This window comes from Pseudophryne corroboree, chromosome 3 (genome assembly GCF_028390025.1).
Source record: "Pseudophryne corroboree isolate aPseCor3 chromosome 3, aPseCor3.hap2, whole genome shotgun sequence".
NCBI lineage: Eukaryota > Metazoa > Chordata > Amphibia > Anura > Myobatrachidae > Pseudophryne > Pseudophryne corroboree.
Window position 1 is genome coordinate 55021491 of NC_086446.1, and position 288358 is coordinate 55309848.

A 288358-nucleotide genomic window follows, 5' to 3' on the forward strand; every position below is an offset into this window, starting at 1 on the left:
GTGCCTACTTGGATGCGGTCACTCATATAATCCTCCACCATTCTTTCAATGGTGAGAGAATCATATGCAGTGACAGTAGACGACATGTCAGTAATCGTTGTCAGGTCCTTCAGTCCGGACCAGATGTCAGCATCAGCAGTCGCTCCAGACTGCCCTACATCACCGCCAGCGGGTGGGCTCGGAATTCTGAGCCTTTTCCTCGCACCCCCAGTTGCGGGAGAATGTGAAGGAGGAGATGTTGACAGGTCGCGTTCCGCTTGACTTGACAATTTTCTCACCAGCAGGTCTTTCAACCCCAGCAGACTTGTGTCTGCCGGAAAGAGAGATCCAAGGTAGGCTTTAAATCTAGGATCGAGCATGGTGGCCAAAATGTAGTGCTCTGATTTCAACAGATTGACCACCCGTGAATCCTTGTTAAGCGAATTAAGGGCTCCATCCACAAGTCCCACATGCCTAGCGGAATCGCTCTGTTTTAGCTCCTCCTTCAATGTCTCCAGCTTCTTCAGCAAAAGCCTGATGAGGGGAATGACCTGACTCAGGCTGGCAGTGTCTGAACTGACTTCACGTGTGGCAAGTTCAAAGGGCATCAGAACCTTGCACAACGTTGAAATCATTCTCCACTGCGCTTGAGACAGGTGCATTCCACCTCCTATATCGTGCTCAATTGTATAGGCTTGAATGGCCTTTTGCTGCTCCTCCAACCTCTGAAGCATATAGAGGGTTGAATTCCACCTCGTTACCACTTTTTGCTTCAGATGATGGCAGGGCAGGTTCAGTAGTTTTTGGTGGTGCTCCAGTCTTCTGTACGTGGTGCCTGTACGCCGAAAGTGTCCCGCAATTCTTCTGGCCACCGACAGCATCTCTTGCACGCCCCTGTCGTTTTTTAAATAATTCTGCACCACCAAATTCAAGGTATGTGCAAAACATGGGACGTGCTGGAATTTGCCCATATTTAATGCACACACAATATTGCTGGCGTTGTCCGATGCCACAAATCCACAGGAGAGTCCAATTGGGGTAAGCCATTCCGCGATGATCTTCCTCAGTTGCCGTAAGAGGTTTTCAGCTGTGTGCGTATTCTGGAAACCGGTGATACAAAGCCTAGCCTGCCTAGGAAAGAGTTGGCGTTTGCGAGATGCTGCTACTGGTGCCGCCGCTGCTGTTTTTGCGGCGGGAGTCCATACATCTACCCAGTGGGCTGTCACAGTCATATAGTCCTGACCCTGCCCTGCTCCACTTGTCCACATGTCCGTGGTTAAGTGGACATTGGGTACAGCTGCATTTTTTAGGACACTTGTGACTCTTTTTCTGAGGTCTGTGTAAATTTTCGGTATCGCCTGCCTAGAGAAATGGAACCTAGATGGTATTTGGTACCGGAGACACAGTACCTCCAACAAGTCTCTAGTTGGCTCTGCAGTAATGATGGATACCGGAACCACGGTTCTCACCACCCAGGATGCCAAGGCCTCAGTTATCCGCTTTGCAGTAGGATGACTGCTGTGATATTTCATCTTCCTCGCAAAGGACTGTTGGACAGTCAATTGCTTGGTGGAAGTAGTAAAAGTGGTCTTACGACTTCCCCTCTGGGATGACCATCGACTCCCAGCAGCAACAACAGCAGCGCCAGCAGCAGTAGGCGTTACACGCAAGGATGCATCGGAGGAATCCCAGGCAGGAGAGGAATCGTCAGAATTGCCAGTGACATGGCCTGCAGGACTATTGGCATTCCTGGGGAAGGAGGAAATTGACACTGAGGGAGTTGGTGGGGTGGTTTGCGTGAGCTTGGTTACAAGAGGAAGGGATTTACTGGTCAGTGGACTGCTTCCGCTGTCACCCAAAGTTTTTGAACTTGTCACTGACTTATTATGAATGCGCTGCAGGTGACATATAAGGGAGGATGTTCCAAGGTGGTTAACGTCCTTACCCCTACTTATTACAGCTTGACAAAGGGAACACACGGCTTGACACCTGTTGTCCGCATTTCTGTTGAAATACCTCCACCCCGAAGAGCTGATTTTTTTGGTATTTTCACCTGGCATGTCAACGGCCATATTCCTCCCACGGACAACAGGTGTCTCCCCGGGTGCCTGACTTAAACAAACCACCTCACCATCAGAATCCTCCTGGTCAATTTCCTCCCCAGCGCCAGCAACACCCATATCCTCCTCATCCTGGTGTACTTCAACACTGACATCTTCAATCTGACTATCAGGAACTGGACTGCGGGTGCTCCTTCCAGCACTTGCAGGGGGCGTGCAAATGGTGGAAGGCGCATGCTCTTCACGTCCAGTGTTGGGAAGGTCAGGCATCGCAACCGACACAATTGGACTCTCCTTGTGGATTTGGGATTTCGAAGAATGCACAGTTCTTTGCTGTGCTGCTTTTGCCAGCTTGAGTCTTTTCATTTTTCTAGCGAGAGGCTGATTGCTTCCATCCTCATGTGAAGCTGAACCACTAGCCATGAACATAGGCCAGGGCCTCAGCCGTTCCTTGCCACTCCGTGTGGTAAATGGCATATTGGCAAGTTTACGCTTCTCCTCCGACAATTTTATTTTAGGTTTTGGAGTCCTTTTTTTTCTGATATTTGGTGTTTTGGATTTGACATGCTCTGTACTATGACATTGGGCATCGGCCTTGGCAGACGACGTTGCTGGCATTTCATCGTCTCGGCCATGACTAGTGGCAGCAGCTTCAGCACGAGGTGGAAGTGGATCTTGATCTTTCCCTAATTTTGGAACCTCAACATTTTTGTTCTCCATATTTTAATAGGCACAACTAAAAGGCACCTCAGGTAAACAATGGAGATGGATACTAGTATACAATTATGGACGGACTGCCGAGTGCAGACACAGAGGTAGCCACAGCCGTGAACTACCGTACTGTACTGTGTCTGCTGCTAATATAGACTGGTTGATAAAGAGATGTCGTAGTATGTATGTATAAAGAAGAAAGAAAAAAAAACCACGGTTAGGTGGTATACAATTATGGACGGACTGCCGAGTGCCGACACAGAGGTAGCCACAGCCGTGAACTACCGTACTGTACTGTGTCTGCTGCTAATATAGACTGGTTGATAAAGAGATGTCGTAGTATGTATGTATAAAGAAGAAAGAAAAAAAAACCACGGTTAGGTGGTATACAATTATGGACGGACTGCCGAGTGCCGACACAGAGGTAGCCACAGCCGTGAACTACCGTACTGTACTGTGTCTGCTGCTAATATAGACTGGTTGATAAAGAGATGTCGTAGTATGTATGTATAAAGAAGAAAGAAAAAAAAACCACGGTTAGGTGGTATACAATTATGGACGGACTGCCGAGTGCCGACACAGAGGTAGCCACAGCCGTGAACTACCGTACTGTACTGTGTCTGCTGCTAATATAGACTGGTTGATAAAGAGATGTCGTAGTATGTATGTATAAACAAGAAAGAAAAAAAAACTACAGGTAGGTGGTATACAATTATGGATTGACTGCCGAGTGCCGACACAGAGGTAGCCACAGCCGTGAACTACCATACTGTACTGTGTCTGCTGCTAATATAGACTGGTTGATAAAGAGATGTCATAGTATGTATGTATAAAGAAGAAAGAAAAAAAAACCACGGGTAGGTGGTATACAATTATGGATGGACTGCCGAGTGCCGACACAGAGGTAGCCACAGCCGTGAACTACCGTACTGTACTGTGTCTGCTGCTAATATAGACTGGTTGATAAAGAGATGTAGTAGTATGTATGTATAAAGAAGAAAGAAAAAAAAACCACGGGTAGGTGGTATACAATTATGGATGGACTGCCGAGTGCCGACACAGAGGTAGCCACAGCCGTGAACTACCGTACTGTACTGTGTCTGCTGCTAATATAGACTGGTTGATAAAGAGATGTAGTAGTATGTATGTGTAAAGAAGAAAGAAAAAAAACCACGGGTAGGTGGTATACAATTATGGATGGACTGCCGAGTGCCGACACAGAGGTAGCTACAGCCGTGAACTACCGTACTGTGTCTGCTGCGACTGGATGATAAATAATGATATAAAAAATATATATATATCACTACTGCAGCCGGACAGGTATATATATTATATAATGACGGACCTGCTGGACACTGTCTGTCAGCAGAATGAGTTTTTTATAGAATAAAAAAAAAACACCACACAAGTGAAGTCACACGACGAGTGTTTAACTTTTTCAGGCAATCACAATATAAGTATACTACTAACTATACTGGTGGTCAGTGTGGTCAGGTCACTGGTCAGTCACACTGGCAGTGGCACTCCTGCAGCAAAAGTGTGCACTGTTTAATTTTAATATAATATTATGTACTCCTGGCTCCTGCTATAACCTATAACTGGCACTGCAGTGCTCCCCAGTCTCCCCCACAATTATAAGCTGTGTGAGCTGAGCACAGTCGGATATATAATATATACATAGATGATGCAGCACACTGGGCTGAGCAGTGCACACAGATATGGTATGTGACTGAGTCACTGTGTGTATCGTTTTTTTCAGGCAGGGAACGGATATATTAAATAAAACAACTGCACTGTCTGGTGGTCACTGTGGTCAGTCACTAAACTCTGCACTCTCTTCTACAGTATCAGCCTCAGGTCAATCTCTCTCTCTCTCTCCTAATCTAAACGGAGAGGACGCCAGCCACGTCCTCTCCCTATCAATCTCAATGCACGTGTGAAAATGGCGGCGACGCGCGGCTCCTTATATAGAATCCGAGTCTCGCGAGAATCCGACAGCGTCATGATGACGTTCGGGCGCGCTCGGGTTAACCGAGCAAGGCGGGAGGATCCGAGTCTGCTCGGACCCGTGAAAAAAAACATGAAGTTCGTGCGGGTTCGGATTCAGAGGAACCGAACCCGCTCATCTCTAATTTTTTCATGTATATTTTTTCTTTTCTATTTTTATTATTTTGTGTTCTGTATATGCGTATATATATATGTTTACATTATTGAATGATTTGTTCTTTTTTTCTGTATGTGGGACCATGGGGTGACTCGGGTCTGCGTATGCAGCTTGAAATGATATGCCTATATGGCACATCACTTAACGTTTATAGTATTGCTTGAGGTCACCCAAAGGAATATTCGGGAGCTATATGAGAATGTCTGCACCTGACCCTATGTTATTAATTAGGACAGGTTGAGTTGAAATATACAGGTGATTCACTACTGCATGCCGATATACCATAGTTGTGATCACCCCTAAGCAGTGTCCCCTAGGTGCAATGTTGAGTTGTAATGTTATTAGTGGCCTTGTGCAGCATTGACTTAAGGGGCATTGTTATGTGGGTTGAGACCTATGTTTTCATTGCACCCGGTCGCCGCGGCAACGGCCGTAAACACTGTGTATTGTTGGGACTCGTCACAGGAAGTGACGTGCACCGGTGGAACGCAGAACCCGGAAGTGCGGGCACCCGTGGAACGCAGGGTGTTTCCTACACAGAGGGAGCTGAATGTAAGGACGGACGTATATATATATATATATATATATATATATATAAACAAATATTCCAGTGAGCTAGTGTATACAATACTGAATTCACTTCAGAACTGAAGATGTAGACTGATTGAAAGTACCAAGAATCTTTGATGATTGAATGGAGTCAGGACACCTGAAATGGACCCTCTCACCAAAGAATCACCCCAAAAAATAATAATGATCAGACAATATTTTATTCATACAATGTATTTTTTAAAACATGTATAAAAGATTTGTCTTACACCAAAAATACAGCAAGCATGTCAATCTATTCATAGATGTTAGTATTAGAGATGAGCGGGTTCGGTTTCTCTGAATCCGAACCCGCCAGAACTTCATGGTTTTTTCCACGGATCCGAGCAGACTCGGATCCTCCCGCCTTGCTCGGTTAACCCGAGCGCGCCCGAACGTCATCATGACGCTGTCGGATTCTCGCGAGACTCGGATTCTATATAAGGAGCCGCGCGTCGCTGCCATTTTCACACGTGCATTGAGATTGATAGGGAGAGGACGTGGCTGGCGTCCTCTCCATTTAGATTATAAGAGACTGAGAGAGATTTACTGGAGCTGACTAGGAGGAGTACTGTTACTGTAGAAGTGTAGAGACTGAGTGGAGAGAGTTTACTAGTGAGGACAGTGCAGTTTATAATCCGTTCTCTGCCTGAAAAAAGCGATACACACAGTGACTCAGTCACATACCATATCTGTGTGCACTGCTCAGGCTCAGGCCAGTGTGCTGCATCATCTATTATCTATATATAATATTATATATATCTGTCTGACTGCTCAGCTCACACAGCTTATAATTGTGGGGGAGACTGGGGAGCACTACTGCAGTGCCAGTTATAGGTTATAGCAGGAGCCAGGAGTACATAATATATTATATAGTGAGTGACCACCAGACACACAGTGCAGTTTATTTAATATATCCGTTCTCTGCCTGAAAAAAGCGATACACACAGTGACTCAGTCAGTCACATACCATATCTGTGTGCAGTGCACTGCTCAGGCTCAGGCCAGTGTGCTGCATCATCTATATATTATATATCTGTCTGACTGCTCAGCTCACACATCTTATAATTGTGGGGGAGACTGGGGAGCACTGCAGTGCCAGTTATAGGTTATAGCAGGAGCCAGGAGTACATAATATTATATTAAAATTAAACAGTGCACACTTTTGCTGCAGGAGTGCCACTGCCAGTGTGACTGACCAGTGACCTGACAACACTGACCACCAGTATAGTTAGTAGTATACTTATATTGTGATTGCCTGAAAAAGTTAAACACTCGTCGTGTGACTTCACTTGTGTGTTGTTTTTTTTTTATTCTATAAAAATAAAACTCATTCTGCTGACAGACAGTGTCCAGCAGGTCCGTCATTATATAATGTGAGGAGTGGTTACCCAAGGGTATTCGGGCGCTCAGGGGACAAGGTGTTTCACCAAGCTGCTGCCTAGATACGGGGAGTCACCCCCACAAATAGATATACAATAAAAAAGAAGAAAGGCTGCGCTATTTTGATGAACTGACAATGTAATCCTCTTGTATATAATTAATACAATTTATTAAAAGATATATAGAGATATATAATATCACTGTGCTTTTGTGATAATTAGATCGTAAAATGCATGCAACATAAAACAAAATAGATAAAACCATACAATATGGATGATAATATTGAAAAAGGGGTTACCCAATGATCAGAGCTGTGAGTATATTTTAGTGGAAGAGTCCGTTCCAAATAGTTCCCCCAAATGGTTCTGTATCCGGTATAAATATTCAATGGGAGGTAAGCAGTGTCCCGTGGAGTGGCAGTGTCCGCTAGAGGAATTAGTGCTCCAAGATCTTGAATGGCGAGCTCCTCATGCAATGCGGAAGGTTGAATCAATCGGTCCAATCTGCTATTTGTGTCCTCCAACTTTATGTCGCAATCCGGAATTAGGATGGGGGATGGTTCGGCCTTCCAGTCGATAGTCGTCAGCTCAGGGTCCCTTGTTAACCTAACGCGTTTCGCTGCGTTCAGCTAGCAGCTTTTTCAAAGGTCATTATATAATATATAATATATACCTGTCCGGCTGCAGTAGTGATATATATATATTTTTTATATCATTTATCATCCAGTCGCAGCAGACACAGTACGGTAGTTCACGGCTGTGGCTACCTCTGTGTCTCTGCACTTGGCAGGCAGTCCGTCCATAATTGTAATACCACCTAACCGTGGTTTTTTTTTCATTCTTCTTTATACATACATAGTTACATAGACATCTTCTCTTTATCAACCAGTCTATATTAGCTGCAGACACAGTACAGTACGGTAGTTCACGGCTGTGGCTACCTCTGTGTCTGCACTCGGCAGGCAGTCCGTCCATAATTGTATACCACCTAACCGTGGTTTTTTTTCAGTCTTCTTTATACATACATAGTTACATAGACATCTTCTCTTTATCAACCAGTCTATATTAGCTGCAGACACAGTACAGTACGGTAGTTCACGGCTGTGGCTACCTCTGTGTCTGCAATCGGCAGGCAGTCCGTCCATAATTGTATACCACCTAACCGTGGTTTTTTTTCAGTCTTCTTTATACATACATAGTTACATAGACATCTTCTCTTTATCAACCAGTCTATATTAGCTGCAGACACAGTACAGTATGGTAGTTCACGGCTGTGGCTACCTCTGTGTCTGCACTCGGCAGGCAGTCCGTCCATAATTGTATACCACCTAACCGTGGTTTTTTTTAATTCTTCTTTATACATACATAGTTACATAGACATCTTCTCTTTATCAACCAGTCTATATTAGCTGCAGACACAGTACAGTACGGTAGTTCACGGCTGTGGCTACCTCTGTGTCTGCACTCGGCAGGCAGTCCGTCCATAATTGTATACCACCTAACCGTGGTTTTTTTTCAGTCTTCTTTATACATACATAGTTACATAGACATCTTCTCTTTATCAACCAGTCTATATTAGCTGCAGACACAGTACAGTACGGTAGTTCACGGCTGTGGCTACCTCTGTGTCTGCACTCGGCAGGCAGTCCGTCCATAATTGTATACCACCTAACCGTGGTTTTTTTTCATTCTTCTTTATACATACATAGTTACATAGACATCTTCTCTTTATCAACAAGTCTATATTAGCTGCAGACACAGTACAGTACGGTAGTTCACGGCTGTGGCTACCTCTGTGTCTGCACTCGGCAGGCAGTCCGTCCATAATTGTATACCACCTAACCGTGGGTTTTTTTCAGTCTTCTATATACATACATAGTTACATAGACATCTTCTCTTTATCAACCAGTCTATATTAGCTGCAGACACAGTACAGTACGGTAGTTCACGGCTGTGGCTACCTCTGTGTCTGCACTCGGCAGGCAGTCCATAATTGTATACTAGTATCCATCTCCATTGTTTACCTGAGGTGCCTTTTAGTTGTGCCTATTAAAATATGGAGAACAAAAATGTTGAGGTTCCAAAATTAGGGAAAGATCAAGATCCACTTCCACCTCGTGCTGAAGCTGCTGCCACTAGTCATGGCCGAGACGATGAAATGCCAGCAACGTCGTCTGCCAAGGCCGATGCCCAATGTCATAGTACAGAGCATGTCAAATCCAAAACACCAAATATCATAAAAAAAAGGACTCCAAAACCTAAAATAAAATTGTCGGATGAGAAGCGTAAACTTGCCAATATGCCATTTACGACACGGAGTGGCAAGGAACGGCTGAGGCCCTGGCCTATGTTCATGGCTAGTGGTTCAGCTTCACATGAGGATGGAAGCACTCAGCCTCTCGCTAGAAAAATGAAAAGACTCAAGCTGGCAAAAGCAGCACAGCAAAGAACTGTGCATTCTTCGAAATCCCAAATCCACAAGGAGAGTCCAATTGTGTCGGTTGCGATGCCTGACCTTCCCAACACTGGACGTGAAGAGCATGCGCCTTCCACCATTTGCACGCCCCCTGCAAGTGCTGGAAGGAGCACCCGCAGTCCAGTTCCTGATAGTCAGATTGAAGATGTCAGTGTTGAAGTACACCAGGATGAGGAGGATATGGGTGTTGCTGGCGCTGGGGAGGAAATTGACCAGGAGGATTCTGATGGTGAGGTGGTTTGTTTAAGTCAGGCACCCGGGGAGACACCTGTTGTCCGTGGGAGGAATATGGCCGTTGACATGCCAGGTGAAAATACCAAAAAAAATCAGCTCTTCGGTGTGGAGGTATTTCAACAGAAATGCGGACAACAGGTGTCAAGCCGTGTGTTCCCTTTGTCAAGCTGTAATAAGTAGGGGTAAGGACGTTAACCACCTTGGAACATCCTCCCTTATACGTCACCTGCAGCGCATTCATAATAAGTCAGTGACAAGTTCAAAAACTTTGGGTGACAGCGGAAGCAGTCCACTGACCAGTAAATCCCTTCCTCTTGTAACCAAGCTCACGCAAACCACCCCACCAACTCCCTCAGTGTCAATTTCCTCCTTCCCCAGGAATGCGAATAGTCCTGCAGGCCATGTCACTGGCAATTCTGACGATTCCTCTCCTGCCTGGGATTCCTCCGATGCATCCTTGTGTGTAACGCCTACTGCTGCTGGCGCTGCTGTTGTTGCTGCTGGGAGTCGATGGTCATCCCAGAGGGGAAGTCGTAAGACCACTTTTACTACTTCCACCAAGCAATTGACTGTCCAACAGTCCTTTGCGAGGAAGATGAAATATCACAGCAGTCATCCTACTGCAAAGTGGATAACTGAGGCCTTGGCATCCTGGGTGGTGAGAACCGTGTTTCCGTTATCCATCATTACTGCAGAGCCAACTAGAGACTTGTTGGAGGTACTGTGTCCCCGGTACCAAATACCATCTAGGTTCCATTTCTCTAGGCAGGCGATACCGAAAATTTACACAGACCTCAGAATAAGAGTCACCAGTGTCCTAAAAAATGCAGCTGTACCCAATGTCCACTTAACCACGGACATGTGGACAAGTGGAGCAGGGCAGGGTCAGGACTATATGACTGTGACAGCCCACTGGGTAGATGTATGGACTCCCGCCGCAAGAACAGCAGCGGCGGCACCAGTAGCAGCATCTCGCAAATGCCAACTCTTTCCTAGGCAGGCTACGCTTTGTATCACCGGTTTCCAGAATACGCACACAGCTGAAAACCTCTTACGGCAACTGAGGAAGATCATCGCGGAATGGCTTACCCCAATTGGACTCTACTGTGGATTTGTGGCATCGGACAACGCCAGCAATATTGTGTGTGCATTAAATATGGGCAAATTCCAGCACGTCCCATGTTTTGCACATACCTTGAATTTGGTGGTGCAGAATTATTTAAAAAACGACAGGGGCGTGCAAGAGATGCTGTCGGTGGCCGGAAGAATTGCGGGACACTTTCGGCGTACAGGCACCACGTACAGAAGACTGGAGCACCACCAAAAACTACTGAACCTGCCCTGCCATCATCTGAAGCAAGAAGTGGTAACGAGGTGGAATTCAACCCTCTATATGCTTCAGAGGTTGGAGGAGCAGCAAAAGGCCATTCAAGCCTATACAATTCAGCACGATATAGGAGGTGGAATGCACCTGTCTCAAGCGCAGTGGAGAATGATTTCAACGTTGTGCAAGGTTCTGATGCCCTTTGAACTTGCCACACGTGAAGTCAGTTCAGACACTGCCAGCCTGAGTCAGGTCATTCCCCTCATCAGGCTTTTGCAGAAGAAGCTGGAGACATTGAAGGAGGAGCTAACACGGAGCGATTCCGCTAGGCATGTGGGACTTGTGGATGGAGCCCTTAATTCGCTTAACAAGGATTCACGGGTGGTCAATCTGTTGAAATCAGAGCACTACATTTTGGCCACCGTGCTCGATCCTAGATTTAAAGCCTACCTTGGATCTCTCTTTCCGGCAGACACAAGTCTGCTGGGGTTGAAAGACCTGCTGGTGAGAAAATTGTCAAGTCAAGCGGAACGCGACCTGTCAACATCTCCTCCTTCACATTCTCCCGCAACTGGGGGTGCGAGGAAAAGGCTCAGAATTCCGAGCCCACCCGCTGGCGGTGATGCAGGGCAGTCTGGAGCGACTGCTGATGCTGACATCTGGTCCGGACTGAAGGACCTGACAACGATTACGGACATGTCGTCTACTGTCACTGCATATGATTCTCTCACCATTGAAAGAATGGTGGAGGATTATATGAGTGACCGCATCCAAGTAGGCACGTCACACAGTCCGTACTTATACTGGCAGGAAAAAGAGGCAATTTGGAGGCCCTTGCACAAACTGGCTTTATTCTACCTAAGTTGCCCTCCCACAAGTGTGTACTCCGAAAGAGTGTTTAGTGCCGCCGCTCACCTTGTCAGCAATCGGCGTACAAGGTTACATCCAGAAAATGTGGAGAAGATGATGTTCATTAAAATGAATTATAATCAATTCCTCCGCGGAGACATTGACCAGCAGCAATTGCCTCCACAAAGTACACAGGGAGCTGAGATGGTGGATTCCAGTGGGGACGAATTGATAATCTGTGAGGAGGGGGATGTACACGGTGATATATCGGAGGATGATGATGAGGTGGACATCTTGCCTCTGTATAGCCAGTTTGTGCAAGGAGAGATTAATTGCTTCTTTTTTGGTGGGGGTCCAAACCAACCCGTCATTTCAGTCACAGTCGTGTGGCAGACCCTGTCACTGAAATGATGGGTTGGTTAAAGTGTGCATGTCCTGTTTATACAACATAAGGGTGGGTGGGAGGGCCCAAGGACAATTCCATCTTGCACCTCTTTTTTCTTTTCTTTTTCTTTGCGTCATGTGCTGTTTGGGGAGGGTTTTTTGGAAGGGACATCCTGCGTGACACTGCAGTGCCACTCCTAGATGGGCCCGGTGTTTGTGTCGGCCACTAGGGTCGCTAATCTTACTCACACAGCTACCTCATTGCGCCTCTTTTTTTCTTTGCGTCATGTGCTGTTTAGGGAGGGTTTTTTGGAAGGGACATCCTGCGTGACACTGCAGTGCCACTCCTAGATGGGCCCGGTGTTTGTGTCGGCCACTAGGGTCGCTAATCTTACTCACACAGCTACCTCATTGCGCCTCTTTTTTTCTTTGCGTCATGTGCTGTTTGGGGAGGGTTTTTTGGAAGGGACATCCTGCGTGACACTGCAGTGCCACTCCTAGATGGGCCCGGTGTTTGTGTCGGCCACTAGGGTCGCTAATCTTACTCACACAGCTACCTCATTGCGCCTCTTTTTTTCTTTGCGTCATGTGCTGTTTGGGGAGGGTTTTTTGGAAGGGACATCCTGCGTGACACTGCAGTGCCACTCCTAGATGGGCCCGGTGTTTGTGTCGGCCACTAGGGTCGCTAATCTTACTCACACAGCTACCTCATTGTGCCTCTTTTTTTCTTTGCGTCATGTGCTGTTTGGGGAGGGTTTTTTGGAAGGGACATCCTGCGTGACACTGCAGTGCCACTCCTAGATGGGCCCGGTGTTTGTGTCGGCCACTAGGGTCGCTAATCTTACTCACACAGCTACCTCATTGCGCCTCTTTTTTTCTTTGCGTCATGTGCTGTTTGGGGAGGGTTTTTTGGAAGGGCCATCCTGCGTGACACTGCAGTGCCACTCCTAGATGGGCCCGGTGTTTGTGTCGGCCACTAGGGTCGCTAATCTTACTCACACAGCTACCTCATTGCGCCTCTTTTTTTCTTTGCGTCATGTGCTGTTTGGGGAGGGTTTTTTGGAAGGGACATCATGCGTGACACTGCAGTGCCACTCCTAAATGGGCCCGGTGTTTGTGTCGGCCACTAGGGTCGCTTATCTTACTCACACAGTCAGCTACCTCATTGCGCCTCTTTTTTTCTTTGCGTCATGTGCTGTTTGGGGAGGGTTTTTTGGAAGGGACATCCTGCGTGACACTGCAGTGTCACTCCTAGATGGGCCCGGTGTTTGTGTCGGCCACTAGGGTCGCTTATCTTACTCACACAGCGACCTCGGTGCAAATTTTAGGACTAAAAATAATATTGTGAGGTGTGAGGTATTCAGAATAGACTGAAAATAAGTGTAAATTATGGTTTTTGAGGTTAATAATACTTTGGGATCAAAATGACCCCCAAATTCTATGATTTAAGCTGTTTTTTAGTGTTTTTTGAAAAAACCACCCGAATCCAAAACACACCCGAATCCGACAAAAAAATTCGGTGAGGTTTTGCCAAAACGCGGTCGAACCCAAAACACGTCCGCGGAACCGAACCCAAAACCAAAACACAAAACCCGAAAAATTTCAGGCGCTCATCTCTAGTTAGTATGGCCCACCCTCACCTTAACATAAAGGTGTGAGCTCTGGGTGAGACAGTACGCATAGAGAGACACAGTGTTGTAGATTGGTGAACCTTACTTGTTTCATCACGAGGACTTCTTCAGGGGTGTTATAACTTTGGGGTGATAAGAGATGAGAGATATAAGGATAATTTCTAATTCCTGTAATTTTATATTGTATGTACAAAACCATATACATATATATCATACTTGCCTACCTGACCCTCTCCATGAGGGAGAAAATGCTCTATTCCTGGACTTTCCTGGTAATGTATGATTGCCATCACCTGTGGTGAGCTGGGTAATTGATAAGAAAGGTGTTTCACCACAGGTGATGGCAATCATACATTACCAGGAAAGTCCAGGAATAGAGCATTTTCTCCCTCATGGAGAGGGTCAGGTAGGCAAGTATGATATATATATATATATATATATATATATATATATATATATATATATATATAAATAAAGCAAAGAAAGAAGCATCTTGGATTTTTAGACTTGGAACAGTTTCACCCATGGGCCTTAATGAACGCATTACTTGGAATGCGTTCATATAATATTAATTATGAGCCCCTGTTATGAATATATACTTATTTATTAGTATTATTTTCTTAGTTGATTGATGCATATATCTATATTTATCAGTTGTATGTGCTGGATCTATTTTATAGTAGCATATGATAGTTTTTCTATAATATATTCAAATTTTTCATGACCTTTGTGGTAGTTTGTACTAATCCACTTTATTTGCATATACAGTATATTCTGTATTTATATAGCTGATTCAGAATTTTTTTATTTTTTTTGACCAGTGTATTGTTTTTAAGTTTTAGAGCACCCACGCTGGCGATCGGAGAGGGAGAGCGTTTAGCACTGATATGGCAACGCCGGGCAATTTGTGCGACTGATGTCAATTCGATGCACCGCATTCTGTCCCACACCACGTGACCCATCTTCGACACCAGCGGCGGGAGGCTACACCGGGGTATAAGGTTAGTTCATGTCACTGTATTTGTTTGTTTACTTCCTGAAGACGGGGTACATTGTCCTGAAACGTTGGTTGAAGTACAGTATTGCTTTTTTCAGCTATCCGGGAGTGCCGTGCCTGCTTTCCGGTATCCACAGATTGCACCTGTCTCCATATATATATATATATATATGTGTGTGTGTGTGTGTGTGTGTGTGTGTGTGTATAGATAGATAGATAGATAGATAGATAGATAGATAGATAGATAGATAGATAGATAGATAGATAGATAATTATTATTCTTTATTATTTTAGTCAATTATTTTTTGGCAATGATTGGGTTAATTCCCACTTTCTCCCCAAAACACCAGAATGAATGTAAGAAAGATGGATGAGACACACACACACACACACACACACACACACACACACACACACACACACACACACACACGACTTTTAGGAGACTGTTGGTCACATCCTCAACTCAGTAATGTCAGTGGGAATTTCCTACTGTTATTTGGGCCACTGTCTGATCCTGCGGAAGTCCGTCAGCGGTCAGCCACAGAACACTTCAAGTTCTCTGTGTGTGTGGGTTGGCGGGCCATGGGCTGGAGAACAGGACAGCGCAGGATGGGCGGGCGTGAGGGAGCACGGTGTGACATCAGCATGTCACACCACGCCCAGGAACACAGCACAGGGCAGCCAGGAGCACAGCGCAGGCTGGGCAGGAGGGAGCGCGGTGTGATGTCAGCACGTCACACTGTGGCCAGGTGCACAGCGCAGGCTGGGCAGGAGGGAGCACGGTGTGATGTCAGCACATCATAATGTGGCCAGGAACACAGCACAGGGCGTCCAGGAGCACAGCACAGGGCGTGCAGGAGGGAGTGCGGTGTAATGTCAGCACATCACATCGCGAGCCGGCCGGTGCTGGACGTGGCTGTGTCTCAGCAGCGCGACCATCCATTACCCCTAGGAATTTCATTTTTACCCCATTTGGGGTAATTTACCTCTGTTCCCTGACCACTGCGTTAGGGTCACCCTATTGGACTCCTTCATGACCCTCTGGTGAGGAACACCTGTCTTGCACTTTGCTGCCCACTGCCAGTGCTAAAAAAGTGGTTGCGCCTTCCGTCCTCCCTGACACAAAGGAACCATCTCTCCTTCCCTGCAAGTCCCGGCTGGGGTAAGAATACAGCTGATACTAGCCAGCAGCCTGAGAATTCAATACAATGAGAAGATGGGGGGAGGTGGAGCACAGCGCCGTCCACTATACTGACACTGATATCTGCCAGGCAATCGCTATTGGTCATCTTACTGGAATTACAGACTGCTAAAGTTCTATCCACAGTGACCTCATTCAGGACCAGTTGATGCTGCTTCTCATGCAGCAAAGTACTGATTATCGGTATGCTCATGACCCGTTCTGTGCAAGCGCCAATGGGTCCTGCGATTAAGGTAGCGGGATGGAAGCAGACTGTCATTGATTAACAGTCTACAGCAGTCCGGGGGCAGTGACGAGATCTGTTTGGGAAAATGGAGGCATGTCGTCACCTCTTAGTGGGAGGGAAGAGGCCAGGGATCTCAGTCATAGGACAGAGATTTGCTGTCCTCTGAGATGGGTGGCTTGCATGGCACCATGAGTGTGGCAAGCTGCCCGATGGTGGGTGAGAGACCTGATGCTCCGTCCTAGGAGACAGGTCAGATCACTACTGCAGCAGGAGCTATGTGCATGTAATAGACACCTCCTGCTATCTTTGGGCAGTTTCGCCCATTTCTCTTTGCAGCACCTCTCAAGCTCCATCAGGTTGGATGGGAAGCGTCCGTGCACAGCCATTTTCAGATCTCTCCAGACATGTTTAATCATATTAAAGTCTGGGCGCTGGCAGGGCCACTCAAGGACATTCACAAAGTTTTCCTGAAGCCACTCCTTTGATATCTTGGCTGTGTGCTTATGGTCGTTGTCCTGCTGAAAGATGAACCATCGTCCCAGTACGAGGTCAAGAGCTATCTGGAGCAGGTTTTTATCCAGGATGTCTCTGCGAATTGCTGCATTCATCTTTCCCTTTATCCTGACTAGTCTCCCAGTTCCTGCCACTGAAAAACGTCCCCACAACATGATGCTGCCACCACCATGCTTCACTGTAGGGATGGTATTGGCCTGGTGATGAGCAGTGCCTGGTTTCCTCCAAACATGATGCCTGACATTCACGCCAAAGAGTTCAATCTGTGTCTCATCAGACCAAAGGATTTTGTTTCTCATGGTCTGAGAGTCCTTCAGGTGCATTTTGGCAAACTCCAGGTGAGCTGCCATGTGCTTTTTACTAAGGAGTGGCTTCCGTATGGCCACGCTACCATACAGGCCTGATTGGTGGATTGCTGCAGAGATGGTTATCCTTCTGGAAGGTTCTCCTCTCTCCACAGAGGGATGCTATAGCTCTGACAGAGTGACCATTGGGTTCTTGGTCACCTCCCTGACTAGGGCCCTTCTCCTCTGATCACTCAGTTGAGATGGCCGTCCAACTCCAGGAAGAGTCCTGATGGTTCCGAACTTCTTCCATAGTTTTTTATTTTTTTAAAATTAGCAAAAATCTCAAAAAAAACTGTTTTCACATTGTCATTATGGGGTATTGTGTGTAGACTTTTGAGGGAAAAAATAATTTGTTCCATTTTAGAATAAGGCTGTAACATAACAAAATGTGGAAAAAGTGAAGCGCTGTGAATACTTTCCGGATGCACTGTATATCACAGTAATTGTTATTTATCCTGATGAAGCTGCTTTTTATTCCCTACTAGGAAATACAGAGTAGAATCAGACTGTCTCCTGCATGATGGGCAGCTATTCATCAAAAGGCAAGTGACAGATACATTATCATTAGCAGTAAGAGCATTTGATTACATAATAAATAGAAGTTCTGCCATGGAACTGTTGTGGGAATTAGAGGGAGATGTATCAAAACTTCTAAAGAGTACAAAAGGAGAAATCACCCATAGCAACCAATCAGCTTCTATCATTTATCTTGGACATACAAAATGACAGCTACAATCTAATTGTTTGAAATGGGCAACTTTTCCCTTTGTCCTCTATAGTAGATTTGATGCATCTCCCCAGAGGTAGATTTAGACCTTATGGGGCCCAAAGCATGATACCGATTTAGGGCCCCCTCCCTCATAAAATACATAGACGTATATTTTCATTCCTGAGTTATGCCACTTACATTACTTGTTGCATTTCCCCCTTATATTCTATTACAGTATATTAATTTCCGCCTTCACTGATTACATCATGTCACCTCACCTCTAATTTAGATCAGTGCTCCCCTCACTGAATGTTTTGTAGCAGGTCCCCATACCCCATTATTACACCACTTCCCTCACTGACTGTAGCAGGTCTCCATACCCCATTATTATACCACTTTCCTCACTGACCGTAGCAGGTCCCCATACCCCATTATTACACCACTTCCCTCACTGACTGTAGCAGGTCCCCATACCTCATTATTACACCACTTCCCTCACTGACTGTAGCAGGTCTCCATACCCCATTATTACACCACTTCCCTCACTGACTGTAGCAGGTCCCCATACCTCATTATTACACCACTTACCTCACTGACCGTAGCAGGTCCCCATACCCCATTATTACACCACTTCCCTCACTGACTGTAGCAGGTCCCCATACCTCATTATTACACCACTTCCCTCACTGACTGTAGCAGGTCCATATACCCCATTATTACACCACTTCCCTCACTGACTATAGCCGGTCCCCATTCCCCATTATTACACCCTTACTCACTGACTGTAGCAGGTCCTCATACCCCATTATTACACCACTTACCTCACTGACTGTAGCAGGTCCCCATACCCCATTATTATACCACTTCCCTCACTGACTGTAGCAGGTCCCCATACGCCATTATTACACCACTTCCCTCACTGACTATAGGAGGTCTCCATACCCCATTATTACACCACTTCCCTCACTGACTGTAGCAGATCCCCATACCCCATTATTACACCTCTTCCCTCACTGACTGTAGCAGGTCCATATACCCCATTATCACACCACTTCCCTCACTGACTGTAGCAGGTCCATATACCCCATTATCACACCACTTCCCTCACTGACTGTAGCCGGTCCCCATTCCCCATTATTACACCCTCACTCGCTGACTGTAGCAGGTCCCCATACCCCATTATTACACCACTTCCCTAACTGATTGTAACAGGTCCCCTGTCATAGGCTCAGGTTGGCAACCATTGTGCTTAACCCTCGTGTGCGCTGGGTCTCTGGGGAAGCTTCCTCCCAGCGTGCTCCGGGTCCCGTTGTGCAGCTGGCACTGCCTCCGGAGTCCCCATGTCCGTGGGCACAGCCTTTGCGACCAGGATATACGTGGGTGCTGTGGGCCAAGGATGCAATCACAGCTCCCACCGCCAGTGAGCGGAGAGCAGGGAGTTTAAAAGGAGACGCCGGGCAAAGCCCAGGCGCCTGAGTATCATCGCTGCTCTAGTTACCCCCAGGCTCACGCTGCAGCTCTCTGAGTTCCAGTGCTGCCAACATCATAGTGTGTCTCCCAGATCTCTGAGTTCCAGTGCTTCCAGCATCACAGTGTCTCCCAGCTCTCTGAGCTCCAGTGCTTCCAGCATCACAGTGTGTCTCCCATCTCTCTGAGCTCCAGTGCTTCCAGCATCACAGTGTGTCTCCCAGCTCTGAGCTCCAGTGCTTCCAGCATCACAGTGTGTCTCCCAGCTCTCTGAGCTCCAGTGCTTCCAGCATCACAGTGTCTCCCAGCTCTCTGAGCTCCAATGCTTCCAGCATCACAGTGTGTCTCCCAGCTCTCTGAGCTCCAGTGCTTCCAGCATCACAGTGTGACTCCCAGCTCTCTGAGCTCCAGTGCTTCCAGCATCACAGTGTGTCTCCCAGCTCTCTGAGCTCCAGTGCTTCCAGCATCACAGTGTGACTCCCAGCTCTCTGAGCTCCAGTGCTTCCAGCATCACAGTGTGTCTCCCAGCTCTCTGAGCTCCAGTGCTTCCAGCATCACAGTGTGTCTCCCAGCTCTCTGAGCTCCAGTGCTTCCAGCATCAGTGTGACTCCCAGCTCTCTGAGCTCCAGTGCTTCCAGCATCACAGTGTGTCTCTCAGCTCTCTAAGCTCCAGTGCTTCCAGCATCACAGTGTCTCCCAGCTCTCTGAGCTCCAGTGCTTCCAGCATCAGTGTGTCTCCCAGCTCTCTGAGCTCCAGTGCTTCCAGCATCACAGTGTCTCCCAGCTCTCTGAGCTCCAATGCTTCCAGCATCACAGTGTGTCTCCCAGCTCTCTGAGCTCCAGTGCTTCCGGCATTACAGTTTGTTCTTCAGCATCGTTCACAAGTCATCTCTCATTTCTTCATTCAGTGTTCTTCAGCATCGCTCACAAGTCATCACGCATCTCTGCATACAGTATTCTTCAGCATCGTTACTGAGTCATCACCTTATTTCTTCCATTTAGTGTACTTTGGCATCATTCTCAAGCATTAGATTCCTATAATCAGCATGAAGAAGACCTATATCCGGCCATCTTTATTTGACCCAGCTAAAGTTCCTCTTCCCGACCATCGGAAAAATCCCAGAGTACCGTATATACTCGAGTATAAGTTGACCCAAATATAAGCCGAGGCACCTAATTGTACCCCCAAAAACTGGGAAAACTTATTGACTCGAGTATAAGCCTAGGGTGGGAAATGCAGCTCTAGCTGTACACATCCCTTCACACAGCGAGCACGTTGATGCGAAAGGCAATATTTCACTCCAGCTATGTACAGTATATATATATATATATATATATATACTTTTTTTCTTTCACACAGTACTGTTTGGCTTGTTATTGTGGCAGCTGACACCTCTCAGGCACTAGAGAGGCGCAGCTGCTTCAGAACCTATGGCCTGTCAGCACTGACCGTGGTTGAAAGTATGCACTCGGTAGTGGCTGCAGAGCTTGGGCCAGTCAGGGCTGGCTGGGAGAGGGGATAAATCAGTTCAGCCATTGTCGCCGTGGGTAAAGGTGCCACCCCTCCGGTCGTGGCCTCGGACTCCAGTGGCTTCCTTCAAGGTTTGAGATCCCGGCAGGGGGAGAAGATCTACCCGGTCATTGGGACGGGGAAGGGGGAAGTGAGAGCGGCGCAGGTGGGGAAGACGGGGACAGGTTCCGTACATGCGGCTCCGGCCCCAGCCAGACAGATTCTTCACACTGAGTGCAGCACACAGCTTTTCATTATTTTTTTTCCTTCAGTGCCGCCCTTCAAGGGACAGAGCTCATAGGCAGCTGACTAAAGCTGGCTAAAGGTGGCACCGGCCCTGGTCCTGGAGCATCACTTGAGTATAATCTGAGGGGGGGCTTTTTAAGCACAAAAAATGTGCTGAAAAACTCAGCTTATACAGGTTGAGTATCCCTTATCCAAAATGCTTGGGACCAGAGGTATTTTGGTTATGGGATTTTTCCGTATTTTGGAATAATTGCATACCATAATGAGATATGAAGGTGATGGGACCTAAATCTAAGCACAGAATACATTTATGTTACATATACACCTTATACACAGCCTGAAGGTCATTTTAGCCAATATTTTTTATAACTTTGTGCATTAAACAAAGTGTGTCTACATTCACACAATTCATTTATGTTTCATATATACCTTATACACACAGCCTGAAGGTCATTTAATACAATATAATAATAACTTTGTGTATTAAACAAAGTTTGTGTACATTGAGCCATCAAAAACAAAGGTTTCACTATCTCACTCTCACTCCAAAAAGTCTGTATTTCGGAATATTACGTATTTTGGAATATTTGGATATGGGATACTCAACCTGTACTCGAGTATATACGGTACCCAACTCTCCCAACCAGGTCTGTGACAGAATACTCAGGCCAAGTGGACTCTGAGGATCGAAACGTGGAGGCAAGCGCCATCCAGAGTTTGGCTTCCTGTATACAGAGTCAGGAGGTGGCACATGGTCAGGTGATGCAGTATCTCCAGGAGTTGTCTGGTCATCTGGATCAAATACAAGCAAGTTTGGCTTCGGTGGTTCCGGTCATCACTCCACTTCCCACTCCAGTAGTAGTTTCCAGTGGCGCCCAGCCTTCGCAGCGGTTAGGTCACGTCTCCAGCTTCCTACCCTGCTATAACGGAGATTCAAAACATTGTTGGTCATTTCAAGTTAACGCTAATCGTGAGTAGGTCTGGAGCTAATTGTGAGTAGGTCTGGAGCTACTCAGAAACTGCTAAAAATTATTAATTCGCAATTCTGCAAATCTTTTGTTCGAAAATTCTGCAAAGCTAAGATTCACTCCCAGAGGGCAGCGACCTAGCGTGTGCAATGCTGCTAAAATCTGCTAGCGAGCGAACAACTCGGAATCACCCCCATTGTGCGGGTTCTTAAGCCAGTGCAAGGTATACTTTGAACTGCTCTCACATAATTTCCCTATGTATCGTTCCAAAGTGGCGTACATAATTTCCCTGCTCGAGGGTTCAGCATTGGGTTGGGTAACTCAGTTGTGGGAACATTCTGACCCACTAGTCTCCAGTTCCACTGACTTTATAGCTTCTTTCCAAATAATTTTTGATGAGCCTGTTAGGATCTCCTGCTCTGTGCTGCCACGTCGCCATGGCAACCGGGAGGCAAGTGTTAGCGAAGTAACCTGAGCACAGCTGATACTCCGGTCCGGGTTTTTACTGTGCAGTGGTTACAGGCTCTGTGCACGGCAGGGAATCCGGCGCTGGTTTTGTGCTCACAGTCTGTGAGGTCTGAGTGGGGCGTGGATAGCACTTGCTATATAAACCATCCTCTCAGGCTAGGCAAATGCTGCTGAATCTTTGTTTGTTAGTCAGTTCCAGAGAGTTAGCTAGTACTGTGTGACTTTGTATTTACTTGTTGCTTACTGCAAATAACCTTGGGATTCGGTACTTCATTCTGCCAATCCGGACCTAGCAGTAAGACTGGAGTCAGTTGTTTAACCTGCTGGGGTTCTTTTGCTATTCTGTGAACCCAGCAGGTTTGCGGCTGCACTCTCAGACCTGCCTGCTTAATCCTCCCTCACTGTGCAGGGCGTCCAGGTGTCAGTTTAGTGGCAGTAAGCTGAACCTGTGCCCTGCAAGTGGAGGTTAGGATTGTGGATACTCTCCTTGTGTCTATATTTCTATCTCTGACCAAGGAGTTTATTCCCACACCCTTTGGGGTTTTTTCTGTTGCTCTTAGCAACATAATTTCGGGTGCTCCACATGTTAAATCACTACATCTCGCTTCATTGTCCGCTCTATTCCATCTGAGCATTCCTGACACTAGGGAGACACCCAGTTCCTGAGCCTTTGGGCTTCTCCGTTCACTTTGTGTTTATTAGTTATTCCATCACCTCCTGTGTATGTTATGTTATACTGTCTGTGAGTTCGTTTGCTTCGCATCCCTCTCTGTTCATACACCGGTATACTCCTGTTAGCACTGGTGTGCGTAACATATTCAGCAGCCTTACTCCTGTTGAAATTTTTTGGGAATATGGAGCATACCCCTCAAAATATTTTGCAACAGGTGGTCGATCAGGTGCAGCTCCTGACTCGACAATTTAATGAGATGTCCATTAAAATGAATACCCCGCAGGCCGCTAGCGGAGCTCCCGCAGCAGCAGTGGCAAGTTCAGGGGTTAAGGAGCCGAAAGTAAATCTCCTGGATCATTTTTCTGGAGATCGCTCGCAGTTCTTTTGTTTCAAGGAGAGCTGTAAGCTATATTTCAGGCTTAGGCCCCAGTCTTCTGGGTCGGAGATTCAGCGGGTGGGCATGGTGATTTCCTTGCTACAAGGAGACCCACAGGTCTGGGTCTCCTTGTAGCCTGACTGTCCGTCGCTTAAAAGCGTTGATGCTTTTTTTACGGCACTGGGCATTTTGTATGATGACCCTGACAAGATGGCTTCAGCCGAGGCTCAGATTACGGTCCTTAAGCCAGGGCGATGGCCATCTGAGGTTTATAGTACGGAGTTTCGGAGGTTGGCTCATGATACCCAGTGGAATGACCCAGCCCTGAGAAACCAGTACCGAAGGGGCCTTTCTGACCAGATAAAGGACCAACTGGTACAATATCCCTCGCCTGATAGCTTAGATCAGCTCATGCAGTTATCCATCCGGGTGGATAGACGGCTGAGAGAGCGTAGGCTTGAAAGGGAGACCGCAGTTTCCTTTTTCCCCAAGGGAACCTCAGACTCTGAGGAATATTCCGAGGAGCCTATGCAGATTGGGGCTACCTGCCTCTCCTCGCGTGAGAAGACGCGGAGGAGACAGCAGGGCTTGTGTTTGTACTGTGGGAATAAAGGTCATGTGGTAGTATCATGCCCAGAAAACTTCAGGGCCTGAGGGTGATGGGAGATATCCTGTCAGGCCAGAAGTCAGAATTTCCCAAGAAGACTTTTATCATTCCGGTGACCTTGAAGGTCCTCGGCCAAACTGTCAAGACTGAGGCCTTTGTGGACAGTGGGGCCGACGGGGTTTTTATGGACCGCCAATTCGCCCTGAAACACTCTGTTCCCTTAGTACCCTTGGCATCGGAAATTGAGATTTGTGGGTTAAACGGGGAACCATTATCCCAAGGTAAAATTACCTCTTGCACTAGCCAGATTTCTTTGTTTATTGGAGCCACATACTCTGAAAAATTGTCCTTTTATGTGACTGTCTGTACTTTTGCCCCATTGGTGTTGGGGTTACCCTGGTTAAGGGCCCACAATCCTCAATTTGACTGGGTCTCTGGGGAGATTCTTAGTTGGGGTACTGATTGTTTCAGGAGTTGCTTGAGACTTCCAGTCAGACTCTCGCAGCTAAGTTTGCCAGGATTGCCAGGGTGTTATGCAGATTTTGCGGACGTGTTCTCCAAAAAAGTTGCAGAGGTACTACCTCCCCATCGCCCCTATGACTGTGCCATTGATTTGTTGCCAAATGCTAAGCATCCCAAGAGCAGGTTGTACTCCCTGTCAAGTCCTGAGACTCAGGCTATGGCAGAGTACATTCAGGAGAACTTGGCTAAGGGATTTATCAGACCTTCACAGTCTCCAGTTGGGTCGGGGTTCTTCTTCGTGGGTAAAAAGGACGGTTCGTTTCGACCCTGCATCGACTTCAGGGAATTGAACCGTGTCACGATTAAAAACTCATACCCACTGCCTCTCATTTCGGTCTTGTTTGACCAGCTTCGTACTGCCACCATTTTTTCTAAGATTGACCTACGCGGTGCGAACAATCTAATCCGAATAAGAGAGGGGGATGAATGGAAGACTGCCTTTAATACCCACTCAGGGTATTATGAATATGTGGTGATGCCTTTTGGGCTCTGTAATGCCCCGGCAGTCTTCCAGGATTTCATGAATGATGTGCTCAGGGAATATTTGGATAGATTCTTAGTTGTATACTTAGATGACATCCTAATCTTCTCCCATTCCCTGGAGGAACATCGGAAGCATGTACGCTTAGTCCTCCAGAAACTCAGAGACCACCGGCTTGGGGCGAATCTGGAGAAGTGCGAATTTGAAGTTCAGCAAATCGCATTTCTAGGATATATTATCTCCCCAGAAGGTTTCCAAATGGAGGGTTCCAAGGTACAGGCAGTACTGGATTGGGTGCAGCCCACTAGTTTGAAGACGCTTCAGCGTTTCCTGGGCTTTGCGAATTTTTATAGACGATTTATCGCTGGATTTTCGTCTATAGTGGCGCCCTTGGTGGCACTCACTAAGAAAGGGGCGGATGTTGCTCACTGGTCTTGTGAGGCTAAAGCGGCTTTTGCCCGTCTCAAAAGGGCATTTGTCTCGGCCAAGGTGCTGCGACACCCAGATCCAGAGCGTCCTTTTGTGGTGGAGGTGGATGCCTCTGAGATGGGTATTGGGGCAGTGCTCTCTCAGATGGGAGTGTCTGATAATCGCCTTCATCCCTGTGCTTACTTTTCCCGTAAATTTTCGCCTGCCGAGATGAATTATGACGTGGGTAACCGGGAATTGATGGCTATTAAGGATGCACTCGAGAAGTGGAGACACTGGCTTGAGGGGGCTAAGTTTGTGGTCTCAATTCTCACCGACCATAAGAATTTGGCATATTTAGAGTCAGCGAAGCGCCTCAATGCCAGGCAGGCACGATGGGCTTTGTTTTTTGCTCGCTTTAATTTTTTGATAACATATCGCCCTGGGTCAAAAAACATTAAGGCTGATGCGCTCTTGCGGAGTTTTGCTCCAATCCAGCAGACCACCGAGGAGCCATTGCCCATTGTGTCCCCATCATGTATTAAAGTGGGCATTACCCAGGACCTCTTGTCATTAGTCCTTAGAGTACAGGAGCAGGCTCCTCCAGACCTTCCGGTAGGACTTTTGTTTGTGCCTCCTAGGTTAAGACAGCGAGTGTTCCTGGAATTCCATGCCAAGAAGTCGGCAGGTCACCCGGGTATTGCCAGAACTCATGAGTTGCCTTCTAGGGCGGTATGGTGGCCCTCGGTGGCTAAGGATGTGGATCAGTGGGTTCGGGCATGTGACATCTGTGCCCGAAATAAGACTCCTAGAGGGGTTCCTGTTGGCCCATTATATCCACTCTGATGGGCAGACTGAAAGGGTGAACCAGTCCTTGGAGCAGTTCCTCAGGTGTTATGTCTCCAAGTGTCAGACTGACTGGGTTGCTCATCTGTCCATGGCGGAGTTTGCCTATAACAACGCGGCTCACTCTGCTACAGGGATCTCTACCTTCCTTTGTGTGTATGGGCATCATCCTAAGGCTAATTCTTTTGACCCCTTGGATTCCACTCCTGGTGGTTCCTCTGTGGTTTCGGTCCTTAGAGGTATTTGGAGGAAAGTGAAGAAAGCCCTTGTGTCTGTGTCATTAGTGACCAAAAGGGCTTTTGATAAGCGGAAAAGACCCTGCAGCTTCAAATTAGGAGACTTTGTCTGGTTGTCTACCAAGAATTTGAAGTTGAGACAGCCATCTCATAAGTTAGACCCACGGTTAGATCTGCCCCGTTCTTTGGGTATCAATAAAACATTTCATTGTTCCCTTTTAAAACTGGCGATTAGTAATCCTTCTTCCAGTGGAAGACCTTCACCTCTTCTGATACGTGGCCAGAGGGAGTTTGTTGTTGAAAGGATTCTTGACTCCAAGATGGTTCGGGGTCGGCTGTCATTTTTGGTGCACTGGAAGGGGTATGGCCCGGAGGAGCGGTCGTGGGTGCGCAGTTGTGATCTTCATGCCCCCAGACTGATACGCTCTTTCTTCTCGCAATTCCCTGATAAACCCGGTGGTAGGGGTTCTTTGACCCCTCGTCAGACAGGGGGGGGGGGGGTACTGTTAGGGTCTCCTGCCCTGTGCTGCCACGTCGTCATGGCAACCGGGAGACTAGCGGAGTAACCTGAGCGCAGCTGATACTCCGGTTCGGGTCTTTTGCTGTGCAGTGGTTACAGGCTCTGTGCACGGCAGGGGATCCGGTGCTGGTTTTTGTACTTACAGTCTGTGAGGTCTGAGTGGGGCGTGGACAGCACCAGCTATATAAACCCTCTTCTCAGGTTAGGCAGATGCTGCTGAATCTTTGTTGGTTAGTCAGTTCCTGAAAGTTAGCTAGTACTGTGTAACTTTGTATTTGTTTGTTGCTTACTGCAAATAGGCCTTGGGATTTGGTACTACACTCTGCCAATCCAGACCTAGCAGTAAGACTGGAGTCAGTCGTTTAACCTGCTGGGGTTCTTTTGATACTCTGTGAACCTAGCAAGTTTGCGGCTGTATTCTCAGACTTGCCTGCCAAAATCCTTTCTCACTGTGCAAGGTGTTCAGGTGTCAGTTTAGTGGCAGTAAGCTGATCCAGTGCACTGCAAGTGAGGACTAGGATTGTGGAGACTCTCCTTGTGTCTATTATTCCATCTCTGACCAAGGAGTTTACTGCCACACCCGTTGGTAACCCTTTAGGGTTTTGCTGTTGCCCTTAGCAACAGCATTTCGGGTTCTCTACGTATTAAATCACAACATCTCGCTTCTTTCCATCTGAGCATTCCTAATACTAGGGAGACACCCAGTTTCTTAGCCTTTGGGCTTCTCTGTTCACTTTGTGTTTATTTTGTTACCCTATCACCTTCTGTGTACGTAATGTCATATTTCCCAGTCTGTCTGTGAGTTCATTTGTTTTGCACCCCTCTCTGTTCAGACACCAGTACATTCCTGCAGGCACTGGTGTGCATAACACTCTCCCGGAATGGGCGGGAGGCTCCCAAAAATCGGGTGACCCTCCTGGCCCCCCCGGAAGAGCAGGCAAGGCCCCCCTGCCTGTCCGCCCACTTAGTGTGTAAAGTCGGCTGTCCGGGCAGTTGATGACGCGATTCTTGCTGAATCGCGTCCTCATAGCCACGCCCCCTGCAGTGTAATGCCGGTGATCGCGGCATTACAGAGCGGGGCGTGGCTTAAAGGAGATGTCATCGTGCCCACACCCTTGCTCCGCCCCCGCCCCACCCTTGATGCACCCCCATCCTGCCCCCGTCCCACCCCATCCTCTACTTCACAGCCTCCCCTGCCCTCCCTCTGAGCCGACCTAGATGCTCTCTCCCGCAGAGAGCAGTCAGAATGTCGGTAAGCATGCTGACCACCCCCCATCCCCCCCCCACTCACACACACTGATTCGAATTTGAAGTAGGTGGATGTTATACAAAATGAATAAAATACAGTGATAAAGTACATTAGAAGACATCATGTTTACACCTGTGCATGTCCCAGCTCCTCTCTCTGCATGTATGACGTCATACACACGTCGTGATCAGTCACACATACAATACTGCAGGTCTGGAGACACAAGGGCCTAATTCAGACCTGATCGCTCCTCTGCAGAGGTCTGCAATCAGATACCCGCCGCCCATAGAGAGTGAACCCCTCCCCCCCCGTGCAAGTGTGTGAATGCATGCGTACACCGTGTGAAAACTTCACCAGACAGCAGACATCTGCAAATCAGTTCGCAAATCACTCAATATCGAATGATTTTTCCAGTCTGTGCAGTCTATGCGTAGTCCAGGACTTACTCCTACAGTGTGATACAAACAGGGTGATTGGGGCCAGAGCTGACGTCACACACCCGCCCTGAAAACACTTGGGAACACCTGCATTTTTCCTGACACTCCCAGAAAACGGGCAGTTACCACCCCCCAATCACCCGCTTCCTGTCAATCAGCCTGCATACACCTAGCAATCAAAATTTGTGCACAATTCCTTTGCAGTTTGGCTTTGCGCCTGAGCATTGTGATCCATACGCATGCGTTCGATAATCACCTTTCATGCGAAATCGCACAATAGTGATCAGGTCTGAATTTGGCTCACAGGCCTGCACTGGAGCCGGCACCCAAAAGCTGTCTAGTCAATGACAGGCTGCCAGGAGTATTCAGTCAGTCCAGCTCTTGGACAATTTCATTGGAGCAAGCGGTCCACTGGAAATGCCCTTTATATTGCCTTGTCGTCGGGCACCCTGGGACAATCAGGCCCCTAAACAGCCACTTTGGTTACCTTGTGGTAAATCTGCTACTGCGTCTTATACAAAGATGACTGTAACATCTGTCCATTAAACCCAGCAAACTTTCTGCCATATGTACTGTATATAATAAATTGTCGACCAGAGTGTATATATGTGTCGCTTACAATCTGTGACTCCCCCGCTGTTGTGAAGCTAATGTTATAAAGCTATTAATCCCAGCATGCACCCTGCTCCGCTACAGCCAGAGGGCCACAGATTACCTAACCTGCAGTATGTGATATTTTATATACTCTGACCATTGGCGTTTCTATAATGGGTGCAATGGGTGTGGTGCACATGGGCCCCTGGGTCCAGGGGGGGGCCACACTGCACCCATTGCACCCTTTTTAATACTTACCTTTCCGGAGTCCAGCACCGGGAGCTGCAATCATGGTGGAACTCGGCACCAAAATGGTCGGCGCACATGCGCGGTAGCCAAATTGGTCTCCGGATCATGGCGGGCGCCATGTTTCCGGAGACCTGCGCATGCGCAGTTGACTCCGGCACAATGCCGGAGTCTACAGCGCCGTACAGAGGAGGGGGCCCACCCGGAGGTGCACACAGGACCCCTCCTCTGTAGAAACGCCCCTGACTAAATACTAATATACAGTTTCCCTATATTCAATGGCTTACACCAAAATGTTTTGAACATTACTCATTCCTGATTACACTTATTTGGTGTATTATTATTAAAAGGATTTGTCTCTCATTTAGGGGCTTCTTTTCTGTTTTCTTCAGTGCTTTTCAGTCCTGTATTTATATTAGCAGGTACAGATGTATATTTCCACTAAGATCAGAGATGGCCCTGATGTGGTCGCTACACTGTGTGCTGAGTGTTGTATTCTGGAGCACCACACAATAAACATATCTACTGATGATATAAAGACATGGCTGAAATACACAGAAGAAAGCCAAGAAGATAAGGCAATGTGGACAGCTAGAGTAGTAAGGGTTTTTCTTACTAACTAATAACATTTCATTAGAACATAGCAAGATAATCTCAGTGGTGAAGATGCATCTCTGTATAAAAGTTATAGGATGTTACTCTGTTTTCCCCAGGTGCTCAGTGTGAGGGGAGCAGGACACCTGGAGACATTCTGTATGAGGCTTTGGCAGATCTGACACATGATGACTTCAAACGATTTAAGGACAAGTTGTCTGATTTCTCTGATGGAGGGCGAGCCTCCATCCCATGTGGGCATCTGGAGAAGGCTGATTATATTACCACAAAAAAATTGCTCATAAAAAGTTATGGAAAGGAAGCAGCTCTGGATGTGACCATACAGGTCCTCAGGCTGATAAATCTTATGGGTCCTGCAGAGTCTCTCCAACAGCAAGTGATACATCATGGTGAGTTCCAGTAAGTTGCACAGATAATTGGGAGTTCTGTCATGTGACCTACTTGTGCTTATATACACACGAGTAAATCATCTCATGGAATCATGCATGTATCAGCAGTGAGCACATTCCGTCTTTATGACTGTAAAGAAGAATGGAGAGGAAGTTGGAATAGTCTTGGTAGTGTTTAGGCAGAACCTGCAAGTCATAGTTGCCTACCCTCCCTCATTCTGCAGGAGACTCCTTGAAATAGTAGCAATCTCCCTCACTCCCTGAGTGGTCCCTCAATCTCCCTGAAAAAAAAAAAAAGAAATCATAGATACATACATTTAAATGGTATCATCAGTGCCATTTCCCTATATTGGTTATAAGACACAATGATCCATATGGCTACATGCATTTTAAAGGTTTCTTGTGGCCACTTACAGTATATGGAACCTCTTGTAAAATACAATACACAAACAAATCCTGCAAAATATAAGAGTCTTTTCTTCAACAAGTAGATCTTACTAACTTTGGGGCTCATTTACATTTGGATGCAAGTCATTTTCATGACACGCCTCTCAGATGTACAGTACACGTCTGCGCTGACAGGTGTTACTTTCACAATCTCCCTGAAATGCTTTTTCAAAAGTAGACAAGTATGCTGCAGGTGCCTATAAATGTCACTTCAATTACTTCAATCAGGAAAATCATAGTGCACTTCCAATTATACTGACTGCAGGAGGACACGTCACACACAGTGCAGTCACTGTGCACTTCCTCTTATACTGACTGCAGGAGGACACATCACACACAGGACAGTCACTGCGCACTTCCTCTTATACTGACTGCAGGAGGACACATCACACACAGAACAGTCACTGTGCACTTCCTCTTATACTGACTGCAGGAGGACACATCACACACAGGACAGTCACTGTGCACTTCCTCTTATACTGACTGCAGGAGGACACATCACACACAGGACAGTCACTGTGCACTTCCTCTTATACTGATTGCAGAAGGACACATCACACACAGGACAGTCACTGTGCACTTCCTCTTATACTGACTGCAGGAGGTCACATCACACACAGAACAGTCACTGTGCACTTCCTCTTATACTGACTGCAAGAGGACACATCACACACAGGACAGTCACTGTGCACTTCCTCTTATACTGACTGCAGGAGGACACATCACACACAGGACAGTCACTGTGCACTTCCTCTTATACTGACTGGAGGAGGACACATCACACACAGGACAGTCACTGTGCACTTCCTCTTATACTGACTGGAGGAGGACACATCACACACACAGGACAGTCACTGTGCACTTCCTCTTATACTGATTGCAGAAAGACACATCACACACAGGACAGTCACTGTGCACTTCCTCTTATACTGACTGCAGGAGGTCACATCACACACAGAACAGTCACTGTGCACTTCCTCTTATACTGACTGCAAGAGGACACATCACACACAGGACAGTCACTGTGCACTTCCTCTTATACTGATTGCAGAAGGACACATCACACACAGGACAGTCACTGTGCACTTCCTCTTATACTGACTGGAGGAGGACACATCACACACAGGACAGTCACTGTGCACTTCCTCTTATACTGACTGCAGGAGGACACATCACACACAGGTCACTGTGCACTTCCTCTTATACTGACTGCAGGAGGACACGTCACACACAGGACAGTCACTGTGCACTTCCTCTTATACTGACTGCAGGAGGACACATCACACACAGGACAGTCACTGTGCACTTCCTCTTATACTGACTGGAGGAGGACACATCACACACAGGACAGTCACTGTGCACTTCCTCTTATACTGACTGCAGGAGGACACATCACACACAGGACAGTCACTGTGCACTTCCTCTTATACTGACTGCAGGAGGACACATCACACATAGGACGGTCACTGTGCTCTTCCTCTTATACTGACTGCAGGAGGACACATCACACACAGGACAGTCACTGTGCACTTCCTCTTATACTGACTGCAGGAGGACACATCACACACAGGACAGTCACCGTGCACTTCCTCTTATACTGACTGGAGGAGGACACATCACATACAGGACAGTCACTGTACATTTCCTCTTATACTGACTGCAGGAGGACACATCACACACAGGACAGTCACTGTGCACTTCCTCTTATACTGACTGCAGGAGGACACATCACACACAGGACAGTCACTGTGCACTTCCTCTTATACTGACTGCAGGAGGACACATCACACACAGGACAGTCCCTGTGCACTTCCTCTTATACTGACTGCAGGAGGACACATCACACACAGGACAGTCACTGTGCACTTCCTCTTATACTGACTGCAGGAGGACACATCACACACAGGACAGTCACTGTGCACTTCCTCTTATACTGACTGCAGGAGGACACATCACACACAGGACAGTCACTGTGCACTTCCTCTTATACTGACTGCAGGACACATCACACACACAGGACAGTCACTGTGCACTACCTCTTATACTGACTGCAGGAGGACACATCACACACAGGAAAGTCACTGTGCACTTCCTCCTATACTGACTGCAGGAGGACACATCACACACAGGACAGTCACTGTGCACTTCCTCTTATACTGACTGCAGGAGGACACATCACACACAGGACAGTTACTGTGCACTTCCTCTTATACTGACTGCAGGAGGACACATCACACACAGGACAGTCACTGTGCACTTCCTCTTATACTGACTGCAGGAGGACACATCACACACAGGACAGTCACTGTGCACTTCCTCTTATACTGACTGCAGGAGGACACATCACACACAGGACAGTCACTGTGCACTTCCTCTTATACTGACTGCAGGAGGACACATCACACACACAGGACAGTCACTGTGGACTTCCTCTTATACTGACTGCAGGAGGACACATCACACACAGGACAGTCACTGTGCACTTCCTCTTATACTGACTGCAGGAGGACACATCACACACACAGGACAGTCACTGTGCACTTCCTCTTATACTGACTGCAGGAGGACACATCACACACACAGGACAGTCACTGTGCACTTCCTCTTATACTGACTGGAGGAGGACACATCACACAGGACAGTCACTGTGCACTTCCTCTTATACTGACTGCAGGAGGACACATCACACACAGGTCACTGTGCACTTCCTCTTATACTGACTGCAGGAGGACACGTCACACACAGGACAGTCACTGTGTACTTCCTCTTATACTGACTGCAGGAGGACACATCACACACAGGACAGTCACTGTGCACTTCCTCTTATACTGACTGGAGGAGGACACATCACACACAGGACAGTCACTGTGCACTTCCTCTTATACTGACTGCAGGAGGACACATCACACACAGGACAGTCACTGTGCACTTCCTCTTATACTGACTGCAGGAGGACACATCACACATAGGACGGTCACTGTGCTCTTCCTCTTATACTGACTGCAGGAGGACACATCACACACAGGACAGTCACTGTGCACTTCCTCTTATACTGACTGCAGGAGGACACATCACACACAGGACAGTCACCGTGCACTTCCTCTTATACTGACTGGAGGAGGACACATCACATACAGGACAGTCACTGTACATTTCCTCTTATACTGACTGCAGGAGGACACATCACACACAGGACAGTCACTGTGCACTTCCTCTTATACTGACTGCAGGAGGACACATCACACACAGGACAGTCACTGTGCACTTCCTCTTATACTGACTGCAGGAGGACACATCACACACAGGACAGTCCCTGTGCACTTCCTCTTATACTGACTGCAGGAGGACACATCACACACAGGACAGTCACTGTGCACTTCCTCTTATACTGACTGCAGGAGGACACATCACACACAGGACAGTCACTGTGCACTTCCTCTTATACTGACTGCAGGAGGACACATCACACACAGGACAGTCACTGTGCACTTCCTCTTATACTGACTGCAGGACACATCACACACACAGGACAGTCACTGTGCACTACCTCTTATACTGACTGCAGGAGGACACATCACACACAGGACAGTCACTGTGCACTTCCTCCTATACTGACTGCAGGAGGACACATCACACACAGGACAGCCACTGTGCACTTCCTCTTATACTGACTGCAGGAGGACACATCACACACAGGACAGTTACTGTGCACTTCCTCTTATACTGACTGCAGGAGGACACATCACACACAGGACAGTCACTGTGCACTTCCTCTTATACTGACTGCAGGAGGACACATCACACACAGGACAGTCACTGTGCACTTCCTCTTATACTGACTGCAGGAGGACACATCACACACAGGACAGTCACTGTGCACTTCCTCTTATACTGACTGCAGGAGGACACATCACACACACAGGACAGTCACTGTGGACTTCCTCTTATACTGACTGCAGGAGGACACATCACACACAGGACAGTCACTGTGCACTTCCTCTTATACTGACTGCAGGAGGACACATCACACACACAGGACAGTCACTGTGCACTTCCTCTTATACTGACTGCAGGAGGACACATCACACACACAGGACAGTCACTGTGCACTACCTCTTATACTGACTGCAGGAGGACACATCACACACAGAACAGTCACTGTGCACTTCCTCTTATACTGACTGCAGGAGGACACATCACACACAGGACAGTCACTGTGCACTTCCTGTTATACTGACTGCAGGAGGACACATCCCACACAGGACAGTCACTGTGCACTTCCTCTTATACTGACTGCAGGAGGACACATCACACACAGGACAGTCACTGTGCACTTCCTCTTATACTGACTGCAGGAGGACACATCACACACAGGACAGTTACTGTGCACTTCCTCTTATACTGACTGCAGGAGGACACATCACACACAGGACAGTCACTGTGCACTTCCTCTTATACTGACTGCAGGAGGACACATCACACACAGGACAGTCACTGTGCACTTCCTCTTATACTGACTGCAGGAGGACACATCACACACAGGACAGTCACTGTGCACTTCCTCTTATACTGACTGCAGGAGGACACATCACACACAGGACAGTCACTGTGCACTTCCTCTTATACTGACTGCAGAAGGATACATCACACACAGGACAGTTACTGTGCACTTCCTCTTATACTGACTGCAGGAGGACACATCTCACACAGGACAGCCACTGTGCACTTCCTCTTATACTGACTGCAGGAGGACACATCACACACAGGACAGTCACTGTGCACTTCCTCTTATACTGACTGCAGGAGGACACATCACACACAGGATAGTCACTGTACACTTCCTATGATACTGACTGCAGGAGGACACATCACACACAGGACAGTCACTGTGCACTTCCTCTTATACCGCCTGCAGGAGGACACATCACACACAGGACAGTCACTGTGCACTTCCTCTTATACTGACTGCAGGAGGACACATCACATACAGGACAGTCACTGTGCACTTCCTCTTATACTGACTGCAGGAGGACACATCACACACAGGAGAGTCACTGTGCACTTCCTATGATACTGACTGCAGGAGGACACATCACACACAGGACAATCACTGTGCACTTCCTCTTATACTGACTGCAGGAGGACACATCACATACAGGACAGTCACTGTGCACTTCCTCTTATACTGACAGCAGGAGGACACATCACACACAGGACAGTCACTGTGCACTTCCTCTTATACTGACAGCAGGAGGACACATCACACACAGGACAGTCACTGTGCACTTCCTCCTATACTGACTGCAGGAGGACACATCACACACAGGACAGTCACTGTGCACTTCCTCTTATACTGACTGCAGGAGGACACATCACACACACAGGACAGTCACTGTGCACTACCTCTTATACTGACTGCAGGAGGACACATCACACACAGGACAGTCACTGTGCACTTCCTCCTATACTGACTGCAGGAGGACACATCACACACAGGACAGTCACTGTGCACTTCCTCTTATACTGACTGCAGGAGGACACATCACACACAGGACAGTTACTGTGCACTTCCTCTTATACTGACTGCAGGAGGACACATCACACACAGGACAGTCACTGTGCACTTCCTCTTATACTGACTGCAGGAGGACACATCACACACAGGACAGTCACTGTGCACTTCCTCTTATACTGACTGCAGGAGGACACATCACACACAGGACAGTCACTGTGCACTTCCTCTTATACTGACTGCAGGAGGACACATCACACACACAGGACAGTCACTGTGGACTTCCTCTTATACTGACTGCAGGAGGACACATCACACACAGGACAGTCACTGTGCACTTCCTCTTATACTGACTGCAGGAGGACACATCACACACACAGGACAGTCACTGTGCACTACCTCTTATACTGACTGCAGGAGGACACATCACACACACAGGACAGTCACTGTGCACTACCTCTTATACTGACTGCAGGAGGACACATCACACACAGAACAGTCACTGTGCACTTCCTCTTATACTGACTGCAGGAGGACACATCACACACAGGACAGTCACTGTGCACTTCCTGTTATACTGACTGCAGGAGGACACATCCCACACAGGACAGTCACTGTGCACTTCCTCTTATACTGACTGCAGGAGGACACATCACACACAGGACAGTCACTGTGCACTTCCTCTTATACTGACTGCAGGAGACATCACACACAGGACAGTCACTGTATACGTCCTCTTATACTGACTGCAGGAGGACACATCACACACAGGACAGTCACTGTGCACTTCCTCTTATACTGACTGCAGGAGGACACATCACACACAGGACAGTCACTGTGCACTTCCTCTTATACTGACTGCAGGAGGACACATCACACACAGGACAGTCACTGTGCACTTCCTCTTATACTGACTGCAGGAGGACAAATCACACACAGGACAGTCACTGTACACTTCCTCTTATACTGACTGCAGGAGGACACATCACACACAGGACATTCACTGTGCACTTCCTCTTATACTGACTGCAGAAGGACACATCTTACACAGGACAGTCACTGTGCACTTCCTCTTATACTGTCTGCAGGAGGACACATCACACACAGGACAGTCACTGTGCACTTCCTCTTATACTGACTGCAGAAGGATACATCACACACAGGACAGTTACTGTGCACTTCCTCTTATACTGACTGCAGGAGGACACATCTCACACAGGACAGCCACTGTGCACTTCCTCTTATACTGACTGCAGGAGGACACATCACACACAGGACAGTCACTGTGCACTTCCTCTTATACTGACTGCAGGAGGACACATCACACACAGGATAGTCACTGTACACTTCCTATGATACTGACTGCAGGAGGACACATCACACACAGGACAGTCACTGTGCACTTCCTCTTATACCGCCTGCAGGAGGACACATCACACACAGGACAGTCACTGTGCACTTCCTCTTATACTGACTGCAGGAGGACACATCACATACAGGACAGTCACTGTGCACTTCCTCTTATACTGACTGCAGGAGGACACATCACACACAGGAGAGTCACTGTGCACTTCCTATGATACTGACTGCAGGAGGACACATCACACACAGGACAATCACTGTGCACTTCCTCTTATACTGACTGCAGGAGGACACATCACATACAGGACAGTCACTGTGCACTTCCTCTTATACTGACTGCAGGAGGACACATCACACACACAGGACAGTCACTGTGCACTACCTCTTATACTGACTGCAGGAGGACACATCACACACAGAACAGTCACTGTGCACTTCCTCTTATACTGACTGCAGGAGGACACATCACACACAGGACAGTCACTGTGCACTTCCTGTTATACTGACTGCAGGAGGACACATCCCACACAGGACAGTCACTGTGCACTTCCTCTTATACTGACTGCAGGAGGACACATCACACACAGGACAGTCACTGTGCACTTCCTCTTATACTGACTGCAGGAGACATCACACACAGGACAGTCACTGTATACGTCCTCTTATACTGACTGCAGGAGGACACATCACACACAGGACAGTCACTGTGCACTTCCTCTTATACTGACTGCAGGAGGACACATCACACACAGGACAGTCACTGTGCACTTCCTCTTATACTGACTGCAGGAGGACACATCACACACAGGACAGTCACTGTGCACTTCCTCTTATACTGACTGCAGGAGGACACATCACACACAGGACAGTCACTGTACACTTCCTCTTATACTGACTGCAGGAGGACACATCACACACAGGACATTCACTGTGCACTTCCTCTTATACTGACTGCAGAAGGACACATCTTACACAGGACAGTCACTGTGCACTTCCTCTTATACTGTCTGCAGGAGGACACATCACACACAGGACAGTCACTGTGCACTTCCTCTTATACTGACTGCAGAAGGATACATCACACACAGGACAGTTACTGTGCACTTCCTCTTATACTGACTGCAGGAGGACACATCTCACACAGGACAGCCACTGTGCACTTCCTCTTATACTGACTGCAGGAGGACACATCACACACAGGACAGTCACTGTGCACTTCCTCTTATACTGACTGCAGGAGGACACATCACACACAGGATAGTCACTGTACACTTCCTATGATACTGACTGCAGGAGGACACATCACACACAGGACAGTCACTGTGCACTTCCTCTTATACCGCCTGCAGGAGGACACATCACACACAGGACAGTCACTGTGCACTTCCTCTTATACTGACTGCAGGAGGACACATCACATACAGGACAGTCACTGTGCACTTCCTCTTATACTGACTGCAGGAGGACACATCACACACAGGAGAGTCACTGTGCACTTCCTATGATACTGACTGCAGGAGGACACATCACACACAGGACAATCACTGTGCACTTCCTCTTATACTGACTGCAGGAGGACACATCACATACAGGACAGTCACTGTGCACTTCCTCTTATACTGACAGCAGGAGGACACATCACACACAGGACAGTCACTGTGCACTTCCTCCTATACTGACTGCAGGAGGACACATCACACACAGGACAGTCACTGTGCACTTCCTCTTATACTAACTGCAGGAGGACACATCACACACACAGGACAGTCACTGTGCACTACCTCTTATACTGACTGCAGGAGGACACATCACACACAGGACAGTCACTGTGCACTTCCTCCTATACTGACTGCAGGAGGACACATCACACACAGGACAGTCACTGTGCACTTCCTCTTATACTGACTGCAGGAGGACACATCACACACAGGACAGTTACTGTGCACTTCCTCTTATACTGACTGCAGGAGGACACATCACACACAGGACAGTCACTGTGCACTTCCTCTTATACTGACTGCAGGAGGACACATCACACACAGGACAGTCACTGTGCACTTCCTCTTATACTGACTGCAGGAGGACACATCACACACAGGACAGTCACTGTGCACTTCCTCTTATACTGACTGCAGGAGGACACATCACACACACAGGACAGTCACTGTGGACTTCCTCTTATACTGACTGCAGGAGGACACATCACACACAGGACAGTCACTGTGCACTTCCTCTTATACTGACTGCAGGAGGACACATCACACACACAGGACAGTCACTGTGCACTACCTCTTATACTGACTGCAGGAGGACACATCACACACACAGGACAGTCACTGTGCACTACCTCTTATACTGACTGCAGGAGGACACATCACACACAGAACAGTCACTGTGCACTTCCTCTTATACTGACTGCAGGAGGACACATCACACACAGGACAGTCACTGTGCACTTCCTGTTATACTGACTGCAGGAGGACACATCCCACACAGGACAGTCACTGTGCACTTCCTCTTATACTGACTGCAGGAGGACACATCACACACAGGACAGTCACTGTGCACTTCCTCTTATACTGACTGCAGGAGACATCACACACAGGACAGTCACTGTATACGTCCTCTTATACTGACTGCAGGAGGACACATCACACACAGGACAGTCACTGTGCACTTCCTCTTATACTGACTGCAGGAGGACACATCACACACAGGACAGTCACTGTGCACTTCCTCTTATACTGACTGCAGGAGGACACATCACACACAGGACAGTCACTGTGCACTTCCTCTTATACTGACTGCAGGAGGACACATCACACACAGGACAGTCACTGTACACTTCCTCTTATACTGACTGCAGGAGGACACATCACACACAGGACATTCACTGTGCACTTCCTCTTATACTGACTGCAGAAGGACACATCTTACACAGGACAGTCACTGTGCACTTCCTCTTATACTGTCTGCAGGAGGACACATCACACACAGGACAGTCACTGTGCACTTCCTCTTATACTGACTGCAGAAGGATACATCACACACAGGACAGTTACTGTGCACTTCCTCTTATACTGACTGCAGGAGGACACATCTCACACAGGACAGCCACTGTGCACTTCCTCTTATACTGACTGCAGGAGGACACATCACACACAGGACAGTCACTGTGCACTTCCTCTTATACTGACTGCAGGAGGACACATCACACACAGGATAGTCACTGTACACTTCCTATGATACTGACTGCAGGAGGACACATCACACACAGGACAGTCACTGTGCACATCCTCTTATACTGCCTGCAGGAGGACACATCACACACAGGACAGTCACTGTGCACTTCCTCTTATACTGACTGCAGGAGGACACATCACATACAGGACAGTCACTGTGCACTTCCTCTTATACTGACTGCAGGAGGACACATCACACACAGGAGAGTCACTGTGCACTTCCTATGATACTGACTGCAGGAGGACACATCACACACAGGACAATCACTGTGCACTTCCTCTTATACTGACTGCAGGAGGACACATCACATACAGGACAGTCACTGTGCACTTCCTCTTATACTGACAGCAGGAGGACACATCACACACAGGACAGTCACTGTGCACTTCCTCTTATACTGACTGCAGGAGGACACATCACACACAGGACAGTCACTGTGCACTTCCTCTTATACTGACTGGAGGAGGACACATCACAAACAGGACAGTCACCGTGGACTTCCAATTATACTGACTGCAGGAGGACACATCACATACAGGACAGTCACTGTGCACTTCCTCTTATACTGACTGCAGGAGGACACATCACACACAGAACAGTCACTGTGCACTTCCTCTTATACTGACTGCAGGAGGACACATCACACACAGGACAGTCACTGTCCACTTCCTCTTATACTGACTGGAGGAGGACACATCACACACAGGACAGTCACCGAGGACTTACAATTATACTGACTGCAGGAGGACACATCACATACAGGACAGTCACTGTGCACTTCCTCTTATACTGACTGCAGGAGGACACATCACACACAGAACAGTCACTGTGCACTTCCTCTTATACTGACTGCAGGAGGACACATCACACACAGGACAGTCACTGTCCACTTCCTCTTATACTGACTGCAGGAGGATACATCACACACAGGACAGTCACTATACACATCCTCTTATACTGACTGCAGGAGGACACATCACACACAGGTCACTGTGCACTTCCTCTTATACTGACTGCAGGAGGACACATCACACACAGGACAGTCACTGTGCACTTCCTCTTATACTGACTGCAGGAGGACACATCACACACAGGACAGTCACTGTGCACTTCCTCTTATACTGACTGCAGGAGGACACATCACACACAGGAGAGTCACTGTCCACTTCCTCTTATACTGACTGCAGGAGGATACATCACACACAGGACAGTCACTGTACACATCCTCTTATACTGACTGCAGGAGGACACATCACACACAGGTCACTGTGCACTTCCTCTTATACTGACTGCAGGAGGTCACATCACACACAGAACAGTCACTGTGCACTTTCTCTTATACTGACTGCAGGAGGACACATCACACACAGGACAATCACTGTGCACTTCCTCTTATACTGACTGCAGGAGGACACATCACATACAGGACAGTCACTGTGCACTTCCTCTTATACTGACAGCAGGAGGACACATCACACACAGGACAGTCACTGTGCACTTCCTCTTATACTGACTGCAGGAGGACACATCACACACAGGACAGTCACTGTGCACTTCCTCCTATACTGACTGCAGGAGGACACATCACACACAGGACAGTCACTGTGCACTTCCTCTTATACTGACTGCAGGAGGACACATCACACACACAGGACAGTCACTGTGCACTACCTCTTATACTGACTGCAGGAGGACACATCACACACAGGACAGTCACTGTGCACTTCCTCCTATACTGACTGCAGGAGGACACATCACACACAGGACAGACACTGTGCACTTCCTCTTATACTGACTGCAGGAGGACACATCACACACAGGACAGTTACTGTGCACTTCCTCTTATACTGACTGCAGGAGGACACATCACACACAGGACAGTCACTGTGCACTTCCTCTTATACTGACTGCAGGAGGACACATCACACACAGGACAGTCACTGTGCACTTCCTCTTATACTGACTGCAGGAGGACACATCACACACAGGATAGTCACTGTGCACTTCCTCTTATACTGACTGCAGGAGGACACATCACACACAGGACAGTTACTGTGCACTTCCTCTTATACTGACTGCAGGAGGACACATCACACACAGGACAGTCACTGTGCACTTCCTCTTATACTGACTGCAGGAGACATCACACACAGGACAGTCACTGTATACGTCCTCTTATACTGACTGCAGGAGGACACATCACACACAGGACAGTCACTGTGCACTTCCTCTTATACTGACTGCAGGAGGACACATCACACACACAGGACAGTCACTGTGGACTTCCTCTTATACTGACTGCAGGAGGACACATCACACACAGGACAGTCACTGTGCACTTCCTCTTATACTGACTGCAGGAGGACACATCACACACACAGGACAGTCACTGTGCACTACCTCTTATACTGACTGCAGGAGGACACATCACACACACAGGACAGTCACTGTGCACTACCTCTTATACTGACTGCAGGAGGACACATCACACACAGAACAGTCACTGTGCACTTCCTCTTATACTGACTGCAGGAGGACACATCACACACAGGACAGTCACTGTGCACTTCCTGTTATACTGACTGCAGGAGGACACATCCCACACAGGACAGTCACTGTGCACTTCCTCTTATACTGACTGCAGGAGGACACATCACACACAGGACAGTCACTGTGCACTTCCTCTTATACTGACTGCAGGAGACATCACACACAGGACAGTCACTGTATACGTCCTCTTATACTGACTGCAGGAGGACACATCACACACAGGACAGTCACTGTGCACTTCCTCTTATACTGACTGCAGGAGGACACATCACACACAGGACAGTCACTGTGCACTTCCTCTTATACTGACTGCAGGAGGACACATCACACACAGGACAGTCACTGTGCACTTCCTCTTATACTGACTGCAGGAGGACACATCCCACACAGGACAGTCACTGTGCACTTCCTCTTATACTGACTGCAGGAGGACACATCACACACAGGACAGTCACTGTGCACTTCCTCTTATACTGACTGCAGGAGACATCACACACAGGACAGTCACTGTATACGTCCTCTTATACTGACTGCAGGAGGACACATCACACACAGGACAGTCACTGTGCACTTCCTCTTATACTGACTGCAGGAGGACACATCACACACAGGACAGTCACTGTGCACTTCCTCTTATACTGACTGCAGGAGGACACATCACACACAGGATAGTCACTGTGCACTTCCTCTTATACTGACTGCAGGAGGACACATCACACACAGGACAGTCACTGTGCACTTCCTCTTATACTGACTGCAGGAGGACACATCCCACACAGGACAGTCACTGTGCACTTCCTCTTATACTGACTGCAGGAGGACACATCACACACAGGACAGTCACTGTGCACTTCCTCTTATACTGACTGCAGGAGACATCACACACAGGACAGTCACTGTATACGTCCTCTTATACTGACTGCAGGAGGACACATCACACACAGGACAGTCACTGTGCACTTCCTCTTATACTGACTGCAGGAGGACACATCACACACAGGACAGTCACTGTGCACTTCCTCTTATACTGACTGCAGGAGGACACATCACACACAGGATAGTCACTGTACACTTCCTATGATACTGACTGCAGGAGGACACATCACACACAGGACAGTCACTGTGCACATCCTCTTATACTGCCTGCAGGAGGACACATCACACACAGGACAGTCACTGTGCACTTCCTCTTATACTGACTGCAGGAGGACACATCACATACAGGACAGTCACTGTGCACTTCCTCTTATACTGACTGCAGGAGGACACATCACACACAGGAGAGTCACTGTGCACTTCCTATGATACTGACTGCAGGAGGACACATCACACACAGGACAATCACTGTGCACTTCCTCTTATACTGACTGCAGGAGGACACATCACATACAGGACAGTCACTGTGCACTTCCTCTTATACTGACAGCAGGAGGACACATCACACACAGGACAGTCACTGTGCACTTCCTCTTATACTGACTGCAGGAGGACACATCACACACAGGACAGTCACTGTGCACTTCCTCTTATACTGACTGGAGGAGGACACATCACACACAGGACAGTCACCGTGGACTTCCAATTATACTGACTGCAGGAGGACACATCACATACAGGACAGTCACTGTGCACTTCCTCTTATACTGACTGCAGGAGGACACATCACACACAGAACAGTCACTGTGCACTTCCTCTTATACTGACTGCAGGAGGACACATCACACACAGGACAGTCACTGTCCACTTCCTCTTATACTGACTGGAGGAGGACACATCACACACAGGACAGTCACCGTGGACTTCCAATTATACTGACTGCAGGAGGACACATCACATACAGGACAGTCACTGTGCACTTCCTCTTATACTGACTGCAGGAGGACACATCACACACAGAACAGTCACTGTGCACTTCCTCTTATACTGACTGCAGGAGGACACATCACACACAGGACAGTCACTGTCCACTTCCTCTTATACTGACTGCAGGAGGATACATCACACACAGGACAGTCACTGTACACATCCTCTTATACTGACTGCAGGAGGACACATCACACACAGGTCACTGTGCACTTCCTCTTATACTGACTGCAGGAGGACACATCACACACAGGACAGTCACTGTGCACTTCCTCTTATACTGACTGCAGGAGGACACATCACACACAGGACAGTCACTGTGCACTTCCTCTTATACTGACTGCAGGAGGACACATCACACACAGGAAAGTCACTGTCCACTTCCTCTTATACTGACTGCAGGAGGATACATCACACACAGGACAGTCACTGTACACATCCTCTTATACTGACTGCAGGAGGACACATCACACACAGGTCACTGTGCACTTCCTCTTATACTGACTGCAGGAGGACACATCACACACAGGACAGTCACTGTGCACTTCCTCTTATACTGACTGCAGGAGGACACATCACACACAGGACAGTCACTGTGCACTTCCTCTTATACTGATTGCAGGTGGACACATCACACACAGGACAGTCACTGAGCATTTCTTCTTATACTGACTTAACAAGACAGAGAGAAGGTTGCTTTTTCCCCCATGGTAACCCCACAGCACACCGACTATTACCTTTAACAATACTTGAACCTATCTGGTAAAACAATTTCAGAGATATTGGTCACATGCGTTTGCAAAGACATGTTTAGCTGCTGGCCGCGTCAAGGCTTCTCAGATATCATCAGTCCTAACACTACATAATGGCAGTGCCCACATAGGGCCATGTGATTTGTCTACAGTAAGGCCTCATGATAAAGGCTCATACAAAACTGCACCCAGACTGAGGGCTAGCTTACCTGAGAGTTACCCCTAGGATCTTCCATTAGCACTACAAGAACCATCATGCTTTCAAAATGCTGCTCCCATTCGATGCCTTCTCACACATGCAGACAAACAGTGGTAGCTGCTCAATCATTCCAATCCTGGGGGGATACCAGGGGGAAAAAGCAAACCCCTCTCTGTCTGCTGTTTATTGTGACCTCTACCCTTTTATAGCACCTGATATAACTGACTATAGCAGGAAATCTCACAACCAGAAAAATAACTGTACACTTCCACTTGGGAAGCAGTTAGCTTTCCGACGGACGGGATCCTGGCAGTTGATATACAGATGCCAGGATCCCGAAGGAGGATAGAATCCGGGTGTCTAGATACCAATGCCGAATGGAGTACTGGCATCACAATACCAACACATCCCGAATGTCCTCATAGCGGGACGTGCTGGTGTCCTGCCGAGGGGGAGGTCAGGTTTAGACAGGAGAAGGGGGGTTAGGGTGCATGACTGTGAAGGTTAGGGTGAGGGACCAGTGAGGGAGGGTTAGGTTTAGGAGGTTAGGGTTAGGCACCAAGCGGGGAGGGTTAAGTTTAGGCAGTAGGGAAGATAGGGTTAGGTTTAGTCAACACCGGGGAGGGATAGGGTTAGGCACCAACAAGGGAGGATTAGGTTTAGGCTCCCACAAGGGAAGGTTAGGTTTAAAAAACACCAGGGAGTGTTAGGGTTAGGCACTCAAATGGGAGGGTTAGGTTTAGGCAACAACGGGGAGGGTTAGGCTTAGGCACCCACAAGGGAGGGTTAGGTTTAGGGTAGGGAAAAGGTAAGGGTTAAGGGCTTCATAGGGCATTGTCGGGATTATGATGGACAGGATGCCACTGTCGGTATGATGACCGCCAGCATCCCGTCCATCGGTAATTCATACTGAACCCCTTCCACTTGGGTCATTCTGAAATAATAAAGGAAGCATAGCTATCGGATAAAATAATTATAGCTGGTGCAGTTGTCATGGTGCATCCATAGGTTGTCTCTATACATGTACAAGGTGGGATGGTGGTGACTGCAGCCGGTCACAGTGGGAATCCCAGCCCTTGCACTGTCAGACGCACACTGGAACACCAGGAGTTCGGCTTATACTAGAATTAGAGATGAGCGGGTTTGGTTCCTCGGAAACCGAATCCCCCAGAACTTCACCCATTTTACACGGGTCCGAGGCAGATTCGAATCTTCCCGCCTTGCTCGGTTAACCCGAGCGAGCCCGAACATCATCATCCCGCTGTCGGATTCTTGCGCGATTCGGATTCTATATAAGGAGCCGCGCATCGTCGCCATTTTTCACTCGTGCTTTGGAAATGATAGTGAGAGGACGCCAGCCACGTCCTAGTGATAGTGAGAGGACGTGGCTGGCGTCCTCTCACATTGTTTCAGGGGGCTGCATATCTTTATTCTGGGGACCAGCTGTACTATAGGAGGAGTACAGTGCAGCGTTTTGCTGACCAGTGACCACCAGTATTATAAGTTGTCGGCCCGAAAAACGCTCCATATCTGTGCTCAGTGTGCTGCATATATCTGTGCTCATACTGCTTTATTGTGGGGACGGGGGACCAGCAGTATTATATAGGAGGAGTACAGTGCAGAGTTTTGCTGACCAGTGACCACCAGTATACGTTGTTTGCCTGAAAAACGCTCCATATCTGTGCTCAGTGTGCTGCATATATCTGTGCTCACACTACTTTATTGTGGGGACTGGGGACCAGCAGATATAGGAGTACAGTGTAGAGTTTTGCTGACCAGTGAACACCAGTATACATTGTCTGCCTGAAAAACGCTCCATATCTGTGCTCAGTGTGCTGCATATATCTGTGCTCACACTGCTTTATTGTGGGGACTGGGGACCAGCAGTATTATATAGGAGGAGTACAGTGCAGAGTTTTGCTGACCAGTGACCACCAGTATACGTTGTCTACCTGAAAAACGCTCCATATCTGTGCTCAGTGTGCTGCATATATCTGTGCTCACACTGCTTTATTGTGGGGACTGGGGACCAGCAGATATAGGAGAACAGTGCAGAGTTTTGCTGACCAGTGACCACCAGTATACATTTTCTGCCTGAAAAACGCTCCATATCTGTGCTCAGTGTGCTGCATATATCTGTGCTCACACTACTTTATTGTGGGGACTGGGGACCAGCAGTATTATATAGGAGGAGTACAGTGCAGAGTTTTGCTGACCAATGACCACCAGTATTATACGTTCTCTGCCTGAAAAACGCTCCATATCTGTGCTGCATTGTAGTATATAGTAGGAGTACAGTGCAGAATTTTGCTGACCACCAGTATATAATATATAGGAGTACGGTACAGAAGGCCACTGCTCTACCTACCTCTGTGTCGTCAAGTATGCTATCCATCGATACCTGTGGTGCATTTAAGTTTTGCACAGTTTGCTGACCACCAGTATATAATATATAGCATTACGGTACAGTAGGCCACTGCTCTACCTACCTCTGTGTCGTCAAGTATACTATCCATCCATACCTGTGGTGCATTTCAGTTGTGCGCAGTTTATATAGTAGTAGGCCATTGCTCTTGATACTGGCATATAATTCCACACATTAAAAAATGGAGAACAAAAATGTGAAGGGTAAAATAGGGAAAGATCAAGATCCACTACCACCTCATGCTGAAGCTGCTGCAACTAGTCATGGCCGAGACGATGAAATGCCATCAACGTCGTCTGCCAAGGCCGATGCCCAATGTCATAGTAGAGAGCATGTAAAATCCAAAACACAAAAGTTCAGTAAAATGACCCAAAAATCAAAATTAAAAGCGTCTGAGGAGAAGCGTAAACTTGCCAATATGCCATTTACGACACGGAGTGGCAATGAACGGCTGAGGCCCTGGCCTATGTTCATGGCTAGTGGTTCAGCTTCACATGAGGATGGAAGCACTCATCCTCTCGCTAGAAAAATTAAAAGACTTAAGCTGGCAAAAGCACAGAAAAGAACTGTGCGTTCTTCTAAATCACAAATCCCCAAGGAGAGTCCAATTGTGTCGGCTGCAATGCCTGACCTTCCCAACACTGGACGGGAAGAGGTGGCGCCTTCCACCATTTGCACGCCCCCTGCAATTGTCACTGTTAAAGTACATATGGGTTTTGCTGGCGCTGAGGATGCAATTGACAAGGCGGATTCTGATGGTGAGGTGGTTTGTTTAAGTCAGGCACCCGGGGAGACACCTGTTGTCCGTGGGACGAATATGGCCATTGCCATGCTTGGTCAAATTACAAAAAAAATCACCTCTTCGGTGTGGAATTATTTTAACACAAATGCGGACAACAGGTGTCAAGCCGTGTGTTGTCTTTGTCAAGCTGTAATAAGTAGGGGTAAGGACGTTAACCACCTCGGAACATCCTCCCTTATACGTCACCTGCAGCGCATTCATCATAAGTCAGTGACAAGTTCAAAAACTTTGGATGACAGCGGAAGCAGTCCACTGACCACTAAATCCCTTCCACTTGTAACCAAGCTCCTGCAAACCACACCACCAACTCCCTCAGTGTCAATTTCCTCCTTACACAGGAAAGCCAATAGTCCTGCAGGCCATGTCACTGTCAAGTCTGACGAGTCCTCTCCTGCCTGGGATTCCTCCGATGCATCCTTGACTGTAACGCCTACTGCTGCTGGCGCTGCTGTTGTTGCTGCTGGGAGTCGATCGTCATCCTAGAGGGGAAGTCGGAAGACCACTTGTACTTCCTCCAGTAAGCAATTGACTGTCCAACAGTCCTTTGCGAGGAAGATGAAATATCACAGCAGTCATCCTGCTGCAAAGCGGATATCTCAGGCCTTGGCAGCCTGGGCGGTGAGAAACGTGTTTCCGTTATCCACAGTTAATTCACAGGCAACTACATTTGATTTAGGTACTGTGTCCCCAGTACCAAATACCATCTAGGTTCCATTTCTCTAGGCAGGCGATACCGATAATGTACACAGACCTCAGAAAAAGAGTCACCAGTGTACTAAAAAATGCAGTTGTACCCAATGTCCACTTAACCACGGACATGTGGACAAGTGGAGCAGGGCAGACTCAGGACTATATGACTGTGACAGCCCACTGGGTAGATGTATTGCCTCCCGCAGCAAGAACAGCAGCGGCGGCACCAGTAGCAGCATCTCGAAAATGCCAACTCGTTCCTAGGCAGGCTACGCTTTGTATCACCGCTTTACAGAAGAGGCACACAGCTGACAACCTCTTACGGAAACTGAGGAACATCATCGCAGAATGGCTTACCCCAAATGGACTCTCCTGGGGATTTGTGACATCGGACAACACCATCAGTATTGTGCGTGCATTACATCTGGACAAATTCCAGCACGTCCCATGTTTTGCACATACATTGAATTTGGTGGTGCAGAATTATTTAAAAAATGACATGGACGGGCAAGAGATGCTGGAATTCATGGGTGGTCAATCTGTTGAAATCAGAGCACTACATTTTGGCCACCGTGCTCCATCCTAGATTTAAAACCTACGTTGGATCTCTCTTTCCGGCAGACACAAGTCTGCAGAGGTTCAAAGACCTGCTGGTGAGAAAATTGTCAAGTCAAGTGGAACGTGACCCGTCAACAGCTCCTCCTTCACATTTTCCCACAACTGGGGGAGCGAGGAAAAGGCTAAGAATTCCGAGCCCACCCGCTCACGTTGATGCAGGGCAGTCTGGAGCGAGTGCTGACATCTGGTCCAGACTGAAGGACCTGCCAACGATTACTGACATGTCGTCTACTGTCACTGCATATGATTCTCTCACCATTGAAAGAATGGCGGAGGATTATATGAGTGACCGCATCCAATTAGGCACGTCAGACAGTCCATACGTATACTGACAGGAAAAAGAGGCAATTTGGAGGCCTTTGCCGAAACTGGCTTTATTTTACCTAAGTTGCCCACCCTCCAATGTGTACTCCAAAAGAGTGTTGAGTGCAGCCGCTCACCTTGTCAGCAATCGGCGTACGAGGTTACTTCCAGAAAATGTGGAGAAGATGATATTCATCAAAATGAATTATAATCAATTCCTCCGTGGAGACATTCACCAGCAATTGCCTCAAGAAAGTACACAGGGACCTGAGATGGTGGATTCCAGTGGGGACGAATTAATAATCTGTGAGGAGGGGGATGTACACAGTGAAAGGGGTGATGAATCGGACGATGATGATGAGGTGGACATCTTGCCTCTGTAGAGCCAGTTTGTGTAAGGAGAGATTGATTGCTTCTTTTTTGGTGGGGGCCCAAACCAACCAGTCATTTTAGTCACAGTTGTGTGGCAGCCCCTTTTCGCTGAAATGATGGGTTTGTTAAAGTGTGCATGTCCTGTTTATACAACATAAGCGTGGGTGGGAGGGCCCAATGACAATTCCATCTTGCACCTCTTTTTTCTTTCATTTTTCTTTGCATCATGTGCTGTTTGGGGACTATTTTTTTAAGTGCCATCCTGCCTGACACTGCAGTGCCACTCCTAGATGGGCCAGGTGTTTGTGTCGCCCACTTGGGTCGCTTAGCTTAGTCATCCAGCGACCTCTGTGCAAATTTTAGGACTAAAAATAATATTGTGAGGTGTGAGGTGTTCAGAATAGACTAAAAATGAGTGGAAATTATGGTTATTGAGGTTAATAATACTATGGGATCAAAATGACCCCCAAATTCTATGATTTAACCTGTTTTTGAGGGGTTTTTGTAAAAAAAACACCTGTATCCAAAACACACCCGAATCCGCCAAAAAATTTTCAGGGAGGTTTTGCCAAAATGCGTCCAAAACCAAAACACAAAACCCGAAAAATGTCCGATGCACATCACTAACTAGAATTGGCATAAAGTTGCAGATGAACCTACAGCAATAAATGCTAAAGCAGTGACAGTAACTCAGAATCAGGCGTTCAGCCCATACAAGATGCTGACTATAATTGTTTGTACCTGGTTTGTAAATAGAGAGAGCCAGTGATTTAGACACAGACATGCAGATATCATTTAATTTTGGGCATGAGAGAAAGTGCCAGGGTTGAATCATGCTGACAATATAATAAAACCTAATACTGAAATCACATTACTTTATGAATGTGTTTCTGATATATGTATATTGCAGTTTGATGTCATTACTGATAATCAGTGACTTCTGATGTCAATATTTTAAGATGACTTTGGGTAGACTCGTATGTCACAGAATTCCTCAGTGATGTGTAATGTGCTTATAATATACATTATGGAGTACATTATACCATATATACAGTGGTGCTTAAAAGTTTGTGAACCCTTCAGAATTTTCTATGTTTCTGCAGAAATTTGGCTTAAAACTACCTTCGATTTTCACACAAGTCCGAAAAGCAAAGAGAACCAAATAAAAAAAAAGAGACAAAAAATTAGACATACTCATTTTTTTATTGACGAAAATCATCCAATATCACATATCTGTGAGTGACACAAGTATGTGAACCTTTAGGCTTAGCAGATATTTTAAAGGTGAAATTAGAGTCAGGTATTTTCAGTCTATGGGATGACAATCAGGTGTGAGTGGACAACCTATCTTCTTAAAAGAACAGGGATCTATCAAAGTCTGATGTTAACAACACACGTTTGTGGAAGTGTCTCATGTCACGAACAAAGGAGATTTCTGAGGACACAGAAGAGTTTTTGATGTTCATCAGGCTGTAAAAGGTCACAAAACCATCTGTAGAGTTTGAACTCCACCAAGCAACATTCAGACAGCTTGTGTACAAATGGAGGAAACTCCAGACCATTATTATCCTCCCAAGAGGTTCGGTATGTAATACCTCCATCCAGGATGCCGAATGTCACTATACCAACATCGACATCCCGAGCGGTGGAATGCCGGCAGGGTGGTGAGTGCAACAAAGTTGCTTGTGGGTTCACTGCACTAAGTACGCTGCGGGCTTGGTGGCGAGCTACGCTTGTCACAGGTTCTATTCTCCCTCTATGGGTGTCGTGGCCAGCCATAGAGAGGGAATCACCTACCTCGTCGGTATAGCGGCAGCGGTATGGTGCCCCCCGTCGGGGATCCCGGTGTCTGTATTGTGACTGCCGGGATCCTGACGATCAGTATGCTAACCGCATACCCTCCCAAGGAGTGGTCAACCAACAAAGATCTTGCCAAGAGCAAGGTGTCTAATTGTTCACTGGGTCACAAAGGAACCCAAGGTAACCTCTAAGCAACTGAAGGCCTTTCGCACATTAGCTAATGTTAATGTTTATGAGTCAACCATCAGGAGGACACTGAACAAGAATGGTGTGCATGGCAGGATTTCAAGGAGAAAGCCGTTGCTCTCCAAAAAGAGGATTGGTGCCCGTCTGCAGTTTGATAAAGATCACCTGGACAAGTCAGAAGGCTATTGGAACAATTTTTTGTGGACAGATGAGTCCAAACTAGATCTTTTTGGTTTAAATGAGAAGTGTTGAAAAGTGTTATATCTGAAGAAAGGAGAACAATGCATTTCAGCATAAAAACCTCACACTGTCTGTCAAACACGGTGGTGGTGGTGGTGGTGGTGGTGGTGGTGGTGGTGGTATCATGGTTTGTGCATGTTTTGCTGCATCATGCACAGGAGGACTTGTCAACATTGATGGGACAATGAATTCTGAATTATATCAGTATATTCTAAAGGAAAATGTCAGGACATCAAGTCAAAGTCCTGACCTTAATCCAATCGAAATGTTGTGGAAGGACCTGAAGTGAGCAGTTCATGGGGGAAACCCACCAACATAACAGAGTTGAAGCTGTTTTGTACAGAGGAATGAGGTAAAATTCCTCCATGCCGATGTTCAGGACTAATTAACAATTACTGGAAAAGTTTAGATGCAGTTATTGCTGCACAAGGTTCACAAAGTTTTGACACTCAAAGATATGTGATATTGGATCATTTTCCTCAATAAAAAAATTAGCATGTGTAATTTTTTAGTCTCATGTGTTTGATTTGGTCTCTTTATCTACTTTTAGTATTTCTAAAGGGTTCACAAACTTTCAAGCACCACTGTAAGTGCTAATAATATCTGCATAAACAGTGAGTGAACATTTACAAAATTCGTACAGATGCGTCCACCTACCTCTAGCCTCCCTGCATGTTTAACAGCCCTTCTAGTCATGCCATGCAGTTTTAGTGACTTGCTAATGTCGAGCATCTTTTCGTGTGACTTTCCCATTAAAGTAGGCATGCCGCACATCATGTTAATCAGCATTAGCTGCTCGTGCACCCTATTTGCATTGACTTGTGAATAAAATGCATTTTAACCTAAAAAAGTTGTACAAAAAGATATCTGGCACTAAAGAGTCACACAGCGCTCATGTGTTATGTGTAACATGACTTCTAGCGCACCAAGGATAGATGTAAGTTAGTATTGTCTAGAGATGTGCAGCGGGCATTTTTCGTGTTTTGTGTTTTGGTTTTCGATTCGGGTCCGCGGTCGTGTTTTGGATTCGGACGCGTTTTGGCAAAACCACCCTTTCGGATTTTTGTCGGATTCGGATGCGTTTTGGATTCTGGTGTTTTGTTTTTTTTAAACTCAAAAACAGCTAAAATCATAGAATTTGTGGGTAATTTTGATCCAATAGTATTATTAACCTCAATAACCATAATTTCCACTCATTTACAGTCTATTCTAAACACCTCACACTTCACAATATAATTTTTAGGCCTAAAATTTGCACCGAGGTCGCTGGATGACTAAGCTAAGTGACCCAAGTGGGCGGCACAAACACCTGACCCATCTAGGAGTGGCACTGCAGTGTCAGACAGGATGGCACTTAAAAAAATAGTCCCCAAACAGCACATGATGCAAAGATAAATAAAAAAAGAGGTGCAAGATGGAATTGTCCTTGGGCCTTCCCAACCACCTTTATGTTGTATAAACAGGACATGCACACTTTAACAAACCAATCATTTCAGCGACAGGGTCTGCCACATGACTGTGGCTGAAATGACTGGTTGGTTTGGGCCCCCACCAAAAAATAAGCAATCAATCTCTCCTTGCACAAACTGGCTCTACAGAGGCAAGATGTCCACCTCATCCTCCGATTTCTCACCCCTTTGACTGTGTACATCCTCCTCACAGAGTATTAATTCGACCCCACTGGAATCCACCATCTCAGGTCCCTGTGTACTTTCGGGAGGCAATTGCTGGTAAATGTCTCCACGGAGGAATTTATAATTAATTTTGATGAACATCATCTTCTCCACATTTTCTGGAAGTAACCTCCTGTGCCGATCGCTGACAGGGTGACAGGCTGCACTAAACACTCTTTTGGAGTACAAACTGTAGGGGGGCAACTTAGGTAAAATAAAGCCAGTTTGTGCAAGAGCCTCCAAATTGCTCTTTTTCCTGCCAGTCTGACATGGTATCCGGACTCCAGGTCGACAGCACAAAGGTCGACACACTTTAGGTCGACGCCAATTGGTCGACACACATTAGGTCGACAGGGTCAAAAGGTCGACAGGGTCAAAAGGTCGACATGAACAAGGTCGACATGAGTTTTTCACGATTTTTTCTTTTTTTGAACCTTTTCATACTTAACGATCCACGTGGACTACGATTGGAACGGTAAAGTGTGCCGAGCGAAGCGAAGGCACCATGCCCGAAGCATGGCGAGCGAAGCGAGCCATGCGAGGGGACGCGGTGCACTAATTTGGGTTCCCGGTCACTCTACGAAGAAAACGACACAAAAAAAACAAAAAACTCATGTCGACCTTTTTCCATGTCGACCTTGTTCTTGTCGACCTTTTGACCCTGTCGACCTTTTGATCATGTCGACCTAATGTGTGTCGACCAATTGGCGTCGACCTAAAGTGTGTCGACCTTTGTGCTGTCGACCCTGAGTCCCAGACCCGTCTGACATGCCTACTTGGATGCTGTCACTAATATAATCCTCCACCATTCTTTCAATGGTGATAGAATCATATGCAATGACAGTAGACATGTCAGTTATCGTTGGCAGGTCCATCAGTCCGGACCAGATGTCAGCATTTGCTCCTGACTGCCCTGCATCACCACCAGCGGGTGGGTTTGGAAATTTTATCCCTTTCTTGGCAGTTCAAGTGGTGGTATAAGATGAAGGAGTAGCTGTTGGTGGGCCACGATCCACTTGACTTGACAATTATCTCACCAGCAGGTCTATGAACAGACTTGTGTCTGCTGGAAATAGAGATACAACGTAGGCTTTAAACCTAGGATCGGGCATGGTGGCCAAAATGTAGTGCTCTGATTTCAATAGATTGACCACCCGTGAATCCTGATTAAGCGAATGAAGGGCTCTATCCACAAGTCCCACATGCCTAGCGGAATCGCTCCGTTTTAGCTCCTCCTTCAATCTCTCCAGCTGCTTCTGCAAAAGCCTGATGAGGGGAATGACCTGACTTAGTCTGGCAGTGTCTGAACTGAATTCACGTGTGGCAAGTTAAAAGGGTTGGAGAACCTTGCACAACATGGAAATCACTCTCCACTGTGCTTGAGTCAGGTGCATTCCCCCTCCTTTGCCTATATTGGAGGTGGATTTATAGGCTTTAATGGCCTTTTGCTGCTCCTCCATCCTCTGAAGCATATAGAGGGTTGAATTCCACCTCGTTACCACCTTTTGCTTCAGCTGATGGCAGGGCATGTTCAGGAGTGTTTAATGGCGCTCCAGTTTTCGGCACGCGGTGGCTGAATGCCAAAAGTGGCCCTCAATATTATGGGCCACCAACAGCATATGCTGCACGCCCCTGGCGTTTTTCAAAAAAGTCTGCACCACCAAATTAATTGTATGTGCAAAACATGGGACATGCTGGAATTTTCCCACATGTAATGCACGCACAATATTGGTGGCATTGTCTGATATCACAAATCCCAGGAGAGTCCAATTGGGGTAAGCCATTCTGCGATGATGTTCCTCAGTTTTCGTAATAGGTTGTCATCTGTGTGACTCTTATGGAAAGCGGTGATACAAAGCGTAGCCTGCCTAGGAACGAGTTGGCGTTTGCGAGATGCTGCTACTGTTGCCACCGATGTTGTTGCTGCGGGAGGCAATACATCTACCCAGTGGGCTCTCACAGTCATATAGTCCTGAGCCTGCCCTGCTCCACTTGTCCACATGTCCGTGGTTAAGTGGACAGTGGGTACAATTAGCCATTACATAGACTAAAAATGAAAGAAGAAACATTGGCCCTCATTCCGAGTTGTTCGCTCGGAGATTTTAATCGCATCGCAGTGAGAATTCTCTTAGTGTGCATGCGCAATGTTCGCACTGCGACTGCGCCAAGTAACTTTGCTATGAAGAAAGTAAGTTTACTCACGGCTTTTTCATCGCTCCGACGTTCGCATTGTGATTGACAGGAAATGGGTGTTACTGGGCGGATGCACGGCGTTTTAAGGGCGTGTGACTCAAAACGCTACCGTTTCCGGAAAAAACGCAGGCGTGTCTGGAGAAACGGTGGGAGTGCTTGGCCGAACGCTGGGTGTGTTTATGACGTCAGCCGGGACCGAAAAGCACTGAACTGATCGCACAGGCAGAGTAAGTCTGGAGTTACTCAGAAACTGCTAACTCGTTTGTGATCGCAATATTGCGCATACATCGGTCGCACATTTAAGAAGTTTAGATTCACTCCCAGTAGGCGGCGGCTTAGCGTGTGTAACTCTGCTATAATCGCCTTGCGAGCGAACAACTCGGAATGAGGGCCATTGTTCCAAAGTTACTGCACAGTACTGAATTCACAAGTGTGGTATAGAAGCTGCAACAAATGTTGCTAATTGGACTGTGCTCAGTAATCGGCTGAAAGGTAAGCAGATCGGGGGAGGAGAAGAAAAATGAAGGAGAGTGGCAATGTGATACAGGGGAGTAGTGATGTATACAAAGAGTATGTACAGCTGTTATTAAACAGATGAATTTATCTAGTTGCAGCCATGTATGATACACGCTGCTGCTCCGAGTCTCCTCTGTGCCTCTGTCCGTGCTCTCCGTCCCCATCTCTCTGCAGCGAGTACGCTCGTTTCCGGAAGGGGCAGAACCACGATGATGTCATGAATGATGTACTACCCGAGCAGTGATAATGAGCACTGATGATACTGAGCACTGATGATACTACGGAGAACTGACACTGAGCAGCATGATGCAGCACAAGACACTGTACTAGTATTAGTGAGCAGCACAAAAGCACTATGGAGCTGTCACCCCCAGATACCACTGTGACTGGAATGATGATGACCGATGCACAGTCACAGGGCACTACTACCACAGCACCCTACAGCAGCAAGATGCAGCACAAGAGAGACACTGTACTTGTATTACTGAGCAGCACAAAAGCACTCTGGAATTGTCACCCCCCCAGATACCACTGTGACTGGAATGATGATGACCGATGCAGTCACAGGACACTACTACCAGAACACCCTACAGCAGCAAGATGCAGCACAAGAGAGACATTGTACTAGTATTACAGAGCAGCAATAAGCACTGATACTGACCAATGATACTGAGATTTGACACTGAGAGAACGAAGCCACGTCCTCTCTGTACCCTCTACAACGCACAAGTGAAAATGGCGGCGACGCGCGGCTCTTTATATGGAATCCGAATCTCGCGAGAATCCGACAGCGGGATGATGAAGTTTTGCCTCGTTTGGGTTTTCCGAGTCAGGCGGGAACAACCGAGACTGGCTCGGACCTGTGTTTGACACGTGAAGTTCGGTAGGGTTCGGTTCTCAGAGAACCGAACCCGCTCATCTCTAGTATTGTCACCACTTTGTAAGGAGCATTTATATTGTAGTTCTAAGGATGTAATGAATCACCTCTGTGTTGTATATAACAATCACCTGTTGCCTAGCCCCTCTTATCAGATCCACAATCTCCTCAGGGTTTCACAGTATCATTATTACTTACACTGGGGAATATGTCACATACAGTATGTAATAAGTATGTTCCTTTCTGCTCTTATCTTTACAGTTAAACCACAGAAGATGTCTACCAATGTGACACTTGAAGGTTAGTGAAATATTCTTGCCGTAAGCGTATTTCATTTTTACCCCCCCCCCAAAAAAAATAATAATAATAATAATATATATATATATATATATATATAGAGATCTATTTAGTAAGCCAGACCCTCCAACATGACCCGCCCCACTAGGTACAAAATGCTCTGTTTCTGGACTTCCCTCTTAATTTATGATTTCCATCACCTGTGTTGAACTAGTTAAATGATAAGAAAGCTGTTTCTTCACAGGTGATTGCAATAATAGATTAAGAGGGAAGTCCAGAAACAGAGCATTTTGTACCTAGTGGGGCGGGTCATGTTGGAGGGTATGGTAAGCTTTTGTGGAGAGAGATAAAGAGGAGAGAGAAAAAAATATCAGCCAATCAGCTCCTGGCTTAGGCTTAGTACATCTGCCCCTTAATACGTGTTACATATTTGCAGAGGGAAAGTCAGCCATCTTAGGAGCACTAAGTTGATATATTGACTAACCATTCCTTGGCCCATTGGAACTGAATGAATGGATACAGCTGGTACTGCATAAGTCTTTGTTTCCATTGTGTGATGATGGTGCAGAAATGCAGATTGGTCCCTAAGGTAGATGCAGCCATAGCTAACATGTCTGCCAGAACTATAACTACTCTGGGAGATGGTTCCTTCTAGGCACACCATGGACAGAAATATGGAGAGACCTTTTACAAACCCTCATACAGCACTTCATCAGGAACCACATGAAAGTCAAGTGTATCTAATTGAAACTCCATGAGGGAAATGTAATAGCCTGCGACTTTCAGGCATCGGCAAGTTCCCGACCAGTCTGACTGATGTGTTAAATAGAGATGAGCAGTTCAGTTTTATCGAGATCTAAACACACCCGAACTTTGGGCTTTCAAGACAACTGAGTCCCGTCTCAGGTCACTTTGGGGTCGGATATCAGATCTAAAATCTGAATCGTGCATGTTTATGATGGAATGTACAGTAAGTCTCTCCCTCATGATTTGAGGTGCTATTTCACACATGACATGACTGTGAATAATGTTATTCATGTTAATAATACTGTAGAGGCAAAAATATGTCCAAACATTACCTGGTTTTAGCTGTTTTGATCAATTTTAAAGGAATCCAAACCAAAACACAGGGGTCCATGTGCATCTCTAATTTAAAATTGGCAATCAATTAAAATGCATAATGTTGGATTTGCCTTGTAATTGATTGCCACTTTACAGTAAGTCACAGGCTATTAGATTTACCTCATGGAGTCTAATTTATATAAAGATGCAAGAAGCCATAGGCTAAGAAGACAAAACAACAGCTAGAAAATTCTTACTTCTTCTAAAATTCCCTTTTGAGCCTTGAGCACAACCATCTCCGGGCCATACTCAGGTACCAAGCATCATTGTGGTTGCTTCAGGTCATACAAGACTTTCCTACTCTCCCACAAGCTGCGGGAGACTCTTATTTATCAGGTAGATCTCCTGCATCTCACTTGCTTCCTAGTGAAGCAAACAGGATGAGGAGATCATACAGGAAATTGTTGTACCATATGGAGCAGAGCTAAATAATTCAAATTCACATCATACAGTCCTCCCCCTCCACATAGACCCATGAATCACAGAATTTTTGAGGAGGAGCTTAGTGATGTTCAGCCTGGTTCTGCTCCTCACAGTGGCAAACAATGTCTCCTCTATGGGCTTCTCCTGGAGAGAATTTAAATGTAGGCAAGTATGCTTCAGATCAGAAAGACAAAGTGTGTACATTTGACTCTTCTTTGTCAGAAGTTCCTTGGGCGCCGTTTGCATTCCTGTGGACCTGTTGAAACTCCAAAAGTTGGTCAATGCTAGATATTTTTGCAATGAATTGGTGAATTTTATCCTCAAGGCCATCAGCAAATGGCATTTTCTCAGTTCCATAGATCGCCTGGAAGTCCAAGTGCACCTCAGTACAGGGGAGTTTCTCAGGTTCTCTAGCATGGGATAAAGATTCACCTGCCTATCAGCATCTTCAACATCCTTTTTGAAACTGCTGGTGATGCCGGTAGCAGAGTTAGTAAAACAGTGGGTCAAGATACTGTATGACAATTTTTGGATGACTTACTGCTGATAAGAACGTATAAACATGCTGTCCATTCTAAGAGCACAGCTGGGTTCTGAAAAGGACAAAGAGTCATCTCATCTCATCACAGGATATAACATTTATGGGTGTTCTATTAAAGGTAACACAAAATAAAGTAACTTTCAGGAGAAAGGTTTGTCAAGACAGTCAATGGTGCATCAACTATAAATTCCTCAGTGATCAACAGTAAGGAAAGTAATATGTTTTTCTAGACCGCAGGAGTGTTCACCATGGCAAGGTGGCATATCGTAGCCTCTAGTTGTAATTACTGACCGTATGAAATCACAAGCAGACTTCTCTGGATCTCTACATCTGGTTATCTGGAATCCCCAAAAGACCTCTCAAAATGGAAACAATACAAAATTAAAGACACAGGAATGGCTAAAACTTGAAAAACTCCAGGACAGAAGGTTGAGGAGCTCAACTTGTAACAAAGGCAGTACAAGGTTACAGGAGGGAAGAAACACTAAATTAATATACTGGAAATCAGTATGGAAAGCAGTTCAACATTCTCAAATAGTTACTGGGAAAGAATCTCACAGTGTTCTCAGACAAGATTATCTTCATATATCACCAGGGAGGTACCAGGTGCAAAGCTACAGTATGATGGTGGTTAGCAAAGCTGATAACTTGGGTAGAAAGAAATGTAAAGTTACTTTCAGAATTCTATGTAGTTGTCAAGGAAAATGCAGTAGCCAATTACCAAAGTTGAAGGAAATTGTTGTATGGAAATGGCCTTTACATCAGCAATCTTCCAGCTACTGATAAAGATTTGGACTCTCTCAAGTAGTCATTATGGCAACAAACCAGATTTCCAGAGTTCTTAAATTCTTCCCTTGGCACAAAGTTGCAGTGACGCAGATATAGTAGATGCCAGGGCCATAACTAGGGTGGTGTGGACGGTGCTCAGCACATGTGTACTGTATGCAGAGAACTATCCGTATCCACCCACAATGTGTGTCTATGCCCTGCCACCGCCAGCTGCAGCACTGCCTGCTTTAATGTATATGGAGGGGCACCTGGTTCCTTCTCTGCCGAGTGTAACACTACATAATGTATATTACAGCGGACAGCACTGCAGCTGCCCGTTCTTGTGCTCTGCCTTCCTGGCTCCCCCATCTCCTGCAATGCTCTGCTTAATCCCCAAACACTTTCACTTCTGCATGGTGGGGAGGGAGCATCCTGGCAGCCTGGAAAAACAAAGCCAAGCAGAGTTCAAAGATGCCGCAGCTCACACCCAACTGTATCTGATTCAGGGTCCAATGGGTGAGAGGTCTGCAGGAAATAAACACCACACTGCGCAGCCTGCTTGTGTAACTTTTTATGTGTAATCATTCACAGCGGAGCTTACAGTCTAAGTTCCCCACCACATGCTGTCCAGATATAATTTAAGTTGATGGTATATGTGTGTGCTTGGGGGGAAATACTGCTGTCCCCTGGAAAACCCGGGGAGAACATACAAACTTTGCACTTAAAGAGACCTGGCTGAAACCAAACCTTTGACCTTGTGACCTGTGAGACCGCAAAGATAACCACTGAGATGGTGTATCTCCATAGATGTTCCATTAGGGATATAATATTCCACAATATACATACAGTATATGAATAACTTTGTGTCAGTGACCATAAAATTCACTTTTTCTTAGCACCATTTTTTGTATTTGGCAAAAGGAAAGTTAAACTTTGTGACCAATTTTTAAAGGGATAAATGCACAATTTAGACCCAAATCAGTCAGAGTATACTGTATCTACAGTAGCATGTACTGGTCCTGTACTGGTCCATTCAGTGCACTGGGTGTATAAGGTCTGCTGGCTTCTCCCGCTGCACAGTACTAGCTTCCAGGTGGCACAGCAATGGGGACAAGGCATAGACAGGGGGCTGCAGGTGTCACGCCAGCAGGTGATAGAAAGCCTGCAGTAAAGGCAAGTGCTAAATACATTCTGCTAGACTACTGGGTCTGTCTGGTGTAATGTCAATAACAGACACTACTGTGCAGTGTAATGTGACTAACAGACACTACCGTGCAGTGTAATGGGAATAACATACTACTATGCGGTGTAATGTGAATAACGGACACTACTGTGCAGTGTAATGTGAATAACGGACACTACTGTGTGGTGTAAGGCTGCCTGAGACTGCAATGTATCTATTTCCCATAGTAAGTAAAGAGAGCGTGCATACGCATGATCCCGCGAAGGTACGCCATGCTGGGAATAGCAGCCTGCTGTTAGGACACATCTGTAGTTTAAGACTTCAGAACCACAAATTAAGTCCTTCAACACTGGATGCAGAGACTAGCACTTACAGTAGTTATGATGAAACTGATCCTAGAAATAATAGAGCAGGAATGGCACAAGTCCGAGGTAGAGGTAATCCCGGAGCAAGTAAACACAGTGGGGGTCATTCCGAGTTGATCGCTAGTTGCCGATGTTCGCTGCGTATCGATCATTTAAAAAAAACTGCAAAACTACGCATGCGTATTGGGCGCAATGCGCATGCGCGGCATGCGGGTACAAAGGGCATCATTGTTTTCCACTGCTTCTAGCAACGATTGCATTCTCACAGCCAGGGCCGGTGATCGGCGCTCCCCTGCAAACTATAAATTTGCGCCCTCCCATATCCCACAAAGGGTCAGCGTGCGCCTTTTGCATGCGCCGGGAAGGGGCTTGGCCACACAATAGTAAACCCATTTAAAATGACACCACACAGTAGCACAATCTTATTCAACTTATACGTAATGCCCCACCCTTAGTAGTAGCGTCCTTATACGTAATGCCCCCAAGTAGTAGTAGTAGCGTCCTTATATGTAGTACACCCCCAGTAGTAGACGCGTCCTTATACGTAATGCCCCCCTAGTTGTAGTAGCGTCCTTATATGTAATGCCCCCCCAGTAGTAGTAGCGTCCTTATACGTAATGCACCCCCTGTAGTAGTACCGTCCTTATACATAATGCACCCTCAGTAGTAGTAGCGTCCTTATGCGTAGTGAACCCCCCAGTAGTAGGAGTGTCCTTATACGTAGTGCACCCCCAGCAGTAGATGCGTCCTTATACGTAATGCCCCCTAGTAGTAGTAGTAGCATCCTTATACGTAATGCCCCCAAGTAGTAGTAGCGTCCTTATATGAAATGACCTCCCAGTAGAAGTAGCACCCTTATACGTAATGCCCCCTAGTAGTAGTAGCGTCCTTATATGTAATGCCCTCCCAGTAGTAGTAGCACCCTTATACGTAATGCCCCCAAGTAGTAGTAGCGTCCTTATACGTAATGCCCTTCCATGTAGTAGTACCATCCTTATACATAATGCCCCCCCAGTAGTAGTAGCACCCTTATACGTAATGCCCCCTAGTAGTAGTAGCGTCCTTATATGTAATGCCCTCCCAGTAGTAGTAGCACCCTTATACGTAATGCCCCCAAGTAGTAGTAGCGTCCTTATACGTAATGCCCTTCCAGTAGTAGTGCCATCTTTATACATAATGCTCCCCCAGTAGTAGTAGCGTCCATAAAAGTAATGGCCCCCCAGTAGTAGTATCCTTACATATAATGCCCCACCAGTAGTAGCATCCATAATGCGCGTGCACGCAGACATACCTCACACCCCCCCCCCCTACTCCCACCATACACACACATACACATTCCCACCATACACACACATACATACCTGTACATTTCTCTCTCACCCTCCACTTACCTAAGTCTGGCTGGTTGCCACTGTAATTACTCTTCGGTCTCCGCCTGTACAGCATCCTGGTCCGTGTAGCCCCACCCCATTTTGGTGAGGGGAGGGGGCTTTTCTTGCTGCCGACGCCACTGCCTCCCTGCACTGCATCCCTTTGCTGAGCGGGTAGCGCCGTGCCTGCTCACAGCCGATCGCAAGGAGATTGACAAGAAGTGGGAGATTATGGGTGTCAACTGACCATTTTCTGGGAGTGTTTGGAAAAACGCAGGCGTGTCCATGCGTTTGCAGGGCGGGTATCTGACGTCAATTCCGGGACCTTCGTCGCAGCAATCATCGCACAGAATAAGTGACTACAGGGCTGGTCTTGTTTTGCACAAAACATTTTTGTACTGCTCGGCTGCACAGGCGTTTGCACGCCTGCAAAGTGAAAATCCACTCCCCCGTGGGTGGCGACTATGCGTTTGCATGGCTGCTAAAAGTAGGTAGCGAGTAATCAACTCGGAATGAGGTCCAGTAGGTGAATCAGAGATTAATGTGCTCTTGCCAGCAAGAAAGAACTCTACAACAGTGTATTATAGAGTATGGAAGAAATGTATGACATGGTGTGAACCTGAATATCCATTCAAAGATTTGACTTCAGGATGGATTCATTAAAGGTCTTGCCTGATTTACGCACAAGATACAAGTAGAGCCCAGGGTGAAAAGTTCCTTTGGCTTCGCCATTTAAAAACAAGCTGCAAAATGGATTTTCCCATCTATTAAGCACTTTGTGGGACCTCAACATTGTGCGTAATGTTCTGATGGCCACCCCAATTGATCCAGTACAGGAAGTTTCTCTGAGATGGATGACAAAGATGTTCCTGGTGGAAGTTTCTTCTGCTAAAACTCTACAATACAATGAACTCTTTAAAATATAACTATGAGGATGACTTATCAGGAGCTCTATTAGAATTACATGATCCATGGTATCAAATGCAGCAGAAAGATCCAGGAGAATTAAGTTTGGCCAAATCCCCCTGTCTGCTGCCATCAGAAGGTTAGTAATGCAGAGCTACGTTATCTCCTAAATCCTGACTGGAATAGATAATAAACATCTAGGGTTAACAGACTGGTTTCCAGCTGGGTTGCAACCACTATCTAACTATAACTTTACATAGAAAGGGAAGGTTTGTTCCCGGTTTGTAGTTAGTTGTGCAATCGGGATGTATAGCAAATGAGGGTTTTAGGATTTTTTCTAACAACTATTTCAATTAGCTCAACATCAAACAGGAGGTTGTATTGTCAAGGATGGATGAATCGGAGAAGAAACTGCACTTGGTAACTTTGGCGACATTATATATTTATCCAGGACAGAGGGTTTTAGAAATACACCAGCTCCATTTATTATTCCAACAGGACCTCAGAGAGGTCCCTTCTAAGAAAGCCGTTTCCAGATGCTTCCAAGAAGTGGTCACACAGGCAGACAAGGGATATTAGCACAAGGTGCCAGAAATTCCAAGAACATATTCAGCAGCAGCAACCTCTATAGCAAAAGGTCTCTGGCATCAGTGACACAGCTCTGCCAGCAGGAGGATCAGGGTCACATGCAGGATTTCTGGAGGGAGGTTCCAAATGTTTGATTTTAGAGCTATTGTCACCAGCCCATAAAGGATGCATATAATTAGGGGAGGTATTCATGTGACCAGAGGTCAGGAGACTGACGGTCACATGACCTCCCCCAACATCCCGTCCCCTCATTATTCCGACGGTTGGCATGCCATGTCAAGAGACCATCGATCAGCCATACCACACCCTATAATTAGCATGTAACAAGCTATAGTCTGCCCCAAACAAAGTGCAGTTTATATAATACAGTACCTCAGACATATGCAGGCCCAGTGATCCCAGTAATCCACTTACCAGAGTCTCTGGTGCGATCACTGAGCACTCAGATCCACAGACACACAGGGGTACATTCAAATAGTGCCAGTATTTCCGGCAGTCGGAAACACCAGCACTCTTCGATGAGGATAGGTCGAATTTGCATTCGAACTATTCAATTAACTTTCCTTTACTCCGACAAGTCGGAAATTCCAATTTGTCGGAATACACGTGGATTGGCGGATTAGCCGCAGATCCACGTGTTTTGTCGGATTAGCGGACAAATCCGACAGGTTTTTGGCCCATTTCCGACAATGTCAATCCGGCTTTAAAAAAAAGTCGGATTGACATTGTCGGAAATGTCCAAAACCTGTTGTATTTGGCCTCTAATTGAATAGGGAGCGGTCGGATACTCTCCATCGGAGAGGAGCTGACAGTAATTGAATAACCCTAATAGTAGAAAACTCTGCTGTAACTGGGCATGTACAGCTTCTTCATTCTGCCCTTTATACTGCATGTAGTGGCTGATTTCCAGGCTGCGGGGAAGTGGTTTTTGGGCAACTTGAAACCACCCCTGCATTTTCCTATGCGGATGGACATCTACCCCATGCATTCTCATATGGATATATTACATTATACGGACATGCAGTTTTAGAGATATCCTCAACACAGTCACTGAAATAAATTTTACTGTAGACTGTGCTGCATATCTGGCTTTATTTTCTTTGTAGACCTGGCTACTACTGTACATGGGCCCTCATTCCGAGTTGTTCGCTCGGAGATTTTCATCGCATCGCAGTGAAAATCCGCTTAGAGCGCATGCGCAAAGTTCGCACTGCGACTGCGCCAAGTAACTTTACTAAGAAGAAAGTAGTTTTACTCACGGTGTTTTCATCGCTCCGGCGATCGTAATGTGATTGACAGGAAATGGGTGTTACTGGGCGGAAACACTGCGTTTTAAGGGCGTGTGACTCAAAACGCTACCGTTTCCGGAAAAAACGCAGGCGTGTCTGGAGAAACGGTGGGAGTGCTTGGCCGAACGCTGGGTGTGTTTATGACGTCAGCCGGGACCGAAAAGCACTGAACTGATCGCACAGGCAGAGTAAGTCTGAAGCTACTCAAAAACTGCTAACTCGTTTGTGATCGCAATATTGCGAATACATCGGTCGCACATTTAAGAAGTTTAGATTCACTCCCAGTAGGCGGCGGCTTAGCGTGTGTAACTCTGCTAAAATCGCCTTGCGAGCGATCAACTCGGAATGAGGGCCATTGCTTGGATGAAAGTAATGGCTGCCATAGAGGATTGAAGAGTAACATAGCAAATAAAATTTACAGATAACCCTTTTCCTTGAAATACAGTACTCTATGGCAACCTGAATTTCCCCAGCCTATCTCTATCTACTCTGGAAAGTAAATTTGCCATTGCATTATTCTGCCATGCAATATTTCAAGGTAAAGGAATAATTGGTAATTATGTTTTCTCTGGCAGGGTAAACAGGTTATCCACAGGATAACAATGGGATATGATGGAGAAACAGCGGATTGGCACCAAACAATCACACGCTTTCAGTTCTCCCAGGATGCGACGGGCTCATCCATATATCCCCACCCACTGGCTCAAGCAAATCAGTTTTTTTTTTCCGCTGCAGCAACCGGACCATGGCCCTCATTCCGAGTCGTTCGCTCGGTAAATTTCTTCGCATCGCAGCGTTTTTCTGCTTAGTACGCATGCGCAATATCCGCACTGCGACTGCGCCAAGTAATTTTGCTATGAAGATAGGATTTTTACTCACGGCTTTTTCTTCGCTCCGGCGATCGTAGTGTGATTGACAGGAAATGGGTGTTACTGGGCGGAAACACGGCGTTTTATGGGCGTGTGGATAAAAACGCTACCGTTTCCGGAAAAAACGCAGGAGTGGCTGGAGAAACGGAGGAGTGTCTGGGCGAACGCTGGGTGTGTTTGTGACGTCTAACCAGGAACGACAAGCACTGAACTGATCGCAGATGCCGAGTAAGTCAGAAGCTACTCTGAAATTGCTAAGTAGTTTGTAATCGCAATATTGCGAATACATCGTTCGCAATTTTAAGATGCTAAGATACACTCCCAGTAGGCGGCGGCTTAGCGTGTGTAACTCTGCTAAAATCGTCTTGCGAACGATCAACTCGGAATGAGGGCCCATGATCAGAGGGCTGCTGTTCTTGGCAACCCTAAGCTTTCTTATTTTATTTTTATAGTCTTACTATGTTTTTGAGCGATCTTTCTTAACAGCGTCTTACACGCATATTGGAAAGAGTCGCTCCAACAACTCTCCACAGGGTCGCAACAACACTTACCCACGGTACAGTGCTGTCTCGGTGGTCGTCTGTGTCGGATATACTAGCAGGTCCAGCAGACGTTACCAGGCTGTGGCTGGAGCAAGGGGAGAAGGTAAGGCATCGGTTCCACGTAGTCGGGGAATACAGACACAGCCGCACTGTATTGGGAGGAGACTACCAAACAGTAGCTGACGTGCCGCCACCATGGGTGCTCCAGCGCTAGGCCTTAGGGATCATAAGGCACCAGGATTAGTATGAGGCTGTGATCCCTAGGGTTGATGTCAGCGGTGGAGAGTTAGACGCTTTCCTGGTCGCCCCTCCCCCAGTTCATGACCAGTTTCCGCGAGTCTCCCGCCATGAACTGTTGCCTCACTTCCATCTCAGACGCTACCACGAGGGGTCTCGGTCGCAGCATAGGCCGCTGCGTCTGTGTTCACTAAGCGCTACCGCGAGGAGACCCGGTCGCAGTACAGGCATCTGTATGACCGGTGCATCTGTATACACAGTGTGTCTGTGTCCACTTAAGAGTTCCCAGAGCGGCAGTGTACACTAGTAGCGTCTGGATCCACTCAGCGTTCTCTAATGTATTGATCGATCTTGGAAGTGAGGTGAGTCTCCCTGTATCGCACTCTACTGAGTACGGGTTGTACAGCACTAAGACTTTTGTCAGTATGAATAGTGATATTTAAGTGCCTATTGCATATGAGTCTGCGTACATTAATGTGGTGTTCTTTGCATTGCGTCTGAATACTTTAAAATCTGTATAAAACAAAAATCAGTAATATGTACTCCTAGATACTTTAAAATGTGTTTGTAGTTGATAATGTGTTCATATGACTAATATATAACGTGACTGAGTGCTAGTGTGATTGATGACTTTAATATGTTTGTCAGTTGTTTCTTCTGGTCCGCAATGCTGGTGCATGGGTAGGGTCAGACTGATATCACTTTAGAAGGTTAAAGTGATTACAGTCACAAATTGTGTAGTACACTGTGAAAGTGCTGATTATCATGTCTAAGAGCTGCAGAGGTGACGAGGGTACACTCACAGCAACACCAACACTCATATCATGTTTGTCTTGCAAAACTGTATTAGTCTCTCAGGATCTGGTACAGGATGGTTTATGTGCAAACTTTTTTGCGTTTCAGCAGATTACAAGGCAGATCCCTGTTCAACGTTAGGAACAGATAGATCCACCTTGGGCAATGTTTGCACAGACCTTGTCCAGTATAGCTGAACGGGTAATTCCTACAGCTTCGCTACCAGGAATGGGGTACACTACTAACCCATACATGCAGCTACCTACTTATGGTATATCATTTCCCTCACCAGCTTCTCCAAAAAGACAAGCTGATAAACCAAGTGTAAGTAAACCGTCAACTTCACAGGCTACACAGGATGATTCATCGGACGATGAAAGCTCTATATACTCTACTTCAGCATAAAAAGAACAAGTAGAAGTTCTCAGCTCAGTGGATATAGCTGAGCTAATTAGAGAAATAAAGGTCATTTTATCCTTAGAGGATTCAGCAGAGCCTGTGTTAAAAACCAAGGTGCGTGTATTTAAACAGCCCAAAGCAGGTAAGACTGAATTTCCAGGGTCAGACCAGCTTACGGAAATCATGGAAGAGGTTTGGGCTACGCCCAGTAAAAAATATAGCTGGAGACTGTTTAAAATGGGAAATGGCTTCAAAAGTAGATACCCATGTCATTCGATTAGTGCGAAAATCTATTTTGCCTATGCCATCAACGTCATTGGATGATGTCACGGATAGGAGAGTGGATGGTTTTCTGAAAACCTTATTTTCTCTGTCTGGAGCAGTCATAAGGCCAGACATGGCTTCAGCTTGGATGGCAAAAGCAGTTGCTGCCTGAATAGAGGTACTGGAAGACAGTCTTTCAGCACCTTCAAAGGAGCAAGAATCCTATATAGCTCATATAAAACAGGCTGCAAGATTCTTGGAAGAAGCAGCATTAGATATGGGCACTATCACCTCCAGGGCATCAGCTTCAACAATAGCTGCTCGCAGAGCACTTTGGTTACGTACATGGAAAGCTGGTTCAGAATCTAAGAAGGTTCTGGAATCTTTGCCTTTTACTGGAAGTATTCTGTTTGGTAAAGAATTGACAGATATTCTGGAGTCAGAAGCAGACTCCAAAAAGGTAACATTTCCTTCCACATATAACCCCAAACGTAGGGGTCCCGCTTTTCGGCCCTTTGGGTCACAGGAAAAAGAAAAAGAAAAAAGTGATCATAAGCAGCCCCAATACAATAAATTTGGTAAGGCGAAAAAGCAATGGGCTACCAGAATGCCAGCCTCATAACCAGATAATAAGCAGTTTGATGGTGCGGGCCTCCTCCTGGGGGAACCTATGGTAGGGGGCCGACTTCTTCAGTTTGCACAGATATGGCAGCAGTCTACAACAGATGCCTGGGTGCAAGAAGTGCTATCTTGGGGTTATGTTTTTCCCTTCAAGAAGCATCCTCCTCGAAAGGTTCTTCTGCACCAGCCCATCTCGAGTAGAGATGAAGGCCAGGGCTTTGCAAGAAGAAGTTCAGAATTGCTTCAGTGAGGAGTAATCATTCCAGTACCCCCTGCACAACGGGGACAGGGATTTTACTCCAACCTATTTTTGGTTCAGAAGCCAAATGGGTCATTCCGGCCAATTCTCAATCTCAAAATGCTGAACAAATACATTTGGGTACCATCACACGGAGACGTTACGCTCCATAGTTTTGGCCATGGAACCAGGGGATTATGTGGTATCCCTGGATATTCAGGATGCTTACCTATATGTTCCTGTAGCACTGTCCCATCAGTGCTATCTCAGGTTCGCTATCCTCCAGCAGCATTTTCAGTTTCAGGCATTACCTTTTGGGTTAGCCACGGCACCCAGAGTGTTTACCAAAATCATGGTGGTTATGGCAGCTTATCTTCGCAAGCAGGGGATAAGAATTTTTCCATACCTCGACAACCTGTTAATTCTAGCACAATCACAGGAAATGCTCCTGGACCATCTCCAACAAAAAATAACATGTCTGCAGAGGCACAGATGGCTCATAAATTGGGCAAAATCATCTCTAGTTCCATCACAACAGATGACTCACTTGGGGGCTATACTGGATTCAAGTCTGCAGAAAATATTTTTACCTCGGGACAAGATAGCCAAGGTACAGGCAAGGACTCAGGAGTTGTTACACAGTCAAACAATATCAATCCACGCAGCGATGCGACTGATGGGTTTGATGGTGTCAACATTCGACATGGTGGAGTATGCACAATTCCACTCAAGACCTCTGCAGCGTTTGATTCTGGTCAGATGGAATGGAATATTCAGACAATAAAGAAACAGACTATGGTACTTTCACACAAGGTAAGAAAGTCATTAGCCTGGTGGCTACAAACATCCCATCTAAAAAAAGGGAGACCCTTTTGGATATCAGATTGGGAGATCCTGACAACAGATGCCAGTCTTCAGGGCTCGGGAGCAGTGTCTGGAAGATTATGGTTCCAGGGACAATGGAACACAGAAGAAAGTTGCCTGCCAATAAATCTGCTAGAACTTCGGCCCATATACATGGCACTGATTCAGGCAAAGGACACTCTTCAAGGAAGACCAGTCCAGATCTGCTCGGACAATGTAACAGCGGTAGTGTACCTCAACCATCAGGGAGGAACGCGCAGTCAAACAGCAATGAAGGAGGTAAGTCACATACTAAAATGGGCAGAACTCCATCTTCCAGCATTGTCTTCAGTATTCTTTCCGGGAGTCCTAAACTGGGAAGCAGACTTTCTCAGTCAACACGCCATTCAAGCAAGCGAATGGGTTCTACATCCGGAAGACTTTCAGACTCTAGTAGACAAGTGGGGATCACCAGAGATAGCTCTCATGGCATCCCATCTGAACAACAAAATACCCGTGTACGGGTTAAGAACAAAGGATCCCGGAGCAATCATTGTGGACGCCCTGTCAGTGAAATGGGATTTTCATCTGGCGTATCTGTTTCCTCCAATCATCCTGCTACCCAGGGTGGTGAGTAAGATAAAAGAAGCAAAGGGTGCCATGATTCTACTGCCTCCAGCTTGGCCCAGAAGGCATTGGTACACAGATCTGCAGAGAATGTCGATGGATTCTCCACTTCTGCTCCCTCAATGTCCAGATCTACTAATGCAGGGTCCTTGTTACCACAGGCATCTGGATCGACTATCATTGAGGACGTTGCTCTTGAAACCTCTATCCTGAAGTCAAGAGGATTCTCACAACAGGTAGTTTAAACAATGCTTAGAGCAAGGAAACCCTCCTCAGCTCGCATTTATCACCGAATATGGCAGGCCTATATTCATTAGTGCAGTGAAAGAAATATGGACCCGAAATCTTTCCAAATTTCTAGGGTCTTAGATTTCCTTTAGGCAGGAATGGATAAAGGTTTGAAGGTGGCTTCCTTGAGAGTACAATTATCAGCATTGACTTTATGGTTTCAAAAGAAAATTGCCAATTTACAGGATGTGCGTACTTTTTTTCAGGGAATGCTGCGCACTCAAACTCCCTTTGTTCCTCCTACAGTGCCTTGGGACTTAAATTTAGTCCTGAAAACCCTTCAAGGTGCTCCATTTGAACCACTTAATAAAGTGGATATTAAATGGTTGACAGATAAAGTTCTCTTTCTACTGACTATGACATCAGCTAGAAGAGTATCAGATTTAGGAGCGCTGTCTTGTCGTTCTCCTTTTCTGACTTTTTATCCAGATAAAGCATTTCTAAGAACTAGATATGGGTATCTTCCGAAGGTGGTGTCTAAATTACACCTTAATGAAGAAATTGTAGTCTTGGCTTTTCAGGTATCGGGACGTTCTGCGGGAGATGCATCTCTGGACGTATTCCATGCATTAAGGATCTACGTAGATCGTACCAGTGCCATCAGAAAAACAGATTCTCTCTTCATTCTCTGTGGATTTCACAAGAGAGGATGGCCTGCTACTAAACAGATGCTGGTAAGATGGCTGCGAATGACAATTTCAGAAGCATATTCTCGAGCTGATCTCCCTGTTCCGGATAATGTCTCTGCTCACCCTACTCGTAAGGTAGAGGTTACAGAATACAGGGATAGCAAGCTGAGTGAAAGACACGAAATGGACGTCACCCAGCAGGACAATGCACACACATATAGTGGCATACAGTGGCATACATAAATCATCAAGGCGGCACTCGAAGCCGCATGGCAATGAAGAAAGTATCACGGATTCTTCAATGGGCGGAACGCCATCTACCGGCGATATCGGCAATAATCATGCCAGGAGTCCTGAATTGGGAAGCAGACTTTCTCAGTCATCAGGACGTACACGCCAGAGAGTGGGGCCTCCATCCAGAAGTGTTTAATTCAACTCCTAGTGGAAAGGTGGGGCCTTCCAGACGTGGATCTGATGGCGTCTCAACACAATCACAAGGTTCTGGTTTTCGGAGAAAGGACAAGGTAACCTTAAGCATCATTCGTGGATGCACTGGCGGTGCCATGGAAGTTTCGGCTGCTGTACATGTCCCCCCAGTGTCACCTGCCCAGGGTGATTCGGAAGTTCAAGTAGGAAGGAGGAATCCTGCTTCTCATAGCTCCAGCGTGGCTCAGACGGCACTGGTTCTCAGACCTTCAGGGCCTCTCATCAGAGCATCCAATACTACTTCCACAACACCCAGACTGCCTCATTCAGAGCCCTTGTGTCTACCAGGACCTGGCCCGGCTGTCTTTGACGGTGTGGCTCTTGAAGCTTCCGTCTTGAGGGCTAAAGGGTTTTCTGAGGCGGTCAATTAAACTATGTTGCGGGCCCGGAAACCGGCTTCTGCTCGGATTTACCATAGGGTCTGGCATTCTTCCTTAGTTTGGTGTGCATCTAACAATCATGACGCTTCCAAATTTAGTACAGCAAAGCTTTTGGCTTTCCATCATCAGGGCCTAGACTTAGGCTTGTGGCTGGCCTACCTCAAGGTTCATATTTGTGCCTTGTCAGTGTGGTTTCAGAGAAAAATTGCAACCTTTCCTGATGTTCATACATTTACTCTGGGTGTGTTGTGTATCCAACCTCCCTATGTCCTGCCTGTGGCTCCTTGGGACTTGTCGGAGGCGTTGCAAGAACCTCCATTTGAGCCTCTGGGTTCAGTGATTTCTTCATTCCACCTTAATCAGGAGATTGTGGTTCCGGGCCTTGTCTCTCCTGACTTGTCTCCCAAAGAGCAGTCTTTGGATGTGGTACAGGCTCTCCGTATCTATGTGAAGAGAACTGCTTCCATTAGGAAATCTGATTCTCTCTTTGTTTTGTTTGGCTTTCACAAATGTGGCTGGCCTGCTCACAAGCAGACTTTGGCCATATGGATTAGAATGGTGATTGCACATGCTTATGTGAAGGCTGGTCTGTCAGCTCCTGCTCACATTACTGCCCATTCTACTCGGGCTGTTGGACCTTCTTGGGCGGCCCGCCGTGGTGCAACCCTTGAACAATTGGCTACGTGGTCCTCAGCTAACACGTTCATAATGTTCTATGCCTTCGATACTGCCGCTTCCCAGGATGCTTCCTCCCATAAGGAACTGCTTTAGGACATCCCCATTGTCCAATCCTTGTGGAGCCCAGTATACCCCGCAGCAGAAAACAAGATTTATGGTAAGAACTTACCTTTGTTAAATCTCTTTCTGCGAGGTACACTAGGCCCCACAAGGTGCCCACCCTGACGCACTTGGCTTCTTTGGGTTGGTATGGCATTAGCCGCTGACACTTCTCCTGTCGTGAGAGTGTGGTATATGTGGCTGCTAACTGTTGTCATCTCTTATCCTGCTACTGCATTGGACTGGTTAACTAAAAACTGAGCTCCTGTGCGGAGGGGCGGGGTTATAGAGGAGGCGGCACTATGCATCTTGGGAACAGTCAAAGCTTTTGAGCCGGTTGGTGCCTCGGATCAAGATCCTACTCTACACCCCATTGTCCAATCCTTGTGGAGCCCAGTGTACCTCGCTGAAAGAGATTTAACAGAGGTAAGTTCTTACCATAAATCTCATTTTCTCACAGAAAATGTCTTCAAAACTGGGCTGTCAGCTCTGTATGTCAGGGTGACACTTCAGCACAGCAGCTCCATCACCTCCCAAGCGGCGTTGCATACTCGCGCTGGCTCAGTTCCCGGGTACTTGCGGTGGTGACGCTCCTACTTAGGCACAGGGTCGCAGATGCTCTCCTGATTTGTGTGGCGGCTAAGGGGTAGGAGGTAAGAGGGTCCCCCATGTAACCCCTCCTCACTCCCAATGAGTATGTGTGTTCGGGGTCCTGGATGTTGGTATTCTGGCGTGCCTCCACCCAAGCTCACTATGTCTAATCTAGGCTTGCTTGGGAAAGCCTATGAAGGTTGTTGTACAACTAAAGCACTAAACACATTAATTTACTATGGAATGTCTTTCTTCGCTTTCAGATCCTGTCAGTATGCCGTCAGCTCGATATCCGTATGATGGTAAGTATTTTGGTACATGGAAAATAAATCACACCCTTGAACTTACTTTACAGCAACTTGGAATTCAACGATTGTATTAGTGTATAATACCAACATATAAGTACATTACTTACTGAAGTATACTTAAATTGTAACGTCTACTATAATATTACCGTGGCCTATACAGTATCACTTGCATGCATTGTAAAAATTACTGTGGTAAGTCAGTAAAAATCCTATCACCGTCAGTACCTGAATACCCGGATATTACACTAACATAAGGACTGCAGTCAATGTTCTCGTTGGGGCCCGTGAGTTGTAATGGTTCCACAAGCTTAATTGATCAGTGTGCAGTTCCACTGTAGGGTGCTTGTCCGGCTTTCTGTATTCCTAATATGGATATCCAGTTATCTAGCTTAGCTGAAAAGACGTCCTTATGTGGATAAAGTTACTGGTAAAATATCCCACCTCAATGTAAGGGTAGACAGCCTGAGCACTGTAACTTTAACAGTTCTGTAGAAACTCTCCATTCAGCTTTGCTACGTTGTATCTATCGATAACTGCCTATCAGGTACTTGAAGTGCCACGGCACTGGTAACAATTGTATTGATTAAGATTAACAAGCCTACTGTCAGTATCATGCTATCAGAGTTCTGTGCTCTCAAATTATTAGTCCACACAGTATTTTGATATAGATGGTATACGGGCTCCACTAAATCCCCTGTTTGGCTAAATATCACTGGCCGGGATATTAGCTATACTTGAGTACGTTTCATACATACATATAGCAGCTCTCCCTATCATTGGTAGGCTCTTTTACTATAACTATAGCGCATCAGCTTATCCTCAGTTCCTTAATACTTGGTGAGAAGGACCTTTAGGAGGAGGGCACTCTTATGATGTGGTGTCTACACCTCTGTCCCTCCTACAAACTTTATTTCAGATCCAAGGGCTCTATGTAATTAGCTCCTCCCCCGACTTCCTACATAGTAGAGGAACCTGTCCCTTGGGGAAAACTTGGTTCGGTCCCCTAAAGGTGGCTTTGCCTATAACCTTTCCCAGCCAGCCCCACGCAATAGGTGGAAGACTTACAACAGTGCTGCTCCGACGGCTCTCTTTGTCTGCCTCCCTCACTGGCTTTTCCTCTGTTAGACAGACCCTCTGCCTGCGCTGCCTGTTCCCGGCTGTCTCCTCCTGCAGCTAGGTCTCCCGGTTCCCTGCCAAGGTACTAGGGGTCAGGGGTGTCCTGCCACTGATGCTGCCCCGCTGTTAACTCCACCTACTCCAATCTCAGTTGCCGCCTCCCATCTCCGCCGTTTACCAGCAACTCCAGCTGCGCCACCATCCGCCCTCCTTTCTCGCTGGCCCACTCCTCTACCTCCCGGCAGCACGAGCACCACCTCCCAGGTACCCTTGCGCTGGCACACGCTCCCCTCCAATACAGCACAGCCCATTATATTTCCATGTACTTGCATCACTGCACACCAACGATATATATACATCTATATACAATTACATATATATATATATATATATATATATATATATATATATATTTGCACATTCTCTACCACGTATAATACATGCTATTCCATTCAACTATAGGTACTGGTTACCAAGAGGCCTTGGACTATTTCCAATATAGCCTTACATCCAGGTGGGACCTGCCATTAATCACGTTCCGTCTGCGACCTAGGTAGATGGGTTGCGGAGCTGGCGTGGACACTCTCACCGAGCAGGGACCCCTCTAGACCACCAGGGCGTATTGAGTATAGGTCGGGTGTACTAACACCTCATTTAATAAGGCTCACAGTACCCGGGTGGAAGTCCAGAATAGGGGAGCCGGCGCCTAACCTGCAGCCCCTTCCAAGGCCCAGGGTGACATCTATTGCAGATTTCTCACCCTGGAGCTACCTCACACTCTCCCTCACTCCCTGACTGAGACACTGGGCACCATATTATAAGCATAGATGTGGCTGGTCTCCGGGACTGCAGGGCAAGGTCTCCCTTGTCAAGCCGCCTGTATACAGCGCTGTGTCTTTACAAACACTTGAGAATTCTACATGTCTTTATACAGACAGCGTTAGTTAAGAAAGAGTATACCTATTGCAGAATATATTGTACGAGTATTCTGATATATACCTCCGGTCTAGCACCGTGCTGTGATACATATATATATATATATATATATACATACATACACATAATTATACTAGTCCAGTGCAGCTTTATTGTTGTAATATTTTCTGCATTGCTTGTGACTGTGTATGCCTGTATCTGCTGTGTGAGTTCACTCAGTGTTTCCCAGATGTAACTGTCACGATATTCTGTACCCTAAGGGGCTGGGTGCGTCAGGGTCTGCTAATATACATCACAGTATTTATCCAATACCGATATTCTACTGTGTACTCAGTCACATTATAACGGATTTATTTGCAGGTGTTGTGTACTGTGTATTCAGTCACATACTAACGGATTTATTTGCAGGTATTGTACTCTGTCTGGCTTTATCGTACTAAGTCACTCTGTTGTTGCATTTCTATACAATGTCTAATAAGAAGGGCAGTAAGTCAGTGGAAACTCCTGCAACATACAGAGCATGCTCCAATGACTTACCAGAGGGGCAAGCTGTGTATGATGGTCTGTGTAATATGTGTCATACACCTCCTAGTCAGTCCACTGCTCCTGTAGCCAATCAGGAGCCACCCTGGCCTGCATTTGCAAACCTACTGGGTACCCTGGTGGAAAGCCCCTATGGGACCACCTGTGCCATTACAGCCAAAAATTGTCCCTATTGGTAACCCGCTGTGGGCGGATAATTTATCTAACCAACTGCAGCAATTAAATCAGTGTTTGGTTAGACATAAGTCTACTCCAGGTCACTCACGTGTCTCTGGGTCATCTAAGCGGGCTGCTTCCTCCTCACAATCCACGATCCTCTATGATGTTTCATCTGAAGAGGAGGGGTTGCATACGGTCCTGTCAGACACTGAATCTAGTGTTTCTGATGAGGATTCTCCATTGCAGATTGATGTCCCTGCCCTAGTGGTTGCTATTAAGCATATCCTACAAATCTCTGATGAGGAGGATTCCACTACTGTGGCTAAGAAAACTGATATGTTCAAATGGCAGAAGGTGGTTAAAAATCTATTGCCCCATGCTGACCATTTGGTGGAAATCAGGCAGGAACCCTGGTCTACTCCAGGGAAGAAATTCCCTCTGTCTAATCGGGCATTGGCTCGCTATCCTCTCTCTGCAGAGTTGTGTAACAAGTGAGAAAATTAGCCATCGGTGGATTCTTATGTCACCCGCCTAGTGGTGTCGTCCACTCTGCCTGTCACTACTATCACTACACTGAAAGAACCGACAGATTAGTGTGTGGTGAGATCATAGGTGTGCGCAGGGGGGGTGCCTGGTGCGCACACGCACCCCCTAATGTCTGGCACCCCGATCTCACATGCCTGATGCAGCGATTGCCGAGCAGGCTGATTACTGTCCCCTCTGCGCTGCACCCTGTCAGGACTGCATAACTGACCGGACGCATGGGTTAATCAAGGGTGCCACTGCCACCGCCTTACAAACTGCCGGCTCCACCTCCATGTACAAAAACAGCGTGATGTGACATGATGACGCCATGCTGCTCGCACGCCCACCCGCCACATGCGCACCTCTCTCCTTCTATGCTATGCCAATGCCAGCCACTGATGAGGATCAGAATGCAGCCAGCATTCTTCTTAGGAAGACAAATTCAATACTGGCAGGCAGTCGGCAGCAACATTGACACGTCACTCATTTTTCCAGCAGCAGCAATACTAGTCTGCGACTGTCAGTGTCAGTGAGTGGCTGACTTGTAAGTAAGCTGCTGCAGCTTGCAGGGGAAAGAGAGGGGCAGCCAGACCAGGCTGAGGAGGAGCAGTGTAATTGCAGTGAGTGTCATCAGGGGTGTTTGTTTGGTGCACACCACAACATCTGACAATGTATCTGGTTTATTAGGATTGATATAAGGGTGGATATTTTATATTGCGTTGACCGACAATAGATGGTGCTAGACACGCCCAAAAGGCAGTGCTAGACACACCCCTCATATGGTGCACCCCCTAATAAAATGTGCTGCACACGCCTATGGGTGAGATGTCTGAAATCTATTTACTCCATTACAGGAGCTGTACATAGACCCTCTATTGCGGCCTCCTGGGCTGCAAAGGTTATTGTAGCATGGGTTCAGGCACTGGAGGAAGAGCTACCCGAGGATGTATCTGACAATGCCAGACAATACCTGTCTCACATTATCACCGCCGCCTATTACATTCAGGAGGAGTCTCTGAGGCGGGTGTGTTGGCAGCCAACTCATCGACTACGTCTGTCCTGGCTCGCTGTATTCTGTGGTTGAGATCATGGAAGGTGGACCTAGACTCCAAAAAGACTTTCGAGTTGCTACCCTTTAAGTGGGACATTTTGTTTGGGGAAGACCTAAATAAAATAGTGGGCCTAATTCAGACCTGATCATAGCGCACAGCTATGATCAGATACTTAGACATGTGGGGGGGATGCCCAGCACAGGGCTAGTCCACCCCGCATGTCAGGCCCGAACCCCCCGCACAAGTACAAAAGCATCCCACAGCGGCGATGCTTTTGTACTTGAAGAGTAGCTCCCTGGCAGTGCAGCACTTGCGCGCTGGCAGGGAGCTATCCATCGCTGTGCTGGTCGCAGCGGCTGCGTGTGACGTCACGCAGCCGCCACGGCCCACCCCAACACGATCCGGGTACGCTTGCGTTGCTCGGACCGCGCCCCCTAAACAGCGGCCAAACGGTGCCGGCCCTCCCACCCAGCGACCGCATCTGCCTGTCAGTCAGGCAGAGGTGATAGCAGGGCTGAGAGTGCAGTTGGCTGACTGGCATGCGCCGCACACTGCGGCGCAGTTCAGAGCTGATCGGCTGCTGTGCACAGCACCGATCAGTTCTGAATTAGGCTTAAATTATGAATTAGCGGCGGCTAAGACTGTCTTTCTCCCAAACACTAGTCCTTCTGCGCAGAAGGCAAAAGGTACCACTTTTTGTTCCTTTCCGCCTCAAGGGAAAGCAAAAGGCCAGGCATACCTGAGACAACCTTGTTCTCCAAAAACCACCAAGCCCAAGGCAAAAGAGCCCTGGGCGGCCCGTCAGCCTGCTTCTAAACAAGACAAGCCTGCTGCATGACGAGGCGGGCCTCCCCCTGGGGGACCCCAGGGTGGGTTGCTGACTTCTACAGTTCACCCAGGTCTGGTTAAAGACCACTTCAGATGCATGGGTGCTGGAAGTTGTCTCTCACAGGTACGCAGCCTCTTTCAAGAGACGTCCCCCTCACCAGTTTTGCACCATGGTTATCCCTTCAGGTCCGCAAGCTCTGCAAGCGGTTGTCAGTTCCCTCCTGAGAGGAGTGGTTGTGCTGGTACCCAGAGCTGGACCTAGGCATAGGCAAACTAGGCAATTGTCTAGGGCATTTGGAATGCCTAGGGGCACAAGCAGCTTCTGTTGATTAAAATGATATGCAGCATGCCTATATTCTGTGTGTGACTGCGGCTCTATCTGCATACGAAATGCATTACTAATGTGCAGCATTATGTGTATAAGGGGTACTACAGTAATTGGTGGCGAAACATATAGAAAGGGCACTACTGTGTGGTCTAATTTGGATAAAGAGCAATGTAGTGTGGTGTAATGTGAATAAGGGGCACTACTGTGAGGAGTAACGTGGTACTACTGTGTGATAAATAAGAGACACTATTGCATGATATAATGTGAATAAAGTTGCAGTACTGTGTGGCGTCACTTCAGCTGGGAGTATTATTGTTTGGCAATGCCCCTTCCCAGCAAGAACACACACCATTTTGAATGTGCGCACACTATTCCTATGTAAAATATAGGGGATAGGAGAACCAAAATGAGGACTGCTATGGGTGAGGTGTGATGGTGCTGGGAAAGGGGTACAGGAATAGAGGCGGAACTAGCATCTGTCTGTACAAGGGGGCACCAGCCAAAATCTTGCCTAGGGCATCATATTGGTTAGGGCCGGCTCTGCCTGTACGTCAGTCCCAGATAGGCAGAGGCTATTCCTCAACCCAGTTTCTAGTCCCGAAACTCAATGGGTCCTTCCGGCTTATACTCAACCTCAAATATATGGACAAGTTTGCGAGAGTGTCCAAGTTTTGCATGGAAATGTTGTGCTCAATTGTGATGGCTATGGAATCCGAGACTATATTGTATCCCTGGATATACAGGATGCAGAGCTGCATATACCTATTGCCATGTGGCATCAGCAGTTTCTGCGGTTTGCTATTGGCAACCTCCACTATCAATTCCAGGCTTTGCCATTTGGACTGGCCACAGCTCCTTGGATCTTCACCAAGGTCATGGCCGTGATAACGGCCCATCTTTGCCATCAGGGAGTCAGAATCCTGCCGTAACTGGATGACCTGCTGATTCGGGCAAATTCCCACAATGTCCTCCTCAGTCCTCTGCAAATGATGGTAACCTTCCTGCAAGCCCACATGTGGCTTATCAATTGGAAGAAGTCCTCCACCCCAATGTACCAGCTCAGAGCATGGTGCACCTGGGGGCACTCTTGGACATACACAGTCAGAGACTGTTCCTGTCTACAGACAAAGTCCTGAAGCTTCAGGATTGGATAAGGCACTTCCTTTGTCGCCCCAGAGTGTTGTTACACTTGGCAATGCAAGTACTTGGCCTGATGGTGACGGCCTTCGACATGGTAGAGTATACTCAATTTCATTCCCGCCCTCTACAATGGTTGATACTTTCCAAGTGGGATGGCTTACCTCATCGGATCAGATCTCACATGATCTCGTTAACTCCGGAGGTTCATCTGTCCCTGACCTGGTGGTTACAGGACCAGCAATTAAGGTGTCAGCTTAAGGGGATGGGGTGCGGTGTTGGAGCAACACTCTTTTCAGGGTCACTGGACCAAGGAGGAATCACTTCTTCCAATCAACATTTCGGAGCTGAGGGTAGTGTTCAATGCGCTATCACTCGCCTGGCCTCTGGTGCAGAACAGGCCTGTTCAAGTACAGTCAGACAACGCCACCACTGTGGCATACATAAACCATCAAGATGGCACTTGAAGCCACACGGCAATGATGGAAATGTCAAAAATCCTTGGTTGGGCGGAACACCATCTGCCAGCAATATCAGAAGTGTCCATTCTGGGCATCCTGAACTGGGAAACAGACTTCCTCAAGTTGTCAGGACGTGCACACCGGAGAGTGTGATCTTCACCCAGAAGACTTCCAACTTCTAGTGGACAGGTGGGGCCTACCAGATGTAGACCTGATGGCGTCTCAACACAATTACAAGGGTCCAGTCTTTGGATCACGGACCAGGGATCCTCAGGCAGTGTTCGTGGACACTCTGGCAATTCCATGGAACCTTTGGCTGCCCTACGTGTTCCCTCCAGTGTCACTGCTGCCCAAGGTCCTACAGAAGTTCAAACCAGAAAGAGAAATGCTGATTCTAGTTGCTCTAGCGTGGCCCAGATGGCATTGGTTCTCAGATCTGCATGGTCTGTCAACAGGGCATACCCTTCTACTTCCTCAACGACCAGACCTCCTCGTACAGGGCCCTTGTCTCTACCCAGACCTGGCCAGACTGACTTTGACGTTATTGCTCTTGAAGCATTACTCCTGAGGGCCAAAGGTTTTTCCGAAGCAGTTATTCAAACTATGTTGAAGTCCTGTAAACCGGCCTCTGCCCGGATATATTACAGGGTCTGGAATTCTTATTTCACGTAGTGTGCTGATAAGAATTATGATGCATACAGATTCAGAACTTCCAGAATACTGGCTTTCCTGCAAAGAATCCTGGACTTAGGCCTTCGCCTGGCCTCCCTCAAGGTTCACATATCTGCCTTGTCGGTTTGATTTCAGAGAAAAATTGCATCTATACCTGATGTTCATACCTTCACTCAGGGTGTTCTTAGGATTCAGCCTCCCTATGTCCCTCCTGTGGCTCCATGGGATCTGTCTGTCGTACTGAATGCCCTACAAGAGTCTCCTTTTGAACATCTTGAATTGGTGAACCTTAAATGGCTTCAGCCAAGGTCTTGTTCTTGCTGACTATTGCCTCTGCAAAATGGGTGTCGGACTTGGGCCGGTTGTCCTGCCGTCCACCCTTCCTGATATTTCACCTAAGGTGGTGTTAACTTTTTCACCTTAATCAAGAGATTGTGGCTCCAGCCATTATCTCTTTAGACTTGTCTTACAAAGAGAGGTCTTTGGATGTGGTAAGGGCTCTCTGTATATTTGTGGAGAGGACTGTCTCTATCAGGAGGTCAGATTTTGTCCTGTTTGGTTTCCACAAATGTGGCTGGCCTGCGAATAAGCAATCCTTGGCCAGATGGATTAGAATAGTGATTGCACAAGCTTATGCCCAGGCTGAAATCCCAGCTCCTGCTGCTATTAAAGCCCATTCTACTCAGTCTGTTGGACCTTCGTGGGCGGACCGCCGTGGCACGTCCGCAGAACAATTGTGCTACGTGGTCCTCAGTGAACACATTTATTAGGTTCTATACCTTTGATACTTCCGCCTTCCAGGATGCTTCCTTTAGACGCCGGGTTCTTGTGCCTGCTATGGCGCGTCCCCTCCCTTGAGGAACTTCTTTAGGACATCCCTGATGTTTCTCTGTGGAAACCAATGTAACCTGCTGCAGAAAATTAGTGTTATGGTAGACTTAACATAACAGCCAAGACCACGCTCTATGTCATGGCCATATAAAGTGCAAACTGGTGTGTTTCAGTCTCAGTATTTTTATTTCATATTTCAATGCAGAAACTGCACAGATCAATATTAAACAAAGTATAAAATACACACTTAGTTTTTGTGCTTATTCCTGTGCTAAGTCAGGGGTGGGAAACCTGCGGCCCTCCTGCTGTTGCTGAACTACACATCCCAGCATGGCCACATAGAAAAACTGGAGCGGGGCATGCTGGTATGTGTAGTTCCCCACCCCTGCTCTAAGTAATATACATTCTATTAACAAGTGCATGTACTGTATCTGTCTCTGAATTATTGGGAATATTGGGGGTCATTCCGAGTTGATCACTAGCTGACATTGCTCGCAGCGCAGCGATCAGGCTAAAAATAGGCATTTCTGCACATGCGTATGCACCGCAATGCGCAGGCGCGTTGTATGGGTACAATGAGCATCGTGGGTTTGCACAGAGTCTAACGAAGATTCCAGCCGCACGGCCGAACACAGGAATATTGACATGAAGTGGGCGTTTCTGGGTGGTACACTGACCGTTTTCAGGGAATGCTTAGAAAATCGCAGGCGTGCCTGGGCATTTGCTGGGCGGGTGTGTGACGTCAAAAGCCATCCCTCCGTCATTAGAATCAACGCACACGAAGAGTAACTAAAGGGCTGGTCTTGTTTTGCACAAAAAGATTTAGCAGGCGCTCTGCTGCACAAGCGTTCGCACTTCTGCAAAGCGAAAAAATACACTCCCAGGTGGGCAGCGACAATGCGTTTGCACGGCTGCTAAAAACTGCTGGCGAGCGATCAACTCGGAATGACCTCCATTGTCTGTACATTGAGACCATTTCTTAGTCTAAATTACAAGCTGTGTTTTCACATACTTGCCGAACAAATGCTCATTGTCTCTGAAGAGATGTAATTTAGGTTGTGCCTGTTAAGGTATTTACTATTTTATTAATATATTCTTTTATATCCTATACAGGCTGCAGAGTAAGATACATGGATCAGATGAGAAGGAAATACCATGTTATTAAACATCATGATAAAAGATTAGGCAAAGGTCTGAATCTGAAGAAAGAATACACCAGTCTTCTACTGATCAAGAATCACCGTGATGAGGAGGAGAGACTACATGAGATAATATCTTCAGGCCAGAGGCATCTACAGATTATGGAGGACAGATCATCAGATAAATATTCCCCAACCACTATACAAGCTCTGTTTGATCCTGATGATAATGGAATTATTCCCAAAACTGTGGTATTACAGGGACCTGCTGGAATAGGAAAGACTATGACATCCCAGAAGATCATGCTGGACTGGGCCTCTGGGGAACTGTATAAAGACAAGTTTCAGTTTGTGTTTTACATTAGCTGTAGAGAAGTCAACACCATCACTGGTAATATAAGCCTGGCTGGATATCTATCCAGCTATTTTGGAAGGACATGTTCATCTGATTTGTTGCAATTAACCTTCCTTACCTCAGAAGAAATACTTTTCATTATTGATGGTTTGGATGAATTAAAATGGTCATCGATGAATGACATAAAGGTTTGTGATGACCCATTTCAGGAGGTCTCAACAGAAAGTCTACTAAAAAGTTTGATTACGAAAACACTGCTCAGTGACAGCTCACTAATCATCACCACAAGACCATTCTCACTGATGAAATTGATGGACCTTGTAGAATGTCTTCTGTATGTGGAAATTCTGGGGTTTACAGGGAAAGACCGTGAAGAATATTTCTATCATTTCTTTGAAACCAAAGAACAAGCAGAGCTGGCTTTCAGTACAGTTAAGGACAATGATACTTTGTACACCATGTGCACTGTCCCTATAATTAGCTGGATTGTATGTACTGTAATGCAACCATTACTAAAAGAGGGAGTATCTGTGATTGATTCCAAGACAGCCACATCCATTTACCTATTGTTCCTAAAGGGTTTAATAAAGTACCACGGAAGGGACTCTGCCCAGCATATAAGCGCATGTATACATAAGCTGTGTACTTTGGCCAATGAAGGAGTTTCAGAGAGCAGAATTCTATTTGAAGAATCAGATCTTGTAAGACATGGACTCACTATGTCAGAGGTGGAGTCTGGGTTTTTGAATGAGAACATCTTCCACAGGGACATTATCACCCAGACCTGCTACAGCTTCATCCATCTGAGTGTGCAGGAGTTCTTTGCTGCTCTTTACTATGTCCTGGACGATACATCTGTAAAAGAACCTTACACTGACTTAAAAATTAGAAAGGTGGAAAAGTTACTGGAGGCATCAGAACACCGGCCACATTTAAAATTAACTGTACGATTCTTATTTGGTCTTTCAAGTGATAAACAACTTCAGGAGACTCAGAGAACCATTGATTGTCCCATTTCCTTCAGGGAAAAACCTGTCTTAGAGGAATGGCTGAAGAGAAAGTCTTTAGATTGCCATAATGAGATACTATGCTGCCTTTACGAGACACAGGACGAGGACTTTGTGGGGAGAATGATGTCCCACTTTCTTAATGTGGAAATTAAAGGTGATATAAAAGGGAAACAGGAGAACATTGGTTACCCGGTTGTAGCCTACTGCTTGGAGAGAAGTACTGTACAGCATATTGTTACTTTTCAGTCATACATAATCGGACTAAAGGCTCGGAGAGTTCTATCTAAAGCACTTTCTAAGTGTTCACAACTTCGGTATGTATTTGACACATTACTAAAAAATGTTTTCTTGTGGCATGTAGATGTTCCGGAAGCAAAGGTTTGAGCCTGATATAATTTGTGATATACTATTTATGCAATTAAGAGTTTGTAAAATAAAATGGAAGAATAATTTACTCATTCCTAGTTAAATAATGTAATCCTATGTCGTGCTTTATTAATCTTAAATATGAATTGGGAAAGATGCAGCTCTGTCCAGAGAGAGAGACACTTATGAATCACTCCTGATTGTTGTCAACAGGGTTGGACTGGACCACAGGTGTTCAGGAGAAATTCCCAGTGGGCACCATTGCCTGAGAGCCTCATCCCATCCTCTAGGGGTCAGTAACTTGGTAGAGCAGGATCATGGATGAATGCTGCCTCTTAAAGTAGGTGGTCTTGACATACAGTACCCTTGTCCCCTCCTTTATAAAGGGGCCCTGTTTTTTCTGTGTCCTCTCTTGTGGATGGACAAGTCCCTCTGTGGTAGCTGGCTATAGCCTCTCTGGAGTCTGGCCACATCCCTTGAACTTGGGACCCTACCACTGCATTTCCTGGTGTGCCCTTTATGCCCCAGTCTGACACTCGTAGTCAATAAGGTGTATTTTCAGTGTGTTACTACTTGTGCTTGTTTTCTGTAGAGGGAATGCTAAAAAAATATATACATGTATAATAGAATTTCTGCTGCGGGGTACACTGGGCTCCACATGGATTAACATCGGGGTGTAGAGTAGGATCTTGATCCGAGGCACCAACAGTCTCAAAGCTTTGACTGTTCCCAAGATGCACAGCACCGCCTCCTATATAACCCCACCTCCATGCACAGGAGCTCAGTTTGTAAGTTGGTGCCATGCAGGGCACAGGTGGGGTTTTTTCTCTCTCTATAAACCCTGTTTTATTATTGTCCGCAACACCCAGTGGGGAATCCAGCAGGGGATATGGCCTAACCTGTAGCCCCTCACCCAGCCCCAGGTACCATTTGGGTAAATGTTCCCACCTTGGAGCTGCATATCTCTCCCTCACTCCCTGTCAGCCGCCATTACACAGAGCAGCGCTGTTCCTGGGACTGCTTGGGTAAATCCTCCTCTGTAAAGCCGCCTGCTCTCCTGCGCTGTGCATTTTACAGGACACTCAAGTATTCTACCTATCAAAGGACAGTGTTAGTTAAGAAAGAGTGCATACAGTCAGGGTTGTGTGGTACAAACACCCTGGGATATACATCCAGTACTTACTGTGTTTTGTTATATCTACTGTTTACTTATACATATAGCTATACTGAGTATTTCTTTGTATTGCTAGTCCAGTGCAGTTTTATTGTTTGGTATAATTTCTGCATTGTACAGTTGTGACTATATGTGTGTGTGTGCATGTAGCTGCTGCGTGGCTGCCGTCTTGTGTATTTCACTCAGCTTGCTACGCCTATGGGGGGTCATTCTGACCCGATCGCATGCTGCAGTTTTTCGTTTGGACGCCGTTTCGTGGGCACGGTTCGACCAACGCAGGCGAGGCCGGACCATGCAAGGAGTGGCCCGCAGTGGCTGTGTGACATCACACGCAGCCACTGCGGGCCAGGGAGCGAAGAGTAGCTCCCGGCCAGCACACTAAACCTGCGCTACTCTTGAAGTGCAAAGGCATCACCGATGTGCGATGCCTTTGTACTTCTGCGACTGGGGGCCGGACTGACATGCGGGGCAGGCTAGCCCTGTGCTGGGCATCCTCCCCCGCATGTCTGAGTTCATGATCGTAGCTGTGCTACATTTAGCACAGCTACGATCAATTTGGAATGACCCCCTATATTCTGTAACCTGAGGGGGTTAAGTGCGTCAGGTTAATTGATATAGGTATTTTAACAAGATAAACTTCCTGAGTATTTTTGTTTGTGATATATAGTCACCATATATCTTTTGAATTCCCAGTTGTGCTGACACCACATTGGGAGTTCTTACTAGGTATATTGCTGCTAATATTGAACCAGGTTGGCTGTTATTGTGCTTGTCAATATGTCAGCTACACGGGGCGACGGAACTAGGGCTACTCCCACATTGCGTGGTGGTGATGCTTCAGTCACTTTTGAGGAGAACTTGGCAGCAGAGAGTTCAGATTCAGGGGGTTTCTTTCCTCCCAGTGGGTCCGTAGCACCAGGGGCCACTAATGACCCACCTTGGGCTACCTTCTCCATGTTATTGAATATGCTGGTAACTAAACTTACGCCCCCTGTGGGACCTCATATGCCAGTGCAGCAGTTTATGGTCCCTGCAGTCAATCCGCCATGGGCCAATCAAATCTCATCACAGTTACAGCACTTGAACCGATCGCTGACTAAACATAAGTCTCACTATTGCCCGCCTAATACTAAGGGGTCCTCTAAACGGGCCGCTACTTTCTCACAATCCACCGCTGTCCCAGACACTTCCTCTGAGGAGGATGGTGCATATACTGACCCCACAGACACTGACTCTGATGCTTCTGATGGGGAAGGGAAGTCACTGGTGGATGTCCCTGATTTGATTGAGGCTGTCAGGCTCATTTTCCAGGTTTCTGATGAACCTGAGCCTGAGGCTGTCTCTAAAAATCCGGAAAGATTTAAACGTAAGAAGGTGGATAAATAAGTTTTACCTCATTCTCAACACCTTGCTAACATAGGTCAGGAATCCTGTGAAAATCCGGGTACAAAATTCACACCACATAAGAGACTGTTGGCTTGCTGTCCTCTCTCTGCGGAGCTATGTAAAAATTGGGAAGCTCCTCCGCCGGTGGATTCTCATGTGGCTCGCATGGTAGTTTCCTCAGCTCTGCCAGTAACTACTGTCACCTCTCTGAAGGAACCGACGGATAGACGTTTGGAGGGTTGTTTGAAGGCAATCTACGCCCTAACGGGGGCTGTACATAGACCAACCATTGCCCTAACATGGGTTGCTGAAGCTGTTGAAGCTTGGGCTGAGGAGCTGGAGGCAGAGCTACCTTCTGACGCTTTTGATCATGCCAGACAATGTCTCTCTTATATTGCCACGGATTCTTTTTACTTTAAGGAGGCGGCTTCAGATACCGGGGTGCTGGCGGACAAGGCTGCCACTACGTCTATCTTGGCACAACGTATCCTTTTGCTGAGATCCTGGTCGGTGGATATGACTCTAAGAAACCCTGGAGGTGCTTCCTTTCAAGGGAGACATTCTTTTTGGAGAACACCTCAATAAGATTGTGGTTGATCTGGCTTCTGCTAAAACAGCTTGCCTACCAAGTACGGCTCCTTCCTCACAGAATGCTAAAAGTACTTTCTCTCAGCCTTTTCGCCCTCCAGGTAAAGCAAAAGGTCAGGCGAACCTGAAACAAACTCGTACTTCCAAACCTGCCAAGCCCACACCAAAGCGGGCCTGGGCTGCCCGTCATGCTGCCTCCAAAACTGACAAACCTGCTGCATGACGGGGCAGGCCTCCCCCTGGGGGATGTCAGGGTGGGGTCTGGCTTCTAGGTTTTGCCCAGGGATGGTTGAAGACCACTTCAGATCCCTGGGTAAGGGAAGTCGTCCCCAAGGTTACGCCGTATCCTTCCAGAAACGTCCCCCTCATCGATTTTGCTTGACAGACATCCCTTTGGACCTGGGGAAGGCAAACACTCTTCATTCCGTGGTACAATCTCTCCTGGCTTAAGGAGTTGTGGTACAAGTGCCTCTGGCTCAGAGAGGCAAGGGGTACTATTCACCGCTGTTTCTAGTTCCGAAACCGAATGGGCTCTCGCGGCCCATTCTCAATGTCAAATCCTTGAACAAGTTTTGTATGGAAAGCCTGGGGACTACATGGTCTCCTTGGACATACAGTATGCCTACCTGCATATTCCTAACGCAATGTCACATCAGCAGTACCTGAGGTTTGCAGTGGGCAACCTTCATGACCATTTTCGGGCGTTACCTTTTGGCTTGACAACGTCTCCACGAGGTTTCACCAAAGTAATGGCAGTAATGATGGCTGTACTCCGCCGTCAAGGGGTCAGGATCCTGCCGTACCTAGACGATTTGTTGATCCTGGCAAATCCCCAGAAATTCTCCTGTGTCATCTAGAGCTGACTGTCCAGTTCATGACAGCCAATGGGTGGCTAGTCAACTGGAAGAAGTCTTCCCTTGTTCCTGCGCGGAGCATGGTGCACCTGGGGGCGTTGTTAGAAACACAGAACCAGTGGTTGTTCTTGTATCAGGAGAAAGTCCTGAAGCTTTAGGACAGTATTCAATGCTTCCTATCTCATCCTCCTATGGTGGAGTATGCTCAATTCCATTCTTGCCCTCTGCAGAAGTTAACTCTTGCCAAGTGGGACGACCTGCCTCACCTGATCAGATCTCAAATTAATTCCTTCTCTCCGGAGGTCCGCCTTTCACTGAGCTGGTGGCTTCAGGACCATCGATTGAGCAGGGGTCGTCCCTTCTGGATATCTAACTGGGTCCTGCTGATGACGGATGCCAGTCTGAGAGGTTGGGGCACAGTGTTGGAACAACACTCCCTTCAGGGTCGGTGGACCGATTAGGAGTCTCTCCCCCCGATACATATTCTGGGACTGCGGGCGGTGTTCAATGCACTGAACCTGGCCCAGCATTTGATACAGAACAGACCTGTTCAAGTACAATCGGACAATGCCACCATGGTGGCGTACATCAATCATCGAGGCGGCACTTGAAGCCGCATGGCAATAAGGGAAGTATCGCAGATTCTTCAGTGGGCAGAATGCCATCTGCTGGCCATATCCGCAGTGTTCATTCCGAGGGTCCTAAACTGGGAAGCGGACTTTCTCAGTCATCAGGACGTACACTCCGGAGAGTGTAGCCTCCATCCAGAGGTGTTTCAACTTCTCGTGGACAAGTGGGGCCTTCCAGATGTGGACCTGATGGCGTCTCGACACAATCATAAGGTTCCGGTCTTCGGAGCAAGGACAAGGGATCCTCAAGCAACATTCGTGGATGCTCTGGCAATTCCATGGAATTTTTGGCTGCCGTACGTGTTCCCTCCGGTGTCACTCCTGCCCAGAGTACTAAGGAAGTCCAAGCAAGAAGGAGGAATCCTACTTCTGATAGCTCCAGCATGGCACTGGTTTTCCGATCTACAGGGCCTCTCGCTAGATTGTCCCCTTCTCCTTCCACAAAGACAAGATCTCCTCGTTCAGGGCCCTTGTGTTTACCAAGACTTGGCCCATCTGGCTTTGATGGCATGGCTCTTGAAGCTTCCGTCTTAAGGGCCAAGAGTTTTTCTGAGGCGGTCATTCAAACTATGTTGAAGGCCCGTAAGCCGGTTTCTGCTCGGATTTACCATAGGGTCTGGAATTCTTACTTTACATGGTGCGCATCTCATAATCATGACATTTTTAAGATTAGTACAGTCAAACGGTTGGCCTTCCTACAACAGGGCCTGGACTTAGGCCCTCATCTGGCCTCCCTCAAGGTTCACATTTCTGCCTTGTCGGTTTGGTGTCAGAGGAAGATTGCTGCCCTACCTGATGTTCATACCTTCACTCAGGGTGTGTTGTGGATTCAGCCTCCTTATGTACCTCCTGTGGCCCCTTGGGATCTGTTAGTGGTTCTGGAGGCCTTGCAAGAGTCTCCGTTTGAACCTCTTGCATCTGCAGACCTTAAGTGGCTTTTTCTCAAGGTTTTGTTTTTGCTGGCTACCGCTTCGGCTAGAAGTGTCTCGGACTTGGGTGCCTTATCCTGTAAGTCCCCCTATCTGATTTTTCACTGTCACCGGGCGGTCCCTAGAATGCATCTGGGTTATTTACCCAAGGGGGTGTCTTCCTTCCACCTTAACCAGAAGATTGTGGTTCTGGTCTTTAATTCTCCTGAGATGTCATCTAAAAAGCGGTCTTTGGATGTGGTATGGGCTCTCCATATCTATGTGAAGAGAACTGCTTCCATTCGGAAGTCTGATTCGCTTTTTGAACTGCTTTCACAAACGTAGCTGGCCTGCTAACAAGCAGACCTTGTCCACATCGATTAGAATGGTGATTGCAGATGCTTATGCACAGGCTGGCCTTCCAGCACCTGCTACCATTAAAGCCCATTCTACTCTGTCTGTTGGACCTTCTTGGGTGGCCCACCGGGGTACGACCCTTGAACAATTGTGCAAGACGGCTACGTGGTCCTCAGTGGTGTTCACGTTCATAAGGTTCTATTCCTTCGATACTTCCGCCTACCAGGATGGTTCCTTTGGATGCTGGGTTCTTGTGCCCGCTACAGTGCATCCTCTCCCATAAGGAACTGCTTTAGGACATCCCCAATGTTAATCCTTGTGGAGTCCAGTGTACCCCGGAGCAGAAAATTAGATTTATGGTAAGAACTTACCATTGTTAAATCTCTTTCTGCGAGGTACACTGGGCTCCACAGGGTGCCCACCCTGACGCACTTGGCTTCTTTGGGTTGGTATGGCATTAGCCGCTGACACCTCTCCAGGAGTGAGTGTGTGGTGTGTGTGACTACTCATGATTGTCGTCTCTGGTACCTGCTACTGCATTGGACTGGTTAACGAAAGTGAGCTCCTGTGCACGGAGGCGGGGTTATGGAGGAGGCGGCGCTGTGCATCTTGGGAACAGTCAAAGCATTTAGCCTGTTGGTGCCTCAGATTAAGATCCTACTCTACACCCCGATGTTAATCCTTGTGGAGCCCAGTGTACCTCGCAGAAAAAGATTTAACAATGGTAAGTTCTTACCATAAATCTCTTTTTCTCTTATGTGCTAGAGGATACTGGGGTCCACATTAGTACCATGGGATATAGACGGGTCCACTAGGAGCCATGGGCACTATAAGAAATTAATAGTGTGGGCTGGCTCCTCCCTCTATACCCCTCCTACCAGACTCAGTTTAGAAAATGTGCCCAAAGGAGCCGGTCACGCTTAGGAGAGCTCCTGAAGAGAGTTTTTTCTACATTTTATTTTCTGTCTGTTATTTTACAGGCAGGGCTGGTTGGCACCAGTATACCTGCTTCGTGGGACTTAGAGGGGAGAATGGCCCAACTTCCTAAAGAGTTAATGGTCCCGTTTCTCCGCTGACAGGACACTGAGCTCCCGAGGGTCCTATTCGCAAACCCCACCACGGCGAGCATACAGACCAGCAGCATGCCGTCACCCCTAACAGAGCCAGAAGTAAGAAGAGTCGTGAGTACATTGCTGGAGTCTCAGTTAGCCAGTCGCCGGCGCTAATGATGGCACAAGGGTAGGAGCACAGCGCTGATGCTGCAGATCCGGATTTCAGGACACAGTGCACTCGCGGTGAGGGGTGAGCTGAAGTCCAGATGAATTCCCACACTGGCACACAGCCTTGCAGGGGTAAAACCACTAGTAAGCATACAAAACACCTCAGGCCGGTATAAAAAAACCAGGAAGACCACGCGCCATTAAGGGGGTGCTGATAAAAGCATCATCCAGGGAGAAACTGCTGGACAGAATTGTAATTTCAACTTGAATGCTCCAGGATCATGGGTGGATTCTGAACCTAAAAAAATCTCACCTGGAACCAACGAGGAAACTTCAGTTTCTGGGAATTATACTGGACACGGAAGCAATGAGAGTTTTCATTCCATTGGAAAAGGCATTGGTAATCCAGTCAATGGTGCGGGAGGTTCTAAAACCACCCTGGATATTGGTGCATCTGTGCATTCGTCTTCTGGGGAAGATGGTAGCTGCTTACGAGGCGCTGTAGTACGGAAGGTTTCACGCAAGGCCCTTCCAGCTGCATCTGTTGGACAAATGGTCCGGATCGCATCTACACATGCACCAGAGGATAGGTCTGTCACCAAGAGCCAGGATTTCTCTGCTGTGGTAGCTTCAAACTCCTCACCTCACAGAAGGCCGAAGGTTCAGGATTAAAAATTGGATTCTTCTAAACACAGACGCAAGCCGCAGAAGTTGGGGGGCGGTCACCAGGGAGAACAGTTCCAAGGAAGATGGACAAGTCAGGAAGCCACTCTTCCAATCAACATTCTCGAACTAGGAGCCATATACAATGTCCTTCTGCAGACTTCACATCTTCTTCAAGATCAAGCCATTCAGGTTCAGTCGGACAATGTGACGATGGTGACGCACATAGACCGACAAGGCGGAACGATGAGCAGAGCAGCGATGTCAGAGGTAACAAGGATTCTCCTCTGGACAGAAAGACACACGATAGTGTTGTCCGCGATCTTCAATCCGGGAGTAGACAACTGTGAAGCAGACTTTCTCAGCAGACACGACCTCCATCCAGGAGAATGGGACCTTCTGAAACAAGGGCCGTTTGTCTGTCAAGACTTACCGTGGCTAAGTTTGACAGCATGGAAGTTGACATCAGATTCTTGCCCGGAAAGGCATTCCGGACAAGGCTATTCCTACCTTGATCCAGGCCCACCGTATTTGGAGAAACTATATTTCTTGGAGGATTTTCAACTGGGACGTTTTCTGCTCTTTCTGCAGTCAGGTGTGGATGCTGGCCTACGCCTGGGCTCCTTAAAAGTCCAGATTTTGGCCTTGTCCATTTTCTTCCAGAAACAAGTGGCTTCTCCCCCTGAGGTTCAGACGTTCTTAAAAGTAGTTCTGCACATCCAATCACCCTTTTATGGTGGCCAATCCCGGGATTGGGATCGGCGGGATCCGGGGATTTAGGGCCAAAAATGGCCGGGATTCAATCCCGAGATTGGAAGCTCCAATCCCGGGGATTGAGGGATCAGCGTTGAGCGTCCATAGGACACTCAGACGCTGCCCAGCTTCCTCCTTCCGGGTCCCCAGCGCAGCGTGATAGGTCACGCTGCGCTGTCAGCCGCCAGCAGCGTTCAAAAGATGTTCCTCTTCCGTCCGCCCCTGGTATATGGTGAGTTATATGTGCGGGGCAGGCGGGGCGGGGTGGGGCGAGGGGGCGGTCCCGAGTATCCCGGGAATCCTGGAATTGGCCATTTTTCAATCCCGATACCCGGGATTGAAGAAATGGCCTGGGATTGGCTTCCCTACACCTTTTGTGCCTCCCACGGCACTTTGGGATCTTAACATGGTGTTGCAGTTTCTGCAATCTGAATGGTTTGAGCCTTTACAGTAGGTTGATGTTAAGTTTCTTACGTGGAAGACCGTCACACTGTTGGCCTTACCTTCAGCAAGATGTGTGTCGGAATTGGGGGCATTGTCTCACAAGAGCCCATATTTGATTTTTTATGAAGATAGAGCTGAACTCAGAACTTGTCAGCAATTTCTTCCAAAGGTGGTATCTGCATTTCATATCCACCAACCTACTGTGGTTCTGGTGGTTACTGACACCTCTGCCACTTCAAAGTCCTTGGATGTTGTAAGGGCTTTGAAGATCTATGTGTAGCCGACAGCTCGTCACAGAAAACCTGACTCGTTGTTTGTTCTCTATGATCTCAATAAAATTGTGTGTCCTGCTTCAAAGCAGACAATTGTTCACTGGGTTAGGCTTACTAACCAGCATGCTTACTCTACGGCAGGATTGCCGGTTCCTAGATCTGTACAGGCCCACTTGACTAGGTCAGTGGGTACTTCCTGGGCAGCTGCCTGGGGTGTCTCGGCTTTACAGCTCTGCCGAGCATGCTACTTGGTCAGGTTCAAACAAGTTTTCTAAGTTCTACAAGTTTGATATTTTGGCCTCTGAGGACCTTGAGATTGGTCAATCAGTTATGCAGGAACCTCAGCACTCTCCCACCCAGTTTGGGAGCTTTGGTACATCCCCATAGTACTAATGTGGACCCCAGTATCCTCTGGGACGTAAGAGAAAATAGGATTTTAATTACCCACTGGTAAATCCTTTTCTCGTAGTCCGTAGAGGATACTGGGCGTCCCCTCTGTGCTTTGTGTTTTAATGCACTGTTACTTAAGTATTGTTGTTGATTCAGCCGTTGCTGTAGCTGTTCAAGTTTGGTTAGCATGGCTTTCCTCTTGTCTGGTGTGTGCTGGTTCGAATCTCACCACTATTCTGTTCAATCCTTCTCTCGAAGTATGTCTGTCTGCTAGTGCACAGTTTCTAGACTGAGTCTGGTAGGAGGGGCACAGAGGGAAGAGCCAGCCCAAACTATTAATTTCTTAAAGTGCCCATGGCTCCTACTTGACCCGTCTATACCCCATGGTACTAATGTGGACACCAGCATCCTCTGCAGACTATGAGAAAAGGATTTAACGGTAGGTAATTAAAATCCTATTTTCACTATTACGGTTTGTTTGTACCGTTGCCTTGCAGTAAAACATCTAGGAGCAGCCATAGCCCAGAGCACAGTGGCAATGTGACTGTCAGACCGGTGTTACAGGGGCAGCAGCCATAGCCCAACACACAGCAGCAATGTGACTGTCAGACAGGTGTTACAGGGGCAGCAGCCATAGCCCAGCACACAGCAGCAATGTGACTGTCAGACAGGTGATACAGGGGCAGCAGCCATAGCCCAGCACACAGCAGCAATGTGACTGTGAGACAGGTGTTACAGGGGCAGCAGCCATAGCCCAGCGCACAGCTGTAATGTGACTGTCAGGCAGGTGTTACAGGGGCAGCAGCCATAGCCCAGCGCACAGCTGTAATGTGACCTTCATACAGGTGTTACAGGGGCAGCAGCCATAGCCCAGCACACAGCAGCAATGTGACTGTCAGACAGGTGATACAGGGGCAGCAGCCATAGCCCAGCACACAGCAGCAATGTGACTGTGAGACAGGTGTTACAGGGGCAGCAGCCATAGCCCAGCGCACAGCTGTAATGTGACTGTCAGGCAGGTGTTACAGGGGCAGCAGCCATAGCCCAGCACACAGCAGCAATGTGACTGTCAGACAGGTGTTACAGGGGCAGCAGCCATAGCCCAGCACACAGCTGCAATGTGACTGTCAGACAGGTGTTACAGGGGCAGCAGCCATAGCCCAGTGCTCAGCAGCAATGTGACTGTCAGATAGGTGTTACAGGGGCAGCAGCCATAGCCCAGCACACAGCAGCAATGTGACTGTCAGATAGGTGTTACAGGGGCAGCAGCCATAGTCCAGCGCACAGTGGCAATATGACTGTCAGACAGGTGTTACAGGGGCGGCAGTCACAGTCCATTGCACAGCGGTAATGTGACTGTCAGACAGGTGTTACAGGGGCAGCAGCCATAGCCCAGCGCACAGCAGCAATGTGACTGTAAGACAGGTGTTACAGGGCAGCAGCCATAGCCCAGCGCAGAGCAGAGCAGCAATGTGACTGTCAGACAGGTGTTACAGGGACAGCAGCCATAGCCCAGCGCAGAGCAGAGCAGCAGCGTGACTGTCAGACAGATGTTTCAGGGGCAGCATGTTGGCACAAAATGCTCTACAGAACAAAATGAGGTATCATCATGTGACATGACCATTTACTTTTATTAGTAATTTACACTGTGTATCATCACTCTATACTCTATACATCATGCATATCTATGTATAGGACTCCTTTTGATTAGAGATGCGCGTCAGACTATTTTTGATGGTTTTGGCATTGGTTCTAATTTGTTGTCCAGTTTTGGCTTTGAATATCAGCTGTGACTGGTTTTGGGTCTATGTTTTTTTTTTAAATTTCGAAAAAGTTAAAATAATATTATTTGGGCCTGTTTTTGTTCCTATGGTATTATTAACCTTGATAGCATTAATTTCCGCTCATTTCCAGTCAATTTTGACCAACTCACATCTCACAATATTGTTTTCATCTACTTTATGCCAAAGGCTGCAACAAACTGGCTGGTTACTAAGCAATTGATGCTAGGGACGAGAGCGTTATACACCCATTGAATAAATCACTAGTGAGGCTACACCTTGAATACTGTGTATAATTCTGGGCACCGTACTACAAAAAAAATATCCTGGAGGTAGAAAAGGTCCAGAGGTGGACGACCAAACTAATTAAGGGCATGGAGATGCTGGAATACGAGGAAAGGCTTGCAAGGCTATGCATGTTTACATTGGAAAAGAGGAGACTAAGAGGGGACATGATCAACATTTACAAATGTATAAGGGGAAAATACACAGATCTTGCGCAGGACCTGTTTTTGGTTAGATCAACACAGATAACTTGTGGACACTCACTCAGGTTAGAGGAGAGGAGATTCCGCACAATATGGCGTAAAGGCTTTTTCACGGTAAGGACGATACGTGTTTGGAATTCCCTGCCTGAGGGAGTTGTAATGGCCGACTCAGTCAACACCTTTAAGAATGGATTAGATAAATTCCTGATGGATAAGGATATCCAGGGTTACGGGGCATAGTCACGCACTATGGTTATTATAAAAAGAGGGGTAAAACGTAACGGCAGTCATCAACTTCAGTCAAAATTTTATACAAGATAATCGTGCATAGGAGACCACAAATAGGTTGAACTCGATGGACAACATTTCTTTTTTCAACCTTAGATACTATGTTACTGTGTTACTATGTAACAGAGCTGCAGCACAAACATACGGCAGTTGTTTCTGTTTAAAAATGTTTAGCAAATTGGTAGAGTAATGTATTAACAATAATCAAACCAACTCGCAAGTACTTTCAATAGAAAACAATCCAATGCAGAAATGTACTAAGAATCACGGCAGGTAAAGATGCATGCACCTTTACAGTGTGGGTCAAATACAGTGTGGGTTGGATACAGCTCAGAATACAGTGCAGGTTGGATACAGAGCGTGATACAGTGCGGGTCAGATACAGTGCAGGCTGCATACAGTGCGTGATCTGACCCACACTGTATCCCACACTGTATCAAAACCACACCGGGTCGGATATTGTATGGGTCAGATACAGTGCAGGTCATACACAGTACAGGTTACAGATATGGTGTCCAATCGCGGGTTCGGGATCAGCGGGATCTCAGGATTTAGTGCCATAAAACGGACGGGCTTCAATCCCAAGATTGGAAGGTCCAATCCCAGGAATTGAGGGCTCAGCGTTGAGCATCCACAGGACGCTCAGACGCTGCCCGGCTTCCTCCTTCCGGCTCCCCCAGTGCAGCATGAGGTCATGCTGCGCCATCAGCTGTGCAGTGAGGGAGTGCAGGAAGAGATCCCCACCCGGCCCCCCTCGATATACGGTTAGTAATGTGTGCAGGTCGGGCGGGGCGAGGGGGCGGCCACACACTTAAAAGCCAATCTCGGGTATCCCGGGAATCCCGGAATTAGCCATTTTTCAATCCAGACACCTGGGATTGGCTTCCCTAGTTACAGTGTGGGTTGGATACAGTGCAGGTTGGATACAGTGCGGGTCAGATACGGTGCGGGATACAGCGTGGGTTGAATACAGTGAGGGATACAGTGCAGATCAGATATACAAATAGTTTACTTACTGTGACAGGGGGTGCCGACGGAGTCCTCAGTGCGGGGTGCTGGCAGTGTCCTCATTGTGGGGGTGCTAGCAGTATCCTCAATGCGCGGGTCTGAGAAGTGACCTCAGTGCAGGGGTGCCAGCAGTGTCCTCAGTGTGGGGGTGCCAGCAGTGTCAGCAATGCGGTGGGAGAAAACCAGTTTGCATGCATCTGCCCCATGGAAGTCTATGGGGAAGTGCTTATTGGCTGAGTGCCGTGACAGACGGCTCTCTCAGCCAATCAGCGGTCAGCCCATTCATTTCAATGAGACTTTGGAAATTGGAGCCGGAGGCAAAATCGCAAGATCCGATAGTGGGATCTCGTGGTTTTGTCTCTGATAGCGATCCAGAGCTGATAGGGAGATCCAAGCTGTGGTTTGGATCGAGGAAGTTCGGGTGGATTCAGATTTTCAAAAAATCCGAACTGCTATCTAATGGAGTAGTTCTGGTGACAAAAATCCTTGTTTTAACTAGAAGGGTGGCTTCTGCGCATGCACGCATTTCTGGTGTCATTATAAAGCATGACTATAAGAGGAACCAGAACTAGTACTCAGGGTTCTCAGAATTTCCTGCAATGTATCAACTGTATAGAGAGTAACAGGAAACTTTTGTTTGGTTATGTTGTAGATCCTACGGTAAAGAAGATGAGTTTTTAAAATGCGTGTTCTGCACATGATGAAACTTTATTAGCAATACCAGCCCAATAAAATTATAGCTGGACTAATGTTACATATGAATACCTCCCAACTGTCCCGTTCTTCGTGGGACAGTCCTGTTTTTTGGGGACTGTCCCGCTGTCCCACCCGCGTGCCGCAGTGTTTTGTGGTGGGGGGCAGTTGGGAGGCTCTGTCTCTTGCTGCCCTGCTTAGCGTCTTAGTGTCTATTTACTGGAGTCAGAGGGAGAGGGGGCATGCCATCGGTTCACAGAGCACTGGGCATGTCCCCTTAGTGACGGAAACGGGGGAGTGGCTCGCGATCACGGGTCCTCCCATGAAGCCACGCCTCATTTTCTTATGACACCCCCCCTTTTTCGGGAGCGTGTCCCTCTTTAGAAAACTGAAAAGTTGGGAGGTATGCATATGAAGGGAGAAGAAGAGACTCCACGATACAAATATTTTCTGGAGAAAGAACCAGTTATTTTTATAGAGGTTTTTTTACAACCATCCTCCTCTTCACATCAAAACAAGTAATAACCTTGGAAGACAATATAGCAGGCAGACGGCTTTGATAAAGAAACTGACGGTCAATATTTGAGAACTGCACATGGGTGGTCATTCCGAGTTGTTCGCTCGCTAGCTGCTTTTAGCAGCCGTGCAAACGCAAAGCCGCCGCCCTCTGCGAGTGTATTTTAGCTTAGCAGTGTGCGAACGAAAGGATCGCAGAGTGGCTACAAAATAATTTTGTGCAGTGTCAGAGTAGCTCCAGACCTACTCCTAGCTTGCGATCACTTCAGACTATTCAGTTCCTGTTTTGACATCACAAACACGCCCTGCATTCGGCCAGCCACGCCTGCGTTTCCCCAGCCACGCCTGCGTTTTTATCTGGCACGCCTCCGTTTTTTCCACACACTCCCTGAAAATGGTCAGTTGACACCCAGAAACGCCCACTTCCTGTCAATCAGTCTGTGGCCAGCAGTGCGACTGAAAAGTTTTGCTAGTCCTTGTGTGAAACGACATCATTCGTTATAATAGAACGAAACGTGTGCGCATTGCGACGCATGCGCAGAAGTGCCGATTTTTTTTCCTGATCGCTGCGTTGCTACCGAAATCTGCTAGCGAACAACTTGGAATGACCCCCAATGGCCATTGTTAGGATGAGTCCACATGAACACCAGTAGAAGTCACAATTCCACAATATGCAGACCTATGGACACATCACCAATCAGTTGGTTCTAGGTATTATAACAAATGGCTACACTGGCAGTGATGGGGAACCTTTGGCACTCCAGTTGTTGTTGAACTACACATCCCAGCATGCCCTGCTACTGTTTTGCTATTTGGCCATGCTAAAACTGTAGCAGGGCAAGCTGGGATGTGTACTTCAACAACAGCTGGAGTGCCAAAGGTTCCCCAACACTGGGCTACAGTATATAATTTCCCAAGCACCCAAGAGGTGATGTATTTGTACAGAATTACTACATATGCAGCAGAATGAAGGTCCATTTACTAGGGATGAGCGGGTTCGGTTCCTCGGAAACCGAACCTGCCCGAACTTCATGTTTTTTTACACGGGTCCGAGCGACTCGGATCTTCCCGCCTTGCTCGGTTAACCCGAGCGCGCCCGAACGTCATCATGACGCTGTCGGATTCTCGCGAGACTCGGATTCTATATAAGAAGCCGCGCGTCGCCGCCATTTTCACACGTGCATTGAGATTGATAGGGAGAGGACGTGGCTGGCGTCCTCTCCATTTAGATTAGAAGAGAGAGAGTGAGATTGATTTGAGACAGAGACACTTGATTTACTGGAGTTTAGGAGTACTGTAGAGAGTGCAGAGTTTAGTAGTGACTGACCACAGTGACCACCAGACACAGTGCAGTTTTATTTAATATAATCCGTTCTCTGCCTGAAAAAAACGATACACAGTGACTCAGTCACATACCATATCTGTGTGCACTGCTCAGCCCAGTGTGCTGCATCATCTATGTATATATCTGACTGTGCTCAGTGCTCACACAGCTTATAATTGTGGGGGAGACTGGGGAGCAGTGCCAGTTATAGGTTATAGCAGGAGCCAGGAGTACATATTATTAAAATTAAACAGTGCACACTTTTGCTGCAGGAGTGCCACTGCCAGTGTGACTGACCAGTGACCTGACCACACTGACCACCAGTATAGTTAGTAGTATATTATATTGTGATTGCCTGAAAAAGTTAAACACTCGTCGTGTGACTTGTGTGGTGTTTTTTTTTTTATTCTATAAAAAACTCATTCTGCTGACAGACAGTGTCCAGCAGGTCCGTCATTATATAATATATACCTGTCCGGCTGCAGTAGTGATATATATATATTTTTTATATCATTATTTATCATCCAGTCGCAGCAGACACAGTACGGTAGTTCACGGCTGTAGCTACCTCTGTGTCGGCACTCGGCAGTCCATCCATAATTGTATACCACCTATCCGTGGTTTTTTTTTCTTTCTTCTTTATACATACATACTACATCTCTTTATCAACCAGTCTATATTAGCAGCAGACACAGTACAGTAGTCCACGGCTGTAGCTACCTCTGTGTCGGCACTCGGCAGTCCATCCATAATTGTATACCACCTACCCGTGGTTTTTTTTTCTTTCTTCTTTATACATACATACTACATCTCTTTATCAACCAGTCTATATTAGCAGCAGACACAGTACAGTACGGTAGTCCACGGCTGTAGCTACCTCTGTGTCGGCACTCGGCAGTCCGTCCATAATTGTATACCACCTACCCGTGGTTTTTTTTTCTTTCTTCATTATACATACATACTACATCTCTTTATCAACCAGTCTATATTAGCAGCAGACACAGTACAGTAGTCCACTGCTGTAGCTACCTCTGTGTCGGCACTCGGCAGTCCATCCATAATTGTATACCACCTACCCGTGGTTTTTTCTTCTTTCTTCTTTATACATACATACTACATCTCTTTATCAACCAGTCTATATTAGCAGCAGACACAGTACAGTACGGTAGTCCACGGCTGTAGCTACCTCTGTGTCGGCACTCGGCAGTCCATCCATAATTGTATACCACCTACCCGTGGTTTTTTTTTCTTTCTTCTTTATACATACATACTACATCTCTTTATCAACCAGTCTATATTAGCAGCAGACACAGTACAGTAGTCCACGGCTGTAGCTACCTCTGTGTCGGCACTCGGCAGTCCATCCATAATTGTATACCACCTACCCGTGGATTTTTTTTTCTTTCTTCTTTATACATACTACATCTCATTATCAACCAGTCTATATTAGCAGCAGACACAGTACGGTAGTCCACGGCTGTAGCTACCTCTGTGTCGGCACTCGGCAGTCCGTCCATAATTGTATACCACCTACCCGTGGTTTTTTTTTCTTTCTTCTTTATACATACTACATCTCATTATCAACCAGTCTATATTAGCAGCAGACACAGTACGGTAGTCCACGGCTGTAGCTACCTCTGTGTCGGCACTCGGCAGTCCATCCATAATTGTATACCACCTACCCGTGTTTTTTTTTTCTTTCTTCTTTATACATACATACTACATCTCATTATCATCCAGTCTATATTAGCAGCAGACACAGTACAGTACAATAGTCCACGGCTGTAGCTACCTCTGTGTCGGCACTCAGCAGTCCATCCTTAATTGTATACTAGTATCCATCCATCTCCATTGTTTACCTGAGTTGCCTTTTAGTTGTGCCTATTAAAATATGGAGAACAAAAATGTTGAGGTTCCAAAATTAGGGAAAGATCAAGATCCACTTCCACCTCGTGCTGAAGCTGCTGCCACTAGTCATGGCCGAGACGATGAATGAAATGCCAGCAACGTCGTCTGCCAAGGCCGATGCCCAATGTCAGAGTACAGAGCATGTCAAATCCAAAACACCAAATATCAGTAAAAAAAGGACTCCAAAACCTAAAATAAAATTGTCGGAGGAGAAGCGTAAACTTGCCAATATGCCATTTACCACACGGAGTGGCAAGGAACGGCTGAGGCCCTGGCCTATGTTCATGGCTAGTGGTTCAGCTTCACATGAGGATGGAAGCACTCAGCCTCTCGCTAGAAAACTGAAAAGACTCAAGCTGGCAAAAGCACCGCAAAGAACTGTGCGTTATTCGAAATCCCAAATCCACAAGGAGAGTCCAATTGTGTCGGTTGCGATGCCTGACCTTCCCAACACTGGACGTGAAGAGCATGCGCCTTCCACCATTTGCACGCCCCCTGCAAGTGCTGGAAGGAGCACCCGCAGTCCAGTTCCTGATAGTCAGATTGAAGATGTCAGTGTTGAAGTACACCAGGATGAGGAGGATATGGGTGTTGCTGGCGCTGGGGAGGAAATTGACCAGGAGGATTCTGATGGTGAGGTGGTTTGTTTAAGTCAGGCACCCGGGGAGACACCTGTTGTCCGTGGGAGGAATATGGCCGTTGACATGCCTGGTGAAAATACCAAAAAAATCAGCTCTTCGGTGTGGAAGTATTTCACCAGAAATGCGGACAACATTTGTCAAGCCGTGTGTTCCCTTTGTCAAGCTGTAATAAGTAGGGGTAAGGACGTTAACCACCTCGGAACATCCTCCCTTATACGTCACCTGCAGCGCATTCATAATAAGTCAGTGACAAGTTCAAAAACTTTGGGCGACAGCGGAAGCAGTCCACTGACCAGTAAATCCCTTCCTCTTGTAACCAAGCTCACGCAAACCACCCCACCAACTCCCTCAGTGTCAATTTCCTCCTTCCCCAGGAATTCCAATAGTCCTGCAGGCCATGTCACTGGCAATTCTGATGATTCCTCTCCTGCCTGGGATTCCTCCGATGCATACTTGCGTGTAACGCCTACTGCTGCTGGCGCTGCTGTTGTTGCTGCTGGGAGTCGATGGTCATCCCAGAGGGGAAGTCGTAAGACCACTTTTACTACTTCCACCAAGCAATTGACTGTCCAACAGTCCTTTGCGAGGAAGATGAAATATCACAGCAGTCATCCTACTGCAAAGCGGATAACTGAGGCCTTGGCATCCTGGGTGGTGAGAAACGTGGTTCCGGTATCCATCATTACTGCAGAGCCAACTAGAGACTTGTTGGAGGTACTGTGTCCCCGGTACCAAATACCATCTAGGTTCCATTTCTCTAGGCAGGCGATACCGAAAATGTACACAGACCTCAGAAAAAGAGTCACCAGTGTCCTAAAAAATGCAGCTGTACCCAATGTCCACTTAACCACGGACATGTGGACAAGTGGAGCAGGGCAGGGTCAGGACTATATGACTGTGACAGCCCACTGGGTAGATGTATGGACTCCCGCCGCAAGAACAGCAGCGGCGGCACCAGTAGCAGCATCTCGCAAACGCCAACTCTTTCCTAGGCAGGCTACGCTTTGTATCACCGCTTTCCAGAATACGCACACAGCTAAAAACCTCTTACGGCAACTGAGGAAGATCATCGCAGAATGGCTTACCCCAATTGGACTCTCCTGTGGATTTGTGGCATCGGACAACGCCAGCAATATTGTGTGTGCATTAAATATGGGCAAATTCCAGCACGTCCCATGTTTTGCACATACCTTGAATTTGGTGGTGCAGAATTTTTTTAAAAACGACAGGGGCGTGCAAGAGATGTTGTCGGTGGCCAGAAGAATTGCGGGACACTTTCGGCGTACAGGCACCACGTACAGAAGACTGGAGCACCACCAAAAACTACTGAACCTCCCCTGCCATCATCTGAAGCAAGAAGTGGTAACGAGGTGGAATTCAACCCTCTATATGCTTCAGAGGTTGGAGGAGCAGCAAAAGGCCATTCAAGCCTATACAATTGAGCACGATATAGGAGGTGGAATGCACCTGTCTCAAGTGCAGTGGAGAATGATTTCAACGTTGTGCAAGGTTCTGATGCCCTTTGAACTTGCCACACGTGAAGTCAGTTCAGACACTGCCAGCCTGAGTCAGGTCATTCCCCTCATCAGGCTTTTGCAGAAGAAGCTGGAGGCATTGAAGAAGGAGCTAAAAGGGAGCGATTCCGCTAGGCATGTGGGACTTGTGGATGCAGCCCTTAATTCGCTTAACAAGGATTCACGGGTGGTCAATCTGTTGAAATCAGAGCACTACATTTTGGCCACCGTGCTCGATCCTAGATTTAAAACCTACCTTGGATCTCTCTTTCCGGCAGACACAAGTCTGCTGGGGTGCAAAGACCTGCTGGTGACAAAATTGTCAAGTCAAGCGGAACGCGACCTGTCAACATCTCCTCCTTCACATTCTCCCGCAACTGGGGGTGCGAGGAAAAGGCTCAGAATTCCGAGCCCACCCGCTGGCGGTGATGCAGGGCAGTCTGGAGCGACTGCTGAAGCTGACATCTGGTCCGGACTGAAGGACCTGACAACGATTACGGACATGTCGTCTACTGTCACTGCATATGATTCTCTCAACATTGAAAGAATGGTGGAGGATTATATGAGTGACCGCATCCAAGTAGGCACGTCACACAGTCCGTACTTATACTGGCAGGAAAAAGAGGCAATTTGGAGGCCCTTGCACAAACTGGCTTTATTCTACCTAAGTTGCCCTCCCACAAGTGTGTACTCCGAAAGAGTGTTTAGTGCCGCCGCTCACCTTGTCAGCAATCGGCGTACGAGGTTACATCCAGAAAATGTGGAGAAGATGATGTTCATTAAAATGAATTATAATCAATTCCTCCGCGGAGACATTGACCAGCAGCAATTGCCTCCACAAAGTACACAGGGAGCTGAGATGGTGGATTCCAGTGGGGACGAATTGATAATCTGTGAGGAGGGGGATGTACACGGTGATATATCGGAGGATGATGATGAGGTGGACATCTTGCCTCTGTAGAGCCAGTTTGTGCAAGGAGAGATTAATTGCTTCTTTTTTGGGGGGGGTCCAAACCAACCCGTCATATCAGTCACAGTCGTGTGGCAGACCCTGTCACTGAAATGATGGGTTGGTTAAAGTGTGCATGTCCTGTTTATACAACATAAGGGTGGGTGGGAGGGCCCAAGGACAATTCCATCTTGCACCTCTTTTTTCTTTTCTTTTTCTTTGCGTCATGTGCTGTTTGGGGAGGGTTTTTTGGAAGGGCCATCCTGCGTGACACTGCAGTGCCACTCCTAGATGGGCCCGGTGTTTGTGTCGGCCACTAGGGTCGCTTATCTTACTCACACAGTCAGCTACCTCATTGCGCCTCTTTTTTTCTTTGCGTCATGTGCTGTTTGGGGAGGGTTTTTTGGAAGGGCCATCCTGCGTGACACTGCAGTGCCACTCCTAGATGGGCCCGGTGTTTGTGTCGGCCACTAGGGTCGCTTATCTTACTCACACAGTCAGCTACCTCATTGCGCCTCTTTTTTTCTTTGCGTCATGTGCTGTTTGGGGAGGGTTTTTTGGAAGGGCCATCCTGCGTGACACTGCAGTGCCACTCCTAGATGGGCCCGGTGTTTGTGTCGGCCACTAGGGTCGCTTATCTTACTCACACAGTCAGCTACCTCATTGCGCCTCTTTTTTTATTTGCGTCATGTGCTGTTTGGGGAGGGTTTTTTGGAAGGGACATCCTGCGTGACACTGCAGTGCCACTCCTAGATGGGCCCGGTGTTTGTGTCGGCCACTAGGGTCGCTTATCTTACTCACACAGCTACCTCGGTGCAAATTTTAGGACTAAAAATAATATTGTGAGGTGTGAGGTATTCAGAATAGACTGAAAATGAGTGTAAATTATGGTTTTTGAGGTTAATAATACTTTGGGATCAAAATGACCCCCAAATTCTATGATTTAAGCTGTTTTTTAGGGTTTTTTGAAAAAAACACCCGAATCCAAAACACACCCGAATCCGACAAAAAAAATTCGGTGAGGTTTTGCCAAAACGCGGTCGAACCCAAAACACGGCCGCGGAACCGAACCCAAAACCAAAACACAAAACCCGAAAAATTTCCGGCGCTCATCTCTACCATTTACACAGCTTAATGCTATTGCCACAGGTTCCATAGATGATAAGGGCAAAGGCTTTAATGTAAGGCTACTCCTCACTAGATATGAGCGGGTTTGGTTCATCGTGATCCCAACCCCCTCCCCCCCCTCCCCGAACTTCACGTATTTTACACGGGTCCGAGGCAGCCTCGGATCTTCCTGACTAGCTCGGTTAACCCTAACGAGGCCGAACGTCATCATCCCGCTCTCGGATTCTCGCGAGATTCGTATGCCATATAAAGAGCCGCGCGTCGTCGCCGTTTTCACTCATGCATTGGAGATTGAGCGGAGAGGACGTGGCTACGTTCTCTGCCTGAAAAGCTCCATATCTGTGCTCAGTGTGCTGCAAATATCTACGTTCTCTGCCTGAAAAGCTCCATATCTGTGCTCAGTGTGCTACAGGTATCTGTGCTCAGTGTGCTGGATTGTGGTGACTACCAGTATATAATACAGTAGGCCATTGCTGTATCTTGCAGCTCCGTGTCAGACTTGGTTCTAGACAGTATCCGGATCATCAGTGCTCAATATCTGCTGCATTGTTGTGTGACCAGTATATACTATATATATATATATATATATATATATATAGTAGTACAGTGCAGCATTTTGGTGACCAACAGTATATAGTTGTACAGTACAGTAAGCCATTGCTGTATCTTGCAGCTCCGTGTCACTTCAAGTATCCATATCTGTGCTGCATTGTTGTGAGCAGTATATATAGTAGTACAGTGCAGCATTTTGGTGACCACCAGCATACAGTTGTACAGTACAGTAAGCCATTGCTGTATCTTGCAGCTCCGTGTCCCTTCAAGTATCCATATCTGTGCTGCATTGTTGTGAGCAGTATACAGTAGTACAGTACAGTAGGCCATTGCTATTGATATAATAATATTAGTGGCATATAATTCCACACATTAAGAAATGGAGAACAAAAATGTGGAGGGTAAAATAGGGAAAGATCAAGATCCACTTCCACCTAGTGCTGAAGCTGCTGCCACTAGTCATGGCAGAGACGATGAAATGCCATCAACGTCATCTACCAAGGCCGATGCCCAATGTCATAGTACAGAGCATGTAAAGTCAAAAAAACAAAAGTTCAGTAGAATGACCCAAAAATCTAAATTAAAAGTGTCTGAGACACCAGTACAGAGTTCAGCACTTCCAGACGGTAATGTTCCGGACTGTTTCCAGCTCCTAAACAGCCGCTGCCATTCACGTCGCATAAGCCAGTCGATCTTTTACAGCAACCCATCTCCTCTCCGCTGCATAGCTGTTTGTGGGTAACGCAGGATACCTGACCGGGGACGCCCGGTACATGGACCAACCCACTGGAGAGGTATTTATTATTGATTGACTTACTGGCTCCTTATACGTGATTCATTACCGGAGCTCTACAAATTGCACCTTTGTTCATCATCACTGTGCACTACGAACAGCTCCTATTTCAGCCACGGAATACGGACTTCAGCATTATACATCATAGCTGCAATATTGCACAAGTCCCCATTGTGCTGACATTGTGAGATAATTAACTGTGCAACAATTTATGCAGGTTTTATTGTTTTATTCATATGCATCATTTTACAATGTTTTAATAAATTTGGTTATTTTTTAGTATTGACACACTGGCTCTCTCTATTGTCATTTGCATATTTTTCTGAAATCCAGCGCAGCCGTTTCTCTTTTTCATGTCACTGGCAAGTCTGACGAGTCCTCTCCTGCCTGGGATTCCTCCGATGGATCCTTGAGTGTAACGTCTACTGCTGCTGATGCTGCTGATGTTGCTGCTGGGAGTCGATAATCATCCCAGTGGGGAAGTCGGAAGACCACTTGTACTACTTCCAGTAAGCAATTGACTGTCCAACAGTCCTTTGCGAGGAAGATGACATATCACAGCAGTCATCCTGTTGCAAAGCGGATAACTCAGGCCTTGGCAGCTGTGTTGGTGTTAGACATGTGTCCGGTATCCACCGTTAATTCACAGGGACTTAGAGAATTTCTTGAGGTAGTGTGTCCCCGGTACCAAATGCCATCTAGGTTCCACTTCACTAGGCAGGCGATAGCAAGATTTTACCAATTAATATCAGTGATTTATAATTAATTATTAATTACAGTGATCTTGCCATTCCTGTGATTTTGTCATTTTCTTCCAGTGATTTGGACCAATAATACCATTGATTAGAACAAATAATTCCTGTGATATTGAAGTGTTTGTGTCGCTTAGCTTAGCCGTCCAGCGACCACAGTGCACCTCTTTTTCTCTTTTCTTTGCATCATGTGCTGTTTGGGGCCAATTTTTTTAAGTGCCATCCTGTCTGACACTGCAGTGCCACTTCTAGATGGGCCAGGTGTTTGTGCCTCGGTGCAAATTTTAGGACTAAAAATAATATTATAGTGTGAGGTGTTCAGAATAGACTGGAAATGAGTGGAAATTATGTTTTTTGAGGTTAATAATATTATAGGATCAAAATGACCCCCAAATTCTATGATTTAAGCTGTTTTTGAGGGTTTAAAAAAAAAAAAAAAGAATCCAAAACACACCCAAATACAACAAAAAAATTTAAGGGAGGCTTTACCAAAACGCGTCCGGATCCAAAACGCGGCCGCGGAACCGAATACAAAAACAAAACACAAAACTCGAAAAAATTCCGGTGCACATCTCTACTCCTCACCAAGACACTATCAGGAACCCATCATACTGTTGTATCTCACCTATAAATTACAGGTCACATCCATCTATGTGTCAGTGTTGTTAAGGTTTTATGATCTTTTATCTTGGCAGTGGCGTAGCTACCATAGGTGCAGGGGATGCGGCTGCTATGGGGCCCAGGCTGTCACAGGGGCCCGGGACCTGCCGCTCCCCCTACACCAAGTTACAGTCAGTGCTCCTCTCCCTGCCTGTGATTGATACGCCGGGATGCCTGGACGGTTTGCCGGTTGGCTGAGCTCCGTCCCCTCCATGGTGACTGTGTGACTGTGCTCTCACTCCCCAACCTCCCCACAATGCCGGGCTGATTCATCTATGTACTGCTGCCATTGGACTTGCTGGAGCCGTGGCTATGTAAAGTTGATTGCTGACGCCCACTATGCAAATATCCCAGCAGCAGCCAGCGCAGTGAGAGGCCAGGCATTACACATATCCAGGCTGGCGGCCTCTCACTGTGCTGGCTGCTGCTGGAATATTTGCATTGTGGGCTGCAGCAATCGACTTCTGATAGCTGCGGCTCCAGCGAGTATCTGCTGTGTGGCGTGCGGAGTCTGCAGATATGATGGTTCTCTACTACCCTAGCTCTCTCCAACTCACACACTGACACACATTCCCCTGCACACAGCCCCAGACCCAATGCCCCCTGTACTCAGCACCTCACCCACTGCCCCTGTACCAGCCCCTCACCCACTGCCACGTGAATCCAGCCCCTCACCCTCACCCACTGCACCTGTACCCAGCCCCACACACAGCCCCCTGTACCCAGCACCGCACCCTCTGCCCCCTTTACTCAGCCCCACACACACTGCCTCCTGTACCCAGCACCACACACGCTGCCCCCTGTACCCAGCACCACACACACTGCAGCACCTCACACACTGTCCCCTGTACCCAACACTACACACACTGCCCCCTGTACCCAGCACCACACACACTGCAGCACCTCACACACTGTCCCCTGTACCCAGCACTGCACACACAGCACCTTGTACCAGCACCTCACCCACTGCCCCTGCACCCAGCCCTGCACACACAGCCCTCTGTACCCAGCCCCTCAACCACTGACCCCTGTAGCCAGCAACACACATGCTGCGCCCTGTACCCAGCACCACACGCTGCCTCCTGTACCCAGCACCACATACGCTGCCCCCTGTACCCAGCACCACATACGCTGCCCCCTGTACCCAGCACCACATACGCTGCCCCCTGTACCCAGCACCACATACGCTGCCCCCTGTACCCAGCACCACACACGCTGCCCCCTGTACCCAGCACCACACACGCTGCCCCCTTTACCCAGCACCACACACACTGCCCCCTGTACCCTCACCACACACAATGCCTCTGTACCCAGCCCTGCACACACAGCCCCGTGTACCCAGCGCCTCAACCACTGCCCCCTGTACCCAGCCCTGCACACACAGCCCCCTGTACCCAGCCCCTCACCCACTGCCCCATGTACCCAGCACCGCACCCACTGCCCCTTGTACCCAGCATCACACACACTGCCCCCTGTACCCAACACCACACACACTGCCCCTTGTACCCAACACCACACACACAGCCCCTTGTACCCAGCACCTCAACCACTGCCCCCTGTACCCAGCCCTGCACACACTGTCCCCATGTCTTAATTGATATGCTTATTTATGTTCATCACTGTTGTATTGCACTTTGATAAAGGGGCAAAACCCCACAATGTTACATGCATTAAAAATATGCCCTTATGGCTTTTTATGCCCGTTCTCTTGTTTGCTACATATCAGTTGGTTTTGCCATACACTCACAGGGAGGGCACCGGAGCAAGTAGTGTGCAAGTTCTGAGTGATGGGGTCCGTTTGGTCTATATATACAGTATATATATATATATATATATATATTATTATTATTTTTTTTTTTTGCATAACTGACACCTCGGTCACCATCCTGTCTGGTCCCGCCCTCTACTCTGTCAGACCCCTCCCCCACTGATTTCCTGACTGCAAACCCCCTCACGTTCTCATGAAATGCTGGGGGGCCCATTTAAAATGTTGCTATGGGGCCCACAAAACTCTAACTACGCCCCTGTATCTTGGCATATGCTTTAACATTTCATATAATTTCTTACAGTAAGCATTGTGTCTGTGTTTTCTACAGGTTCAGGGGCTGCAGGTTTCCTGTTACAGAGGACGTGGCTCAGGCTGGAGCCAGTTTATCTGGACTATTTGGACAGTGTCAGATGGAGGAACTAGTGTAAGTAGTTATAGTGTAAGACACGGCACACAACACAATCATTCACAGCCAGCGCAGTCCATTAAACTAGTGCAGTGTTACGCACACCAGTACTAACAGGAGTATACCGGTGTATGAACAGAGAGGGATGCGAAGCAAACGAACTCACAGACAGTATAATATAACATACACAGGAGGTGATGGAAAAACTAATAAACACAAAGTGAACGGGGAAGCCCAAAGGCTCAGGAACTGGGTGTCTCCCTAGTGTCAGGAATTCTCAGATGGAATAGAGCGGACAATGAAACGAGATGTAGTGATTTAACATGTGGAGCACCCAAAATGATGTTGCTAAGAGCAACAGAAAAAACCCCAAAGGGTTACCAACGGGTGTGGGAATAAACTCCTGTTAGGGTCTCCTGCCCTGTGCTGCCACGTCGTCATGGCAACCGGGAGACAAGTGCTAGCGGAGTAACCTGAGCGCAGCTGATACTCCGGTTTGGGTCTTTTGCTGTGCAGTGGTTACAGGCTCTGTGCACGGCAGGGGATCCGGTGCTGGTTTTTGTGCTCACAGTCTGTGAAGTCTGAGTGGGGCGTGGACAGCACCTGCTATATAAGGCCTCTTCTCAGGTTAAGCAGATGCTGCTGATTCTTTGTTGGTTAGTCAGTTCCTGAAAGTTAGCCAGTACTGTGTAGCTTTGTATTTGTTGTTGCTTACTGCAAATAGGCCTGGAGATTTGGTACTACACTCTGCCAATCCAGACCTAGCAGTAAGACTGGAGTCAGTCGTTTAACTTGCTGGGGTTCTTTTGCTACTCTGTGAACTAAACAAGTTTGCGGCTGTATTCTCAGACTTGCCTGCCTAAATCCTGTCTCACTGTGCAAGGTGTTCAGGTGTCAGTTTAGTGGCAGTAAGCTGAACCTGTGCACTGCAAGTGAGGATTAGGATTGTGGAGACTCTCCTTGTGTCTATCATTCCATCTCTGACCAAGGAGTTTACTGCCACACCCGTTGTTAACCCTTTAGGTTTTTGCTGTTGCCCTTAGCAACAGCATTTCGGGTTCTCTACGTATTAAAACACAACATCTTGCTTTTTCCATCTGAGCATTACTAATACTAGGGAGACACCCAGTTTCTTAGCCTCTGGGCTTCTCTGTTCACTTTGTGTTTATTTTGTTACCCTATCACCTTCTGTGTACGTAATGTCATATTCCCCAGTCTGTCTATGAGTTCATTTGTTTTGCATCCCTATCCGTTCAGACACCAGTACATTCCTGCAGGCACTGGTGTGCATAACATATTCAGCAGCCTAATTCTCCTGTTGAAATTTTGTGGGAATATGGAGCATACCCCTCAAAATACGTTGCAACAGGTGGTCGATCAGGTGCAGGTCCTGACTCGACAATTTAATGATTTGTCCATTAAAATGCACACCTCCCAGGCCACTGGCGGAGCTCCCGCAGCAGCAGTACCTTCAGGGGTTAAGGAGCCGAAAATCCCGGATCGTTTTTCTGGAGATCGCTCGCAGTTCTTTTGTTTCAAGGAGAGCTGCAAGCTATACTTCCGGCTTAGGCCTCAGTCTTCTGGGTCGGAGATTCAGCGGGTGGGCAAAGTGATTTCCTTGCTACAAGGAGACCCACAGGTCTGGGCATATGGGTTGCAGCCTGACTGTCCGTCGCTTAAAAGTGTTGATGCTTTTTTTACGCCACTGGGCATGTTGTATGATGACCCTGAAAGGACGGCCTCAGCCGAGGCTCAGATTTCGATCCTTAAGCAAGGGCGAAGGCCAGTTGAGGTTTACTGTACGGAGTTTCGGAGGTTGGCCCATGATACCTAGTGGAATGACCCAGCCCTGAGACACCAGTACCGAAGAGGTCTTTCTAACCAGTTCTAACCAACTGGTACAATGTCCCTTGCCTGATAGCTTGGATCAGCTCATGCAGTTATCCATCCGGGTGGATAGACGGCTGAGAGAGCGTAGGCTTGAAAGGGAGACCGAGGTTTCCTTCTTTCCCAAGGGAACCTCAGACTCTGAGGAATTTTCAGAGGAGCCTATGCAGATTGGGGCTACCCGCCTCTCCTCGCGTGAGAAGACGCGGAGGAGACAGCAGGGGTTGTGTTTGTACTGTGGGAATAAAGGTCATGTGGTAGTATCATGCCCAGAAAAGCCAGAAAACTTCAGGGCCTGAGGGTGATGGGAAATATCCTGTCAGGCCAGAAGTCAGAATTTCCCAAGAAGACTTTTATCATTCCGGTGACCTTGAAGATCCTCGGTCAAACTGTCAAGACTGAGGCCTTTGTGGACAGTGGGGCCGACGGGGTTTTTATGGACCGCCAATTCGCCCTGAAACACCCTGTTCCCTTAGTACCCTTGGCATCGGAAATTAAGATTTGTGGGTTAAACGGGGAACCATTATCCCAAGGTAAAATTACCTCTTGCACTAGCCAGATTTCTTTGTTTATTGGAGCCACACACTCTGCAAAATTGTCCTTTTATGTGACTGTCTGTACTTTTGCCCCATTGGTGTTGGGGTTACCCTGGTTAAGGGCCCACAATCCTCAATTTGACTGGGTCTCTGGGGAGATTCTTAGTTGGGGTACTGATTGTTTCAGGAGTTGCTTGAGCCTTCCAGTCAGGCTCTCGCAGCTAAGTTTGCCAGGATTGCCAGGGTGTTATGCAGATTTTGCGGACGTGTTCTCCAAAAAAGTTGCAGAGGTACTACCTCCCCATCGCCCCTATGACTGTGCCATTGACTTGTTGCCAAATGCTAAGCTTCCCAAGAGCAGGTTGTACTCCCTGTCACCTCCTGAGACTCAGGCTATGGCAGAGTACATTCAGGAGAACTTGGCTAAGGGATTTATCAGACCTTCACAGTCTCCAGTTGGGTCAGGGTTCTTCTTCGTGGGTAAAAAGGACGGTTCGTTGCGACCCTGCATCGACTTCAGGGAATTGAACCGTATCACGATTAAAAACTCATACCCACTGCCTCTCATTTCGGTCTTGTTTGACCAGCTGTTATGATTCCCGTACTCCAGACCAGAGGAGATCTTATGGCAGAGGTCTGAGTACTGGGAAGATATGCTGGTTGTGGGAGCAGGAGAGCCTAGTAACCCCTGGTGCCCTAACTCCGTTGTCTCGCCCGTGTTATCAGAAATCCCTTGCGAGACTATGGTTGCTTGAGCCCATGGCAGCCGCGTTCGAAGGGCGGATTATGTCTGCCCAACCCCGATGCCCCCGCAGGTCTTAATGGGAGACAAAGGGAAATCCAAGACAGGGTGATAACAAGGGGCCCTCTGACTAAGCAACCAGGCCAGGGGTTACAAGCTAACTAACTTAACCCAAAGGTATGTGCGGACTAGCCGCCAGGGAAAAGGACAACCAAAGATCCACTGATCCGTTACTCCTATCCAGCACCGCTGGATACCAGAGTGGATTTGTGGGAGCGGAATCCTCCGCAAAAGCTCCAGAACACAAATAAACTAAATAATAAACAGTAGCGGACAAGCCGCAACACACGGCTGAGCCGCGACTCACGAACACCACAGGATGTTAAAGGTGCTCGGTCAGACTCCAGGAATAGATGACAAACTTCCGAGTACAGGATCTCTGAGGACAGGAACAACCGGATTGAGCAGGACTGGAAACTCTCTGTAGCAGACACAGGCAAACAGGAAGCTATCACCGGCGTCTGTAGGAAGTCCTGAGGGTGCCTTTATTCAGGAACCCTCCAATCAAGATCCAGACCGAGTGATCACAGGAAATGCCGTGCAGCTTGCATGCTGCATGGCCAGCACATCATAATCAAATTAGGACAGACCCAGCAACGGGGAACGCGGCTGAACGTGGCGTCCCCGTTGCTAAGGTCAGAGCGGCTCCATGCGCCCGGCGTCTAGCGTTGCCAGGGAGCCGGCGGCTGCACGCGCCCGGCGTCCCTGGTTGCTAGGCACCGGGCCGCACCGACGAGCGGACCCCGGCGCCTAACAGTACCCCCCCCTTGAGGAGGCGTCAAGGAACCCCTAAAGCCAGGTTTCTGAGGAAATTCTCGAAAAAATGCCCTTTTGAGCCTCGGGGCATGAAGATCCTCATCCAGGACCCAAGACCTTTCCTCTGGCCCATAACCTCTCCAATGTACCAAAAAATAAAGCCGACCCCGGGACAACTTGGAATCGAGAACCTTCTCCACCAAGAACTCCTGCTGACCCTGTACATTTATTGGTGATCTCCCCTGAGATATTTTACGAGGAAATCTACTGGATGAAACATATGGTTTCAGCAATGAGCAATGGAAGGTATTTCCGATCCGTAAAGTTTTTGGTAAACGTAACCGGAAAGCAACTGGATTGACTTTTTTGATAATGTGAAATGGTCCAATAAATCTAGGACCCAATCTGGCTGAGGTTTGTCAAAGCTTAATGTTGCGAGTCGACAACCACACCCTGTCTCCCACTTTAAAAGTGCACGGCCGCCGGAGCCTGTCAGAAAATCTTTTTTCCCGGAATGCTGCTTTTCTGAGAGCCAGGTGCACTTTTTTCCAAATAAGTTTAAGATGAGAGGTCAGGGCCAGAGAGGAGACAGAGGAATGTTGAAAAAATGAATTAGCTCTGGGGTGAAAACCAAAAACTGCAAAAAATGGAGACACATTGGTGGAGGAATGACAGGCATTATTATAAGCAAACTCCGCCAATGGAAGAAACTCAGACCAGTCATTTTGGAGTTTGGCCGAGTACAAACGCAAATATTGTTTTAGAGATTGGTTAACTCGCTCAGTCTGCCCATTGGATTGGGGATGATAGCCGGACGTTAAAGATAATTTCATCTTTAACGAAGCACAAAAAGACTTCCAAAATTGAGCAATGAATTGTGGACCCCTATCAGAAACAATATCAGTGGGTAACCCATGGAGTCTGAAAACATGGCGGAGGAACAAGACTGCCAATCCCTGGGCAGATGGCAATTGGGGAAGAGCAATGAAATGGGCCATTTTGCTAAAACGGTCCACTACCACCCATATGACTCGGCATCCGGCTGACAGAGGGAGGTCCACCACAAAATCCATGGAGATGTGCGACCATGGCCTAAGGGGAACATTCAAGGGCATAAGTTGACCAATAGGCAAAGAATGGGGAACTTTATGCTGTGCACAGACCTGACACGAAAAAACAAACTCTTTAATGTCTTTGGAAAGACCAGGCCACCATACTGAGCGGGAGACTAATTCCAAAGTCTTAGCGATTCCCGGATGCCCGGCAACTTTGCTATCATGAAACTCCGTCAAAACAGTTGCTCTCAAAAACTCAGGGACAAAAAGACGACCAGGCGCTTGATGTTGAAGCAGCTTTAACTGGGTAAATACATCCTGTGTGAGGCCTGCCCGAATGACTGAAGACGGAAGTATGGGAGTAACAGGACTGTTGTCTTGAACTGGAAGAAAACTGCGTGACAGGGCATCTGCCTTAGTATTCTTGGAACCTGGCCTGAAGGTGATAATGAATTTGAAACGAGTAAAAAATAAAGCCCAACGAGCCTGCCGGGCATTCAGTCGTTTAGCTGATTCAATGTATTGAAGATTTTTGTGATCAGTCAAAACTGAAATGGTATGGGTCGCTCCTTCAAGCCAATACCTCCACTCCTCGAAAGCCCATTTAATAGCCAGCAATTCCCGGTTACCAACATCGTAGTTGGATTCTGCAGATGAGAATTTCCTGGACATAAAGGCACAAGGATGTAATTCAAGGGAATCTGGATCCTTCTGAGAAAGGATAGCCCCTACTCCAACCTCCGAGGCATCAACCTCAACAATGAAAGGCAATTCTGGGTTGGGATGTCTAAGGACAGGGGCTGAGACAAAGGCTTGTTTCAAGGCCTGAAAAGATAACTCAGCTTCACATGACCAATTGGTAGGATCTGCTCCCTTCTTAGTCAGTGCCACAATGGGAGCAACTAGGTCAGAGAAAGAGTGAATAAATCTTCTGTAGTAGTTCGCAAACCCTAAAAAGCGCTGAATTGCTTTTAAGTTGGTGGGTTGCGCCCAACTAAGGATGGCTTGGAGCTTCTTTGGTTCCATACGGAATCCCCGAGGGGAAATAATGTACCCTAAAAAGGATACCTCCGTGACATGAAATTCACACTTCTCCAGCTTGGCATATAGGTGATTTTCACGTAATTTCTTTAGCACCTGACGCACCTGGGTAACATGTTGTTCTACAGAGTCAGAATATATCAAAATATCGTCTAAGTAGACTACAACGAATCTTCCAAGAAATTCACGGAGCACATCGTTAATGAGATCCTGGAAAACTGCCGGAGCGTTAGACAGGCCGAATGGCATAACCAGATACTCATAGTGGCCTGACTGAGTACTGAATGCCGTTTTCCACTCATCCCCTGACTTGATTCTGATGAGGTTATATGCTCCTCTTAGGTCAATCTTAGAAAAAATCACAGCCGAACGTAGCTGATCAAAGAGGACAGAGATCAGCGGCAGAGGGTAAGTATTCTTTACTGAGATTTTATTCAAAGCTCTAAAGTCAATGCAGGGTCTGAGTGAACCATCCTTCTTCTCTACGAAAAAGAAACCTGCACTTAAAGGGGATTTAGATGGCCTGATAAATCCTTTCCCAAGGCTTTCTTTCACATACTCATTCATAGCCACAGTTTCAGGACCAGACAATGCATATAACCTTCCTTTAGGCAACGTGGCACCAGGAATTAGCTCAATGGCACAATCATAAGGCCTATGGGGAGGCAGAATATCCGCATTGCCCTTGGAAAACACATCAACAAAATCCTGGTATTCCCCAGGAATGGGTGCAGGAACGGCGGCAGCTACTCGGATAGGAAGCGTAATACATTCTTTATTACAGATGGTACCCCATTGTAAGATCTCCCCCGACTGCCAATCAATGATGGGATTATGAAAGGCCAGCCAAGGGTGACCCAGAACCACAGGAACTGCTGGACAATGGGTAAGGAAAAACTCAATCTTTTCAGAATGCAGGACTCCCACCGAGAGTAAAACAGGAGGTGTACATAGAGAAATAACCCCATTGGACAAGGGACTCCCATGCATGGTGACACACCTACCCAAGGTTAACTGAGGAATACCCAAGGCCTTGGCCCATGTTAAATCCATAAAGTTCCCTGCAGCTCCACTGTCCACAAAAGCAGAGACCGAGGAACAGAGGCTGCCAAAGGAAACTTTAGCAGGAACTAACAGTGAATTATTTGAGGAGATGAGCTGCAGACCAAAGTGAACCCCCTCACAACTCACTTGGTCAGGAAGTTTCCCGACTTGTTCGGACAACTACGGGCAAAATGTCCCTTACCTCCACAGTATAAACAAAGACCAGAATTTTGCCTCCTGGTTTTTTCTTCAGGAGACAATTTGGAGAGACCTATCTGCATAGGCTCCTCCATGTCTACAGGAATGGAAGGAACACAAGGAGTAGACTCGACAGATGCCCCTTTTTCAGCCCTCCGCTCTCTGAGCCGACGATCTATCTTAATAGAGAGCTCCATGAGTTTATCGAGAGTCTCAGGAGCGGGATACTGAAGGAGACTGTCTTTTATAGATTCAGATAAGCCGACGCGAAACTGACTGCGCAGGGCTGGGTCATTCCATCCACAGTCGTTCGACCAACGGCGAAACTCCGTACAATAATTCTCTGCGGGATTCCTACCCTGTCTAAGAGCACGCAACTGACTCTCAGCGGACGCCTCTCTATCAGGGTCGTCATACAATAGCCCTAAAGATTTTAAAAAGGCGTCTACAGACGATAAGGCCGGATCGTCTGTCTTTAAACCAAAAGCCCAGGTCTGAGGATCCCCCTGAAGCAGAGAAATAATAATTCCAACCCGCTGAGCCTCCGTACCTGAGGAGACTGGTCTTAAACGAAAATAAAGTTTACAAGACTCTTTAAAATTAAAAAACTGTTTTCTATCCCCAGAAAAACGGTCAGGCAGATGCATTTTTGGTTCAGGGATGACCCTCGGGGAAGTCCGTAACAGATCTTCCTGTGACCTCACCCGGAGGGACAGATCCTGAACCATCTGAGTAAGTTCTTGAATCTGACTAACTAGAAGCTGGCCAGGATTTGGCCCAACACCGGCGGGATTCATAAGGCCGACAAAATCTCCCAACTGAATAAGTGAAAAAAATGAACTCCTGTTAAATTAAATTTTTTCTTTTGTCTGGCCGGTGATAATGTTATGATTCCCGTACTCCAGACCAGAGGAGATCTTATGGCAGAGGTCTGAGTACTGGGAAGATATGCTGGTTGTGGGAGCAGGAGAGCCTAGTAACCCCTGGTGCCCTAACTCCGTTGTCTCGCCCGTGTTATCAGAAATCCCTTGCGAGACTATGGTTGCTTGAGCCCATGGCAGCCGCGTTCGAAGGGCGGATTATGTCTGCCCAACCCCGATGCCCCCGCAGGTCTTAATGGGAGACAAAGGGAAATCCGAGACAGGGTGATAACAAGGGGCCCTCTGACTAAGCAACCAGGCCAGGGGTTACAAGCTAACTAACTTAACCCAAAGGTATGTGCGGACTAGCCGCCAGGGAAAAGGACAACCAAAGATCCACTGATCCGTTACTCCTATCCAGCACCGCTGGATACCAGAGTGGATCTGTGGGAGCGGAATCCTCCGCAAAAGCTCCAGAACACAAATAAACTAAATAATAAACAGTAGCGGACAAGCCGCAACACATGGCTGAGCCGCGACTCACGAACACCACAGGATGTTAAAGGTGCTCGGTCAGACTCCAGGAATAGATGACAAACTTCCGAGTACAGGATCTCTGAGGACAGGAACAACCGGATTGAGCAGGACTGGAAACTCTCTGTAGCAGACACAGGCAAACAGGAAGCTATCACCGGCGTCTGTAGGAAGTCCTGAGGGTGCCTTTATTCAGGAACCCTCCAATCAAGATCCAGACCGAGTGATCACAGGAAATGCCGTGCAGCTTGCATGCTGCACGGCCAGCACATCATAATCAAATTAGGACAGACCCAGCAACGGGGAACGCGGCTGAACGTGGCGTCCCCGTTGCTAAGGTCAGAGCGGCTCCGTGCGCCCGGCATCTAGCGTTGCCAGGGAGCCGGCGGCTGCACGCGCCCGGCGTCCCTGGTTGCTAGGCGCCGGGCCGCACCGACGAGCGGACCCCGGCGCCTAACACCAGCTTCGTACTGCCACCATTTTTTCTAAGATTGACCTACGCGGTGCGTACAATCTAATCCGAATAAGAGAGGGGGATGAATGGAAGACTGCCTTTAATACCCACTCAGGGCATTATGAATATTTGGTGATGCCTTTTGGGCTCTGTAATGCCCTGGCAGTCTTTCAGGATTTTATGAATGATGTACTCAGGGAATATTTGGATAGATTCTTAGTTGTATACTTAGATGACATACTAATCTTCTCCTATTCCCTGGAGGAACATCGGAAGCATGTACGCTTAGTCCTCCAGAAACTCAGAGACCACCGGCTTGGGGAGAAGCTGGAGAAGTGCGAATTTGAAGTTCAGCAAATCGCATTTCTAGGATATATTATCTCCCCCCGAAGGTTTCCAAATGGAGGGTTCCAAACTCCCTCTGACCCCGTATCAGAAGAGGAGAAGGTCTTCCACTGGAAGAAGGATTACTAACCGCCAGTTTTAAAAGGGAACAATGAAATGTTTTATTGATACCCAATGAACGGGGCAGATCTAACTGAAATGCCACCGGATTGATAACCCTAGTGATCTTATAAGGGCCAATGAACCGGGGGCCTAACTTATGAGATGGCTGTCTCAACTTCAAATTCTTGGTAGACAACCAGACGAAGTCTCCTAATTTGAAGCTGCAGGGTCTTTTCCGCTTATCAAAAACCCTTTTGGTCACTAATGACACAGACACAAGGGCTTTCTTCACTTTCCTCCAAATACCCCTAAGGACCGAAACCACAGAGGAACCACCAGGCGTGGAGTCCAGGGGGTCAAAAGAATTGGCCTTAGGATGATGCCCATACACACAAAGGAAGGGAGAGATCCCTGTAGCAGAGTGAGCCGCGTTGTTATAGGCAAACTCCGCCATGGACAGATGAGCAACCCAGTCAGTATGACACTTGGAGACATAACACCTGAGGAACTGCTCCAAGGACTGGTTCACCCTCTCAGTCTTCCCATTAGACTGTGAACGGTAGCCTGACGACAAGCTCACAGAAATATGGAGATCAGAACAAAATGCCCTCCAGAATTTGGCAACAAACTGGGATCCACGGTCAGAGACCACATCAAGTGGCAACCCGTGGAGGCGCACAACATGCTCCATAAATAACTCAGACAGCGTCTGGCTGATGGCAACCCAACCAGTGGAACGAAATGCGCCATCTTCGAAAACCTGTCAACGACAACCCAAATGGCTGTCATCCCTGAGGATTTGGGCAAGTCCACCACAAAATCCATGGAAATGTGGGTCCATGGCTTAGATGGAATAGAGAGTGGATGTAATGGGCCCGACAGGAACCCCTCTAGGAGTTTTATTTCGGGCACAAACGTCACATGCCCGAACCCACTTATCCACACCCCTAGCCACCGAGGGCCACCACACCGCCCTAGACAGCAACTCCCGAGTTCTGGCAATACCCGGATGCCCTGCCGACCTTTTGGCATGGAATTCCAGGAACACTCGCTGGGGTATATTTACTAAAATTCGTAATTCTCCCGATTTGGTGGGAGATTAATCACGAATGACATCGAAAGTGTAAAACTGCAACTTTTTGAATTTATTACGACTAATTTACTAAGCTGTCGTATTCTGCATTTTCGTGTTTTCCGATGTCGATGTCATTCGTAATTTTTTTCAGTGTTTTACGGGAGTGAATGGCAAAACACTGCCAACTTTAACACAATGAATCACGGCCGGATCTGTGAGATCCGTGCTGGGGTTCATTGTGCACCTTTTTTTATTTTTAAAAATAGTTGTAAATGAGAAAAAAAATTGCGTGGGGTCCCGCCTCCTAAGCATAACCAGCCTCGGGCTCTTTGAGCCGGTCCTGGTTGCAGAAATATGGAGAAAAAATTGACAGGGGTTCCCCCATATTTAAGCAACCAGCACCGGGCTCTGCGCCTGGTCCTGGTTCCAAAAATACGGGGGACAAAAAGCGTAGGGGTCCCGCGTATTTTTGCAACCAGCACCGGGCTCCACTAGCTGGACACATAATGCCACAGCCGGGGGTCACTTTTATACAGTGCCCTGCAGCCGTGGCATCAAATATCCAACTAGTCACCCCTGGCTGGGGTACCCTGGGGGATTGGGGACCCCTTCAATTAAGGGGTCCCCCCCCAGCCACCCAAGGGCCAGGGGTGAAGCCCGAGGCTGTCCCCCCATCCAATGGGCTGCGGATGGGGGGCTGATAGCCTTTGTTTAAAGTTATGAATATTGTTTTTAGTAGCAGTACTACAAGGCCCAGCAAGCCTTCCCCGCAAGCTGGTACTTGGAGAACCACAAGTACCAGCATGCGGCGGAAAAACGGGCCCTCTGGTACCTGTAGTACTACTACTAAACAAATACCCCAATAAAGACAAAAGACACACACCAGGAACGTATAACTTTAATACATACATACATACCAACATACATACATACTTACCTTATGTTCACACGAGGGTCGGTCCTCTTCTCCAGTAGAATCCATGGGGTACCTGTTGATAAAATTATACTCACAAAATCCAGTGTAGATCGGTCCTCTTCTGCTTGAAATCCATTTGTAATCCACGTACTTTTTAAAATAAAAAAACAAATACCCGACCACGAACTGAAAGGGCCCCCATGTTTTCACATGGGACCCCTTTCCCCGAATGCCTGGAACCCCCTCTGACTTAAGTCCAAGAAGGTTCCATCAGCCAATCAGGGAGCGCCACGTTGTGGCACCTTCCTGATTGGCTGTGTGCTCCTGTACTGACTAACAGGTGGCACACGGCAGTGTTACAATGTAGCGCCTATGCGCTCCATTGTAACCAATGGTGGGAACTTTGTGGTCAGCGGTGAGGTTAATCTCGGTCATCCTTTATAGCCAACAATTCCCGGTTTCCCACATCATAATTCATCTCGGCAGACGAAAATTTACGGGAAAAGTAAGCACAGGGATGAAGGCGATTATCAGACACCCCCATCTGAGAGAGCACTGCCACAATACCTATCTCAGAGGCATCCACTTCTACCACAAAAGGGAGCTCTGGATCTGGGCGTCGCAGCACCTTGGCCGAGACAAATGCCCTTTTGAGACGGGCAAAGGCCGCTTTGGCCTCACAAGACCAGTGAGCAACATCCGCCCCTTTCTTAGTGAGTGCCACCAAGGGGGCCACTATAGACGAAAATCCAGCGATAAATTTTCTATAAAAATTTGCAAAGCCCAGAAAACGCTGAAGCGCCTTCAAACTAGTGGGCTGCACCCAGTCCAGGACTGCCTGTACCTTAGAACCCTCCATTTGGAAACCTTCTGAGGAGATAATATACCCTAGAAATGCGATTTGCTGGACTTCAAATTCGCACTTCTCCAGCTTCGCCCCAAGCCGGTGGTCTCTGAGTTTCTGGAGGACTAAGCGTACATGCTTCCGATGTTCCTCCAGGGAATGGGAGAAGATTAGGATGTCATCTAGATAAACAACTAAGAATCTATCCAAATATTCCCTGAGCACATCGTTCATGAATTCCTGGAAGACTGCCGGGGCATTACAGAGCCCAAAAGGCATCATCAAATATTCATAATGCCCTGAGTGGGTATTAAAAGCAGTCTTCCATTCATCCCCCTCTCTTATTTGGATTAGATTGTAAGCACCGCGTAGGTCAATCTTAGAAAAAATGGTGGCAGTACGAAGCTGGTCAAACAAGACCGAAATGAGAGGCAGTGGGTGCGAGTTTTTAATCGTGATACGGTTCAATTCCCTGAAGTCGATGCAGGGTCACAATGAACCGTCCTTTTTACCCACGAAGAAGAACCCCGACCCAACTGGGGACTGTGAAGGTCTGATAAATCCCTTAGCCAAGTTCTCCTGAATGTACTCTGCCATAGCCTGAGTCTCAGGACGTGACAGGGAGTACAACCTGCTCTTGGGAAGCTTAGCATCAGGCAACAAATCAATGGCACAGTCATAGGGGCGATGGGGAGGTAGTACCTCCGCAACTTTTTTGGAGAACACATCCTCAAAATCTGCATAACATCCTGGCAATCCTGGCAAACTTAGCTGCGAGAGCCTGACTGGAAGGCTCAAGCAACTCCTGAAACAATCACTACCCCAACTAAGAATCTCCCCAGAGACCCAGTCAAATTGAGGGTTATGGGCCCAAAACCAATGGGGCAAAAGAACAGACAGTCACATAAAAAGACAATTTTTCAGAGTGTGAGGCTCCAATAAACAAAGGAATTTGGCTGGTGCAGGAGGTAATTTTACCCTGGGACAATGGTTCCCCGTTTAATCCACAGATCTCAATCTCTGATGCCAAAGGTACTGAGGGAACAGAGTGTTCCAGGGCAAATTGACGGTCCATGAAAACCCCATCGGCCCCACTGTCAACAAAGGCCTCAGTCTTGACAGTTTGGCCGAGTATCTCCAAAGTCACCGGAATGAGAAAAGTCTTTTTGGGAAATTCTGACTTCTGGCCTGACAGGATATTTCCCATCACCCTCAGGCCCTGAAGTTTTCCGGCTTTTCTGGGCATGATACTACAACATGACCTTTATTCCCACAGTACAAACACAAACCCCGCTGTCTCCTCCGCGTCTTCTCACGCGAGGAGAGGCGGGTAGCCCAAATCTGCATAGGCTGAGGTTCCCTTGGGAAAAAAGGAAACTGCGGTCTCCCTTTCAAGCCTACGCTCTCTCAGCCATCTATCCACCCGGATGGATAACTGCATGAGCTGATCTAAGCTATCAGGCGAGGGATATTGTACCAGTTGGTTCTTTATCTGGTCAGAAAGGCCCCTTCGGTACTGGTTTCTCAGGGCTGGGTCATTCCACTGAGTATCACGAGCCAACCTCTGAAACTCTGTACTATAAACCTCAGTTGGCCGTCGCCCTTGCTTAAGGACCGTAATCTGAGCCTCGGCTGAAGCCATCTTATCAGGGTCATCATACAGAATGATCAGTGCCGTAATAAAAGCATCAACACTTTTAAGTGACGGACAGTCAGGCTGCAACCCATATGCCCAAACCTGTGGGTCTCCTTGTAGCAAGGAAATCACCATGCCCACCCGCTGAATCTCTGACCCAGAAGACTGGGGCCTAAGCCTGAAATATAGCTTACAGCTCACCTTGAAACAAAAGAACTGCGAGCGATCTCCAGAAAAACGATCCGGGAGATTTACTTTCGGCTCCTTAACCCCTGAACTTGCCGCTGCTGCTGCGGGAGCTCCGCTAGCGGCCTGCGGGGTGTTCATTTTAATGGACATCTCATTAAATTGTCGAGTCAGGATTTGCACCTGATCGACCACCTGTTGCAAAGTATTTTGAGGGGTATGCTCCATATTCCCACAAAATTTCAACAAGAGGATGGCTGCTGAATATGTTGCGCACACCAGTACTAACAGGAGTATACCGGTGTATGAACAGAGAGGGATGCGAAGCAAACAAACTCACAGACAGTATAATATAACATACACAGGAGGTGATGGAAAAACTAATAAACACAAAGTGAACGGGGAAGCCCAAAGGCTCAGGAACTGGGTGTCTCCCTAGTGTCAGGAATGCTCAGATGGAATAGAGCGGACAATGAAGCGAGATGTAGTGATTTAACATGTGGAGCACCCGAAATTATGTTGCTAAGAGCAACAGAAAAAACCCCAAAGGGTTACCAACGGGTGTGGGAATAAACTCCCTGGTCAGAGATGGTAATATAGACACAAGGAGAGTATCCACAATCCTAACCCCCACTTGCAGGGCACAGGTTCAGCTTACTGCCACTAAACTGACACCTGGACGCCCTGCACAGTGAGGAAGGATAAAGCAAGCAGGTCTGAGAGTACAGCCGCAAACCTGCTGGGTTCACAGAATAGCAAAAGAACCCCAGCAGGTTAAACAACTGACTCCAGTCTTACTGCTAGGTCCGGATTGGCAGAATGAAGTATCGAATCCCAAGGCCTATTTGCAGTAAGCAACAAGTAAATACAAAGTCACACAGTACTAGCTATCTCTCTGGGACTGACTAACAAACAAAGATTCAGCAGCACCTACCTAGCCTGAGAGGATGGTTTATATAGCAGTTGCTGTCCACGCCCCACTCAGACCTCACAGACTGTGAGCACAAAACCAGCGCCGGATTCCCTGCCGTGCACAAAGCCTGTAATCACTGCACAGTAAAAACCAGGACCGGAGTATAAGCTGCGCTCAGGTTACTTCGCTAACACTTGCCTCCTGGTTGCCATTGCGACGTGGCAGCACAGAGCAGGAGATCCTAACATGCAGCCATACATTACATATAAGGGCAGGAGCGAAACCAGTAATGTCACTGCCCCTGATTACACCTGGTGCAGGCTAACGCAAAATGCAGGTGTGGCTTCATGGGAGAGGAGTGACTTAGTGGGAGGGGTGTGGCCTTGCATCCCGAACCCCCGTTTTCAGCATTCTGGGGGTTTAGGAGATGCGGGCTGCCCCCAGTGGGTGCTATGACTGCAAGTGCTGGCTCCTACAAGGTGACAGGAGCCAGGTGCTACACATAATGTTAAAGTGCAGCACCCGTCTCCTGTCACTGAGCAGGACCTGGCATTTTAGTGTCACCCCCCTTATGATGTCACTGTGCGAAAATATAACTTTGTGGAACCCAGAGGAAAATACTGAAGGTGACCCCAAAGCTCCTAGAGAAACACTATTCTTTACACAGTGGTCCACCAGAGTGGGTATGCCTAGTATCTCATGTAGTCAGTGACTTGCTCCTTGTGCTGTCAGTTGTGATCACAGGTGCAGGATTATAGGTGGTCATTCCGAGTTGATCGCAGCCAGCAACTTTTAGCTGCTGCTGTGATCAGCAGTCCATGCCTATGGGGGAGTGCATTTTAGCTTAGCAGGGCTGCGATCGCTTATGCAGCCCTACTAAGCTAAAAAAAATTCAAGCAAATCTAGACTAGCCCTGGACATACTTACCCTGTGCGATGGATCCAGCGATGATGGGTCCGGCTTTGACGTTACTCCTTCGCCCTCCATTGTCCTGGACACGCCTGCGTTTTACTCACCACTCTCCGAAAATGCTCTCCAATGGTCCGGATCTGCCCATCTACGCCTCCTTCCTGTCAATCTTCTTAGCGGTCGCCGATGCAACCGCTTCCGTCGGTAGCCGCGATGTAACCCGGCGACCCCTATCACTGGGCAACATTGCGCACGTGCACTGCGCCCACCGTGCATGCGCATTCCGCACCCGTTCGCACCGCAGTGAAAAAACAATGCGTGCGAACGGGTCGGAATGACCCCCATAGTGTCAGATCGAGGTAGGATATATAGGTGTGTGTGTGTGTGTGTGTGTATGGTCAGAATGTTGACAATGTGCTTCTGAAGTAACTCTATCCCTAATACAGAGCCTTCTCATGTCCCTTTATGTAACAGAACCCCTCAAATCCCTTTCTATGGCATGTCCCTATATATGCTATAGCCACTCACACCCTTTATATGGTTATAATGGCATCACAGCCTTTCAGTCATGAGTCATGCTGATGAAGCCCCTTTATAATTATATAGGAGTCTGAACCCCTCAGGCCTATATATATCCTCAAGATCAGAGCTGTGGCCCCCTGGTCCCTTGCCTTAATTCAGTTCTGGAGGCCATATCTTCAAAAGGATATTAATACATTAGAAACTGTACAAAGGAGGGCAACTAAAATGGTGCATGGCCTACATCACAAAACATACCCAGAAAGACTAAGAAATCTCAATATGTATAGTTTGGAGCAGAGAAGAGAAAGGGGGGACATGATAGAAACTTTCAAATATATGAAGGGTTTTAACAAAGTCCAGGAGGGAAACATTCTCCAAATGAAGAGAAGCAATAGGACACGAGGACATGCACTGAGACTGGAGGGGGGGAGGTTCAGGGGAAATTTGCGGAAAAATTATTTCACAGAAAGGGTAGTGGACAAGTGGAATAGCCTCCCATCAGAGGTGGTAGAGGCTAAGACAGTAGAGCAATTTAAACATGCATGGGATAGACATAAGGATATCCTTACAAAGAAATAAGGATCAAATAAGGTTAGTGATAAAAAAAATAATATATAAAAAAAAAAAAAAGGGGCAGACTAGATGGGCCAAGTGGTTCTTATCTGCCGACAAATTCTATGTTAATTACCTTATACACACACCGTGACTGGCTGTTGGTACTAGGCTCAGTTCTCAACAGGGCTACCATCAGAAATGATGGGGCACAGGACTGACCCTCAAAAGGCAGGTTCCCCACCACCACCCACCCCCCTTCCCCACCACACACACTGTCACCAAACTTTACCTTTTGAGGGGGCTGGGTGGTTGTAGTGAGGATCAGGGGCCCAGGTCGGCTGCCTGCCTGTGCATCGACAGGCAGCCACGGAGGGAGAGAGACAAAGCCGCGGTCCGCAGTCATATTCTTAATACAGAGCCAGCCGTGAGCCAATCGAACCTCATGGACCGGCAGCCAATCAGGAGAGAATATGACCGCGACTCTGTATCTGTCCCTCAGTGGCTGCCTGCCGATGCAGCTGAACTGGACCCCATATCTTCACTACAACCACCCTGGCCCCATCTCAGCCCGGACCCGGGACTGCAGTACCCACCGTCCCCCTTGATGGCGGGCCTGGTTCTCAGTTCTACGTCACTGATAAATTATCGGTTGCTAAAAGAACCATGTCATTAACCCCTTCATTGCTGAGGGTTTTCTCCTCTTATGAGCACATTTTGCACTCGCTACATTCCAACATAAAGATCACCAACTTTTTATGTAGACCCAGAAGTGGAACTACCTTTTGTGCAGCAGGTGCATTACATAGGGGTTCCTGAAGACTAAGGGGCTCACTACTGCCCAGACCAACAATGAGTTGTACCCTGGAGCAGGTGAATGGCTCAGTGCAGGGACCTGCGTTTTACCTTAGGGAGGCAGTACTGACTCTGTGTGTGCTGGACTGAGTCCTGCCACCTATCAGCGCTGATGATCACAGCCACATACTGCCTCTAAGTAGCACACAGCTGTGCATTTTATTCTGATTTACTGCAGTCTGTGAATTAAAGGCAACTCACACCCGGTGTAACTGTCAGAGACTGCCTGACTGAGTGCCAAATACCATTACCTCCCCTGTCACTCACAGCCTCCTTGTTACCTAGTGATGTACAGCCTTGTGTCTGTGACTATGTGCTAATGCTAGAATCAGTCCCTCCCCTGGTGTACAGCCATGCGCCTGTGACTATGTGCTGATGCTGGTATCCGCCCTTCCCCTGGGCTACAGCCATGTGTCTGTGACTATGTGCTAATGCCGGTATCAGTCCTTCCCCTGGTGTACAGCTGTGTGTCTGTGACTATGTGCTACTGACAGTATCGGCCCTTCCCCTGGGCTACAGCCATGTGTCTGTGACTATGTGCTAATGCCGGTATCAGCCCTTCCCCTGGTGTACAGCTGTGTGTCTGTGACTATGTGCTAATGCCAGTATCAGTCCTTCCCCTGGTGTACAGTCGTGTCTGTGACTATGGGGGTAATTCCAAGTTGATCGCAGCAGGATTTTTGATAGCAGTTGGGTAAAACCAGGGCCCTCATTCCGAGTTGATCGCTCGCAAGGCGATTTTAGCACAGTTGCACACGTTAAGCCACCGCCTACTGGGAGTGAATCTTAGCATAGTAAAATTGCGACCGATGTATTCGCAATATTGCGATTACAAACTACTTAGCAGTTTCTGAGTAGCTTCAACCTTACTCGGCATCTGCGATCAGTTCAGTGCTTGTCGTTCCTGGTTTGACGTCACAAACACACCCAGCGTTCGCCCAGACACTCCCCCGTTTCTCCGGCCACTCCTGCGTTTTTTCCGGAAACGGTAGCGTTTTAAGCCACACGCCCATAAAACGCTGTGTTTCCGCCCAGTAACACCCATTTCCTGTCAATCACACTACGATCGCCGGAACGAAGAAAAAGCCGTGAGTAAAAATCCTTTCTTTTTAGCAAAGATACTTGGCGCAGTCGCAGTGCGAATATTGCGCATGCGCACTAAGCGGAATTTCACTGCGATGCGATGAAAAATACCGAGCGAACAACTCGGAATGAGGGCCCATGTGCACTGCAGGGGGGCCAGATATAACATGTGCAGGAAGAGTTAGATTTGGGTGGGTTATTTTGTTTCTGTGCAGGGTAAATACTGGCTGCTTTATTTTTACACTGCAAATTAGATTGCAGATTGAACACACCCCACACAAATCTAACTCTCTCTGCACATGTTAAATCTGCCTCCCCTGCAGTGCACATGGTTTTGCCCAATTGCTATCAAAAATCCTGCTGCGATCAACTTGGAATTACCCCCTATGTGCTAATGCCGGTATCATCCCTTCCCCTGGTGTACGGCTGTGTGTCTGTGACTATGTGATAATGCCAGTATCGGCCCTTCCCCTGGTGTACAGCCATGTTTCTGCGACTATGTGCTACTGCCAGTATCAGCCCTTCCCCTGGTATACAGCGGTGTGTCTGTGACTATGTGCTAATGCCAGTATCAGCCCTTCCCCTCGTGTACAGCTGTGTGTCTGTGACTATGTTGCCAGTATCAGCCCTTCCCCTGGTGTACAGCCGTGTGTCTGTGACTATGTGCTAATTTCAGTATCAGCCCTTCCCCTGGTGTACAGCCGTGTGTCTGTGACTATGTGCTAATGCCAGTATCGGCACTTCCCCTGGTGTACAGCCGTGTGTCTGTGACTATGTGCTAATGTCAGTATCAGCCCTTCCCCTGGTGTACAGCCGTGTGTCTGTGACTATGTGCTAATGCCAGTATCAGCCCTTCCCCTGGTGTACAGCAATGCATCTGTGACTATGTGCTAATGCCGGTATTAGCCCTTCCCCTGGTGTTCAGCCATGCATCTGTGACTATGTGCTAATGCTGGTATCAGCCCTCCCCCTGGTGTACAGTCATGCATCTGTGACTAAGTGCTAATGCCGGTATCATCCCTTCCCCTGGTGTACAGCCGTGTGACTGTGACTATGTGCTAATGCCTGTATCAGCCCTTCCCCTGGTGTACAGCCGTGTGTCTGTGACTATGTGCTAATGCCGGTATCAGGCCTTCCCCTGGTGTACAGCCGTGTGTCTGTGACTATGTGCTAATGCCGGTATCAGCCCTTCCCCTGGTGTACAGTCGTGTGTCTGTGAATATGTGCTAATGCCGGTATCAGCCCTTCCCCTGGTGTACATCCGTGTGACTGGGACTATGCGCTAATGCCTGTATCAGCCCTTCCCCTGGTGTACAGCCGTGTGTCTGTGACTATGTGCTAATGCCGGTATCAGGCCTTCCCCTGGTGTACAGCCGTGTGTATGTGACTATGTGCTAATGCCGGTATCACCCCTTCCCCTGGTGTACAGCCGTGTGTCTGTGACTATGTGCTAATGCCGGTATCACCCCTTCCCCTGGTGTAAAGCCGTGTGTCTGTGACTATGTGCTAATGCCGGTATCAGCCCTTCCCCTGGTGTACAGCTGTGTGTCTGTGACTTTGTGCTAATGCCAGTATCAGCCCTTCCCCTGTTGTACAGCCATGTGTCTGTGGCTATGTGCTAATGCCGGTATCACCCCTTCCCCTGGTGTAAAGCCGCGTGTCTGTGACTATGTGCTAATGCCGGTATCAGCCCTTCCCCTGGTGTACAGCTGTGTGTCTGTGACTTTGTGCTAATGCCAGTATCAGCCCTTCCCCTGGTGTACAGCTGTGTGTCTGTGAGTATGTGCTAATGCCAGTATCATCCCTTCCCCTGGTGTACAGCCATGTATCTGTGACTATGTGCTAATGCCGGTATCAGCCCTTCCCCTGGTGTACAGCTGTGTGTCTGTGACTATGTGATAATGCCAGTATCGGCCCTTCCCCTGGTGTACAGCCATGTTTCTGCGACTATGTGCTACTGCCAGTATCAGCCCTTCCCCTGGTATACAGCTGTGTTTATGTGACTATGTGCTAATGCCTGTATCAGCCCTTCCCCTGGTATACAACTGTGTGTATGTGACTATGTGCTAATGCCAGTATCAGCCCTTCCCCTGGTGTACAGCCGTGTGTCTGTGACTATGTGCTAATGTCAGTATCAGCCCTTCCCCTGGTGTACAGCCGTGTGTCTGTGACTATGTGTTAATGCCGGTATCATCCGTTCCCCTGGTGTAGCCCTTCCCCTGGTGTAAAGCTGTGTGTCTGTGACTATGTGCTAATGCTAGTATCAGCCCTTCCCCTGGTGTACAGCCGTGTGTCTGTGACTATGTGCTACTGCCAGTATCAGCCCTTCCCCTGGTGTACAGCCGTGTGTCTGTGACTATGTGCTAATGCCAGTATCAGCCCTTCCCCTGGTGTACAGCTGTGTGTCTGTGACTATGTGCTAATGCCAGTATCAGCCCTTCCCCTGGTGTACAGCCGTGTGTCTGTTACTATGTGCTAAAGCCAGTATCAGTCCTTCTCCTGGTGTACAGCCATGCATCTGTAACTATGTGCTAATGCCGGTATCAGCCCTTCCCCTGGTGTACAGCTGTGTGTCTGTGACTATGTGCTAATGACAGTATCAGCCCTTCCCCTGGTGTTCAGCCATGCATCTGTGACTATGTGCTAATGCCGGTATTAGCCCTTCCCCTGGTGTTCAGCCATGCATCTGTGACTATGTGCTAATGCTGGTATCAGCCCTTCCCCTGGTGTACAGCCATGCATCTGTGACTAAGTGCTAATGCCGGTATCAGCCCTTCCCCTGGTGTACAGCCGTGTGACTGTGACTATGTGCTAATGCCTGTATCAGCCCTTCCCCTGGTGTACTGCCGTGTGTCTGTGACTATGTGCTAATGCCGGTATCAGGCCTTCCCCTGGTGTACAGCCGTGTGTCTGTGACTATGTGCTAATGCCGGTATCAGCCCTTCCCCTGGTGTACAGTCGTGTGTCTGTGAATATGTGCTAATGCCGGTATCAGCCCTTCCCCTGGTGTACATCCGTGTGACTGTGACTATGCACTAATGCCTGTATCAGCCCTTCCCCTGGTGTACAGCCGTGTGTCTGTGACTATGTGCTAATGCCGGTATCAGGCCTTCCCCTGGTGTACAGCCCTGTGTATGTGACTATGTGATAATGCCGGTATCACCCCTTCCCCTTGTGTACAGCCGTGTGTCTGTGACTATGTGCTAATGCCGGTATCACCCCTTCCCCTGGTGTACAGCCGTGTGTCTGTGACTATGTGCTAATGCCGGTATCAGCCCTTCCCCTGGTGTACAGCTGTGTGTCTGTGACTTTGTGCTAATGCCAGTATCAGCCCTTCCCCTGTTGTACAGCCATGTGTCTGTGGCTATGTGCTAATGCCAGTATCAGCCCTTCCCCTGGTGTACAGCTGTGTGTCTGTGACTATGTGCTAATGCCAGTATCATCTCTTCCCCTGGTGTACAGCCATGTTTCTGTGACTATGTGCTAATGCCGGTATCAGCCCTTCCCCTGGTGTACAGCTGTGTGTCTGTGACTATGTGATAATGCCAGTATCGGCCCTTCCCCTGGTGTACAGCCATGTTTCTGCGACTATGTGCTACTGCCAGTATCAGCCCTTCCCCTGGTATACAGCTGTGTTTATGTGACTATGTGCTAATGCCTGTATCAGCCCTTCCCCTGGTATACAGCTGTGTGTATGTGACTATGTGCTAATGCCAGTATCAGCCCTTCCCCTGGTGTACAGCCGTGTGTCTGTGACTATGTGCTAATGTCAGTATCAGCCCTTCCCCTGGTGTACAGCCGTGTGTCTGTGACTATGTGTTAATGCCGGTATCATCCCTTCCCCTGGTGTAGCCCTTCCCCTGGTGTAAAGCTGTGTGTCTGTGACTATGTGCTAATGCTAGTATCAGCCCTTCCCCTGTTGTACAGCCATGTGTCTGTGGCTATGTGCTAATGCCAGTATCAGCCCTTCCCCTGGTGTACAGCTGTGTGTCTGTGACTATGTGCTAATGCCAGTATCATCTCTTCCCCTGGTGTACAGCCATGTTTCTGTGACTATGTGCTAATGCCGGTATCAGCCCTTCCCCTGGTGTACAGCTTTGTGTCTGTTACTATGTGCTAATGCCAGTATCAGCCCTTCCCCTGGTGTACAGCCATGTGTCTGTGACTATGTGCTAATGCTAGTATCAGCCCTTCCCCTGGTGTACAGCCGTGTGTCTGTGACTATGTGCTACTGCCAGTATCAGCCCTTCCCCTGGTATACAGCCGTGTGTCTGTGACTATGTGCTAATGTCAGTATCAGCCCTTCCCCTGGTGTACAGCCGTGTGTCTGTGACTATGTGTTAATGCCGGTATCATCCCTTCCCCTGGTGTAGCCCTTCCACTGGTGTACAGCTGTGTGTATGTGACTATGTGCTAATGCTAGTATCAGCCCTTCCCCTGGTGTACAGCCGTGTGTCTGTGACTATGTGCTACTGCCAGTATCAGCCCTTCCCCTGGTATACAGCCGTGTGTCTGTGACTATGTGCTAATGCCTGTATCAGCCCTTCCCCTGGTGTACAGCCGTGTGTCTGTGACTATGTGCTAATGCCAGTATCAGCCCTTCCCCTGTTGTACAGCCATGCATCTGTGACTATGTGCTAATGCCGGTATCAGCCCTTCCCCTGGTGTACAGCTGTGTGTCTGTGACTATGTGCTAATGCCAGTATCAGCCCTTCCCTGGTGTTCAGCCATGCATCTGTGACTATGTGCTAATGCCGGTATTAGCCCTTCCCCTGGTGTTCAGCCATGCATCTGTGACTATGTGCTAATGCTGGTATCAGGCCTTCCCCTGGTGTACAGCCCTGTGTATGTGACTATGTGCTAATGCCGGTATCACCCCTTCCCCTTGTGTACAGCCGTGTGTCTGTGACTATGTGCTAATGCCGGTATCACCCCTTCCCCTGGTGTACAGCCGTGTGTCTGTGACTATGTGCTAATGCCGGTATCAGCCCTTCCCCTGGTGTACAGCTGTGTGTCTGTGACTTTGTGCTAATGCCAGTATCAGCCCTTCCCCTGTTGTACAGCCATGTGTCTGTGGCTATGTGCTAATGCCAGTATCAGCCCTTCCCCTGGTGTACAGCTGTGTGTCTGTGACTATGTGCTAATGCCAGTATCATCTCTTCCCCTGGTGTACAGCCATGTTTCTGTGACTATGTGCTAATGCCGGTATCAGCCCTTCCCCTGGTGTACAGCTGTGTGTCTGTGACTATGTGATAATGCCAGTATCGGCCCTTCCCCTGGTGTACAGCCATGTTTCTGCGACTATGTGCTACTGCCAGTATCAGCCCTTCCCCTGGTATACAGCTGTGTTTATGTGACTATGTGCTAATGCCTGTATCAGCCCTTCCCCTGGTATACAGCTGTGTGTATGTGACTATGTGCTAATGCCAGTATCAGCCCTTCCCCTGGTGTACAGCCGTGTGTCTGTGACTATGTGCTAATGTCAGTATCAGCCCTTCCCCTGGTGTACAGCCGTGTGTCTGTGACTATGTGTTAATGCCGGTATCATCCCTTCCCCTGGTGTAGCCCTTCCCCTGGTGTAAAGCTGTGTGTCTGTGACTATGTGCTAATGCTAGTATCAGCCCTTCCCCTGTTGTACAGCCATGTGTCTGTGGCTATGTGCTAATGCCAGTATCAGCCCTTCCCCTGGTGTACAGCTGTGTGTCTGTGACTATGTGCTAATGCCAGTATCATCTCTTCCCCTGGTGTACAGCCATGTTTCTGTGACTATGTGCTAATGCCGGTATCAGCCCTTCCCCTGGTGTACAGCTTTGTGTCTGTTACTATGTGCTAATGCCAGTATCAGCCCTTCCCCTGGTGTACAGCCATGTGTCTGTGACTATGTGCTAATGCTAGTATCAGCCCTTCCCCTGGTGTACAGCCGTGTGTCTGTGACTATGTGCTACTGCCAGTATCAGCCCTTCCCCTGGTATACAGCCGTGTGTCTGTGACTATGTGCTATTGTCAGTATCAGCCCTTCCCCTGGTGTACAGCCGTGTGTCTGTGACTATGTGTTAATGCCGGTATCATCCCTTCCCCTGGTGTAGCCCTTCCACTGGTGTACAGCTGTGTGTATGTGACTATGTGCTAATGCCAGTATCAGCCCTTCCCCTGTTGTACAGCCATGCATCTGTGACTATGTGCTAATGCCGGTATCAGCCCTTCCCCTGGTGTACAGCTGTGTGTCTGTGACTATGTGCTAATGCCAGTATCAGCCCTTCCCTGGTGTTCAGCCATGCATCTGTGACTATGTGCTAATGCCGGTATTAGCCCTTCCCCTGGTGTTCAGCCATGCATCTGTGACTATGTGCTAATGCTGGTATCAGCCCTTCCCCTGGTGTACAGCCATGCATCTGTGACTAAGTGCTAATGCCGGTATCAGCCCTTCCCCTGGTGTACAGCCGTGTGACTGTGACTGACTATACGCTAATGCCTGTATCAGCCCTTCCCCTGGTGTACAGCCGTGTGTCTGTGACTATGTGCTAATGCCAGTATCAGCCCTTCCCCTGTTGTACAGCCATGCATCTGTGACTATGTGCTAATGCCGGTATCAGCCCTTCCCCTGGTGTACAGCTGTGTGTCTGTGACTATGTGCTAATGCCAGTATCAGCCCTTCCCTGGTGTTCAGCCATGCATCTGTGACTATGTGCTAATGCCGGTATTAGCCCTTCCCCTGGTGTTCAGCCATGCATCTGTGACTATGTGCTAATGCCGGTATCAGCCTTTCCCCTGGTGTACAGTCGTGTGTCTGTGAATATGTGCTAATGCCGGTATCAGCCCTTCCCCTGGTGTACATCCGTGTGATTGTGACTGACTATACGCTAATGCCTGTATCAGCCCTTCCCCTGGTGTACAGCCGTGTGTCTGTGACTATGTGCTAATGCCGGTATCAGGCCTTCCCCTGGTGTACAGCCGTGTGTATGTGACTATGTGCTAATGCCGGTATCACCCCTTCCCCTTGTGTACAGCCGTGTGTCTGTGACTATGTGCTAATGCCGGTATCACCCCTTCCCCTGGTGTACAGCCGTGTGTCTGTGACTATGTGCTAATGTTGGTATCAGCCCTTCCCCTGGTGTACAGCTGTGTGTCTGTGGCTATGTGCTAATGCCAGTATCAGCCCTTCCGCTGGTGTACAGCTGTGTGTCTGTGACTATGTGCTTATGCCAGTATCATCCCTTCCCCTGGTGTACAGCCATGTTTCTGTGACTATGTGCTAATGCCGGTATCAGCCCTTCCCCTGGTGTACAGCTGTGTGTCTTTGACTATGTGATAATGCCAGTATCGGCCCTTCCCCTGGTATACAGCTGTGTTTATGTGACTATGTGCTAATGCCTGTATCAGCCCTTCCCCTGGTATACAGCTGTGTGTATGTGACTATGTGCTAATGCCAGTATCAGCCCTTCCCCTGGTGTACAACCGTGTGTCTGTGACTATGTGCTAATGTCAGTATCAGCCCTTCCCCTGGTGTACAGCCGTGTGTCTGTGACTATGTGTTAATGCCGGTATCATCCCTTCCCCTGGTGTAGCCCTTCCCCTGGTGTAAAGCTGTGTGTCTGTGACTATGTGCTAATGCTAGTATCAGCCCTTTCCCTGGTGTACAGCTGTGTGTCTGTGACTATGTGCTACTGCCAGTATCAGCCCTTCCCCTGGTATACAGCCGTGTGTCTGTGACTATGTGCTAATGCCAGTATCAGCCCTTCCCCTGGTGTACAGCTGTGTGTCTGTGACTATGTGCTAATGCCGGTATCAGCCCTTCCCCTGGTGTACAGCCGTGTGTCTGTTACTATGTGCTAATGCCAGTATCAGTCCTTCTCCTGGTGTACAGCCATGCATCTGTGACTATGTGCTAATGCCGGTATCAGCCCTTCCCCTGGTGTACAGCTGTGTGTCTGTGACTATGTGATAATGCCAGTATCAGCCCATCCCCTGGTATACAGCTGTGTGTATGTGACTATGTGCTAATGCCAGTATCAGCCCTTCCCCTGGTGTACAGCCGTGTGTCTGTGACTGTGCTAATGTCAGTATCAGCCCTTCCCCTGGTGTACAGCTGTGTGTCTGTGACTATGTGCTAATGCCAGTATCAGTCCTTCCCCTGGTGTACAGCCGTGTGTCTGTGACTATGTGCTAATGCCGGTATCAGCCCTTCCCCTGGTGTACAGCTGTGTGTCTGTGACTATGTGCTAATGCCGGTATCAGCCCTTCCCCTGGCGTACAGCCGTGTGTCTGTGACTATGTGCTAATGCCAGTATCAGCCCTTCCCTTGGTGTACAGCTGTGTGTCTGTGACTATGTGCTAATGCCGGTATCAGCCCTTCCCCTGGCGTACAGCCGTGTGTCTGTTACTATGTGCTAATGCCGGTATCAGCCCTTCCCCTGGTGTACAGCCGTGTGTCTGTGACTATGTGCTAATGCCAGTATCAGCCCTTCCCTTGGTGTACAGCTGTGTGTCTGTGACTATGTGCTAATGCCAGTATCAGCCCTTACCCTGGTGTACAGCCGTGTGTCTGTGACTATGTGCTAATGCCTGTGTCAGCCCTTCCCCTGGTGTACAGCTGTGTGTCTGTGACTATGTGCTAATGCCAGTATCAGCCCTTCCCCTGGTGTACAGCCGTGTGTCTGTGAATGTGACTATGTACTAATGCTGGTATCAGTCCTTCCCCTGGTGTACAGCTGTGTGTCTGTGACTATGTGCTAATGCTAGTATTAGCCCTTCCCCTGGTGTACAGCTGTGTGTCTGTGACTATGTGCTAATGCCAGTATCAGCTCTTCCCCTGGTGTACAGCCGTGTGTCTGTGACTATGTGCTAATTAGAGATGAGCGGGTTCGGTTCCTCGGAATCCGAACCCGCCCGAACTTCAGGTTTTTTTACACGGGGCCGAGCGACTCGGATCTTCCCGCCTTGCTCGGTTAACCCGAGCGCGCCCGAACGTCATCATCCCGCTGTCGGATTCTCGGGAGGCTCGTATTCTATCGCGAGACTCGGATTCTATATAAGGAGCCGCGCATCGCCGCCATTTTCACACGTGCATTGAGATTGATAGGGAGAGGACGTGGCTGGCGTCCTCTCCGTTTAGACTAGAGTACTAGAGTGAGACACAAATTTTGGGGAGCATATTATTAGGAGGAGTACTACTTGCTGCTGATAGTGTGACCAGTGACCACCAGTTTAATTAATCCGTTCTCTGCCTGAAAAAAAACGATACACAGTGTGACACAGTCACATACCATATCTGTGCTCAGCCCAGTGTGCTGCATCATATGTAATACTGTATATCATTATCTGACTGTGCTGAGTGCTCACTGCTCACACAGCTTAATTGTGGGGGAGACTGGGGAGCAGTTATAGCAGGAGTACATATTCTAAGTACAGTGCACACTTTTTCTGCCAGAGTGCCACTGCCAGTGTGACTGACCAGTGACCACTGACCACCAGTATTGTGATTGTCTGCTGACCACCAGTATATTGTGATTGTCTGCCTGAAAAAGTTAAACACTCGTCATGTGGTGTTTTTATAAATGCATTCTGCAGACAGTGTCCAGCAGGTACGTCATTACATAATATATACCTGTCCGGCTGCAGTACTAGTATGATATATATATATATATTTTAATTTTATCTCATTATCATCCAGTCTATATTAGCAGCAGACACAGTACGGTAGTCCACGGCTGTAGCTACCTCTGTGTCGGCAGTCGCTCGTCCATCCATAATTGTATACCACCTACCCATGTTTTTTTTTTTCTATCTTCTTGATACTAGTAGCTTACTTTAGGAGTCTGCAGTGCTGACAGACAGTGTCCAGCAGGTCCGTCATTACATAATATATACCTGTCCGGCTGCAGTACTAGTGTGATATATATATATATATATTTTAATTTTATCTCATTATCATCCAGTCTATATTAGCAGCAGACACAGTACGGTAGTCCACGGCTGTAGCTACCTCTGTGTCGGCAATCGCTCGTCCATCCATAATTGTATACCACCTACCCGTGGTTTTTTTTTTCTATCTTCTTGATACTAGTAACTTACTTTAGGAGTCTGCAGTGCTGAGTCTGACAGACAGTGTCCAGCAGGTCCGTCATTACATAATATATACCTGTCCGGCTGCAGTACTAGTGTGATATATATATATATATATATATTTTAATTTTATCTCATTATCATCCAGTCTATATTAGCAGCAGACACAGTACGGTAGTCCGCGGCTGAAGCTACCTCTGTGTCGGCAGTCGCTCGTCCATCCATAATTGTATACCACCTACCCGTGGTTTGTTTTTTTTCTATCTTCTTGATACTAGTAGCTTACTTTAGGAGTCTGCAGTGCTGAGTCTGACAGACAGTGTCCAGCAGGTCCGTCATTACATAATATATACCTGTCCGGCTGCAGTACTAGTGTGATATATGTATATATATTTTAATTTTATCTCATTATCATCCAGTCTATATTAGCAGCAGACACAGTACGGTAGTCCACGGCTGTAGCTACCTCTGTGTCAGCAGTCGCTCGTCCATCCATAATTGTATACCACCTAACCGTGGTTTTTTTTTTTCTATCTTCTTGATACTAGTAGCTTACTTTAGGAGTCTGCAGTGCTGAGTCTGACAGACAGTGTCCAGCAGGTCCGTCATTACATAATATATACCTGTCCGGCTGCAGTACTAGTGTGATATATATATATATATTTTAATTTTATCTCATTATCATCCAGTCTATATTAGCAGCAGACACAGTACGGTAGTCCACGGCTGTAGCTACCTCTGTGTCGGCAGTCGCTCGTCATCCATAAGTATACTAGTATCCATCCATCTCCATTGTTTACCTGAGGTGCCTTTTAGTTGTGCCTATTAAAATATGGAGAACAAAAATGTTGAGGTTCCAAAAATAGGGAAAGATCAAGATCGACTTCCACCTCGTGCTGAAGCTGCTGCCACTAGTCATGGCCGAGACGATGAAATGCCAGCAACGTCGTCTGCCAAGGCCGATGCCCAATGTCATAGTACAGAGCATGTAAAATCCAAAACACCAAATATCAGTAAAAAAAGGACTCAAAAATCTAAAATAAAATTGTCGGAGGAGAAGCGTAAACTTGCCAATATGCCATTTACCACACGGAGTGGCAAGGAACGGCTGAGGCCCTGGCCTATGTTCATGGCTAGTGGTTCAGCTTCACATGAGGATGGAAGCACTCAGCCTCTCGCTAGAAAAATGAAAAGACTCAAGCTGGCAAAAGCACAGCAAAGAACTGTGCGTTCTTCGAAATCCCAAATCCACAAGGAGAGTCCAATTGTGTCGGTTGCGATGCCTGACCTTCCCAACACTGGACGTGAAGAGCATGCGCCTTCCACCATTTGCACGCCCCCTGCAAGTGCTGGAAGGAGCACCCGCAGTCCAGTTCCTGATAGTCAGATTGAAGATGTCAGTGTTGAAGTACACCAGGATGAGGAGGATATGGGTGTTGCTGGCGCTGGGGAGGAAATTGACAAGGAGGATTCTGATGGTGAGGTGGTTTGTTTAAGTCAGGCACCCGGGGAGACACCTGTTGTCCGTGGGAGGAATATGGCCATTGACATGCCTGGTGAAAATACCAAAAAAATCAGCTTTTCGGTGTGGAAGTATTTCAACAGAAATGCGGACAACATTTGTCAAGCCGTGTGTTGCCTTTGTCAAGCTGTAATAAGTAGGGGTAAGGACGTTAACCACCTCGGAACATCCTCCCTTATACGTCACCTGCAGCGCATTCATAATAAGTCAGTGACAAGTTCAAAAACTTTGGGCGACAGCGGAAGCAGTCCACTGACCAATAAATCCCTTCCTCTTGTAACCAAGCACACGCAAACCACCCCACCAACTCCCTCAGTGTCACTTTCCTCCTTCCCCAGGAATGCCAATAGTCCTGCAGGCCATGTCACTGGCAATTCTGACGAGTCCTCTCCTGCCTGGGATTCCTCCGATGCATCCTTGCGTGTAACGCCTACTGCTGCTGGCGCTGCTGTTGTGGCTGCTGGGAGTCGATGGTCATCCCAGAGGGGAAGTCGTAAGCCCACTTTTACTACTTCCACCAAGCAATTGACTGTCCAACAGTCCTTTGCGAGGAAGATGAAATATCACAGCAGTCATCCTGTTGCAAAGCGGATAACTGAGGCCTTGACAACTATGTTGGTGTTAGACGTGCGTCCGGTATCCGCCATTAGTTCACAGCGAACTAGACAATTTCTTGAGGTAGTGTGCCCCCGTTACCAAATACCATCTAGGTTCCACTTCTCTAGGCAGGCGATACCGAGAATGTACACGGACGTCAGAAAAAGACTCACCAGTGTCCTAAAAAATGCAGTTGTACCCAATGTCCACTTAACCACGGACATGTGGACAAGTGGAGCAGGGCAGGGTCAGGACTATATGACTGTGACAGCCCACTGGGTAGATGTATGGACTCCCGCCGCAAGAACAGCAGCGGCGGCACCAGTAGCAGCATCTCGCAAACGCCAACTCTTTCCTAGGCAGGCTACGCTTTGTATCACCGGTTTCCAGAATACGCACACAGCTGAAAACCTCTTACGGCAACTGAGGAAGATCATCGCGGAATGGCTTACCCCAATTGGACTCTCCTGTGGATTTGTGGCATCGGACAACGCCAGCAATATTGTGTGTGCATTAAATATGGGCAAATTCCAGCATGTCCCATGTTTTGCACATACCTTGAATTTGGTGGTGCAGAATTATTTAAAAAACGAGAGGGGCGTGCAAGAGATGCTGTCGGTGGCCAGAAGAATTGCGGGACACTTTCGGCGTACAGGCACCACGTACAGAAGACTGGAGCAACACCAAAAACGCCTGAACCTGCCCTGCCATCATCTGAAGCAAGAAGTGGTAACGAGGTGGAATTCAACCCTATATATGCTTTAGAGGTTGGAGGAGCAGCAAAAGGCCATTCAAGCCTATACAATTGAGCACGATATAGGAGGTGGAATGCCCCTGTCTCAAGCGCAGTGGAGAATGATTTCAACGTTGTGCAAGGTTCTGCTGCCCTTTGAACTTGCCACACGTGAAGTCAGTTCAGACACTGCCAGCCTGAGTCAGGTCATTCCCCTCATCAGGCTTTTGCAGAAGAAGCTGGAGACATTGAAGGAGGAGCTAACACAGAGCGATTCTGCTAGGCATGTGGGACTTGTGGATGGAGCCCTTAATTCGCTTAACAAGGATTCACGGGTGGTCAATCTGTTGAAATCAGAGCACTACATTTTGGCCACCGTGCTCGATCCTAGATTTAAAACCTACCTTGGATCTCTCTTTCCGGCACACACAAGTCTGCTGGGGTTCAAAGACCTGCTGGTGACAAAATTGTCAAGTCAAGCGGAACGCGACCTGTCAACATCTCCTCCTTCACATTCTCCCGCAACTGGGGGTGCGAGGAAAAGGCTCAGAATTCCGAGCACACCCACTGGCGGTGATGCAGGGCAGTCTGGAGCGACTGCTGATGCTGACATCTGGTCCGGACTGAAGGACCTGACAACGATTACGGACATGTCGTCTACTGGCACTGCATATGATTCTCTCCCCATTGATAGAATGGTGGAGGATTATATGAGTGACCGCATCCAAGTAGGCACGTCAGACAGTCCGTACTTATACTGGCAGGAAAAAGAGGCAATTTGGAGGCCCTTGCACAAACTGGCTTTATTCTACCTAAGTTGCCCTCCCACAAGTGTGTACTCCGAAAGAGTGTTTAGTGCCGCTGCTCACCTTGTCAGCAATCGGCGTACGAGGTTACTTCCAGAAAATGTGGAGAAGATGATGTTCATTAAAATGAATTATAATCAATTCCTCCGTGGAGACATTGACCAGCAGCAATTGCCTCCACAAAGTACACAGGGAGCTGAGATGGTGGATTCCAGTGGGGACGAATTGATAATCTGTGAGGAGGGGGATGTACACGGTGATATATCGGAGGATGATGATGAGGTGGACATCTTGCCTCTGTAGAGCCAGTTTGTGCAAGGAGAGATTAATTGCTTCTTTTTGGTGGGGGTCCAAACCAACCGTCATTTCAGTCACAGTCGTGTGGCAGACCCTGTCACTGAAATGATGGGTTGGTTAAAGTGTGCATGTCCTGTTTATACAACATAAGGGTGGGTGGGAGGGCCCAAGGACAATTCCATCTTGCACCTCTTTTTTCTTTAATTTTTCTTTGCGTCATGTGCTGTTTGGGGAGTATTTTTCGGAAGGGCCATCCTGCCTGACACTACAGTGCCACTCCTAGATGGGCCAGATGTTTGTGTCGGCCACTAGGGTCGCTTATCTTACTCACACAGCTACCTCATTGCGCCTCTTTTTTACTTTGCGTCATGTGCTGTTTGGGGAGTGTTTTTTGGAAGGGCCATCCTGCGTGACACTGCAGTGCCACTCCTAGATGGGCCAGGTGTTTGTGTCGGCCACTAGGGTCGCTTAGCTTAGTCATCCAGCGACCTCGGTGCAAATTTTAGGACTAAAAATAATATTGTGAGGTGTGAGGTGTTCAGAATAGACTGAAAATGAGTGGAAATTATGGTTTTTGAGGTTAATAATACTTTGGGATCAAAATGACCCCCAAATTCTATGATTTAAGCTGTTTTTTAGTGTTTTTTGAAAAAAACACCCGAATCCAAAACACATCCGAATCCGACAAAAAAAATTTGGTGAGATTTTTCCAAAACGCGGTCGAACCCAAAACACGGCCGCGGAACCGAACCCAAAACCAAAACACAAAACCCGAAAAATTTCAAGTGCACATCTCTAGTGCTAATGCCAGTATCAGTCCTTCTCCTGGTGTACAGCCGTGTGTCTGTGACTATGTGCTAATGCCAGTATCAGCCCTTCCCCTGGTGTACAGCCGTGTGTCTGTGACTATGTGCTAATGCCGGTATTAGCCCTTCCCCTGGTGTACAGCCGTGTATCTGTGACTATGTGCTAATGCCGGTATCGGCCCTTCCCCTGCTGTACAGCTGTGTGTCTGTGACTATGTGCTAATGCCAGTATCATCCCTTCCCCTGGTGTACAGCCGTGTGTCTGTGACTATGTGCTAATGCCGGTATTAGCCCTTCCCCTGGTGTACAGCCGTGTATCTGTGACTATGTGCTAATGCCGGTATCGGCCCTTCCCCTGGTGTACAGCTGTGCGTCTGTGACTATGTGCTAATGCCGGTATCAGCCCTTCCCCTGGTGTACAGCTGTGTGTCTGTGACTATGTGCTAATGCCGGTATCAGCCCTTCCCCTGGTGTACAGCCATGTGTCTGTGACTATGTGCTAATGCCTGTATCAGCCCTTCCCCTGGTGTACAGCTGTGTGTCTGTGACTATGTGCTAATGCCAGTATCAGCCCTTCCCCTGGTGTACAGCTGTGTGTCTGTGACTATGTGCTAATGCCGGTATCAGCCCTTCCCCTGGTGTACAGCTGTGTGTCTGTGACTATGTGCTAATGCTAGTATCAGCCCTTCCCTTGGTGTACAGCCGTGCCTCTGTGACTAAGTGCTAATGCCGGTATCAGCCCTTCCCCTGGTGTACAGCTGTGTGTCTGTGACTATGTGCTAATGCTAGTATCAGCCCTTCCCTTGGTGTACAGCCGTGCCTCTCTGACTATGTGCTAATGCCAGTATCAGTACCTCCCCTGGTGTACAGCCGTGTGTTTATGACTTTGTGCTAATGCTAGTATTGCCCCTTACGCTTGTGTACAATTGAGCGTCTGACTGAGGTGCCCAATTTTAGCATCTTATAACACTGTGATACCACATGATCTTTAGATACCACTATTGGTCAGCATATATACTTACAGCAATGACATTTGGAAGTATTTGTGCTGCGGGGTACACTGGGCTCCACAAGGATTGGACAATGGGGTGTAGAGTAGGATCTTGATCCGAGGCACCAACAGGCTCAAAGCTTTGACTGTTCCCAAGATGCATAGCGCTGCCTCCTCTATAACCCCGCCCCTCTGCACAGGAGCTCAGTTTTGTAGTTGGTGCTGCAGATAGCAGGCACGTAGCAGAGGGGCTGCTCCTGGTTTTCTTCCAGTCAGACACACACGGCTGGTGCGGGACCCGCTCTTTATCGCGATACGGTGCGGCCATGGGAGGCGGACCACACTTGCTGGCGTGGACCCTGTGGCAGTACAGGTGACCCCACTAGGCCACCAGGGCAAGGGCACAGGTCGGTTTTCCCTCATAAACCGTTTATATCATGCCCACAGTACCGGTGGTTATGTCCAGCAAGGGGATAAGGCGTAGACCTTGAGCCCTTCCCCCAGCCCCAGAGCACCATTTACAGTAAATGTTCCCACCATGGAGCTGCATATCTCTCTCTCCCTCACTCCCAGTCAGTGTTTGGGCGCCATTTCTCTCAGCTACACTGTTCCTGGGACTGCTTGGGCAAATCCTCCTTTGTAAAGCCGCCTGACAGTCAGCGCTGTGCCTTTACAGGACACTTAAGTATTCTACTTGTCGTTTAGAGAGTGATAGTTAAGAAAAGGTGCATTTGGTCAGTGTTATTTAGTACAAGTACCCTGTGATATACATCCAGTCTTTACTGTGCAGTGTTATATCTATTGATTACATATCTATATATATAAGCTAGTCCAGTGCAGTATTATTGTTTGTAATAACCTCTGCATTGTACAAACTGGGACTATATGTGTGTGCATTGTCCTGCTGGGTGATGTCCATTTCGTGTCTTTCACTCAGCTTGCTATCCCTGTATTCTGTAACCTGGGGGGGCTAGGTGTGTCAGGTTATTATATTATAATATAGGATATTCACAAGAAATTCTTTCGTTGTATTTTTCTCTGTGATTCAAGTCACCATATCTCTCCGGAATCCCTGTCGATGCTGACTACACTGCGCAGGGGCTTGGGTTAGGTATTGTGCTTCAGAAATATTGTACTGTGTTACCTTATACTGCACGTTATATAACATGTCTGCTGATGAGGGTAACGATTCTGTGGCGGAACACACTGCCAGTGGTGCTGAAGCCACAGTCACCTTTGAGGAAAATACAGCAGCCGAGGGCTCTGGTTCTGGGGGTTCCTTGCCGTTTCGTATGGGCTCAATGGGCACTTGCCACAGGGCCCCAGGCGTATAAAGGCCCTATGCTGATAGCTGAGGGTCCTCTCTTTACAGGGGCACCAGATTTTTGAAAATCCTCCCTAGGGAACCGGAGATATCTGACTTCAAAGTAGTGGTCCCCATCTGAGCCTATTGATTGCTCTTCCCAGCCAGATCTCTCTGGATCTGTCTGACTTACAGTTTTTCTGAGGGTATATGCCAAAAGGTGGGTGTCTCCACTTTCAGTGGACATTGGCAGCTTGCCTCTACTATGCCCAGAACCAGAGATATCAGCCTTCCAGCAGCCAGTTTTATATATTCATTGGTAGATTGCTCTGGCTCCTGAACTCTGATCTCCAAGTCCCCAGTACCTCCCGAAAGGTGAGACTCTCTAATTATTTTTATCCCATTCAAAGCTAAGAAATATATTTCCAGGAACTTGAGATACCTGCAGTCAAGCAAGCAGCCCTCTCCCCAGAAAATGAAGAATATTAAGCCCACTCCACTAAAGACCCCTCCCCTACCTATATTAAACACCCCATACCACCCTGGAAGTCATGTACTGAGGCCCCTTCATTCAGCCCAATGCCCCCTTCTACAGTTTAGTGTTCTCCCTCCCACCCCATTTCCCACCATCTGTGCAGCAAAGGAGTAATTAGCAGAAATTACTGCTCCAGGTCCTACATGCAGAGTGGAAGATAGAACACCCCCTACCGCCCGCGGAACATCAAAGCTGCTGCTGATAGCACCCCCACCCCCACCACACCCCTACCGAATGGGTAAGGGCCCCAAGTGCATTGATGTGCCCAGGGGCCCACACTGCTATTCAGATGGCCCTGCCTTGCCCCCAAGTGGAACTGTGGCAACGGGGGTCCAAAATGACCCGCCATGGGCTTCCTTCTCCTGCTGACTTCGCTACGGTAGTTACTAAACTAACGCCCCCTATGGGACCTCCTATGCCGGTCCAACCATACATGGTCCCTGCAGCTAACCCTCCGTGGGCAGATACCTTGTCCACGCAGTTACAGAAGTTGAACCAGTCACTGACTACTAAGTCTATCCCTCGCCCGCCTAAGACCAAGGGGTCCTCTAAGCGGACCATTACTTCCTCACAATCCACTGCTGTCCCTGACACCTCATCTGATGAAGATGGCATTTACACTGACCCCTCAGATTCTGATACTGAAAATAGTGATGGGGATAGTGGCTCACAAGTGGATGTTCCTGATCTCTTGGAGGCCATTAAGTTAATTTTACAGATAACGAATGATCGGATCCAGAGCCATCCGTCCCTCCTAAGAAACCAGATAGGTTTAAGCGTCAGAAGGTGGTTAAACAAGTTTTACCTCACTCTGATCACCTAGTTGATATACGTCAGGAATCCTGGGAAAATCCAGGCAAGAAGTTTGTGCCTCATAAGAAGCTGCTTGCTCGCTATCCCCACGCGCCAGAGCTGACTAAAAATTGGGAGACCCCTCCTCCAGTGGACTCACATGTGGCACGGATGGTGGTCTCCTCAGCTCTGCCTGTCACTACCGTCACGTCTCTTAAGGAGCCTACGGATAAACATGTGGAGGGTTGTCTGAAAGTGATTTACACCCTCACGGGTGCTGCACACAGGCCTACTATTGCAGCAACATGGGCTGCAGAGGCCATTATAGCATGGGTCCAGGAGTTACAAGCTGAAGTCTCCTCTGACCATGCTAGACAATGCTTGTCCTATATTGTCACAGCTTCTCACTATGTGAAAGAGGCAGCTTCTGATGCCAGTATCCTGGTGGCCAAGGCGTCTACTACATCAGTCCTGGCTAGCCGGATTTTGTGGCGGAGATCCTGGTCTGTGTATCTGGATTCTAGAAAAACCCTGGAGGTACTCCCTTTCAAGGGAAATATCCTGTTCGGAGAGGACCTAAATAAGATAGTGGCTGAATTGGCTACTGCCAAAACTGCGTGTCTACCAAGTACTGCTCCTTCTGCGTCGAAGGCTAAAATTACTTCCTTTCATCCCTTCCGTCCTTCAGGTAAAGCAAAAGGACAGGCGTACCACAAAGAGGCCCGCACTTCCAAACCTGCTAAGCCAAAGCCCAAAAGAGCATCGGCTGCCCGTCAGCCAGCTTCCAAGACCGATAAGCCTGCCGAATGACGGGGCGGGCCTCCCCCTGGGGGACCTCAGGGTGGGGCGCCGTCTTCTAGGGTATACCCAGGAATGGTTGAGGACCACTTCAGATGCCTGGGTACGGGATGTCGTTACTCAAGGTTACGCCAAAACCATCCCCCTCATCGATTTGCCTGACCGATGTTAATTCGGACCAGATAAAGGCAAAGACTCTACATTCGGTGGTACAGACCCTCCTTGACTCAGGAATCGTAGTACAAGTGCCTCTTGCTCAGAGAGGTCAGGGGTACTATGCTCCGCTGTTTCTAGTCCCGAAACCGAATGGGTCCTCCCGGCCCATTCTCATCCTCAATGCCCTGAACAAATTTGTGAGAGTCTCCCTAAGGAACTGCTTTAGGACATCCCCATTGTCCAATCCTTGTGGAGCCCAGTGTACCCCGCAGCAGAAAATTAGATTTATGGTAAGAACTAACCGTTGTTAAATCTCTTTCTGCAAGGTACACTGGGCTCCACAAGGCGCCCACCATGATGCCCTTAGCTTCTTTGGGTTGGTATGGTATTAGCCGCTGACACTTCTCCTGTCGTGAGAGTGTGGTATATGTGGCTACTAACTGTTGTTGTCTCTTATCCTGCTACTGCATTGGGCTGGTTAACTAAAAACTGAGCTCCTGTCCTTTGCGGAGGGGCGGGGTTATAGAGGAGGCGGCGTTATGCATCTTGGGAACAGTCAAAGCTTTTGAGCCTGTTGGTGCCTCGGATCAAGATCCTACTCTACACCCCATTGTCCAATCCTTGTGGAGCCCAGTGTACCTCGCTGAAAGAGATTTAACAAAGGTAAGTTCTTACCATAAATCTCGTTTTCTGCTGCGGGGTACACTGGGCTCCACAAGGACTGGACAATGTGGATGTCCTAAAGCAGTTCTAGATCAGTTACTCAATAACAACATTCTCCATGACATAGCTGTCTCCATGACAACATTCTCCATAGCTGTATATCAGCTTTATAGCTGATATACAGTATATACGGTACATATGAATAATGGTGTTTACTTTAACTTATTTTAATTTGACTAACTGCTCATTGGTTTATGATGAATAAGAAATGACCTAATGCAGATCCCTCATCTATCATCAGGTTACAGGACTGTGGTCTGACCTCCTCCTGCTGTGATGATCTCCGCTCTGTTATTACTACAAACCGCTCTCTGACCAGACTGGTCCTGTCAGAGAATGCTCTGGAGGACTCTGGAATAAAACTTCTGTGTGAGGGACTGAGACACCCGGCCTGTATCCTGCAGGAGCTTATGAAAGACCCCTCTCTGTTAATATAATTGTTCTCTCTGTACTAGTCGTAGACCACATAGGGCACATACACAGTAAAATAGCTAATGGAGTTCGTCTTGTGTGTGGTATGTGAGCTGCGGTCAAAATTGATGGAAAATATTAAAATTTAAGTTAATACTATAGAAAAAAACAGGTCCAAATTATATGATTTTAGCTGTTTTTTTTTATTTTTTCAGCAATCAAAAACCAAAACATTTGCGGGTAGTTTTGCCAAAACAAAAATTTAGAACGAAACCAAAACATGGGGTTCTACACACATCTCTACTAACAATAGGCTAATAACGAATGCAAAAAACTTCTTATGCGAAAATATTATATTAAAACTAAGCAATTGAAATTAACATAACAATAAATAGAATAATCTAATATATAAAAATGAAAATTTGTCCTTCTGTCGTTCTATACAAATCCCACAGTTTACAAGCGAAGATTGTGAAATTTTACATACGAGCGTATTAAAACACGGCGGAGGCAACTAAAACAATTTGAAATCCCTAGCACCCCTAGGGGGGAGACAGCAGCACAGAGTATATCAGGAGACAGCATAACTCCGGAATTACTGGAGCAATGTACTAAAAAATTGGTACAAATATATCTTACAAACACTGTGGGGGGAAGACACCCCTAGCACCTCTAGGGGTGGGGCAGCAGCACAGAGTATTTCAGGAGACAGCATAACTACCGAATGGCTTGACCAATTTACAACAAACTTGGTACACATATGACTTACACTCGGGAAACAAACACTGTGGGGTCAGACACCCCTAGCACCTCTAGGGGTGGGGCAGCAGCACAGAGTATTTCAGGAGACAGCATAACTCCAGAATGCCTAGACCAATTTACAACAAACTTGGTACACATATGACTTACACTCGGGAAACAAACACTGTGGGGTCAGACACCCCTAGCACCTCTAGGGGTGGGGCAGCAGCACAGAGTATTTCAGGAGACAGCATAACTCCAGAATGCCTAGACCAATTTACAACAAACTTGGTACACATATGACTTACAAGCTGGGAACAAACACTATGGGATAAGACACCCCTAGCACCCCTAGGGTTGAGGCAGCAGCACAGACTTTTTCAGCAGACAGCATAACTCTGGAATTCCTGGAGCAATTTACACCAAACTTGCTACACATATGACTTACACTCTGGGAACACACACTGTGGGAGTAACACACCACTAGCACCCCTAGAGGTGGGCCAGCAGCACAGACTATGGCCCTCATTCCGAGTTGTTTTTAGCAGTATTGCACACGCTAAGCCGCCGCCTACTGGGAGTGAATCTTAGCTTCTTAAAATTGCGAACAATGTATTCGCAATATTGCGATTACAAACTTCTTAGCAGTTTCAGAGTAGCTTCTGACTTACTCGGCATCTGCGATCAGTTCAGTGTTTGTCGTTCCTGGTTTGACGTCACAAACACACCCAGCGTTCGCCCAGACACTCCCCCGTTTCTCCAGCCACTCCGGCGTTTTTTCTGGAAACGGTAGCGTTTTTTCCCACACGCCCCTTAAACGGCCTGTTTCCGCCCAGTAACACCCATTTCCTGTCAATCACACTATGATCGCCGGAGCGAAGAAAAAGCCGTGAGTAAAAATACTATCTTCAAAGCAAAATTACTTGGCGCAGTCGCAGTGCGGATATTGCGCATGCGCACTAAGCGGAAAATCACTGCGATGCGAAGAAATTTACTGAGCGAACGACTCGGAATGAGGGCCTATATCAGGACATGCATGATATGTCAGTGAGTGATGACAGGGCTGCATGTGACAGGGGCAGTGACATGATGTGAGGAGGGGAATGGAGGTAGCATGAACCCACACACTGAGAGTTATTTAGTGGAAGTAGCATGGTCCCCCAGCAGCACAGAGTATATCAGGAGATACATAATGTGCTGTGCTATTTTTAAATTGGGTTTTCATTTTATTGATGTGTATAACATTTTACATGCTTTTTTATACTATGTTATTGTTACTGTGTGTTTAATATTTAAATTCATTTTTGTAAACAACATTTTTTTTAATCCGGGGCAATGCCGGGTACTCCAGCTAGTTTATTATATTATATTTATTTAAGTAGGACCTGCAATGCTGCCTCATGCTTGTGCGGGGAAAGGGGGGGTGGAGGGGCAGCGCTGACAACTGGGAAAGGGCCACGCTGTGTTAAGTGACCCGGGCCCCCCAAAGTCTTAATCCGGCCCTGAGGCCAATACAAGTGTTTCTATCCAGAGTAACAGGCTAGTACAATAAACTGATAATTATTACAATAAGTATTGGAAGCATAGTGGTGATATTTGCATGGAGACTTGTAACCTTGTTTTCATGTGATCAGAATTTTGCTTTCTATTAATATCACTTTGATTCGGGACCAAAACCCTCAGTAAGTACTAAGTAGTAGTACATAAGTACAGTAATATATTGCTACACTGCCTTTCAAACACACACACAATCTTTGCACAGCCTGTACTGAAAGTGGGGTACTCCCACCCAACCTTATGTTCGATATTAAAAAGCATATGCACAGTTTAACAAACCAAGCACTTGTCCCCTTTAGTGGTGACTTTATTATAACAAGTCACAGATCCCAGGGAGGGTATTTAAATGAACTACCTGCTCATTGCCAGGGGTTTCATGTGCATTGCCAGGAGTTTCACACGCTTGGTGTCATGCTCTTTGACAGGGGTTTCATGCTCTGAGATTCATGCTCGTTGCCACAGGGAATGCTCGTTGCCACAGGGAATGCTTATTGCCTAGGGGAATGCTTATTGCCTAGGGGAATGCTTGTTGCCTAGGGGAAGCATGTTTGCTGGCGGGCACTAGCCTCTCCTCTCCGCCTCCTCCCTTGTATTCCGCTCGGCAGGCAGAGTTTTGCAGAATGACGCAATAATGTTGTGACATCACAATCAAGTCATTCTGCAGCAGTCACCCCACCGAGCGTAGTGCGAGGAGTAAGGAGGAGGAGAAGTGGCATGCCTGGGAAATCTTCCGGGGTAGCTAGTCTGCACAGTGCAGCTGGCCCGGAGATTTTCAGGGCATGACAGCTAAGTATGATTGGAGAGAAAGGCAGAGCTTTTGGACCATGACTGAACTCAGGATTCTGAAGCCTAGGCACAGCTGAGATAGCAACATTGTTCTGGGCCATTTGCTAGTGCTTCCATCAGCTCTTTTATCCCTCTTGCCAGTCACTGATTGGACAGCGGCATCAGCTGACCAGACTGATGCTTGTGATTGGTGGGGTATTGAGCAGATGACCAACAGCAATATGGTGGTACCCAGTACCCGTAGCTAGCAGGAAAGATATCAGGGAGTGTGTGCAGTATCTTGGGATTCCACAGCAAGCACACTAGGAAGCAGAATGATGAGCGGTATAATGCCAGCAGGATACCTGGAGCCGGACAAGCCTGCAGACTGGTAAGGCAAAGGGTACAGAACTCTTGTTCCATACAATTTGCAGTAGATGCCATGTTATGTGTAACTTGAGCTGACAACTTGCTTGCAAGAAGCTCTCTTTATCACTTAGGTGTGATATTTGGAAAGAACATATTGCATAGGACTTAAACCTAGGATCAAGCATGGTTGCTAAGATGTACTGATCCAATTGCAAGATTTGGCAAACCCTTTAGTTCTTGCACAGTGAATAAAGAACTTGATCTACAAGTTCAATGTACTTAGAGGAATCAGAATCATTTCTTCCTTCAGCTTCTCTAGCTGATTTTCCAGTAGTTAAATTAAAGATATGGCTTGACTTAGGCTGGCATTGCCTGAACTCACTTCATTGGTTAAAATTTCAAATAGTTTCTGTAGCTTGCATAAAACCAAGAATATTCTCCAGTGTACTGCATTTCGGAAACATATTTCCCCTCTCCCTATCTCATGGCTTGATACGTACATCATGATGACTCATAGCTGTTCCTCCAATCACTGAAGAATATAAAGGGTGGAAGTCAACCTGGTTACAACCTCTTGCTTTAGTTAATGGCATGGCAAATTGAACTGTTCTTGCTGCTGCTGCAATTTTCTATATGAGGTTGCCAAATACCCAGATATTTTTTGGGCCATAACCAGAATCTTCTGCACATACCTTTCATTATTTTTAATACATTTTAAACCATCAAGTTTAATGTGTGTGCAAACACAGTATGTGATGATATTCCCCCAGTCAGAATGCTCGTACAGTGTTACTTGCATTATTGGAAATTACAAATCCTGAGTAGAGTCTTAGCAACTGCAAGGTAAGCAAATTTGTTAACACATCCTTGAGTTTTTCCAATAGATTGACACCAGTATGATTCTTAGTGAATCCAGTGATGCAGAGAGTACAGTAGCTTGCCTGTGAATGAGCTTTTGAATTAGAACAGAGCAGATGCAGGCAGTTTAGCAAGGTACTAGATGTCAACATGTCTAGTCTTCTTGGCAATTCTGAAGCCATGACTGCTATGTAGCCATAAGATCTGCATCCAATATCCACCATCAATGCATCTGGTTTTAGGCAATTAGTTGAGGTCATGTGCCCCTGCTACCAAATTTCATCTTGATTCTATTTTTATCAGAACAGCAATTCGTCACCTGTCCAGGAACGATAAACACAAACATATTCTTTCCCTAGAAAAATGCCATTGTGCAGACTATCCACTTAACTAGAGTTATGTGGACAAGCCTTACTGGTTAAACTGAAGATTACATGACTGTGGCAGCCCACTGAGCAGTGCCGTAACTAGACACTTTAGCGCTGTGTGCAAGAAACAGCATCGGCGCCCCCCCCCCCACCCCATATACAAAACAGGGCCAGTGCCAGTCTCAGGTGGGCGCCAAAATTACAGGAGCGTGGCTTCATAGGGAAGGGGCTTCGCCACAAAATAATACCAATTTAATATTACGCTGTACCGTAGTCTCCATAATTTTAAGTTATGCAGCACAGTAGCACCACTTACACACATTACACCCGGTAGAGCCCCTGTCACACATTATGCCAGGTAGAGCCCCCTTTTACACGTTACAGCAGAGTCCCACTTTTTTACACATAACGTCAGGCAGAGTCCCCTTTTTACACATTACGGCAGACAGTGTCCCCTTTTTACATACTACGGCAGTCAGCGTCCCCTTTTTACACATTACGACAGACAGCGTCCCCCTTTTTACACATTACGGCAGACAGTGTCTCATTTTTACAAATTACGGCAGACAGCGTCCCCTTTTTACACATTACAGCAGACAGCGTCCCCTTTTTACACATTACGGCAGACAGCGTCACCCTTTTTACACATTACGGCAGACAGCGTCCCCTTTTTACACATTATGGCAGACAGTCCCCTTTTTACACATTACGTCAGACAGCGTCCCCTTTTTACACATAACGGCAGACAGCGTCCCCTTTTTACACATAACCGCAGACAGAGTTCCCTTTTTACACATTAGGCAGGGGGAGAGAGAGGGAGAGGAAGGAAGGGAGAGACTAGCTTGCCGTTGGGGGAGCTGCCACTCTTTTCTGGTGAGCCCACAGCACGGGGGAGTCACCGCTTCTAGAGCCTGGCGCCATTGAACAACAGGGGGAGCAGCTACCCCGACACAGCGGGGGAGACCAGCATGGAAACCACAAGCTGCAGTGCCCGGCAACAAATCTATATCACACGATGACAAGGTCACCGGGCGCTTCAGCTTGTCGGCTGCACGCTGGTCTCCGTTGTGCGGCACAGCCCCTATGTGGCACATGTGTGCCAGCGGAATGCACCCACAGTGCAGATGCAGGCACACACCTAGTTACGGCTATGTATCATTTTTACATTTATTTTCTTGCACTAACACAACTTATAAATAAAAATAAATGTGGGACTTTTTGATTTGCTGTATAAGAGAGATGTGAACCGCATATTGTATGCCTCTGAAATAATCTGTAAAGGATCAGAGCAAAAGTACCTTCTCTTTGAAGAAAAAGATTTATGTCAAAAGAGGCAGAACAACTCATGATGCTGCTCCATGAGGCATGAGCTTGTATTAGAAATTACACTGTGTGCAGGCTATTAGTGGAATTACGGTTGAGGCTAGATCCAAGTGGCCTAAGGGACCTTTTCCATCAGGGTGAGGAGCCATGACACAGGGGGGAGGAGCTACACCAGCTGGACAGTTGCTCTAGTATCCACGCCACCAAATGTTACCTTTAGTAATTAGGTGGAGAGCGAAGCGAGCCACCGTGCCCGAAGCGTGGCGAGCGAAGCGAGCCCACGAGGGTACTTTTCGGGTACCTTGTTCGGCCGTAGCTCCTCCCCCTGGTGACGGGTCTCCTCCCCTAGGCACGTCAGAAGGTCCCTTCTCCCACTCCGATATAGAATCAACCGTGGAATTACGGTATCAGTGAGTGCAGTGCAATGGACGGAATCACTGTGACGGAACCTCTCTGTTGAAGAAGTCAGAGTCAGACTAGCAGCTGCAGAGCGGGGGTTCTGCGCGCTGCCTGGCACAAACTCACTGATTTATATACACCCAGGTCCTACGTGTCGTCTCCACACTACATAGCTGTATGCACAGGACTGCTGGAGTCAGGAGGTAGATGTACAGTAGCAGAAGAGTAATTTCGGATCACTGCAGTGGCTGGTTGCGCCCCTAGGCAAAGTGCACTGTGTGCAAGGCACACTTCGCACACTGCTAGTTATGGCACTGCCACTGAGTGTGTGTATCACCTTCATCAGCAGCATAACCTGCTTATATTACTACAGCTACATAGCTCTGGATATACACAAACTTCTCAATCACAAGAAGCCTTTGAAAAAGCTCCAACATATACACATTACGGCAGACAGTAAATGTAAAGTAGAAACAACCGATTCATATTTCAATTGCTATAAACACAGAAAGCGGTTAGAGAATTTCTGCTGCTGTTATTACTGAAAGCTGCCACTGCTAAGGAGGAATTCAACTATCCACTGCTGATTATTGAGGGGTCGCAGCCCGCCTGCAGGAGAAACCAGTACTCATCATTGGTGTGTTTGGAGCTACTGCCACCCACCAGCACTGGGACTCAGGCGGAATCACAAATGGAACATACCTAGCTACTAGCGTGGCGTGCCTGGGGATCAAATGAGGAGGTAGTCGCTACCTACTACTATATAGTGGTGAGATACCAAGCACAATCACGGATTATGCACTCAATCTAACAACTTGACTTCACTGGTGATTTCCCAGCCACAGGAATATAGAGATATAGCCTCTGTATACTTATACAAATATATATTCATTTTGCAGTGGTGCCACTTTATATATCTGTTTCAGGAACATTTTTTTTCAATTATCATCCACAGTGGGCCCATTATAAGTACCTGTGATCTACAAAAAAGGATATCCCACATTTGCCATCATAATTGTGCAAAGTACTGTATACTAGTAGATTTTGTTTTTATTAATGTGATAATCTTGCTTAGATATATATATATATATACCGTATATGTATCGCAGGACCGGCACTCCTTGCTTCACATTAATCTGCGTGCAGAGGTGCGGCACTCAGACTGAAATAAAAGACGCTAGGTTTGTGTTATGGTCATCAACGTTTTAATATATTCAATATTGTCATCAGGATAATATAAGATATAAACAGACATACCTTTTATAGGTGAACACGACGCGTGAATGGTGGCATCAGGGCCGGGACCGCGCACCCTTCCCATTGCCGCACTGTTAGGCGACGTCGTCAAAGTGAATCGTACACCTGTTAGTGAGATTTAGCCATTACCATACAACAAGAGAACAGGATAAAAATAGCGGGCATACAAAAGAACAAGCACTTAGGCATAATGATATAGATACATGGGACAGATGTACTAAGCTTGAAAAGTGATAAATATCACTGTGATAAAGCACCAGCCAATCGGCTCCTAACTGTCATTTTTCAAACACAGCCTATGACATGGCAGTTAGGAGCCGATTGGCTGGTGCTTTATCACAGTGATATTTATCACTTTTCAGGCTTAGTACATCTCCCCCATAGTATGTAAAGTAGAAACAACCGATTCATATTTCAATTGCTATAAACACAGACAAATGGATACTTTTATCCCTGAATTAAAACTTAAACATACGGGAAACCTCAGAGTGAAATCAACTCAGGTTAATCCATTATTATGTAACGTCGTCGGAGAGAACCATGCATTTGCCCATACAACAAAAAGGGGCAAAAATTTAGGATTAATAGCAAAAATACATAATTTACATAATGGAAACAACCGATGCATGTTTTTTTTCGTGCCAGCAGACACGATACCGTCCCATCAAATAGTTGCCACCCAGAAAGAGTGAAAAAACAGCCATCGTAAAAATTGCAAATGCATTGCAGTATACGGTCTAATCGCAAAATCATATGAAATTACCAGAACATCAAAGATTTTTCCTATCTGCGCCAGGCAAGGTCATCCACAATTTTTGCTAAACAAGAGTCTGGAAGTCGTCATCGCTGACATCAGAGGCCCTCCTTAAAAACGTTTGGGCACAACTGCGTTTTTTCAGACACACCCAGAAAACTGCAGGTTTCTGCCCAGAAATGTCTGCTTACTGTCACTCAAACAGCGGCTGCATTACGATTCTATTACGTTACGAGTATAGCCATGTATTAATAGTTATAATATGTTGCACCTAAAAGGGACTATATATATATATATATATATTTATATATATATACTTGAGAGGCGGCACTCACGGCTTGTTGTAAAGAAAGTACACGATACCACAGTGGGTTATCAACGTTTCAATTCTCTTGAATTTTTGTCAGGATACTGGTACTGATAAGGTATCCTGACGACGAAAATTTAAGGGAATTGAAATATTGATAACCCGCTGTGGTATCGTGTAATTTCTTTACAACAAGCCGTGAGTGCCGCCTCTCTTCTATGTACATTTATGCCTTTTTGCTGTTGAGGGCACCGGGCCTATTACCGTGATTTAGTGTGAGTGCCAGTCCATATCTTTGATATAGATATATATATATATATATATATATATATATATAAAATATACAGGATAAAATGTGATAATGCACAAGTTGTTACCATGGAGCTGTTTGTTTATAAACAAATGGTTAATAAAGTTGCACTGCACGAGATCTGTGCAGCTGTCAATAGGAACTTACTATAAAGTAGATGAGCGGGTCCCTCGCTCTGCAAGAGTAATAGTCTGCAGGGCGGCAAAGCGTGTACATGCGCTGACCGCGAGCCGCTAGGGTACCATCCTCCCGGGCGGCAAAAAGCAGTTCTCTCGCGCTGACCATGAGCCGCTGGAGGAGAGAGAACAGTGAGGCGGGGGTGTGGAAGGACCAACTCGAGTCTTCTGAGCAGCGCGAGCCCCTCTGTTTAGAAGTATAAAAGGGGCTCCTCAGCACTGCTCAGGTAGACAGGCGTTTCCTCGGGGAGAGCGCAGTTCCCGGATGCTTCCCCACCATTGGGCGGAAGATAGCTCTGGGGCAGCAGCAGCTGATAGTGTAGTGGCGCATAGTAGGTGGTACCGCTGAAGTCCCTCCTGCTACTGCTCACCTCCGCTGTAAACATTTGGTGAGCGGAGAGGAGACACGGGGGCAGATGTATTAACCTGGAGAAGGCATAAGGAAGTGATAAACCAGTGATATGTGCAAGGTTTTAAAGGCACCAGCCAATCAGATTCTAACTGTTAATTTACAAATTGGAGCTGATTGGCTGGTGCCTTTATCACCTTGCACATATCACTGGTTTATCACTTCCTTATGCCTTCTCCAGGTTAATACATCTACCCCTGATAGTGCTGCCATCTATGCCTGCCTGAGGGTCATAGATATGCGCAGGAGAACAATATTAATATCACACTGTATTTACCGTACTCTTGATATTTGTCTGGAACCCAGTGGAGGACATCTGACAGTGCACCTGTACCAGGCATCGCCCACCTATTCAAACCCACCTATGACCCCCTCATGTACTGTAAATTACCATTCCTTTTCACCTATGGATGAAGAGATTACAGTTTCCTTTGTTTCATGCTTTGGACTATTATATAAAAGCCAAGCCTTCTGGCCGGTCAGACACATTCTCTGAAGGTTATCTATCCAGGTTGACTGTGGACCGGAACCAGGTGGTGCAGGCGAACAAACCATTGATTGTAGCCATTTCTCTTATGTTATTGTATTTCTGTTGTACCCCTTTTGAGTAAATATTCATTGCTGGGTTGGACCACAACATTACATATACAATTGGTGTCGCATTTCCTTTCCTGTTAGGGGTTATAATAGTGTATTCCGCCGCATGTGTAGCTACTTTGTGCTTACAGCGTGACGGCATGCTTATGCAACGTGTACGCATTTGATAGGGGTTTCACACACAAGCGTAACGGTCGCAGCGGCCTGAACATTTGTGTATTTAAGGTATTGCTCTTTTTCCTGTAAGTTAATCGAACTTAACAATAGCCAGTCTGAGGGAGAGAGCAGGCAGCATGGGTGGTCTTCAGGTGGCCGGCTGTCAGGATACCGGCGCACAGTATACCGGCGCCGGAATCCCAACAGCCAGCATACCAGCACTTTTTCTCCCTCTTAGGGGTCCATGACCCCCCTGGAGGGAGAATAGATAGCGTGGTGCGCATAGCACGCCACCGTGCCTGCATCGTGGTGAGCGCAGCAAGCCCACAAGGGGCTCATTTGCGCTCGCCATGCTGTCGTTATGCCAGTGGTCGGGCTTCCGGCACCGGTATGCTGGTCGCTGGGAGCCTGGCTGTCGGCACTCGGCATATACTACTACACCCAGCAGCACAGCTAATCGTGGTGAGAACTGAACTTGCACTTACTCACTACACCTTTAAACACTTGAGCCATATGACCCAGCTATTATACTAAGGATATAATCATTACAGCTGTAAAACTGCAAAGAGCTTATAAAGGTAGACAAATATCTACATTTAATCTACCTATATAGTAAGGACAGGACTAATTGAGACTGCGATATCAGAAGAGCTGCAAGACAGGTTTAAAAGGACTTTAGCAACACTAAAGATACATTAATTGTAACAGTGTAGTCTGGCTAAACAAGGAACTAATAGACTCTGGGAACGCTGCCAGACATTCTTATTATATTGGATACAACAGAGAAAGGACACAATATCGCAACACGTACTGTCTGGCAAAGTAAAGTAATTTTATTTCTGCGGAACGCTTCTAGCCAACAAAAGCGTGTTCGTCTAAAGTATAGACCAGACTTTTAGGATAACAGACAACTTGTTGGGACAAACCCTCTGTTATTAAGGAAGGGTACAGTGTTTGAAGCCTGCCTGCTAAATACAGTTACGATCACAACCTAAAAGGCACAAGACTATATATATATATATATATATATATATATATATATATCAATGCTTATTGCACGGGACTCACTGTGTTCTCAGCTGGGGTTGAAGTTAACAAAGTAGCCGGTGCCTTCCAATGGTTACAGTCAGCGCTGTGTCCAATGATATATTCGGCGTGTAGGCGGCACTCACGGCATGAAATACAACAACAGACGTAAGTCTGGGTTGCAAAATCAACGTTTCAATGTTAAGTGAACATTTTCGTCAGGATTAACAAGTATAACCGTGCCACTCACCTAAATACCCCCGTCTGATGGTCCATGGCGCCAGCGGCCCATCGCGTCTCGCTCGTTGAATGACGTAATGCTGAGGCGCCGGCTTCGGCGTCATGGAGCACCCGGACCGGAACACCTCTAAAAAGTGATAAACAAGAATTATCTCATGTGTAGAAATAAATCCGCAGTACAAGTCTAGACAACATATTATAAAATCCAATGGTTAATTGATAATAAACATAGAGCTGAGTGCTCGATGCTAAGAGGCGTTAATTGAACCATTTGTCTGGCTTTAACTATTGAATGTAACACACGCTGATAGAACACATATTAAGAAACATGTATACATAATGACAATCACATTGTAACAAATGCTGTCCAAATAGAATCAGCGCATCAAAGATGAAATGATATATGGTGTAGTAAAGAAAAAGATTGATCTATATCAATGGATGATGGAGATAATACAGTGTTTAGAGACGTGTATAGTAAAAATGATACAGCTCACTGACTAAATGAATGCAGATAACCCTGCATGGTCGTTAAGCCCACGGGGGGACAGGGTGTCTAACAAAAATATCCATTTAGCTTCTGCTTTCAATAAAAGTTGGCCACGATCACCGCCTCTCTTAAGGGGTGGGATGTGGTCAATTATGCGATGCCGCAAAACTGCAATGGAGTGTTTAGCTTGTAAAAAGTGTCGTGCTACAGGTTGGTCGTTCCGACCTATTGTTCAGGCTGCTCGGATGAATGTACGGTGTCCTGCCAGTCTCTCTTTAAACATGGAATCAGTCTTGCCGACATAGTGAAGCCCGCAGGGGCAACTTAGGAGATAGACTACAAACCGTGTGGTGCATGTCACTCGATGTCTTATCTTGAATTTTTTTCCCGTAAATGGATGACAGAAAGTGTCTCCTATTAGCATATGGCTGCATGTAGTGCAGCCTAAGCATTTGAAACATCCTGGGCATGAGGATTTGAGAAAAGTGGTAGTTTGAGTTTTTTTAGTGCCTACAATCATAGTTTTAACCACCATATCACGTATATTTTTTCCTCTCTTATAAGCTGGCATAATGCGTGTATTAGACAAGGTGTTAAGTTTTTTGTCTGTTTGTACTATGGGTCAAAACTGTTTGGTGGCTCTACTAACCACAGCACTCTGTGTATTATACTGATTGGTTTATATCAACCTGTCGGCTTTGGTAGATTTGTCGACAGGGGCTAAAGTGTCGCTTTTTTTCATCTTGAGCACTTTGTTTTTAATGCAAAGTAATTCAGAATAGGTATATCCCCTTTGTACACATTTAGTGATCATGTTATTACAGGCTAATTCAAGATTAGCTTCATCACTGATGATTCGTTTTAAACGAAGCATCTGAGAATACGGAAGGCCTTTACGAAGGGATATAGGGTGATGGCTGGATGCCTGTAATAGATTTTTTCTGTCTGTATTTTTAATGTAAATATCAGTCTCAATTCTTTGTTCATTGATGTTAATTAATACATCCAGGTAATTGACACTCTGTTCGTGTATGTAATATGTAAATTTAATGGGAGAATTGGACTTATTGTGTGATTCTAATAAAGATTCCAACAGACTGCGAGGGCCTGTCCAAAATAAAAGCAAATCGTCTATGTATTTGAGATACAATAAGATGTAAGGTTTGACTGTTTCATTGGACAGGAACAGTGTCTCCTCCACTTGCAACATGAAACTGTTAGCAAAGGAGGGTGACACATTGCTGCCCATGGAACAACCTGCAAGCTGTAAAAAAAAATGATTATTGAACAAAAAATAATTTCTCTGCAAAGTAAGCTGCAATAAAGAAAGAAAAAGGTCAATATCAGGTCCATTGAATGCTGTATTATTTCAAATCAAGTTTCCCACTGCTTTCAGTCCTTCCACGTGAGGGATGCAGGTTGAAAGGATCCCTACCTCTCTTTGATTACCTCGATGTGATGGCCACTGACGTCAGTGAGAGCAATCCTTAACGTTACAGATAATACACGACACCATGTAGTTAAGAATCACTCTGCGTTTATTGTTCATAACAATGGTATATAAGGCATCATTGTCTAGGGAGGGATTGGAATGTCCAGGGAGGGGTAGGCAAAAGTAAATACTTTATTGGTTTAACTTTACTGCATAGGAGGGATAAAACAGGCTACATGGGGGGGATGTAGGATACAGCCTAGTACTTCATCTAGGGGTGGTGATTTCACACAGTTCCCAACAAACTATGGGTGGAGCTATATTTATTTTATGCAATGCAAGCTAAATCCAAGGCAAAAGAAAAAGAAACAATATTTACACAATGCACAATGACAGAGGAGATTTAACCCTTCAATCCCCTCTTAGAATCATGATTGTTATACGACATGATTCTTCTGTAGAGCCCCCTTTTTGTTTCTCCAATTTTTTAGATATTGAACATAATCATCGGGGCCTTTGCTATCAGAGGAGGTGATGGGGCTAGTGGTAACATCATAATACATCAAGACTGTGTCAATACCTTTAGATGTGAGTTTCTTTCCACAGGGAATCACACAATAAACTATGAGACCTATAAAGATTAAAGTTATTATTATGAATATACTTATTTGCACAAGAGCCTGTTTCCAATTTTCAATCCACCCAAAATATTGGCTCCATGGGTTATCAACACCTGAATTTTTCTTAAGTTCTATGGATAAGGTTTCTAATTTGTTTATGGCTAAAGTAACCTTACCATTAGGACCAGTGTTGTCAGGAATATATGTACAACAGCCTTCCACCTTACTAATGTAAACACATGTACCGCCTTTTTCTGCTAGAATCATGTCAAGAGCCATTCTATTTTGGAAGGTCATTTGGGAAGTGGCTTCTAGCTGTTCAGCTATACCTTTAAGAGCATCTTTGGTATCATTAACAAATCTTTGTTGATTATAATATATATAATTAATCCAGGCTACGTTTTTATTTACAGTTACTATAGGAAACAATGATTCAAAACCCGCAGCCACCTCATCTCTAGCTTTGAACTCATTTGGAACACCTCTTGGGACCCCTATAGCATCAATGTATACGTGGGGGTCAAAGCTACCTCCTGGGAGTGCTCTTTTCTTTCGATTAGCAGGAGTATTAGAGGGAGGAGTGGGGTCATCGGTGATCATTAGGAGTGGCATTATGACTTTGGCCAGGGCACACTCACCATACCATGGTGTGTCTAATTTAGTTCTAAGCTTCATATCCCCACATATATAATAAATGTCACCTAGTGATCTAGTTTGGTTAACTAAAACAGTTGTTCTTTTATTTGCACAATACCCTGGTGGGAAGGTTTTTAAATTTCTACCTGTGGTAGTGTTAGATGTATAACAGGTATAGTTTCCAGGATATATGGTTATGGTGCTTCCTGGGTTGGGATTTTTTGACAATATGGGATATTCCCTTTTCCACATTTCGCACTGACTGTCATTTGTTTTGGTGTCATTAAAAAGGCTGAAAAAACAATTTTCCTGTTCTAGGGGTATATTAAGGGGCACTGTACCTAGGTGGGGCCTAGATTTGCCACAGACATAACAGTTACTTTTATTATGTTTGCTAGCACTATACTTCATCCATTCTAACCAGAAATTGATGTCAGAGAAACCAGTTTCAATAGCTAGGGTGTCTTTAAAGGTGGGATTGTTAACGGCCATCATATCCTTGAAGGTGGTTATATGAGGTTTCAAGGGGTTGGGGCGTGGTTTAGGGGGCTTGAGCTGGGCATACTTTTCATTGTTAAACATATCCTGTAACAAGAATGGTGTAAGGGATGGGTTTAAAAAAAAGGATTCACCTAGGACATAGGTGCCTGCATCAGTAGACTGGGGATGTTTTATGCTTAATATGAATTTACTATCACATCTGTTTTGTCTATGAAGGGTAAGACGGGTAAGCAGGGACTCACCATATTTGTCTTTTCTTGAGAGAGCCTCTTTGGGCTGGTATCCATAACTATGGCCAGAATTCCATCCCACTGATCCCCAATACGCACATTTATTTCCCCAATATTTACTAGTAACACAAATATAGGCTTCAGTGGGGGTATTACGTGTACCATACTGATCACACTGCCAGGCATAATGTTTGTTAAGACAGGGAGCAATGGTACAGAAATCTATTTTATAGGCGGCAACCTCAGTATTGGAGGAGTTATACCAAAATGTGTAGGTGCCGGATTTTTGTGTAATGTCTACTTCAGCTGTAGCTTGGCAAGTGAGGACCATTAGGATTATCAACATAGTCCCCAGGATAGAGGTAGGGGACAGGTTCCTCATCCTCCTCTGTTCTTCTGTCTTCGCTAGGTGGGAGGTCAGGGCTGTCTGCCCCCGTTTGTACCTCGCTGGAATCACTTGCTTCCCTCTCTAGGTCTGGTCTAGGAATCTTTTTCACTCGGGATGCATGGATCCAGGTGGGGCTTTCCTCTGTCAGGACTGCTGTTCTGGTTACTGCTACGACCTCTGTCTCTGGACCGTAGGTAAAGTCTCCTGGGCTCTTGTTCCTGGGGAGCACCTTCACCACGACTCTGTCTCCGACTTTAAAGGGGTGTGTAGGTTCCTGTGGATTCAAAGGGTTTTTACAAACAACCTCATGTTCAATTTCATTCAGTTTTGTTATCAGGGACCTGACATACTCTTCTCTGATAAGTTCTAGATCTCCCTCCTGTATTACTAATGGTTTCTTAGCCCAAGGTGTAGGGAAGGGCCTACCCATTAATATTTCAAAGGGGGAGTAACCCAAAGTCTTTTGTGGTGTCATTCTAATTTCTGCCAAGATAATGGGAAGGACTTGCTTCCATTTGTGGAAGGTGCCTCCTGTGGCCTTCCTAAGCTTGTCTTTGAGGGTCCTATTCATGCGTTCTACGACCCCTGAACTTTGCGGGTGATACGGGATGTGGAACTTCCATTCCACCTGCAGGGCCTTTACCAAGGCCTGTGTAATTTTTGCTGTAAAGGCGGAGCCTTTATCACTATTGATTTGCAATGGGCACCCCCATCTGGGGATGATTTCCTGAGTTAGGATCCTAGCAACTGTCTTTGCATCCTCAGATTTAGTGGGGAATACCTCTGGCCATCGAGAGAACATGTCTACAATGACCAGGGCATATTCCTGTTTACCAGTACCTGGGATATGGGTGAAGTCAATTTGCAGGTGTGTAAAGGGTGTGGTGGGGTATTCAAGATGCTGATGTTTTGCCTTGTCAGGGTTGTTGGGGTTGTTTCGCAGGCAAGTGATGCATCTACTGACATACTGATCTACTAATGACTTGGCATCCGTGACATAGAAATCATTACGTAAGAGTAAGGTAGTTGTTGCCTTACTGTGGTGTCCTATGCCATGGTAGTGGGCAATAAACAAGGGTGCACTGGACTGGGGTATACAAGGTTTCCCCTCTTTGCAGATTAATCCTGTTTTAGGATTCTTCTGCAAAACTGGGTAAGTCCAGTCAGCTAGGTCGGCATTGGAGGCTGAGGCCTGTAACTGGGTGATCAGGTAATGGTTGTCGAGAGCTGGGGGGGTCATGATGGTCATGTGGGCCTGAGTGATGGGCTGTGAGGCTGCATGTTTGGCAGCAGAGTCAGCAAGGGCATTTCCAAGGGAGACTGCATCCTTCCCCCCGGTGTGTGCCCTGCAATGGAGGATTGCAATGTCAGAGGGTAAGGTTATGGCATGCAGAAGGTCAGAGATGAGTTGGGCATGTGATATGCCTTTTCCATCAGCTCCAAGGAAACCACGGCGTTGCCAAATGACCCCATGGTCATGCACGACGCCGTACCCGTATTTGGAGTCAGTGTAGATGGTGACTGGTTTATTCCGGTAAAGGTGACAAGCCCTTGTGAGAGCAATGAGCTCTGCAGCCTGTGCTGACTGGTAAGGAATAGGCTGCGCTTCCAGAATAATGTCAGGGAGAGTGACAATAGCATAACCCGCTTGGTACGTGGTGTCATTGGGTCTGCTACAGGAACCATCTACAAAAATGACATCCGCGTCGGGGACAGGGACAGGGGACATGTCCAGTCTGGGGGATGTTTCTGACTCAATGGAGGCCGAGCAGTCATGGGGTTCAGGAGGGTGGTCTTCAGGACCTTTGAGCCCCAGTAGAGCGTTGAGAATGGGTGCAGGACCTGAAGAGTTGGTGGCATACTTAATGGTGAGTGAGGGGTTGTTCAAAAGGAGAACCTCATATCCACTAAGGCGCTGAGCTGACATGTGTTGTGTGTGTAACCCTTTTAAAATGGTTAGAACATCATGAGTGGTGTGAAGTATTGTTGTGTGGCCTAGGGTGAGTGTGGTGGCCATTTCAGTTACCATTGCACAGGCTGCAAGTGCCCTGAGGCAAGCAGGCATACCTTGCACAGTGACAGGCATTACTTTGGAAAAAAATGCCACTGGGCGCAACTTTCCTCCATGAAACTGTGTGAGCACCCCCGCCATGGTTTTACAATTGTCCCTTGCAAACAAATGAAAAGGTAGTACATAGTTGGGGAGGCCAAGTGCCGGACTTTTCATTAACATACACTTTAAGCTCTCATATGCAGTTAACATTTCCTGTGACCATTGTACAGTGTTAGGTTTGTCTTTCAGTGTGGCTTGTCTCAAGATGTTATCATAATAGGAACAATCAGATATCCACTGTCTGCAGTAATTTACCATACCCAGAAAAGACAGCAGTTCTCTCTGGGTAGTTGGGGTGACCAGGCCCAATACAGACTGAATGCGCTGTGGACTGACTTTCCTTTCCCCCTGAGTGAGCACAAAACCTAAGTAATCCACATGCTTCTTACACCATTGCATTTTTGTTTTGGACACCTTGTGTCCACATTCACAGAGCCAGTTTAACAGTGATATACCATCCTCCCGGCAGGCCTCCTCAGTTTGACTACAGAGCAGCAGATCATCTGCATACTGTAGCAGGACTGAACCATGGTGAGGTTGCCAGGGCCCCAATGTGGCCTGGAGTACAATGCTATACACAACAGGTGCGTCAATGTAGCCCTGGGGTAAACGACACCAGGTGAGTTGCTTGCCCTCAAAAGAAAATGCAAAAAGTAACTGTGTCTGTGCATCCACTGGAATGCTAAAAAATGCATTTTTTAAATCAATCACAGAAAAAATTGCAGCATCTGCAGGGATAGCTGAAATGAGTGAGTTAATGTCAGGTACAATGGGTGCTATAGGCACAATGAGTTGGTTAATTGCCCTGAGGTCTTGTACAAACCTTACACTACCATCTGACTTAGCAACAGGGTTGACTGGTGTGCAGTAAGGTGAGATTATGTGTCTGAGAATGCCTTGTTGGAGAAACTGTTGTATCATTGGTCTAAGACCTTCAACCTTCTCTTGTGACAAGGGGTATTGCTTTTGATAGACAGGTTGTGTGTCAGGTTTCAGGGTTGCTCTATATGGTGTGCAAGGAATGAGGCCAGTGTCATAGGGACCCTCCGACCATAGAGCAGGGTTTACTTTGTCAAAATCAGGTGTAATGTCTGTTGCTTCCCACACCGGTAGGTGTGGGGACTCGACCTCCAGGCCACTGCTAGTGGGTGAAGGGAGAATGGAGATTTCGAGTTTGCTAAGAAGATCCCTTCCCAGAAGATTAATTGGACATTCAGGTATTACAGTGAAATTGTGTTAACCCATATACGTGCCTCCCGTGGTTCTGACACTAAGGGCATCTGTCAGGTAAGCATCTGTGGGTATCCCATTGATTCCCATTGAAGGAGCAGTCTTTTCCAAATGACCATCGTACAGGTCGACACACAAAACACTAGTAGTTGCCCCGCTATCCACCAGGAAAGGGATTGCTCTCTTTCCTATAATCAAGGTTAGTAGCGGTGGGTCCTTCCAGTGTCTGGTGAGTTGGGCAAAGGCTGGGATACCCTCCTCCGGGCCCCGTCAGTGGGAGGGATCCCGCCAGTCAACCCGGAATCGGACATGATCCTGAAAGGGGTTGTTGTGTGACTGTCGGGGATGATCCCGGGAGGGAGCCGGAGCTTGGGGCTGTCGGTGGTTTTGTGGGGGACAAGGGCAATCCCTTGCCCAGTGATCGTCCCTTCCACAGTTGAAGCAGGAGGTTTGTTTCCTGCTGGCAGAGTCAGGGGGGTGGGGTGGCCTGGCTTGTGGGTTTTGATATCGGGCTGGATTGCGGGGTGGGCCAGTAAAGTGCTGCTGGCGTCTATCTCCCCGGTTTCTCTGATTTTGGTAATTATGAGTTGGGGCATTCTGCAAGGGTTTTTTAACATCAAAGCATCCTGCAGCTTCCTTTTCATATAAGTGCTTTTCAAATTCCTTAATATTATCAGAGGTCCAGGAAGAAACAGCTTGCTTAACAGGGACCATAACAGATGGCAACAAGTTATTTACAAAGGTAGAAATTAGTAAATGGTCTGTATCTACAAGAGTAAGACCTGCATCTTCAGACCAACACTTTTTAAACCTCTTCCAAAACTCAGTGACAGTTTCAGTGGGCTTTTGTTTACATGCTACGGCAATAGGAAGAGAAGCTCGGGTTTTAAAAATCTCTTTCATATGGGTCTCAATTTCCTTCCACATCGCCTTTACACCATCCCCAGTATTGAGAGGGTAGCGAACGGCATCGTTAAGGATGGTAGGAGTGTTTATGGTGGGAATCTTTTTCCAATCCCACCCGTTGTAATGGTCTATAACCCCATCTATGATCAGCTTCATATCTTCTTGAGTATAGCTGCGTCCTGTGCAAGCCTTTTTCAAGTAAGCTATGCAGCCGTCAGGTGCAACAGTGGGTTTGGGACAGTTCTTAACAATTCTGTCTAAATCCTCTATTTCAATGGGTTTCTTTAACAACTGATCCCCTACTGTCATAAAGGGCAGGTGTGTAGCGACACCGCTGGCACCAGCACTGTTTTCAAGGAAACCAGTGCCGGATCGCGTTATGGAGGGGGTAAGAGGGTGGTTAATGACAACAGTTGAGTCAGCATTACGGCGGGAGGTGATTTGTTTGCTAGGAGTCTGGACTGTAGTTTCAAGCTGGGTTACATATATTTGATCATGGCCTGAGCGGCCACCACCTTCAGTAGGAATGTCAGGGTCGCTACCCACAACAGCTGCGTCAGGGGCACTAGGGGCGGGGGTGGTTACGCCTGTGTGGAGGGTACTGTCAGGGGGGGCTGTTTCTCCTTCAGAGCCTCCTGAGCCTCCTTCCCCTCCTCCTCCTCCCCCTCCTCCTTGCATTGGCATTCGTGACAAAGCAATTGCAGCTAAAAGATCTGTGTCCTTTAAGGAGGGATATAGGGGAGTGTAAGGCGGGGGAGAAGAATTTTTCAGAAACTTGTTGCTTCTAAATTCCTCAGCTTTATGCAGTCTGGAAGTTACAGATTTTATTCTACGCTGTTTCTGCTTGATATTCTTGTCATACCAATGAGGTGCTATCGTGAGCCATTGCTCTCCTCCAGCACGCATATATGTCATGTCCCATTGTGGGTCATGATCATACCATGGCCAGGCTTCCTTGTCTTCCAGACAAAGACCTTTGACCATGTCCATATAAAAGGGATAATTAATACCGTCACGGGGGAATGGACTGGGGCTGCCAACTTTCTCTGTCCATCCTGCTAAGTTATCCACCCAAGGGTTAACTAAATAATAATCTGTGGTGGAGTTACGGGCAACATACTCTTTACATGTCTCCCCTGGTAAAGGTGGAGGATAAATGACTGTTTTACTCTGACCCCCTCCCATAGTAAACAATACAATCTACACCAGCTTTCTACGCAATTTCCACAACAACTTACAACAACTGTCTATGCAATATCACAACAAAAATGCAGTTTAAAAAAAAACCTTCTATACAATTTCACAACAAAAAGACTTTCTATGCAATTTCACAACAAAAAAAAAATGCAATTTACAAAAACTTTCTATGCATGCATTAGCTAACACCAGTTAATTAGTCATTGACAATATCACAATATTATCTGTATAATGAGAACATGAAATCTTTTGACGGGTACGCTTACCTTCGTACAAGATGTCAGAAAAATACAGCGTTTTAAACAGGAAGCAAGAAAAGAGTTTTGAGTAAAGATATCTGGCAGACGAAAACTTACCAGCCGTCTGAACCAAATATAAGAACTTATCTCACTACAACATACAAGAATATATATATAGACGATCAGATCGAGGTATAGTCTACGTTATGTATAGACCCCAGGTCTATATATTTTTTTTTTTAAGTATCCCAGATACTAACGTCTTTGGAGAATTGCGCTTGGACTCCTGGTCCTTTCTCAGACGTATCTTTAAGTCCCAGACATTAAAGATTCTATGGTATCCCTGATACCTGTTTTATGTTTTTACATAAAACTTCGTAATATTAAGTCCCGGACTTAAATATTACCTTGTCACGTGTTCCCGGAACACTGACACGGATTCAGCTTCAGTGTATGACCGCAATCCTGTATGGCAAAGATAGACAATAAATTCTCTATTTTTACCATTCAGGGACGATCACTGAATCCCGGACATAGAGCTCCCAGCTGAAAGGATCCCTACCTCTCTTTGATTACCTCGATGTGATGGCCACTGACGTCAGTGAGAGCAATCCTTAACGTTACAGATAATACACGACACCATGTAGTTAAGAATCACTCTGCGTTTATTGTTCATAACAATGGTATATAAGGCATCATTGTCTAGGGAGGGATTGGAATGTCCAGGGAGGGGTAGGCAAAAGTAAATACTTTATTGGTTTAACTTTACTGCATAGGAGGGATAAAACAGGCTACATGGGGGGGATGTAGGATACAGCCTAGTACTTCATCTAGGGGTGGTGATTTCACACAGTTCCCAACAAACTATGGGTGGAGCTATATTTATTTTATGCAATGCAAGCTAAATCCAAGGCAAAAGAAAAAGAAACAATATTTACACAATGCACAATGACAGAGGAGATTTAACCCTTCACAGGTATATAAGTTCTGAACGTCAATAGTGACCAAAAGACAATTAGTAGGAACTGTAGTGATGGTTGATAATTTATTGAGGAGAGATGTAGTGTCCTTTAAGCAGTGGTCAACAGCCTGAATACACGGTTGTAAGAAATAGTCCAAAAAGATGGATACTTTTTGAAAAAGAGACCCCCCTCACGGAGATTATAAGGCATGCAGGGGGACACTGGCTGTTTTTATGTATTTTTGGTACCGTATACAAGATTGGTACGACGGGAAATTTGGTGGTCATAGCTTCGCATTGAGAGGATGATAACAAGCCTTCCTGCATGGCTTTTGTTAAAACAGCATCCAATTCTTTTTTAAAGATATTTGTTGGATCAGAATGAAGCTTACGGTAAGTTGCAGAGTCAGATAATTGTCGATCCAATTCAGAAATGTAATCAGAGATGTTCTGTATTACGATGGCTCCCCCCTTATCCGCCGGGCGGATAACGATGTCGTCGTATTTGCTTAGATTGTTTAAAGCATGCCATTCTGCCTTCGTGAGATTAGAATGAGGAGGTTTTTCTTGTTTAATTGCAAGTTGTACTTGATGATTGACCGTTCTTGTAAAAGCTTTAATGGATTGGTTCTGAGAAACTGGGTCAAATTTGGATTTGGCTTTTAATGCCGGTGGTAGTGTAGTGGTGGTGGATAAACTGGAAGGATTTTGTGCAAAGTACTCTTTTAGGCGGAGTTGTCGTTCCAGTTTGTATTGTTCCACCTTCCAGGTGTAGGGGTCAAATCTTGTTGTAGGGACGAAATTGAGTCCTTTCGAAAGAACCTGCAATTCAGTAGGGGCAAATTGACGATTTGAGAGGTTGAAAATCATCTCCTTTTGGAGTAAGTTGTTTTCCTTCCTTGCCGTCCTCTGGCATTGCCCGCCCCTCCTCGTGATCTTGCGCTTGGGTTGGCAGTTTGTGTCCGCGTGCGTGCTCCTAAAGGGGGAAGGCATGTACTAGGATGTTCTGTGTCAGTTTCACTTGCTGAAGATGTGCCCTCTGTAGACGTGTCGGTTTCCAACTGGTTTATATTAAATCGGTTATACTGCCATCTTCTAGGTGGCCGGTTGGTTGTAGGTGTGCCAGAAACCCATGGATACACTTGTCGTTTGACGTAATCATTATTCACAGTGTCCAGTTTATTCCTCTTGTATGCGATGAGATCTTTTTGATATTTATCGAGTTGAAGGGTTAATTTTTTGTACCAGTTGGTAGAGGTATCAGATTGTAAAGTTGCTTTATGTGATTTTTCAAAGATCTCAATCTGGTTACGTGTGGTCTCAAGCTCTCGGGTGACTTCTTCAATAACTAATAAAATTAAATCGTATGAGCATTTGTTTAAAAAGGACATCCATTTTTTACAAAAAGCTACATTAAATCTCCCAATTGTGGGTATGTTCGTTATACGGAATCCCCGGGGTATTTTACCTTGTCAGTGGTAATCTGACAATGGGGGTAATTCCAAGTTGATCGCAGCAGGATTTTTGATAGCAATTGGGCAAAACCATGTGCACTGCAGGGGAGGCAGATATAACATGTGCAGAATGTGTTAGATTTGGGTGGGTTATTTTATTTCTGTGCAGGGTAAATACTGGCTGCTTTATTTTTACACTGCAATTTAGATTGCAGATTGAACTCACCACACCCAAATCTAACTCTCTCTGCACATGTTATATCTGTCCCCCCTGCAGTGCACATGGTTTTGCCCAATTGCTAACACAAATCCTGCTGCGATTAACTTGGAATTACCCCCAATGTGACACCGTGATAATAGAAATCCTTCTCACGACGTTTTCATTTAAATAGTTCCCGGAATAAATTGATGTTCTCTGGCACACCGCCTGTAGCGATGAGGTCCTCCTTGAAACGGATATTAGTGGCATCAATGTCAGAATAACTGAACGTTTCTCCAGGTGTTAAGTCCACTGCAATACATAGCTCTTCTATGTCGGTGTCCGCATGTGTAGACATAATGGATTTAGGATAATACACAATACAACTAAAAAATGTGCTTGTAAGACCAAATAAGTGATAAAGTGTTCCAATAAAAGACAGTCCAGACGTATGAAAACTTTCCGGGAAAGGGTGCCTGTGATTAACCATGGACTGCAACAGCCCCAATGGTCATAAATGTATCAATGCTTATTGCACGGCACTCACTGTGTCCTCAGCTGGGGTTGAAGTTAACAAAGTAGCCGGTGCCTTCCAATGGTTACAGTCAGCGCTGTGTCCAATGATATATTCGGCGTGTAGGCGGCACTCACGGCATGAAATAAGACAACAGACGCAAGTCTGGGTTGCAAAATCAACGTTTCAATGTTAAGTGAACATTTTCGTCAGGATTAACAAGTATAACCGTGCCACTCACCTAAATACCCCCGTCTGATGGTCCATTGTGCCAGCGCCCGTCGCGTCTCGCTCGTTGAATGACGTAATGCTGAGGCGCCGGCTTCGGCGTCATGGAGCACCCAGACCGGAACACCTCTAAAAAGTGATCAACAAGAATTATCTCATGTGTAGAAATAAATCCGCAGTACAAGTCTAGACAACATATTATAAAATCCAATGGTTAATTGATAATAAACATAGAGCTGAGTGCTCGATGCTAAGAGGCGTTAATTGCACCATTTGTCTGACTTTAACTATTGAATGTAACACACGCTGATAGAACACATATTAAGAAACATGTATACATAATGACAATCACATTGTAACAAATGCTGTCCAAATAGAATCAGCGCATCAAAGATGAAATGATATATGGTGTAGTAAAGAAAAATATTGATGTATATCAATGGATGATGGAGATAATACAGTGTTTAGAGACGTGTATAGTAAAAATGATACAGCTCACTGACTAAATGAATGCAGATAACCCTGCATGGTCGTTAAGCCCACGGGGGGACAGGGTGTCTAACAAAAATATCCATATAGCTTCTGCTTTCAATAAAAGTTGGCCACGATCACCGCCTCTCTTAAGGGGTGGGATGTGGTCAATTATGCGATGCCGCAAAACTGCAATGGAGTGTTTAGCTTGTAAAAAGTGTCGTGCTACAGGTTGGTCGCTCCGACCTATTGTTAAGGCTGCTCGGATGGATGTACGGTGTCCTGCCAGTCTCTCTTTAAACATGCAATCAGTCTTGCCGACATAGTGAAGCCCGCAGGGGCAACTTAGGAGATAGACTACAAACCGTGTGGTGCATGTCACTCGATGTCTGATCTTGAATTTTTTCCCGTAAATGGATGACAGAAAGTGTCTCCTATTAGCATATGGCTGCATGTAGTGCAGCCTAAGCATTTGAAACATCCTGGGCATGAGGATTTGAGAAAAGTGGTAGTTTCAGTTTTTTTAGTGCCTACAATCATAGGAGGTCATTCCGAGTTGTTCGCTCGCAAGGCGATTTTAGCAGAGTTGCTCACGCTAAGCCGCCGCCTACTGGGAGTGAATCTTAGCTTCTTAAAATTGCGAACGAAAGATTCGCAATATTGCGATTACAAACTTCTTAGCAGTTTCTGAGTAGCTTCAGACTTACTCGGCATCTGCGATCAGTTCAGTGCTTGTCGTTCCTGGTTTGACGTCACAAACACACCCAGCGTTCGCATAGACACTCCTCCGTTTCTCCAGCCACTCCCGCGTTTTTCCCAGAAACGGTAGCGTTTTTTCCCACACGCCCATAAAACGTTCAGTTTCCGCCCAGAAATACCCATTTCCTGTCAATCACATTACGATCGCCGGAGCGAAGAAAAAGCCGTGAGTAAAAATACTATCTTCATAGCAAAATTACTTGGCGCAGTCGCAGTGCGGATATTGCGCATGCGCACTAAGCGGAAAATCACTGCGATGTGATTAAATTTACCGAGCGAACGACTCGGAATGAGGGCCATAGTTTTAACCACCATAAACTTAACACCTTGTCTAATACACGCATTATGCCAGCTTATAAGAGAGGAAAAAATATACGTGATATGGTGGTTAAAACTATGATTGTAGGCACTAAAAAAACTCAAACTACCACTTTTCTCAAACCCTTATGCCCAGGATGTTTCAAATGCTTAGGCTGCACTACATGCAGCCATATGCTAATAGGAGACACTTTCTGTCATCCATTTACGGGGAAAAATTCAAGATCAGACATCGAGTGACATGCACCACACGGTTTGTAGTCTATCTCCTAAGTTGCCCCTGCGGGCTTCACTATGTCGGCAAGACTGATTGCATGTTTAAAGAGAGACTGGCAGGACACCGTACATCCATCCGAGCAGCCTTAACAATAGGTCGGAGCGACCAACCTGTAGCACGACACTTTTTACAAGCTAAACACTCCATTGCAGTTTTGCGGCATCGCATAATTGACCACATCCCACCCCTTAAGAGAGGCGGTGATCGTGGCCAACTTTTATTGAAAGCAGAAGCTAAATGGATATGTTTGTTAGACACCCTGTCCCCCCGTGGGCTTAACGACCATGCAGGGTTATCTGCATTCATTTAGTCAGTGAGCTGTATCATTTTTACTATACACGTCTCTAAACACTGTATTATCTCCATCATCCATTGATATACATCAATCTTTTTCTTTACTACACCATATATCATTTCATCTTTGATGCGCTGATTCTATTTGGACAGCATTTGTTACAATGTGATTGTCATTATGTATACATGTTTCTTAATATGTGTTCTATCAGCGTGTGTTACATTCAATAGTTAAAGTCAGACAAATGGTTCAATTAACGCCTCTTAGCATCGAGCACTCAGCTCTATGTTTATTATCAATTAACCATTGGATTTTATAATATGTTGTCTAGACTTGTACTGCGGATTTATTTCTACACATGAGATAATTCTTGTTTATCACTTTTTAGAGGTGTTCCGGTCCGGGTGCTCCATGACGCCGAAGCCGGCGCCTCAGCATTACATCATTCAACGAGCGAGACGCGACGGGCGCTGGCACCATGGACCATCAGACGGGGGTATTTAGGTGAGTGGCACGGTTATACTTGTTAATCCTGACGAAAATGTTCACTTAACATTGAAACGTTGATTTTGCAACCCAGACTTGCATCTGTTGTCTTATTTCATGCCGTGAGTGCCTCCTACACGCCGAATATATATATATATATATATATATATATATATATATATATATATATGGAAAAGGGAGTATTCGGCACTCCTATCACATTGAGTCAGTCAGCTTGCCGGGTGCCTTCCAAATGTATGGTGGCATATAAAGAAGTAGATAGGCGGCACTCACGGTCTCCTCAGAAACAACACTCAAGATCACTCAAGAATGGTAGCTTAACGTTTCGGTTTATTAAACCATCTTCAGAAGTATAAAAACACCTTTACAGAGTCTTACCTTTATACACAATACAAATACCGCCAGTGTCACGTCCTCGGCGCACCCGCCGGGACCACCTTCCGGTTGCGTCATCATACTGGGACACTGTTGTCCTGACGACGGCGCAATGCCGGTTAACGTGCTATTACCCATCACCATGACAATCTTTAAAAACAAAAACAAAACAAGACAGGAAGAACTCAGGAGCAGATACGTCAGTATATTTGTGTAAAAAACACATGCTGACTGAGATATCGACATAGCAACATATGTAATCAGATCCAATTCATGATTTTAACACTAATCAGCAACAAAAAATGAAATATAATGATTATAAATTACAAAAAGCATGTCAGTGATGAGGTCTCATTCAGGCCATTGGGAGACACCGTGCTTAATCGGTGAATCCAACGAACCTCTTTCTGTAATAATGTCCTATGTCGGTCACCACCCCGTTTAGAGAAAGGAACTTGCTCCGAAGCCGGCGCCTCAGCATTACGTCATTCAACGAGCGAGACTCGACGGGCCGCTGGCGCCATGGACCATCAGACGGGGGTATTTAGGTGAGTGGCACGGTTATACTTGTTAATCCTGACGAAAATGTTCACTTAACATTGAAACGTTGATTTTGCAACCCAGACTTGCATCTGTTGTCTTATTTCATGCCGTGAGTGCCGCCTACACGCCGAATATATATATATATTGAAAGAAGAGATTTCCCCAGGGAGCTGATGTTGTACTTTGGTATGTACAAGTTTTGTATAATAAAATATTCTTAAAAAAGAGAGATTGTTTATTTATTTATTTTGAAAACAATACATAAAACTGTTTACAATTTGCCCAGAATAACAATAAACAATGTTTGTACAGACGATAGTTGTGTTAAGGCCCATACACACTTGACGATAAAATGAACAACGTTGTTAATTTCAGCCCTCATCAACGACATCGCTCATTATATCGTCAAGTGTGTATGCATCCGACGACCACCGATGCGCGGCCCCGCGGGACGTTAACGACCCTCGCTTATCTGTGGAGCATGTATGCTCAATTTCCACTATGGTCGTTACCGACCAGAGACGTCGTTGAATGTGTATGGTGTGAAAGACCAACGACCAACAACCAAGCCACTGTTCACCAGCCCTGTTTCCAGCTCAATATTTTAATAAACTGTTCAGCTTGGATGCTTCAACGATGAATGGTCTATGGTCTTTCGTCTTTGGTCTTTTGTCTTTGGTCTTTCGTCTTTGGTCGTTGGTAGTGTGTATGCTCATGTCATTTGCTCAGCTGTTCAAGGGAAGTTCAAGGGAAGTCGTTAATGACGGTTGTTAACGACGTGTGCATCGTCAAGTGTGTATGGGCCTTAAGTTATTCAAACAACATCAAAATTATCTTCTTTGTAGAGATGTCAGAGAACAATGTGCTAACCCAACACGTTTCGTCCTACAGACTTCATCAGGGGTGTATTAATCAAAGAATCACAATATACAATGCCTGTGATACAGTACACCACACACGGTTATGCCTGTGACACATTATGACACACACCGCAATGCCGTTATACATTATGCCACACACTGCAATGACCCTGAGACATTATACCACATACCACAATGCCCGTGATATAGTATACCACACACCCTAGGGCGTAGCTACCATAGGTGCAGGGAGTGCAGCTGCTATGGGGCCCAGAGCTTAGAGGGGCCCACCTGCTCTGTCAAAGTTTCATGAATTATATACATTTTCACCATTGGCTGGTACATAGGGGCCCCTTACAAACTTTTGCCTTGGGGCCCTCAATATATCTAGTTATGTCCCTGGACTTGTTCATTGTAATTCAGTAAAAAAAGAACTGGAGGGCATTATAATTTTACATAATATGAACTACGGCACTGTAATGTAGCACGATATGTAGTAGAGGCACTATGTTTTGGCACAATATGTAGCAGGGGCACTATAGTGTGGCACAATATGTAGTAGAGGCACATAGTGCACAATATGTAGTAGTGGCACTGTAATGTAGCACGATATGTAGTAGAGGCACTATGTTGTGGCACAATATGTATCAGGGGCACTATAGTGTGGCCCAATATGTACTAGAGGCACTATAGTGTGGCACAATATGTAGTAGAGGCACTATAGTGTGGCACAATATGTAGTAGAGGCACTATAGTGTGGCACAATATGTACTAGAGGCACTATAGTGTGGCACAATATGTACTAGAGGCACTATAGTGTAGCACAATATGTAGTAGAGGCACTATAGTGTGGCACAATATGTAGTAGAGGCACTATAGTGTGGCACAATATGTAGTAGAGGCACTAGCACTATAGTGCGGCACAATATGTAGTAGAGGCACTATAGTGTGGCACAATATGTAGTAGAGGCACTATAGTTTGGCACAATATGTAGTAGAAGCACTATAGTGCGGCAAAATATGTAGTAGATGCACTAGCACTATAGTGCGGCACAATATGTAGTAGAGGCACTATAGTGTGGCACAATATGTAGTAGAGACACTATAGTGTGGCACAATATGTAGTAGAGGCACTATAGTGTGGCACAATATGTAGTAGAGGCACTATAGTGTGGCACAATATGTAGTAGAGGCACTATAGTGTGGCACAATATGTAGTAGAGGCACTATAGTGTGGCACAATATGTAGTAGAGGCACTATAGTGTGACACAATTTGTAATAGAGGCACTATAGTGTGGCACAATATGTAGTAGAGGCACTATAGTGTGGCACAATATGTAGTAGAGGCACTATAGTGTGGCACAATATGTAGTAGAGGCACTAGCACTATAGTGCGGCACAATATGTAGTAGAGGCACTATAGTGTGGCACAATATGTAGTAGAGGCACTATAGTGTGGCACAATATGTAGTAGAAGCACTATAGTGCGGCAAAATATGTAGTAGATGCACTAGCACTATAGTGCGGCACAATATGTAGTAGAGGCACTATAGTGTGGCACAATATGTAGTAGAGACACTATAGTGTGGCACAATATGTAGTAGAGGCACTATAGTGTGGCACAATATGTAGTAGAGGCACTATAGTGTGGCACAATATGTAGTAGAGGCACTATAGTGTGGCACAATATGTAGTAGAGGCACTATAGTGTGGCACAATATGTAGTAGAGGCACTATAGTGTGACACAATTTGTAATAGAGGCACTATAGTGTGGCACAATATGTAGTAGAGGCACTATAGTGTGGCACAATATGTAGTAGAGGCACTATAGTGTGGCACAATATGTAGAAGAGGCACTATAGTGTGGCACAATATGTAGTAGAGGCACTATAGTGTGGCACAATATGTAGTAGAGGCACTATAGTGTGGCACAATATGTAGTAGAGGCACTATAGTGTGGCACAATATGTAGTAGAGGCACTAGCACTATAGTGCGGCACAATATGTAGTAGAGGCACTATAATGTAGCACAATATGAACTGGGGCACTAATGTGACACAATATGAACAATATGTCATAATGCGAATTGGGAGTACTAGGGCACTATTATGATGCATAACATTAACTAAGACTACTTTGGTTCAGAAAATGCACTAGGTTACTTTTATTGTGCATAAAATTAACAGCTGCTGTGGAAAGGTGTCTCTCTAGAAGCATTGAGACAGGGGCACTTTTAAAATGCTTCTATTGGGCCCACAAGTTCTGGCTACGCCCCTGCACACACCGTAATGTCTGTGACACATTATGACACACACTGCAATGTCCCTAATATGTTATGCCACACACCGCAATGCCCATTACACATTAAGCCCTACAGTAAGGCTTCTAATTACTTTTAAATTACCTGCTCGTTGCCAGGGGTTCCATGCTCTTGGTTCCATGCACGGTGCCAGGGGTTTTAATGCTCAGGGTGTCATGCCCATTGCCAGGGGTTTCATGTGCTGGGTGTCAAGCTCATTGCCAGGGGGTTCATGCATTGGGTGTCATGCTCATTGCTAGTGGGTAATGCTTGTTGCCAGATATTTCATTAGCTTGGTGTAGTGTTTGTTACCAGGGGGTAATGCTTGTTGCTAGGGGTGTGCCCCCAGTGCCAAACATGCCCCCCCCCCCCCCACTGTCAGCTACACATGCTTCCCCCACTCACCGCTGCACTGCTGTGCTGTGTGGGAGTCCGGGAAGGAGGGCACAGCGCACGCCTCTCCTGTGTCCGTCCTGTGTCTCCGGCAGCTGCAGCGTTGCTGTCAAATGAAGCACCGGTTCGTGAGCTAATCAGAGCTCGCGGATCGGCAGCTGTTTCTCCTGATTGGCTGCCGGTCCGTGAGCTATGATTGGCTCACGAACCTGTGCTTCATTTGCCAGACACGCTGCCGCCGGAGACACAGTATGGAAACTGTGGTGGGGAGGAGCTGAGATAGTGTCTCCTCCTTCCCCATTGGAGGGGCACTCAGCATCTGTCAGCAGCAGCATGGCGTCTGGGAGGAGGAGGCACACAATAGTGGAGGAGATGGAAGAACAGCCCTCTTCCCTCTCCGGCTGGGAAACCTTCTCCCTAGTCGTGCTGCTGCTGCGTTGTTGTTAAAAGGAAGAATATGAGGGGTACTGGCAGCGGGCTCAGTGCTGGTGGCAGTAGCGGCGGTATACAATTAGTCAGAGTGACTCACTGTAATGCTGATGGTTGTTGGCCCCTTCAGTGTGGTGGGGCCCCAGTGCAATGCACTGGCTGCACCACCGCAAGTTCCACCACTGTCTCTGTGTGATTAAGGGGCAGACAGATCTTGGCCAGTTCTCTATGGGCTAGATTCAAAGGTTGGTCGCGCCGGCGGCCACTAGATGGTGCCTGATGGAGCAATTCAATTGTATGAATGGCCGCCAGCACTGACATTTCTCCTCACAGCCTCCCATGCTATTAAGCAGAAATGCACGAAAAGTGACCCGTTTGGGAACCTAAATTGGACTATTCGTGTTGCACCCATTAGTTTGGTCGGGTTTAGCAGCTTTACGCAGATAATCCAACCTTTGTTAGCGTGATCAGCACAAAAAAACAATTGAATTGCAATCCGCGATATCTTGTCACTTTAGATAGGAGATTGGGCTCGCAAAACAATTGAATTCTAGCCTAATGTCTGAGAAACAGGTGTTTCTTAGTGGTGACAAGTTAGCAACAATATGAACATATCCAAAAGAACTGTTCTGTGGGAGTGTTTTGAGCTTGTAGCCAGAGTTATGTCCTAGTCTGAGTTGTGTGTATGTCTATTTCCTGCACCCAGCAGGACTGTCTTATCAGCATTGTAGGCCCTGGGCAAAGCAATGCACTGGGACCCCTGTCCACCTATTCACGGGCATAAATAAATAAAATAATAATTTGCTTCTCTTGTGGTCCCACACCATCTCTCCACATGCTGCCATACAGTAATTGGCTATCAACACTCTGGTTGATAGCTCCAGCTTTCCAGCAATCAGCATGCTGACAGCCATTTACTTGAAGGCCCCTAGAATTGTGAGGCCCTGGGCAGCTGCCCATTGTGCCTATATGTTAAGATGGTCCTGACACCCAGTATGGGGAGGGTGTAAGTGCCAATGTTATTGGTGATGGCTGTGACTGCAGATGGAAAACAAGTAGAAAGCTCCTGTATGCTCATAAAACATGTGTATACTCACATCAGCGTACCACACCACATGTGGAAAGCTGCACAGAAACAACTAATAGAGGCGTGCTTCAGTGTGGGGGTGTGCCACGAGCGCTGATGGAGACCTGCAATGTGTCACGTGACCAGGGAGTGCAATGTAGTGTAAAGAGACCGGAGCTCAGTCAGCAACAGCAGCAGGGAGAGGAAGAGAAGACACGGAGATGCAGATAGGAGAATCAATGGACACTGAAGCTTAGTGTAGTAATGGGAGAGTGACAGTGAGTAGGGTTGAGACAGGGTCCTAGCACTCAGACCTATCCCCCTGTGTGCCTCCCCAGCCATTCCCCTCATGGCACATCACTGATATATATACATATAATCTACTTGTTTTGATTTTTGTCATCCGAGTTCTGAATGACTGCTCATTGGTTTATGACAATAAGAAATGACCTAATGCAGATCCCTCATCTCCCATCAGGTTATGGTACTGTGCTCTGACCTCCTCCTGCTGTGATGATCTCCGCTCTGTTCTTACTACAACCCGCTCTCTGACCAGACTGAACCTGTCAGGGAATAAACTAGAGGACTCTGGAATAAAAATTCTGTGTGAGGGACTGAGACATCCAGACTGTGCCCTGCAGGATCTGAAGTAAGTGCAGTAATATATCTCTCATATCAGTACAGACATGGGGCATAAGAGACAGAATCACAGAAAATTACTTATTACCATTTCCTTTTTAGATCATCCAAGTATAAATATCAGGAACTATTTGCTTTATGTAACTGGTGTTAGTGGTGTATCCTCCCTGGTTATGGGGTGTATAGTTCACACAAGCTCATGACTCAGGTGTCTCTGGTGCCAGCTTCTGACCTCTGCAGACTATTCTGTAAGTGCCCGTCTTGTTAATGGATGGTAGGCAGGGCCGGCTCTAGGCATGTTCGAATAGAGCGGCCGCGCAGGGCGCCACCCTTAATGGGCGCCGCGCGCTGGCGCCGCCATATTCGACGCTGGAGCCGGCCCTGTGTGTGCAGCGTTGTCCCGTCCGTGTGTGCGCTATGCGCGCTGCGCGGCGCCGGTGTCTGATGTCACACACCGGCGCCGCACATAGCACACACAAGTGCCCGCCCACCCGGACCCTCACTCGGACCCTCACTCTCCCGCCCGCACTCCCGCCAGCACTCCCGCCAGCACTCCTCCTCCCCCTCTCAGCGCCTCAGGTATTTGGTGGGGGGGGGGGTCGCACATTTATGGATGGCACTGTGGGGGCATTTATCTGGCACTGTGGGGGGCATTTCTGGCACACTGGGGGCATATCTGGCTCTGTGGGGGCATTTCTGGCACTGTGGGGGGCATATCTGGCACTGTGGGGGCATTTATCTGGCACTGTGGGGGCATTTATCTGGCACTGTGGGGGCATTTATCTGGCACTGTGGGGGGCATTTCTGGCACACTGGGGGCATATCTGGCTCTGTGGGGGCATTTCTGGCACTGTGGGGGGCATATCTGGCACTGTGGGGGCATTTATCTGGCACTGTGGGGGCATTTATCTGGCACTGTGGGGGCATTTATCTGGCACTGTGGGGGCATTTCTGGCAATGTGGGGGCATTTCTGGCAATGTGGGGGCATTTCTGGCACTGTGGGGGCATATCTGGAACACTGGGGGCATATCTGGCACACGGGGGACATATCTGGAACACTGGGGGCATATCTGGCACACTGGGGGCATATCTGGCACTCTGTGGGCATATCTGGCTCTGTGGGGGCATTTCTGGCACTGTGGGGGGCATATCTGGCACTGTGGGGGCATTTATCTGGCACTGTGGGGGCATTTATCTGGCACTGTGGGGGCATTTCTGGCAATGTGGGGGCATTTCTGGCACCGTGGGGGCATATCTGGAACATTGGGGGCATATCTGGCACACTGGGGGCATATCTGGCTCTGTGGGGGCATTTCTGGCACTGTGGGGGGCATAACTGGCACTGTGGGGGCATTTATTGGGCACTGTGGGGGCATTTATCGGGCACTGTGGGGGCATTTATCTGGCACTGTGCGGGCATTTCTGGCAATGTGGGGGCATTTCTGGCACCGTGGGGGCATATCTGGAACACTGGGGGCATATCTGGCACACTCAGGGCATATCTGGCTCTGTGGGGGCATTTCTGGCACTGTGGGGGGCATATTTGGCACTGTGGGGGCATTTATCTGGCACTGTGGGGGCATTTATTGGGCACTGTGGGGGCATTTATTGGGCACTGTGGGGGCATTTATCTGGCACTGTGGGGGCATTTATCTGACAATGTGGGGGCATTTCTGGCACCGTGGGGGCATTTCTGGCACCATGGGGGCATTTCTGGCACCGTGGGGGGCATTTATTTGGCACTGTGGGGGCATATCTGGCACTGTGGGGGCATATCTGGCACTGTGGGGGCATTTATCTGGCACTGTGGGGGCATTTATCTGGCACTGTGGGGGCATTTCTGGCAATGTGGGGGCATTTCTGGCACCGTGGGGGCATTTCTGGACCCGTGGGGGCATATCTGGAACACTGGGGGCATATCTGGCACACTAGGGGCATATCCGGCACACTGGGGGCATATCTGGCTCTGTGGGGGCATTTCTGGCACTGTGGGGGGCATATCTGGCACTGTGGGGGCATTTATCTGGCACTGTGGGGGCATTTATCTGACACTGTGGGGGCATTTCTGGCACCGTGGGGGCATTTCTGGCACTGTGGGGGGGCATATCTGGCACACTGTCGGGGGCATTTCTGGCACTGTCGGGGGCATTTCTGGCACTGTGGGGGCATATCTGGCACTGTGGGGGCATATCTGGCTCTGTGGGGGCATATCTGGCACTGTGGGGGCATTTATGTATCTGGCACCGTGGGGGCATTTCTGTATCTGGCACTGCTGGGGGGCATGTCATGTGTAGCTGGCACGGCTGGGGAGCATATCATGTAGTGTTCCCGCTAGGCGTCTGTGGCTAGGCAATGAGTATCAGTGCTATGCCTGGCGCAAAGTGTCTAACGTGCTCTAACGTGCTCTGCCTGGCGCAAAGTGCCTAACGTGCTCTGCCTGGCGCAAAGTGTCTAACGTGCTCTTCCTGGCGCAAAGTGTCTAGGAGGTTCTACCTGGTGCAGTGTGTATTAACTGCACTACTGTGTGGTGTAATGCGAATTGCCACTATTATGTGGCCGCGCCCCTTTCCCACGAAGCAACGGCCCTAAATTTTTTATGTGCGCCGAAGGCGCGCAAGGTCCGTGATTTTGATCGGAGCAACAAGCATTACAGTATGTACATCATTTTGCCCTTCTAACTTAAATGTGTCCTCCCGAATGCAAAATGTGCCCTCCCCATGATCAGCACCCCTGCCCTAAAACAATCCTAGAGTGAACACTGTCATGTGTAGCTGGCACTGCTGGGGGGCATGTCGTGTAGCTGGCACTGCTGCGGGGCATGTCATGTCTATCTGGCACTGCACTACTGTAGACATTATGTGTATCTGTCACTGTACTGGAGACATTGTGTGTAAGGAACACTGCTGTAGCTGTTATGTGTAATGCTGCTAATTGTGTGCGTAGAGGGGGTGTGAAAATATATTTATTTATAGTGTGATAATATGAAGTTGTGAGGCCCGCCCACTTTCCCGGGAGACCTCGCCCACTTTCCCAGGAGACCACTCCCACTTTTCCAGGAGCGCAGAGTATGGGATGGGGCGCTTTGAAATTTTCTCGCACAGGGTGCTATTAGGCCTGGAGCCGGCCCTGATGGTAGGGGAGATGTATCAAGCCTTAATTAGAGATAAAGTGGAGACGTTGCATAAATCAACATCTCTCATTTCAAAGACTCTGCTAGATCATCTCCTCCACTTTATCTCTTTCCAAGGCTTGCTACACTTCCCCCTGTATCTGATGACTCTTATCATTCTATGTTGATGTCTCATTTCTAGTATACCTGGTATCAGCATTATTTACTGCCCAGGTAGTGGGGGAGATGGAGAAGTGGGGAAGTTGCCCATAACATGTGGAGCTATTCAGACTGCATAGCTGCAAAGGCCACAGTCTGAATTACTTTGTAGAGTGCGCACTCCGGGAGTCCAGTGTGATGCTATCAGCATCTCAGGGCTGCGATCGCCTCTGCCTAATTTACAGGCAGAGCCAATCACCTGTGTTGGGCGTCCCCCCACATGTCAGAGTAAATGATCATATCTGAATTAGACCCTGTGCTAGATAATAACCCAACATTGTCCCCTCACTCTCATGACTAATATTTAGAGGGGTACACAAGGGGAGATGTGTGCTGAGCGATCTAGCTCAGAAAGCTCAGCACCAGGGCTTAAAGTGGTCCAGGTGAGGTGGTGGAACCAACCCCTCCCCCCCCCCCCCCACACACACACACACACACACCTCCCATTAGGCAGAACCAGGGCCAGTGTTAGGGTGTCCGGCGTCCCCCTGCAAACTATACATTTGTGCATTATCTCCCATATTTTATAAAGAGACAGTGGTCTCACAAGGAAGGGGTATGGTCACACCATAGTACCCCCAATTCAAATTACACCACACAGCAGAGCAATCTTATTCCCATTACACCGCATGTAGTGCCCCTTATTCATATTACACCACATAGTAGTGTCCCTTATTCACTTTATGACACAGCAGTGACCCTTATTCACATTATGCTACACAGTTGTACCGCTTATACACGTTATGGAATTACTGTGCAAGGCCATGGAGGAGGTGGAACTTGTTCCACCTACAATTACAGGTGGCGGAACTCCGTTCCACCTCATTCCCCACCCCCACTTTAACCCCTGCTCAGCACACATCTCTCCCCCCGCTCAGCACACAGTGCGATGTGTGCTGAGCAAGGGGATGGGTGAAGTGAGCGACCTAACTAGATATGGGCTGCATGCAGGCCAATCTAGAGTCAGCAGTAGCGACGCGTGGGGCCGCGCATCACTATCGCTATGGGCATACACACGGAGAGATCCGTGCTTAATTTTTAAGCAATCTAGTCAGATTGCTTATAAATTAAGCATACATCTCTCCATGTGTATCCCCTTTAGACATACAGAGCAGTATATTAGGAGTGTAAATGCAGGGCCGTTTCTAGACATTTTGGCTTCCAGAGTGAACAGTAAAAAAAAGTGCCCCCCCATAGACATTATAAAAACTATTTTTTTAAGCGCACCCCACATACAGGGGCCATGACCTCTCTAAAGTTTGCGTGACCTCACTAAAATGGGTGTGGTCTTCAAGGGGAAAAAAATCCACCAAATTATGCCACAAAGTAATGTCCCTACACCATAATATGCCCCACACAGTAATGCCACCTGTACCTACTGTAATATGCCCCACACAATAATGCTCCCTGCACCATAATATGCCCCACACAGTAATGATCAAGCACCATAATATGCCTCACAAAGAAATTCTTCCATACCATAATATGCCCCACACAGTAATTCCCCCAGCACCATAATTATCTGTACACTGTGGGGCATAATACGTTGTCCTAGGCAGTACTGTGTGGGGCATAAAAAAGTGTCAGGGGCATTACTGTGTATTATACACATTAATGCCCCAGACAATTTATTGTGCCCCACACAGAACTGCCCAGCATAATTTATTATGCCCCAGTAATGCCCTGGCCTGCCCAATAATGGATACCTGTTTGCTTGTTGTCAAGGGGATTCACGCCATGGGCCTCCTTCCGTTTGGTGCCCGCGGCACTGCAGCAACTCTCGGCGAGTCCCAGACAGGCGGATTTATCATGACATCTCTCCCATAGCAGCGCAGCAAAGACACTAGAGATCAATTATGACCTCTAGCATCTGACAATGGTGCAGGCTGCACCGGGCGCCCGCACAGCCCAAGGTGCTTGCAGCAGCCGGAGTGCAGGGTGCGGGTGGGTGGTGGGATACCTGCAGGGTGACTGAGGCTGCACCCATGGGCCGCAGGACCTCGGACACCTGCCCTGCTTACCCGTGCCTAGATCTTCTCCTGTCTATTACCATGGGCTAATGCTAGTATCAGTCCTTCCCCTGTTGTACAGTCGTGAATCTGTGACTATGTGCAAATGTCGGTATCGCCCCTTCCCCTGGTGTACAGCTGTGAATCTGTGACCATTGGTATAATGCTAGTATCACTTTTTCCTCTTGTGTACAGCCATGCATCTGTGACTATGTTGTAGCCACCTGGTAACATATTTATGTTATGTTGTTGGAAATATTAAATGTGTTGAGTACTTTACTATATAATCTTTTAATATAAACTACAAGGCGTAATACAAAGATGATTGTGAGCAGAGAAATGCTGTAAAGTTAGTGGTAATGACATGGTTAGTGCATAAAACTACTTGTGGTGTGGAGGTACTCTGGGGCAGATTTATTAAGCCTGGTGAAGTAATAAAGTGGAAGGTGATAACGCACCAGCCAATCAGCTCCTAACTTCCATGTTACAGGCTGTGTTTGAAAAATGACAGTTAGGAGCTGACTGGCTTGTGCGTTATCACCTTCCACTTTATCACTTCTCTAGGCTTAATAAATCTGCCCCGTATGTTTCCATTAGTGGGAAGCCTCTAGAAGTTGGGGCGCGAGAGATGGCTTGTGTTGAGGCGAGAGGAGGTTGGCGATGCTGGGAACAAGAGGAAATGGTGAGAGGAGAGGGGAGACAGCGAGTGCGAGTCCTGGGAGAACTCCGTGTGAGATGGAGATAGAGATATCCCAAAGCAAGTGTGCACGCCTGGTATACAAGTGCCGCTGACAGAGCTGTGCAGTAAACCCACAGCGGCAGCTGGAGATTAAGTAGAGCTTCAATGCTGGGCATACCTGCGGTTATTGAGCACAGCTGCCAAAGGGAGATCCCACGGCATCGAGCCGCCGATGCCCACTGGTGTCCCATAGTGTGGTGTGGCAGGAGAGGACGCTCCAGATCACGACCAAGGGCCTGGTCCTGAGGAGAGTGAACCCAGTGTAGTCATCGGGTTAGCCACCGGGAGAGGTGCTTGTGGGAGGAGGAGAGGAGGCAAAGATCGCTGTGCAGTAGGGCACAGGCACATCATTGCTAGTGATGACGAGAAGCCACCACCGAGGGGAGGAGTAAAAGGAGGAGTGGTCTGCTGTCAGAAGGGAGGAACCAGAGGCTTGCCGGCTATATTAGATGTGGTAAATACACTCACATCACCGCCGGCTGTGGAGGTGTCATACGTGGGGCTAGGGATTAGTCTGACTAGCAACATGGCTCAGCCTAATTGATCCCCATAGCATTAGTATTAAATTGGCTCCACCGAGTTGTCTGTCAGCCCCCTGTGGAGACTAAGGGGTCTTTTCATGAAGCAGTGAAAAGGGTGGAGTAGTGAGCCAGTGGAGAAGTTGCCCATAGCAACCAATCGGCATTGAAGTAACATTTATAATTTGCATACTATACAGTTGTAAGGAGCAGCTGATTGGTTGCCATGGGCAACTTCTCCACAGGCTCACATCTCCACTCTTTTCACTGCTTCATGAATAGACCCCTAACTGCCATTAACAGTAAACTGTTGGGAGAGTACCAGTAAGGGTATAAGTGGGCAAGTGGAGGCAGATATGGTCAAGCAGGATATATGTAATATATGTACTTCCCCGCCATAAGTGACCTCTGAAAGCGGGTCACCCATCCCTCTATATGCCCATTATAAGAGTCGAACCCACGGAGGATTATTGGGACTGCTGTTAATGATAGGAGACTCGGAGTCCAGGGATCCCGGTGACTTTTGCAGGCAGCTTTATGTAGTGCAGGTGTATATGTGGGTAATGTTACAAGAGCGGATGACACCTTCTCTCATATAGACTGAATTGTTGCTATATATACTGTATATACATTCGTGCGTCGTATGAACTGGTATTCATTTCTTCGCCTAGGGAGATATTCCTGCATTCAGAAATTAACTCAGTGCATATAGTCAGACCCTTAGCAGTATTAATAAGGTTAAGTAACCTCCTCTATATGTTAAATACAGAAACTATTTATAAGATGGTAACCTGTCCTTCCTAGTAAACAGCCCCCTTAAGGACTGCCTTGCATCCAATGTAAAAAGGAGCTGCAAGACTTCTGAAAACTATACAGTATTACCACTTGTTTCCAGATTGAACTGCTACTGATACATTGTATATTAAAGAGTCAGAACCTGAGTACTTGAAAGCATGCTTTGTTTTTAGTCTGCCACAGACCTAGACATTGACACTAAGTATCAGGCTCATCCTACTGAGACCGGAGGATACACCAACAGCAACAGCAGCTTCACCACTAGAGAGTAACAATATCAGAGAGCTACAGTACAAAGTCTAAAGTCAGGTGTACAGAGGTCAGCCAAGACACAGTCACTGGGAAGCTCTAACCACAGGAAAGGGCCCCAATGGTGTATTATACTGCAGTTAACTGTGTTTTTACATAATACCCAGGTATTTCAGTAATATACTGCATTGTTTTATTTGTAAGTATCCAAATGTTTTGTATTGGATGCAAATACTTCTGTATAAGTATAGGTAAACTTATTGGGGTATCAACCGGGAGTTGTGATAATATAAATATATGAACACTACACTCTCCGCCTGGTGTATTTTGATATGTGTATTAAAAAAGAGAGAATTAGCCAACAGAGTTTTACTTCCAGGAAGCAGAGTACTAGACATGCATAGGAGTGTGTGAGTAGGTAATCTTATATATTATTATTACGCCAGGATTACCCAAGCAAGCCTATTTCTAATACCCTCAAAGCTTGGGTGGAGGCACTGATATTGTGTGTGTACCCCCTTGACTAGTAGTGCCATAAAGTGGGGCAAGAAGGGGTTACATTTTTGGAGGCACTGCTGAGATCTCAAACTCATAGGATCTCCTGTTTACCAACCTTTAATGATGGAAACGGTATCCGGGTCTGATATCTATCGTTGGTGTAATGAGAAGGGGATAGATGCATCATGCAGTTTTGGAATAGGAGGAAATCTTTATACTGTGATGTATTTTTCAAACAAACGAGCACTTGATTTTTTTTGTTATGGCAGGGCAAGGTAAGCAACAGACACTGTTGCAGTGAAAACCAGTGTGCACACTTTCACTGCACTAATAAAACAGCAGTGCATTTGTGATGTACAGGAAAATGAGTTGATTATACTGCAACTCATACTACTGAAAAAAGTGTCTGTCAATGAAATGTGGGTTTTGGAATGCATAGAGACTGTTTAATGGGATGATGTGTGCAGGATAACACATGAGCCACATATTTCTGTGTATGCACAATACGGGAGTGCTCACATGTGTGATACAAAGACTGTCCACTGATCTACCCATACCGGAAGGGACAATTATTGGTGTTACTTTATCAGTTAATATAAGCAATAAGATTTTGCAAGCACAAGGTATTAAGCAAGAGGGGCATACTGTCACTCTCTCTCTTTTCCTGAATGTATCAAATGTATCCACAATATGATGGTAATAAGATAGAGATACAATGTTTCATGTCTTTATACAAAAAGGAGTAGAGATTACCTGCTGTAAGAAAATAACAATATTAATAGACTTTGTCAAGCAGAGATTCATGCTGCCAGGCATAAAAGCATACAATATATTTTTAATTAAATAACACCACACCTAGAATGTGTATGATGAGGACAAGGGGGTCATCTATGGAACTGAAACAATATTATACTAAAAATCTATATGGAAAAAAATGTTTATGTGAAGCCGGATATATGCTGCAGCGGTTACAGGAAGACATAATATTTCACTGCCGAGATAATAGGCAAATCAGTATGCCAATAAAGCATACAAATTACTTAAACTGACTAAACTTAGCTGTATTATTTAGGTAATTATAATAATTCAGTAATTGGATCTAATAAAGTAATTTCATTCATACACTGAAAGAAATCACCACACAGACAGATTATGTCTACAATGCGTTTATTTTATTTTGAACAAGAAGGGGGTGACCATGATTGATTTGTTTCCACATAAAACATATTTGTTTTACCCCTATTATTTTAAGAGAATATATTAAAAGTTACATTTAACATAATCACATCAAAACAATAAAAACATATGACAAAAGAGTACTCCATAAAAAGCAATCTTCTCATTTGGCAAACTGCCAACAGGTTGATACTAATGAGTTAAGTTCATGATTGCCGGGGCATCTCCAGCCTCACAGTTAGGTACTGTTATCCAATTTTGACAGGATGGATGCTTAGTTGCTGGTTTTTTACTAGATCAAAAATTATAGATTTTTTGTTTGGTGCAGGATACAAAACACTACTGTATAGACACTGTAATACCATCTGGTCTTTAGATGCCACTATCGGTTGCACCAATGACATGTGGAAGTATTTCTGAGGCCGACTCTAGATCAGTTACTCAATAACAACATTCTCCATGACATACTCCTGCAGCTTAATAGCTGATATACAGTATATACAGTATATATGAATAATGGTATTTACTTTAACATTTCAATGTTACTGCTCATTGGTTTATGACAATAAGAAATTACCTAATGCAGATCCCTCATCTCTCATCAGGTTAGTGTTCTGTTATCTGACCTCCTCCTGCTGTGATGATCTCCGCTCTGTTATTACTACAAACCGCTCTCTGACCACAATGGGGCTGACATGGAATGCTCTGGGAGACTCTGGAATAAAGCTTCTGTGTGAGGGACTGAGACACCCGGCCTGTACCCTGCAGGATCTTACGTAAGAACTATCACTGTTAATATAATTGTTCTCTCAGTACAAGTCATAGACCACACAGGGCACTGACACAGGGAAATAGCTAATGGAGTTTCTCTTGGGTGTGGTATGTTTTACCCGCATTCATCATATGGATATTCATAATGTTGGCATGTTGGAAATTACCATGTCGACATTCATGTCAGCATGATTAGGATGTGGACAAAACACCCCTGGTGGTCTATTGGTATTCCTACCTGGTACGCTTGGTCTGGTGCCTCCAGCTGTTTTCTGGGTCTGGTAGTGATATCATGATGACTTCTGTTGGATAATGTGTGGCTTCTGGCAGTGAGTATTACTAGGCCTAACCCTAACCCTAGTGGCTATCTTCCCCTCCTGTAGCCTAACCCTGACCCTAACCCTCTCATACCGAACCCTTCCCCTCCCATAGCCTATCCCTAACCCTTCCCCTCCCATAGCCTTATCCTAACCCTCACCCTCCATAACCTAACCCTCCACTGCTGATCTGTGCATAGTGGCAAAATTGTGAATATGTCAACCTTCTGCCCACGCTGACAGTTTCAATATCAACATTTCAACAATATCAATATTATGACTACATCCTGTTTTTGTTATGTTTTCTGAGTACATATTTATGGAACCATTATTCTGTTTATTGTTATGTTACATCAGTTGCTTTATTTTAATATCATTTCTGCAGCAGGGTACATAGGTTTCCACAGGGAAACATCAGGGTGTAGAGATGGATCTGGATCCAGGCACCAACAGGTAAAGCTTTAGCTGTCCCAGGATGCATCGGGTCCCTCCTCTATAACCATACCTCCATGCACTTTGAGCTCCGTTTTGAAGTTGGTGCCTGAAGTAGCAGGTCAATAAACAGGGGGGCTGCGCAGACAGTCCTGAAAGCTTTTTATTTTTGGTTTGAATTTGACTTTTTCTTCCTGAGTTAGCAGCGCTGTACGTCAGGGTGACTTCAAAGCTGCAACTCCAACACCCCCCACCGTGGCGCTGTTTACACCCTCTGGATTGCCCGGGTACTTGTGGCAAGAATGTCCACGGCAATGGGCACTACTATGAGATGTTTCCTCGCATAGACATTACCGGGGGGGGGGGGGGGCAGGTAAATGGGTCTCCTAGCGGGACCCACCTTTGAAATCGCGATTTGCAGAGGTCAGGGGAGATGGACCGCGATGCTGGCATGGACTGTCACAGAGCAGGGATCCCACTAGACCACCGGGGCATAGGAGCACAGGTCAGGCGTATTAACACCTACTTTAATAGGGCGCCATAGCACCTGGAGTGGAAGCAAGCCCGGCGACAGGGGGTGACAAAGGGTACAGTAGAACCGGGCCCCAAGGTTCAAAAGGGCTGAGGTTCCAGGGCAGAAAAACAGTGCCAGAGTGCCTAATAGTAAATTTTAAATTGACTGCTACGGCCGACCGCAATTTAGGTGACACTTCCCCACCCCCTGTCATTGCTATCACATGGTTCGGTCCGCTCCCGGTCATAGCGCTGCACATAATTAATGTTAATGACGTTGTGACAACATTATGTTGTGCCAGACCTTCACTGTGTGTCCTTGCTGCAGCAGCCCCACCGCTATACCCCCTCCCTACAGACACTCTCCCTGGATGCACTTCAGAAGTGACTGGTGGCATGTGGTAAGTTGAGTGACAGCAGAACTCAGCTCTGCATTCACAAACCTGCTGGTCGCGCGTACAGCATCTCTCTATATTCTAGATGAGTGTAGCATGGAGTCCCCGCTCATCTGTCTCTTTGTGGGTGTCAGTCTCTGTGTTTGTCAGTCTCTGTGTGTGTGCCAGTCTCTCTGTGTGTGCCAGTCTCTCTGTGTGTGCCAGTCTCTCTGTGTGTGCCAGTCTTGGTGTGTGTGCCAGTCTCTCTGTGTGTGTCAGTCTCTGTGTGTGTGTCAGTCTCTGTGTGTGTCAGTCCCTGTGTGTGTGTGTGTGTGTGTGTGTCAGTCTCTGTGTGTTCCAGTCTCTGTGTGTGTCAGTCTGTGTGTATGCGTTTGTGTGTGTCAGTCTTTGTGTGTGTCAATCTTTGTGTGTGTGTGTCAGTCTCTGTGTGTGCCAGACTGTGTGTATGTGTTTGTGTGTGTCAGTCTTTGTGTGTGTCAGTCATTGTGTGTGCCAGTCTCTGTGTGTCAGTCCGTATGTGCCAGTCGTTGTGTGTGTGCCAGTATTTGTGTGTGTCCCAATCTCTATGTGTGTGTGTGTGTGTCAGTCTCTGTGTGTGTCAGTCTCTGTGTGTGTCAGTCTCTGTGTGTGTCAGTCTATGTGTGGGCCAGTCTATGTGTGTGTGTGTGTGTGTGTGTCGGTCTTTGTGTGTGCCAGTCTTTGTTTGTGCCAGTCTTGGTGTGTGTGCCAGTCTTTGTGTTGTCCCAATCTGTGTGTTTGTCAGTCTCTGTATGTGCCAATCTGTGTTTGTGTGTTGGTCTTTGTGTGTGCCAGTCTCTGTGTGTGGCAGTCTCTGTGTGTGTGTGCCAGTCTTGGTGTGTGTGCCAGTCTTGGTGTGTGTGCCAGTCTTGGTGTGTGTCCCAAACTCTGTGTGTGCTAGTCTCTGTGTGTGCCAGTCTCTGACTTTGTGTGTGCCAGTTTCTATGTATGTCAGTCTTTGCATGTACCAGTCTGTGTGTGCCAGCCTCTGTCTCTCTGTGTGCCAGTATATGTGTATGTGTGTGTCAGTCTCAGTCTCTTTGTGGGTGCCAGACTGTGTGTGTCAGTCTCTCTGTGTGCCATTCTTTCTGTGTGCCAGCCTGTGTGTGTGTGCTAGTCTCTTTATCTCTGTGTGTGCCAGTCTCTCTATGTGTCAGTCTCTTTCTCTCAGTGAGCCAGTCTCTGTGGGACTGGCACACTCTTACCAAATATGTGTTTGGACCAGGGTGTTCCTTGTATGACTGAGCATCCCCACCCCCCTTGTATAGGACAGTGCACCATTTATAAGAAAGAGCACTGCCTTCTGATATGACTGTGCTCCCCTAAGTACGGGTCAAGGGGTAGGGCTCAAGAGATATCCGTATACAGGGCCCCGGGATTTCTGTTGCCAGCCCAGGGTGGAAGACCAGCATAGGGGAGGCGGCTATTGTTCTGTAGCCCATCCCAGAGTTCTGGGTGCCCTCTACTACAGATTTCCCACCCTAGAGCTGCCTCACTCTCCCCCTTCCCTCACAGGATCCTGGGCAGACATCTTCAGCATACAGTAACAGCAGGTCTCCGGAATTGCTGGTCAAGGTCTCCCTGGAAAAATGCCTCCAAAGGAATTGATTATCCTACCTGTCTAAAAAAGAAATCACTTATTTGAGAGAGCGCAAAAAGATTTTAAACATTTTTATTTCATATTAAAAACTATAAAACTATTATAGCATCATCATATGCATATATCGCTATATGCCTTTGAAACATATAATTATTGAAACTACACAATAAAAGCTACCATAAATTAGAAACACATATCAGTCCATACTAGAGTGTTTAACACCAGCTGCCACTGATTTGCAGAAGTATCCTCACAATTCCTTTTATTTCCAATTTGTGGCTAGAATACAGTTCAATGTCCCGCATCAACAGATTCTAGATTCTTTCTCCACAGGATTGTTATATGGATACTAATTAGACTTCATAAATTATGTCTATTCATGAAATAATGTAGCAGAAAGTTCCAATATTTTATTCAGACTGTAGTGCTTTAATTATATTAGTAGATGGACAGACTTAGATTGTCATAAAGGGAATGTGCCTCTTATCCCTTGACACTTAGATGATAATGTGTCTAGCAATACAGGGATGATTAGCAAGGTTAGAGGGTATGTCTCACCTCACCGCAGCCCGGGTGTTGAGATTATCGCTCTGCGGACAGCCGTGGCCGATCGCCAAGGAAGCTTCCCTGTCACTGTTGAGCACATGCAGCGTGTTGTGTCCGTCTATGAGGTGCCAAGCTGCGGCCGTATGTCACGGAGGTGCTCCCTGTTGAAGCCGCCCGGCTTCCCCCTGCCGGAACCTGTGGATCCTACTGCGTGGTGTAATTATTGTCATGCGGCACTCAGCTCACGGCAGCAAGCCAATGGATATCCCCTGCTGGAGCCGTCCGACTTCTCCTCACCCAAGCTTAGTTCTAGCAATTAAGGCTTTGTAGTGTAGAACTGATCCTCCAGGTACACGGCCGGGATGTCTGTCTCACAATTCAAATGAAGAATGTTTCAAAGGCACCTAGCAGAGTGCCCTTAACGCGTTTCTCCGTTATAAAGTTGTAACGGTTTCATCAGAAGGTAACCATCTATACTGAGCACACCTCTATTTAAGAAGAATCTCCTCCAATCGTTGCCTTTCATTTATTATAGGAGGCAGGTGTACTTCAGGTGTATAAACATATATGCATTTTGTGGTCAGCTAATTAACTCTATCGCACTATATTACCGGGACCAAATCCCACAGAGATACATATTAAAATATCATACATATTAATAACATCTTTACCAAAAGGATATCACATAAACGATAAATTATTCTTTACATTTTCATTAGTTGTAAAAATGTCTTTGTTTATATATAACAATGGCAACACGTGAGAGGATTAACATCACCTTTATAGATCTTTATATATATATATAGATTACCACCCAGGCTAGCCATAGCAGGCATAGCCTCATGGAGAAATACACGGACTACCAACATATTAACCTTGGTTCTAATCCCACATCGGACCATGCTTATCTAAATAAACTATAATTATATATAATTTTTTATTTATGAACATGTCCATTCAATTTTTACTATACACTAGTCTCTCCACTCTTAGAATGGATTTTATTAAACAAATTCACTAATAAGGCAGCGCTAGTTGAGAAAAGTGTTCATAGCAGTTAATTTGTGTGAGTTTCCTGCATCATCCCCCCAGCCTCAGGGCTGTGCTGTGATATAAGTGTCCTTTGCAGCATTAATAGCATTGTGTTACTACATTGTGAGTGCCTTTATTTGCTGTCTGGTTTCACATTAGTGTATCTCAGATATCTTTCTCTGATATTCTAAACGCTGGGCTGAGGTGCGTTTGGGTTAGACTTGCAGCTGACACAGAATTTATCTATATCCATATATAAGTATATTACATCTGTGTTGCAGTCACATTATGCCCTGTACTGTTTATTTGCATTTATCGTACTGTGTAAGTTCACTTTGTTTTCATTATCATAATATCCAACAAAGGGGGTCATAAACAGGCTGATGCCCCTGTACTAATGTCATGCAGATTGTGCTCAGCCCATTTGTCTGAGGAAGACATGTCACATGATGGTCTCTGTACTGCATGTTATCAGTACCGGATCTTGCCACGGGCAAGCAGTACTTTTGCCCGGGGCGCCGCCTTCCGGAGGGCCACTGTGCCCTCTGCAGTGCCCCCCGCTGTGCCCACCGCTGGTCCCTCGCTTTGAAGGGAACCAGACGCTAAGCGTCGAGTTTCCCTTCATGGAGAGGACTGTGCTGTGCGGTGCGCGATGATGTCATAATTGACCTCTAGTGTCTATGCTGTGCTATGGGAGAGACGTAATGACGTCTCTCCCATAGATCCGAGGACAGACACAACCATCCGAGTCCAGGAGAAGAGCGGCGCCGGCGGAGGAGGAGGTCTGGAATCAGGAGTGGGGATTGTAAGTATACTTTTATTTATTATTATTTATTTTTTCTGCTGCGCTACAGGGGGCACAAATGGGGGCGTAACGGACCACGCCCCCATATGAAGCCACGCCCCCATTTTTTCCCGAGGCTCCACAAGGGCAAGATCCGGCCCTGCATGTTATACACCTCTAGGTCAGTCCACAGCCGTTGCTCAGGAGCCACCGTAAGCAGATTTCTCATTATTTGGTATCCTGGTTGTTTGCCTTGCACCCCTATGGGTCCGCCTGTGCTCCTTTAATGGTCCCGATGGTGACCCCACTGTGGGTGGATAATTTGTCTAACCAACTGAAAATGTTCAAACAGTCCCTGGCTAGACAGAAAGCTCCCTCAGGCCACACACGTGCCCCTAGCCTTTCTAAGAGGGTTACTTCTTCCTCACAATCTATGATCCTCTCTGATGTCTCATGTGAAGATGAAAGGGAGCGTACGGCACAATCTGACACAGACTCCTTTGCTGCGGATGAAGAGGCTCCTATGACAGTAGATGTCCCTGCCCTGATAGATGCTGTTAAGCATATTCTCCAACTCACTGAGGAGGAGGAATCCCCTACAGTGGCAAAGAATACTGATTAGTTCAAAAAGGAGAAGGTATTTAAAACTGAATTACCCCATTCTGATCATTTATTGGACATTAGACAGGAACCCTGTACAACTCCAGGAAAGTTCCCTGTCTCCCATAAAGAAAGAAGGATTTATATCTGCACACTGGGGGTCATTCTGACCTGTTCGCTCGCTGCTTTTTATCGCAGCCAAGCGAATGGGTACCCACTGCGCATGCGCCGGAACTGTAGTGCGCCAGAGCATGCCAGACGGCCGAAGGCCATAACTGGGCTGCGATCGCCTCTGCCTGATTGACAGGCAGAGGCAGTCACTGGGCGGGAGGGGGTGGAACGACGGCGTTTGGGCGCCATTTCGTAGGCACGCTGCGGCCAATGTAAGTGTGACCGGACCGTGCAGGGAGCGGCTCGCAGCGGCTGCGTGATGTCATACGCAGCCGCCGCGGGCCGGGGAGCGACGAGTAGCTCCTGGCTAGCACACTAAAGCTGTGCTGGTCGGGAGCTACTCTTGAAGTGCAAAGCATCGCCGCTGTGCGATGCCTTTGCGCGATGCCTTTGCACTTCTGCGGCGGTCCAGCACTGACATGCGGGGTGGAGTAGCACTGTGCTGGGCGTCCCCCGTCCCACCCCCCTGTCCCCCCCGCATGTCAGTGTGAATGATCGTAGCTGTGCTAAATTTAGCACAGCTACGATCATCTCGGAATGAGGGCCACTGTTACATAGTTATATAGTTGATGAGGTTGAAAAAAGACAAATATCCACCAAGTTCAACCTGTATTTTAAAATTTTATATAATTTAAATGCTGTATCTTTGGATATTTCTTTCAGTTAGGAATTTATCTAATCCATTTTTAAACTTATTGGGGTAAATTTACTAAGAAAGGAGTTCTATTTAAGATGGGATGTTGCCCATAGCAACCAATCAGATTCTAGGTATTATCTTCTAGAAGGTGCTATATAAATGAGAAGTAGAATCTGATTAGTTGCTATGGGCAACATCCCATCTTATGTAGAACTCCCATCTTAGTAAATTTACCCTGTTGATTGAGTCCACCATTATTAACTTCTCTGGCAGAGAATTCACAATCCTTACTGCTCTTACTGTGAAGAACCCTTTCCTCCGTTGTGTATGAGATTTTTTCTCTTCTAACCTCAGGTGTCCTCGTGTCCTGTGTAGCGTTATGGGTTTTTTTATAAACAGATCGTCTGATAAATCCTTGTATTGTCCCTTTATGTATTTATAAATATTAATAATGTCCCCTCTCAGCCGCCTCTTTTCCAGTTTAAACATATCTAAACTTTTAATCTTTTCTCATAATTCAGTCCCTCTAACCCCTTAGCCAGTTTGGTGACTCAACTCTGAACCCTTTCTAGTTCCAAGATATCTTTTTTATAGTGTGGTGCCCAGAATTGTACACAATATTCCAGGTGTGGTCGCACCAATGATTTATATAGTGGCAAGATTACACTCTCATCCCTTGTCTCCAAATGGTCTGCACGGTATCCGGACTCCAGGTCGACAACAAAAAGGTCGATGCCAATTGGTCGACATGCCTTAGGTCGACATGGACAAAAGGTCGACATGGGCAAAATGTCGACAGGAACAAGGTCGGCATGGACAAAAGGTCGACATGAGTTTTTAATGTTTTTTTTCTTTTTTCGAACCTTTTCATACTTAACGATCCACGTGGACTACGATTGGAACGGTAAAGTGTGCCGAGCGAAGCGGGAGCGGAGCGAAGGCATCATGCCCGAAGCATGGCGAGCGAAGGCGGTGCACTAATTGGGGTTCCCGGTCACTCTACGGAGAAAACGACACAAAACCCCCCATAAGAAACTCATGTCGTCCTTTTTCCATGTCGGCCTTGTTCATGTCGACCTTTTGTCCATATCGACCTAAGGTGTGTCGACCAATTGGAGTTGACCTAAGATGTGTCGACCTTTTTGTTGTCGACCCTGAGTCCCAGGACCGTCTACACATGGGGGGTAATTCCAAGTTGATCGCAGCAGGAAATTTTTTAGCAGTTGGGCAAAACCATGTGCTCTGCAGGGGAGGCAGATATAACATTTGCAGAGAGAGTTAGATATGGGTTGGTTATTTTGTTTCTGTGCAGGGTAAATACTGGCTGCTTTATTTTTACACTGCAAGTTAGATTACAGATTGAACACACCACACCCAAATCTAACTCTCTCTGCACATGTTATATCTGCCCCCCCCCCTGAAGTGCACATGGTTTTGCCCAGTTGCTAAAACATTTCCTGCTGCGATCAACTTGGAATTACCCCCCATGTGCACTGCAGGCGGGACAGATATAACATGTGCAGAGAGAATTAGATTTGGGTGTGGCGTGTTAAAACTGAAAACTGAAACTGAAATCTAAATTGCAGTGTAAAAATAAAGCAGCCAGTATTTACCCTGCACAGAAACAAAATAACCCACCCATATCTAACTCTCTCTGCACATGTTATATCTTCCCCCCCCTGCAGTGCACATGGTTTTTCCCAATTGTTAACAAACTTGCTGCTGCGATCAACTCAGAATTACCCCCAATGTTCGTTACTGGGCAATTTAATTACACCCCCATTTATTGATGCTAAAAAATATGTTTTCGCATGAAAGTACAGAGATCCAGGAACTTATCCTGGGTCCCTGTTGTCGCGGACGCCAAAAAAATGTGAGCTACCGGGGATAGTTGAATTACCCACATGGATCAAATATTTGTGATAATTTTACTGCGGCTAATTACCCCATAGGCTTTATATAATTCTGAGCAATAAAAAAGAGCCTGTAGTTTATGGAAAGCCATTCTAAGGCCACAAAATGTAACATGAGGATCCCTCATGTAAATTACCCTTTCAGAAATGTCATCCTGCCGAATGTCTCTGGTCTGCCTCCTGTCTGGAAGAGCTTCCTATAGTCTTCTCCTCCATTACCACTACATGTCCCCAGCACTGCAGTCTGCAGTCATTGTGGGGTCTATTTACTAAGCCTTATATGGAGATAAAGTGGACACAAATAAAATACCAGACAATAAGCTCCTAACTGTCACGTCACAGGCTGGGTTTTACTATGGCAGTTAGGAGCTGATTGCCTATTACTTTATCTCCAGCCAAGGCTTAGTAAATGTCCCCCTTAGTCACATGCAGCTGTAGGGAGAGCCGGCCCAGCAGTGACATTGCTGAGTTGTACAAAGCATTTACCACATCCGGGGGAAATGTAATAGGGGCCGAGTTTTCTGGGGTCCAGGATTTTGGCAGAGATTACCGTATTTTTAAAGCGGCAATCATTTACAATGTAAAACCAACCTGAGTTTGCCTTGTAAATGATTCCAGATACCTCAAAAAACTCAGCCCCTATTACATTTCCTCCAGGAGTCCAGGCAGAGGTGTATCTGGAACTCCGGAGGAATCTCAGACAGGGAGTGGGGCTGGACTGTATCTGCAGTAAAGGGCCCTACACATTGAGCGATCCACCGCCGAGCTGCCCGACGGCGGATACAGCCGGCGGGTGACCCAGCGGCGGGGGGCAGTGACGGGGGGAGTGAAGTTTCTTCACTCCCCCCTTCACCTGGCTCCATAGAAGTGCAGGCAGAGATCGTCCATATTGGCCTGTATGCACAGGCGACGGGGCACCAGCAATGAACGAGCGCGGAGCCGCGCATCGTTCATCGCTGATGCCTCCACACTGAAAGATACGAACGGTATCTCATTCATTAATGAACGAGATCGTTCATCTTTGAGTATTATCGGCCAGTGTGTAGGGCCTATAAGGATGGCCGTGTGTATGTGTTAGGGGGGAGGGGGGTGACACATTTGGCTGCCCCTGCTCTAAGGAAACATTCTTTGGCCTCACATATAACTGTCCTCATCTATATACAGCAAATCAAGACTTTTACACTGGCAAATAACTATAGCCTAATAGCTGATATACACAGCAAACCAACAATTGTATCTACTGTACTCTGTATTATTCTGTCAGTGATGATATCATGCTGAGTGTGAGGCTGGAAATGACCTAATCCAGATCCCTCATCTCTCATCAGGTTAATGGACTGTGATCTGACCTCCTCCTGCTGTGATGATCTCCGCTCTGTTCTTACTACAAACCGCTCTCTGACCAGACTGGATCTGTCAAACAATGATCTGGAGGACTCTAGAACTAAACTTCAGGAGTGTGTGAGGCCGCCTCTGCAGCTTGGGTAAGATTGAGTTACATCCACAAGATTGTGTTATACTGAAAACTGCATTAACATTAAATGGGGATGCTCACATGTCACCCACACTGGGATCTCAGAGATAATTATGGCATAGTTGCCTACCCTCCCTCATTCTGCAGGAGACTCCCTGAAATAGCAGCAATCTCCATGATTGTACCTGACCCCCATTATGAAGTTATTACATTCTTGGGGAAATAAAATAAATCAGAGATACATACATTCAAATGGGCCATTTCCCTGCATTGGTTATAAGGCACAATGATCCGTATGGCTACCGGACATTTTTCGGGTTTTGTGTTTTGGTTTTGGATTCGGTTCCGCGGCCGTGATTTGGATTCAGACACGTTTTGGCAAAACCTCCCTGATATTTTTTAGTCGGATTCGGGTGTGTTTTGGATTCGGGTGTTTTTTTACAAAAAACCCTCAAAAACAGCTTAAATCATAGAATTTGGGGGTCATTTTGATCCCATATTATTATTAACCTCAATAACCATAATTTCCACTCATTTCCAGTCTATTCTGAACACCTCACACCTCACAATATTATTTTTAGTCCTAAAATTTGCACCGAGGTCGCTGGATGACTAAACTAAGCGACCCATGTGGCCAACACAAACACCTGGCCCATCTAGGAGTGGCACTGCAGTGTCAGACAGGATGGCAGATTAAAAAAATAGTCCCCAAACAGCACATGATGCAAAGAAAAAAAGAGGTGCACCAAGGTCGCTGGATGGCTAAGGTAAGCGACACAAGTGGCCGACACAAAAACCTGGCCCATCTGGAAGTGGCACTGCAGTGTCAGACAGGATGGCAGATTTAAAAAATAGTCCCCAAACAGCACATGATGCAAAGAAAAAAAGAGGTGCACCAAGGTCGCTGGATGGCTAAGCTAAGCGACACAAGTGGCCGACACAAACACCTGGCCCATCTAGGAGTGGCACTGCAGTGTCAGACAGGATGGCAGATTTAAAAAATAGTCCCCAAACAGCACATGATGCAAAGAAAAAAAGAGGTGCAATGAGGTAGCTGTGTGACTAAGCTTAGCGACACAAGTGGCCGACACAAACACCTGGCCCATCTAGGAGTGGCACTGTAGTTTTCTAGCGAGAAGATGAGTGCTTCCATTCTCATTTGAATCTGAACCACTAGCCATGAACATAGGCCAGGGCCTCAGCCGTTCCTTGCCACTCCGTGTCGTAAATGGCATATTGGCAAGTTTACGCTTCTCATCAGACGCTTTTAATTTTGATTTTTGGGTCATTTTACTGAACTTTTGTAGTATTCTTGACGACACAGAGGTAGAGCAGTGGACTACTGTACCTTACTGCTATATATTATATACTGGTGGTCAGCAAAATGATGCACTGTCCTCCTACTATATATACTGCTCACAACTAAAATGCACCACAGATATGGATGGATAGTATACTTTACGACACAGAGGTAGGTAGAGCAGTGGACTACTGTACCGTACTGCTATATATTATATACTGGTGGTCAGCAAAATTATGCACTGTCCTCCTATTATATACTGCGCACAACAACTAAAATGCACCACAGGTATGGATGGATAGTATACTTGACGACACAGAGGTAGGTAGAGTAGTGGCCTACTGTACCGTACTGCTATATATTATATACAGGTGGTCAGCAAAATTCTGCACTGTCCTCCTACTATATATACTGCGCACAACAACTAAAATGCACCACAGGTATGGATGGATAGTATACTTGACGACACAGAGGTAGGTAGAGCAGTGGACTACTGTACCGTACTGATATAATACTGGTGGTCACTGGTCAGCAAAATTCTGCACTGTCCTCCTACTATATACTACAATGCAGCACAGATATGGAGCGTTTTTCAGGCAGAGAACGTATAATACTGGTAGTCACTGGTCAGCAAAACTCTGCACTGTCCTCCTACTATATAATACTGGTGGTCCCCAGTCCCCACAATAAAGCACACTGAGCACAGATATGGAGCGTTTTTCAGGCAGAGAATGTAGATATTTTCAGCACACTGAGCACAGATATTTGCAGCACACCGAGCACAGATATTTGCAGCACACTGAACACAACTAAGAGAACGCTGCACACGTTCTCTCCCTATCATCTCCAATGCACGAGTGAAAATGGCGGCTCCGCGCGGCTTCTTATATAGAATACGAATCTCGCGAGAATCCGACCGCGGGATGATGACGTTCGTGCGCGCTCGGGTTAACCGAGCAAGGCGGGAAGATCCGAGTCTGCCTCAGACCCGTGTAAAATGGGTGAAATTCGGTGGGGTTCGGATTCCGAGGAACCGAACCCGCTCATCACTAATGGCTACATGCATTTTAAATAAGGTTTCTCATGGCCACTTACAGTTTATGGAACCTCTTGTAGAATACAGTACACAAACAAATCCTGCAAAATAACTGTGTCTTTTCTTCAATAAATAAATCTTACTAACTTTGGGGCTCATTTACATTTGGATGTAAGTAATTTTCATAGCACGCCTCTCAGATGTAGTAGTAAGCGCCCGCACTTATAGGTGTTACTTTCACAATCTCCCTGAAATGCTTTTTCAGAAGTAGGCAAATATGAATTATGGACTTGAAAAAAGAGAGTGGTGAAATCCTTAATGGCGCTTCTAACGAACCGATTGCTGCCTTCTAAATCCGACAGTGGACTTATCCCGGATAGTCCAAAAAATAAAACAATAGGAATGGTGGTGGTGTGGACTAGATGGCGCTATCGCTCATGCAGTGATGGTGAATGTGAGAGTGCTAGGGAAAATACTTAGCTGGGTTGTCTCCAGATGAAAGATCAGGTACAATTTAGATCCAGTTGCTGATGGAGAGCTCAGCCATATTAGGAAAAAAACAGAAAAACAATGTGTGGCGGTATCGTTTGAAATAGGCAAAATGTAGAACTGTTTTATCTAGGATTGTTTCGTCAGTGAGGACTGGGGATTTTCACTAGGTGATAGGAATAGTCAGAAAATAAATAGTCTTTTAAATCCCAACATTCAGAGACAGTATCCTCATATGAACACACCTGACTTACTCAAAGACAGGTGGTGACAGGTCCATAAAGGTATCTTTTAGCGATATGATGTGCTCTTGATCAATAGATGGTTTAAGTGAGCGTACCTAACACTCACGTGAAGGACAGTAGATATCCTCATATAGCGGTTTCTTTCTATGACGTCATTCCGCAGGGATTGCCATGGTAGTTGAATGTTCAATGATGGAGTGCTCGATCATATATGGAATGTGAAACATAGACACACAATTTGTAGTATGTTCAAGAAACGTAAGATATCCTAGAAGCTATATATAGGCGTACCTAGGTATCTATATAGGTTGGAAATGCAAGCATAAAAATTCTTGTAAACACACCTGACTTACATAGAGACAAGTATCTGGATGCCCATAACGGTATCTTTCATAAAATATGCGGTCCTCTATCAATCAATAGTAAGTAACCAAATTTATAATGGTAGGAGAGGCGTACCTCACACTCACATGCAGAATGGTCGATATTTTCATATAGCGGTATCTTTGAAAAACCTTGCTCCAAAGGTGATAAGAATGTAAAAAAATTTATTCCAGGTATACAGCATAAAATAACATAAAAAACAGGCTAAACTCAGCGCACGAGTCCGGCTCTGATGGGAGTAAGAACCGTCTTGGAACCATAAGGGGCCAACTTTGGGGTTCCAAAAAAAAAATTATTGTATAATTATGACAAGGTCCTACCTTCCTTCAGAGTCCAGAAAAAAGGGACAAGTCCGCAGCAGAGAAGCCTCCTCAGAGCTCAACGCGTTTCGAGTCAGGAGACTCTTTTTCAAGGCATGAGGGACCAAGCAAACAGGTTCCCCTATTTATGACAAAACATAATGACATAATTTCCTGTCACATGACAGGAACAGGATTTTGGAAAGTTAGAAAAAAATAGAAAAATAAATAGAATTTCTCCTTGCTATTTAAAATATATGTCAGTATACCAATTACTGCATTGTGAACATAAAATAGTACTCTTATGAGATGAAGATTCTCACATAGGATTATGGGACATGTAGTCTTTTCATAATCTAAAGAACCTCCGTGACCGGAAGTAGTTAGACTACTGGGAAATGTAGTCAGAGTCTATACAGGAAGTAGTGCTGTTGGCAGCCTGATAAATTTGTTATTCACCTAAAGCGGGCTTATTTGAATAATCTCATTCAAAGATTGACATATGCGTTGTTAAACAAATTGGAAACAAAGAGAAGTTCTTCCTAAATGAAGAAATCGGCCGCGACCGGATGTCGCACGGCCTCATGGGTAGTGTAGTTTTCTTTGTCAGAAGCCGCGCTGTCTGTGGCTGTACAGTGCATATCTTGATCCCGGAAGTGACGTACGCGGAAGGGATGCCGCTGGGATTCTGGGTGGTGCAGTTTGTAGTTCTTAGGTGTGCATAGCGGCTAAAACGAAAGTAAAAGAGCCGCTATGATGCTGGGTCTTGTAGTTTTACGTGCTACTAGCATAATTGCAGCAGAATAAAAAGTTAATTCTTTTCCATCCCTCTTTTTTTTATTACAAAAAACATAATGATCAATGGTCTGTTTCATTCACTGGAGGATTTAAAAGAAACAATGGTGAACATACTAATTAATCAAATATAGATTAAAAAAGCATTGCTAGGTTGGTAGGTAATAGGGTGCAAGTGTAACCCGTATGAAACATGCATTATGGAGTCGGTGTGTGATGAACCATATAGTGCTTAAAGAAAAAATGAATGAAAACATGCTGTGTTTTAAAAAAAAACGACATGCTGTTTTTGAGGGTGAAATTAAAATTAATTTTCCCTGATCTTAAGAGTGATGGGACCGCCAGTATTTAGATAGTGTATATCGGTGTCCTTTTTCACATGGTTTGTTCCCTTAAAGGAACCACTTTAATTCAAAGTCATGGTTCAGCCCGCCTGGAGTAAGAGTATTTAGTTGAAAGATGGTTTTCATTTCTGATATCGCAAGATTTTTCTCTGTGTTTTTATCCTTCCATGTGGCTTTGATATGTTTAATTCCAATAAATCTTTTGATGTGTTGAGAAGAGCATCCGTGTTTGATTTTGAAATGGTTGGAGAGGTGATGGGTCTCTATTCCTTTCTTAACATTCCGCAAATGTTCTCCTATTCTGATTTTTAAGGGTCTGGTGGTTCGTCCGATATAACAAAGTCCACAAGAGCATTCAATTAAATAAACAACATTGGCTGTGTGGCACGTTATGAAGTCTTTTATCTTGAACTTGACATTGTTGACCGTTATTTCACAATATTTGTTAGTGGTGTCTTTAATGTTCTTACACCCAATACGTTTATGTATTGGGTGTAAGAACATTAAAGATGAAAGCCTTTGGTTTTGATTAGATTACGGGTTGGCACTGGTAGCGTGCTTTTAACCAGTTGGTTCTTTAAATTCCTGGATTTTCTATAGATGAAATTGTTTTTTTTGGGAATAATATCCGAGAGAATGGGATCTTTCGTTAAAAGGTACCAGTTTTTATTGATAATTTTTTTTATTTGTTTATGTTGGCCATCATATTGGGAGATGAATGACCACTGTAGTCTATCTGACTTCTTTTCTTTATCGTTTTTTTCCGTTTTCTTTGAAAGTAAAGATGTGCGATCTATCTTTTCTACCTCGCTGATGACTTGGTCGAGTGTTTCTTCTTTGTATCCTTTCCTGAGGAAATCTTCTTTCATCTGTAAGGATTGCTGTTTGCAAACCTGTCGGTCGCTACAATTTCTATAAACTCTTAGAAATTGTCTTTTAGGTACCCCTTTTAGCCACAGAGAGTGATGTTGGCTGTCTGTCGGGATGTACGTATTAGCATCCGTCGGTTTGTGGTAGACCATAGTATTCAAAATATTGTTTTCCTGATAAATGGTCAAATCCAAAAAGTTGATTTGTTCATTACTGGTGACCACGGTAAATTTTAAATTTACGTCATTAACGTTCAATGATTCAAAGAATTTTTGCAGGTCTTCTAGTGGAGACTTCCAAAAGAGGAGGACATCATCTATATAGCGATACCAATGTGTGAGGGGTCCTCCCCAAGCTATGTCGCCATAAATGGCTTTATTTTCCAAAAAGCTCATAAATTGGCATAGCTAGGGGCGAATTTAGTTCCCATAGCTGTACCGTTCCTCTGAAGGAAAAAATCACCATTAAAGAAGAAAAAATTATTCTTTAATATGAAATTAATGGATTCCAGAGTGAAAGCCTTTCTTTCTTCGGTCAGGTCCGTATTAAATCCATTAATTTCATATATATTTTGAATACTATGGTCTACCACAAACCGACGGATGTCAATACGTACATCCCGACAGACAGCCAACATCACTCTCTGTGGATAAAAGGGGTACCTAAATGACAATTTCTAAGAGTTTCTAGAAATTGTAGCGACCGACAGGTTTGCAAACAGCAATCCTTACAGATGAAAAGATAGATCGCACATCTTTACTTTCAAAGAAAACGGAAAAAAACGATAAAGAAGAGAAGTCAGATAGACTACAGTGGTCATTCATCTCCCAATATGATGGCCAACATAAACAAATAGAAAAAAAAATTATCAATAAAAACTGGTACCTTTTAACGAAAGATTCCATTCTCTCGGATATTATTCCAAAAAAAACCAATTTCATCTATAGAAAATCCAGGAATTTAAAGAACCAACTGGTTAAAAGCACGCTACCAATGCCAACCCGTAATCTAATCAGAACCAAAGGCTTTCATCACTGCGGTTTATGTATTGGGTGTAAGAACATTAAAGACACCACTAACAAATATTGTGAAATAACGGTCAACAATGTCAAGTTCAAGATAAAAGACTTCATAACGTGCCACACAGCCAATGTTGTTTATTTAATTGAATGCTCTTGTGGACTTTGCTATATCGGACGAACCACCAGACCCTTAAAAATCAGAATAGGAGAACATTTGCGGAATGTTAAGAAAGGAATAGAGACCCATCACCTCTCCAACCATTTCAAAATCAAACACGGATGCTCTTCTCAACACATCAAAAGATTTATTGGAATTAAACATATCAAAGCCACATGAAAGGATAAAAACACAGAGAAAAATCTTGCGATATCAGAAATGAAAACCATCTTTCAACTAAGTACTCTTACTCCAGGCGGGCTGAACCATGACTTTGAATTAAAGTGGTTCCTTTAAGGGAACAAACCATGTGAAAAAGGACACCGATATACACTATCTAAATACTGGCGGTCCCATCACTCTTAAGATCAGGGAAAATGAATTTTAATTTCACCCTCAAAAACGGCATGTCTTTTTTTTTTAATAACACAGCATGTTTTAATTCATTTCTTCATTTAGGAAGAACTTCTCTTTGTTTCCAATTTGTTTAACAACGCATATGTCAATCTTTGAATGAGATTATTCAAATAAGCCCGCTTTAGGTGAATAACAAATTTATCAGGCTGCCAACAGCGCTACTTCCTGTATAGACTCTGACTACAATTCCCAGTAGTCTAACTACTTCCGGTCACGGAGGTTCTTTAGATTATGAAAAGACTACCTGTCCCATAATCCTATGTGAGAATCTTCATCTCATAAGAGTACTATTTTATGTTCATAATGCAGTAATTTGTATACTGACATATTTTATATAGCAAGGAGAAATTCTATTTATTTTTCTATTTTTTTCTAACTTTCCAAAATCCTGTTCCTGTCATGTGACAGGAAATGATGTCATTATGTTTTGCCATAAATAGGGGAACCTCTTTGCTTGGTCCCTCATGCCTTGAAAAAGAGTCTCCTGACTCGAAACGCGTTGGGCTCTGAGGAGGCTTCTCTGCTGCGGACTTGTCCCTTTTTTTCTGGACTCTGAAGGAAGGTAGGACCTTGTCATAATTATACAATTATTTTTTTTTGGAACCCCAAAGTTGGCCCCTTATGGTTCCAAGACGGTTCTTACTCCCATCAGAGCCGGACTCGTGCGCTGAGTTTAGCCTGTTTTTTATGTTATTTTATTCTGTATACCTGGAATAAAAAATGTTACATTCTTATCACCTTTGGAGCGAGGGTTTTCAAAGATACCGCTATATGAGGATATCGACCATTCTGCATGTGAGTGTGAGGTACGCCTCTCCTACCATTATAAATTTGGTTACTTACTATTGATTGATAGAGGACCGCATATTTTATGAAAGATACCGTTATGGGCATCCAGATACTTGTCTCTATGTAAGTCAGGTGTGTTTACAAGAATTTTTATGCTTGCATTTCCAACCTATATAGATACCTAGGTACGCCTATATATAGCTTCTAGGATATCTTACGTTTCTTGAACATACTACAAATTGTGTGTCTATGTTTCACATTCCATATATGATCGAGCACTCCATCATTGAACATTCAACTACCATGGCAATCCCTGCGGAATGACGTCATAGAAAGAAACCGCTATATGAGGATATCTACTGTCCTTCACGTGAGTGTTAGGTACGCTCACTTAAACCATCTATTGATCAAGAGCACATCATATCGCTAAAAGATACCTTTATGGACCTGTCACCACCTGTCTTTGAGTAAGTCAGGTGTGTTCATATGAGGATACTGTCTCTGAATGTTGGGATTTAAAAGACTATTTATTTTCTGACTATTCCTATCACCTAGTGAAAATCCCCAGTCCTCACTGACGAAACAATCCTAGATAAAACAGTTCTACATTTTTCCTATTTCAAACGATACCGCCACACATTGTTTTTCTGTTTTTTTCCTAATATGGCTGAGCTCTCCATCAGCAACTGGACCTAAATTGTACCTGATCTTTCATCTGGAGACAACCCAGCTAAGTATTTTCCCTAGCACTCTCACATTCACCATCACTGCTTGAGCGATAACGCCATCTAGTACACACCACCACCATTCAAATATGAATTATGGGCCTCACCCTGTAGTCACAGATGGGCACTTCTGTGGCTGCACCACTCATCTACCTGTGAGAGAAGCCGCCATTACTATCAGCGCACATTCACACCAGCGCTATCCTCAGTGCAAGAGACGGATCTCTGTGTACACCCACCTCTGAATTGCTGCAATACCTCCTCTATGCCCACGATTCCCCCACATTCATGAGACATGATTGGCCCTTAGTTGTGCTGCGCGGTATGGACTGACGCACGATGCACAAGTGTAGCTCTATGTCACCCCAATGTGATTTCTGTGTTGCCTGCATCTATACATAAGGGGCTGATTCATATTTCTACGCTCTGCCGATGTTTCTGCAATTGAGCGGCTATCGGTAAACTGTGTGTGTGTCACTGTCACAATGCGCATACGCAGCGATAGAATTGCGATTACAGTTGCAGTGAGGATTCATTGGCAATTGACTATCAGGAAGCAGCCATCTTGTGAAGGTAACGGGGAGTGGCGGAAAAAATGTGGGTATGATGGGACTGTTTGTATCAGCCGACAACTGTGATCCATTACACAGGCATCACCTCTCCAGCGTCTCAGTTGCGGCAGCTTTTCTGAGTAACCGCAGACATACACGGGAAGTCGATATTTTCCGGATCTGCGTCGATGATATAAATGTTTGTACAGGAGCGAGCAGCTGTGAGGCTCCAGGGGGCGTCTCACTACAAATCCCGGAGGCTGTTACATTAGTATATTTACACACATCCTCCGAGACACAGATCATATCTTTGATAATACAGGTGAAACACAGAAAATTAGAATATTGTGCAAAAGTTAATTTATTTCAGTAATTCAAATTAAAGGTGAAACTAATATATTATATAGACTCATTACATGCAAAGTGAGAAAATTCAAGCCTTTGGGGGTAATTCAGGCTGCATTGCTGCAGCGGCAGTGACCGCAGTCTGAATTACTGTGTGGAGTGCGCGTGCGCACCCCGGGAGCCCAGTGAGATGCTATCAGCATCTCACTGGCTGCGATCATCTCTGCCTGATTGACAGGCAGAGGCGGTCGCGGGATGGGAGTGGGTGTGCCAATGGCGTTAGAACGCCGTTGGCGCGGTCTGGACAACGAAGGCGTGTTCGGACCATTGGGGAGTGGGCCGCGTGATGTCACATGCAGCCATTGCGACACAGTTGGTCGCTCCCTGCCTGAGCGTAGGAGCTGCGCTGGCAGGGAGCTACTTGTCAGGTACAAAAGTATCGCCGTCATGCGATGCTTTTGTACCTGTGCAGGGGACGGGGGAGGGGCCTGGCATGCGGGGCGGGCTAGCCATGTCCTGGGCATCCCCCTTCACGTCAGAGTAAATGATCGTAGATGTGCTTAATTTAGCACGTCTACGTTCAACTCTGAATTACCCCCTTTATTTGTTATAATTTTGATGATTGTGGCATACATCTTAAGAAAACCCCAAATCCAAAATCTCAGAAAATTAGAATATTACATAAAATCAATAAAAAAGGATTTTAATCCAGAAATGTTGGCCCTCTGAAAAGTATAATCATGCATATGTACTCAGTACTCGGTTTGGGTCCCTTTTGCATGAATTACTGCCTCAGTGATTCTGTCAGGCTGTGGCACTGCTGAGGTGTTATGGAAGACCAGGATGCTTCAATAGTGGCCTTCAGCTCTTCTGCATTGTTCGGTCTCATGTCTCTCATCTTTCTCTTGGCAATGCCCTATAGATTCTCTATGGCAGGGCTGGCCAAACCGGTCCTCAAGATCTACCAACAGTTCACATTTTCCAGACCACCTAGCTGGTGCACAGGTGTAGTCATTACTAATTAAGATGTGCTGCATTCATTCCTAACTGACCATTCTACAGATCTCCAGGAGGCCTGGAAAACATGACCTGTTGGTAGATCTCGAGGACCGGTTTGGCCAGCCCTGCTCTATGGGGTTCAGGTCAGGCGAGTTTGCTGCCCAATCCAGCACAGTAATCCCACGGTCATTGAACCAGGTTTTGGTACTTTTGGCAATGTGGACAGGTGCCAAGTCCTGCTAGAATATTCCAACATTGTATACTTATATCATATTGTATTATGAATTTATATTTTTGCTTTTATGTATTGTTTGTTGGATTTCAATAAAATTATAAAAATATTTTAAATATAAGGTCATCTTATGGGATATACATTGTAAAGGATATATCAAGAATGCTCAAACCAAAAAATTAAGGAGTTGATTTTAATTTTCACCAAGATACACTGTGGTTAGTGCTCTCTTGATCACCACATTAACAAATAAATATATATATATATACACATATATACATATATATATATATATATATATACATACATATATATACATATATATATATATATATATATATATATATATATATATACATAAACATTCACAGTGCTCGATTTGGGGTGGTGTTAGCAGCTTGGCATACCGCCACATTAAGCACTGGCAGGTCACCTATAGTGGGAAGATTCTCTGTGGGGACACTTGTCACCTGTGGCCCCATCCCCCTGAGTGCGTTACCCGTAACTGGTTTCTTGCATTACAGGCAATCCAATGACCCAGCTGTTAGAGAATTGTATCAATCTCTCCATGACCCCACCCAGCAGAAAGGGAGATCCGCCACACACACCAGTGATGCCGGGCACATTGGAAGCAGAGAAGGTCCGCGTCCTGCAGTAAGGTAAGGTAAGCACTGCACTCCCAGCTGCCGCCTGCTAGCCTGCCACATTTGTTCTATTGTAGAGGGGATGGAGTGGAGAGAATCGGTGCTGGCCGGGGAACAAGGCAAGACAACAGAGCCTGATAGCAATTTGTAGGCTAGCACTGTCGTCAGTACATGCTGCAGGACATTTTTAAAGACTGAGCTGCACTGGCTGATTGGGGGCTCAAGGGGATCTTCTGTTGTAGGGAAAGAATAATGATCTGTCTGTGGGGGAGGGGCCTCTTCTGTGCTAAGGGGAGATAATGATGTGTCTCAGGGGAAGGGGGGGATCTTCTGTACTAGGGGGGAAATTATCTGTCTCAGGGAGGGAGGAACAGGTGTGAAAGATGGAAGGCAGGAGCGAGGTACAGGTGTGAGTTGGAAGGGGGGAGTGAGGTACAGGGGTGAGAGATGGAAGGAGGGAGTGAGGTGCAGGGGTGAGAGGTAGAAGGTGGGAGTAAGGTGCAGTGGTGAGTGATGGAAGGTGGAAGGGAGGTGTAGAGGTGAGAGAGATGGAAGGAGGGAGTGAGGTCAGGGGTGAGAGATGGAAAGATGGAGTAAAGGTGATTGGATGAGAGATGGAAGGTGGGAGTGAGGTGCATGGGTGATAGAGGGAAGGTGAGAGTGAGGTGCCGGGGTGAAATATGGGAGGGTGGAGTGAGGTGCAGGGGTGAGAGCTGGAAGCTGGGAGTGAGGTGCAGTGGTGAGTGATGGAAGGTGGAAGTGAGGTGCAGGGGTGAGAGAGATGGAAGGAGGGAGTGAGGTGTAGGGGTGAGAGATGTAAAGATGGAGTAAAGGTGAATGGGTGAGAGATGGAAGTTGGGAGTGATGTTCAGGGGTGATAGAGGGAAGGAGAGAGTGTGGTGCATTGGTAAGAGATGGAAAGCGGGAGTAAAGGTGATTGGATGAGAGATGGGAGGAGGGTGTGAGGTGCAGGGTTGAGAGAGGGAAGGAGAGAGTGAGGTGCATGGGAAATAGAGGGAAGGTGAGAGTGAGGTGCAGGGGTGAGAAAAGGAAGGTCTGATAGAGGTGCAGGGGTGAGAGATGGAAGGTGAGAGTAAGGTGAAGGGGTGAGAAAGATGGAAGGAGGGAGTGATGTTCAGGGGTGAGAGATGGAATGCGGGAGTAAAGGTGATTGGATGAGAGATGGAAGGTGGGAGTGAGGTGCAGGGGTGAGAGATGGAAGTTGGGAGTGAGGTGCAGGGTTGAGAGATGGAAGGGGGGGTGAGGTGCATGGGAAATAGAGGGAAGGTGAGAGTGAGGTGCCGGGGTGAGATATGGAGGGGTGGAGTGAGGTGCAGGGGTGAGAGATGGAAGGTAGGAGTGAGGTGCAGGGGTGAGAGATGGAAGCTGTGAGTGAGGTGGCAGGGGTGATAGACGGAAGGAGTGAGTGAGGTGCAGGGGTGAAAGATGGAAGGAAGGAGTGAGATGCAGGAGAGAGAGATAGAAGGATGGAGTGATGTTCAGGGGTTGATAGAGAGAAGGAGAGAGTGTGGTGCATTGGTGAGAGATGGAAAGCGGAAGTAAAGGGGATTGGATGAGAGATGGAAGGTGGGAGTGAGGTGCAGGGGTAAGAGAAGGTAGGTCGGATAGAGGTGCAGGAATGAGAGACAGAAGGGGGAAGTGAGGTGTAGAGGTGAGAGAGATGGAAGGAGGGCGTGAGGTGTAGGGGTGAGAGATGGAAAGATGGAGTAAAGGTGAATGGGTGAGAGATGGAAGTTGGGAGTGATGTTCAGAGGTGATAGAGGGAAGGAGAGAGTTTGGTGCATTGGTGAGAGATGGAAAGCGGGAGTAAAGGTGATTGGATGAGAGATGGGAGGAGGGTGTGAGGTGCAGGGTTGAGAGATGGAAGGAGGGAGTGAGGTGCATGGGAAATAGAGGGAAGGTGAGAGTGAGGTGCAGGGGTGAGAAAAGGAAGGTCTGATAGAGGTGCAGGGGTGAGAGATGGAAGGTGAGAGTAAGGTGAAGGGGTGAGAAAGATGGAAGGAGGGAGTGATGTTCAGGGGTGAGAGATGGTAAGCGGGAGTAAAGGTGATTGGATGAGAGATGGAAGGTGGGAGTGAGGTGCAGGGGTAAGAGAAGGAAGGTCGGATAGAGGTGCAGGAGTGAGAGACAGAAGGTGGAAGTGAGGTGTAGAGGTGAGAGAGATGGAAGGGGGGATTGAGGTGCATGTGTGATAGAGGAGAGGTGAGAGTGAGGTGCCGGGGTGAGATATGGAAGTGTGAAGTGAGATTCAGGGGTAATAGATGGAAGGGTGAAGTGAGGTGCTGGGGTGAGAGATGGAAGGTGGGAGTGAGGTGCAGGGGTGAGAGATGGAAGGTGAGAGTGAGGTGCCGGGGTGAGATATGGAAGTGTGAAGTGAGGTTCAGGGGTAATAGATGGAAGGGTGAAGTGAGGTGCAGGGGTGAGAGATGGAAGGTGGGAGTGAGGTGCAGGGGAGAGAGATGGAAGGTGAGAGTGAGGTGCCGGGGTGAGATATGGAAGTGTGAAGTGAGGTTCAGGGGTAATAGATGGAAGGGTGAAGTGAGGTGCAGGGGTGAGAGATGGAAGGTGGGAGTGAGGTGCAGGGGTGAGAGATGGAAGGTGAGAGTGAGGTGCCGGGGTGAGATATGGAAGTGTGAAGTGAGGTTCAGGGGTAATAGATGGAAGGGTGAAGTGAGGTGCAGGGGTGAGAGATGGAAGGTGGGAGTGAGGTGCAGGGGTGAGAGATGGAAGGTGGGAGTGAGGTGCAGGGGGAGAGCTGGAAGGTGGGAGTGAGGTGCAAGGGTGAGAGAAGGAAGGTCGGATAGAGGTGCAGAGGGGCAGGGGTGAGAGAAGGAAGGAAGGAGTGAGGAGCAGGGGTTAGAGATGGAATGTGAGAGTGAGGTGCATGAGTGAGAGATGGAAGGAGTGAGCGAGGTGCAGGGATGAGAGATGGAAGTTGGGAGTGATATACAGGGGTGAGAGATGTAAGGAGATAGTGAGGTACATGGGTGAGTGAAGGAAGGATGGGAGTGAGGTGCAGGGGTGATAAAGAGAAGTAGGGATTTTGTTGCAGCGGTGAGTGATGGAAATAGGGAGTAAAGGTGAATGGGTGAGAGATGGAAGGAGGGAGTGAGGGGCAGTGGTGAGAGATGGAAGGTGGGAGTGAGGTGCAGGGGAGAGATGTTCACGGTGATATAGGGTTGGAGAGAGCGAGGTGCAGGGGTGAAAGATGAAAAGAGGGAGTAAAGGTAAATGGGTGAGAGATGGAAGGTCGGAGCGAGATGCAAGGATGAAAGATGTATGGCGGGAGTGAGGTGCTGGTGTGAGAGATGGAAGGATGGAGTGAGGTGCAGGGGTGAGGGATGGAAATAAGGAGTAAAGGTGATTGGTTGAGAGATGGAAGGATGGAGTGAGGGGCAGTGGTGAGAGATGGAAGGAGAGAGTGAGGAGTAGGGGTGAGAGATGGAAGGTGGGAGTGAGGTGCAGGGATGAGAGATGGAAGGAGGGAGTGATGTTCAGGGGTGAGAGATGGAAGTAGAGAGCGAGGAGAAGGGGTGAGAGATGGAAGTAGAGAGCGAGGAGAAGGGGTGAGAGATGGAAGGATGGAGTGAGGGGCAGGGGTGAGAGATGGAAGTAGAGAGCGAGGAGAAGGGGAGAGAGATGGAAGGATGGAGTGAGGGGCAGGGGTGAGAGATGGAAGTAGAGAGCGAGGAGAAGGGGTGAGAGATGGAAGTAGAGAGCGAGGAGAAGGGGTGAGAGATGGAAGGATGGAGTGAGGGGCAGCGGTGAGAGATGGAAGTAGAGAGCGAGGAGAAGGGGTGAGAGATGGAAGGAGGGAGTGAGGTGCAGGGGTGAGAGATGGAAGGAGGGAGTGAGGTGCAGGGGTGAGAGATGGAAGGAGGGAGTGAGGTGCAGGGGTGAGAGATGGAAGGAGGGAGTGAGGTGCAGGGGTGAGAGATGGAAGGAGGGAGTGAGGTGCAGGGGTGAGAGATGGAAGGAGGGAGTGATGTTCAGGGGTGAGAGATGGAAGGAGGGAGTGAGGTGCAGGGGTGAGAGATGGAAGTAGAGAGCGAGGAGTAGGGGTGAGAGATGGAAGGAGGGAGTGATGTTCAGGGGTGAGAGATGGAAGGAGGGAGTGAGGTGCAGGGGTGAGAGATGGAAGGAGGGAGTGAGGTGCAGGGGTGAGAGATGGAAGGAGGGAGTGAGGTGCATGGGTGAGAGATGGAAGGAGGGAGTGATGTTCAGGGGTGAGAGATGGAAGGAGGGAGTGAGGTGCAGGGGTGAGAGATGGAAGGAGGGAGTGAGGTGCAGGGGAGAGAGATGGAAGGAGGGAGTGAGGTGCAGGGGTGAGAGATGGAAGGAGGGAGTGATGTTCAGGGGTGAGAGATGGAAGGAGGGAGTGAGGTGCAGGGGTGAGAGATGGAAGGAGGGAGTGAGGTGCAGGGGTGAGAGATGGAAGGAGGGAGTGATGTTCAGGGGTGAGAGATGGAAGGAGGGAGTGAGGTGCAGGGGTGAGAGATGGAAGGAGGGAGTGAGGTGCAGGTATGAGAGATGGAAGGTGGGAGTGATGTTCAGGGGTGAGAGATGGAAGGAGGGAGTGATGTTCAGGGGTGAGAGATGGAAGGAGAGAGTGAGGTGCAGGGGTGAGAGATGGAAGGAGGGAGTGATGTTCAGGGGTGAGAGATGGAAGGAGAGAGTGAGATGCAGGGGTGACAGAGGGAAGGTCGGATTTCAATGTAGTTCGATTTCCAATAAGATCAGTTGAAAATGTTGTTCTTTGGTGGTAAATCAGCTGAGCCTTCAGTGTTTAAAACCGTGACTGATCATCAGTGACAATCAAAATATGCGTACCAGATAAAAGAAGAATATTGTCATGTAGTGGTATCTTTGCTATAACTTCCTTGGTGTTCCTCCTGCACCCACGGTTATTCAGACGTTTCATGGCAATTCACATACGCAGAGGATGGAGAAGATATATCAATAAAGTGTACTTCATATTTTAAAGTGACTTTGTGCTTACATGCATAAAAAGTGCTTACGTGCTTTGGCCCTCATTCCGAGTTGATCGCTCGCTAGCTGCTTTTTTCAGCAGTGCAAACGCTAAGCCGCCGCCGTCTGGGAGTGTATCTTAGCTTAGCAGAAATACGAACGAAAACATCGCAGTGCGGCAGCAAAAGAAGACTGTGCAGTTTCAGAGTAGCTCCAGACCTACTCCTACCTTGCGATCACTTCAGTCTGTTTAGTTCCTGTTTTGACATCACAAACACGCCCTGCGTCTGGTCAGCCACTCCCCTGTTTTCCCAGGCACGCCTGCATTTTTATCTGGCACGCCTGCGTTTTTTAGCACACTCCCGGAAAACGGTCAGTTACCTCCCGGAAATGCCCCATTCCTGTCAATCACTCACCTATCAGCAGTGCAACTGAAAAGTGTCGCTTGGCCTTGTGGGAAACTGCATAGTTTTGTGTGAAAGTACGCTGCGCATGAACACTGCGTACCATACGCATGCGTAGAAGTGCCAATTTTTAGCCTGATTGCCGAGCTGCGAACAAAAGTAGCTAGCGATCAACTCGGAATGAGGGCCTTAGGCCCTCATTCCGAGTTGATTGCTCGCTAGCTGCTTTTAGCAGATGTGCAAACGCTAAGCCGCCGCCCTCTGGGAGTGTATTTTAGCTTAGCAGAAGTGCGACCGAAAGGTTAGCAGAATAGTGCTGAAATTTTTCCAAGCAGTTTCAGAGTGGCTGCAGACCTACTCCTTCCTTGCGATCACTTCAGTCTGTTTAGTTCCTGTTTTGATGTCACAAACACGCCCTGCGTTTGGCCAGCCATTCCCCCGTTTTCCAAGGCACGCCTGCATTTTTACCAGACATGCCTGCGTTTTTTAGCACACTCCCGAACAGAATATTACCAGCGAAAGGCAATGCTTCAAGAGCTTTCTTGGATTCTGCATCCGCTTTCCAAGTATGTAGCCAAATTGCTCTACGAGCGGCTACCATAAAGGCTGATGCTTTCGAGGCAATCGTACCCATATAAACTGCCACTTCTTCCAAATATTGCGCAGCTTGTTTTATATAGCCTATATCAGGGCTTAAAGTGGTCCTGGAGAGGTGGTGGAACTCATTTACCTTGCCACCTACCCCCCCCCCCCCCCCCACACACACACACACACATTAAACATAGCCAGGGCCAGTGCTAGTTTTTACAGCACCCCCACCCCCTTCCCCTCCCCGTAAACTATAAATTAATGCCTTATTTCCCACACTTTATAAAGAGATATTGATCTCATAAAGAGGTAGCATGGTCACGTGGTCATGCACTAGAACTCCTAATTCAAATAACACAACACTGTAGCACAATCTTATTGACATTACACCTCATGTAGTGCCCCTGATTCATATTACATCACATAGTAATGACCGTTATTATGGTTAACTCACTCAGTAGTCCCCTTTATACAAGTTGCACTACACAATGGAACTCTTATACACGTTATGCCACACAGTAGTACCCCTTATATACAATGCCCACAGTATTGCCCCTTACACATAATGCCCACAGTTGTACTGCCCTTTACACGTAATGACCACAGAAGTGCTGCTTATACACATAATGCCCACAGAGGTGTCGCTTGTATACAAAATGCCTACTGTACTAGTGCTGCTAATATACAGAATGCCCACAGTAGTAGTGCCCCTTACATATAATGCCCACAATAGTAGTGCCCCTTACACACAATGACCACAGTAGTACCGCTTATACACATAATGTCCACAGCAGTGCCCCTTATCCACATCTCTGCCTCTGTCCCTCCAGCAGCTCCATGCCCTGTATCCCTCCAGCAGCTTCCCCATCTGTCTTGTCCCTCCAGCCCATTCTAGTGTCTACAAGATGCACAGATCCTGATCCTCTTCATGGCTCTACTTCACATACGCTGTGCTAGAAAAGGAAGCCACTGGGACCTGAGGAGGGAATGACTATTGTCCAACAAACACACCGTGAGTACCAGGAGGAGTGAGCTGTAGATGGAGGCGAACCATGGAGCCACCAGGACCTGAGGAAGGGGGAGATAGCTGCAGCTCATCAGTAACACTAGCGCCGCCTGCATCATCGATTAACGAAGGTGATGGGGTGGGCTTTTCTGTTGGAATTACTGTGCAGGGCAATGGAGGAGGTAGAACTAGTTCCCCCTACCATTACAGGTGGTGGAACTCGGTTCCACCTCATTTCCCCCCACTTTAACCTCTGGCCTATATCAGACTCCTGCTTCCTGGTAGGTGCGGGGAGGCCATTTTGTAGTTCCTCCACCCATTCTACCATTGCTCTCACCATCCAGGCTGAAGCCATAGCTGGCCTTACAACAGCCCCATGAGAGAAAAAATATTTTTCAAGAAACCATCTTCTCTTCTATCTGTGACATCAATCAGTGAAGTAGACGGCAATGGTAAAATTGATTTACGCGCAAGTCGTACAACATGTGCATCTACTTTAGGAGGAACTTCTCTCTTTGAACAGTCCGCAGCTGGAAAAGGATAGTAAGAATCCCATTTTTTTGCAATCTTATACTTATTGGGTATAGCCCAAGGTCCTTCCATAATTTCCGTCAGATCTTCTGAGTCTGGAAACTCAGTCCTAACTGTTTTTGGACGTTTAAACACAGGTGCTTTAGATTTTGATACTGCTTTGGCTGGTTCCTCCAGACATAGAATAGCCTTTATGGCATCAATGAGCTCAGCTATATCCTCTGAGCTGAAACCCTCCGACTGATCATCTTATGGGGTATTTGAATACACTGTATCCTCATCTGTTGTGTCATCTTGTGTAGTTTGTAACATGGAAGTATCTACCCTGGTATCAATAGCCTGGCTACTTGTAGAAGCTGTTGGCATCAAACCATAAGGAGGGAGCTGCATTTATGGGTTAATAGTGTAACCTATTCCCGGGGGGGGAACTGCAGGTGTTAGTCTGTCCGCTATGGTAGACAAGCTCTGTGCGAACACACCCCATGGTGGCTCTACTGGTTGCTGAACCAGAACCTGCTTCTTAGTTTGCTGATACGCAAAGCAGTTTGCACATAACCCCTCATGAGTAAGATACTGGGCTATTCCATCCAAAATCCCTATTTTACAAGATAAGCATGTTAAGGGTGTAGGTGTTAGGTTCCTGGTGCTCAGAACAAGGGAGATGTTGCGTAGTGAGTCCTGAGCACCAGAACGTGACGCTGAAATAAGGTGTGGTGTGGAAATAGCCCCTAGCACCCTACCTCCATTGTTTCACCCGTGTGGTCAATTCACGCCTGAGTGACTATGGTTTCTTGGGCACAAGGCAGCCGCGTTTGAAGGGCGGATTAGGTCTGCCCAACTCCGATGCCCCCAGGTCTTAGAGTGAGACAAGGCATGAACTGAGACAGGATAATAACAAGGGGACCTCTAGCTAAAGCAAACAGAAGGCTAGGGGCTACTAACAACCCTAAAACTAAATATATGTGCGGCACGCCACCAAAGGAAAAGAACAACAAAGGAAATGCTGTCCACTCGCCGACACAATACTGTTGTGTACCGGCGGTGACAGCATAAGCAGAACCCTCTGCAAAACACCAGTAACAAAATATAACCAAAGAATACTGCGGCCTAGGCCGACGGATGCGGCAAAACCGCTACTCACGGAACCGGTACAAATACTGGCAAACGGACAGGAACCCCCAATGAAGCCGACACAGACTCTCAGAACCGGAGGACAGGCAGAATCCCAAACGACAGACCGGTGGATACCAAGAAGCCAGATACTCGACCAGGCACAGACAAAGCCACAGGACTTCTGGACAGGAACGCTTCACGGCAGGACACGGGATCAGACACTGGAACCGACACTGGAGACGACACTCAGGAACCAACACTGAGGAACCACAGACGTGGCTCATAACAGTAAGAGCCCCTGATAATGTTTCCTCGTCACTTTTGCCGCTCACAGACATGGTAAATAATCAGTTTTTACAAACATACACTTTCTGTGGTATAGAAGTGATATCAAATCTGACCACAATTCGTGCACCTGACTTGAGGTTCAGAAAATATGCTTGACAAACGTATAAAGCCAGCAGTCACATGTTAATTATTAGACATTGTCATATAAGAATATAATCAACCACCAAATACTTCTCCAGTATGTAGGATTACAATTACTGCATCTCTGTTTTTAAACAGCTATTACCACAAGATTTTCAGACATGTTATGCAGAAAACAACAGTAATATACAGGCCTCATATGCATTGTGTACCAGAATTAACTATTCATACTGACAAGTAGATAGAATCTTAGTACTGTATAACCCTTACTCAGTTAGAGTGGGATACAGGGAGACTCACCCCACTTCCAGGATCGATCAATACGCTTGAAAGACGCTTAGTGGATTCAGACGCTTCTAGTGTACACTGCCGCTCCAGTAACACAGACGCTCAATAATGGACCCAGACGCTTAGTAAACGATGAGTGTATGCAGACGCTCCTGTCTGCGACCCGGTCTCGAAGGCAACTCTAGTGTACACAACCGCAGCGTTCTAAGCTGCGACCGAGTACCCTCGTGGTAGCGTCTGAGACGGAAGTGAGGTAATCAGTTCATGGATGGGAGACGCATGGAAACTGGTCATGAACTGGGGGGAGGGGTGACCAGAAGAGCGTCTGACTCCCCCTGCTGACATAAACTCTAAGGATAGTGCCCTCAACCTAGTCCTGGCACTTATAATCCCTAAAGCATAGCGCTGGAGCACTTAAGAGTGGCGGCGCGTCAGCCACTGTTTGTAGTCTCCTCCAATACAGTGCGGCTGTGTCCGAATTCCCCTAGTAAGTGGAATCGATGCCTTACCTTCTCCCCATGCTCCAGCCACAGCCTGGCAACATCTGCTGGACCTGCTAGAACATCCGACACAGACGCCCGTCGAGACAGCACTAATACCCGGGGGTAAGCATTGTTGCAACCCGGTGGAGAGTTGTTGGAGCGACTCTTTCTAGCATGCGGTTAAGACGCTGTTAAGAAAGATCACTCAAAACATAGTAAGACTATAAAAATAAAATAATAAAAGCTTAGGGCTGCCTTAACAGCAGCCCTGTGACCATGGTCCGGCTCCTGCCGCACCAAACAAAAAACTGATTTGACTGAGTCGGTGGGTGGGATTATATGGAGGAGCCCGATGCATCCTGGGAGGCCAGAAAGCTCATGACTATTTGGAGCAATTTTTGCTGTCGCTCCGGCATATCCCAGTGTTATCCTGTGGATACCTGTGGACCCCGCCGGAGAAAATTATATTATATATATATATATATATATATATATATATATATATATATAGTTTACAATGATCTAAAATTTAATTTTATGAAAAACCCTAAAGTTTCTTGGGTTCTACGTGTACTCCAGATCCACCTACATTCTAATACATTTCCTACTTCTAAATTCCCACTTAACAATAATCCAAATGATCCAGTACTTTTTCCATAGAACTGCTATTCAGTGCCCCAGTGCCTTCCTGTAGTTGGGATCCCGGCGGTCTAAATCTCGGTGGTCAGAATACCGATGCCGGAATCCTAACCACCAGAATGCTGTCAGTGGTGCCACAGCTTTTCCCACTCCTGGGTGTCCATGACATCCATGGAGTGGGAATAGAGCCTTTGGCGAGTGCAGCAAGCCCACAAGGGGCTTTGTTGCGCACTCCGCTGTTGGCATTCTGGCCATCGGGATTCTGTACCCAACCCCTCCTGAACTGGTAGTTCCTCAAGAAAAAGAAGTAGGTGGCACTCCAAGGACTTGTATACAATCCAATAAACTGCTAGGCACTGCAGTAGTTTACTGTACATCAGCATTTCAGAGAATACTGTATCTTATCTTAACATAAGATTAAATGCTGAAACTTTGATACTAACTACTTCGGTGACTAGCAGTTTATTGGATTGTATACAAGTCCCTGGAGTTCGATGAATATATTTTGAATGATCCCCCTACGAATCCCCCTACGAATTGTCCCTTGGTCCCTCCCTCCTCTCCTACCCTCTGCACCTGTCATTCTGAATGACAAGCATCAGCGGCACGCTAGTCAGAGTTACTGAAATTACTTGAGTCTTCAGCACCACCCCATCCCCCCCTCCCTCCCCTCCATCCTGTGGGCAATATGTGTAATGTGCAGTACTACTGTAGGAATTATGTGTATAATGGACACTACTACTATGAACATTATGTGTATAAGGGGCACTACTACTATGGGCATTATGTCTGTAAGGGGCAGTGTTCACAAGTACGTGCTATAGCACTTATTTTACCCAGTTCTGAGGACTGGGGACTCACTTTTCTAAACTGTGTGGGTCCCCAGGGACTCACTTCACTGCAGCGAATCCCTGGTTGCCTTTAAGCTTCCTGAGAGGATGGAGGTGGAGCCTTACCAGTTCTCTGGTGGCGGCCCCCCCTCCTAATCACATGCTGCAGGTACACGGGGGCCGGGCAGAGAGTGAAGACGGCTCTGCAGCGCTACACACTGTGCTGCGGGGGGAGGTGAGAGCCGGTGACCGCAGACTGTAAGTGCTCTGAGGAAGGGTCAGCTGGACTTGTGGAGGTGGCTGGTGGGCTGCTCATATCGGTGGGAAGGTGGAGATTGGGGCTGCATGGCACCGTCAAACAGGTTGCTAAACACTACAAAAGTGTTGCACGGGGTGAGGGTGAGGCGAGAGGGTGACAATGCTGCTGGTCTGTACAGCATATAGGACACTCGGTACAGCCACTGGATTTGAGTCATGCTGCCTGTAATTTATGTGAGTGATCAACTTTAGTGACACTCACTGTGCTGGCGGTCTTTGTTGGTTACTGCAAAGACAGCCAGCACAGTGAGTGTCACTGAAGTTGATGAGGCAGCATGACTCCAATCCATTGGCTGTACCAAGTGTCTGAAAAGTCAGCGGTCGGGATGCCGGCGTTTAGTATACCAACACCAGCATCCAGTTTGCAGCAATGCCAACAAGGGTGCAGAGGGTACCCTAACCTCCTTCCCTTTTACCACAGCCTAAATCTAACCCTCCCCCTTAGTGCCTAACCCTTACCCCCCCTATCTCTGCAGCCTAACCCTAACCTCCATAACACCATATCCTAACCCCCCCACTCCCGCACGCTAAACCTGTGGCGGCAGTGCATACTTACCTTCAGAATCCTGTCAGGATATCGTCGCCGGGATCCTGATCTCCTCGGAATGCCAGCGTCGGTATTCTGGAGGCTGTCAGTATTCCGGCGTCTGTATTACGGCTGCTGGGATCCTGACAGCCGGGATCCTAAACGCATTCTTCCGGTATGATAATAGCGCAGCAGCATTATCACCCTCTCGCCCCTCCCTCCCCCACAACACTTTTGTAGTGGCTAAATCCAGTCTGGGGCTCCAATTATAGCGGCACCATAAACCCATTACATGTATAAAAATGTATAATTTAATAATGTTGTCCTGTTTTTCTCTGACGTCCTAGTGGATGCTGGGAACTCCGAAAGGACCATGGGGAATAGCGGCTCCACAGAAGACTGGGCACAACTAAAGAAAGCTTTTAGGTCACCTGGTGTGCACTGGCTCCTCCCACTATGACCCTCCTCCAAGCCTCAGTTAGATTTTGTGCCCGGCCGAGGTTGGATGCACACTAGGGGCTCTCCTGAGCTTCTAAAAAGAAAGTATATAATTAGGTTTTTTATTTTACAGTGAGACCTGCTGGAAACAGGCTCACTGCAGCGAGGGACTAAGGGGAGAAGAAGCGAACCTACCTGCTTGCAGCTAGCTTGGGCTTCATAGGCTACTGGACACCATTAGCTCCAGAGGGATCAACCGCATGGAACTGGCCTTGGTGTTCGGTCCCGGAGCCGCGCCGCCGTCCCCCTTACAGAGCCAGAAGCAAGAAGAGGTCCGGAAAATCGGCGGCAGAAGACATCAGTCTTAACCAAGGTAGCGCACAGCACTGCAGCTGTGCGCCATTGCTCCTCATACACACTTCACACTCCGGTCACTGAGTGGGGGGCGCCCTGAGCAGCAATAAAAACACCTTGGCTGGCAAAAATACCACAATATATAGCCCCAGAGGCTATATATGTGATAATTACCCCTACCAGAATCCATAAAAAAGCGGGAGAAAAGTCTGTGAAAAAGGGGCGGAGCTATCTCCTTCAGCACACTGGCGCCATTTCTCCCTCACAGCTCCGCTGGAAGGAAGCTCCCTGGCTCTCCCCTGCAGTCTACACTACAGAAAAGGGTAAAAAAGAGAGGGGGGGGGGGGGGCACTAAAATTAGGCGCAGTATATATAACAGCAGCTATAGGGGACATAATTCAGTTAGTCCCTGCATTATAAAGCGCTCTGGTGTGTGCTGGCATACTCTCACTCTGTCTCCTCAAAGGGCTTTTGTGGGTCCTGTCCTCTGTTAGAGCATTCCCTGTGTGTGTGCGGTGTGTCGGTACGGCTGTGTCGACATGTTTGATGAGGATAATGATGTGGAGGTGGAGCAGTTGCCTATAGAAGGGATGTCACCCCCTGCGGGGCAGACACCTGAGTGGATGGACTTATGGAAGGAATTGCGTGCATGTGTCGACTCCTTACACAAAAAATTTGACGACATGCCAAATGCGGGACAGCCGGCTTCTCAGCTCGTGCCTGTCCAGGCGTCTCAAAGGCCATCGGGGGCTCTAAAACGCCCGCTACCTCAGATGGCAGACGCGGATGTCGACACGGATACTGACACCAGTGTCGACGACGATGAGTCTAGTCTAATGTCCACTAAGGCCATTCGTTGCATGATTGAAGCAATGAAAGAGGTGTTACAAAATTCTGATATAAACCCAGGTACCACTAAAAAGGGTATTATGTTTGGGGAGAAAAAACTACCCGTAGTTTTTCCCCCATCAGAAGAATTAAATGAAGTGTGTGAAGAAGCGTGGGCTTTCCCTGATAAAAGATTGGTAATCTCTAAGAAGTTACTAATGGCGTTCCCTTTCCCGCCAGAGGATAGATCACGTTGGGAGACACCCCCTAGGGTGGATAAAGCGCTTACACGTTTGTCTAAAAAGGTGGCACTACCGTCTCCGGATACGACCGCTCTCAAGGAACCTGCTGATAGAAAGCAGGAGGCGATCCTGAAGTCTGTATATACACACTCAGGCATTATACTTAGACCAGCTATTGCTTCAGCATGGATGTGCAGTGCTGCCGCTGTGTGGTCAGATTACCTGTCAGAAAATATTGCTTCCAAGTCCGCCGAATGACGGTGGGGCTCCACAGGCGGAGCCAGGTACGGTGGGGGGCCGCCTCAAAAATTTCAGCGATCAGTGGGCTCGCTCACAGGTTCCCTGGATCCTGCAAATAGTATCTCAAGGGTACAAACTGGAATTCGAGGCATCTCCACCCCACCGGTTCCTAAAATCTGCCTTGCCGATTACTCCTTCAGACAGGGAGGCTGTGCTAGTGGCAATTCACAAGCTGTATTCCTAGCAGGTGATAATCAAGGTGCCCCTACTTCAACAAGGACGGGGTTACTATGCCACAATGTTTGTGGTACCGAAACCGTACGATTCGGTGAGACCCATTTTAAATTTGAAATCCTTGAACACATACATAAAAAAATTCAAGTTCAAGATGGAATCGCTCAGGGCGGTTATTGAAGCCTGGACGAGGGGGATTACATGGTATCCCTGGACATCAAGGATGCTTACCTGCATGTCCCCATTTACTATCCTCACCAGGAGTACCTCAGATTTGTGGTACAGGGTTGCCATTACCGATTCCAGACGCTGCCGTTTGGACTCTCCACGGCACCGAGGGTGTTTACCAAGGTAATGGCGGAAATGATGATACTCCTTCGAAGAAAGGGAATTTTAATTATCTCGTACTTGGACGATCTCCTAATAAAGGCGAGGTCCAAGGAGCAGTTGTTGGTGGGAGTAGCACTATCTCAGGAGGTGCTACACCAGCACGGTTGGATTCTGAATATTCCAAAATCACAGCTGGTTCCGACGACACGTCTACTGTTCCTGGGTATGATTCTGGATACAGTCCAGAAAAAAGTGTTTCTCCCGGAGGAGAAAGCCAAGGAGCTGTCATCTCTAGTCAGAGACCTCCTGAAACCAAAACAGGTATCGGTGCATCACTGCACGCGGGTGCTGGGAAAGATGGTGGCTTCTTACGAAGCAATTCCTTTCGGCAGGTTCCATGCCAGAATCTTTCAGTGGGACCTGTTGGACCAATGGTCCGGATCGCATCTTCAGATGCATTGCCTAATAACCCTGTCTCTAAGAACCAGGGTGTCTCTACTGTGGTGGCTGCAGAGTGCTCATCTTCTAGAGGGCCGCAGATTAGGCATACAGGACTGGGTCCTGGTGACCACGGATGCCAGCCTTCGAGGCTGGGGGGCAGTCACACAGGGAAGAATCTTCCAAGGACTATGGTCGAGTCAGGAGACTTCCCTACACATAAATATTCTGGAACTAAGGGCCATTTACAATGCCCTAAGTCAGGCAAAATCCCTGCTTCTACACCAGCCGGTACTGATCCAGTCAGACAACATCATGGCAGTCGCCCATGTAAATAGACAGGGCGGCACAAGAAGCAGGATGGCAATGGCAGAAGCCACAAGGATTCTCCGATGGGCGGAAAATCACGTACTAGCACTGTCAGCAGTGTTCATTCCGGGAGTGGACAACTGGGAAGCAGCCTTTCTCAGCAGGCACGACCTCCACCCGGGAGAGTGGGGACTTCATCCAGAAGTCTTCACGCTGATTGTAAATCGATGGGAACGGCCACAGGTGGACATGATGGCATCCCGCCTAAACAAAAAGCTAGAGAGATATTGCGCCAGGTCAAGGGACCCTCAGGCGATAGCTGTGGACGCTCTAGTGACACCGTGGGTGTACCAGTCAGTTTATGTGTTCCCTCCTCTGCCACTCATACCAAGGGTACTGAGAATAATAAGAAAACGAGGAGTAAGAACAATACTCGTGGTTCCGGATTGGCCAAGATGAGCGTGGTACCCGGAACTTCAAGAGATGATCTCAGAGGACCCATGGCCTCTGCCGCTCAGACAGGACCTGCTGCAGCAGGGGCCCTGTCTGTTCCAAGACTTACCGCGGCTGCGTTTGACGGCATGGCGGTTGAACGCCGGATCCTGAAGGAAAAGGGCATTCCGGAGGAAGTCATTCCTACGCTGATTAAAGAACTAATATCTCTCCAGAGCAGGATGTCAACATTCAGCTTAACAAAAGATTTGGAGAATAGAAGAGACAAGTTAAAGAAAGATATGGATTCAGTATTTAACATGAATTCTGACCCACAAGATATTAGTGATCCTAATTGGTCAGATGACTTGTATAATCTAAAAATAGCCCTGATGAAACAGAATAAAACAAGTTGGAACAGAAGCACATTTGAGAATTACCTGAAAAATTATTTGATCCCACGAGGTCTTAGACCAAAATTATTTCCAGCTTTTGAGTTAGCCACGGAGGGCCTCAAAAGAGAATGGGAGGGGGCTCTTAGTAATTGCTCTAAAGAACTAATCAGAATCTTAATGAAACATGACGAATGAATACTTACCCAATTAAATTGTGAAATCTCAGCATTAAGTGAAAGATTAAAGAACTTTGAATCATTGGAGGTGTTTCAACAGAGATATGACAAATATAAAAAGGAGATTGAAGAACATGAAAGAGAGATTATAGAAAGAAAACGTCGCAAATTCCAACGCGACAAGACAGACTATGCGTCAAACAGGGTCTATAAGTGGAATACTCCAATACAACGAAGTAAGGCCACATACTCAGCTAATTATTCTACATCTGAGGCAGAATCCTCTGAAGGGGAAAACTCCATAGGTGGAAGCAGTGGAAGAATGTTTAGACGTGATTTTTTAGGGAGAGGTCACAAATATACACGGATACATACAGATACAGAAGGAGAAAAACCAGGCGGAGCTCGGGGAGGAAGAAGAAAAAGAGACTCTCTGGACTGGAGAGAAGAACCCAGGGAGAGGAGGAGATACAAATGATTAATTCCGGATCATCTGGGAGTGAAAAAACAGACAATCTTAAAATCATTAATCTAACAGATAAGAACCTAACCAGTGATCAACTATCTGTCTTAAGTAAAGGTCTGTCTTTTTCACCGACACAAACTATGGATAGATTAGAGTGTGAGAAAGACCTGCAACTTTTCATTAGAAAGATTCTTCTCAAAAAATTATTTATTAACCAAGAACAACAAAAGGATAATTATGCAGGAAATAGTATGGATATAGAAGATCTTGCAGCCATACAAATTTTAGAGGAACTAACTGATGAATCGGCACCGATTGAAGCTCCTCATGATGACAATGGGAGTAGGTCATCAATAAGATACCACAACTCCTGAAGCCAGGAGAGATTGTACCACGGAATGAAGAGTGTTTGCCTTCCCCAGGTCCAAAGGGATGTCTGTCAAGCAAAATCGATGAGGGGGACGTTTCTGGAAGGATACGGCGTAACCTCGAGTGACGACTTCCCTTACCCAGGGATCTGAAGTGGTCTTCATTCATAGTCTACACAAACATTGGTCCATACTTCAAACCGATACAGATTTGGCGACAGTTTTGCCAACAAAACCTCAAGCAAGCTGGAGAAGATCTAGGAGTATCAGAGATCGACTGGTACACAGTCATCTGACTAAAATTCCAGACAACCGGGTGAAAGCAACGGGCTCATCACCCTGTGGTAATTGCAAAGCCTGTGCTCACATGGTCCCTGTTGACCACTTTTTTGATAAATTTGGGAAGAAATGGACAATCTCTCCGAAAATTACATGTACAACTGTAGGAACTGTTTACCATCTTGAATGCCCATGTCATAGGAGATATGTAGGGAAAACTATTAGTCCATTAAAGGTCAGAATTTTAGAACACATTGGAAGTATACGTAATGCTAGAAAGATGCCTCCAATTTCAAAACCTTACAACCTGTTGCAAGGCATTTCTTGAACCATCACAATAGTGACCCGTCAGGTCTTAAAGCTTTTGGCCTAAGACATATACAGTTGGGCATACGTGGTGGTAATTTGGACCAAGAATTACTTCAATTCGAAACCAAAATGATCTTTCTTCTTGACAGCCTTTACCCCAATGGGTTGAATGAATCCAATAGCTATACACCTTTTTTAGTATAAATAAATCTTGTGATCTAGACTGACTCTAGTGGATTTAACTAAATAGTGACATTACCCATTTATCATTCTTAAATTGAAATTGGTACTAATTCAGTCAAAATTACTATTTAGTCTGTACACGATAATTATACATCTCTCCCAATAACTAATTTGAGATCTGGATCTATTTGGATGGATCCTAGTCATGGTGACATGAATCATTCATTATTCCTGTCTTCAGACCAGTACCAATCCAGTAAATTTGCTATCTGGCCTATATATTGAATTGGTTTAATTTTACATTCCTGAACAATCTAAACTGTAGAACTCATTAAATCAACATATACCTTATCCACCTAATATGTCATGTTGGATAAGAGGTGATCTTCTAAATTCTCATCCTTTTCCTCTCCCCCTTCCCCCCCCCCCTTTTTTTTGTCTCACCCATCACTTCTTATAATTTTAGACACTGGAATGATTTGCATATGACACGCTCATCACATATTTTTCAAGTCTTTCACACACAGGGGGTCTTATTATTTTGAATTATTCTTATCCTCCTCATATCTCACATTTTACTTCCTTCAGTAGTATCTTGTTAAATGATTTACGTGGTCACTTTCACCATGAATAACACATCTAATTTATTCCATTTATTTATTTTCTGAGTCACCATTTATACACATACATAGTATGTGATTAATAAAGATTATGTTTACACTTTGTGGTATTATGGATTATTTACCCAGATTTAGGATAATGAATGTTGTACACAATAATAAAGACAAATTTAAATGCTGGTAAAATGTACATAATTGTTAGAATAGCTGATCATCATATCAAATCCTATAGGGCATAACAGGAGTGAAATATTAGTAGGCTCTTAATTATAATACTGGAGAAGGAATCTTGTTTTAAATATTCTCTACTTAAGAGATGTGTACTTACCTGTGATAAATCGGAGATATAATGTAATAGACTGAATACCACCAGCATCCACTACGGACTACGAGAAATAGATTTACCGGTGAGTAAAATCTTATTTTTAATCATATAATTGTTAAGTGCCCTACCTGGTGCAATATGTATAACATGCTCTACCTGGCGCAATATGTATAATGTGCTCTACCTGGTGCAATGTGTATAACATGCTCTATCTGGCGCAATGTGTATAATGGCCCTCATTTGCACACGCTAAGCCGCCACCTACTGGGAGTGAATCTTAGCTTTGCAGAATTGCGAACGAAAGATTTGCAGAATTGCGAAAAGAAATTTCTTTGCAGTTTCTGAGTAGCTCGATACTTACTCTGCCACTGCGATCAGTTCAGTCAGTTTCGTTCCTGGTTTGACGTCACAAACACACCCAGCGTTCGCCCAGACACTCCCCCGTTTCTCCAGCCACTCCCGCGTTTTTCCCAGAAACTGCAGCGTTTTTCCACACACACCCATAAAACGGCCAGTTTCCACCCAGAAACACCCACTTCCTGTCAATCACACTCCTATCACCAGAACAAAGAAATTTCTTCATTAAGACGTGAGTAAAATACCAAACTTTTTTGCAAATTTACTTGGCGCAGACGCACTGCGAACATTGTGCATGCGCAGTTTGCGACAAATCGCTCCATTGCGAAAACCACTAGCGAGCGAACAACTCGGAAAGAGGGCTAATGTCCTCTGCCTGGAGCAATGTGTATAACGTACTCTGCCTGGCGCAATGTGAATAATGTGCTCAGCCTGGCGCAATGTGTATAACGTGCTCTACCTGGTGCAATGTGTGATGCAATGTGTATAACATGCTCTACCTGGCGTAATGTGTATAATGTCCCCTGCTTGGAGCAATGTGTATAACGTACTCAGGGCCGGCGCTACCATTAGGCAGCTTTAGGCAGCTGCCTATGAGCGCCGGCCACTGGAGGGCGGCACATCCCTCCTGAATTAGTTTTATCTAAAATCTTCACGTGCGGCAAGGGCTGGCTAGCGGCGGCCGCAGTGTGGGTCTAGCCAGCCGCAGCCCGCAGCCGCCACAATCAGTCACCCCCGGCCAGCGTGAGCTGCATCTGCCGCGCCCCCTCTGCTGATGGACCCCGGCAATCCCCTTCCAGCATGAGCTGCATCTGCCGCGCCCCCTCTGCTAACGGACCTCGGCCAGCGTGAGCTGCGTCTGCCGCAACCCCTCTGCTGATGGAACCCGGCAACAAGCAGGAGCAGCAGCGCGATGCTGCTGTGTCCTAAATACAGACAGGCAGCAGCATTCTCTCCTTCCTCCCCCTGCAGCCGTAGAGAGGGAAATCCGATCGCTGCCCCAGCATTCCACGCTCCTTCAATTGTCGCCATTTGCCACCAACTGTTGGCCGCCCCCCTGCTCCTGGCACCCTTAAGTGGTAGATACCTGACCCTGGCCGGCTCCACCTCCTGCAACTACATCCTCAGCATATAGCCACGAACAGTCCCAGCCACAGTCAGCAATAATATATATATATATATATATATATATATATACACACACACACACACACTCAAGATCAGAATGTGGGACCCCCTGGGCTACCAGTTTCACTATCCATGTAGATGTAAAGGGAATACCAGATTCTGAACTTGAGCAAGTGTATATATATATATATATATATATATATATATATATATAGTCTCGCAATGGTGTGGCACTCAGCTTGAGAAATAAGCAATAAACCAATCAGGTCTTACAACGTTTCAGTGCTTTATTGCACTATCGTCAGGATACAAAGCACATAAATGATATTACATACCTATATAATCCTACACCCAGAGTGAATTCGCGCCAGGAGGTCCGTTTGAACTTCCCCCTCGCGTCAAATAGGTATTACCTCATCACGTTAGTGACACCCATCACCATAACAACAGAAAAACAAATCCTCACGTCAAAGACTCTGAAAGAAAGCATCCATATACTTCAAAGGAGATGTTCTTAGAAGCAACTAAAACTCAGGTGTTCATTTAACCCCTTAGGTGACAATACCCCTAAACGGTAAATCCATTCTGTCTCACGTTGCAGTAATAATCGGTTACGATCGCCTCCCCTTAAAGGTTTTTTAACAAAATCGATCATCCTATATTTAATGCTAGCAACACTGTGGTTAAATTCGGCAAAGTGCCGCGCTACAGGTTGGTCAGATTTGCTCTTGCTAGACAAAGCCGCTCTAATGGCCGACCTGTGCACTGACATACGATCTTTAAATCTGCCCTGTGTCTTTCCTATATAGGAAAGACCACAGGGACAGATAATCTGATACACCACATAGGTTGAATTACAAGTTAGGTGGTGTGCCGGTCTGAAATTGCTATATATATATATATATATATATATATATATGTGTGTATATATATATATATATATATATATATATATACACACACACAAACACATAGTGCTCGAAGTGGACCGGTATTCAACGGTATGGCATACCGGCACTTCTTCGAGCACTGTGTCTGAAGACCCCCGCCGCATCGAGCTCTCGCTCCTGACCACGGCGCCACTACTATTTCAAATCTGCCGCGGACCGCTCTTGCTTGGCTGCCGGTCCGCAACACATTTGAAATAGTAGCACTACGGTCATAGTGCCACCAATCACAGCAGGGTAAAGGGGTCACTAAAAGACCCCCTCTCGGGTGGGGACATATAAAAGGACCCACTCACTGCCATTCAGTGGCTGCCTGAGAGCTGAGAGGGCTGCGGAATAAGCGAGACATGGGGAGGCAGGGAACATTAGTAGGAGGAGCAGAGTGGAGACCGGGGACACGGAGAGATGCCCCCACGACCAGCCGCCCTGACTGAGAGAGGGGTACATCGTTCGGACAGCGAGGCCAGAAGAAGCACCGCACCGCACCGCAGCTACCAGCGAGCACCATGGCAGATAAGGAGGGAGGGTAAGTGTGGACTGTGCAGAAATTTTGCGGCTCTGGTGCAGGAAACTCTAGAGGTGAGATCACAGCCGCCCGGCCAGATAAGGAGGAGCGTCAGTGTGTGGCACTCTTGGTGCCCGTCTTCATCACTCAGAGTCCCGCAGAGCGACAAAGGTTCAATGCACCTCACCCTATGCTGTTCCCTTTTTCTCCCTGTCTCTCTCTTTCTCCCGGCTCTGTCTCCCTGTCTCTGCGTCTCTCTCCCTCTGTCTCTAATCTCCCTGTGTGTCTCTCTCTCCCTCTCCCTGTCTCTCTCCCGCGCCTCTTTCCCCATCTTTCTCTCCATCTCTCTCTCTCCCTTTCCCTGTCTGTGTCCCCATCTCTGTCTCCCTCTCCCTGTCTCCCACGTCTCTCTTTCCCCCCTCTTTCTCTCCATCTGTCTCTCTCCCTCGTCTCTCTCTCCCTGTCTCTCTCCTTCTCCCTGTATCTCTCCCTGTCTCTGCATCTATCTACCTCTCCTTCGCTTCTCTGTCTCCATGTCTCTCCCTGTCTCTCTCTACTGTCTCTATCACCCCCTCCGTGTCCCTGTCTTTGCATCTATTTCTCTGTCTCCCCTCCCTCGCCCCTCTCTCCCCATCTCCGTCTCACCCTCATCTCTCTCTCCCCCTCGTCTCTCTCTCTTCCTCGTCCCTCTCTCTCTCATCTCCTGTTACGCATACCAGTGCTAACAGGAGTATACCGGTGTATGAACAGAGAGGGAAGCAAAGCAAACAAACTCACAGACAGTATAACATAACATACACAAGAGGTGATGGAATAACTAATAAACACAAAGTGAACGGAGAAGCCCAAAGGCTCAGGAACTGGGTGTCTCCCTAGTGTCAGGAATGCTCAGATGGAATAGAGCGGACAATTAAGCGAGATGTAGTGATTTAACATGTGGAGCACCCAAAATGATGTTGCTAAGAGCAACAGAAAAAACCCCAAAGGGTTACCAACGGGTGTGGGAATAAACTCCTTGGTCAGAGATAGAAATATAGACACAAGGAGAGTATCCACAATCCTAATCCCCACTTGCAGGGCACAGGTTCATCTTACTGCCACTAAACTGACACCTGGATGCCCTGCACAGTGACGGAGGATTAAGCAAGCAGGTCTGAGAGTACAGCCACAAACCTGCTGGGTTCACAGAATAGCAAAAGAACCCCAGCAGGTTAAACAACTGACTCCAGTCTTACTGCTAGGTCTGGATTGGCAGAATGAAGTACCGAATCCCAAGGCCTATTTGCAGTAAGCAACAAGTAAATACAAAGTCACACAGTACTAGCTAACTCTCTGGAACTGACTAACAAACAAAGATTCAGCAGCATTTGCCTAGCCTGAGAGGATGGTTTATATAGCAGGTGCTGTCCACGCCCCACTCAGACCTCACAGACTGTGAGCACAAAACCAGCGCCGGATTCCCTGCCGTGCACAGAGCCTGTAACCACTGCACAGTAAAATCCCGGACCGGAGTATCAGCTGCGCTCAGGTTACTTCACTAACACTTGCCTCCCGGTTGCCATGGCGACGTGGCAGCACAGAGCAGGAGATCCTAACAGTACCCCCCCTCTGACGAGTGGTCAAAGAACCCCTACCACCGGGTTTATCGGGGAACTGCGAGAAGAAAGAGCGTATCAGTCTGGGGGCATGAAGATCACAACTGCGCACCCACGACCGCTCCTCCGGGCCATACCCCTTCCAGTGCACCAAAAATGACAACCGACTCCGAACCATCTTAGAGTCAAGAACCCTTTCAACCACAAACTCCCTCTGACCCCGTATAGGAGAAGGTCTTCCACTGGGAGAAGGATTACTAACCGCCAGTTTTAAAAGGGAACAATGAAATGTTTTATTGATACCCAATGAACGGGGCAGATCTAACTGAAATGCCACCGGATTGATAACCCTGGTGATATTATAAAGGCCGATGAACCGGGGGCCTAACTTATGAGATGGCTGTCTCAACTTCAAATTCTTGGTGGACAACCAGACGAAGGGGTATATGCAATAGCGGGCGAAATCGCGGCAATTATCGCCGTTTTTTCAATTCGACCAAATTCGCCAGGTGAATTCCGGAAGGTGGCTTCCGGAATTCACCATATGCAATGAAAAACGGATTCGCCAGAGTCGCGGGCGAAAATCGGCCGATTTTGCGGATTTTACCGCGATTTTAAAAAACGGGAAAAAACGGGGAAAAACCCGAAAAAAAAAATGGCGTGGGGTCCCCCCTCCAAAGCATAACCAGCCTCGGGCTCATCGAGCTGGTCCTGGTTCTAAAAATGCAGGGGAAAAATCGGGCAGGGATCCCCCGTATTTTTAAAACCAGCACCGGGCTCTGCGCCTGATGCTGGTGCCAAAAATACGGGGGACAAAACGAGTAGGGGTCCCCCGTATTTTTAACACCAGCATCGGGCTCCACTAGCTGGACAGATAATGCCACAGCCGGGGGTCACTTTTATACAGTGCCCTGCGGCCGTGGCATCAAATATCCAACTAGTCACCCCTGGCCGGGGTACCCTGGGGGAATGGGGACCCCTTCAATCAAGGGGTCCCCCCCCCCCAGCCACCCAAGGGCCAGGGGTGAAGCCCGAGGCTGTCCCCCCCCATCCAATGGGCTGCGGATGGGGGGGCTGATAGCCTTTGTGTTCAAAAAAAAAGATATTGTTTTTTCCATTAGTACTACAAGTCCCAGCAAGCCTCCCCTGCAAGCTGGTACTTGGAGAACCACAAGTACCAGCATGCGGGAGAAAAACGGGCCCGCTGGTACCTGTAGTACTACTGGGAAAAAAATACCCAAATAAAAACAGGACACACACACCGTCGACAGTAAAACTTTATTTCATACGTCGACACACACATACTTACCTATGTTCACACGCCGACATCGGTCCTCTTCTCCATGTAGAATCCACGGATACCTGAAAAGAAAAGATCAATTATACTCACCTCAACAGGCTCCAGAGATAAATCCACGGACTTGGCAAAAAAAGAAAGCGCATTTACCCGCACCAAAAACGGACTGAAAGGTGTCCCATGCTGACACATGGGACACCTATCCACGATTAAGATCTGTCAGTGACAGTTGTCACTGACAGGTCTCTAAGCCAATCAGGAAGCGCAACTTCGTTGCGCTAACCTGATTGGCTGATCGCTGTGACAGCGCATCGCACAGCTCCCTCCATTATATTCAATGGTGGGAACTTAGCGGCTAGCGGTGGGGTCACCCGCCGGTCACCGCTGACCGGCGGGTGACCTCACCGCTAGCCGCTAAGTTCCCACCATTGAATATAATGGAGGGAGCTGTGCGATGCGCTGTCACAGCGATCAGCCAATCAGGTTAGCGCAACGAAGTTGCGCTTCCTGATTGGCTTAGAGACCTGTCAGTGACAACTGTCACTGACAGATCTTAATCGTGGATAGGTGTCCCATGTGTCAGCATGGGACACCTTTCAGTCCGTTTTTGGTGCGGGTAAATGCGCTTTCTTTTTTTGCCAAGTCCGTGGATTTATCTCTGGAGCCTGTTGAGGTGAGTATAATTGATCTTTTATTTTCAGGTACCCCGGGATTCTACATGGAGAAGAGGACCGATGTCGGCGTGTGAACATAGGTAAGTATGTGTGTGTCGGCAGTGTGTAATAAAGTTTTACTGTCGACGGTGTCTGTGTCCTGTTTTTATTTGGGTATTTTTTTTCCATTAGAACTACAGGTACCAGCGGGCCCGTTTTTCTCCCGCATGCTGGTACTTGTGGTTCTCCAAGTACCAGCTTGCAGGGGAGGCTTGCTGGGACTTGTAGTACTAATGGAAAAAACAATATCTTTTTTTTTGAACACAAAGGCTATCAGCCCCCCCATCCGCAGCCCATTGGATGGGGGGGGACAGCCTCGGGCTTCACCCCTGGCCCTTGGGTGGCTGGGGGGGGGGGACCCCTTGATTGAAGGGGTCCCCATTCCCCCAGGGTACCCCGGCCAGGGGTGACTAGTTGGATATTTGATGCCACGGCCGCAGGGCACTGTATAAAAGTGACCCCCGGCTGTGGCATTATCTGTCCAGCTAGTGGAGCCCGATGCTGGTGTTAAAAATACGGGGGACCCCTACTCGTTTTGTCCCCCGTATTTTTGGCACCAGCACCAGGCGCAGAGCCCGGTGCTGGTTTTAAAAATACGGGGGATCCCCTGTCAATTTTTTCCCCGCATTTTTAGAACCAGGACCAGCTCAATGAGCCCGAGGCTGGTTATGCTTTGGAGGGGGGACCCCACGCCATTTTTTTCCCGGATTTTACCGTTCCAGCAATAAAAAAAATAAAACAATAAAAATATTATTTTAAAAAATATATAAATAATATTTGTGCCTCCCCCAAAAAAAAAAAAAAAAACTAATCCCTTCTAATATAAATAGATCTGCTATTCCTAAAAAAAAAAACACAAAAAAAAACATGTTTAAAAATTTTTTATTTGTTTTCACCCTCCAAAGTGTGGCGGAGTGAAAATCGCGAATTTGCTGTCTAAAAGCACTGCAGGCGAATTTCCAAACTTGAATTGAATATGCTGGAGGCGAATTGCAGCATCTGTACCATTGCAGAAAAGGCGAATTCGGAAAAAGGCGAATTGAGAAAAGGCGAATTTTGACGGGCCGTTTTTTTGCGAAAAATGACTGCACTGCATAGGCGAATTGATTTTTGGAGGCGAAAACGGCCCGGAATTCGCCTATTTTGCCAATTCGCCCGCTATTGCATATACCCAGAAGTCTCCTAATTTGAAGCTGCTGGGTCTTCTCCGCTTATCAAAAACCCTTTTGGTCACTAATGACACAGACACAAGGGCTTTCTTCACTTTCCTCCAAATACCCCTAAGGGGACGAAACCACAGAGGAACCACCAGGCGTGGAATCCAGGGGGTCAAAAGAACTGGCCTTAGGATGATGCCCATACACACAAAGGAAGGGAGAGATCCCTGTAGCAGAGTGAGCCGCGTTGTTATAGGCAAACTTCGCCATGGACAGATGAGCAACCCAGTCAGTATGACACTTGGAGACATAACACCTGAGGAACTGCTCCAAGGACTGGTTCACCCTCTCAGTCTGCCCATTAGACTGTGGATGGTAGCCTGACGACAAGCTCACAGAAATCTGGAGATCGGAGCAAAATGCCCTTCAGAATTTGGCCACAAACTGGGATCCACGGTCAGAGACCACATCAAGTGGCAACCCGTGGAGGCGCACAACATGCTGCATAAATAACTCAGACAGGCGTCTGGCCGATGGCAACCCAACCAGTGGAACGAAATGCGCCATCTTCGAGAACCTGTCCACGACAACCCAAATGGCTGTCATCCCCGAGGATTTGGGCAAGTCCACCACAAAATCCATGGAAATGTGGGTCCATGGCTTAGATGGAATAGAGAGTGGATGTAATGGGCCGACAGGAAGCCCTCTAGGAGTTTTATTTCGGGCACAAACGTCACATGCCCGAACCCACTGATCCACATCCATAGCCACCGAGAGCCACCACACCGCCCTAGACAGCAACTCCTGAGTTCTGGCAATACCCGGATGCCCTGCCGACCTCTTGGCATGGAATTCCAGGAACACTCGCTGTCTTAACCTAGGAGGCACAAACAAGAGACCTACCGGAAGGTCTGGAGGAGCCTGCTCCTGTGCTCTAAGGACTAATGACAAGAGGTCCTGGGTAATGCCCACTTTAATACATGATGGGGACACAATGGGCAATGGCTCCTCGGTGGTCTCTTGGACTGGAGCATAACTCAGCGAGAGCGCATCAGCCTTGATGTTTTTTGACCGAGGGCGATATGTTATCAAAAAATTAAAGCGAGCAAAAAACAAAGCCCATCGTGCCTGCCTGGCATTGAGCCACTTCGCTGACTCTAAATATGCCAGATTCTTATGGTCGGTGAGAATTGAGACCACAAACTTAGCCCCCTCAAGCCAGTGTCTCCACTCCCCGAGTGCATCCTTTATAGCCAACAATTCCCGGTTACCCACATCATAATTCATCTCGGCAGACAAAAATTTACGGGAAAAGTAAGCACAGGGATGAAGGCGATTATCAGACATCCCCATCTGAGAGAGCACTGCCCCAATACCTATCTCAGAGGCATCCACTTCTACCACAAAAGGACGCTCTGGATCTGGGTGTCGCAGCACCTTGGCCGAGACAAATGCCCTTTTGAGACGGGCAAAGGCCGCTTTGGCCTCACAAGACCAGTGAGCAACATCCGCCCCTTTCTTAGTGAGTGCCACCAAGGGGGCCACTATAGACGAAAATCCAGCGATAAATCATCTATAAAAATTTGCAAAGCGCAGAAAACTCTGAAGCGCCTTCAAACTAGTGGGCTGGACCCAATACAGGACTGCCTGTACCTTAGAACCCTCCATTTGGAAACCTTCTGAGGAGATAATATACCCTAGAAATGCGATTTGCTGGACTTCAAATTCGCACTTCTCCAGCTTCGCCCCAAGCTGGTGGTCTCTGAGTTTCTGGAGGACTAAGCGTACATGCTTCCGATGTTCCTCCAGGGAATGGGAGAAGATTAGGATGTCATCTAGATAAACAACTAAGAATCTATCCAAATATTCCCTGAGCACATCGTTCATGAATTCCTGGAAGACTGCCGTGGCATTAGAGAGCCCAAAAGGCATCACCAAATATTCATAATGCCCTGAGTGGGTATTAAAGGCAGTCTTCCATTCATCCCCCTCTCTTATTCGGATTAGATTGTAAGCACCGCGTAGGTCAATCTTAGAAAAAATGGTGGCAGTACGAAGCTGGTCAAACAAAACCGAAATGAGAGGCAGTGGGTATGAGTTTTTAATCGTGATAAGGTTCAATTCCCTGAAGTCGATGCAGGGTCGCAACGAACCGTCCTTTTTACCCACGAAGAAGAACCCCGACCCAACTGGGGACTGTGAGGGTCTGATGAATCCCTTAGCCAAGTTCTCCTGAATGTACTCTACCATAGCCTGAGTCTCAGGACGTGACAGGGAGTACAACCTGCTCTTGGGAAGCTTAGCATTTGGCAACAAATCAATGGCACAGTCATAGGGGCGATGGGGAGGTAGTACCTCCGCAACTTTTTTGGAGAACACATCCGCAAAATCTGCATAACATCCTGGCAATCCTGGCAAACTTAGCTGCGAGAGCCTGACTGGAAGGCTCAAGCAACTCCTGAAACAATCACTACCCCAACTAAGAATCTCCACAGAGACCCAGTACAATTGAGGGTTATGGGCCCTTAACCAGGGTAACCCCAAAACCAATGGGGCAAAAGAACAGACAGTCACATAGAAAGACAATTGTGTGTGGCTCCAATAAACAAATGAATTTTGGCTGGTGCAGGAGGTAATTTTACCCTGGGGCAATGGTTCCCCGTTTAACCCACAGATCTCAATCTCTGATGCCAAAGGTACTGAGGGAACAGAGTGTTCCAGGGCGAACTGACGGTCCATGAAAACCCCATCGGACCCACTGTCAACAAGGGCCTCAGTCTTGACAGTTTGGCCAAGGATCTCCAAAGTCACCGGAATGAGAAAAGTCTCTGGGAAATTCTGACTTCTGGCCTGACAGGATATTTCCCATCACCCTCAGGCCCTGAAGTTTTCCGGCTTTTCTGGGCATGATACTACAACATGACCTTTATTCCCACAGTACAAACACAAACCATGCTGTCTCCTCCGCGTCTTCTCACGTGAGGAGAGGCGGGTAGCCCCAATCTGCATAGGCTCCTCGGAATATTCCTCAGAGTCTGAGGTTCCCTTGGGAAAAAAGGAAACTGCGGTCTCCCTTTCAAGCCTACGCTCTCTCAGCCATCTATCCACCCGGATGGATAACTGCATGAGCTGATCTAAGCTATCAGGCGAGGGATATTGTACCAGTTGGTCCTTTATCTGGTCATAAAGGACCCTTCGGTACTGGTTTCTCAGGGCTGGGTCATTCCACTGGGTATCATGAGCTAACCTCCGAAACTCCGTACTATAAACCTCAGCTGGCCGTCGCCCTTGCTTAAGGACCGTAATCTGAGCCTCGGCTGAAGCCATCTTGTCAGGGTCATCATACAAAATGCCCAGTGCCGTAAAAAAAGCATCAACACTTTTAAGCGACTGACAGTCAGGCTGCAACCCATATGCCCAAACCTGTGGGTCTCCTTGTAGCAAGGAAATCACCATGCCCACCCGCTGAATCTCCGACCCAGAAGACTGGGGCCTAAGCCTGAAATATAGCTTACAGCTCTCCTTGAAACAAAAGAACTGCGAGCGATCTCCAGAAAAACGATCCGGTAGATTTACTTTCAGCTCCTTAACCCCTGAACTTGCCGCTGCTGCTGCGGGAGCTCCGCTAGCGGCCTGCGGGGTGTTCATTTTAATGGACATCTCATTAAATTGTCGACTCAGGATCTGCACCTGATCGACCACCTGTTGCAAAGTATTTTGAGGGGTATGCTCCATATTCCCACACAATTTCAACAGGAGTAGGGCTGCTGAATATGTTATGCTCACCAGTGCTAACAGGAGTATACCGGTGTATGAACAGAGAGGGATGCAAAGCAAACGAACTCACAGACAGTATAACATAACATACACAAGAGGTGATGGAATAACTAATAAACACAAAGTGAACGGAGAAGCCCAAAGGCTCAGGAACTGGGTGTCTCCCTAGTGTCAGGAATGCTCAGATGGAATAGAGCGGACAATGAAGCGAGATGTAGTGATTTAACATGTGGAGCACCTGAAATTATGTTGCTAAGAGCAACAGAAAAAACCCCAAAGGGTTACCAACGGGTGTGGGAATAAACTCCTTGGTCAGAGATAGAAATATAGACACAAGGAGTATCCAAAATCCTAACCCCCACTTGCAGGGCACAGGTTCAGCTTACTGCCACTAAACTGACACCTGGACGCCCTGCACAGTGAGGGAGGATTAAGCAAGCAGGTCTGAGAGTACAGCCGCAAACCTGCTGGGTTCGCAGAATAGCAAAAGAACCCCAGCAGGTTAAACAACTGAGTCCAGTCTTACTGCTAGGTCTGGATTGGCAGAATAAAGTACCGAATCCCAAGGCCTATTTGCAGTAAGCAACAAGTAAATACAAAGTCACACAGTACTAGCTAACTCTCTGGAACTGACTAACAAACAAAGATTCAGCAGCATTTGCCTAGCCTGAGAGGATGGTTTATATAGCAGGTGCTGTCCACGCCCCACTCAGACCTCACAGACTGTGAGCACAAAACCAGCACCGGATCCCCTGCCGTGCACAGAGCCTGTAACCACTGCACAGTAAAAACCCGGACCGGAGTATCAGCTGCGCTCAGGTTACTTCGCTAACACTTGCCTCCCGGTTGCCATGGCGACGTGGCAGCACAGAGCAGGAGATCCTAACATCTCCCTCTCTCATCTCCCTCTCTCCTTCGTCTCTCTCTCCCCCTCCCTCATCTCCCTCTGTCCCTCGTCTCTCTCCCTCATCTCTCTTCCCCTCTCCCTGTCTCTCGCCCTGTCTCTGCGTCTCTCTACCTCGCTTCTCTCTCTCCTTATCTCTCTCTCTCCATGTCTATCCCTCGTCTCTTTCTCTCTTTCCCACTCTCTCTCCCTTTCTCTCGCTTTCTCCCTCTCCCTGTCTCCCTCTCTCTGTATCTGTGGCTCAGAAAAGGAGGAAGAGGGTGATATCACACACACAGGAGAAGTGTGTGTGTGTGTGTGGGGGGGGTGCATGGCTCACACAGGGGAAGGGGGGCTATAACTCACACAGGGCAAGGAGTCAGTAAAATACAAATAATTGTTTGCAAGGGCAGGGGGGACACAAAAATGTTCTTGCCTCTGGGCAATTGAGCTGAAGTTACGCCACTGCTTACCCTGCTGCCTTTCTCTCTCCCTAGTCCCTACTGTATGCCCATGCTATCCCTCTCTCTGTCACTCTCCCTGTCCCTGCTGTCACTTTCCCTGTCCCTCTGTCACTCTCCCTGTCCCTATGTCCCTGCTGTCACTTTCCCTGTCCCTCGGTCACTCTCCCTGTCCCTATGTCCCCGCTGTCACTTTCCCTGTCCCTCTGTCACTCTCCCTGTTCCTATGTCCCAGCTGTCACTCTCCTTGAATTTTGTCTATTCCATGTGGCATAATGTGATTTTCGTCTCATACTGTGGTATAATGTGATAGGGGCACCAGTACTAGATAATATAAGGGGTCCTACTATTGTGATGCATAATGTGTATAAAGGGGTATATGGTGTTGTAAACTACACTGAAGGCCATGCCCCCTTTTCCAGAGGCGCACGCATAATTGCAATCATTACTTTTCTTCCATACCCCCACATCAAAATTTCCACTTCGACCACTCTCTCTCTCTCTCTCTCTCTCTCTCTCTCTCTCTCTCTCTCTATATATATATATATATATATATATATACTTTTAATAAAAGGAAAGGGGATACGGAACACAAAATCAATATATACAAAGGGGTGTAACTAGCATTTACAACTATAATCAAAGAAAGAAACATAATAGGCACTCACTTTTCATGAAATGGATATACTGTATTATTATAAAAAGGTTTTGTGTGTGTGTGTGTGTGTGTGTGTATATATGTATATATATATATATATATATATATATATATATATACAGGTTGAGTATCCCATATCCAAATATTCCGAAATACGGAATATTCCGAAATACAGACTTTTTTGAGTGAGAGTGAGATAGTGAAACCTTTGTTTTCTGATGGCTCAATGTACACAAACTTTGTTTAATACACAAAGTTATTAAAAATATTGTATTAAATGACCTTCAGGCTGTGTGTATAAGGTGTATATGAAACATAAATGAATTGTGTGAATGTACACACACTTTGTTTAATGCACAAAGTTATAAAAAATATTGGCTAAAACTACCTTCAGGCTGTGTGTACAAGGTGTATATGTAACATAAATGCATTCTGTGCTTAGATTTAGGTCCCATCACCATGATATCTCATTATGGTATGCATTTATTCCAAAATACGGAAAAATCCAATATCCAAAATACCTCTGGTCCCAAGCATTTTGGATAAGGGATACTCAACCTGTATATATATATATATATATATCAAAACGCAATTATACCTAATTACTGCGCTGGTGCGGCAGCCCTCTAATTCGATCCTCCTGTTAGTGAGGACCATACAAAACAACACCTCCAGCAAATTGAATCAGAGGGCGCTCTCAATCACTTTAACTGGTTACCAACTAAAAATTGACCAAATGATTATGGCTTTACACAATTTATTAAAAGCAAAGTATTGCCCAATCAAGACAGAGGTAACCCTTTTTCACAATTACAGATCACAATATATGTCAAATGTACAATAGTGTAGGGTTTCTTTTCTCTCTGTCTTCAACCCTGACGCGTTTCGTCCTTCGTGGACTTCTTCAGAGGGATGGTCAACACAGCTGGTAAAACATACATATTATAATGTATAAACAAAAATATACATATTACAATTTACAAACAATAACAATTAAAATACATAAATTTATACTTATTAGAAAATTGTTAAACTAAAATACTAGATATTCAATAGATCGAGCAGGAGATGAGGATGTTCCATACTAGCTGGTCAGAGAACATATGCAGGAGAGTGACATATTGTGCAACTTCACTATACATGCAGTGTGTTATTTTACCTGGATATATATTATCAAATCCATTATGGTTGCAAAGAGGTATTAGGGATTAACAGACACTTTTATATTCACAATATTATGGTGATATACCCAGGATGGTATGTTAGCCCATTTTTAAATATTAAGTAGCATATTTTCATATGGAATTAACTACTCTCAAGGGAAACCCTCGTTATAAATTAAGATAGTCGTTTAAATAGAAGTATAATGAGCCACATCTTTTTACTTTTTACTTTTTAATTAAGGGATGATATTAAGCTAGGATCCATTTAAATATTTATATTAATAATTTACCTTAATAGACACTATTACATTCACTTTAATAGACACCAAGTGTGTTTTCTCAATTTAGTTATGTCATAATTAGTATATAGAGATGACAATATGTTCACTTTCTAATTGCGTTCCACCATCGAGTTGGTGGAGCGCAAACGTCACTTCCGGAAGTTCAAAAGGAGCGCCTGGTATCGGTTCATATTGTATTAATCACTTATGTGCCAGTGGCATCTGCTGCCCCTCTGTGCCCTATGTGTGGCCGCTGTGTATGTCAGCAGCAGCCACGGATTGGGCTGTGTCCCGCTGCTCACGTTTGCGGTCCACCGCCGACCAGTAGCGCGAGTGCTACTTTCGCCGGAAGTGGGTAATATGCGTTCCACCGGTTAATTTGGTGGAACGCATAAACGCGGTGTTCATCTTTCTATCTTTGTATTAGTGATACCGGCGCCCCTATTACTCACAGTGCAATAGTTATTCATAGGGTTTTTGAAACCTATTTTTATATTTTTATATATTAAATTGTGATTTATTTCACCTAAACACTTTATATCCCCCATAAAGGGTGTCAGTAATGTCACTTCCGGTCAATTTTATATATTTCTTAAATTAGGTTTAACACTCACGTATTCACAGAATTATCACTTCACTAGAAAGTATATAATATTTACTTCTTCCTATGTTCCTGTGTTGTCTCCAATTGAGCTGGCAGATTGTTAATTTACAAAAAAAAAAAAAATGTGATTGGCCATCATTCTTCAGTGGGAGTGGTTAGTGGTATATAATGCCCCACCATTCACACAGTCAGTCAGTTGCACTTGGGAGAGCACATAGGAACTACTGCTGCCTCTGTAAGTATAGGACTTGGTCCCCTTTTTTCAATTTATATTTATTTTTATTATGAGAATCTAATTAATAGTAGTTTATTTAATTCTAATCAATTAGTAATTGGATAGAAGGGGGAAAAGGAGGAAAAAGGGAGAGAAAAATAATAATAATTAAAAAAATAAATAAATAAATAAATAAATAAAAATATCCACCCTAATAGATTATATCAATTAATGATTTTCAGGTGGCCTATTTCTCTCACACATCATTATTTTGAGGCTCACCCAAAGTGGGTATGTATAATGACTTTGCAAATTAGTCTTGCTAAAATTATTGAGTGTTTCCAATTATATTTAGACATAGAGAAAGGTTTTATTTTATTTTTTTATAAAGAATTTCTCTCTCTATGTATAGGATATTTACCCATATACCATTTGGACCAGCGTGTTTTTTGGAAAGAGGTCCTTTGCTAATTTAGTCTGTAAGTAATATATATGCTAAGTGCATAATGGTACTTTTTCTATGAGAAGGGAATGTAACATAGTTATAACATATCGTTTTGTAGAAAGTGTTCAACACTATTGAGCATTACAGTGTTTCAACCCATTGAATTCATATATGGTTGCTTCATGGACTGATCATTTGGTATGTACTTTATGGAATCTTTCATCTTCATGTAATTTGTTATCATCTTATCCCTATGGAACGGTGTAGTAAAATAACACACTGCATGTATAGTGAAGTTACACAATATGTCACTCTCCTGCATATGTTCTCTGACCAGCTAGTATGGAACATCCTCATCTCCTGCTCGATCTATTGAATATCTAGTATTTTAGTTTAACAATTTTCTAATAAGTATAAATTTATGTATTTTAATTGTTATTGTTTGTAAATTGTAATATGTATATTTTTGTTTATATATTATAATATGTATGTTTTACCAGCTGTGTTGACCATCCCTCTGAAGAAGTCCACGAAGGACGAAACGCGTCAGGGTTGAAGACAGAGAGAAAAGAAACCCTACACTATTGTACATTTGACATATATTGTGATCTGTAATTGTGAAAAAGGGTTACCTCTGTCTAGATTGGGCAATACTTTGCTTTTAATAAATTGTGTAAAGCCATAATCATTTGGTAAATTTTTAGTTGGTAACCAGTTAAAGTGATTGAGAGCGCCCTCTGATTCAATTTGCTGGAGATATATATATATATATATATATAAATAATGCATTTTTTCTCTCCAGTACAGGTACACATTTTTGTTTTACGCGCCAACTGTTTACAGGTGGTGCACTGGCTATGTGAGACAACGACACCATCATTTTGAATCTGGAGCCATCCACAAGCCAATCGTAGCTCATGGACCGCAAGATAATTATAATGTGGCATAATGTGTAAAGGGCATTACTATTGTGGGGCATAATGTTATAAGAGGCATTACTGTGTGTGTCATAATGTGTAAGTGACATTACTGTGTGAGATAATGTATAGCGGCATTACTTTATGGCAAATAGTGTTATAAGGAGTTATATTACTGTGTGGTATATAATGTGTATAAGGAGTACTACTGTGTGGCAGGACGTGCATTGACTCTACTGTGTGGTTTAATGTACATGGGCTCTACTGTGCATAACGTGAATAAGGGGCTCTACTCTGTGATGTAACGTGAATAAGAAGCACTACTGTGTGACGCAACATCAAAAAGAGTCACTACTGTAACTACACGTGAATGGGGGGGGGGGTAGGCTTACGTTTTGCCTAGGGTGCCGAGATACCTTCCACCGGCCCTGAACGTACTCTGCCTGGCGCAATGTGTATAACGTACTCTGCCTGGCGCAATGTGTATAATGTGCTCAGCCTGGCGCAATGTGTATAACGTGCTCTACCTGGTGCAATGTGTATAACGTACTCTGCCTGGCGCAATGTGTATAATGTGCTCAGCCAGGCGCAATGTGTATAACGTGCTCTACCTGGTGCAATGTGTGCTGCAATGTGTATAACATGCTCTACCTGGCGCAATGTGTATAACGTGCTCTACCTGGTGCAATGTGTATAACGTGCTCTCCCTGGTGCAATGTGTAGCGCAATGTGTATAACGTGCTCTACCTGGCGCAATGTGTATAATGTGCTCTACCTGGTGCAATGTGTATAACGTGCTGTACCTGGTGCAATGTGTATAACTTGCTCTGCCTGGAGCAATGTGTAAAACGTGCTCTGCCTGACTCAGTGTGTATAGGAGGTTCTACCTGGTGCAATGTGTATAAGCGGCACTACTGTGTGGTGTAATATGAATTGGTACTATTATGTGGCCCCACCCCTTCCCCACGCAGCCATGCCCCTAATTTTTTTGCTGCGCGACTGTCGCTGATTTTCAGTGTGGGTGGGAGAGCACCAATTTGCTTTCTGCCACAAGGGCACCAAAATGTCTAGTTACATCTCTGGTGCGGAGTTTCCTGTATACTACACAGCCCATCCTCCACCTTGTGCCACTTTTGTTGTGTCCAAATCAAGTCTGTGTTTTTATATTTGAATCATTAATAAGACTAATTAAAACCTTCATTCCGATGGGACCTAAAAAAGGACAGGTAGGACCCCAAGTTTTAAAAGTGAGGGGTCTCTGGGTCCCACTGTTTTTGGGCTCAGCACGATCACTGAAGGGGCATTACGGGTATTTTGTGTATAAGGGGCACTACTACTGTGGGCATTGTGTATGTAAGATTCACTACTACTGTGGGCATTTGATTCAGACCTGATCGTAGATGTGCTAAATTTAGCACATCAACAATCAGTCACACAGACATGCGGGGGGACGCCCAGCACAGGGCTAGTCCACCTGCATGTCAGGCCCTGCCCCGTTGCACAAGTACAAAAAGCATCACACAGCTGCTCGGGTCCCAGCTGCTGGATGTGACATCACGCAGCCGACGCGGCACGCCCCCCCAACAGTCCAGGCATGCCTGAGTTGCCCAGACCGCACCCCCTAAATGGCGGGCAAATGCTGCGGGACCACCCCCTCCCACCTCTGCCTGTCAATCAGGCAGAGGCGACCGCAGGGCTAAGACAGCCCTCAGCTGTCTGGCATGCACCGGCGCACTGATGCGCCATTCAGACCTGATTGCTGCTGTGCAAACATGAACAGCAGCGATCAGGTCTGAATTAGCTCCATTGTGTGTAAGGGGTACTACTACTATGGGCAATATGTGTATAAGGAGCACTACTAATGTGGGCATTCTGTGTGTAAGGGGCACTACTGTGGGCATTATGTGTGTAAGAGGCACTACTGTGGGCATTGTTTATAAAGGGCACTACTGTGTGTTGCAAAGTGAATAAGGGGTACTACTATGTGGTGTAATATAAATCGGGGGCACTACGTGTACTACTGTGTTGTGTAATTTAAATTAGTACTATTGTGTGGACACGCCCCACCCATTTTTTGTGGCGCTTTGTCCCTTTATTAAATAAGGGAGGGAGGGCCTAAATTTATAGGGGGCCGCCAAACACCCTTTCACTGGCCCTGCCTGTATGCTCCCAATTCAAGATATTTACCACTGTCTAAGAAACTTTTTGTAGACACTGAGAATCTCAGACCAGGTTGTTATATTAATTCATCTTCCACATCTTTCACATACAGCCCTCAATGACTCTTCTCTGAGAGGTATCAGGATAACAATGCCAAACAGGAGCCGAATGGCAGAATATGACCTGTATGATGCTTGGAGGACAGCACATCCGGTGGAGAAGACAACACAGACTAATCTCCCCACTACACCACTGCTGTGACCCACCTGCTGATGTCATACTCACTGGCCAGCGGTTCTTCTTACAGACTAATTTCCCCACTACACCACTGCTGTGACCCACCTACTGATGTCACACTTACTGACCAGCGGCCCTTATTACAGACTAATCTCCCCACTACACCACTGCTGTGACCCACCTACTGATGTCATACTTACTGACCAGAAGCCCTTATTACAGACTAATCTCCCCACTACACCACTGCTGTGACCCACCTACTGATGTCACACTTACTGACCAGCGGCCCTTATTACAGACTAATCACCCCACTACACCACTGCTGTGACCCACCTACTGATGTCATACTTACTGACCAGAAGCCCTTATTACAGACTAATCTCCCCACTATACCACTGCTGTAACCCACCTACTGATGTCATACTTACTGACCAGCGGCCCTTATTACAGACTAATCTCCCCACTATAACACAGCTGTGACCCACCTACTGATGTCATACTTACTGACCAGCGGCCCTTATTACAGACTAATCTCCCCACTATACCACTGCTGTAACCCACCTACTGATGTAATACTCACTGACCAGCGGCCCTTATTAAAGACTAATCTCCCCACAATACCACTGCTGCAACCCACCTACTGATGTCACACTTACTGACCAGCGGCCCTTATTACAGACTAATCTCCCCACTGTACCACTGCTGTAACCCACCTACTGATGTCATACTTACTGACCAGCGGCCCTTATTACAGACTAATCTCCCCACTACACCACTGCTGTAACCCACCTACTGATGTCACACTTACTGACCAGCGGCCCTTATTACAGACTAATCTCCCCACTGTACAACTGCTGTAACCCACCTACTGATGTCATACTTACTGACCAGCGGCCCTTATTACAGACTAATCTCCCCACTACACCACTGCTGTAACCCACCTACTGATGTCATACTTACTGACCAGCGGCCCTTATTACAGACTAATCTCCCCACTACACCACTGCTGTAACCCACCTACTGATGTAATACTTACTGACCAGCGGCCCTTATTACAGACTAATCTCCCCACTACACCACTGCTGTAACCCACCTACTGATGTCATACTTACTGACCAGTGGCCCTTATTACAGACTAATCTCCCACTACACCACTGCTGTGACCCACCTACTGATGTCATATTTACTGACCAGCGGCCCTTATTACAGACTAATCTCCCCACGACACCACTGCTGTAACCTGCCTACTGATGTCATACTTACTGACCAGCGGCCCTTATTACAGACTAATCTCCCCACTACACCACTGCTGTAACCCACCTACTGATGTCATACTTACTGACCAGCGGCCCTTATTACAGACTAATCTCCCCACTACACCACTGCTGTAACCCACCTACTGATGTCATAGTTACTGACCAGCGGCCCTTATTACAGACTAATCTCCCCACTACACCACTGCTGTAACCCACCTACTGATGTCATACTTACTGACCAGCGGCTCTTATTACAGACTAATCTCCCACTACACCACTGCTGTAACCCACCTACTGATGTAATACTTACTGACCGGCGGCCCTTATTACAGACTAATCTCCCCACTACACCACTGCTGTAACCTACCTACTGAGGTCATACTTACTGACCAGCGGCCCTTATTACAGACTAATCTCCCCACTACACCACTGCTGTAACCCACCTACTGATGTCATACTTACTGACCAGCGGCCCTTATTACAGAATAATCTCCCACTACACCACTGCTGTGACCCACCTACTGATGTCATATTTACTGACCAGCGGCCCTTATTACAGACTAATATCCCCACTACACCACTGCTGTAACCCACCTACTGATGTAATACTTACTGACCAGCGGCCCTTATTACAGACTAATCTCCCCACTACACCACTGCTGTAACCCACCTACTGATGTCATACTTACTGACCAGTGGCCCTTATTACAGACTAATCTCCCACTACACCACTGCTGTGACCCACCTACTGATGTCATATTTACTGACCAGCGGCCCTTATTACAGACTAATCTCCCCACTACACCACTGCTGTAACCTGCCTACTGATGTCATACTTACTGACCAGCGGCCCTTATTACACACTAATCTCCCCACTACACCACTGCTGTAACCCACCTACTGATGTCATACTTACTGACCAGCGGCCCTTATTACAGACTAATCTCCCCACTACACCACTGCTGTAACCCACCTACTGATGTCATAGTTACTGACCAGCGGCCCTTATTACAGACTAATCTCCCCACTACACCACTGCTGTAACCCACCTACTGATGTCATACTTACTGACCAGCGGCTCTTATTACAGACTAATCTCCCACTACACCACTGCTGTAACCCACCTACTGATGTAATACTTACTGACCGGCGGCCCTTATTACAGACTAATCTCCCCACTACACCACTGCTGTAACCCACCTACTGATGTCTTAGTTACTGACCAGCGGCCCTTATTACAGACTAATCTCCCCACTACACCACTGCTGTAACCCACCTACTGATGTCATACTTACTGACCAGCGGCTCTTATTACAGACTAATCTCCCACTACACCACTGCTGTAACCCACCTACTGATGTAATACTTACTGACCGGCGGCCCTTATTACAGACTAATCTCCCCACTACACCACTGCTGTAACCCACCTACTGATGTCATACTTACTGACCGGTGGCCCTTATTACAGACTAATCTCCCACTACACCACTGCTGTGACCCACCTACTGATGTCATATTTACTGACCAGCGGCCCTTATTACAGACTAATCTCCCCACTACACCACTGCTGTAACCCACCTACTGATGTCATACTTACTGACCAGCGGCCCTTATTACAGACTAATCTCCCCACTACACCACTGCTGTAACCCACCTACTGATGTCATACTTACTGACCAGCGGCCCTTATTACAGACTAATCTCCCCACTACACCACTGCTGTAACCCACCTACTGATGTCATAGTTACTGACCAGCGGCCCTTATTACAGACTAATCTCCCCACTACACCACTGCTGTAACCCACCTACTGATGTCATACTTACTGACCAGCGGCTCTTATTACAGACTAATCTCCCACTACACCACTGCTGTAACCCACCTACTGATGTAATACTTACTGACCGGCGGCCCTTATTACAGACTAATCTCCCCACTACACCACTGCTGTAACCCACCTACTGATGTCATACTTACTGACCAGTGGCCCTTATTACAGACTAATCTCCCACTACACCACTGCTGTGACCCACCTACTGATGTCATATTTACTGACCAGCGGCCCTTATTACAGACTAATCTCCCCACTACACCACTGCTGTAACCTGCCTACTGATGTCATACTTACTGACCAGCGGCCCTTATTACAGACTAATCTCCCCACTACACCACTGCTGTAACCCGCCTACTGATGTCATACTTTCTGACCAGCGGCCCTTATTACAGACTAATCTCCCCACTACACCACTGCTGTAACCCACCTACTGATGTCATAGTTACTGACCAGCGGCCCTTATTACAGACTAATCTCCCCACTACACCACTGCTGTAACCCACCTACTGATGTCATACTTACTGACCAGCGGCTCTTATTACAGACTAATCTCCCACTACACCACTGCTATAACCCACCTACTGATGTAATACTTACTGACCGGCGGCCCTTATTACAGACTAATCTCCCCACTACACCACTGCTGTAACCCACCTACTGAGGTCATACTTACTGACCAGCGGCCCTTATTACAGACTAATCTCCCCACTACACCACTGCTGTAACCCACCTACTGATGTCATACTTACTGACCAGCGGCCCTTATTACAGAATAATCTCCCACTACACCACTGCTGTGACCCACCTACTGATGTCATATTTACTGACCAGCGGCCCTTATTACAGACTAATATCCCCACTACACCACTGCTGTAACCCACCTACTGATGTAATACTTACTGACCAGCGGCCCTTATTACAGACTAATCTCCCCACTACACCACTGCTGTAACCCACCTACTGATGTCATACTTACTGACCAGTGGCCCTTATTACAGACTAATCTCCCACTACACCACTGCTGTGACCCACCTACTGATGTCATATTTACTGACCAGCGGCCCTTATTACAGACTAATCTCCCCACTACACCACTGCTGTAACCTGCCTACTGATGTCATACTTACTGACCAGCGGCCCTTATTACAGACTAATCTCCCCACTACACCACTGCTGTAACCCACCTACTGATGTCATACTTACTGACCAGCGGCCTTTATTACAGACTAATCTCCCCACTACACCACTGCTGTAACCCACCTACTGATGTCATAGTTACTGACCAGCGGCCCTTATTACAGACTAATCTCCCCACTACACCACTGCTGTAACCCACCTACTGATGTCATACTTACTGACCAGCGGCTCTTATTACAGACTAATCTCCCACTACACCACTGCTGTAACCCACCTACTGATGTAATACTTACTGACCGGCGGCCCTTATTACAGACTAATCTCCCCGCTACACCACTGCTGTAACCCACCTACTGATGTCATACTTACTGACCAGCGGCCCTTATTACAGACTAATCTTCCCACTACACCACTGCTGTAACCCACCTACTGATGTCATACTTACTGACCAGCGGCCCTTATTACAGACTAATCTCCCCACTACACTACTGCTGTAACCCACCTACTGATGTCATACTTACTGACCAGCGGCCCTTATTACAGAATAATCTCCTACTACACCACACTGTGACCCACCTACTGATGTCATATTTACTGACCAGCGGCCCTTATTACAGACTAATCTCCCCACTACACCACTGCTGTAACCCACCTACTGATGTCATACTTACTGACCAGCGGCCCTTATTACAGACTAATCTCCCCACTACACCACTGCTGTAACCCACCTACTGATGTCATAGTTACTGACCAGCGGCCCTTATTACAGACTAATCTCCCCACTACACCACTGCTGTAACCCACCTACTGATGTCATACTTACTGACCAGCGGCCCTTATTACAGAATAATCTCCCACTACACCACTGCTGTGACCCACCTACTGATGTCATATTTACTGACCAGCGGCCCTTATTACAGACTAATCTCCCCACTACACCACTGCTGTAACCCACCTACTGATTTCACACTTACTGACCAGCGGCCCTTATTACAGACTAATCTCCCACTTCACCACTGCTGTAACCCACCTACTGATTTCACACTTACTGACCAGCGGCCCTTATTACAGACTAATCTCCCCACTACACCTCTGCTGTAACCCACCTACTGATGTCATACTTACTGACCAGCGGCCCTTATTACAGACTAATCTCCCCACTATACCACTGCTGTGACCCACCTACTGATGTCATACTTACTGACCAGCGGATCTTCTTACAGATTTTTACTATGAAAATATTAGCCATGATATAGCCAGGCCATGCCCAGTACTAATAATGTGTGAGGCCGTCTGGTCAGGAACAGAGTTCAGGAAATAAGCATCAGATCCTCCAGCCCATAACAGACAGCCAATATGATTGCCGTACATTGGGGGTGATTTAGACCTGATTGCTGCTGTGCACAGCGGGCGATCAGATGGTAACTGCGCATGAGAATGCACCGCAATGCACATGCACGTCGGACAACAACAAAGGGCATCGCCAGTCAGCGACGGGATGGTGCGAAAAATCCGAGTGCACGGGCGCTCGCAAGGTGATTGACAGGAAGAGGCCATTTGTGGGTGGTAACTGACCGTTAATTGGGAGAGTCCGGAAAAACGCAGGCGTGCCCAAGCATTTTTAGGTAGGGTGTGACGTCAGCTCCGGCCCCGATCAGCCTGTTGTCACCGCACTGTAGGAGTAAGTTCTGGGCTGTACAGAGACTGCACACAGTGAATTTTAGCAGCCCGGCGTACACATAGGATCGTACACTTAAACAGCAAATTTACACTCCCCCTGGAGGCGGTGGCTATATGAACGCAGGACAGCAAAGATAGCAGCACAGCGACCAAGTCTGAATCACCCCCATTATACTACACACTAAGAAGACCTTAGATGGAGAGTGAAGTCACGGCCATTATCAGATCTCGTCCAAAGTGCCTGATGGATTTATTAAAAAATATATATATTCTTCTCTTCATATGGAGCCATCTCCAGATCTGACATTCTGAGTCTGACGCAGGTGACGTTTTTTTCTTCTTCTGCGCATGCATCCAATTGTGATTGAGACGCATAGTCTAACAAATACCTTGAAAATGCAGACACAGGTTGGGAAATGTCAGCAGGCGAGATGCCGGCAGTCAGAATACCGACCGCAGCATCCTGCTGTTTAGAATCCCGAGAGAAGTCGGGAATCAAGCTACCCCTTACCGCCTAATCCTCCCTGGTGGTGCTTAACCCCCCTCCCCACAGCCTAAACCTAACCCTCCCCCCAGCAGTCTAAGCCTGCCCAGTGGTGTCTAACCCCAATCCCCCTTCCCCACAGCCTAAACCTATCCCCCCTCCCTATGGCTTACCTCTCTGACGTCACAGCAGTCACTCAATTGGGATCCTATTCGGCATTCTAAACAGTGTTGGGATTCCGACAGCCGGGATCCTGACCAGATCTGGCAGACACAGAAATGGTCTGTCATGTAGGTGTGTTGCAGGATCATCACTGAAGTGGCTGCAGAAGTATAATCTCTCACATTGGAGGAAATACTCTGACAATCTTTGCCTGAGGGGGCTGATGCAAGTTCTGATGGTGCGATTGATGGTGGGTGTCTCAGGCCTTGCACATTCAGGTGCCAGGCTGTGCCCCAGGGAAGGGCTTATAGCGGTATTTGCATCAAGTCACAGACACCGCTGCATGTGATTCAGAATGGGACACTGCTGCTATTACAGACGCCCAATGGACTTTCAGAGATAAAACATATTTTATTTTCTCTTACTGGTGATTGAGGCATTTGGGATCATTTCCTACAATTTATAAACTCTACATTAAGAACCTGTCTCTGTGTTTTATTTACTAGTTTAACCCCTGAACGTTGTGAGTTTATCTTGGAATCCATGAAATTTATTTTAACACACAATTATTTTGTTTAATTCACAATAGTTTTTTTCAAGTGAACGGTACCACCATGGGCACCAGGTTCGCCCCTAGCTTAGCTAATTTATATATGGGCCTCTTCGAAGACAATTCCATCTGGGAGGGGCCATATAGGATGAACCACCTGGTGTTCTATGGTCGGTACATTGATGATCTATTTATTGTTTGGGATGGGGCTCATTTGGTTTCTTCTTTTCTCTCTTATCTTAATTTTAACACATTTGGTCTTAGGTTTAGTCACATTTGTCACCCTAAACACATCAATTTCCTTGATATTGCCCTCTCCGTCAGGGACACCATGCTTGTTATGAGAACATATAAAAAAGAGGTTGATTGTAGTAAGTACCGTAACTAATAAATCTGCCACCACCCAAAATGGAAGAACATACCTAAAGGCCAATGGGCCTAATTCTGAGTTGATCGCAGCAACAAATTTGTTAGCAGTTGGACAAAACCATGTGCACTGCAGGGGGGCAGATATAACATTTGCAGAGAGAGTTAGATTTGGGTGGGTTATTTTGTTTCTGTGCAGGGTAAATACTGGCTGATTTATTTTTACACTGCAATTTCGATTTCAGTTTGAATACACCCCCCCTGCAGTGCACATGGTTTTGCCCAACTGCTAACAAACTTGCTGATGCGATCAACTCAGAATTACCCCCAATATCTCAGAGTGACACGTAATTGTTCTGATGAAGTGACCTTTGATGAACAAGTGAAAGAAATGACAACTTTGTTTCTTGACCAAGGATATCCAGACATAATACTAGAAAAATCATTATATGAAGTCAGTCAGAGAGATAGGAGGGCCCTCCTCTCTGAGTCTGACCAGGTGTACCGGTCTAAGGCAAAGGACATATATATGGATAAAGCAATTCTCCCGTTCATAAGCAAGTATAATGTTTGTGCGAAAGAAATAAAGAAAATTCTCTATAAAAATTTTGAGATATTAAAGTTAGATAAAATCCTGAAACCATGCCTTGGAGAGAAGCCATGTGTTGTATTTCAAAAAATCTCAAGAATCATTTGTCCTCCAGCTTTTTCCAGTATACGAAGCGTGCAGTGGGGTCTTCAATAGAAAATAGTCCCTGGCTTTCAACACACAACGGTTGTTTCCGCTGTGGGAAAACCAGAGGTATCACATGCAGTTTCATTCTTCATAGGAGTATAAGTTTTCAATCTGCCACAACTAGACAGGTCTATATGATAGAATATTTTATTAATTGTAAGAAAATATTGTGAAATACCTTCTTAGCTGTGAGTGCGGAAAGCAATATGCGGGTAGGACCACAAGAAGCCCGAGTATTAGATTTCTTGAGCATAGAAGAAATATTCTTAAAAAGAACATTAATCAGTATCTCAAGACACATGCTGCAAGCACATGAAGGTCAGTTTTATATATAACCATTTTATTATGGCCCACAGTACCCGGTGGTGAAGTCCAGCAAGGGGATAAGGCTCTGACCTGTAGCCCCTCCCCCAGCCCCTGGGCGCCATCTAGAGTAAATGTTCCCGCCCTGGAGCTGCATCTCTCTATCTCTCCCTCATTCCCTGTCAGCGTTTGGGCACCATTACACACATGCTACGCTGACTCTGGGACTGGTGGGCAATGCCTCCTCTGTAATGCCGCCTGCGTCATCAGTGCTGTGCATTTACAGGACACTTAAGTATTCTACATGTTGTCTAGACAGTGTTAGTTAAGAACAATTGCATACATTCAGGGTTATTTAGTACACGTACCTTGTGATATACATCCAATCTTTACTGTGCATATATATATATATATATATATATATATATATATATATTGGATTGGGTGGTGGGGGTATGGCGCCACAGGTATATGTGAGCAGATACTTATTAAAATATAATAAAATGGTTAAAGACACTCCTTTTAAAAATGTAAGGTGTCTGCTAACCCCTAAGTACTCAGCAGTGATAAGCTGCCTTTAGAGTTTAGGTGTGGAGAGGGGGGATAGGGGTACCAGCGACTTACAGTGTCTAGTATATTAATTTACTATGAAGAATATAGCAGGATACGGTTTTAGAAACAAAAGGGTAACAAAATATTTATTTATACAGTTTAGGATATAATGATGGGATATAAAAGTATGTAAAAAACAAAATAAGACAGTAAAAAGTACTAAAATATATAGCTAAAATTATATGCTTAAGCTAGAACCCTAGATCACGTAAAATCAGTAAAACAAATCTTATGCTGGTAAAAGTATTTTAGGATAAGAAAATGATGCTTATCTTTAAAAATGGAGAGTCAATAGAGGTACACCCAACGCGTTTCGTCCTTAGACTTCATCATTATATCCTAAACTGTATAAATAAACCAGAAATCCCCAACGAGATACTAAAAACTTGAAAAAGGCCAATATGGTGCAATATAGTTTGATAAAATGAAAAATTTAATAACAAATATTACACTCACAATTTTAAAATTTTAAAAGGCATATATCACCAATCATATGGTAAATCAGACGATATCCTCCCACAGCATTGATCCAAAATCCCTCTGCATCCAGGAAGGGATCGATGATCAGCCAATGAAAGCAAAGGGATACCGATTGTTGATCTGCTTAAACGCGTTTTCGGTCCTACGACCTTCCTCAGAAGCATCTGCTTTTTCAAGTTTTTAGTATCTCGTTGGGGATTTCTGGTTACAACTCCTTTATGGATGATACGTACAGATCAACTCGATCTAGAATCCTGCTGACGGTTTCCGGATATACCTTTTAAGTGGATGACATGCTTTTATAAAAGTTTCCTCATGTGAGTGGGACCAGTAAAAATACTTATTGGATAAACTTGCTGTTACATATCACACTATTGTATATTCTTCATTTGTTTTAGAATCCCTATGCTTATGTAAGTGAACCTCACCTGGAGTTTGTGGTAAATTATTGACCACCTTTTTTTGATTTTGATTTTGGTTACGGTAGCGCCACGAGTTCTCATTTGTTGACTTGGTTGATATTAGTCAGGAATCCTGGAAAAACCGGGTAAGAAGTTTTCCTTTTCTATGAAGATGCTAGCTCCTTATCCCCTCGCTGCAGAGTTAAGTAACAATTAGGAAACACCGCCACCGGTGGATTCACAAGTTGGGCGTCTGGTGGTCTCATCTGCTCTGCCTGTCAATACCGTCACCTCCCTGAGGGAACTGATGGATAAGCGTGTGGAGGGTTGCTCTAAGTCTATTTACACTCTTGTCAGAGCTATGCACAAGCTTACTATTGCTGCCTCTTGGGCTGCTAAAGCTATAGAGGCCTGGGTTCAGAAAGTTGAGGCGGAACTACCATCTAATTTTCCTGATAATGCTAGACAGTGTCTTTCATATATTGTTACGGCCTCCCATTATATTTAGAAGGCGGCATCTGATGCAGGTATCCTGGCGGCCAAAGCATCTACTACGTTTATTCTGGCTCACTGGATCCTCTGGTTGCGGTCCTGGTCTGTAGATCTGGACTCTAGAAAGGCCTTGGCGCTGATCCGTTTTGAGGGAAACATACTTTTTGGGGAAGATCTCAACAAGATCATTGATGACTTAGCATCTGCTTAGACTGCATGTCTGCCTAGTACTACTTCTTATGCTCCAAAGGCTAAGAGTACTTCCTTTCATTCCTTTAAACCTCCAGGTTAGGCCAAGGGTCAGGCGTACCCCATAGAGGCTCGCACATCCAAATCCACTAAGCCCAAACCTAAATGTGCCTGAGCTGCCCATCAGCCTGCTTCCAAAACAGAGTTAAAGACAACTTCAGACGCCTGGGTAGAGGAAATTGTCACTCACAGATACGCCATATCCTTCAAGAAACGTCCCCCTCATCACTTTTGCCTGACAGACATACCTTCGGATCAGGTAAAGGCAAAGACTCTTCGTTCGGTGGTTCAGTCCCTCCTGGACACATGAGTGGTAGTGCCGGTGCCTCTAGCTCAGAGAGGCAGGAGGTACTATTCAATCCTGTTCCTAGTCCCGAAACCGAATGGTTCCTCTCGTCCCCTTTCTCAACCTCAAGTCTTTGAACAAGTTTGTGAGGGTCTCCAAGTTTTGTAGGGATACCCTTCACTCTATTGTTCTGGCTTTGGGGCCAGGGGACTATATGGTATCCCTGGACATACAGGATGCTTACCTACATATACCTATTGCCGTGTCGCATCAGCTATACCTGCGGTTTGCTATTGGTAACCTCCATTATCAATTCCGGGCATTACCCTTTGGACTGACTACAGCTCCGCGAATCTTCACCAAGGTAATGGTGGTGATGACGGCCTTGCTCCGCCGTCAGGGTATCAGGATCCTACCGTATCTGGATGTCTTGCTGATCTTGGTGAATTCCCCAGATATTCTCCTCCGTCATTTGGATTTGACGGTCCAGTTTCTGCAAGCCCACGGGTGGCTCAGCAACTGGAAGAAATCATCCCTGGTCCCTGCTCAGAGCATGGTGCACCTGGGGGTGTTGTTAGACACACACAACCAGTGGTTGTTCTTGTTTAAGGAGAAATTCTTGTAACTTCAGGTCAGAATGCGATGCTTCCTCTCTCGCCTGCAAGTGTCGATACACTCGGCGATGCAAGTACTAGGCCTCATGGTGTCAGGTTTCAGCATAGTAGAGCAAGCGCAATTTCATTTCCGCCCTCTGCAGAAGCTGATCCTTGCCAAGTGGGACAGCCTGCCTCACCGGATCAGGTCTCACATGATCTCCTTGTGTCCGGAAGTTCATCTGTCACTGAGCTGGTGGCTACAGGACCAACAATTGTGCAGGGGTCGTCCCTTCTGGATCTCCAACTGGGTCCTCCTGATGTTGGATGCCAGTCTGAGGGGTTAGGTTGTGGTGTTGGAGCAACACTCTCTTCAGGGTCGATGGACCAGGGAGGAGTCTCTCCTACCGATAGACATTCTGGAATTGCGGGCAGTGTTTCATGCTCTGAAACTGGCCCAGCATCTGGTACAGAACAGCCCTGTTCATGTACAGTTGGACAACGCCACCACGGTAGCGTACATAAATCATCAAGGCAGCACTCGAAGCCGCATGGCAATGATGGAAGTGTCAAAGATTCTTCAATGGGCGGAACCCCATTTGCCAGCCATCTCGACAGTGTTCATTCTGGGGGGTCCTCAACTGGGAAGTGGACTAACTCAGTAGTCAGGGCGTACACACCGGAGACCTGATGGCGTCTCGACACAATCACTAGGTTCCGGTCTTCGGAGCAAGAACAAGGGATACTCAAGCGGAGTTCGTGGATGCTCTGGCAATTCCTTGGAATCTACCCAATAGTTTGTACAGTTCAATACGAACATAAGCAGTTGTAAAGATGGCTATAGTTACATTTGAAATTGCTCCCCTGGTGTAATGGTCTTTGGCATACCTCCAATTCACCATAACGGTATCATCGTCAACAAAGTCCAAAGCGGACACATCATAGTACAGTAAGAACGAGTATTCAAAAAGCTTGTTGGGATCGGTCACTTGACACGTATTGGGCATGTTGCTAAGTTGGCCAAATTTACCCCATAAGGAAATAAAAACAATTTTGAAATTTGTCTTTTGGCGGGGTTGATTTCTATGTGATCGGGATGTAAAGACACACCTTCATTTTTTTGATAGGCGTCTATATAATCTTTACATTTCACGGAGTCTGTACACCATTCGGGATAACCAGTTGCCTCTTGTTTATCCCTGAGGTGCGTTTTAATGTAACCTGAAAACAAATCATCAGATCTCTCATCAAAATGCCACACCTCATAGATTTTATACACTCTGTACCCATTTCTGCAGCCAAATTTAGTTAAACGGTACACCAAGTACCGACGAGCGCCCATTTTTCTGAATCATGAACGCACGGCTCAGTCTGTCCAGACTCGGTGCATGTGCGACATAATGGAAACATTAACTTACCGTCCATTTTAACTGGCAGCACCGGAAAGAATAGACCACGAGGCGGGTAAACTTTAACCCGGGCAAATCCGAAATACTTTGTGACATCACCAAAATCCTTATAAATGATGCGCGGGTGTTGTATAGGATACATTTTGGTTTTGTTGACAAAAGGGTAAAGGCTGGTAAAGTCAGAATAGTGAATTTTTTCATCACAATCTGTTTTGTGATACAGCTTTGTGGCGTTCGTGCGTAACCCATAAAGAGCATCATGTGGTTCCAAGGGTTTGGGTAACTCATCAGACTCTAGCATAGCCGCACATTCACAACCCCAGATTTCACGTATCTGAAATACACATCGTTTAAGGTAGTGCAGCTTCACCTGCGTCTTGTATCGCAGTTGACCGTAGGTCATTTTAGTCAGTTTGTTTTCATCACCGGCGTTGTAACAAGCACCACAGCCGTGATAAAAACAACCTTGGAATTCAAAAGCTGAGGGTGCGCCGTTAATCACGGCGTAACCATCCAGGCTGTATTTACCGACTTTCTTCTCGCCCCCTTGTAAAGCGTGTCTTCTTTGTGCTCTATGTACATTAACCACTGTATGGCAGGCGTTCTGAGTCTTGTGATAGTTATCACCCGGTACAAGGGCCAGTGTCTTTTCCTGTAAATATTTACAACGCTACATGGCCATGCAGACGGATGCCAACGTGACTAGTTGAAAAGCTTCGATGTGACATTTAACCACAACCTCTCTTTTCTCCTTCGTTATTAGAAATTCCTGTTCTGTCATGGCTATAACAGCCGACCTGAAAGCACCACAAGCTTTTTGTAATATTTTCACATTGTCTTTACAGTATCGTACGAGCTCTTTTTGAAAGTTAAACGGCTTGTGTCCGCTGGCATTGTACCAATCTGTATAATCAGACAACTCATCTTTCATCATGTATTGTTGCCCAAAATACTCTATTGAGGGCATAGCGCCTATGTAATTTTGGTTATGAGAGGTGTTAAAAAAAATGTGGGAAATAACCTTTGGTACCGTCAAACCATATCGCCTTTGGTAACTTGCTAAGCCGCATGGGTACAAATTTTAAAGAGTCGATAAACCTTATCTTCAAATCTTTTACCGTGATGCACATTATGTTGCCGCCTCTAGTTAATAAATCCATCTTTAATTTCTCTTTAATCAGCTGGTGCAGCACAAAATACGCATCATAACGACCTGCATTATGGGCTATGAATGTATAATGCACAAATTTTTGTTTCATTAACGTCTTTACAAAATCTTCGATACACGCAACACCCTTAAACTCCCAGTCTTTCTCCCCCGTTAATGTTAGAGCGTAACAGTAGTTTGGTATGTGCACCCCCGTCTCCTGCATACACTCAAAATCATAAAAGATGTATTTCTTTGTGGATTCTTCCGGCTTGATGGTTTGTATATAACACAAATGGGTTGAAAACCATCAACGGACACCTTACAGATGGGGCACTTTAGGCCTCGGCAGTTATGGTCTGTTCGCCAGTAGAGACAACACCTGTCACAATATACATGTTAAATATTTTGCAATCAAAAGCTAAAGTTTTGTGTAGTTCTAAACATTCGTTTGATCGACAAAATACCCTACACACTGAACACCTTAATGCAGTCACACCGTCATCAATACACTCCGGCCTGTGACAAGTCTTACAAAAAAAGAAAAGACAATCGTGATTATTTCTATGATTGTAAGCGCTATGACAACGGCTGCAATAACTTTGGGCAAGAAGAAACGCTTTGATATCGAGTATCCCATAAACGTTACAATCGTGATATAAACAAACAGCGTGTCTTTGTAACGGCTGTCCGTACAGTAATATTTTCAATCCCCTTGATTGTAATAAAGGACCTTAACTGTAACGTGTAAGTCATTTTCAAAATATACAACATCACTAAAGCTGACCGCTTTATCAATCGGCAGATTCAAAGTTTTATGTAGTTGGATCACTCTCTCCTGTATTACATGGTCATTGGCGTTGTTATCTTTATCCAGAAGTTTACAGACGCTAGCGGCCAAACAAAGGTTATTACCCATATTTCTGAAATCATACAAGTGTCTTTTACGTTTGTCAATTATTAAACTATATGGAAAGCTGCGTAAGTCCTGCCTGTCAAACTCCCGCCCAATCTGTTCCTAAAAACACTGATCACAAACCTTAAACCTGTGGATAATAAGAATTCAGCGTTACTCTGAAGCGCGTTTGTAATCAGGTTAAAAAAACTGGCAGCGTCTAATGTTTCTTGCGGCTTACGGTGCGAATAGATGGCATTGTGTAACCCACCCCCCTCCAATCTAAGCTGAACGCGGTCGGAAGGATCCACGCCAGCAAGGACGACATCGAGCATGGCCTGTATAACCATGTGAATGGCACGAACTCCCTCTGCAAATGATGTAACCCTGTCCAAATTAACAAACCGATAATGGTTGTGGTACTCCACGGCTCTGAAATTTGGTCGTTGTTGTTCATAACTGTTAATCGCTTCTAAGTATACATGCTGCCGCCCTTCGTCATCACCAGGTGACTCAACCCCGCGTGCCTCATTATATAAGGGGTTTGCAATGCGCTCAATATTGTCAGGCTGTGATTCGTCAATCGGTAATGCTTGGGGTGTCGATTGTTCTAAATCTACATGCCTCGCGTTCTGCTCCCCGCCTACCACACGTTCCCAGGCTGTTGAATGTTCTAAGTCTACAAACTCCGCACTCGGCCCACCGCCTGCCACCCGTTCCCTGTGCCGCTTGCGCTTTCTCAATCTGGTTAATGTTGTTGTAAAGTTATTGGGCGTTGTTGTTACACAATAATCAGTGTTAGTATTACCCGGAATTCCTGCAACTGCTAATAACAACTCATCAGAACTATTCTGCTGTCCTTGAGTCGTTGACTCTACACAGGGAGTAATAAATTCTTAAGTATTTATTTCACAAATATATGATAACTCACCATTACCAGCTATGTGTCTTGTTTCTGTTTCAGAGCAATCCTGTGTATCAGGAATTATGATTACATCGGATTGCGACAAATGCTTAACATTACTTCTTGAGTCAATATTTGATAACACACCACTACCAGGTATGTGTCGTGTTTCTGTTTCAGCGCAAACCTGTGTATCAGGAATTATGATTACATTGGATTGCGACATTTGCTTAACTTTCATTCTTGAGAGGCGCAATGCCCTCTTAACCTTTACAGTCTTTGTATTACCAGCGACATCCCGGTCTGCAGTGTCAAATGATGTGTGTTTTGATGTTACATTGCCCTGGTTACTTATGCTTGATACAGTTTGTAACGCGATCCTTCTCCATTGCGGCGTATCATTTTCGGAATACGACAATTTTCTTTTAAGATCGGTAAATGCTGAATTATGACCTCTCTCATTCGTTCTTGGTCGAGCCGGCCTGCGTTTGTTCGGGTTGATACAGCCGTGATGCATCCCCATAACCGATGGCCTAGCATTCTCCTTTAGGCGGTTATGTACGATCGACGGCGTTGCGAATTGCTGGTTCTCCGTTTCAGCAATGGTTGTTGTGCGAAATTTTGTTTTCCTGCTCATACTAGGTCTGTGTATTTGCGCGACTGTATCATGGCCTCCTGGTTTCGTTGGATCATATCGTCTTGCTACATCCTCATCTGTAATACATATATTATAAAATAAATATAAACAGAGATACACGTAAATCAGCATTTAAGTCACTGCATAACAATGGCCCTCATTCCGAGTCGTTCGCTCGTTAAATTTCTTCGCATCGCAGCGTTTTTCTGCTTAGTGCGCATGCGCAATGTTCGCACTGCGACTGCGCCAAGTAATTTTGCTATGAAGTTAGTATTTTTACTCACGGCTTTTTCTTCGCTTCGGCGATCGTAGTGTGATTGACAGGAAATGGGTGTTACTGGGCGGAAACACGGCGTTTTATGGGCGTGTGGATGAAAACGCTACCGTTTCCGGAAAAAACGCAGGAGTGGCCGGAGAAACGGGGGAGTGTCTGAACGAACGCTGGGTGTGTTTGTGACATCAAACCAGGAACGACAAGCACTGAACTGATCGCAGATGCCGAGTAAGTCTGAAGCTAGTCTGAAACTGCTAAGTAGTTTGTAATCGCAATATTGCGAATACTTCGTTCGCAATTTTAAGAAGCTAAGATACACTCCCAGTAGGCGGCGGCTTAGCGTGAGCAACTCTGCTAAATTTGCCTTGCGAGCGATCAACTCGGAATGAGGGCCAATATACCATATAACAGCATTTGATTACACACCTGCTTTATATTCGAATGTTTCAGCCCGGCCCCCTGTCGATCTGTGAAAAAACGGTCGCTCATCAGCCGCATTGCCGTTCTGTATAGCGGCGTCGTGACAACTTGTTGCAGACTCAAAGATTGATGGTGTAAGTATTTCCAATATATCACGAAGAATTCTGTATGTCATCTCGTTATCCATTATTGTGGAATCTTTAGCCGGTGAAAAAAAATAAAAATAAATAATAATAATTATTACATACGGTATAAAATTAGGATAACATGAAATAGATCTGAATTATTGAGAACATAAAGTGTGTACAGGTAACAACAAATCAGCACAATGCTACAAAGTTTATTTTTAATTTATTTTGGTTGCTACATGCTAGTCACAGGACTCCGGAAATACCATCAACGTAGTTAGATCAGGCCCGACATTGTAATCCGAACCAAATGGATTTCCTCCAACATCATCGAAAAACTCCCTGTTTGTGGCATCTGTCGTTTAATTGTGAGAAATGACATTGTTAATAAATTAATTAACAATTTTTTATCCAACTTGTTGTACGCTCATACTATTTAAACTTTTAAAAATAAGTAAAAATTAACAAATTGTAGGCTTTGGATATAAGTTCGTACTATTTAAACTTTTAAAAATAAATAAAAGTGTGTCAATGATTTTTATAGACATAGCTTACCATGGTTCATTTGATAACTTGGTAAAGCATCATCTTTGGAGCCGGATGTGCACATATCGTTATCTTTGTTGGTGATGTTCTGCATTATCTGTCGCTGAACCAATAATGAAAATGAGATACGATTAATACCCATGTTATTTTAAACTAAATTAAATTTAGAAACTGTACGTTAAAATGTCTTTAAAATATAATGTTTGTATAATATGAGGGTTGATTCTGATTCTATTTAAACTATAGCATCTGTCTTCAAACGATATACATGAAATAATACAATAACATGAAATTGTGTGTGTTTATGTATATATATATATATATATATATATATTTAAATGCATTTCCAAAATGCGCCGCTAGATGACGCTATTACCATATATTTAAACAGCCATCAGTAAGCTATAAACAATTATGCCTACCTCACAACCATATTTGTAAAATATGATACGGCGTGAGCCAATACATATATATATTGCAAAGGATGATACAGCGCCACTTGTGGGGTATGACCTCAGTAATAAATGATTGGAATATAAATTAACTAAAAGATATAAAAACACAACAATCCTTGTTATAGGCGTCTGCCACCCCTTAAGATTGCAACGCTAGTACAGTGCTGCCAAAGAGATATACAGTGGGGGGATAAGGGTACCGGCGACCAATGTTGTGTGAGTGTACTGAAATCTAAGATTTATAAGCCAAAAAATATAAAATTTGAACAAACAGTTTAATAGCACATATAAGTAAAATACATAAAATTTCCAGATAAAGAAATTTTAAAAACACAGTTAAAAGATTAGGTCAAAAATGTAAAGGTAAGGACTTAGCTTTTTAAAATAGGCAAGGGGGTCACTGCAGGGAGCCCAACGTGTTTCGTCACACCAGACTTCTTCAAGGAGCCAATATATATATATATATATATATAAAAATAATAATAATAATTTCTAGGAATTTCACACATCACAAACCATTTAGAGTAATAATAAAAATATAACGTTTGTATAATATGAAACAGCCTATAGTGTCTGTCTTCAAACGATATACAGCACAACCCAAGCATTAGTGCCATAATGATAATAATAACAATAATAATAATAATAATAATTTTGCCTCCTCACAACCCAAGCATTAGATCCATAATGATAATAATAATAATAATAATAATAATTACAAGGCATTGCACACACCACACCCCAGTTAGCGTAGTAATAATAATAATAATACTTACCATGATGTTGTGCGTGTGTATAGCAATGTAACTTCAGTTGAAATTCCTTCTCAGAGCTGTGTTCCACATCAGAGCTGTGTTCCATTCTTATAGTCATGGCTGTGAGCCTAATGGCCCCCACCAACCTGTGATATGCCGTCCCACATTTCCAAGATGCTGGGGCGGGGTTTTTAAACATATACAATTTGGTCATATAATTTATTAAGTGTGATAATCCTTTTCAGTTACACTGAAAATATAATCTGATAGTGGATTCTTAAACGTTGTACTCCGCACTTCAAAAATATACCAAATACTTATAATTTACACAGCTGTATTATGTGCCATTGCAGCCTTTGTTTTTAGGCATACATGCATAATATGTCTAATATGTCGAGTTTATTGTTCAGTTGTAATGTGCAGTATGAACTCATATGTGTAATGTTTTCTACGTTTTTACCCCTTCTTATACCCTGTAATCCCACATTCATGTTGCTGCTTAGCGATGCATTGTACCACATAGAATCCTTAGTATGCGTGAGTGCGCATGTTCAATAAAGTCGATTCTGATTCTATTTAAACTATTGTGTTTTTAAATAAGAATAAATAAATATATATATATATATATATATATATATATAAGTATGGTATGTAGGCGGCACTCGTGGACTTAATTCAAATAAGAAACCCGGACACTCCTGGGTTGAATACAACGTTTCGGATTTATTATCCTTCGTCAGGTATATAACAAATGCAAGAAATCAAGCTTACCTTTATGCAGTTAAGAAACACCAAGTGAAAGTGAAAGTAAGTGCAAAAACACTCCCCATGCAGCTGCTGCTGACGTCATCACCAATAGACGGCGCCTGAGCAGTGACTGGGACAAAGTGAAAGTGAAAGTAAAAACCGTTACCATGGTTACAATGATACATTGTACAAACGGACATTACTACAAATGATCTTACAGCAATACTACAAAAAATAGCAACATAACCATTATAAGAAACAATTAAAGGAAATCATTTCATTCAGTCCATGCGGGGAAACAGTATTCAGAAGATGTATCCATTTAATTTCTAACTGCAGAAGGATCTTTCCTCTATCACCCCCCCTGATATCTTCCTTGACATGGTCCAACATCATGTAGCGTAATGAGGAGAGACTGTGCTTGCAAGTTTTAAAATGTTTGGCAACAGGCTGATCTATGTTTTTCCCTTCCAATATCTGCTTAATGGCACTGCGGTGTTGTGCCATTCTTTCTTTGAACTGGCACACCGTTTTGCCTATGTAATATAAGCTGCAAGGGCACCTAATGCAGTAGATCACATATTTGCTGGTGCAAGTAAAAACATGTTTTAATTTGATCTGTTTACCACTATGTGGATGCCTGATATAATTGCCGGTGTCCAGATAGGTGCAAGTAGTGCAACCTAAGCACCTGTAGTTTCCTGGCTTTTTAGTCATGAAGTGTTTAGGATGTGTAGGTGACATGTTAGCAATGTCAACATGTATCACATGGTCCCCGATGTTTTTACCCCTTGTATAACAAGGTAGTAACGCACTTTCGGACAATTCTGCAAGGTCTGGGTCTGCTTGGACTACTGGCCAAACCCTTTTAGCGGTACTGACAATGGTCTTGGTCTTAGTAGATACCGTGTAATTGTTGACCCAAATCATGGTAGTGTCTATTTTATTAGGTTTGGGACAGGTGATATTCTTTACTTTAGGTGCTTTGAGTGCCTTAATTTTAGCTGATTGTAAATCCTTGTTGCTGTACCCCCTTTCTAGAAATTTTTTAGTCATAAGATCCATTTTATTCACCTCATCAACAGGATCACTGCAAATGCGGTGAACCCGTAAGTATTGCGAGTAGGGGAGACCTCTTTTAAGGGAGCTTGGATGGTGGCTGGAGGCATGCAGCATATTGTTGCAATCAGTGGGTTTCTGGTAAATAGATGTACTGAAGTCAACACCACGTATTTTTACCTCTACATCTAAAAAATGTATGTTTTCCTTTTGAATGTTCCACGTAAACTTGATGTGTCTGTCCCTAGTGTTGGCCAGTGACATCATATTAGTGAATTCCTCCTCTGTGCCCCTCCATAGGAGGAACACGTCGTCTATATATCTTGTATATAGGGGTATGAGATTGGCCAGGTCCTGCCCATCAAAGAACAATTGGTGTTCAACTAGGAACATGAAAGCATTCGCGTAGGTTGGTGCGACACAAGATCCCATCGCACAACCCCGGGTCTGCAGGAAAAATTGATTGTTAAAAATAAAATAATTTCTCTCCAAAACCAACCTCAAAAGTTGCAAGAAAAAATCCACATTAGGACCAAGATAGAGGGTGTTATTGGTAATCAAACTTCGTACAGCCTCGAGTCCCCTGTCATGAGGAATACTAGTGTATAGGCTTACTACATCAATCGTGCCTAGCCAGCAGTCTTCAGGTATAACACCAAAAGATCTGAGTTTATGCAAAAACATTGTCGTGTCTTTCAGATATGTAGATTGATTCTGCACTACCGGCTGGAGGTAAAAGTCAAGATATTTGGATACTTGATAGTACAGGGAGTCCCTGGCAGACACAATGGGTCTGCCAGGTGGCTTCTCACTATTTTTATGCAATTTGGGAAGCATATTGAATATGGGTACCCGGGGATAATTGCAACACAAAGCATTCTTTACAGATTCAGTAATATGTCCAGCCTCAACCGCAGACAGCAAGACATCTTCCAGCTCCCTTAGATACATAGCAGTGGGATCAGCCTCTAGCTTGGTATACACATTATCATCACATAACTGTCTATAAGCTTCATCTCTATAATCACATAAGTCTTGCACCACAATGCCCCCACCTTTATCGGCAGGGCGTATTGTTATGTCATTACAGGTCGCAAGATCACGCAATGCCTGCCATTCAGCAGGTGATAAATTCATGGTGCTAGTGACATTTTCTTTTTCACATGAATCAATACAATTAGTGACAGTTCTAGTGAAAGCTTTTATGGCTGTGTTGGAAGAATAGGGGTCAAAGTTAGATTTTGTTTTAACAGGACATGCTGGTTTATCAATTTTAGTTAAAGGTTTATCAGAGTCATTTTTACTAAAGAATTCTTTCAGTCTCAGTTGCCTGTTAAGGCGACTCAGATCAACTTTGCTTTTGAGACTATTATGGGGGTTAGTCGGAACAAAATTCAAACCTTTACTCAACACCGCAGTCTCAATGTCAGTCAATGTGCGTGATGATAAATTATATATCATTTCTTTGTTGTTTTTGCAGCTCGCTTTGGTCTCCCTTTGGCATTGGCCGCCACGTCTGGTTCTTTGTCTTCTGCGCCGTCCTCCTTTGCTCTCGTTTTTACCCCTAAAGGGGAACGACCTCTGGAATTGGTGCGACTGGTGCTTGGTAGTTCTGCTTCACTGTGAGAAGTTCCACTGGAGGTGTCAGTATCTTGAGATGATCGTCCAGATTGTTTATTAAATTTATTGAACCTCCTGCGGTATGGTCTCCGTCCGCCCGATTGCGGATTCGCCCAGTAGTATACCCGGTTCTCATCATAGTCTCTATTGACAGTAGCCAGTTTTTTAGTTTTGAATTGAATTAATTCAGATCTGTATTTTTCTACCTCTGTGTTTAATTTAGCGATCCAGTCCACAGAAGTATCTGAGATCAGAGCATCCAGGCTGTTCTGCTCCAGGATTTTAATTTTCTCTCTGGTGATGGCTAACTCCCTTGTGGATTCTTCAATGACGAGCAGCATTAAGTCAAACGAGGCTTTATTTAAAACGGCTGCCCATTTCCGACAGAAATCTGTGTTGAAGCGTCCAATGGTGGGCATGTTTTTAATGCGAAAGCCCCTGGGGATTTTTTTCTCCCGAAAATAGTCCGATAAGCATACTCCATGTAGGTAGAAATCAGTTTCCCTGTTTCTGAGTCTCAGAAAATCAGTATAGATTTGTTCACTGGTTTTGACTCCAGTAGTTTGTGCCAGCTTGTCTGTAATCAGGATCCTGTTGGCATCAATATCAGATAAGGATAGAATTTCCCCAGTTAATAGTGTAGTTGCTCTGTATCCTGGAACGTCCTCTGGTATCGTATCCATGATGTGCGGTCAGGTGCAGGATAAAATCAAAGAAAATATACTGACCCACTTGGTTCAAAGAAGTGCGGTTGCCTTAGCAATGGTATGGATATGGCAGTCCAACCTATAGTAGAGTAAAGATACACTCGGCACTCCGCCAAATAAATGTAGACATCTTGCCCGGTGCCTTCCTTCTGAGTTTGATATAAGTATGGTATGTAGGCGGCACTCGTGGACTTAATTCAAATAAGAAACCCGGACACTCCTGGGTTGAATACAACGTTTCGGATTTATTATCCTTCGTCAGGTATATAACAAATGCAAGAAATCAAGCTTACCTTTATGCAGTTAAGAAACACCAAGTGAAAGTGAAAGTAAGTGCAAAAACACTCCCCATGCTGCTGCTGCTGACGTCATCACCAATAGACGGCGCCTGAGCAGTGACTGGGACAAAATGAAAGTGAAAGTAAAAACAGTTACCATGGTTACAATGATACATTGTACAAACGGACATTACTACAAATGATCTTACAGCAATACTACAAAAAATAGCAACATAACCATTATAAGAAACAATTAAAGGAAATCATTTCATTCAGTCCATGCGGGGAAACAGTATTCAGAAGATGTATCCATTTAATTTCTAACTGCAGAAGGATCTTTCCTCTATCACCCCCCCTGATATCTTCCTTGACATGGTCCAACATCATGTAGCGTAATGAGGAGAGACTGTGCTTGCAAGTTTTAAAATGTTTGGCAACAGGCTGATCTATGTTTTTCCCTTCCAATATCTGCTTAATGGCACTGCGGTGTTGTGCCATTCTTTCTTTGAACTGGCACACCGTTTTGCCTATGTAATATAAGCTGCAAGGGCACCTAATGCAGTAGATCACATATTTGCTGGTGCAAGTAAAAACATGTTTTAATTTGATCTGTTTACCACTATGTGGATGCCTGATATAATTGCCGGTGTCCAGATAGGTGCAAGTAGTGCAACCTAAGCACCTGTAGTTTCCTGGCTTTTTAGTCATGAAGTGTTTAGGATGTGTAGGTGACATGTTAGCAATGTCAACATGTATCACATGGTCCCCGATGTTTTTACCCCTTGTATAACAAGGTAGTAACGCACTTTCGGACAATTCTGCAAGGTCTGGGTCTGCTTGGACTACTGGCCAAACCCTTTTAGCGGTACTGACAATGGTCTTAGTAGATACCGTGTAATTGTTGACCCAAATCATGGTAGTGTCTATTTTATTAGGTTTGGGACAGGTGATATTCTTTACTTTAGGTGCTTTGAGTGCCTTAATTTTAGCTGATTGTAAATCCTTGTTGCTGTACCCCCTTTCTAGAAATTTTTTAGTCATAAGATCCATTTTATTCACCTCATCAACAGGATCACTGCAAATGCGGTGAACCCGTAAGTATTGCGAGTAGGGGAGACCTCTTTTAAGGGAGCTTGGATGGTGGCTGGAGGCATGCAGCATATTGTTGCAATCAGTGGGTTTCTGGTAAATAGATGTACTGAAGTCAACACCACGTATTTTTACCTCTACATCTAAAAAATGTATGTTTTCCTTTTGAATGTTCCACGTAAACTTGATGTGTCTGTCCCTAGTGTTGGCCAGTGACATCATATTAGTGAATTCCTCCTCTGTGCCCCTCCATAGGAGGAACACGTCGTCTATATATCTTGTATATAGGGGTATGAGATTGGCCAGGTCCTGCCCATCAAAGAACAATACCTATACACTAGTATTCCTCATGACAGGGGACTCGAGGCTGTACGAAGTTTGATTACCAATAACACCCTCTATCTTGGTCCTAATGTGGATTTTTTCTTGCAACTTTTGAGGTTGGTTTTGGAGAGAAATTATTTTATTTTTAACAATGAATTTTTCCTGCAGACCCGGGGTTGTGCGATGGGATCTTGTGTCGCACCAACCTACGCGAATGCTTTCATGTTCCTAGTTGAACACCAATTGTTCTTTGATGGGCAGGACCTGGCCAATCTCATACCCCTATATACAAGATATATAGACGACGTGTTCCTCCTATGGAGGGGCACAGAGGAGGAATTCACTAATATGATGTCACTGGCCAACACTAGGGACAGACACATCAAGTTTACGTGGAACATTCAAAAGGAAAACATACATTTTTTAGATGTAGAGGTAAAAATACGTGGTGTTGACTTCAGTACATCTATTTACCAGAAACCCACTGATTGCAACAATATGCTGCATGCCTCCAGCCACCATCCAAGCTCCCTTAAAAGAGGTCTCCCCTACTCGCAATACTTACGGGTTCACCGCATTTGCAGTGATCCTGTTGATGAGGTGAATAAAATAGATCTTATGACTAAAAAATTTCTAGAAAGGGGGTACAGCAACAAGGATTTACAATCAGCTAAAATTAAGGCACTCAAAGCACCTAAAGTAAAGAATATCACCTGTCCCAAACCTAATAAAATAGACACTACCATGATTTGGGTCAACAATTACACGGTATCTACTAAGACCATTGTCAGTACCGCTAAAAGGGTTTGGCCAGTAGTCCAAGCAGACCCAGACCTTGCAGAATTGTCCGAAAGTGCGTTACTACCTTGTTATACAAGGGGTAAAAACATCGGGGACCATGTGATACATGTTGACATTGCTAACATGTCACCTACACATCCTAAACACTTCATGACTAAAAAGCCAGGAAACTACAGATGCTTAGGTTGCACTACTTGCACCTATCTGGACACCGGCAATTATATCAGGCATCCACATAGTGGTAAACAGATCAAATTAAAACATGTTTTTACTTGCACCAGCAAATATGTGATCTACTGCATTAGGTGCCCTTGCAGCTTATATTACATAGGCAAAACGGTGTGCCAGTTCAAAGAAAGAATGGCACAACACCGCAGTGCCATTAAGCAGATATTGGAAGGGAAAAACATAGATCAGCCTGTTGCCAAACATTTTAAAACTTGCAAGCACAGTCTCTCCTCATTACGCTACATGATGTTGGACCATGTCAAGGAAGATATCAGGGGGGGTGATAGAGGAAAGATCCTTCTGCAGTTAGAAATTAAATGGATACATCTTCTGAATACTGTTTCCCCGCATGGACTGAATGAAATGATTTCCTTTAATTGTTTCTTATAATGGTTATGTTGCTATTTTTTGTAGTATTGCTGTAAGATCATTTGTAGTAATGTCCGTTTGTACAATGTATCATTGTAACCATGGTAACGGTTTTTACTTTCACTTTCATTTTCACTTTGTCCCAGTCACTGCTCAGGCGCCGTCTATTGGTGATGACGTCAGCAGCAGCAGCATGGGGAGTGTTTTTGCACTTACTTTCACTTTCACTTGGTGTTTCTTAACTGCATAAAGGTAAGCTTGATTTCTTGCATTTGTTATATACCTGACGAAGGATAATAAATCCGAAACGTTGTATTCAACCCAGGAGTGTCCGGGTTTCTTATTTGAATTAAGTCCACGAGTGCCGCCTACATACCATACTTATATCAAACTCAGAAGGAAGGCACCGGGCAAGATGTCTACATTTATTTGGCGGAGTGCCGAGTGTATCTTTACTCTACTATAGGTTGGACTGCCATATCCATACCATTGCTAAGGCAACCGCACTTCTTTGAACCAAGTGGGTCAGTATATTTTCTTTGATTTTATCCTGCACCTGACCGCACATCATGGATACGATACCAGAGGACGTTCCAGGATACAGAGCAACTACACTACTAACTGGGGAAATTCTATCCTTATCTGATATTGATGCCAACAGGATCCTGATTACAGACAAGCTGGCACAAACTACTGGAGTCAAAACCAGTGAACAAATCTATACTGATTTTCTGAGACTCAGAAACAGGGAAACTGATTTCTACCTACATGTAGTATGCTTATCGGACTATTTTCGGGAGAAAAAAATCCCCAGGGGCTTTCGCATTAAAAACATGCCCACCATTGGACGCTTCAACACAGATTTCTGTCGGAAATGGGCAGCCGTTTTAAATAAAGCCTCGTTTGACTTAATGCTGCTCGTCATTGAAGAATCCACAAGGGAGTTAGCCATCACCAGAGAGAAAATTAAAATCCTGGAGCAGAACAGCCTGGATGCTCTGATCTCAGATACTTCTGTGGACTGGATCGCTAAATTAAACACAGAGGTAGAAAAATACAGATCTGAATTAATTCAATTCAAAACTAAAAAACTGGCTACTGTCAATAGAGACTATGATGAGAACCGGGTATACTACTGGGCGAATCCGCAATCGGGCGGACGGAGACCATACCGCAGGAGGTTCAATAAATTTAATAAACAATCTGGACGATCATCTCAAGATACTGACACCTCCAGTGGAACTTCTCACAGTGAAGCAGAACTACCAAGCACCAGTCGCACCAATTCCAGAGGTCGTTCCCCTTTAGGGGTAAAAACGAGAGCAAAGGAGGACGGCGCAGAAGACAAAGAACCAGACGTGGCCGCCAATGCCAAAGGGAGACCAAAGCGAGCTGCAAAAACAACAAAGAAATGATATATAATTTATCATCACGCACATTGACTGACATTGAGACTGCGGTGTTGAGTAAAGGTTTGAATTTTGTTCCGACTAACCCCCATAATAGTCTCAAAAGCAAAGTTGATCTGAGTCGCCTTAACAGGCAACTGAGACTGAAAGAATTCTTTAGTAAAAATGACTCTGATAAACCTTTAACTAAAATTGATAAACCAGCATGGCCTGTTAAAACAAAATCTAACTTTGACCCCTATTCTTCCAACACAGCCATAAAAGCTTTCACTAGAACTGTCACTAATTGTATTGATTCATGTGAAAAAGAAAATGTCACTAGCACCATGAATTTATCACCTGCTGAATGGCAGGCATTGCGTGATCTTGCGACCTGTAATGACATAACAATACGCCCTGCCGATAAAGGTGGGGGCATTGTGGTGCAAGACTTATGTGATTATAGAGATGAAGCTTATAGACAGTTATGTGATGATAATGTGTATACCAAGCTAGAGGCTGATCCCACTGCTATGTATCTAAGGGAGCTGGAAGATGTCTTGCTGTCTGTGGTTGAGGCTGGACATATTACTGAATCTGTAAAGAATGCTTTGTGTTGCAATTATCCCCGGGTACCCATATTCAATATGCTTCCCCAATTGCATAAAAATAGTGAGAAGCCACCTGGCAGACCCATTGTG

At 46.4% G+C, this 288358-nt stretch overlaps 1 protein-coding gene across 1 annotated transcript; it reads left to right on the forward strand.

The window, feature by feature from the left end:
- The first annotated feature begins 17589 nt into the window (after positions 1-17589).
- Positions 17590-209832, forward strand: LOC135057154 (NACHT, LRR and PYD domains-containing protein 3-like). Its single transcript, XM_063963053.1, has 10 exons — positions 17590-17611; positions 30346-30636; positions 59521-59559; positions 86707-88411; positions 115193-115288; positions 154738-154923; positions 188930-189100; positions 199009-199179; positions 209461-209616; positions 209754-209832. Exons 1-10 carry the CDS (start codon positions 17590-17592, stop codon positions 209830-209832), a joined length of 2916 nt encoding a protein of 971 aa, XP_063819123.1.
- Positions 209833-288358: the final 78526 nt, after the last annotated feature.

Coding starts and splice junctions, on each gene's coding strand:
- LOC135057154 (XM_063963053.1), top strand. CDS start 17,590: ATGGGCAGCTATTCATCAAAAG. Junction 30,637..59,520: donor ACAGCAAGTGATACATCATG/GTGAGTTCCAGT, acceptor TTATCTTTACAG/TTAAACCACAGAAGATGTCT. Junction 154,924..188,929: donor CTTATGAAAGACCCCTCTCT/GTTAATATAATT, acceptor ATCTCCCATCAG/GTTATGGTACTGTGCTCTGA.